This window comes from Coloeus monedula (assembly GCF_965178545.1).
Source record: "Coloeus monedula genome assembly, chromosome: 2".
NCBI classification, from domain to species: domain Eukaryota; kingdom Metazoa; phylum Chordata; class Aves; order Passeriformes; family Corvidae; genus Coloeus; species Coloeus monedula.
In genome coordinates, this window is record NC_138782.1 from 38,667,121 (window position 1) to 38,955,478 (window position 288,358).

The 288,358-nt window shown below is 39.3% G+C and overlaps 3 protein-coding genes across 8 annotated transcripts; all 3 read left to right on the forward strand.

The window, feature by feature from the left end:
- The first annotated feature begins 3,010 nt into the window (after positions 1-3,010).
- CRIM1 (cysteine rich transmembrane BMP regulator 1) lies at positions 3,011-178,669 on the forward strand. Of its 4 annotated transcripts, XM_082302963.1 has the most exons (19): positions 33,539-33,593; positions 36,537-36,658; positions 42,354-42,431; positions 59,007-59,107; positions 88,186-88,428; positions 93,562-93,682; positions 109,927-110,048; positions 122,590-122,772; positions 126,814-127,011; positions 143,062-143,190; positions 155,674-155,830; positions 158,451-158,572; positions 162,161-162,370; positions 165,845-166,060; positions 167,766-167,987; positions 172,430-172,624; positions 173,616-173,738; positions 175,121-175,308; positions 175,726-178,669. In XM_082302963.1, exons 4-19 carry the CDS (start codon positions 59,059-59,061, stop codon positions 175,900-175,902), a joined length of 2,655 nt encoding a protein of 884 aa, XP_082159089.1. In that variant the 5' UTR covers positions 33,539-33,593; positions 36,537-36,658; positions 42,354-42,431; positions 59,007-59,058; the 3' UTR covers positions 175,903-178,669. The 4 variants fall into 4 exon arrangements, with proteins under 4 accessions (XP_082159088.1, XP_082159091.1, XP_082159089.1 ...); XM_082302964.1 differs by lacking the exon at positions 33,539-33,593 and having other exon boundaries at positions 36,465-36,658; XM_082302962.1 differs by lacking the exons at positions 33,539-33,593; positions 36,537-36,658; positions 42,354-42,431; positions 59,007-59,107 and adding exons at positions 3,011-3,696; positions 17,562-17,735.
- A 1,946-nt stretch (positions 178,670-180,615) lies between these two features.
- On the forward strand, positions 180,616-210,606 carry FEZ2 (fasciculation and elongation protein zeta 2; the record flags this gene model as incomplete). 3 transcript variants are annotated; one of them, XR_014227358.1, is made up of 10 exons in its annotated part: positions 180,619-180,854; positions 182,353-182,461; positions 185,514-185,630; positions 187,032-187,176; positions 189,832-190,100; positions 194,151-194,231; positions 200,066-200,141; positions 202,223-202,288; positions 208,474-208,637; positions 209,883-210,606. XR_014227358.1 is itself a non-coding variant. In XM_082303023.1 (9 exons), the coding sequence occupies 9 exons, from the start codon at positions 180,619-180,621 to the stop codon at positions 208,488-208,490; spliced, it is 1,116 nt and encodes a 371-aa protein (XP_082159149.1). In that variant the 3' UTR covers positions 208,491-210,606. The 3 variants fall into 3 exon arrangements, 2 of the variants coding, with proteins under 2 accessions (XP_082159149.1, XP_082159148.1); XM_082303023.1 differs by having other exon boundaries at positions 180,616-180,854; positions 208,474-210,606; XM_082303022.1 differs by lacking the exon at positions 194,151-194,231 and having other exon boundaries at positions 208,474-210,606.
- Positions 210,607-227,888: 17,282 nt separating this feature from the next.
- LOC309585880 (visual pigment-like receptor peropsin) lies at positions 227,889-257,346 on the forward strand (the record flags this gene model as incomplete). Its single annotated transcript, XM_082302330.1, has 6 exons — positions 227,889-228,026; positions 237,180-237,385; positions 250,774-250,873; positions 252,968-253,072; positions 256,022-256,245; positions 256,906-257,346. Exons 1-6 carry the CDS (start codon positions 227,906-227,908, stop codon positions 257,344-257,346), a joined length of 1,197 nt encoding a protein of 398 aa, XP_082158456.1. The 5' UTR covers positions 227,889-227,905.
- Between the last annotated feature and the right edge of the window lie 31,012 nt (positions 257,347-288,358).

A 288,358-nucleotide genomic window follows, 5' to 3' on the forward strand; every position in this document is an offset into this window, starting at 1 on the left:
AGTAGGTCCAGTGAATTCTTTGTGTGTTGAATATACTGTACATCAGTACAGTACATGATGGGTAGGTCTGGCATGTCTGGGAAATATTGAACTGCCTGAGCATGCAATCCAACATGTCTGGGATTTCCATGCTGGCTATGTACATAAGTCCTGGAAAAATACGTACGTATTTTTCATAGACCAGTTCATTTTTTCACATGAGGGGATTAATACATTGTAATCAGTTCACTTTTCATCTTTTGATAAACTAAGCCTATTAAATTCAAGCCTCTGACCACGTATTGTATGGTGCAGCATCTTCCCTAGCACTAAAATCACTGTTGTGATTCCTTTCTGCACAATCTCAGGTTTGTGAACAGTGTTTTAAAAATACAGTCGCAGGAACTGTATGGCTCATTCAAAAAGCAATCTCAGCGATGCTATACATGGAAGGCAAAACCCCTTCATGCGCCTTGTCAGTAAAATACCTGACCAAAAGGCAGTGTTTCCACGTTATAGGAAACAGTATGTTTTTACAAACAACTCTCATCCAAATCACAGCGGGGTTTTTGGTGGAAATTTCTGGTGAATCACAAGTACTCTGACCCCTGCAGGTGCTTCGGCAAACTGACATGAGAGGACTGCGGATGAGGGGAGGAAGAATTTGCATTTTTGAGGAAACAGCACAAAACTTCTTGGTGTGTCGCTTCACCCGGGAGTATTGTCTATTTGCCGTAACATTCAGAGTTTGAGGCCTTGTCTAACATGACCTTCAGGGTGCTTTCCTGCCCTACTGCTTTCCAGAATTCAGGAACACACAATGTTTTTGGTTGTTGTCAAATGTATGTATTAGGTTTGTTCACACCAAAACACAGTGCACTTAGCAAGACCAGCTTGTCATTTACTTTCCAAATCTGCTAAAAAATATACCACAGTATTACTTCAGATAATATTGCCCAGTAAATCACTGTTTGTCCATTTGTTGTTGAGAAATGTCAGCTGAATGGCCCTAATTCTATGTAATGTCTGCTATATCAAGTGTTTTATTGCAGTAATGGGGCTTCACTGAAAAACAGATCAACAGTCTTGCAAACTATTGAGACTAATGAAAACATTGTAGCTCTTGAAAAATATCTCCTACAATTTAGTTTAAGTACTGAATGGATCACAATATAACCTGCTCTCTGCTACAATAAAGCCATTATTATTTCTAAAATTAGACAAATAAGGGAAATGCTTTCTTTTAGACAAATATGGAAATGCTTTATTTTTCAACATCATGTTACATGGCTGCACCGTTTCCATTACCAATAGTCCTGTTCTAGCAATAAGGAATCTCTGCTACCAGTAGGTATTTAGGCTGGAGTCAAAACCGGTGAATTACAGTGCTTTTAAAACTCACCTAAAAGGTACGCTAGTGCTGACAAAGCTTTACACTATAGTTTCGTCTCTTCCTGGTGGCAACTTTGCATTGCCAGTTCGGAGCTTTGCTCTTCCATAGCAACTCCTCGATTGACACAAGAACTGGTTGTGCCAAAGTGGACAAGTGTGTGGAATTAGAGAAACTGTAGAAAGCATACCTTGGCCTCTCTGTAATAATCTCCATTAAGGTTTCAGACCCGCCTTCCCAAATTTCTGGCACCAGTACACGCAACCCAAGCCTTCCCAGGCTCAGCATCCTGAAGCTGACAAAACCCACTTGCGGAGCCAGTGGCTCCATACTCTGAATGGCATTCCTGACCACGGGGGTGCATCGTTCCCAAAGCTACCATCACACCTTCGGCTGGACAGGACACGGCAGAGACAGGTCCCTCCCCGAGATTATACCGAGGGGCTCCCCTGTGCAGCCAACTACCTCCCGTCTCCTCCACCCGGTCGCTGCCGCCCGCGGTTGGCAAGCTCAGACAAGGCAGCATTTTGACCTTCGGCGACATCGTTCCTTTCGGTTTCCCTCCCGCCGCCCCCTCGCCTCGGCTCGGGGCAGGCAACTCCGGCCAGCCGCACTCCGTCGGAGCGAGCGCCGCGCCGAGCGCTGCCGCCTGCCGGCCTCGCAGGGCCAGCGCCACAGCGCCGCCGCACCTCCGGGCCGTCCTTGGCCCGCGCAACCCCAGCGCACCGGGCGGCGGCAGGGCCGCGGCTGCCCGGCCGGCTCTGGGCAGTGACGGCAGCAGCTCGGTAGGGAAGACCGGCCGGCAGCCGCGGGCGCCTCTTGCCCTCGTGCCGGCGAAGAGCACCAGGCGGCCCGGGGCCGGCTTTTGGTGCCGAGGTCGGCGGGCGAGAGGCGGCACCGCCGCTTGTTTACGAGCGGGCGGAGGGGCGGCCCGGGATAGCGCTGCGCCACCGCTAGAGCGGGACAGCCCGTCCCGCCCCCGCGGAGCGGGTCCGCCACGGCTCCCCTGCACCCGCGGGGCACCTGGGCGCGCCCGGGAGCCCGGCTGCGGGAACGGAACGGGGCGGGGCGGGGCGGGGAGCGACCGGCTCTCCTCTCCCGTGGCGCCGGGGCTGAGAGGACGCGGAGCCGCTCCCCGTCCCGGATCCCAGCGCCCCTCGAGGGAGCAGGCAGAGAAAGATGAGGAGGCTTTCGCTGCCGCGGCCGGGGACGGCGAGGCCCCATTCACGACTCCCCGCAGCATCGCCCTGCAGGGGCTGCGCCCTTCGTGGGGCCCTCTCCCTCCCCGCCCCCGGTATCCCCCGGGCCGCCGCCAGCCCGTCCCCGCGGTCTGGCGCCGCCGCCCCGCTCCGCTCCGCGCCCGGAGCCCCGGGAGGGGGAGGGGAAGTGCAGGGGGAGGCGGAGGCGGCGGCCGCTGTGGGGCCCAGGCTGCTCGTCGCCTCCGCTGCGCCTCTTCCAGCCCCAGGATCTGGGGCTGGGGGGGGGCGGGAGGAGAGGAGGCGGGCCCGCCTCAGCAGTGCCCAATGAGAGAGGCGCGGACGGGCACTTGGGGCGGTGCGGAGGAGATCATCGCCCAATGGGGGGCAGGGCAGAGGGCGCACTTGGAGCGGGGCGAGAGTGAGGCAGGAGGCGAGTCGGGACTCGGGACGCGCGGGGGGCAGAGCCAGCAGCCGCCGCAGCCGCGCTCGCAGCCGCGCTCGCAGCCGCTCGCACGGACGGCGCCGCGGGACCGGGAGCCGGCGGGCGAGGGACGAACGGACTGAGGGACGCCGCTTCCCGGAGGGGGCAGCGGGCGGAGCCGCAGCCCGCAGGAGAAGTTTGGCTGAAGCGGCCGCCGCCGCCGAGAGAGGAAACTTTCCTCGGGGGGCCGGAGGCGGGGGCGGCGGGAAGGAGCCGCAGCACGCTCGGGTCCGCCGCCCGGCGAGGGGGCTTCCGAGAGGCTCCCCCCGGCCCAGGCCGGGCTGCGGCGGCTGGGATGTACCTGGCAGCGGTCTCGGCGGGGAGGAGACGCCCGGGCGGAGACGGCAGCTGGCACCTGGCGGCTGCGGGGTGGCTGTTCCTGCTGGCCCTGCTGCTGGGCGAGTCGGGGACGCGTGCTCTCGTCTGCTTACCCTGCGACGAATCCAAATGCGAAGAACCGAAGAGCTGCCCCGGTAGCATCGTGCTGGGGATCTGCGGTTGCTGTTTCATGTGCGCTCGGCAGCGGAACGAGAGCTGCGGGGGAGTCTATGGGCTTCACGGAGCTTGCGACCGGGGCTTGCGCTGTGTCATACGACCGCCGCTAAACGGAGACTCCATCACCGAGTACGAAGTGGGCGTCTGCGAAGGTGAGAGGCGGTGGGACACCATCTATCTCTCCATGCATCCCCTGGGGTGGGGGTGCCCGATGGGCGGCGGGAAAGGAAGGAGGGCGCACCTAAGATGTCTTAGGCGCTGGTGCGCCCTCCTTCCCTTCCAGCCCGCCCGCCTGTCCCATCTGCGAGCGTGTCTTGTAACCTTCCCTGCTTAAAAAACCCCACAAACTCCTACTTAGAAGTTTGGCCCTTAATTTTCTTACCCTGAACTTTAAGGTTCTACCAATCCTCCCTTCTCCGTAGCGTGTCACTGGTTTGCTAATAGCTTATATCAGCTACTGATGCCCAGCTAAAATTCCTTGATAAAGGACTCGGTAAGGGTTTGGCAGATGGAGATCGGCGGAGGTCAGTCGTGCACACATGATGCCTGTTCCGGATTCCCTCCTGTGTAAGGAAACAACAAACACTGATCGTCTGTTATAAAGTTTTCTTTCCTGTTCCTGTCACTTAATATCTCTCTGCCTGTCCTGCTCGGCATATAATGATAAGGGGTGTCTTTTTCCCTGCTGGAGCATCAAGCGGGTGGGGGAAATAACCACGGCAGAACTCCTCTCAAAGTCACTTCAGCTTCCTGCCGTGTGCTTGTGAGAGGATGAATAGGTATCAAATGCAAAAGGAGTTCACCCCCCTTCAGCTTTTATCTAATAGAGTTACTAAGATTTTATATATATATATATATATATATGTTACAAATCAATGAAAGGCCAGGGGTAAATTTTTAGTCTCTCTTTCTCTTGTACCTCCAGTTGCCTTTTCCCCCAAGCTGAGGGAAAACATGGCGCTCTAAAGAGATTAAAAATAAGCAGTAGTTTGGGATATGTATAAATGTATATGTGACTCGGAGCGGGAGCTTCGACAGTTCTGGAAGAGGAGACGGTGGCGGTCTCCTCTCGGCGGGTAGAGGGCAGTAGAAAGTCCAGAGAGCTGGTGAGGCTGCATCTGTCCAAAAAACTTGCATTTAAAATGATGCACTATTTTAAGAAAGCTAAAGCCGGTCATTTTTAGTGGGCAGCTGACCTTTGTCCTGGCGCTCATTATTAGTTTAAAACTCCATTTGCCTCCGTAACAAATAAATTGCAAACCACAGCAGAGCCGGGCAGTGTGTCCCCCCTGTGCTAGAACCAATACCATCAGCCTCGGGAGCTGATGCTTGGGGAGGACGAGCTCCAGGTTAAAAGATGGATTGTTAAACATTTTAAAATGACCCTAAACTGTTTCTAAGACCTTGGTTGAGACTGTGTTGCTGAATATATACATTACTGTTGTCTCTTATTTTTAATATGTATTGGAAAAGTTTTTGTAAATAGAAAAGTACAAGCAAAGGTACTTTGAAAACTTACCTGGTTTTGCAGGAGTTTCTCCTATCGTGTGTTTTCAAGTAAAAGCTGAGCTAAAATAGCTTCCCCCCTTCTCGATGGTTAAAGGAACTAAAAGCCTACAGTCATTAAAGGCCTTAATGTTCCAGTTCCCGTACTGTATCACAATATGGACATCTCTGGCAGTTTAGGAGTATTTCATTCCTTTGAAGTGATGCAATCTGTACGTTGCTGTAGTTCAACTCATAACACGTCCCATCTACTGTTGAAAATAGTATGAAGCATTTGTTGGCAAGATTGTGTTTCAATTAGTGTTGTGGTTAGAAACTAGTTCCAGCTGTCCCTATAGGAATAGTCCTAGGGGAGGGAGGTAAAGAGGAGGGAGATAACAATCTATTAACTATAACTAAGGGAGATAAGTTAAAATAAGAAAATTAAATAGGTAAGTTATCTATTTAATTTTCATTCTCATAAGTGAAAAGCAACCAAGCTGAACTGTCAGCCTAATAAATAGTCCTGGAATACCTATTAGTCAGGAAACTGTCTCATTCTAAGAAACAGAAGTAATATGTTGTTCTTCATGGTGCATGTTTTGCACATGAGGTGGCAGCAAGGATAAAAGGGTACTGATTGTACTGCCTCTGATCACTAATATGCGGTTGAATAGCTCTGGTTTTTTCATTGTGATGACCTAAACAGTTGTGCAGTTTACAGGCACACATGCAACAGGCTAGGCTGGTGATGCCTGATGTGAGTGGTATTAAGCCATGCCTTTATCCCTTAACAGAATAAAGGCTGCACTTTTTTTTGTTGTCTTGCACACTGGGAGTGCAAACCCTTTCCTTCCCCAGCCCAGGGAGGAGGAAATAGAAGTGTCTTGCAGAACTGTGTGAGTAGAAATTCATGTTTTTACTCTCCTTCCTGTCTCTAGCCTTTTATTTCATTGCAATTTTTTACACTGAAATGACCCCTACTGGCTACAGTTATAAGCATGGCTTTTTGTATCATTTTTGAAGCTTTATCCCTGTCTTATTTCAGACTATCAGCATGTGCTGATAGAAGACTTTGAGAGCTGGAATAGCAGCAGGTAGAAATACTTGTCTGCTAACTTGGTTTTAGCATTTAAACGCACTCGACATAAATGAATTCTGTAACACCTGACAGATAAATCTCCCTGGCATCTGTTATTGGTAGCTTCTCTTTCTGAAATTACAAATAGAGTATTCTTTGTTAAAGCACTGTTTATTAATGAAATCTGTTGCTGATCCTGAGGGGTTTTTTCCTTTATCATTCTAAAACCTGAAGGAAGTTCTCATTCATCTTACCACCTTAACTATACACGTTTCTAAGCAGTTCTGAGGCTCCATTTGTGTCGTTATCCTGAAGTGGGTAAATGCCTTTCCTGAATGCAGTTCTCTTCTTAGTAAATAATAATTCTGAGGTTCTGGTGCTGATGGCTACACCTCCTGAAGGGCATTCTTGAGAAACTTTGCACACCTCCAGCCCCTGTTGACTTTACAACATCCTTTACTGGATTGGTTCAATGAGGTGTTGGGACCCTACAGCCCCTTCCAAAGGCTCTTAGGATTGAGAAATTTTTAATGCAAAGCAGGAATTGCCTTGCTCTCTGCCTTTGAAGGTGGTCCTAGAGCCACCACTGAATTAGACTGAATTCTCCAGAACCATCTTAGCCTTGGCTACTGCAGCAGTGCAGCTGGGCAGGGCTCTGGCTTTCCAGGGGATCAGAGAGCCTTGAAAAAACTCTGCCAAAGAAGTTAGGTTATTCTGTGAAAGCATTTCTTGAGATGACTCTCTTGTCTGTTTCTATGCTTCCCTGGTTTCTGGTGCTATTAGATGAAGAGGCCTAGATTGCTTTGCTAAACTCTCTGAAGTCATGACAATAGCAAATAATCTAAAGCTGAAAATGACCTGAAATTATTTTTAACTGTGTAACAGAAACATAAGCTTTTGTGATATATGTGAAATGCTTAGTTAACACAACTGCTAGTCTTATGGTGGTTTTAGTTTCTCTTTAGAATATACTTCCATATGAATTAGCTTCTAGGTAGATATTGAAAGAAGATATTACTGTGCCACTAGCTTACCAATAATATCTATTGCTTTGTTTGGTCTTGGTTTGTTGCTTTGGTTTTAATGGGGTTTGGGTGTGTTTTTTGCTTTAGTTGTTGGTTGGGTTTTTTTTTGGTGGGGGGGTACAGTTATTGCTGTATTCTTTTTGCTTACTGTAGGTAATTTAAGGCTTGCCTTGAATACTTGGGGCTTGTCAGCCTAGTGCATAACTTCTGAACTGGAGTTCTCTTGGGACCAGGAGAAAGTTGCTGTAGCAGATTTTAGGCAAGTATTGGGAAGTATGTGTGTTAATCTCCTAGGATGATGGCAGAAGCTTTCCTTACTGTGGCTAGTCCTAGTCTCATTTACTGAACTGCATCTTTTTGGGAGTTTGGAGCATTACAGTCTGTCTGACTCCTTGTTGGAGCAAGCTGGGAGAGCTTGGATGTGTCCATTGTCCCTGTCCCCACCTTTAAGTCTGCCAGGTTTTCCTCCCTGAGAAATATGTAAGGGCACAGTGTATGGTATGTAACCGAAGCTTGGTGAAACTGGAGTTGATGGGAAGAATTTAAACCTTGAAAGGCTAGCGCTTTTTTTTTTTTTTTTTTTTTTCCAAAATTTGGAAGAGGAAAGCTAAGCTTGTTTTTTGTTTTGTTCAGGCATTGGTTTACATGTGTGCTAATGGAGTTTGTCTGTGCTTTACTGAAGTAAGAACAACTTGCTTATAGACTTGATAGTATTTTTATCATAAGTAGTGCTGATGCTTGTAACTTCTGTTGCAGAACCGTGTTTTCGGTTGTTTTCAGTCCTGTGCTTTCTAATGGGTCAATGGACACAAAGCCCTCAACTTGATGCTCTGTCTGCAGACAGACTGCTGTACAACATGCTTGGCTTCTTGCCTGTGATGTAGTCCAGACCCCTAAAGATCAGGCAGTATTTTGCTTTTAGTACAAGTTACTGAAGTTCAAGTAATTTGGAAGTTGTATGTGGGTAACCCAGTTGTTTACATCTGTTTGGACTGGAACAGTCCAAAAACCTTTTGTTTGGTTGGGTTTTTTTCTTTAAGTAGTGAATGGCTGGGAAAATGTCCAAATGGTTCTCATGTCCATGTATGTGCAGAGAACTTCCTTCAGAAACATCAAGTGTTAAAACTGATGGTCTGGTTGGGGACTTCATCAATATTAAGTGGTGTACCAATGGTTGTTGGTGTGAAGACAGTCAAAGTACTTCGTTCAGAGGCTGTCAGCAATCCAGACAATCAGGGAGACAAATGGAAAAATTATTCATGTTGTCAAAAAAGAAAATTGTCAGAAAAATTACTGAAGTTGTGAAACTGGAATGAGAAGTAGTTCTTTGGTGAATGTTCAGCTTCTGATATGCTAGTCTTGATCAGATTTAACAGTCCCCTTCCCCTACTCCTCCTCCCTGCCCCCCCAAAAAACACTTACTAGGAGAATGCTGACTTCTTACACATAGACTGGATAATTTCTAAGCTATTTCTACTCTGTATTCCATCAATGCTGAGATCTCAACATCAGTAAGAACATGTAACTCTGAGTGTGGCATGGAATTTGAATTGGATCAGGTGCTTATTTGACTTGGAAATGGTTTCCTCTCTGTTTCTGGGCATCGTGTTTCAATTTTAGAAAAGACTTGCTTCCAGTATTTCAGCAAAAATTAAATGGAAAAGTCTAACAGATGTGATGCAGGAATTGGTATGGTTTTGCTGTTGTGGATCAGCACAGTTAGTTTAAAACTAGAAATCTCACTGTAGATAGGCTGGTTTACTAAATTTTTTAACTTCTCTTAAGAGGAACGTTCTCTTTTTATTTATTTTTAGTTTTTAAAACTTTGTATAAGCATCCTCTGCTTATGTTAATTTTTCTACACAGTGATTTTTTTCCCCAGGTTCCCCAAAATCATGGTGCTTATACAGATTTTTTCCTTTTTATTTTTTTATACTACCTTCGAACTTGCCCCTTGGCATCTTTGCTGGTTTAAGCACCCTCTAGCTAATTCAAGGATTCTTGCATAATTTAACTTCTTGCCTGGTACTTATTCAACCAAAATGTCATTTCACTGACAGGTGTATTATGCAATAATTAGCCCATTAATATGGTTCAAAAATGCTTTCCTCTCCCCCTCCTTACTTTGTGCCCCGTTAAGGATTTTTCATCTCGATAAGTAAAGTTTATAGGATCTTGCAGACAGAACCAAACGTTTCTCTGTTTTAATGGATTAAATACTTTGTAGAGGTGACCTATTAAGTATCTCTTGTGACTTATAAACTGCTTTCATTTGAGAATGCATTTAATCCACAGGGAATGTAAACTTGGAAATCATGAACTCAGGGTTTTGCCTGACACTTTGAGTGACACCGGTTGTGTCTGACTATACTGGAATTTGGAAAATGACTGATACTGACACAGAAAGCTTATGTAGATGGAGAAACTTACCAACATAAAACAAGATGGGTAGACAACTTTGCATAGAGGCTATCTAGATTAAATTCCACGTAAGCGTAAGGATTAAAAATAGTCCCTGAGTGTGCTCTTGTCTAAACAGACTAGTTTGGCCTTGTTTTGGGGAAGTAATGTTTTGAGAAGAATGGAAGCAGTTCACACCTTTACCAGAGGCAATACTTAGTCCCCAGCAGCTTTCACTGGGTATACTGGGTACTTAACTGGAGAATCTGCAAATCATGTTACCACCACCTTGTGGGTCATGAGTGTGCACGTCTTTATTAAGACTGAATAAGAAAACGAACTGGGGAGCACAGGGTTGTGGGCAGGAGGAAAAGCACTGACTGGCTCATAGGCATGCACCAATTCCCATGTTCTTACTTATTTCCTAGACTTTAAGTCTTATATGGACAGCTACCATTAGGCTTCAGTTGTTGGTTGGGGTTTTTTTGTTTGTTTGGATGAGTTTGTTGTTTTTTGGGTTTTTTCCCACTGGTGAAAAGTCTAGCAAGAGTAATGTTTCTGAATCTAAGACAGCCGTTTCTGTTGGGTCATTTGTCCTTGAAATGAATTAAATTTCAGTGTTTTGCTACAGGCTGTGTTGTACTCTCCTCAAGATTTTTTCAGAAAGGCTGGATGTGTGTGTGTGGAGGCATTTTTTCCCCTCACTGATGGGTTGTTGATAAAAAGCTGGGGTCATACTGATAATGGTGTTATACTCACTGATGTAGTATGTGCTGCTTTCACAGTAGAAATGCCAAACTTGATGTCTATCCCTAAGTGAGGTTTTAGAAAAAGAAAAGAAGCCTTGAGGGTAATTCTAAATCCAGCCTAAAGTTTTTCCTGTAGTCTTCTATGACTAAGAAATGGGGTGTAATTCCTCTGAAACACGTTGTAATTGTGTTCAGTGGTGCTGCATTAATGTCTGGGGGGGAAAGTGGCAAAATATTTAGGTTATCAGATTTCTTTCAATAGTGTGGACTGTTCTTGGTATAGGTTGCTTTACTTATGGCCTTGTTCCAGAATTTGTCTTTGACAAAACTTTTCCTACTCCTGTCAGCTTTGCCTCTGCCTAGCAGCTTCAGCAAGCTGCCAGCCAACTACTTGTTTGCAGTGAAGCTGATGCGTGCTGCTGTACATGCAGGCTTCTGAAGTGTGTGGGTGCAGAGTGTGGCTTGAAAAAAAAAAAAAAAAAAAGAAAGAAAATTGGAATTTTAGACTGCTTTGGAAAATGGTTATGAAGCTTTGGCCCTTTTCTGAGGCTTTAGCAATTATTTTTGTAAAGAGTTTTCTAGAGCTAGAGGAAAAATCTGCTATGACAGCTAAAACACCGCTGTCTGTGCTCGTTCTAATCACAAGAGTACTGGCAGATGCTTTTTCTGACCAATTAAATCCTGGGACACAGTGTAGTATTTTCAGTCAGCTATTTACGAACAAGACATGGTTCTGGTCATTGGATTAAAATAATTTGCCTGTAAGACTTTTTTCAGGTGTGTAGATGTATAGGCGTCAGACTTCAAAACTCATGATTTAATATTTCAAACCATCTTTGGGGAAGAAGGCTTTTTGGAAGCACCGTTTACTTTTGCTGTGAGGAGCCCTAAGAGTGAAAGTCATAAAAAAACAAGACAAAACACACTCCTTCCCACTCCCTCTGTCCCTTGATTCCCCCTGCCCAAAAAAAAGGCAGGGAGAGGGGAGTACCTGGAGAGGTAAAATATTCCAGACACTGGAACTTACAGTAATTGTGCACATCACATGCTTCACTTAACATTTCCATTTATCTCCTTGCCTTCCTCAAGACTTCTGTGGAGTTTCTGATAATTCACTGGAAAGCTGATCTGTTTAAATACATTCTTCATTCCTTAGTATGAAAGAACTGTCTTCAGACGTGTGAAGAGCTGCTGCAGTGAAAATCTTTCTCACTCTGTTGGGGATTTGATCACCTGAGATACATGCTAAGATAAAGCAGGCAGTCAGGTTGGAGACAAGCATTACATGTATGTGTTTCTGAGGTATCTAAATGTTATGGTACAGTTCTGCTTTCTAGCTTTGACTAGAAATTTTCTCAGGAAGCTGCAAAACCCTTTTATACTGCTGTACATTCCACATGAAGATTTGGTCTTGGAAAATGAACCATTCCAAAATGTGGAAAAAAAAATGCTTTCTCACAAAACTCTCAGCTGTGTGTCTTACCATAAAAGTTTCTGCCGGCTCTAGTCCTTGATTCATGACTTCAGTGAAGGAATAAGTTGCAAGAAGGAAAAGGATTGAAGCCAGTGTATGAGCTCAAACTCACTTCAAGGCTAGTCTTCCCTTCTGCTGCTTTTCAAGGTCTGGGGCTGGGTTTCAAGCATTCTTTAGTGGTGATTAGTCATTTCTATTGTTCAGCTGCTCCAAAACATGAATTTCCTTTCCATCATTCTTTTTTCCTGTTCAAAGAGTGTACTGGCAAGAAGCATTTCCTTTTTTTATTTTAGCAAGTTAGAATCCTTTCAGAGTCTCATACCATCTTAATGAATACCACTGATTTGAAAATGCTGTTGTGTATGCCAGTGTTCTGGAGTGGTGGGGCTCAGACCTGGAGTCTAGTGTCATGGAGGAGTTTCTGAAAAGTTCCCCCCCCCCCACTTCCCAGTTCCCAGAGGGCAGTCAGTACCAGTCTCAGTAAGGATTACTTCTCTCTTTGTCTTCAAATGCGGATTTAAAAGGATGCAGAAGTCTGTGAGATGTGACTTGGACAGTTTCAGGTCATCAATGCATTTTGCGGTGTCTTTGCTCTTTTCAGCATCCTAAGAGCTACCTGTGATGCTGAAAAAAGGGGCGGAAGTAGCTGAGTAACATGCTTTAGTTAAATGTAAATTATGGGAGTTGACTCAATCCACTCCAGTTAAATTACAGTTCAAAGGGTAGGGTGGTAAACATAAGATTATTGTGGGCGAAATGCTCGTGAATTGGTTTTCATCAGTGATACTTTAGTGACCATTTCAGTGTTTCTTGCTGTTTTGAGGTGATGCATTATCTTTGTAAACTGTGAAGGAGAGCAGTATAGTGTTTTCCAAACAGTAGCTGATATTCATTAAGTGTCCAGAAAGAAAGAGAAGGGTTGGGGCACAAAAGAGAAGTTTCTGTAGCAGGCAGAAGGAATTGAGAACTTGAAGGGAAAGCAAAAATTTAAGCAGTGGAGAAGAAGTCTCTGAAAAGGTCTTTCCTTGTACTTTTAGCTTGCACCTGTTTTGAGATGATCCTTTGCCAATGGGGACAATAAATGTAACTATAGTGAGGTACTGTGTGCCTTGAAAGTAAGGCTCAAAGTTAGTTTCTAAATATGATGTTTTTCTAAAAATGCAGGCAGCTCTTTGGGCAAAGAAGATGAATGCTTCAGTTGTGAGCATCATGCCTTGCATGGTGCTGTGTTGTGAGTGCTGGTATGCAGGATTTAGTATGGAAGAAGTGATGGAATGCTGCTTACCAGAGACATGATTCTCAGACTATTTCCAGACTAGACCTGTTTAAGGACCTCTTGTTCAACTTGTTAATGCCTTAATCCTCTTCCCTACTTTAGATGCATGCTATGACAGGACTTGGGAGTTCAGCAACCCAGAGCAGTATGTGAATTTTTAGCAAGCTGAAACATTTGCTTTGCAGAAAGCAAGTGATTATATGAATGATAGAAAAGGAAAATGTTTGGAATTAATGTGAAGTCTCCCTTCCTGTGGCTTCCATTTGGTATGAAAGCACAGTTAGAAGAATTGAAAAGGTATTATGTCCTAGACTTAACTTTGATCTGAGTAAATGCAGAACTACTTTATTATCTGGAACTTGCCTGAATGAGTCAGAGTGGGGAACTGCATGTAGACAGAAATTATTTGAAAGAGAAATGACTTTGAAGCTGTAGTTATGAGCCTGCTGGGAGCATTTGAACTGCTTCGAGGCTTGTGTGCAAAAGGTACTTGAGTGACTGTATAATAAGAGTCCAGTGACAACTCAGGACAGCTAAGAAGTGTGGCCCTTTGATTTCTTGCCCTTACCTGATCATGCCAGCATAATGAGGTGGTGAAAATCACAGCTAAACAAAGATCAGTTTGAATGAAAACTAATAGTTGGGCGGCTTTTCAGCTGGATTGCTTCTAAAAACCCCAGAATGTTAAATACATACTTGATTTTTATGTTTTTAGGTGTCCTAGAAGTCAGCTAGGGGATAGGATATGCATACCAAGGTTTGAGGCTTAGATTCTTATATTTGGGATTTGTTGGCCCTGCTTGCAGAGAAAGCTTTCGCAAACTACTACATCAGTTTCTCTCTTCACATCATCTAGATTTGAGAGGTAGGCATGAAAGAACAGCCTTCTGAAAAGGAAGCCATAGAGGTCAAGTAGAGCATGCAGGAAAATGTATACAGCCTGGAATAGTTAATGAACTGTCCCAGGTCCCAAATCACTGGTGAGTAAAAGTTTGGTTTTGGAGTAGTCCCCAGGACATAATGATCTTTGTGAGTAATAGAGGCTAGGTTATATGCTTCATACAAGATAGCGTTCCATTGTCAGTTGACATACTGCTGACCTCTAAAGGAGCAAGCAGGTTGTACTGGACCACCATTTATCTGCATCAATGAGAGCACTAGAGGCCTTTGCATCAAGTATCCAAAGCTTTGATTTGAAGTGAGGTGGATTCATCCCTTTAGCTCTTGTGAGTACTTTCATGTGGTTGTACCTTTCATTCCAAAGAATTTTGTTCTGCTTATATTGATGTGACTTCTGAGAGTTTATTTTAAGTGGTAAACAATTACTCATTTAACAGGACCTTGAAATTCTGTTCATAAAAGGACTAAATCAACCAGGAAAAGGAGTCAGTCTTTAGTCTGCATGAAAAATCATGGTAGACTTGGCACTGATTTACTGAACTAAAATAAGCTCTTGCTACATGTTTACTCCTTCATTGATGGAAATCATGTTTCTAAATAAACTTCTGTGAAAAGTAAGCTGCTAGAAGATGTGCAGGCTAAAACTGGGTTTGCATTCTTCCTGCCTGAATGTAACTTTTTTGTATTCACACCAAGTAATGAAAAATACCTTGTTTGAAGATTCAACATGTTAGAAGTATAGTCTGCACAAGTATTACTGAGGGATTTCTCTTCTCGTTAAGACTTTAATGGCTACTGAGCTAATTTTTGAGGTGTGGGGCAGTGAAGACTTTAGGTGCACTTACTGTTGGGCCAAGTGCTTCCTGTGTACCTCCTTTTCTGGAAACTTATGAGAGGTGGCAGGTGTGGTACCAACCACTAACCTGTCCTGGGAGTCAGGGTGCCACAGCGTGCAGTGCATCTGCATTGAGGTGTTCTACCACAGGTAAGGGATGACTTTGCTTTCTGTGCCAGCTGGGTCCCACCTTACGTGGGATGGGCAGCTCTCATGTGACAAGATCCTGCTGATCTGTCTGCCTTGAGAAGATCTAGTGCTGAAATGCCACAAGGCAAAGCAGCACAAATGCTCTAAACTGGTTTGCTAGAAAAGCAGCAGAGCATTGCCATCTGTGTGTCCTTCCAGTCTGCACTGCACAGGCCTGGGAGGTGCAGGGCTGAGAGTGCATGCACTGCCTCTGGGCTCCTGTCCTGCACCCAGGAGTACAGGAGGAGTGCTCATGTCAGAAACAGGGAGCAACACAAGCACTTCTTTAAGGCTGTTAGACTGATCTGGGTGAAGCTGTGGTCCCTGCTGTTGCAGTGTTTGAAACAGCCAGTCTTGAACCATAGGTGTAGCTTTTGTTCTTGTTATGTGGATTACTGCTGTGCCTTCTAAAATACAAATTGTCCAGGCTGTATTCCGGCTTCTCAAAAACAGGATGTATTCTTGTTCTCCGAATTCTCAGGGCTTTTTTTTTTTTTTTTTCCCTGTGTGTGTATGGCCTCATGACGAGAGTGTCCCAAGCATTACTGGAGAGGCATCTTCTTTTGAAAGAATTTTAATAGTTTCTCTTCAGGAACTTCTGCACTTCCTCTGACTTTCATTGGTACAGTTGCTGTATTGGATGATAGAAAAAGATTACTTCCTGGGGTTAGTGACTACTCTGCTTTGCTATTTTTATGGAGAAGGGCCATGAGGTTCCCATGGAGGTTCCCATCTTCACGTCTAAAATGGTCTTTGCTATTTATCAGTGCTTTTTGTCAGCAGGGTACTTTGCTGACTCATTAGTTCTATTAGGCAAGTGGTTGTGCATGGAGAAATATACCTGTGAGAATCTGCTCTGACACTTCCTATAGATCATGTACAGTACCAAATTGGTAAATGGCTCTTTCTAGATGTTCTTTTATTTTCCCCAAAACAGGAAAAACTTGAGGTTAGAAGATACTCTGCATGTTTCTATTAGTGGAAAGAATTTACTTGTCAACTTCAGCATATGTGTGTATATACTGTTATTTGCTGTTAGTTTTTAGGCTTCTATTGAGCATCAGTCTACTGAATGACAGTTTTGTATTTGGCTGTGGGCTGTCATACTGGAGGACAGCTTCTGATAACCCCAACAACAACAAGAAACCTATCCTTCATAACTGGAAGATATTTTAACTTTTTTGGAGTGTTTCTTGGTAGGATCTATATTGGAAACTTGCTTGTTGATAGTAAATAAAATAGAAGTGAACTACTTAGAATGCCCAACGTGACTGCTGCTGTTGAGTGTAAGGGTATAAAGATTAAAAATATCTATTTTTTCCTATGTTCATTATTAGAAGTCAGTGGACTCTGTGCAACTATTTTGCAGCACTTAATTTTCCAAGCTTGTCTGTCTGTAAAACATCTGGCATTCTCTAGTGAAGAATACCTAATGTTTAATTTAGTTTCTTCAATCTTGCTTAAAAAGTGTCTGATAGGACATTCCTTTCAAAATGAATGGCTTAAAACTGAAAGAGAATAGGCTTAGACTTGATGTTAGGAAGAAATTCTTTACTGTGAGGGTGGTGAGGCACTGTAACAGGTTGCCCAGAGAAGTTGTGGATGCAATGTTCTAGGCTGGGCCGGATGGGGCTTTGAGCAACCTGGTCTAGCAGAAGGTGTCCCTGCCCATGTCAGGGGGGTTGGAACTGGATGGTCTTGAAGGTCCCTTCAAATCCAGGCCATTCTATGACTCTATCTTGGTTAAACTTGTGAATTGGTGGGATGTTGCTGTACGTGCACTTGACCTAAGGAAACTTAGGTATTGTAAGACTTGTTTTGGAATTTTGGATTGACTGGATTTGTATCTCTTTATGGAGAAAAAAAATACATCTTGTTGCAAGTAGCCTCCTAAAAGGGAGGCAGGCAGTTGTGCAGTGGGAACACCAGTTATGCGCAATTGTCAGGGTTGATTCATCAGGAACAGTTATTTAGGCAGAGAGACTCATCCTGGCCCCACTATCCCTAGACCCTTGACAGCAAGGAGTGCTGTGTGCTTGATCAATTCTCCAAGAATATGTATGATAATTCAGGACTGCTGGAAAACTCATTTTTGGTCATATAACGGAATTGGAGGCCTGGCATCTTGCAGCTTTTCTGTAATAAAAAGTTATCTCTGTGGAGTAAATTCTATGTGGTGTGTTTTTTAATCATCTTTTAAAATGCTCTCTTTCTGACTCAATTTTGACTTCTGTAACAGCTGCAGATTCGGTACAATGTTCTCACTTCCATTATAAATAGAACTTCTACTATCTGCAAAAGTTATTTCTGTTAGACTAGCACTCATTTGTACTGCAGCTATGCCTTTTCCTGAGATGACTTTGTTTTTCATACAGATGGAAGTAAACAATGCCAGTTGCTTTAGCAAAATGGGCAGTAGAAGAGCTGTGAGACATGGTATTTAACAAATCCCACTGTTTAGATTAATCCATCCTTTTTTTCATGTTATCTTCTGTTTAGCACTGCGTTGAACTTGAAGTGAATCGCACCCAACTTCAAAGCAGCTGAAATTTATGTACTGCAGCTGAAATCCAATAGTGAGCGAGTTTGTTTGTTTATTTTAGATGAAAACTGGGATGATGATCAGCTTCTTGGATTTGAACCGTGCAATGAAAACCTTATAACAGGTTGTAACATAATCAACGGGAAATGTGAATGTGACACCATTCGGACCTGTAATAACCCGTTTGAGTTTCCAAGCCGGGATACTTGTCTGTTGGCCTTGAAAAGGATTGAAGGTAAGCACTTCAGTAATTCAGAGTTAGTAATTTTTTCTGTGCAGTTGATGAAAAACTAGAGTTTAGTTTATGTGTTTTAGGATGACTTGTGTAGTTTCAGATACCTCTGGTCTTCTACATGTCAGAAAACAGGTGTATGTTTTAGAGGAAGATACTACCTCATAAGCTTGGAATTCCAAATGCTTAATTTTAAGAAGGAAAAAACCCTATGCTTTGTGTGCTATGATGTTTGCAGATTTTAAGACTAAATGGTTCTGTTTGCAGTGTGTGGTAGCTATCTTTGCTTATCTTTAGCTGCAAAGTAGTGTGGAATACTCTTTAGATGTGTTGATGTGACTGAATCATGAATTAACACAGTGGATTTCAATAGTAAAGGCATAGAAAAAGGAATAGTTACCAATTATACTTGTATCTTTTATTATATGAATGCATGTATTGCTATTTTTTTTAAGTTTACATAATGTTACATTACCTTAATGTTCATATTTTACACTACTTATGTCCTTTGATTAGATTTGTATTAGGTCCCATATGTTTATGCTTATTCATACATCCATATTTGTTTTGCTTTTTTTTTTCTTTTTGTTGCTTATGGCTGAACTGCAAATGAGTTGGCTCAAATGTATCCAGCTGGAATTAAATTTACATGGTGTATTTCTGGATTGTTCTGAACAGCAGTCAAAGGAGTGATCTTGGACCCTTTCTATGATGCTGTAATTACTGTTTATTCTCCAAAGTGTTCAGGAACATGCAGAAGTTGATTAGTGGTGTGAACCTGCTTAATTAGACTACTTTAAAACAATGTTGAAAGTCATATTGCAAAAGTGAATGTATTTACAAGGCTACTGTCCATATTTTAGGTTAAGGAAATCTTTGACTTGAGAAAGTGTGATGTGATGTCATCTGTTATACGCCTTTTGTGTTAAGAAAATTGGTTTTGTGCTACAGACTTTATCTAAGGAGATGTTGTGAGAAACTGCAGAAACATACTCATGATTGTCGGTCATGATGTTGTTCACTAAAGGCGTCCAAGTGCTTGCTCTGGGATTTTTGTGGGATTCTTTTCTTTTGTAACTCTAGGAAGAGCAGAGGCAGAGCCTTTGGTCTGTTGTTGGTGTAGTAATAGGCAATAGCATATATGGGTTCTTCAGTCTTACCACTTCTTTTTTGACTTGTGAATGTGTAACTAAGTCCTGTAATATTTCAGCAGGATGCCATTGGCATGGCAGTTCATCAGATGTTTAACTTGCTGTGAAAATCTGCTGTGGGTTGTCTTTTTGTACTTTGGAGGAAATGGACTTAGCTTGTGGAATGGCATAGCTGAAGCAGGTTGATTCTGAGTCGCTTTCAGAGATCCCTTTTTTCAGCTAAACTTTCATTTTAAAAAGAACAGCATTTTATAATTAGCCATGAGGTAACAATATTCTACATGTGAACTGTCTGGTATAAGAGCTGTGGTGCACTTATTTTTTTCAGAGATGTAATTTTCTTTTTTTTTAAACTCAGTTTTATTTTTTTGTGGAGTGGGGAGGGTGTTCTTCCAAAGCCTCAGACTATGGGGCACCAGTAGAAGTGTTTAGGGCCTGTTGACTTTTTAATTTTTCACAGTTGGGAAGGATGGCTGATGCAAGTGTTGAAGCAACAACAGTACCTTTAAATAACAGAAGTCTGGCAGTCACAACTTGAGTGTTAAAACAGTCCAGCTTTTACTCATAAGAATGTGAATTTGCATTTGCATCCTCAGACTATCAAACTGTGCCGCTGAGGGATGTTGGAAGGTAATCCCTTTGTATTTACTAATAGACAGCAGAAGCCATAATGTAATTTTGATTTCTGCATTTTACAGATACAGTCTGTTAAATTTGCCTACTGGATTTTGCATTGTAAATGCTTATTCTGTCTTTCTCCAACTAGCATTGGTAATTGAATGCTAACTGCTAATGGAGGTTGTTTCTTTAAATGCATTAGTTCTTGTTTTGGTAATTAAAACCAAAGTAATGCTTCATCCTGTACCTAAGCTAACGGAAAAGAAGAATAACTTTTTTCCACTAGTGCTTGCCACGTCCCTGTTTGCTAAGCAAGCCAAGTCTCTTAGGTAAAATGGAATAGACACTTTGGTGTGTCTGAGCCAGTACTTGCTGCTTGAATATTTCAGGTTTTCAAATTTTAATAGTCTGAAAATGGAATTCAACCACTTGGAAAGTCCACCTGAAACATGGCTTAGGTAGCACACAAACCACAGGGCTCTGTGATTATGTTAAAATAGAGAAGTCTTTCAGTTTATTTAAGGCAAGCTAAATCTTAAAGTGTAGTGTCATGTAAAAAGGAATGATTCATAAGATCTGTTAAATATGTCAAATTAAGATTTTCCTAAAATCCAAATTACTGATGTATACTTCACTCTTTTGGCTTGTCTGTTAAAGATAATAGCAGGAAGATTTGAAACTAGTAATTTAAACCTTTAAATACTCTAATAGACTCTGTTGCCATGGAAAGTGGGACCAAGGGAGGGTAGTCTAACTTCTCTCTCCTCACCACACTTTACATGGATAATTAAATATATAGTATGATTAAAAAGATGTAAGTTGAATACCTGAATGATGGATACATGGTAAGAGTTTCTGAGGAAAACTGCTCAGCTTGCTGAAAGCCTGCAGATAAGGAATCTGTTGCATAGATACAACCTGACAAGTAACAAACAGTGGGCTGAAATCTGGAATGCCATTTCCATAAGGGAATGAGCTGAGGGATTGAGGCTTTTGCATGTACTTCATTTTCTTGTGTGTTTTTCTGCTAGCACCTTCCCTTTCAAGAGTCTTTCCAGTCATCTTCCTTCTTTATCTAGTTTGCCTTGTACTTAAGCTTTTTAGCCTGTGTGTGGTCTTCCCTTCTGGGCTTGATGTCAATTCTAGCTTGCTTACTCTACTAACCCAAAGTTTTCTCTCGTTAGCTTCATGTAGGATCTTTCTTTTCCTATTGGCTTGGGTTCTGCCTGCCTTCCTGGGCTCCTCATATTTCATTCTAACTTTACCTCTCTCTGTATCTTTCTTTGCCTACCTATTTAATTCTGTTTGTATCCCAGTTCACTTAAAACAACTTCTATCCTTCCTTCCCAAAATCAGGTCGCCTGGGCTCTAATGTCATGTTGTTTTGATGTCACTGACAGGACCATGTTCTTTATTTTGTCTGCCTGAGTCTTGGTCTACCTTGTACTGGGAAAGCCTGTGATGAGATTAATCTCTACTCAATTGTGTGTAACCTGTGTAGGGGTGCTGATGTCTATTGGCAAGAAAATATGGCAAGGCTAAAGTGCAGTCTCAGTGATACAGGTACTCAAGGCAGTTGTCATATCCACCCCTTGTACTTGTTTTCCTGGAAAACAGTAGGATTATATACATTTGAAAGAATTGGTTTTGTCATAAAACTTGGTAGCCGCCTTTTATCTAATTTTCATGTAGACATGCTGGAAACGTTTAAAGAGTTGTTACTTCAATCGAGTATTTATGAGCACTTATGCTTAGAGGTCTCCCAGCTCTATCACCAGGCTTGAAGTGCCTGTTTCTCTACATGGACCATCAATGACTTTTCATAGAGAAGGTTTGTATAGAGGTCATGAACCATCCTACTATGAGGAAATGCACACATTTGGGGCTAGAAAGAAGCTGTCTGGAAAAGTTATTGCATACCTAGTGTATGCAAGACCACCCCACCGAACCTGGTGGGGGAGGGGTGGTTGTGCCTTCTCTGAGGATATATTTCTAAATTTGGCCAAACCAGAACACCTAGTAATAATAATAACAACAATAATAGATTCCTATGTTGGGGTGTTTGGGTTTGGTTTCTTTTTCGTTATTGTTGTTTAAAGTGCTTTCGGTTATTGTCTTGATGAGTGCCTGTTCTGATATGATTCAGGAAATCCTGTGTTCTTGAGCTTGGAAAGTTTGTTTCTATTCAGGAGCCTGCTAGTGATGACAGCTTGGTTGAACTTGGACTGCTGGAGTGGACTGTGAAAAATATGGCCGGGGGTGACCAGAAGATGCCTTCTGTCTGCTGAGCCACACTTAGCAGGTCAGGAGTCTTAATAAGCTGCATCTATGCATTCTTGCAGTCATGATTTGAAAAGAATTAGCTGCAGCCAGGACAAAAGAGTCAGTTCTTCAGATTTGGGGTGAGATGCTGAGGATTGGGGATGAAGGAATTAAGAGGAAGTAACTTTTTTTCATCAGGATACATTTGTAGGGTATTGATAGGAGGTAGCATGGAAAACTTGTAATGTAGTGCCTGTTCAGTTAGCTGAAAATCTAGTTTCAATGTCTGTATTCCAGTTCTGGGGTCTTCTGCTTTCTCTCCCTCTATGCCTGACTGGCAGCAGCTCAGATAGCCCCAGAGAGCTTTAAAGAACAGGAACCTAAGGGTGTCCTTGAGCCTGCTCCTCCTCCTCTACTAGAGCAGGCCTGGATCTGTGCTCTTATGAGCTGCCTCTTCAGAGGCATCATCAGGTCTTCAAAGTGATAGCTCACTTCTTAATAAAAATTCCCTGCTAGAATAGCTGTGTCCTCTTCCCTCTGGGAAGTGAGGGGAAAGTTGGGGGTCTGAGGCATGCAGTCTTTCACTAGGTGGGCTGTACATCAGGTTGGGTTCTCTTCAACTGATTTACTGAAAACTTCAGTCTGCAGAGACTTCTAAAGAGTTTGCTTTAATAATACCAGGTTCTGATGTGACACAGACAAACATGTTTTCCAGAGAGAGCATGTAAGTTCCAGTCATAGCAAGGATGGTGGTTTTGTCTCATAGGTTCAGTGTACACTTGAGCTCTAAGAGGAGAAACCAGTCAACTTCATCAGTTCTACTCTATTTAAACCATAAGCATTTTCCATATCAAAGTTAAACTCAGTCTTTATTCAGAACAAATGTGAAGGATAAAATTTGTACCTTTTTTGATGAAAGATATGATTAATGCTTTAGGTAAACAAACTCCTTTCACTTGCATCTCTGTCCACATGTAAAACATGCTGCTGATACTAAATATTGAAACTGTTGTTTTAAGAGTTTCTTCTTGGTTACCTGGCTTGCACCTTTCCAGGATGTTCACTGCTGTCCTTCATAGGTGAAAGGAAAAGGCCTTTTAAGTTGCTGGTATCTATTAAGCTGGCTTATTGCAATGCTCTCCTTGCATTCCATTATTTTTTACATGTAACTGAGTAACTTTATGCTGACAAATGTTGCAATACCTGTTAGGCCAGTCCTGGAATAACAAATATGAGAAGGTAATTTTATTCTGAATGCTTGTTTGGTTGTTGTTAAGTTTGATTTTGTGTAAAACTTCACTTGTGTGGTCTTAATGGCTGTATTGAAAAACTAGAACAGAACAGATCCAGCTTTATGCTGACTTATCAAGCAAGGAGTGGAGTGAAATACTTTCAGATGTGCTTAATCTGATATACTTTCCACTCCCTCTGCACAACAATTAATGTATGTTTTTGCTCAAATAACTGAACTTTGAAGGTTGGCATGTATTTGCGATAAGGAATGCAGTTGTGGCAAACTTCCAGATTTTACCCTTGAACATGCTTGTGAGAGCCAAGTAAGTGCATTTGAAGGCAAAATTTTACATGAGTATAGGGAAAACCAGCAGTATAGCTTTTGGGCTTTTTTTCTGAGTACATAAAGACAGAAGGGAAAAACCCATTTGATATGGAAATAATACAGATTAGGAATAGTAATACAAACTTCAATATACAAAACAAATTTCCAAAACAAAAAGGAAAGAGAACTCCATCATTAATTGCTGAGAGGATTCTGTGACAGTGGCACATCTGGCAGTGCAGTTCCTTTCACAGCATGACAGTGCAGTGTTACATTTGCAGAACTTGCTGCTTTTTCCTGACTCTAGTTCCTCAGAGAACTGTTCCCTGATCAAGGAAGTATCATCTTTTTCTACTATATTGGCTATCTTAGCATGTCCTATTTCTGAGGCAAGTTATCACACAGACAAAATTTATGCCATGAGATTTCAAGCTAACCAGAAGAAAACCTTGTGGAAGTTTCAGAAAGATACCAAAAGGGAAAACTGATTTTCATATTTCTGTATTGATGTGGCTGGATACCTAATTTTAGGCTTAATTAGATTATGAACAATGAATTTTGTATTAATAGGGAAAAAGCTGCATTGCAGGAACTGTTAGGAGGGAAGATTGAATATAGAACACAAAACTGAGCAGCTGGCTAAAAAACCCTAAAGTGCTTGCATCACAAAAATAGTTTACAATCGGAAGTATTGTTGTATCTTTCTATTTTTCCTTGCCATTTTATGTAAACGTGTGGTGCTTTTGCAGTGTAGTAACTGAGCTTATTGCCTTGCTATGCTGCACTCACTCCTGTGAGCTGCTGTACAAATGCCATGCCTGCCTTTCTACATCCAAATTCTTGGGCATGTAATGCTTATGGAGAGTGTACTGGATCTTCAATTTGTGACACTTCAGTTTCCTTCAAACCTGGCAGTTTTCAAGATTGCTGTGGACAGAAGTGTAACCTTAACTGTAGGCCCTGGGAGTGGACTGTGTGACAAATGCCTCCTACAAAGCCAGCAGTCAGATGTGATGGTCAAAGCAGGGTTGTTCTTAGAAACAAAGGAGCATTCTTCTTGCCTTTTTCTGTTTCAGATGCTTACCTGCATTCACCTGAAACTGAATACAGGATAACTGATTGTACCTGGAGCTTCTATGAGACCAGGCAAAAACAGGGCAGGTATCTTACAGCTGAGCAGATCTTGCTCTTGATAAAATCTGTGCCTCCCAAAAGCTCTTTTCCATGTTGGCAAGTAAGCTGTGCTTGAAATATGTCCACTTTAACTGTAGTGGCAAGTTACAGGTTTAAATGAATGCTTGACCTTACTTCTCTTCAAGTTGAGGAAGAGAGTGAAAATAGAGCAGATGACTTTCAGCAGAATGCTTCCAGATGCAGTGTTGATTTTAAGGATCAGAAGTTAGTTACATGTGACAGAAGAGACCTGAGCAAAGATCTCAATTTGAATGGTGTGTAAACATTAGGTTAATGTTGTATAGTAGCAGGAAGCTATATTCCTGTGGCTGGGTCACAGGTCTTGTTTTGACAGGGCAAGTCTTGTTTGGATATACACGGCATTGATGCTGACAGAGATAACGGAGTGTTGAGTGAATGTATCCAGTGATAGTGGTATCAAGGACATACTGGTCAATATGACAATTTTAGTACTGTGGCTATGTCTCTATAAATAATAAGAAACAGTTTATAAAATTATAAAATCAACTTTTTTTTCTTTTGTTTGATCACCTCCAGTAACTTCACAGCTGTCTCTTTAAAAGAATGATATACCAATATTTTGTGATTCTGAACAGTTGTATAACATGGGACAAACTATTTTAGCACTTTGTCTCCAAATTTAGGCCTCGAAGTCGTCGTGGTGTTGTTTTCTAAATAAAATAAACATTATGCCACTTCCACATCACCAGACTAATTTTCCTTTGTAATAGAATGAGGCATTACCAGCAAAGTGTTTGTGTTCAAGATGTATGTTTGTATGGAGACTAGAATCGAAGCAAGATCCTTTGAACCAGTTAGGTTTTAGAGAAACTTTGGTTTTAAATGTGAAGCCTGACCTTGAGATTGGTTGGATTTTCTTTTGAGAAAGCCATTCAAAGACTTTCTCAGCCTTAATGATGATAAAAAAGAGCTCTACCCATTCCTGAATTCCTGCAAATGTTCTCTTCTCTGTTGTTCTAGATTCCCTCAAGTGTTCTGTGTTCAAAGTATTTTTTAAATTATTGCTGCTCAAGTCCATGAAAACTTCCTTCTTCATTCAACAAGTAACTTATACAGCTCGTCTAGAATCAGATGTTATGTAAGTTCTGCCTTTCTGTCCAGAAGAGGTAAAGCTTTCAATAACTCCTGGCTGCAGTAAGGAACAGAAAAAATGGTACTTTTGTATGTTTTAGAGACATGTAAAAATTGTTGTCATAGTGACAAACCAATCTACATAATTTAAGGTGCTAGAATTTAAATGACTTGTCAGATATATATGCCAAAATTGCAGCTTCTATAAATGACTGCACTAATAATGTTAAATGTTGAACATTTTTGGCACTAGCATATAACTTTAGAAGGACAAAGAAAACACTCTTTTGATTTAAAACAAGTATAAAAATCCCCCAGACTGGAAACTCACATCTGCTTTTGACCCCTGGTTAGGAGATGCAGTCATACAGCAGCAGAGGAAATGCTTGACATTCTCATCATGTGGGCTGGGGCTTCCAGCCCTTTTGGCACACGTACATGGGCAGGTCACAGATCTTTTCTTTGCAGTTGTTGTGTCAGGCTTCTTGTAAATGGGGAACAGAGTAATGCCAAAAGCAATGTGTTTCATCTTTCTGCTTTGGGTCTTTCTGTAATTTGTATTAATTGCTTTATGGGAGTTTTAAACACAAGTTCCTAAACTCTTGTTCATTTTTAGAAGTCAGCATAGAATACTAGTATCAAGGTTTTACAACTTGAGTAAAAATAATATATTTTTTAAAAACTAATCTGGATGCTTCTGAAGAAAACCAATTATCCAAAGTGGTTTAATAAACTTGTGACTGATGTACCATAGTACAATGATGGATAGAAAACAAGACGTAAAATAAGTCTGTTAAACAAAATTTTCTAATTACTGTGCTGTTATAGTTTGTGGGCAGTGTGGGTGTTCTTTACCTGCAAAGATCACATGTGACAGAAAGCTAAAATACCAGTCCTGATGCTGTTGCTTTTCAGAAGTCTTGCACTTCATACTGCCATATCAGTTGAAGAGTTAAAGCGTATACTTCAGTCTGTGACATCATTCGGAGCGTCTAGTCCTTACCATGGTGCAAGCCACTGTTCTTAGCTTCCAGCTTGCAATAACTGGATACCTTCTGCTGGGGCTTTGAATGTCCTGCAACATAGGCATAACTGGGTAGAAGGACAAACACCTTGAGCCTGGAACTCACCTGCTAGAGCCGGAGAGCTACCGGAAGTTAAATGCTGTCAATCTCCTTGAACTGGATCTGTCCCTGAACAAGATGCTGGTAGCTGCCAAGTCATGGGTAAGAAGAGCAGAGTAAGGCAGGACTCCTCATCCCACCTTTACCAGAAACTGGAAACTCCAAGTGAGCCAAGCAAGATCAAAGTGCAGTGTGTGTGTGTGGAAGAGAGGGAAATGAAAAGAGAAAGAAAAACCCGTCTTTTTTTCCCTGACATCTCCTCCTAGTTGGAGAGTTAAAACACTTAATGGATAAGCATGCTAATACTGTTTGTTGTGTGATCTTATGTGTGTTAGGCAAGAAACTGATTATTTCAGGATGATGGGTATTTGGGAGAACATACAGGTATCTGAGGTGGATGGGACTCAGATCCTGGCTCGAGGGTTGTACCTGGGTAGCAGGGCCCTTATAAAGAAACATGTGATCTGTCTGGTTCACTGATAGGTTTGAATCTCTTACAAAACATGGTACACATAACACTCATGAATTAATTTGAGGCATGGTAGAAAATGAGAAGAGGAAAATGTTGCCATTTTCAACATGTAAAGTATGCTATTTTAGAGCTTTTCATTACTGCATGAAGTTATTCCAACTTTAACAAGATTCTGGTTTTCTAAGCATGTGTTTGCTTAGACTTTTTTCAAAACTCTGTAGGGTGTCACTGAGATTCTCAAACCAGGTCTGTAAGAGCTAGCATCATATAAAGGCATTGGTATAAAAACAGTTTACTCTCTCCTTTGCCATTGTCTGAGAAAGCTGTTTACTGAAATGAGGACTGTTTACTTAAATAAGGACTCTGTCTGGCCTCTAATTAACAATCCCTTGTGTGGATTGTCCTGTATAAGGGACTGTGCTTTACTGCTATATTCTGCAGGTTCCTTACACTGCAGAAGAGTTTCAACAGATCTGTTCAGTACTAATGTGAAGTGAGATTAAGAGAAACTTGAAAACTGAGATAAAGGTGTAACTTCACAATAACACATCTGACTTACTTTGAATGAGACTATAACATTCCAGTAATGTGAGTAGCTCTCTTACATGTAGACCAGAGCATGAGTACTCATTGTAAGAAAGTCCTGCACTTTCTGTAAGCCATCATTGATTTGGTTCAGGAGGGTGCAGACAGAAATGTCTGTCTGACATTGAGTTTACTCACAGTCCAGCTTTTGTGAAGCATTGATTTGCCAATGCACTTATTCCAATAATCTCTGGTTTTCTTCTCAGTCCTAGGGATTATTGCTGTGAAAGCTTCTAGCTCATTGACAAGGGAAAGAGCACTTTGCTTTCTAGCAGAAATCTAGTCTGTCTTTATAGCTGCAGTCCACAAAACCCATCACTGTGTGAGCAAACATAGTTTCACATCAAGTCACATATGCACTTCTTTCCATCGCTATGGTAGTTCTTACTTGCTTGGTATTTTACATAACTGAAATTCAAATCTGTGGAATATGGAGCAAGAAATAAAACTTACTGAAATCTTATTTCCTCATGAAAGCCCAGCGGTAATCTGTCAATGATTGCTAGGTCTGTAGGATTGGCTCACCTGTGAATCCTTTGTGGCAGATCTTCCCTTTTTTTTGTTATTTTTCTCCTCCCTCTTCTTCTTCCCCACCTCTTAAGGGCAAAATTGTCATAGGCTACATACAGTTAAGGAACTTTCTGGGGAGTGCAAGGATTGCTATGGAGTTGGAGGAAAAACTTGAGAAGGCAAAGGAGATTTGTCAAAAGGATAAGACAACTGTATCATGCTTGTGATTTTGCTTATGTTTTGGGGTTTGGTTTTTTTGTCCTTTTTGTTTTGTAGCTTGGTGGCTTTTTTTCTTTTGCTTAGTGAGGGTTTTTGTTGTTCTTTGGGGATGTTTGGGGTTTTTTTGTTTGTTTTTTCTGGACTGAAACTAAAGTATCTCAACCTATCTGCTATTTAGTAATGTATGTGTAGTAGATACAGACTGGAAGTCCTCATGGTGTTCCGGCGTTACAAAAGTTGGCAAATGGGAGCTGAAACCTGAAGTATCTGTGAGGTATAGCCTAGAAAGAATATGACATCACTTCAAATTTCTTTGTCAATTTTCCCACAGAAGAAGCATATCTGTTGTAAATTAAAAAAACTTGTTTGTTACCTGGCTACATCTGTGTGAGGTGTGTTCTCTGAATGTGCCTTTGAAAAGGTTTATTCTCTTAAAAATAAATTAAAAAACCAGCAAGCTGCTCTGTGCTTTGTAGTCTGGTGGTTTTGACCCATCCTGGCTAAGTTGAATGAATTGATACTTCCTTTCTCATCTGTGTTTTGTGTAAACAAAGACTGACCTAGTTTAGGCATTAAAATGCTTCTGGCTTTGAATCCCAAGTGGAAAAGGGGGCTTTTGAGTTTATGGCCTGGTGAAAAGGGGGGTTTCTGCTGGCTCTTGCCTTAAGGAGTTCATGGCTCTATGCTCCTCTGTGTCTCTTCTCTCTCTTGCCTTGACATGACATGCTGTGGGTCCATGCTGGGAACTGGGGAGGGGGAATCCCTTAAGCTATTGGGGCCAACAAAGATTCTTTATTGACAAATTGTGATTCAGATGGTGTTGTAAAGAAAATGAGGCTTTTGTCATTCTTCTGCTTGTCTCCCAGTCTCTGCTTTTCCCTATTTCCTGCTCACGATTACTTTTGAGATTTATTAGATTTGAGGAATTTCAAGGAATGGATAAGGACTTCAAAGATATTATCATTCTGCAGGTACTGAATATGGGCAGGTGACTGAGACTATACAGCAGGAAATCAACTTTGGTGTTAGGCAGCAGAGAATCTGTGGGAGCTGGAGGACTGATGAAGGGAAATATACTACTACTATTTGAACAACTAGGAAAGCTTCAGTTGGAACTCTCATCCATCTTGAGTGCTACAGAATGCAATTCTGAAACAAAGCCGCAGGCAACCAGGCTGAGTAATTTCAGTGCTAGTGAAACTATGTGTTCTCTATTCTGTTCTCTGCTGTCAAATGCTTCCAGTAAAAAAAAAAGGTAATAATAATATGGTAGATACAGTAATTTGAGGCTCTAGATGCCACTAGGTGGCAGAACCCCTGCATCTATTTTGTGGATTTCTTTGTGTGCCTTGATTCTTCATCTGAGTATATTGAAAATACATTTCAGCTATCGTGTAATGACAATAGACATCAGTAGGGACGCTTACATGCTGTCCTAATTGGGCTCCTATTGGCTGCTGTTGTGGGAAACATGGAGGGCTTGCAACACACTCTTGTCCTTACTTGTTCAGACTGCTTTTTCCTTCTGAAAAGCCTGCTACTCAAAGCAGTTGCTCGCATTTAGTTGCGCTTGGATGTCAGCACAACTCTTTCCCTTTTTCTTGGTTCTGTTGTTAATAGATGGGAAATGAGGAGATGACAAAGTGGCATATAAGAGGAATGCTTTGTAAAGGATACAGTGGCAGGAAAATGGTGATGGTGAATGGTTACACCTGTGGTAGAGGGTGTGATTTTTGAGTGTTGGAAGCTCAGTGTTTTGGAGTAACTCATTTCTCTTGGTGAGACCCTTGTACCTGAGTAGTTATCAGTTGGGAAACAAATCTGTCTTGAGGAATACCTGTTAATGATTCTTTTTAATAAGTTTCCTCTTCTGTTAGTGTTAGTCTTTGATTGCAATGTGTTTGTCATCCATTCATTGTGGAAGATCGTTTTAGCTTTGTTTTTATTACCATTTTGACTGATAAAGCAGCTGGGATGGTGACTTGAAAGCAGTCCAAAAATAGGGTCATTGCCTGCCTCTATTTACTAGTAGAGAGCTATGTAGTTCTGGTTGTTGGGGACAATATAAATCCTGCAATTATTGTGTATGTTTACACATTGTATTAACTGGGATACAGCCCTCATCTTGCATTAGGGGATACAGTGCTACTAAGGCAGGAGACATCCATGTCCTCCTGATTTACTCTTAATGCCATCTCTTTCAATGAATACATCTGTGAGTGCATGCTTAGTAATGAATCTGATAAGTACTGATTGATGAATCTAAAAGCAGCATGGATCTGTTTCTTTTGGTGCTGGATTTTAGGAACATCACCTAGATATTTCAGTTTGGAGTATTAAAACTGAAGTGTCAGATTTCAAAGCCATTTGATTAGGGTTTTCAAAAGGTATTAGAATCACTTAACAGAATGTGGTACCTACTCTGCATTTTGTATACAATTGATGCTGTGCTGCATGAGGGCAGTTTAATTCAGATGTTTCTGACCACCTGTAAAGAAATGTGAAGGCATAACAGCTTACTCCAGTTGTTGGATAAATATTGGTTAGTTTATAACTTTATTTTGCTCTTCTGGAGTAAACACATGAATGAGAATCACCTTTTGAATGTAGTGTCTTAGAGGAATTGTACAAGTCTCCTTTTTCTCAGTAAGTTCAAATAAAAGTTTGCATGCAAATGGCTTTTTCCCACCTCAGTTTTCTTTCAGTGCTCCAGTCAGCTGTGCACAGCCTTCTTTACCTTTTTAGTACATCTACCGTGCCTGCTTCTACCTATCTCTTCTCCAGCTACCCTGCATCAAATCCGTCGTTGCTTCTGATGATCTTCCTGGGCATGCCCACACCTCATGAATACCTCATTCCTTCCCTCATCCTCTGTGGATCTGCTCTGGACAGTTTAATAAGAAATGCAAGTGCTGTTGCAGTGACTGTCCAGCTCTGCAGTACCACTTTGGGGATGTGATAGGGATGTTAGTGAACTTGTGCTCTTGGTGGTGCTAGATGTAACCCTCTAGTCTGGACAAGGTGGGTTTGGGTGGGGGTTTTTTTGAATTTTTTTTGGTTTTTTTGAAGAAGGAGATTTTAGGCTGTCAAATGCAGGCAGCATGACCTTTTTTTGACAAGCTCTTTACTGGCAAGCATGTCTGAAGCTAGTTTGTCTTTACTGTTCCTTTTAAAACTACTGGTGTTTCCTTGAAGTGTCTTTGTGGAATGTGTATGGAAACATTGAAGGAAGTACTGTGAAGGAAAGAAATTCACCCAAAAAATAGAGAAGTTTTCAGGGGGGTGCTACTTTGGCTCTCAGTCTCTTTATCATAGAAAGGTAAATTGAAATAACAACCCCAAATACCAAAAAGTCATCTATTTTTAATTGAAATATATTTTTAAAAATACACTATGCTGACAGAAATGCCTGAAGCATCTTGGTGTTCAGAATTGTGTGTAGTTTCTCTTTTGTATCTTGTTCATATCATTAGCTCTATATAATTTCTACCTACAAACCAATACCACAGAGATCATTCAACAGGCTTTATTTGTGGTGTAACATCTATGGGTATTTATGCATAATATGCCTGCAGTTCCAAGTTATGCTCAAGTTATTGTTTTCCTCCATTATGCAGTAGGAAAGATGGTATTTCTTGAAAGTTTGAGGTTTGTTGTTATAAATTAGATTTTTTATGTTTAGTTTTTTCTAATTTTAAGTAGAACTTTAAAAATCATGCATAGAAAGCAATCTTCCTTTCAGACAGGAAATTTTGTTGACTGTGTGTTTTCCTGTGACATGTTGAAAATAGCTGATGGTTGGATCATTGCAACTTGAGAGCTCCAGCACAAGATCTGTATAATGCTTGGAGACTCTTGCTACTGTCATTTGGGACAGTATAAACCTAGCCTACTAAACTGGTCATAAAAGCAAGTTTGTACTAAGCGGGTGAGCAGTGATGTCTGGATGTAACATCCCAATTTTGTTGACTATTTGGAAGTGATGGCGATTCCTGATGAAGCTATTGCAGTGGAGAGAAACTTCTCAAGCAAGCTTTGGCAGACCTCAGATGCTGAAGAGTTCAGTGTTGGTGAAGGGGGTTACTGAAAGGAAATGTAGTGGACATATGGAGACACTGAAAATACTACAATTCCAAAGATAGCTGTGGACTATGCATTAAGAACAGCAATATTAGAGATAATGGTGTATTTCTGTCCTGTTGATGAGACAATGACTAATACTGAAGTGATGTCCCCCTTGTGATAGAGGTGTTGCATGGCGTCTTGATGGGTTTTTGTTTAGAGAGCACAAACTGGAAATCCACTGTGAGGGCAAATACCTTGTGTAACGCATCTGCCTCGGGTTATATTAGACCTTGTTTTGGAGTATGTGGAACACTGTGTGATATCTGCCCATGAGATTGGGTGATGCTCTCAAAAAGAGGCTTGGCTTTAAAACAAGTTGTTGTTTTGTCCTGATGTACAGGGTTGTACTGAGGCTGTATGAGTGCAGTGAGCTTTATTTAGAAATTCCTGAAATTATAATGATTATCCTTTTAGTCTTCCTGAAATAATGATTGTTTTAGTCTTCTTGAAACAAAATGCAGAGAAGACTGACAATGCTGGTTTGAATGTCCAGATTGTGCCTATGGTTTCAAATGAATTTTCTGCTGACTTCTGTGTGAAGAAATTTAATTTCGTCCTTGCAGTTCTTCTTTCGTTTCACAGTAGATGTAATTGCTAACTGGGATGCAAATGTTTAAATTCTCCAGTGGGATATTCTTTTTCTGCTTATTTATGAGAGTGTGTTTGGGGAGTGATGCATTGGTCTGGTGTGTCTTGTGCCCCTTAGGGACCTCAGTGACCCTGGGCTGTTGATTTCAGAGGGCTTCTGTGACTCTGCCTAGCCAAGAAGCTAGGCAGTAAGGTTCTCTAGAGATGTCACACTGTGTTAAGTGAATTAGGTTTGGACTGTGCAGCCAGTGGTTCTTACCAGCTCCAGCATGATCCTTTTTAGCAGGTGGATTAAGTCTATCAGCTCTGCAGTCCCTGGCTTCCATCAGTCTTGAGCCTGTGGATTCGTTGGCACTGGAAAAGGTAAGTCCCTTAAAAGGGAATTTTCTTTGGAATAAAACCACCCCATCAAACCCAGCATCATTTTCAGTTAGTTTTTGAAGAGGCAATTGTAAGAGTTAGTGCTGTGTATTTAGCCCTTTATCACTAATGCTGCACATGCCAAATTACTGTAACTTGGAGCATAGCTCTCGTGTTTCTCAGTGTGACTTTTTGGGTCTCAAAAAGTTCTGCTGGAACCAAGGGGATCACAGAGTGCTCAAGAGCAGTTCTGTGCTCTTCCTCATGTGGTCCTGTTTGGACAGTGTGGGAGACAAATTACAGACTGCAGTTGCTGGCACCAAGTATCTGCAGAGGCCACTGACGGATGCTCTCGCTCATCTCTCCCTACAGTAGTGGGGCTGCAGCTGATCCGAAGAACTGTGCAAGAACAAATGAGCTGAGCAAGAGTCATGCCTTCTAAATGTTTTGAGACACTCTTCTTGTGTGTGTGAAGGTGCTTACCTCCTTTCCAGAAGATATTGGTAGAATTACTTTCTTTCAAGTGCAATAAATGGTTATTGCCTTCACTGCCCCATTAAGACTTAGCAAAAGGAATGTTAAGTGTACAGATGTTTTATCTGTGGAAAGCATGAAGTGTCTCTCAGTTATGGTCAGGTCATACAGCTTTCTCTCTCTTGTTTAGAAGTTCATCAATGGATTGTGGTTCTTAATGTCCAAAAATAATTACATGATTGAGACTTCCACTGTCTGTGGTCTGAGAGGATATCTCGATATTTACCATTCTTCCTGCTCCACAGTGAACATTGTGCAGCAGTGGAAGGAAAGATGACTGTTGTCTGAGTCAACTCACTCACCTGCCCCCACTGCAGGTCTTGACCACGTAGGAATTCAAATGCATTTCAGTTTTTGATTCTTAATCTATAGGACTTGAAACAGTAGTTAAAGGGAGGGAAGAGCATTAAGAAAATAGTAATGGAACAAGAATTTAAAAATTGGGGAAAAGGGATAAATGTTGAAAACTGTTCCTGACTCGCTTTCTAGACATTAATAATGAGGGATTTTTGGTTTCTGATCCATTTGAAGCATCTCTGCAGAGGATACTGAATTTGTCTTGCCATATTTCCATCTTTTTTGCTTGGAGAACTGGTGCTGAATCATGAGTGAACGTTCACTGGAAATTATAGTATTGGTGCACTGTAGTTTTCACTACTGAAACTTCTGATGTAGCAAATACGAGTTGTTATAATCCATGTTACATTGTAGATAGCTTGACTTGGAAACTTCTTGTTTAGTCAACGAACATGATGGTAACTGACTCTTTCCTACTTTTCTCGTTCATTTTGCTCTTACAGTTTTCTAACTGTAGTTACTTTCCTTTTTACATGCTAACATTTGTGTTGACTTTCTCAGCTAGTTGAAGGAGCTTTATATTCTTACATTTCACTTAATTTACCTCTAGGATTAACATTTTAGGGAGTTCACTGTTCCTGATAATAAAATCCTTTCTCTTCTAGTCAAGACATCTGCTTTGTTCTGTTATGTATTCCCCAGAAAGAAACTATGAAACGTTCCCACTTCAATATTATGCTAAAATTGCTCCTTGCTAATTACATGTGGAAGTACAGGATAAGTTTTTATCATCATTTATAATACTTTCATTTCTATACTTTCATGGTCAAGGGAAAAAGAACAAAACATAAGTGGGTTTTAGATGTTAGTAATGAAAATTTTAAAAATTCTATTTAACTAAAAAAACCCCAAAACAATTTTAAAAATCCTGAAACATCCCAAAATGAAAAAAAACCCCAATAGTTGGACAAGGTAGGAGAAGCAACAACCACTATCTTTTACTTTCAGTCTCTTCCCTGTAGAGAAGAGATGGAATCTAAACTGCATTAATTTTCAGTATTTTGCTCTTGCATAGTCATGTTTAGATTCTCTAGTATTATGCAGCCTGCCTGCGTGCCAGTTAGATTTAATAAAAAAAAGTCAGCTTCTTTATTTTCTTAAAGTTCCAGGTTATATAAGAAGCAGGTTAGTGTTCCTAGGTCAGCAGACATATAACAAATACCATGAAAGCCAGGTGCTTGGAGAGCTTCCTGACATTTAAGCATGGTGGAAATTTCCTTAGTTGTAGTCTTCAGCTCAGACACAATCTCCTTCTCATGCTTTCACAGCATGCTTGTCCTTTTAACATGAAGATGAGTAACATAAACAGAAGTACTCAATATTGATTCCTTGCTAGTTCTTTATAATTCTTGTTTGAAGTATTTCTTCCTTAAGATTTATTTTTGGATTTTGGAAATAACTGTGACAGACTGCAGAGTCCTTTAGCTTTTTTAGTCACTTTTGGAATATAAAATATTTTATGCAAATATTAAATAAATCTCAGTTTTTCTCTCTTTGGTAGTTCCCCTCTTCCTCTTCTTCCCCACTTTGTGGACAAACCTTTACCAGTTGTAGCCTTCACCTGTAGTATTTCCATCACTGTTGGAATTCCTTTTACTGTGACACGTTTGTACAGATGTAATTATTTTTTGTAATTCCACCTTCATAACATTCCTATTACAATGTGCTCCCATTAGTTCTTAGTACCCACTATTGATGCTGTTTTATTTAATATTGGGAGTTTTCTCATCTTTTTCTGTTATAACACACCAATGATTTTATTCACTGACAAGAATCCTGTTTGGTTTATGTATTTGTGTGTATAATGTATATGATTTTAGATTATCTGCTCTTATATTCTCATCACCTGATATATTTCTGACTGAATTCTAAAATGTTGATTTTTAAAAAGTATCTTTTAAATAGTATCTAAAGTCTCAGTTAAAAAATTAAAACGATTGTCTGTCCCTGTAAGATTTTAAAAGCAACACTAAAATATTTTTGGAGTAATATACTATTGTACTCAGCCTCATTCCTGTCTCTGCATTGCCTGCCTGTTGCCTTTTACTTTCAAAGCTCGTGGTACAGGTAAACACTTCAAAGATTGAGGAAGAGGATGCACTTGAGCTCCCCTCAAAGCACTTTAGAGAGGAAGTACAACTGACTCATCAATGAAATTGTCTATACAGCAAATGCTGGTAAGTGTACTAAATGAACTGGAAAAACATTGTCTATGGTCTTTTAATTTTAGTAGTCCTGTAATAGGACTACTGTTTAGGTAAAAATATATGTTTGCTTTTCAAGTTGAATGATGCTAAGTTAATCATTCTGTGTTTAGTACATCGCTTGTCTTGCATCTAGGGTTGTCCATTTCTTTCAGCCAATACAAGAAGTTACTTTTCCTAGCCTGCTACCTTTCTTGACTGGCTTTCTTCCTTACAGTATATTCTCCTCTTCCTTTCACAGGAAGAATATTTCTCAGCAGCAGCTCTACTTATCCAAAGCACTACCTTTTTTTGTGGAGGGGGGAATTGTTTCCTGAGGTATCCACGGAAGCATGTATGAAAGTGTCTTAGATCTGCACTTAGGTCTTGCTGCTTATTTGCTAGCAGTGTTGAGTGTTTGTTACACTCAAACAATTTTGAATCCTTCTGTAATCCGATTACTTTGTCTCTCCAAGATGTGGGGGATACGTGATCTAATAATAGCTAGGTGAGTGTTAGCTGATGCATTTGTAACTGCTCTTGTCCACATGCTTAGCTCTACTGCAAACGCAAATGCAAATTTCTAAGTTTAGTTGGAATTTGCAGTTAGGACAGAGTGAGCACCCTGTCATTTCTTGTCACAGATAAGCTGATAAGCGCTATCGTTTTAAGACAAGGTAATATTAACATGGTTTATATAGCATGTTGTGTTCTTGATATCACTGGAAGTGGAAATTTAAAATTTGACCATTATTATCCATCCTTAATTTCTATTCTGTTTGCTTTATATACTACTGCTGCTCTATATTAAACTTTTGGATTTTTTATTTTGTAAGCCCAAGAGAACCCTTCAGTAATAAAATAAATTTTTGTAACTTCTTTTAGAGAAACTTTCATTGTGGTAATTTCCTGGAAAATTTTACACAGGCATTTTCAGATGCTTTGGGTTTTGTTTGCTCTGAATTGATCCTCCCCACTGTCCTTACCCTTACCCCCCACAAAGTTCCAAATACACTTTTTTCATTAGTAAATTCTATCAACTCCAGACACCTTCAGATGCATACTTCTGAGTAGCTTCAAACTTTTGTGCACTTTAATTTGGGGGGGGGGGGTGGGGAGGGAGCTGCATGTCGCAGGCTTTCCATCAGTATAGGCTGGAATCCTTATTTCCCTTCAGTGTTTTCAAACATGGTTCTTAATGGCTTGAGAGACTATTTTAAGCAAATCTCTGCTTGCTTATCTTATAAACTTTGCTTGCATTAACAAAAGCAAAAATACTTTCTGAGATGCTAGTTGTCCCCTTTGCTGCACAGCTATTGAAAACTCTCAATAGCATTTTGCTTTTCTGGTGCTGTCATTCCTGATAAAGCTTTTCCATGTTGTAATTACTGATGTAGTTAATAGTGAACCTTGAGAAGCAAACAGGCTTTCTGTGACAATTTTTTTATTAAACATTCATTGAAACATCTGTTAACTCCACTAAGGACTGAAGAAAATACCATGCTGTCTCAAGGTAGTGTTTTGGAGCTTAAGGCTCTAAGGGGCTTCCATCACTCCAAGTTAATTTTAGCTATGAGAGAGAAAAATTCAAGGGAGAGAAAACTTAAGGCCGTCTATTTGAATATTGAGAGACAGATGCTGCTTCATAAAAATTCTCTTATGAACTGCTTTTGCCCTGAAATGCCCATCTTCCAGATATGAAGTGATACCATACAAGCGTCAGTGTGTGTACATTGGTTTTGTTAACGTGCAAAGGGACTGAAAACTGAAATGGGATAGAGCAAGAAATGCAGTGATGTCTGTTGATGGCAACTTTGATTAAAGAAAAGCGGGCCAAGAATTGGTTGATTTAGATATAATAAGCAGAGTAGAGAAACTAAATAGATGATAAAGGTGACAGCTTAAGGTCTGTGTGAGTATCAAAGAAGAAGGCTGAGGTGTGATGGTAACTGGTGTGGTGCACAGGAAGGTCTAGGAATGGAAGTAACAAAAGAGGTGTTAAAAACTTACACTCAGTTATCTCCTTCAGTTATGTTATGTGCAGTTTTGAGAAGAGGAAAAGGGAGAAGGTGAAGAAAGCAGTAACTAAATAAAAGCCTAGCTCTGTAACTAGATGAGGATAAGACAGTCTTGAGAAGGCTGCAAGATTCTTGAGCCGCTTGAGAGCGGTTGAGAACGCCTGTCACTGTGAGTGGAAGAGTGTCACTCTTAAGGAAAATTGTCTTACTGGATGATGAATCACTGACAGGGAAAAGTACAGAAGATACAACTGAGCAAAGTGAAGAGTATTAATTCTCTGGGGCAGAAAGGTCAACTGTGGATTTGGAATTTAAGGGCTCTCTTTGCTTTTGATTTTGACAGAAACATGACATCTAACAGAAGTGATACTGCCATCCTGGAAAGTCATTGTAGTGTTAAATACCTGTTGAAGGGCTTTCGGCAGCCCGATAGTTTACAAATGTGTTCAGAGAACATTTGATAAGATAGATACTGAGTAGTGGCAAGGTGCAGTCTGTCAGGATGAAGAACTGCAGTATTGTTCACTTACAAGCTTGTTTTTCTAGGTCAATGCATCTATGTGAAGAAGTGTTCCTTCTGTTATTGTAATTAATTTTATATTGATGGGCAGTGAGTGAGTGGGGAATGGAGTAGCACTTAAAGTAATGTTAAAAGCATTGGTTAGGTGTTTGAAGGTGTTTTGAGCACTTCTTTGTAGAGTACCTACTGGGTCAAGATTTTTGATCACATAGTGTGGGTTAAATCTTCAGTGCCCTGGGGTATGGGGTTTTTTTTAAACCTGCTGGTCTTCGTGCTTAATGAGACATGTTTTATTAAGCTTTAAAGCTTTGGAGGTATTCAGCTTCTGACTTCAAACTGGGAATCTTTAGCTCCTCTTCAGTTATCCTGGCTAATTCCATATAGAAGTGTTCTTCATTTTCATAGGGGTGGTGCATGTGTTTGAATGGCAGGAAGATTGGGTACATGTCTACGTTCATTCTGTTCTTACACAAGCTTAATGCTTGTTTCATTCCTTATTTAATATAATTCCTAACTTTCCTTTGCCGTGTTTTTTTTGCTTTTATTTTGCTGGTAAAGGTGTTAGCATAATTTTGATTGAGTGATTTTTTATCACTGTCTGAAAAGTAGAGAGGCCCAAATGTAAATATCTGTCTCTATTTTTGTGGAGACATGAAACTATAACCTTTTCATAGAATCAGAGATTCACCAAATGGTTTGGATTGGAAAGGACCTTAAAGAACATCCAGTTCCAACCCCCCTGCTCTGAGCTGCAACACCTTCTACCATCCAACCTGGCACTGAACACTTCCAGGGATGGTACATCCACAATTTCCCTGGGCAAGCTGTTCAAATGCCTCACTGCTCTCACTGTAAAGACTTTCTTTCTAATATTTAATCTAAACCTACTCTCAGTTTAAAGCCATTCCCCTTTGTTCTGTCACTCCATTCCCTTCTGATTTGTCCCTCTCCATGTTTCTTGTAGACACCATTCAGGTAGGCTGCAGTTAGGTCACCTCAAAGCCTTTTCTTTTCCAGACTGAACAAACCAAATTCTCACAGCCTTTCCTTATAGGAGAGGTGTTCCATCCCTCTAATCATCTTTGCGGCCCTCATCTGGACTCACTCCAACAGGTCCAAGTCCTTCCTGTGCTGGGGACCTCAGAGCTGGATGCATCACTCCAGGTGGGGTCTCACCAGAGCAGAGCAGCAGAATCCCCTCCCTCACCCTGCTGGCCACTCTCTGTTTGTTGCAGCTCAGGATACAATTGGGTTTCTGGGCTGTGAGTGCACACTGCTGGCTCATGTCCAGCCTCTCATCCTCCAGCACCCCCAAGTCCTTCTCCCCAGGGCTGCTCTCCATCTGCTCATTCCCAGCCTGTGTTGATACCAGGGACTGCCCCAGCTCAGGTGCAGCACCTTGCACTTGCTCTTGTTGAACCACATGAGATTCCCATGGGCCTGCTTCTCAAGCTAATATTTTGAGCTATCCCTGTGAGTATCCCTCCAGAAATACTCCTTGGCAGTATGTAAAGAAGAGACTCCATTCCTTCCACTTTTTCACCTTAGTGCTGGGGTGTTGTCTGAGCCATGCTTACCTTAAGTGTAGTGAGTTCGCCAGGTATGTTAAGTCAGTAATTCAAACAGATACAACTTCATTGATGTGTTGTCTTTATTTGACACACAGGAGGTTTTGTGGTTTAATTTATCAGATAATGAGAGTTTTTCTCATTTACTATTGTTTCTCATTTCACCCCTCTTTCCTAGGTAGCTGTAGTTCCTGGATGCTTACAACTACATGTAGTGTGATGGACAGAGCTTAGACAAAAAAAGCTGTTTTTTGAGCCTTTTGAGTTATATTTTTTGTAACTGATAATAAAATGTGACTGTCCTTGAAAACTTTATATAATTTGTGGAAGCAGTGGGTTATTTTTGATTCTCAGCTCCTAAAAGATGGAATTTCAAAAACTTCGAGAAACTTTCTTGTAAAGAAAGTTAACATCAGGGAAATGTGAACTTCAAATAGGAAGATGTTCTCATTCTTGTTTTCTCACATCAACTTATGTATCATCACATCAACCTCTTGTCTGTAGCTAAGCTTTTTATACCTCTAAGTTCCACAAAGATTGAGTTTCAAATGTGATAATGCCAATAATTTTGGCAGCTGAGATGCCTGTCACTTTTACTTTAAAATAAAAGCCACATTTTTTGGATAAAACACTTGTAATACTTGTAAAAAGCATGTTAGAAGCATGAAATCTTATGACAACTTTGTCACGTGTCCTCATTTTAGACAGGTAAATTGTCTTAAATTAGCTCACACAGTTCCTAAAAACAGTGTTTTGCACTAGTCAATACATTTTATATTCCTCCTCTTCAAAGACTTCTGAGAATTGATAATTTTTTCCCCCTCTGTACAAAGATTAGATGAATTTTGCACATACTTTCCTAAATTCCAACAAAAGGAATAGGTAAGTGTAACAGGCTTGTCCAGGCCCTTTTTAAAAAGCTGTGTGTAAACAGTGCAATCAAAGAATTTACTGATACACATGTACAGACAGAATAGTTTAAGATAGAAGTGATGCATATACGCTGTGTGATCATTCTCTGGAGGTTGCATTAATAGAGAAGCACAAGACCTTTCATAGTCTTTGTCTTCAAAGGACAGTAGCCAATACAACTAAGTACTGCAGACAGTTGAGGTTTTGTTGCCTAGTAGCACATGGTCTTGCCATAGCAAAATCAGTAAGTGTCCATAATAGCAATAAGTTCTATTCCTGTGTAGCTTGCTACACCCCATTAAGCTTCATCAGTTCCCCTAGTGTTTAGGTAGCACAGGTTTGGATGCATGCCTCATGTGTGCATTTGGCTTCTGATAACTGTTTATAGCCATCCTTCTTCTCTCTCTGATTTTTTCAGCAGAGATTCCTATTTAAGAAATGTGTGGCAGGGGAGAAAGAGAGATATCAACAAGCCAATGCTTCTCTCTAGCCTCCTAATGCCTCAAGCAATTACTTTCCTTTTTTCTTCTTCATTATGGGTTAGTGATGAGGTTTTTTTGGACTTTCACATACAGTTTAGGTATCCATGGTATGGAAATGTGACTGAGATAGAAGTACAGGCTGATACTTCCTTGATGACCTTGACTGACAATTCTTTTGCTTCCTGGTAGGTGGGAGCCGTAACACTTAGTATAAGGACTCTGTTGTAGGCTGGAGGAAGAGGAAGACTGCAATAAACAGGATAACTGGTAAGTAACACTTATCCCCCTCCCATAAAAGTCCTCCCAGTTTATGGCAATTGTTTTGGAAAAAACTATTGATTCTGGATGAAAAACCCCCATTCCTGAGGCTTCCCAGAAAATGTTCTATATTACCTAGTGACATGTATTAAACTCTCAGAGCATCAGAGTAGCTAAGAATAGTTGTTTCAAGTTTTGAGGGTGCAAAGGGTGGTCTCAATATGAGAGGCTTCAGAGTAGCAGGTATTTCCAGTGTATTTCTGGATTGAAAGTGCTCAAATACAACGTTAGGAAGCATATTAAGTTTTGCTGCGGGTGAACTTTCTCTTCTTATCTGTTAAATAGAAGAGCATGGTTTCCCTGCAAAAGGAATAAAGGCATTTCAAAGCTATGTCTGCTGTTTATCTGTACAGCGTTTTGATGTTGTAGGCAAATATATGTTCATTAATCTAATTGCCTCTGATATATGTTTGGAATGATGTGTTTCGTTCCAGTACTCTTAAAATCTTTAAGATTTCTGGGTGATGGCATAATAGGCTTCAGGATGGACTACTTGGTGTTTGCATATTGGTATCAGTAAATCCCAGTAAAATAGCACATGTATTTTGTAACCAGAGGAAGAGAATGATGAAAAAATGCCAGCTACCTGTCTTGTCCATCTGTACTTGAGCAAAATGAGTGGTGCCACTTAAAATTGGTACGTGTTGCCATTAGTGTAGCCTTGAAAAGCGGGTGACTTCTCAATGCTTTGTGATGAAAATGATTCTCAACTTCTTGATGATGTGTGATGAAAATTGCTAATTGCATGTACAGCATCAATATTGCAGCTCTTTTTTGGTGTTGCTTTTCAATGTGAAGTGCATGAGTGTGATTACTGTGCCAGAGCCGGCGCTAAAAATTACTAAAACTAAAAATTATTGGAGAGGTTTCAGGAATTGTCCTGATTGCCCTTGTCCACCTGATAAGTTTCATAAGGTATTAGAAGGCAGTGATAGCACATGGTAAAAAATCTGGTCACAGTAAACTGGGAAAGTTACTGTGCTTTACAGGTAAATATTGCAATAATTTTGCAGGTATAATCACAAAAAAGGGTTGTGGAATTCTCATTCATTGAACAGTGGTTGCCATCCTTCTGAGTGGGCAATGAGTTGGGGTAAATTTGTGTTTTCAGAACGGAAGCCTCTAAAAGGCCTTGAGAAGAGTTGGTAAGGTAGTTATGCTGACAAAGAAATCTGCTTAGGCAAGTAATTTTTTTATGTTATTTGCTGAAATTTGCATGGTGATAAAAAACAAGCTCTTGGCAAAGCAGGAGGACAGATGGATTACAAATGCAGTATCACATGAGTTTGCCTTAGGATCTTGAGAATGCAAGGATAAATGATTCCTTTCTATGGGATAGAATAAAGCATTGTTACGAATTAAAATTGTGGTCCCTTGCATCTTTCAACAGTACTTTAACAAGAATGGGAAACATTGGAGGATGAGACACCCTTGGTTTGTTGCTGGACTCTTTGTTAAATATATAAATATTTATTGGCAAGCTATTGCCAAACTTTTACTTGACCTCCAATTACATGGAAGCATTGCCTTCAAAGAGTTTCACTTAAAAAAAATCAGTTGATGATTCATAATTTAATACTTCCCTTGGTTTTATTGTCATCAACTTTGCAAGCTATTTTTGGCAATATTACCATGTTGTGATAGATTTCCACCCTTCATGTCTTGAAAGCATATTAGTGTCTTAAAACCATATTAATGCTTCATGAGACTTTCTTAACTTCAGCTCTATATATATATATATAGTCTGGTAGCTCAGCAAGTATAGAAAGAATATATTAAGTTTTCTGTAAGTGTGGCAGGGTTCCTCCTAAGCCCTTTGAAATAGAGATATTCTTTCTGCTTCAGTTTCTTAACCTGAGAAACTACTATGTGTCTCTGTAGAGCTTAATAAAAATTGGAGGGTGTTCATGTATTTTAGTATCTCTAACAACCAAGGCAGTTGAGGCTAAAGAGCCAGGCTTGCTGGGCTCTGAAGATAAATGGAGTTATCCTACAGTTGATTTTAGTGGACAGTTAAATTTTAGTGAGGTTATTTGAGCTGAAAAGAAAATAGTGAATTAGTACTGAGAACTTACTGGCATCTTCTTGGAGCTATTAAAAGTCATAAGTATTTAACTTTTATCTGCTTCCAGATGTCTTGAAGGAGAAAGAAACACTTTGGCTACACGTGTCAAATAAAAGGTGTGCTAAAATCTGGCACATCTGTCTTTAGCCCTTAGTTTGCTGTAAGTTACACAGTGACCCTTTCACAAACAGTTTGTCTCTTGCACTAATGCTACTGGGAGAATGTCCAGTAGCAGTTCTGGCTAGAAACAGCATTGATTTCTGCTTTGATATATCTAGTTAGCACCCATGCCATTTTACCACTTCTGACTGGGAGCAGAGGGCTTGATAGTCAGCCTCAAGAAGAAGCAAACAGATTCAATGCAAAACAGATCCTCTTTTTTTTTTTTCCTCACTTTTCTTAGAAAACGTGAGAAGTCTGCTTAATTGCTTTGTTCCCTCTTCCTACTCCTCTGAGTTGTTCAGAAAATTGTAGTGGTAATATTCTTGCAGGTTTCTGTGCAGCTTTTACTTCCCATTCCACTTGTTCCCATACAATTTGGAAAAGTGGCATTTCCCCACTCTGGCAACAGCTGATTTCCCTCCTCAAAGGAACTATATGGATGTAATGAATAACTTCTACTTCTGTGTGAGATTTCCCATATGGAGATGATAAGACATTAACTACAAAATAGTGCATGATGTGATGTGGAAGTGCCATAGTTACTGGTACTCCATTGCACCATTAGCCATCTGACTAATAATTGATAGCTTATAGGTGATTATAGCTAATGGTGGTTGTTATAAATTATGAATGGACGTTAAAGAGAAAATACTCCAAAACCAGAAATTGTTTCAGATGTGTATCCTACTTAGAGTGAGGGAGAAAAAACAACTGGTTAGTTAGGTAAAACTTGTAGAATCAAGGGTAAACAGTTTTGCAGAAAGCAGTAGAAAACAGTTGGTGAGTGGTATGGAATGAGAAGTACTGCAATGTGAGTTAAAAAAAGCCCAAAACAACCTCACAACAAAAAACCAGCCCTGAAGTCTTAAGTGATGAAGCATGCAGCCAGCTTCCTAAGAGACCAGAAATGCCCACTGTAACCTAGTACATTGGGCTGAAATGATGTTTGTTCAAGAAAAATTACACATAACCCAGAAGATTGTTTAGAGCTAAGACATAAAAGTAAGTGAACTAACATATTTTGAAAGTGTGATGTTTGCAGGCTGCTTTCCAGGCAGACAGATCTGGTGTTTGACCACCCTGCTGTGAAGTACGTTTTCCTTGTGTTGAACTGGAGTGGCACTTGCTGCAGTTTGTGACTGTTGTGCCCACTCTCCCGCTGGGCATCTCTGTGGAGAGTTGGGTGCTGCTTTCTTTGTAGCTCCAGTCAGGCACTTGGAGCCAGCAAGTAGAGGAGCACTGCAGGAAGGGGTCACCTACTGTTCAGGGCTGTAGCCACCGTGCTTTAAGGCTGGTAGTCTGCCATGTTATTCACTCACCTTGCAGTGCACCTGTCCAGTCCATTTCTCCCTTTGGTTGCAGAGGTGTTATGGGGGATCCATGTTCAAAGCTTCGTTAAAGTCAAGGTAAATGACTTTAATGAAGAACATGGGTCCCCCGTAAATGAACATTTAAATGATCCACTGCTCTCCCCTCAACCACCAAACCAGCGTTTTTGTTGTAGGCAGTGATGGGGCATAATTCCAGCAATGGTGGCCGTTCTGAGTCACTTACTTCATGTAGCTAGAAGTAGCTTCCACGGTGAGTAGGTCTATATTCTTCTTCTGTACTCAGGAATTCTGTAAGTCCAGTTGCTCTTAGAGGTCTCCAACTTTACCTTTCTCAGTCTTGATACAGTCTTTCATCCTTATGAATGTGCAGTGCAGAGAGCCAGGAGGGCTGATAATAGACCTTATCAGGAAAGACGGAGGCAAAGGAGACATAGATTAAATCAGCCTTCCCCATATATTTTTACTGTTAGGTCCTCCTTCCATTGGGTAGCTGCTCTGCTTTCCTTAATCTTCTTTTTCCTGTCATTGTAACCTGTAGAAATCCCTGTGGTTTTTACCCCCACTACCAGTTTCAAATACAGCCCAACATTGGCTTTCTTGATGTCATCCTGGTGTGTCTGAGCAATTGTCTCTGAGTAGCCCAACTCTGCCTACACTTTATTTTGAGTTTGCATAAATTACTCAGGCAGTGCCTGGGAAAGGTTGGGTTTACTTTATTGGTTCACAGACTTTGGTTATTGTATATATGAACTGGTCTACACTGCAGACTGAGAAAAACTTGACCATTTTTTAAAAGGACAGCAAAATTTGATAAATATTTGCAGCAGTGGGGTTAGCTATCTTTCAGGTACACAAGAAGGAAAGAGACTTTTCCAAAACTCAGCATTAAAATTTCAATGAAAAGCATTATTGTAGTCTCTTTGCTCCCAAGATTTTGTGATACTTTGTCTTCCTGCATGACATTGTATGGAGAAAAATATTCATGGTTGAAGTACACTTAAGAGCTTTAGAAAAGCAGCATGTGATAAATTTTATCTGTAAAACAAACAAAAGGCCAGATGATGAGCCTTTGGGAGTTACTTGCTTAGTACCAGTCCTAATTACATTTGTTTTGGCACTGACAAGAAATTGGTCTTATTCCAGTATATGTGGAAATCTATGAAAGAAAATGGCAATAGTTGTCTGTAAGTTTAAGTATCTTTTCATGCTTTCCTAGTAAATTCAAGCATTCAGAAAGTTTTAGTAACTGTTTTGAACAGAAAATGTGCTATACATGATGAAGACAAGCAAGAGAGATGTTGTGCCTGGGTGTGTGGCTAATAAACTGCAGGGCAGAACAGCACTTCCCACAGTCAGTTGCTAAGCAAAAGGTTCAGACTAAAGCGTTTTTGTGAGTCTTCCCCTGTGGAGATTTACCACCTTGTGTGTACACTTGAGGGAAGAATTCTGTGCTTTGTAGCTCTTCTTCCCTTTGATTTTTTGCATTGACTTGGTGATCTATATAGTGTCCTCATTGTTTTAATTGGCCATAATTTACTGCAAAAATTTTTCATACTTGCTTTATTAAGTAGGTGATGGGAACTGTATAGGTGGTTCATGAGTCATAGAATATTAAGCAAGATAGGAAGGAAGGGTGGCAATAACAGTGAGTTTGTTTTTAAAATGTTGACAATTATTCACTTTGCTTTTGAGGAATATTGAGTAATTAACACTTGCTTAACACAGACTTTTTAATATAAAAAAGCAGGACTTCAGTTGCACCAGAAGCTGAAGAGAGCAGCATAAGTATAATGGAGGGCAATGCTAAATGCTAGAATGTTGAATACTGGAGTACCTGTATATTGGGGTACTGTGTCATGTTAAAAGAGTAGATTTTTGTATTGCAGTCAGTTCTGGAAGTGGTAGTGTATGTATTAATACTTCCACATGATTACGAGTTGTGCAAGAAGTAAAGTATATTATGTATGTCCAGAGAGTTTCTGTCCATGCTGCTTATATTTTAGAGGGAGGCAAAAGAGAAAGAAATTTGAAATAATTGTGTAGGGGGAGGGGAGACTGAAAACTGATCATTTAATGAACAGTGTAATGACTGAAAGTCTGTTGGGATACAGCTGAAAGGGCATACTGTAATTAGGTCATTTGATGACCTGTTTAAGTAGCCATTGCATATTGGAATAAAAGATCTTCCCTGAAGCTCTGCTGAGAGTCAAGGTTTTCATCTTCCTTCCTTCCCTAGCTTTTCCTCTTTCCAAATATATATGCATGGCATCAATTCATATTGAGATTTCACAAATAGGTATTTTAGGTCTGATAAATCATAATTTTTACTTCATGTATCTCCTACTTTTTATAAAATCAGTCTCTTGTAGCAATCTCTGCACAGAGGTGTAAATGCATGTTTTTGCAATTTCAGAGCTCCCTGTTTTAAAACAAGCATGTTTCAATGTAGGAATCAGTCATATTTTTAGGATGTGAAAGAGCAATTTATGCCATTTAAAACTTTCTGACTTGGACTGTAACATAGTGAGATCTAGCAGTGGCTTACAGGAAAGTAACGTTCTGGAAACTGCATCATTCAAGGAAATTTGGCACTTTGTTTTTACAATGGCCTTAACAGTTAGTTTTTCATGCAATCGCATTGCTCCTTAATTATAAATTCCTACTTCTGTGGTTTCTTAAGAGGAGCTCTTGAGATTTTAATTGGTAGTACATCATAAAATCATACTCCAGTTCTCAGTTTCTAAATTTTTGGAAGAATATTTATGAATGGAAGGAGAAATATTTTCAGCACCAAGTGGAACATTTTTGAGAAGACAAGCCAAGACACAATGGAGAAAATGCTTAGTACTAATTTTAAGGATTAAGTTGCTAATCATGTCAGGCTTCACCTTGTGCTGCAGTACAAATATGGAGAGTATAGTGCTGCCTGTAACAGGTTGAACTCTGAAATAGTAGAAATTAATGAAACCCAGGCACCTGTTTCTTGGATATTACTCTAAAAGAAGGGGAGCTCTTATATTTGGAGTAGCAGGTCCAGTAGGGTTACTAATTATGCCTCATCTCCTACATAATTTTAGTTGATAGAGTTCAGCATACTTTCAGGTTACAGCATTTTCCAACACCAGATTCTTGTATCTTAAGCTGGAAGATACCATCTAATCTGACCTCCAGTTTAAAATGACAACTGTAATTTTAGCCAGTGAAACTTAATAGAAGAGATTAATAGCAAGATTATTCATATGCAGTAACCAGTGGAAATACTCAAATGCAGTACACACCATAAACCATAGAACTCTTTCTTATTCTTTCCCAAAAAACCTTTAAATTGAAATTCAGGCCTTCCTTACTTTAAGATGAAAATGAGCATTCAGACTAGTTGTTTTCAGATTTTATAATAAAAGCAAGGATGCTGGATAAAAAATTACGTGTATGCAAGGTCAAAACTTAACCTCTGAATAATTTTAACATTTTGGAAGGAAAAGCAAAGATCCTTTTTCTGCTTGCTGTAATGGATTTTCTGATTTGGATGCTTTGAGGTGGAACTGTCCTGTACCATGCTTACAGTAAGTCTTCCAAAATGCTAAGTTTTCACTTTAAAAATAGATTATGTAAGAGTACAAAATATTGAGTCAAACTGCATACCACAAGAACTCATGTCTGCTTAGCAAAATGCTAACATTAATGGTTTAGAATCAGAACTATCTATTCTGTCTTGCAGAGTTTTGCTTTCCAGCCAGGCAGTTTTCACAGGCTTCCTGCTTCATGGTAAGCCCTTCCAAATCCCCACCTAGACCTTGAGAAGATCCTGCTGTCTTTTTCACGTCTGTGGCTGGTTTGTTCACCTGTTGTGTGCCTTCTCAGGGATCTCCTGTGCCCTGGGATCCTGGGCTTGCTGTATCTCTTCCTGTCTGCTGTCTTATCCTGAGAGTGTGGCAGCTTCCCCTGGCTGGGTATGGTTAGCTGCCTCCAGGGGAAGGGTCACTTTCTGTCTTTCATAAGATCTCACCTGAAAGAGTTCAACACACTGGACAAAGCAAACATGCAATCTTCCTCATGGCTCTTCACCAAATGCTGAGTGCTTGTCTAATTGAAGAATAACACACTCAGCACTGATTACTACAAGTGTGCCCCTGAGTGAGCAGAGTACTGCCCTGGGGATACCCCTGCACATTCTGAGATACCTGACTTCAATAGAGGAAGAGCATAGCTGTCTTAATGAGCATTTGACAGGTTAATCTGTGGTCTGTTGTCTCTGCTTTCTGGTGTGTCTGTGTAGGAACCTGGCAGAGTTCCCCAGCGACTGCAGGCTGCCTTGTGTTGCTTCAGTGGCCCCACAGCACTGCAGCTTATGGTTCACCACAGGGTAGTTGCTTTGTGGTGAACCTTAGCAAGCCTGGCTTGAGACCATTGCCAGCTGCTGTTCCCGATGCTGGTACAGCTCCAGAGGCAGGAGAAAGGCAGTGCTAATGCAGGGTTCTACAAGTAGTAAGGCCAAGGACATGACATAAATCTAACAATCAGTTATCTGAAATAAACCACATCTTTTGTGATTTTTCACTAAGGCTTTGTAATAATAACCCATTCCCAAATGATGTATTTCTGAAGGACATTTTACTTCCACAAGGAATTAACATCTTTGGCCAAAGCTTGAACTTTCCCTGTGATTATTAAATATGAGATGAACTCCCTAGCAGTCTCTCCTATACCAAGGACTTCAGTTCTTTTTTTGAGGCATAGTCAACCATTCTGATCTCCTGCCCTGTCATCACCAGCTGGTCTGGGTTGAAAGCTTAATTTTACTGAAATTTAGCCAATGTATCTAGACAGGAATCTTGAATTACAGAAGATAACAATTCTAATATTACATCATCAGCATAGTCTTGTGCTGTAGTCATATGCTCATGAATGCTTCTTTCACTTTGTTTTACCTACAGTATGTATTAAAACCTGATATTTATTTGTTGTTTTGAGTTGTTGTAATCAAGTATAGCAGTTAAATAGCTTGATCAATGTGACTAGTGATATAGACGGGCTGCATATGATCATGTGTTTTGAGGTGGTGTTGCTTTTTTAATTTTTTAAAGGACATTGCCATAATGTAAGCCTGGATGACCATCTCAAATTACATTAAGGGTTATACAGATTAAAAATAAAAATCTTTTTCTGTTCAACTTACACATAAAGTAAGTGAAGGATACCAACAAATGTTTAACTGCAAAGAGTCAGAAAATCTGGTTAGCACGGAGGCTAGCATTGGAAATGTAGCAGTGTCAAGATTTGTATTTGGTATCTTATCAAGAGCTTAATAAGGATCTAGGGATAATGATATTGTGGGACAGTCTAGTAATCTGAGGGTGGCAGCTGCACTTTTTGTGAGAGTGACCATTTGTCCTTCAGCCTCGCTATTTAACTGTCATCTTTCCTTTTTCTGTTTTTTCTTAGGTTATGGTTACAGTGAGGCAGGAGTAATATATCTGAATAATTACACTACTTGAATATTCATTACTTGGTTATTAAGCAGTGAACAAATACAGATAATTTTAAAATATATGCTTTTGCATGGCAGTGAGACAAACCTTGCCTTAGGTATTGGTGTTAGATGTGCATTCTGCTTGTTTTCCCTTTGACTTGCTCTTACAGCTCTTTTTTTTAATCAGTTCAAGAACCTTACTAATGATAACTAGCTTGTGCTCTTAGGAAAAGGTACCTAGATGTGTTTGTAACTTTTTTAGAATTGGAAAAGTTCATTCTACCTTGTAAAACAACTTCAGTGTGTTTAATGTATAAAGAGAAGTGTTATGGTTATTTTTATTACAATTCTGTAACAGCAGAAAAGATCCCATTGAATGGGCTGGGTACATAGATTTTAAAGATGAAGGTGTAAAAGATCTAGAACCAGCAAGCTAAAACTTAGAAAAAAAAATCTCATTATTGTTAAGGCTGGTTAAGCTTTAAATTATTATTTTTCCTATCACTTGCAGTTTTAAAGCCAAGCTCTGGGTATCTTACTAAAAAGAGTCATGAGCTTAATTGGACACAACAGCTGCTTTTTTGTTTGTTTGTTTTGGTGGGGTGCTATGTGAGTGTTAGAGAAGTCAATGTATATAATACTGATTCTTCCAATTGATATTAAAATAGTTTGGGGATGCATATGTATGAATGATTACAAAATTTATTTGAATGGAGTGTAAAGCAAGGGAGTAATGTATATGGTCTACACTGGTAAAGACAAAGTCATCTGTACTAGTCAACATGGATTCACCATGGTGAAGTCATTCTTGACCAACTCAATAACCTTCCATAATGATATGACTGGCTTGGTAGATGAGGGGAGAACAGTGGACAGTTGCCTACCTTGGCTTCAGTAGGGCTTTTGGCACTGCCTCCAATAAGATCCTCATAGAGAAGCTGATGAGGTATGGGTTGGGTGAACAGACAATGCGGTAAAAACTGGCTGAATGGACAGGTCCACAGTGTGGTGGTCAGTAGTTCAAAGCCTAGTTAGAGTCTGGCAGCTAGTGGTGTACCCATGAGCGAGTACTGGAACCAGTCCTGTTGAACATCTTCATTAATGATTTGAATGATGGGGCAAATTCGTTGATGATGTAGAACTGGATGAATTGCCTGGTACGCCAGAGGATCATGCTGCCATCCATAAGGAACCCAACAGCCTGGAGAAATGGGCTGGAGCAGCCTCATGAAGATCAACAAGAAGGAGTATCAAGTCCTGCATCTGGAGAGGAAAAACCCCAGACACCACCAGTATATGCTGGGGGCTGCCCAGCTGGAAAGCAGTTTGGCAGAGGGGGCTCTGGCTGTCCTGGTGAGCATGGACCAGCTCTGTGCCCTTGCAGCAAAGAAGGCTGATGGGGCTGCATCAAAGTGTTGCCATCAGGTGCAGGGAGGTGATCCTTTCCCATTACTCAAGCCTGATGAGGCCATACCTGGAGTACTGTGTCCAGGTCTGGGCTTTCCAAGAGAGATGTGGCCATAGCAGAGAGTGTCCATCAAAGAGGACAAAGATGATTAGTGACTGGAGCATGTCTCCCATGATGAAAGGCTTGAGAGAGCTGGTGGGAGTGTTCTGCTTGTCAAAGAGGAGGCTTGGAGGTGGTCTCTACAATGTATATAATTACCTGAAGGGGTGGTGTACAGTAGACAGAGACAGGCTCTTTCCAGTGGTGCCCAGTGACAGGACCAGAGGCAATGGCCGCACACTGAAACACAGGAGGTTCCCCTCTGAACATCACGAAACGCTTTTTCACTGTGAGGGTGACCAAGTGCTGGCACAGGTTTAACCAGAGTCTTTATCTTTAGAGACACTCAGAAGCCATCTGGATGTGATCCTGGGCAGATCACTCAGTATGGCCCTGCTTGAGTAGGGAGGTTGAACCAGGTGACCTCTGGAGGTCCTGTCCTGCTTGAGCTATTCTGTGATATGTGAACTAGGATGCTGCAATTACATAAAAACTTTTTTATTTAAATAAAAATGGACTGTTTAGAATAGTATTTAACTGCCACAATTTGTAATGTGATTTTTATTTGAAGTTTTTCACCAAATTGAAGAGCTTTTTATTATATGTATGGAATAATTAAGCAAGACTCTGGGACTTGAATTTCAGGTTTGAAATTTGGACCTTTTGTATTTTGTCTTCCTGATTTAAATAAAACAATTGACTTTGTTCTATGGAGGAAAAAAAAAAAGAATTTTCCTTGTTAAAAAGGCTACTTGAAAGGGCTTTTATGCTCTCTTCCACACAACTGTGAACTTCAGTAGGTGTTCAAGGAAGAGGATGAGTAATATATCTATTGTTTGGCTGAAAAAGATGCAGTGTTTACTGCAGGTGAAAATTTTCCAGGATAGGCATGTAAGACAGGAAAGCACTGGCTGGATCACGCTGTTCTTTCCTTTGAACATAAAGACTAATCATTGTTGTCAGTGCAACTTTTAAAATACAGCCTTAAGGGTTTTGCTGCTTTGAAACAGTTGTAGAGCAGTAGAAATAACATCCAATTCAGAAATTGTGATAATTGTGACTTAAATATTTGAATTTATTCTTCTGTATTCTTAGTATGCTTCCATCTTAGTATCTTCAAACTGCAAGCCTTGTATTATGTAAAAATATTAAAGCTGCATTCTGCAATAAATGATTGCTTTAACAGATGTGTTACAATGCCAAAGTATTGCAAGAAAGTTACCATTTTCAAAAATAACTTTCATATATTTTTTGAAAGGTCATTTCAATCCCTTGCCCTAAAAGCTTGGATGAAGAACATGTAATTATTTAGAGTGTGACTTGATTTTCATACTATTACCATTCACATTTGGAAGAAAATTGACTCTTGGTAGTGTGTCTCACCTCATACACAACATCCAAATTTTAATTTCATAGTTAAATTGAGATATTCTTGTCTTGTTTCAGAACCGTAGAAGAAGTAACTATGAAGTCATGAGAAATCCAATCTTTAAAACAAAATATTTGAAAATACAGATGAACATTTTCTCTGCATGTATCTTTTGGGGGAGGAAAAAGTCCAACAAATGTTGACATCCGAAATTAATTTTTCCAAGAAAGTTTGTTGCAAGTAAATATGGACTAATGGCAAGAGCTTTTTTTGTTGTTCTGCCTCTGGGGTTTTGCACCTCTCTCCCTGCTGCTTTTCATGAGTGTCCTACTTTGCCTCAGCAATCTTTTGGTGTTTTTCTGGTTCACCAAAAGTACTACAGAGTTTAGCATTTTAACAAGGTCAAAATCCTGTCTTGCACAGTAGACAGAACCCTAATTTTATGTTATTACAATGATAGCAACTTTAAATTCAAAAATATGAAAGATACTGTAGTTTTTTAGACTGCTCTATACGTCCTCATTGAGTGCTTAATTTATGGAGCTAATTTAAAGCTAAGAAAATATTGTAAAACTACTGTATTTCTATTTTTCAAAATGCTTTTCATGTCATGCTGACTTGTTCCAACAAGAGAACTTCAGCAGGAAGAAAATAATGTTTTATCGTGTGAGAAGTGCCCTAGACATCTTGTTTCTGAACTTTCATCTCTAAAGCCTCATTGAGGAAGGTGTGAAAATCAAGTTGTACTTGCTCACTTTTATCATGTGCTGCTTGCAGTATACCCTTAAAGGATGTCCTGAAGTGATAGTCTGCCACTAGTCTGTATTACAATATTTGGAGGTTGACAAAACTTCTTCACTTCATGAGGGCACTTGAACTTACTTCTGTGCCTGAAGTAAAAGGCCTTCAAAAAGCAGCCCTGTAGAAGAGCCATAAAGAGTTTAAAGTTGTCCCTTCAACTAGCAGTTGCAGCAGTTTAAACTACCTGATGATTAATGGTGGGTGCTTCCAGTATGGAGAGTTTCTATCCTCTGCTGGCTGAACAGCTCCTCTCAGCCCTCTTCCAGTTGTCTGCCCAGATCAGCCTCTTCTGACTCCTCCTCCAAGGTCTCTTCTGCAGTGCATCTCTTACCTTCTCCCACATGCTTCTGTATGTGGCACAAACAAAGTTCATAAATAAAAAACATAATTATATCTTTTCTCTCTACTTCTAGCTTACTTCAAACAGTCTCTTTCACAGCAGAGTATGGTGTCTAGCAGCACTGCAGCATCTCTTTTAGCCTTGGTATGGTTATTAGCATACAAACATAAGTTTAGTATAAAAACTACTCACGATACTAAAAACATGAAAAACCAATTAAACTGTTCCTTTCTAGAGTGTTTTGTTCTTGCATCATAATCTATTTTACTATGTCTCTATTCACAGAAAAGCCCAGAAAGCCTATACATTGTAAAATATAGTGGCACATACGTTCTTTGAAAGAGTTGAAGATTTTACTGGGCTGTTTGGATTAGGGTAGTTTCTGATAGGTGTAATTGTGATACATTCTGCACTTTTTTTAGTGTGTCAAAAGTATGGATTTGTTGCCCTGTGATTAACAGGGAAACTGGGGCAGATGATCCCGGTCACCAAAGGTCTGAAATGCCTTTGCAGGCATCCAGACTTGTCCATAGTGTTATGTCAGGATGGGGAGGTTGGCTTCATAGTTCAGACACTTCAGCTGCATGCCTCAAGCTGAGCATGCCTAGGTGATACAAAGCTCCTCATCATCGTTCGAAAAGCTTATGCTGTGTTTTATGTTTTTCTGCCTCTTTTCGCATCTTTCATGGCACCTGCACTAGGCAAAGAAAGACATGCATGCATGGTATGCAATTAACAGCTAAACATGGTGATTGCCAACTATTCTAGAAGGCAAAAGAGTATTGAATTAAAAAAAAAAAATGAGACCAACAAGAAACAAACAAAAAATCCCCCCAAACTCCCTGCCTACCCCATCCCTCAAAAAAACCAACCCAAACCCAACGACAAAGAAACCACCTTTTCCCTTTTTCTGTGGATGAGATTTTTTCTCAGGTTGCTAGATAGTGGCAGTAATCAGATACTGGCTTTATTCCTCCTTATCCTTACCTTTTAAGAGTTTATTTTCCTGTATTTCAAACTCTGTCCTTATTTGACTGGATTTAGCAACCAGTTTAAAACCTCTCAGGTAGAGGTGCTAGCAGATTGCGTAAGCTTGAGAAACTCAAATTAAAAAGGATTAACTTGCTTTTAGCACTGGCAAGAAATGCCAGCATTGCTTCTCTTCTCTCATTTTCTTGAAGAAATCCAAGCTGGCATTGCTGAAATGTGATGTTTTTTCTCCTTAATAGAAAATACTGGTGCTGAAATACAAGGAGTTCTGGGTTAAAGGGCTAAGTTTGCCAGTTAGAAGCAACCAAAATATGATAAATACAATTTCAATGGCAAATGATAAAACGTGTTAGTTACAATTTCTAATGATTAAGTGTAATCTAAACCAGAGACTTTTAATGCGACCTTATTTTGTTGTTTTGCAGAGTTTTTTTTTCCTCTCTATAGTTTTTCAACATAATGTGCTTTTTATTTTAAAACTTTGAGCAATATCTATGGCACTTGTGGTTTGGTTTCAAAGAAAACCAGACGTGCATCTGAAATGTGTTAGAAATCAGGAGTTGAAGGGCAGTGTGTTGAATGGGCAAAAAGAAATATTAAAAATCTTTTATCTTGACATTTCCAAAAAGTGATCAGTTTCCATTTGCAAAAGAAAGTAACTGCTGTGGACTATCCAGACCTGAAGAAAAGGTCGGGAGTCTGTAATAGGCAAGTGTGTAAAGTATTGCATTGGTTTCTTGAGAACATCAGGCACATATTTACCACTGTTCCCAGTGTTATATACGGGGCAGACCTCTGCAGATGAAAGTGCAGGATTAATGCAGCAAGTAGACAAAATAAAAGGAAATTAGCAAAAATCAAGTAAATTGGAGAAAAAATATTTCTTAACAGGGGTCAGTGCTAAATCAAACCTGATAAATTGCAGTGAAGAAAAGCTAACTTTTGCTCAGAAGTAATATATATTTATATATATAAAGTAAAATTACTCAGGCTATTACTCAGGGTAGGAGAGGCAGATGAACCTTCTGCTCCAGAAAGGCTGAAATGAGCTTTTCGAAATGAGAGCTGAATCCCAGGTGCTTGTTGCTCTTGACAATCTGTTTCACGTTCACCTTTTCTGATGACAGTATGTGCAGATCTCAAGTGGAGTATACCAAGACACTTGAGAAACACTCCAGACAGAGTGCTGCAAGTCCAGCTGCTTGCAGATGTACCAGGGATCCTGCCTTGCAGAGGAAATTGCCGCTTCCAAAGGGTAGTTGTTCTTCTGCAATAGGTTAGACATTGCACAGTTACAAATGCCTTCATTCTACCTCCTGTTTCTCTTGTATTTTACAATTGCCTGTTTGTTGGATCTGAGAGATAATTAAGTAACTTAAAAGATTAATTGGTTTCATAACTGAATTTGCATTCCAGGGATTCTGGAATTGCAGGAAGCTATTCATGCAAAAAATGCCTTTGTGTTAGTTCTAAATAGCTCTATAAATGTGAGACCAATAGGTTTTATGACTGTGGCCTTTAAAGAAATAACTCATCTGTCTTCAACATGATTAATTATTTTAAACATTTAGGGTGAGATTGATTGTCAAAGGTGATTAAGATGTTTTTATCTAATATTTTTTCAGTACAGGATTTAGAATTTAATTAATAAGATGTTGCTAGCCAGCTGTCTTTTACATGGAAGAAAATATTCTCTTTGTATACTTGTTTAATTAACAGTTGTTATAGGTAATAGATCCATCGAAGGCTTACATTATAGCACAGACAGAAAAGATTAGCAGTTGAGTTTGTAATTTTTTTGTGTTTAAACCAAATGGTATGAACAAACTCATAAGTTCCTTGTCATAGAGCTTAGATGGGCAATTTCATCTGGGTTTTTTATTAATATTGATAGATCTCAAGGCCCAGACTGGGATACTGTGCTGTAAGGGATGTCACTTTGTGGTGCAGTGTAATCATCTATAATTTTCTTCTGATGTAATAAGGATTTGGAAATTGAGGAGGAGAAATATTTATATAAACAAATACCACTTGCCTTTCCCCTAAGTCCCAGTTTTTTCCAGATACAGCATGTGTGCTTTTATTTTGGCTTTGTCCTAGATAACAATAAGTAGTTACAAAGACATCGTTGCTTTGCTGTAGATTGACATGGGTCTGGAAATGTTAGTACATGGAATACTGATTTAATTTATTGGATGCAGGTTTCTCATAGTTTCTTCTACGTAGCTTGTATCTTTTGTTCATGAAGTTAGTTTCTATGTAAACTGAATTTCTCATATAGCTGTTTATAATGAGAATGTTTACAGGAATTTCTTTGGGATAAAATCTTCCATTTTATTAAAAACACTCTAGACAACTGTTGCTAAGCTGGGATCTGTGATTTGATTTCAAGTTTCAAATATATTTCCTTAGAATTTTGAATCCAGTGAGCTTCACCTATCTTATCTTCCTTAAATTCAGTTTTACATTTTGTTCCATTTTGTTTGTAGGTGCTCTCCCCACTTTCCTGGTTGCACAGTGGGACTTTTCTCACTGCTGCTGATGCCCAGATGGTCTCCTTGCGGGAGGAGCAGCCTCAGCCGTTCTGTGGGTGAGTAGAGGCCATTGGGATGGAGGCCTGGACAGTAGCGCCTCTCCTCCTACTTGCTCCTCTTCTTCCCAGGCAGCCTGTAAATTCCACTCAAACTCTACCTATTTGACATGCAGCATTTGCATTTCCCTCCAGTTTACAGGCATGGTGGAGGTCTTTTGACAGAAGTTTTTATCTAGAGACAAACTCTTAATAGCCTCCCAGTTATGTGGCAGCTCCTCGTTAGTCTGTTCACTGCAGTGAGAAAGAAGCATCCATTCCCATGGGCCTCTCAGTGTCTGTCATTCCTTCCATCAGAAATCTTGGTCTTTTAGAAAGCTGAAATACCACCAAGTGTTACAGGTCATGGCTTGAATGTGTTCTGGTGCTTCCTCTGTTTCTTCTTTACCGATCTGTCACTGATGAAATCCGGAGTCCTGTTTTGTTGTAGGAGTTGGTAGAGAGGTGCAGGACTGCTAGTTACCAATGGGTGTGGAAAGAACTAACAAAACCTCATAGGTTTTTTTTTGGTTTGGTTTGGTTTTTTTTTACAGTAGGGCTCCTGGAACGTGTATGTTTTTGAAGGTGCCTAGCTAAAAGAAGATCATAGGTTGAAAATTATATACTCAGTTCTGTTTCTTTTTAAAGATCAATTTCTTATCTTTTGTCTGAAGTAGTTCAACAGGATACTTAATCACTGATCATGGAGCTTTTCATGTCAGTTGGAAGTGGTGCTTTGAAATGGTGCTTGATTCAACAAGTTAGACAAGCTTTTTCAAACTATCAAGTTTTTGCTTTCCTTAAGTGGTGGGATTAAGTCACCTTCATGCTGAGCATTACTTTGTTAGCTAGTAGCTCCATTTAGGATTTGCATAATGTTGTCTTTAAAATAAACCAATGTAGTTCAAAAGCTATATAATAGCTGTTACTGCTAAATGAGCATCTGAGAGGTTCATATACTCAAGATTTAGTGATGATAATCTGTTAAACCGTTTAGTAAGTGGGTGCTTCAGTTTGTGGACCAGCACTAGATAATAACATGTGGCAACTGCAAAGCTGCCTAAATTAGAGTCTAAAGAAGATGGTAAAAGGACCATTGCCATTCCTTAGCATCTTCCATTACTTGAAATAAACACCTCACATCTACAAAAAAAATGTGTGAGCAAGCAAAGTAGAATAAGAGGAGACTTCTGAAGTAAATGTACTTTGAGATGGAGATGGCTTTCATGGTACCTCATAAGTATTTTGTTTTACCTTCTACAAAGATTATTTCATCTTGTTAAGACTAGATCATTTATTAGAATCATTTGCCTAATTAAATAGTACTCAAATTTAAGCATTCAACATTTGTGTCGAGTAGTATTTTATAGAATTCCGTACAAGGCTGTGGTCAATTAAAGTAGACTTAGTGAATCCTTATTCAGGGCAATGTAAGAAAAGTTAAATTTAGATTAAAAACTAATGTATTGTTTACAAAATGAGATTAACTTTACTCAAGTTAATTTGGAGCTTTCATCATTTCAAGTCGTAGTGGATATGAAAACTTTGAAGAAATGTTGTCCTCAGTTTCTTGAAACTTTTTATGGCCAATGTTTCTGTACTGCTGGCTGGTTCTTGACTGCACATTACTTCTTGTTATCCTTTACTTTTTCTCTGTACTTTATTTTGATAGGAAAAATCCTTGCCGAGAAATATTATCATTTAACATGTACTGTTTGAACTGTTGTCCAGTCCAGTGTTAAGTAATGAATTGCTGCTGTTGTATTAATATGTTAGAAAATACAGAAGGTTAAAAAACCCCCAGCTACTAGTATCGTCTAGGGTGGTAAATCCTAACAGCTACTATTTGGAGATGCTTGTGTCTTGCTCTTTTAATGAGTTCTGCAGACAGCTGTAGCACTGTTGTATGAGTTAAATGATGAGCGCTGGTGGTGGTATAATTGTAGTGTGAGTGGCTAAGTGGTAACTTGCATTGTTACATTTTTATGCTTGTTTTTATATGTCTTGATCAAAAAAGTCACTTAATACAAGTTAGAGACTAAGCATTATCTGTACTCAAATTACTATTATATCATAGTTTTTGTCTTTTTTGGTTGATATTACTACTGATTCTGGCTAATTGAATTATATTTTACATAGATGTAAGATTTGGGGAGGGGTGGGGTACTCTTATTTATTAAAACTGACATGGCCAATGCACAAATACCACATCCACATAGTGAATGTAGCTATTTGGTGTCTGTGAAAGGAATCGTCTCTGTGTTAAGTGTCTGATGCAAAGATTTTTAGAATTCCATTGCACAATCATGTTCCTTTACTCTGTGTGGAAAGATCTTTGCAGTATGAAGCTACATACTACACATTTGTTACAAATGTATCTTGAAAACGTTTTTCATTTTTAGAACGAAGACTGAAGGTGGTATGAAAATTGCCTTTGATATATTTTTATTCGTGCCATAAAAAACGGATCAGACAGGGAAATGGTAGGTGTGTGCTTCTGTTTATCTGCAGTGTTTGACTTCTCAGTGAGCAACAGGAGTGATTTCTGTTGCAGGGAAGCTGATAGTGGGCGGGTGGCCAAAGCTGCTTTGGCTTACTGAGACACAACTGAGGAGCAGAATGCTGACCAAGTCCAGCTCAGGATTGTTTTGGGATGTAAGTGAGCAAGCAGCCCTGCCAGGTTTCCCTCTGTTCCGAGTGAAGCCACGGTGCCAGCTGCCTGCAGCAGCAGTGTGGGCAGTCAGACGCCTTCCCTGGCACTGCCTTCAGGTAGAGATCTGAACTGTGGTGTTAATCCTCTTCTGTTTACTCTGCCTCGCACTAAGGGAGAATTTTCGTGTTTACTGTGTCACTGAATAAAAGCCATTTACACAGTATGATATTCCTTCTCAACTTTATCACTTCTTCCACTCCTTTAAACTTCTCCTAAACTAGGTTTTTGTACATTTGATGGTAAATTTTCTTGGTAGCACGAGACCTTTTTTTGAGATTGATTCAACCTTCAGGCAGAATTGTGTCAGTCTCTTCAGCTGCCCAGCTGTCTGATACTCTAGTCATCTCTGTGTATTTCATATTACTATCGTCATTAAAAATTTGCAGTAGAAGTTAATTTGAATTTTTTTTCTCCTACATATGCTTTTATGGACAAAGTGGATGAGTTCATTGCTTGTTTGGTTCTGGCAGTAACATTTAATGGAGAAAGCATATTCTTGGAGCAGGCATGCAAAATGCATCTGAGGGTTGCTTGGGGGGCGAAGGAGGCTTTGACCTGCTTGCAGGTTTGTTTTAATGTGTTCTCAATTCATGGCTTCCAGCGTGTTTCTGAGCACCACACTCTGTGGCAGGCTGATCAAAACATCAACTTTTTCTCCATTAGTTGCATCTTTTATTTCTTAGCTTCATGCGGCTTCTGTGGTGCTGACAGTCCCGTCAGGAGGCCAAGCCAGGGAGGTTTGCACAAGGAATGCCTGCGGTCAATGCCAATGATTCTTGCTATGCAGCTTTGCCTGTTTGAAGATCAGGATTATTCTCAGTCTGTGCTGTGTTCTGTGGTTGTGTCGTTCCTCATGATCTATTGAACCTAATTAACTCTTCCCAAATTTGTTGTAGCCCTGAGTAACTCTTCTGTCTCCAGACAAAACAAGTGTTTCTTGTTTGTTTACTTTTAGCCATTTCAGTGGTGCTGCCTGAGGGAGGAGTTCTTGGCTACCTCTGTAGGCCCAGTGCAATACAGTATTTTTGAATACAGTAGAGCTTTTTTGATTGATCTTGATACATATTTCTTTTTCATCCACATTTGTGGTGATGCAGAGAAATTAGAATATGACTGAAGAGATTTGAATACTCTAGAAATACCTTTTTCAAAGAGACAGTAGCATGGTTTTTCTGGAGATACATGTCTTCTAGCTATTTTTTTCCCCAGTGATCTTTATGCTTCTGATTTACAGTTAACACTAATAGGACAAAAGTCCACTAATACATTTTGTAACTGTTCTCAGTAGTAGAAGATATATGAATAATATTGTAGCAAATTCAATGATGATTTTAATGAGTGGGCATTCCATAATGACATAATGTTCTGGTTTTTTTTATACGAGTGTGTGTGTATACATATATAAAAAAACATAAACTAAACCTATAGACCCATCTGAATTTCATGATGTGATGCAGCACTGTTTCATAACCTATCTAAAGTACTCCATTGCTTCTGTATGATTTCAAAGAACAACTGCATGTATCTCCAGTGTCATGCGTAGTTCAGCATGGTCAGAAATACCTGGGGCAAACCAGTATGCTGGTGAGAAAAATACGCTGGTAATGATAATGGTACAGAGATGGTGTCTGCTTTGTTTTCCCCAAAGTTTATCTAGTGGTCTTAAACTAGTAATACAGGAATTGCTTTTTTGTTGTTGTTATTGTAGTCAAAGATGTTTAGCTTCCTTTATTGTAGAGTAATATTAAGGCAGACTTCTTTATATGTAATGAAGCTGCTATATGGTGAAGGAACTAGATAGCCAGGATATATATGTTATAAGCCATGGGCAGTTCCAGTTGTCTGAACCTCTGTTTTTATAAACAGATTGACAATTTTATCCATTACCTTTTGTCTCACAACAAGATTTAATAATTTTTTTGCTTTCTTTCCACCTTGTAATATAGAGTAGAATATTAAGCATTGTCTGTATGTAATACTTGTTTATAGTTTGAAGTAGCAAAATTTTTTTCCAGATGGCTGTTTGTATATTGCATGTACATTTGTACATATGATTTCTTTTGCTGTTTAATTGTGAAGAGGTGTTGCTGGCTATGCATATGAATATTAAATAGATTTTTATCATTACTCAGAAAATTATTGGCAAAAATGTTTAAAGAGTAAACTAACTTCACAACACAGGAAAAATAATTCTAGGAAAAAATGAAAATCTGAAGTGAAATTAAAAAAAATATTTAATCTGAATAAGCTTTAGAAGTAGCATTTTTTTTCTCTTGTACTGTTTTGATTTGCTATTCCTAAAGAAAAAATAAAGACTTGCTTGAAATTCTTGTTATGAAAATTTCAGTTGTACTTGATACTAAGATGGTGACTTCTGGTATGAGCTTGGAAGCTTAATTCAAGTTGGCTGATTTGGTTGTTCCCATATACATAGAAACTAGCCCTGTGTCCATGGGAAGTTTATAGCCTCTCTTACTGGACACAACAAAGAAATAGCATACATGTGGTGTAACATCCAGCCAATGATTTGAGGTCTGTATAGTCATTCTGTTGTTTGCTTGTTTAGTATTACAGAAGGTATTTCAATACCTTTTTCTTCTCTAATAAAAAACTTCTTTTTTACCGTCTGATATTAGGGAAAAGCCCTTCTTAGTTATCATTCTTGTCTCTGGTATTTTTCCTTTTTCAAAGAAACTGCTGTGCTTTAAACTTCATTGGATTATGCATTTTGCTTCTGTGTTCATACATGTGTGTAGTTGCTTCCATTATATCATGCCTGGTGCAGTAACTAAACCCATAATGTAATGGGGAGGATGCATTTGGTCTTAAAGTAGTCTCTTTCTTTTTCAGTGCTACAAATTAGTTTTCTTGAGATCTGATGCAATTATTTTGAAAGCTTCCTTTTTAATTTATGCTTCTAAGGATCTCATGAGCACTGCTTCTCTATGTGTTTTCTTCTTACTATGCTTATTCTTGAGTCAGCAGTAATGAGTCTTTAACTCTGGCAGGTTTGGGCTGGAACCAACAAGAAACTACTTTAAAAAATTGAAAGGTAAAAAGGAATCCCAGCAGACAGCAAATGACACAATTCTTAGGGTTCGGTGCCAACTAGGAGTGTAAACTTACAATGTTTTACTTGTTAGGGTGTGACTGTATGTGTTTAATCCTCTGTCATACGATCTCTGAGGGCTAGTTTGTGATGTAAATTCCTTACAATTAACTTACTTTTACTATTTAAGAGCAGTGTTTATTCCACCACTGATGGAATACTCTCAGGTGCAGTACGTAATCTTAACAACCTCGTTTTGTTTGTAATTGTTAAGGCTTTTTTTCCTGTCAATAAAAAGTTTGTCAGGGTTTAATTCCACGTCATTCTGTGCTGTTCTGCGAAAATGTCTTTGTATGAAAACTGAGTTGACTTTCACTGTTACTTTGCTGATGTTCTGCTGACATTTTGAGGAGAGTAAATGTACAGTTGCAGGCTTGACTGGTTTCTCTTGAAGTTTGTTGCTGAACCACGTGGCAATGATAAAGTGCTTATTAAAGAGTGTAACATTTTAACACGCTTGTATCAGAAAGCATGGTCCATATGTGTAAGCACAATGGATAGCTTTGCTAGTATGATACCAATGGAGTCAACACAACCAGCAGCAACTGACCTTGCCTAAATTTTGGTGGGTTAGGCCATTAGGGCACTGCTGTGGTTGTTTTTTGGTACAGCCATGCTGTGTGTAACAAACACACACTACAAGTACACTGAGTGTTCAGTTCTCTGTATGTTAGTGAGTACATAAGGACCCTGTTTTATATTGTGTTTCAGGTTCAAATTTAGTATTACTAGCTTCTCAGTTATATTGTCTCTAAAAGGTATTTAGACAATTATTGGGTTCTGTCTGTCTGTTCTTTGTCACATCTGCTTTCAAGCTAAGGATGAGTTCTAGTTTTCGTGCTTCAGCATGTATACCTTTAAACATAGGTTAAATGTACCACTTAAAAATTTTAAGTGGGTGGATGAAGTGTGTTTCTACTGTTTGGTTTTTTGTGTGCATTGTATGGTACGGGACGAAAAGGCTATCAAACCTGCGCTGATCCTTGCTGTGCTCTTCTCTTGCATTATTGGTGGCATTTCCTATGTGAGAGAGGTAGGAAGGGGGAAAGTTACAACTAGTGTTGAGATAATTTAGCAATTAAAATATTTTTGTTGCTGAACTTTAAACATGTAAATTTAAGTGCTTTTTGCTACATCTGCTTCTGGATGATTTAAAACCAAAGTAAGGACAACAAAGTGCAATCCCAGAGCAAATAACCAGTTTAGGTTTTGTTTTCTTTGAGGGTTTTGTATTAAGCACATTTTAATGTTTATAATTTAAAAAAAAAAACAAAAAACAAACCAAACAAAAAAAAAATACAAAACCAACCAAACTCAGAAGAACTTGTACCCGAGATCTAACTTTGACATTGATGATTTTTGTACTTGGAGATAACCAGTAGGGAATGTATTCATTATATTCTTTCTTTTACCAGCTGTCTCTTTAGTTTTTGATATGACATTATCTGTCAAAATAGACACTGCTTATAGTTGGCCAGGATATAAACCATTCAAAAGATGTTTGCAAAAGTTCAGTAGAGATTTAAGAAAAAATTGCCCGTCTTTGTTTTCAGAGGATTCAGCAGGCTTTTGGACATGAGAAGGCAAAGGAGGACGTCATGCAGTCTTGTAACTCTGTGTTGTCAGGTGTGAGGATTGAAAGCAAGGACAGACATTTGGGCTCCTTCTTCTCCACTCACACTTGGACAGCACATTGGAAGGAGGATGTTTGAACTAAAAGAAATAGGGATGGGATCTGAAGGAGAGGAAAGAGTATGAAAGAAGGAGAGGGCTAGGCAATTAAACATGAGGTGAATGGAGATGAGGGAAATGGAGGAATTCAGAAAGGAAGAACTACAACAGCTAGGGGAGTGATAAGGGCTGATGTTTGAAGAGGAGATGGGGAAGGAAGATATGCAAAAGTTTACATCTTTGTACTTTCACTCTCTGCAGTTCAAGCTTGGAATAATTGACAGATTTCGTGTATTTACCATTTGCTTACCAAATTAGTTAGGTCTTGAGTCAATGTTGGTCCAGACAGAAATTCATTACTTCCTCTGCCTTACAAGGCATTATCATTAGAAAATATTTGCAAGCATTGTAAATCTGTGGTGAATCTAATAAATATCCTTCCTATTCATGAATTAATACAACTCCAAATGATGCAAATTCATATTCTATCCTAAAAATAAATGCAACTTTCTAAAAGGAATATTGTCTCAAAAATCCTTGAATTCATGGGGTACATGTAGAGTTACATTCAAGAGGATCTGTAAATGCAGCTTGTATTTTATATGTTTTTAATAGTCTTCCTGTTGCTGTCATGGAGTAAAATGTTTCTGCATTTAATTATTTACTAGGCAACAGTAGTAAGGCTTGGAAATGCATAAACTAATGTGGACAGAGTTGGTCTGGAAACTAACTGAGTTGTTAGGGTAAACATTCTGCTGAAAGAAAATATGGTATTTAGCTAAATTCTGATTCTCTTTGAATATCTCAGAATAATCAGAAAGGGTTAATCTCTCAAAGAGCTGTACTTAAGGGTGGGTAAAGCTGTGTGCATTCACTAGAATACTATTTTGCAAGTTGACTTCTGTTGTTACCTTGTGCTAGTTTAGAATGGTAAAGAGTTAATTTTCTCCATAGGAGTTTGTGTGGGGCTGGGTTTTGGATTTGTGATGAAATAGTTTTGATAACATACTGATGTTTTAGGAATTGTTAAACAGTGTTAACATGGAGTTGGGGCCTTTTCTGCTTCTCATGCTGCTCTGCCAGGGAGTTGTCTGGAGGTGCACAAGGAGCTGGGAGGGGACGCAGCTGGGATGACTGACCCCAACTGCCCAAAGAGATTTTCCACACCTTGCCACGTCAAGCGCAGCAACAAAACATGGGGAGAAGGGGAGAGGTTTGCCAGCACTGACTGGAGTTCAGTAGGTTGGCTGTTGATGAGCAATTGTGGGATTTTTGCATTATTTGTGGTGGTTTTGTTTTGTTTTTCTTTGAGGAGTTCTGTTTTTCTTTTTATACTACTCCTTTTTCCTTATTAAGCTGTGTTTATCTCAATCCATGAGTTTTTGCACTTTTGCCCTTCCAATTCTCTCCCCATCCCAGTGGTGGGTGGGCGGTGAGCCAGCAGCTGTGTGGTATTTGAACTGCCTACTGGGATTAAACCATGACATAACTTCAGTTCATTTATGAAGGTTTATCAAAATGAAGTCTTGAATAGTTTGGCTAATTGCCTGCTGAATGTTGCAAGTTAATATGAAGTAGTATTCTAGACTCACATGCTTTCAAGGTCTGCCAGTGGCATGTTGTATAGATTCCTCTATATGTGCTTTAAGAGTTTGCTTGCTTATTTGGAGACTTCACCATATTTGTGTTAGGTTTGACATTTTGCTTCTCTATATCACTACTTCTGGAATCTAAAGTATTACAGAAATCTATTTGTTGGATACTACTCCTCATGAAGTTGAATCACTCTAGTGAAGTTGCGACTGCAATGAGCCTTCTACAGTTGAAATCTTTCTACTCCATACAGATATATATTGTAAGATGATCTTTAGGTGATATTTAATATGCATATTGTTTATTTTTAATATACAAGATTCTAGTGTCCTGTCAATATGTCCTCGGTACATTTTCTTTCAAAGTCCAAGCAGTATTTATTTTCTGTTTGAAAGAAAAATTAAAAAAAAGATTGCAAGTAGTACTAACTTTAAAAGGAGATACAAAAGGTTCCAGTATCCTTGTTTTTCAGTGGTGCATTTGTCATTTAGTCTTGCTCAGTATACAGATCTGAACTTAATCTATGTATAAAAATACAAGTATTTTCATATACTAGTTATGTTGTATTAAATATTCTAATAATGTTTAAATATATTATATATAATGAAAAATTAAATATCTGAAAGATACAGAGGAATGAAAAATTTACCAAAATAATTCGCATTTCGCACCATTGTAAAATAGATCATTATTTTTACCTAACTGTAACATGATAGTGTTATTGAAGCACAGAAGTTATGTAGCTATAGCATCTGAGCCTTGTTAGCATAACAAATGTCACCCACTTACTGTTGGCCTCTGTACAACTTTATTTTCAGATGATTACTACATTGCTATGTTTTGTAATAATAACTGCATCCACAATTGAAGCATTCGTGTGACTGGTATTACAGGGCAAACACAGAGCTGTGGCTATGGGCACGAATGCAAGTGTATTTGTTTTATTCCAGCGCTTGTCACAACCAAGTCTTTTTTTGAAGGCAAAGGCTTTGTAGTGGAAATGAAAATTACTTCTTATTGAAAATCTTGCACTCTTAAAGTTGAGTTCTTAGAAGAAAAGAAAATGTTACTGCAGGCTAGTCATTAATGTAGTTAGACACAGTGCAGGTATAAATAATACGTATCTGTCTAGTTATTCTGTGTGGTCATCTTGATTTACCACAGCATGTATGGTAAACCTCAATGTAATCAAAAGTTTGTGATAGCTGAACTGTGGTTGCTAATGAAGGTGGGTGTGTTTAGATGGAGGAATGTAGCCTGTTGGATGAAAGTTTGGTATGTTGGGACTGGCCTCTTACTTGACCTGTATAAAGGTGGCTGTGGTCTTTTCATACTTGTCTGGACAAGAGTGGCCATCTGAGGAGGGGCTGCACTGGCTGAGTGAAGATGCAGGACATGGTAGCTCCTAGACTGTGCCACCCTCTTGGGTGTTGGGCTTTTTGCTTGGAAGCAAATGAGCTTCTAGGATAACTTAAGTTTATATTAAATATTTAGGGACGAATTTGTCTTGGAGCTGAGGGGAAGAGTGCTATTGTTTCTACCCAGTTGTTATTCAGTACAGCACACACCCTGCACGCCATCCTCAAGTACTAGAAATAGCAATGCTGAGATGAGAGGGAAGGTTGTCATATCTCACCCTAATGCTTCTGGCACTATCCCCTTATATCAAATCAAGTCAGTAAATTATTGAAGAACATATGTTAGCTCTAGGAGGAAGCTTATTGGTACTTTAGTCTCTATATGGCTCTCTCTTAACTAATGAATTAAGCTAAGTTCAGAGTTAATATTTAGATCAAGGGCAGAAAAGGGCATCTGATCTGACTGGAGATTATATGACATACCAAAATGTGAGGTACTCTGAAAATTTCCTCTTGTTTATTCAGATTTGTCTGTTACACGTAAAGTTGAATTCAGGTCACAGTTTAAGAGATGAGGAGTGCATAAACTCCCCACTGCATTAGCAATTTGTAGATTAAATTAATTTCTATTTTTTGCAGTGCATAAGCCTGTGCTACTCCTGAACGTTTGAACAGCTTCAGGAGGCATAACTGAGATAGATGGAGGATAAAAACTCAATCCAAGGTTAAAAATACATGTCTTTGAACTTTCTTTATCACATTTATTGGTCATAAGCATCTAGCTCCAAAGTAAAACAAGAAAGCTTTTGAAGTTTCTGTTTGGCTGGTGCCAATGATGGGATGGAAAACCCACCCTAAAATGCTCTACTGTGCTAAATAGTATACTATTTTACTATACGAAAATGCCCCACTGGGCCAATATGTTACTAGTTGTGAAGATTGTTTTGTTTTGCCCTCGTGAGAAGCCGATCGGGGCAGAAGCGTGCCCGTCGCGGGCAGGAGCAGCGGTGTGTCGCGCCAGGGGCTGGCGGTGCAGCGCGGATGGCGAGCCGGCAGCGCGGATGGCGAGCCGGCAGTGTGCCCTGGCGGCGGCGGCGGCCAACTGCAGCCCGGGGTGCGGAGCAGCGCTGCCAGCCGCGCACCTTCCCTGCCGCGCTGGGCACAGCCTCGGCATCCCTCCTGCCACAGCCCTGCTTCAGCAGGAGCTGGACAGCACTGTCTACAGTCAGGAGACGTTTTGTTCTGTCTAAGGAAAAAGAAGCAGCAGAAGGGACTTTGACGCTGTCTTCAGCGGCCTCGTATTTGGTCGCAGAGAACATGTAGGTAGGCGCTGCACCAAGGTGCACAGGGGAAGGATGAGAAGCATCAGACACAAGCTGCGACAAAAACATGCCAATTACATGGTGGGATGTGGGAGGGATAAACTTCCCTAAGAGGAAGTGGAATTGCCATCCTCAGCGTTGTCTGAACTCACCTGGACCTCAGCAGCTGACTAGCATCAGCTTTTCTCAGAGTAGGGGATGGGACCAGATGATCTTAGGATGTCCCGTTAGACCGGAATTGCTCTGCAGTTGACAGACTTAGAAAGGATAGATCCTCACCAAAAGTGATAGAGGGTCTCAGACTTGCCTTGAAAGTTCTGAAAGTACTTGCCTTGAGAAAAATGCTCAGAAATTTGACTTAGTGACACCATTCTTAGAAGCAGTTCTGGACTGCTTATTACCTGCAAGCATTTGTTTTTCTCCATATGATGTCAGTTGGAACAGGTAGTTTCTATGAGTCATTAATACATTACAAGGTGATACCTATGAGACACTAATAGATTACATAACCTAGTTGGTTTAGTTGCTGTCTATATTTCCTCTCTCTCTACCTTCCTTCCTAGGATGCATTTGAGACAGCTTTCAAATTTACGCCATAGAGCTCACCCTGCTGGGACAGTGGTTGGCTTTTCTACCTTTTCTTAGAAGCAGCTCCCTTCTGAAAAAATTGTTTGGGAGCGATTAACCAAAATACGTTTTCTTCCATTCTTGTTTTGTTCTGATCAGAATAGGACGTTTTTAGCAAACTCTCTAACTGCATATGGGTCTATAGCTTAGGGTGTGAGGGTTAATTTAAAGAAGAAAGATGGATACATTATGCTTTGGTTTAGACTGAGTTTTGCCTACCAAAAACTGAGTGAACTGAAGTTTCTTTGTAAAACACCCAATTCACAACTACTTGCCAGTGACTGACTTGTGAATATGTATTTTTATTACCTTCTTTTCAACTGATCTAGTCAAGGATGACTACTTGGATGCCATTTTTCTATTGAAGAAAAACTTGTCCATTTATTCCTGAATACTAGGAATTTTTAGCAGCTGTAAAGCATTTTCAGATACATACTGAAAAGTTGGGATTTTGTTTGGTTGGAGTGGTTGTTTTGTAGCACCTAGGACTCTTAACTGAAAAAAGGATCATGTGTTGCACAAAGCATGAGATCACATGCAGAACAAGTTCCCTTGCACTTGTGGAGAAATCGTGTTGCTGAAAAGAATGGTAGATTGGGGAGTGAAACAATCAAAATAGCTTGTCTGAATAGAAACTCAATCCATTTAAATGTGGTCCTGAAATTTGGTCCTAAGTCTTCTGAATTTTCCTTGCATTGGAGCATCATTTCTATATATGTTAGGTGTCTCTTGGTTTGGATACTTCATTGTTATATAAGCATTTCTATGCCTTTGGTCATGTTTTTGTTCATTTTCATCTCTTTTTGTGATGCATTTTTTAAAATTTGGGTTTGGGGGATTTTTTTTTTGTTTGTTTGCTGTGTTTTTGGGGTGTAGGGAATGGTTTTGTGGGGTTTCGTTGTTTGGGGTTTTTTTCAGTCTGTGCTCTTAGTTACCACACTGTAATGCACAGGACAAGAGACAATATGAATCCACACAAGTACTTACAAGTCCTTTCTTTAAGTCCTGTCAAGCATCTAAGGCAATTTATGCTAACTGAATATTTGTCCTTAAATCTTGCTATATAGATAATTAATTTAGTAAGGCAGTCTTTCCACATTTCTTAAACAATGCATTTACAGGTTACTTAAGCTTGTACTGTCCACTTTTGTGTGATCTAAGTGTTGCTTCTTTTTGTAGCATAACAAAAATTGTAGCTGAACGTGACATTTACTCGGCTTAATTTTTATTTATTTAATGTTTTTTTCCCGAAATAAGTTGGTGCTTAAATATATTTTAAAGTGTCTTAAAATCAACTGCATAATTCAAGAAAATTATGTGAAGTGGAAGAAGGCCAGTTTATTAAAGTGATAATTAAAATCCTGCTTTATAGGATATCAGGTAAGTTAAGTGTGAGGTTAAGGGTTAAGTGCAAGAGATTTGTTAAACTTACTAGCTTTGTTTCCTTTTAAGCATTAATGAGTCGTAGTGCCTGGGGAGGGTATGCATGTGGTAAGAAATTTGGAGTGAAATTTTCAACTTTTCTTCCTTTGTATTTCAATTATTCTTTCTTTTTATGCTGGTGGGATTCTTAAGGCATGTTTCACAAGGCATGCAGGTGACAGAATTGACATATTTGCATCCTATTTTGCCATTATTGATATGTCAGTATTGTTTAATCTTGTCTTTCCTGCTTGGTTTTATCACAGAGACTTTGGATAAATGTTAGTAAGTCTTGATCCAGTTTTCCATGAAAGCAAGTACTTATTCTGTGTTGAAAAAGTGCATTCATTGCATAGATTGGAAGAAAGATTAGAGCAGAATTGTTAGATTGTTGGCAGTAGTACTCAGAGGCATGTTTTACACGTTATTCTTTTTGTTGAAAAAAAAGTGAATTTTGAGTCGTGCTAATGAAAAGTCTCCTTTAAAACTCACCTCATTAATATTGCCTTTGTTAGAAATTAGTACCTACAACTGCTTTAACTAAAGACCTGTTTTTTTCATTTTTTCTCGTTCACTTCTGTTGCTGCTGCTTTACTGTGAGGACTGCTGTTCACGGAGATGTACTGTGGAGGAGATATCTTAAGTGACATGTGAGATACCTCATCGTGTAACACTAGATTTTATTCTCTCTGCTGTCTTTTTCCAGCCAAATAGGGGAAAACAATGAAATCTCTGCTTTGAGATGTGTAAGCACCAGTGTCTGTGGTATTTGATAAGGCTGTTTGGTGGCTTTTGCTTTCTGCTGTTACCTTGTTGAATGTCAACAGGCTTTCCTGGTTAGCACTGCTCAGGCTTTGCTCACTTCTGCAATGCTTGGCCTATATGAAAGAATAACTTCTCAGCCTTGGGATCTCTTGAATGTATTGTGTGAGTTTGTAGGATCAGTGCAGCATCATGGTTGTAAGGATCATTGCATCTTTTGAGAAAAAAATTTCCTAGTGTTTGCTAGTAACCTCAACTCCTTTCTTCTATTTTCCTTAGTCTGTTTCAAGCATTAGAACCATTTTGTTCACAAAAGCTCTCTATTAAAATTCTGGTCTTGCTGCTCATGTTGCCTCCCAGGGTGTGTTTGTGAGGTAGGATCCACTGTCATTGTAACATGAGAGTACAGAGCCAGTCCCTTCCTCGGGGCACTCAGTAGATACTGTTCAAAACCGCATTTGCTGTCTTCCCACTTCTAGAGCTTTTCCAGGTTTGACACGGAGTCTGTCCTCACCAAATACAACAGTGTCCTCACCAAATACAACACAACAGTGTTTCTCTACTGTTTTAAAGATGATAATAACTTCTGTGGATAGTGTGCCATCTTCATACTTGACCAATTTATTAATAAGCCCGTATGCCTTGTCTCTGGTCACGGAACCACATGCTCTGTAACATGTGTGCTGCAAACTTTTATACATAGGATTAATGTACATTGATTGTGTCCAGTTCCTGAGTTTGATCTAAAAAATGGAATGGCTTTGGAGGTGACTGAATCCCAAACTTGTGCAAGGGGTGCCATCATGGGAATCTTGCTGGCAATAATACTAGTTTGCTTCACGTAGGAAGTGCATCTGTAGCTGCAGTTTCCTGGCAGTAGCTTCTGCCACAATGCCTAATGTTCCACAGTGGTATGTAACCTGCATTTTAGTGCTTGTAAATTTAATCTGCGTTCAAGACTTAGCCAAACTGCCGTAAGAGATTATGCTAATCTAAAGCTTCTGCATCTGAACTTCCTAGTTTGTTCTATTTTTCAGTTGTGTCGTGGAAGCTGCTGTGCAAGATGCCACAAAATATGCTCTTGCTTAGGGTTTAAGAGAAACTAATATTTTGTTTTAAGGTAGATTTTTACACAAAACAAGTACTTTGCTGTGTATTGTACTGATGGAGATGTATAATAAAAAAGACAGATTAGAAAAGATGTGAAATAAATAGTAATTGAGGTTTGCTTTAAAGAGGACATAAGCAATAAGTGGATAACTTAAGAGGAACGGTCAATGAAGAATAAAGATTAAGAAAAGCAGAGGGTGAAGAATCAGAAAAAAATGTCTGAGCCAGGATAATTTGTGATGCTTTTTGATAGTATGATTTAAAAAAAAAATCCAAACAATACACTTGGGGATAAACAGATTACTGTGCTTGCAATCCTCTAGATCATTCCCCTTTAATCTGCTCTTGGAAACAAACTTTCCAGGTATTTAATACGCAACTGTATGCTTCAAATGAGATCAGAAACTGAATCTAATTAAAGAACATTGCAGCCAACAACATTCTGAAATTGAGAGATTATTTTTATATATTTGGCATAGGATCATTGGTCTTTTTCCAGACTCTCTGTCTTTTTTTTGTAATACAAGGTGTTGGCTTCCATCCAGCTTGAAACAGAGGGGTCCAAGTTTAATGACTACTGAAGTCAGCAAAATACTTGTACTAGTGTTAACAGAAGCTCGGTGCTGTGTAAACTCTGACTTTCTGCTTTTTTGTAGTTCTGACATTTAATTCCCTCTGTGGGTTGTTGCTGCTTTAAGGTAGAATAAGGGATGCTGCAAAAGGGTGGTGATACCTCGTAGTGTTTAATGTATGGTGGACTCGAAGCTGTGTTTAATGGATATCATCAATTTTTTTTTTTTATGTACCTGCATAGTCCTATGCAGGCACCTGTTTAGTGACTGACTGAGGAATAAAGACTGTGGATATTGCATGATTCTTAGTTTGTCTTAAATGTAATCTGGTTTCTTATGTCTTGTGCAGCAGTACCGCAGAGCAGAACAAACTTCTCATAGTGTGATTCCTTGTGGTCTTACTGTGTTTGAGGGCTGGTTATGAATCCGTGTGTGCATGTATTGCACACGTGCCACCACCCACCATCCCTGAAATGTGTAGGTTTTTCTGGTTAGGATACTGCTGTAGTGTGAAAGCAGGACTAGTAAGATGATTCTCAAATTTCCAGGGGTCTATTTTTCTAATCAGTTCTCAAAAACCTTCAGTCAAGCAGTAGGGCACCTGTCTTCTCAAGCTTAAGCTGTCTAGATCTTGGAATAAAATTAAAATTTCTCATGCTTCTTTTGTCTTCTTGCTTTTTTTCCCAGTATATATTTTGTTTTTCCTTTTTTATTTGTGTGAATGACAGTTGTAAAAATGCAGAAACACCTTCAAACTAGCAGTGAAAGCAGGTATTGCAAGCAGGAGCTTGGAATTTAACAGAATTCCTTGCATGATTTTTAGATGCTTTATTTAATTTTATTTTGCCTAGTGCAAATATTCTTTGGAGTCACGAAAGCACAGTTTCTATTATATTTATTTATTCCATATTTTAACATGGAATATGAGAAATTGCCTTCAGTATAAGAACCAAAGAACAGAGTGCTTTGGCTTCTTTTACAGTGGAGTCTTCTGATAAGCTGCTTATTTCTGCATTTTGCATTTTAAGTGTCAAATGTGGCAGTTTATTAGAAGGCTTTGCCTTTGGAGAAAAGATAATGTTTTGTGTGGAATATCCACCATTTCTGTATTCAGTGAAATGCTCCTAACTAGAGTTTTGTAAAGTGTCATTTCTCAGCAAAAATAGATCTAGTAAGAACCAATATCTACTTTTTCTGGAGAACTGAGCTGTTTAATTCCTTCACGTTGACAATTTCTCTTCGAATTGGAAATGTTGTAAAAAGTTTGTAGAATCTCTTCACTGCAAGACACAAAGAATTTCTACATCAGAATTCTCTGATAGTCAGTATAGTGTCAGTATAGATTTCCTCTAAAATTATAATGGCTCCTTTTTGCTTTGCTGTCATATTTCTTATTATAGGTAGAGTTGTTTTCTGTTGTCCTAAGTAATGCATGGAAATTTTGTTCAATAATGATGCAGATTTGGTAACTGATGAGTAGCAAAGGAACAGTTAGAGTAGATGGCATTAAAACTCATTCTGGGGAGACAACAGAAATGTTAATGTTAAAAAAGACATAAAGGAAAAAAACAAGAATTTGGGAAGATCTCTGGTTGTATGGAAAATCTTGTATAATAAAAATGTGTTTAAATTCTAAAGTAGAGAGGTTATTTTGAAGAGTTTAGGAAGAAGCTAAGCCAGAGAAGTCAAGAGAGATTAACCATGGCAGTTGGGAGTGTGAAAATGTCTTGAAACACTGAGGCATTGGCCTTCACCATTGGAAGCAGTCACTTTCTGTTTACCTAAAAGAAGGAAACTATGCTTCTCTTTGTAGTTTCTGACTACTGTGATGTCTTAGGTTAATAAAAAGAAGATCAAAATGTTGAACAGGGTTGATTTTCTTGATAATTATGCATCTTGAGTATTTTTGTGAAAGAATTTTAGAAACACATGGTTAAGCCTCTAATAAAAATACAGAGGTTAAGCTGGTAAGAGACAGAGGTTCTTTGAACATAATAACTGGGAAAACTAGTTTGCATACTGGAGTTTACTTGCCAGAAGTGTCTTAAGGCATTTAGGTCCTTCTTATACTGTGTGTGGGCTGGGTGTTGTGGGTTTTGGTGGGGTTTTTTAACATTTATCAGTTAATTATCAGAGAGAACTGAAAGAAAACACATACCTTAAATTTATTTGTATTAGCCAAGCAAAACACTGAAGGGCAGACAGGAGTTGATTCAATTTTGCTAACAACAAAAACTACATTTCTTTGACTATCAACCCCCTCATTTCTAAGTTAATGTTTACAACTCTGGTGCTTTTTTTAATCAGCTCCAGAAAACTGATTGCCCTTTCTGCTGTTCAGTCTCAGTTGCTAGCTTCATACACATGTGAATTCTTATTCCTTGTAAACTCCTGTATGTATTTTCATTATAATTTGCATTTATTGCAAACACTAAAGTCCTTGTTCTGCTTATGCTTTTAGACTTGAAGTAAGAAGCTAAGAGTAATTTGAGACACTACTTTGGGTGTGATTATGTGGTAGAGTAAGTTGTTGGGTGCTCCTTTCATCCTGAGCTGTCTTCAGAGGTTTGTCGTTTGTGAGGTATACGGTGTGTCCTCGAATTCAAATCCCTTTCTCCTCTCCACATCAAGGTGTGCATTGCAGTGCTTCTCCTTCAGTGAGTATTTGTGATTATTTCTCCAGATATCAGCTAGGCTCGTATCACGGGGGGGGTCCGATGCTGGTCAGCACCAGTGTGCCACGACCTTCCTAGAAAGCGTGTCCTGCAAGGAACAACTCTTCCAGGGGCGGTGGGCAGGCCGCCCTGGGCAGCAGGTGACTTCAGCAAGTGTAGCAAGTTCTCCACTACAAGTGATTCCAGTTCTTGTGATATCAGCTCTTTGTGAAATCACCCAAGGTGAACTCGGGGACAGGGAGACAGGAGCCTCATTTGGCAATTCCACAGAGGCAGCTTTTATTGTCCAGCAGCCCCTGTGAAGGGAAGGCCAGGGACAAAGGCTCCCTCCTGAGGGGCAGAAACAGGGGCTTTTATGGGAAAGGCAGGGGGTGGGGTAGAAACCAACTAGCCAACTGGGTACAGGCTATCACCATATAGAAACAAAGCATGCTGGGGGTGGTTCACTTTGTCACCATGACCCTGAGGAAGGTTGCTTCTCTGGGAGAGTCTTTTTGGCCTCAGGCCTCTCTCCTCCAAGGGAGTGCAGAGGGCTCTTGTGCCAAGGGCTCCCAGCTCTCCAAAGGCTCATATTGTTTTCTTAAGCTGTGCGAATCGAAATTGTTCCAAATAGTTGTGCTTTGTCATCATTTTGGAACTTACTCAGCAATACTTTTGGTTTTGCAGCTGAATATACTGTTGCAATAAATAGTACTTTCTGCTTTAAGTAAATTTACTGCTTGTGTACATTTTTGTAAGTCATTGAAGTACGTGCAGTTTATATTGATTATAAATCTAGTGTTTCCATTTTTGGTTTATTCACAGAATGATTTGGCATTCTTTAAAGTCCTGAGTCTATAGGTGAGACCATCTCATTTCTGTTTGCATACTCTTTCTTTGGAAATTTCAGTTGATTTGCCAATGTATAAAGATTGAACAGCAGTAGGAGTAGTACCATTCATCCAGCACAACATATATAAGTCTCTCTTATATAAAGAAATCACAGTATACAATGTTATTCCAGCCGTGACAGTACTGAAAACATTTTCTTAATTTTATTTTGCAATAGAGGCAACACAGCTGTAAATCTGACTACAGCTGTCGGCTCATTTCTCCAACTAACTTCTGAAGGATTTTTACTACTGAAGTTTAAAGGTGCTTTATTTCTGTTGAATGCAGTGCAGTTAGCAGTAGAAATGGGTCCTGTCCCAGGGATGGCACAGCTTCCCCTGTGTTCTGTGCAGTGGGCTGGGCTCATGTCCTTCATGTACAGTTCTGTCAGCTAATGTTATCTATTATTGATTTGGATTAACTTGTTGGCATCAAGCTAATACTTATCCGTTGAAAGCAGGTTTTGAATAAAATGAAGGAAAAGTAAAATTACCTTTGGGATTTCAAGACCTGAGTGCTTCTAAGCATAACAGAAGAATGCTGTGAGCTGGGAGGTCTGAAACCAAATGCAGCTACTGCCACAAACATTATTGGTTTTATAGAACTTGCATTTGCATTTAGATGAAGGTGTTTGACAGATCCTCATTGAGTTTCTTAATTCCTTCTTTGGAAGACATCAATTTTGGGTCAGGATTGTTTGCAATTCTGGTGTGGTGTTTTTTTGGGGTTTGTTTGTTTGTTTTGAATTACCACTTTTCTTTTTAATATTTTAAGTATAGGAAAAGAAACTAGTTCAGGAAATGGAATTATAACATTGGAATAGCTTTGCTATTTACCCAGAGGGGATTACTGTCTTCCTTGACTGTAGCCGTCTCGAGTGATATAACCCTTTTTCTGGTTATTTGGTCCACGAAATGGAAAATCTTTGGGAAATCTGTAGTGAATACTGTGTTGCAAAAATGTGTATCAATGAATGCATGTTTTTTAAAACTGGTATCTGTGACTGTCTTTTTGTGTGTCCCTTTTTTTAGCTCAGGTTAGTTCCATGCTGTTGTTATAATATGAGAAGATTAGGCTATAATGTGGGTGAGACAAGTTGCCCCACTGTGTGCCCATAAAATGCAGAGCACCAGAATGCTGGGAAGTGTAGCAAGACTCATTAAGAAAATAGAATGGATTTTAGATAAAGTCCAGTTTTAGGTAAAAGGTCAGGCTCTAGTTCCTTTTTTTATTTGTAGCAGTTCACCCGTATACAGTACTGTGCATATTACACGTGTAAATTAATCTCATTTTTTAATCTACTATAACTGCCCTTTTGATTCTTGAAAATCCTTTCGGGTGTTTTGCATTCCGATATCGATCCCTGTCTGTCTGACTGCTTCAGCTGGGTAATCATTTTTCTTGTTTATCTCTAATCCTTTAAATATTTCCTTCCTGCCACTGTATAACAGTACAGTATGCCTGTTGTTTGGAATGTATCTCAATGATGACTGTAAGATTGTACAATAAAAGTGACTGTGTTTGAGCCTAGATTTCACAGAAATGGTTTACAGTGAAACAAAAATAAAAAGCTGAACATGTGCCTTCAAAGCATGTATGCCAACTGTAGTGCATTGCTTTGCTTAGTCATGTAAAATGTTCATCTTTATAAACCGTAACCTATTCTGAACTACTCAGAAAAATGAAATATGAAGCTTGCTATTTCAAAGTGCTTCTTATTCTGTATTCTTTGTATGGACCTAACAGAAAAAGAGAATGTATTCTCTCCATCTCTGTGTGTGTATATCTGTGTATATCCATATGCATATGTATTAAAAACTTGATTTTAAAGGATCAACTGTAGAACAGTTTAAATATCTTGATAGAAACATTTGGACCCGTCTCTGATACTTCTCTTCAGCCATCTCCTCCAATAAAACATTCTGTCCTCGTTTCTATGGTGACTGAGTAACAGCATCACATGAAGCTCTGACAAAATGATAAAAATTCCTCCCTGAAATGGTTTCCTGAGAAGCATGGATGTGTTCCACTTCACCTGAAGAATGAGAAGACCCTCCCATCCCCATCAGGGCTTTTCTATTTCTCCCACACTAGATTATACCTAGGATCCTTTCACTGTACTAACCAATGCTTTAACAGTTCTGCTTTTCTCATTAAATAAAATTGGCATGTACTTTCTCTGCATGTCAAAGCAGAGCATGCAAACATAATGAAGGAAAAGAATTTGATACAGAGGTGAAAACAAAGTGTTTAATATTTCTTGAGGAGCCATTTTTATTTACATAGTGCTTTGGTATTAACAAAGATGGGGGGGGGGGGAAGTTTGAGGGGTGGTTTGGCTTGGTTTTTGTTACAACTGCTCTACTTAAACAAAAGAAATGAAGAACGCCTGAGATCTAGACTTCCTATATTCAGTGACTGTCTTAATAAAAACATATCAAACTAGTACCCAGTATTGCATAAACCTTTCAGGAAGGTAAAGAAGCTGCCTTCTCTCAAAGAAAGCATTGGTTGCAACATAAGTGCTTCAGTAACTTGCCATTATACCTCCACTTCCCCATTAGAACTTTGTACGGTCATGGGAAGTATAATTTTAAAAACACATTGTAGCTTTTGATATGGAGAAACTTTGTGACAAAGTTCTGGGTTTATGGCTGTTGCTTTATAACAGACCTTTTCTGAAGTTAATGGAAAGAAAAAAATTCAAATCCATATCTTTATTTCTTATTATTATTCTATCCTTTGAAGATTGTTCTCTTCCCCCTCATACACCTTATAACAAGTATGCTGTGGTTGCAGTGAAAGGTCAGTTTGAATGTTGTTGTGCCTCAACTTCTGAGATGCTCAGCTTTCCTGTACACTTCTGAGGTGAAAGTGAGAAGTTTTTTTGGGACATCCTGACTTTTTAAGTGAATGATCCCTGTTTTAATAATAAAGCACACAGTGCATTGTATCTTATTCAGCTATTAGTTTTCAATTATACATTGTAACTTAGGTTATTCTTAATAACTGTAGGGGGTACTCTCTCATGCACTCAATAACAGCAAGGTCTTTTCGCAGTCTCTTAGCAAAGTACAAGCAAGTAAGCCTGAACCTTCAGACCTACAGAAGTAAAGTTTGTCCTGAAATGCAAAACTTCTACCAGTAGTAATTTATATCTAAAAATAACACTGTCACTGGTAAACTGGAGAACTGTATATTAAATTATCTCTAGAGCTGCCTTTTAGAGCAGGGATTAAGTTTGTTTCCAAGGAGAGGATTCTTGTTTGGAATTCATCAAAATGTTAGTTTTCCTGTCTGGATTGTGTTCAGTTTACTAAGAATGTTTTATTTCCAGCTACGTTTCTGAATTTCTTAAGAAAATTGTCTGTCTCAGAATAGTTTGTTCACAAAAGCTTGATTGATCCAGACTCTTCCTTTATCTATGTAGAGATTCTTTGTTGGCTCAGGCTGCTGAGATGTCAGGGATACTAGAGTGCTACCAGCTTCGGTGGTGTTTGATGAAAGGCTATAAAGAGAATGTGTCCCACAGAGAAACCTCGTCAGAAAACCAACCGATATTTTCTTTTCTTTGTGTAGTTATTTGAAATGCTGCTTTTTTTGAACATAAAAGCAGCATTTGCAGCCAGTAATGTTTTCCTTAGTGAGTTTTAGGTCATCAGTTCAGACTTTTAGGGGAAGCTTGGTGGATGCATCCCTGAAAAGTGATTGTTCTCCTTATTAATGGTTGGGATATTTTTTAAAGGATATATTGAAATGTGATTGAGTTTCATATGTTTTTTTTCTATTTCCTCAACTTCAGCAAGGCTTTTGACACTGTCTGTCACAACATCCTCATAGGGCAGACTCAGGGAGTATGGACTGGATGAGTGGACAGTGAGGTGGACTGAGACCTGGTGTCTTGGTTTGAGACAAGTTTAGGGGGAAATGCTCTGGAAGGAACCACTCCTCCACAGAAGGCAAGTTTTGGCACTCCCTCCCCCCACTGATGGAAAGGAATTTCTTGGAGGAAAGTGAAAAAACTATTTATTTAACAAAGTGCTGGCAGGGTACAGGAAAAAATTAATAGCTATTCAATATTAAACCTCCTCACTGTGGAGAAAGCTGGTGGATTCAGAGTTCTTTTCTGTAGCTGGCTCAGCCCTTCCTGAGGTCCAAGGCCAGGATGCGGTGTCCTCTCAGCCTCCGTGCCAGTCCACGGGGTCCGGTGATCTGGTTCTCGGATCACAGCTAGGCCAGACAGTTCCAGAAGAGGTAGTTACGGGAGGATTTCAGTATTCAGTCCTGGGAAAAACTTCTTGTCTCAGCTGACAGGTTAGCTAAAAGCAGCAGTCAACTCTCTCAGCTCTGCAGCAGCAAGAGAACATGGGGGAGTGTGTATGAGTCCTTGAACATAAACCATGCTGGAGAATTTGCCCAGCTCCCCCCACCCCCTTTCCTCGGACCCGTTAAAGCTGCAGGACCCATTTCTGGACATAAAGCAGACCATAAGGGAATACATTGTCATAAAATCACCCCAAGACACCTGGCTGAACGGCAGATCCCAGAGGGTTGTAATCAGTGGCACAGGGTCTAGTGGAGGCCTGTCAGCAGTGGTGTCTTCCAAGCTTCAATACTGGGTTCAGTATTGCTTAACTTGTTCATCAATGACCTGGATGAAGGAGCAGATGCCTCCTCAGCAAGTTCACTGATGACACAAAGCTGGGAGGAGTGGCCAATGCCCCAGAGGCTGTGCAGCCCTTCAGAAGGACCTCGACAGGCTGGAGAGAGGGACAGGGAGGAACCTTCTGAAATTCCACAAAAGGAAATGCAGGGTTCTGCACAGGGAGAGGAATAACCCCAGGCACCAGCACAGGCTGGAGCCTGACCAGCAGGAAAGCAGCTCTGCTGAGAGGGACCTGGGGGTTCTGGTGGACAACAAGCTGTCCATGAGCCAGCAGTGAGCCCTTGTGGCCAAGAAGGCCAATGGAATCCTGGGGTGCAGCAGGAAGAGCATTGGCAGCAGCTCAAGGGAGGTGATCCTGCCCCTCTGCTCAGCCCCGGTGAGGCACATCTGGAGTGCTGTGTCCAGCTCTGGGCTCCTCAGGACAAGAGAGACCTGGAGCTCCTGGAGCAGCTCCAGTGGAGGGTAACAAAGATGGTTAAGGGACTGGAGCATCTCTCTTATGAGGAAAGGCTGAGGGAGCTGGGCCTGTTCAGCCTCAGGAAGAGACACTGAGAGTGGACCTCATCAATGTCTGTGAGTATCTGAAGGGAGGTGCCAAGAGGATGGAGCCAGGCTCTGCTCAGTGGTGCCCAGCAATGGGACAGGAGGCAATGGGCAGAAACTGATGCACAGGAAGCTCCACCTGAACATGAGGAAGAACTTCTTTACTGTGTGGGTGACTGAGCACTGGAACAGATTGCTTAGAGAGGTATTGCACAATCCTGTGCCATGTTCTCTGGGGGGAAGCTGCTTGAGCAGTGAGTTTGGACCAGATGACCCACAGTGGTCCCTTCCAACCTTATCTATACTGGGATTTTGTGATTAACTGTCTGATTCTGATAATCAAACAGCATAAGTGTATAGAAGTCCTCACTTCAGTAAATTAATTGGTGAGTTGTATAAGCAATTTCTTTCCTTTCTGAAATAGTAAATTTATTAAATGAGGTGTATCAGTTGTTCCAAATGTAGACGTAGAACAATGTTTTATAAAAATATAAATTTAATTAGTGCAATAATTGTCCTGAGTACAGCCTCTTGGTTAAAAAACCATGTATCTGCTTTAGCAATTTTACTGTCTCTACATGCAGTTAGGGTTGTATGAAGTTCTTCTTGTGAAGGCGTCTGCTCTATGGGTGAGGACAATGCGACACATGTATCTTGCTGTGTAATCTGTGTGTTAAGATGCCTTATTATTAAGGAATATGTATATATTTGCTTTACTAATTTATTTCTTAGTAAATCACATATATAGTCCTATAGATAGGTCTCCCTTTCCGCAAAAGCCTAATTTTTTACATTCACCACAGTGCTTTGAAAAATGATGTTCTCCTGTTTCTGGACATACATAGTATTTGTTTATATTCTATTTATTATCAAAATAAAGATAAGAAAATGGAGTTTAAGTCCTGATGCATTGTTTGACTTTGAAGACATGGGTCAGGAAGAACCTGATTTGTGTAACAGACGGTAACTTAAAACATCTAGGGGACAGGTCAGTGCTTTGCAGTGTATGTGTCTATTTGACGGAGAAGCAGCAGGCTCTGCTTCTTTTGGTCTGTTGAGAAGTTACTTTGAAACAGTCTGTCTGGTGTGTAAAAGGGGCAAAGTAGCAGAAATAGCACTGGTGAGTGATTTTTTTGTGGAATACATCTTGGCATTACCCTGCTTTCTGTATTTTGAGGCTGTTGGCGTATTTTTAATTATTTTGTTCTTACGTGGGGTTTTTTTAATGTTCCTTTTGTAAGGGCTAGAAGTGTTTGTTAATAAAGAAAAAAAGAGCTATTAAACAATTCTTGTTTGATGAAATCTTAAATAGCTGTATGTACTGGAATTAAATCAGGAATTCTGCTAAAACACTGACATTTATTGCTGTATTAATGTTTGTCATTTATTTTGAGAACAGATTAAATTTTGACACCTTCTTCGATGAAATAATGAAAAGATAGAACTAGTTTAGTGTAATGAATCCCTGTGGATAAAGAAGATCTTGTCATTTGCTGAGATAACAAGAAGAAAAACCGTGAAACTTTTCTGAATTGGTTGCTTAGAAGTAGTGGTTTTTATCCAAAATTGGTATCAAAGTGAGGAGCCCGCATCAGCTTTTACTGAGATGCAGTAAAGCTGAGCCCCCACCTTCTTACATTGCAGTGAGTTCTGGACCTGGAATGCACTTACACTAGGGCGGTGCCAGCTGATGAAAGTTTTAACCAACATAGTAATGCTACACCTGGAGCTGCTGGATTTTCATGTTTTAGATAAAGATTATGCTTAAGGAAACACTTCATAGACTGCTGACCACATACCATTTTAGTCAGTAGCTGCTTTCCGTAAAGGAAAATGACATCTAAATCAAGAAAAAAAGTGTGACATAGTCTACAAAAAGTTTCTTAACCTGCCTTTGACTCTGCTGTGGGCTGGAGTTTGGGAAGCTGAAATATAATTGTCTGTTGGTTGATTCAGCGTGGGTGAATATATTTGACTTTCCTGTTGCTCAGTTGTGTTTGTATATTGGGAAGGGAATATTTCAACATGTACATAGTTTGAGATGTAATTTGGAAGTACAATATTTACATGAGTATTAGCAGGGAGTTATTAGTAGAGCTTTGTTTGTTTATTTTTTGGGATTATGAAGTACAAAACTAATAGTGATGTGGATTAAGAAGAAAAAGGTTTATAAATACCTACTGGTGTTATGCTACCTGGTATTGAAACATAAACATGTATTTTGCAAGATAGTGGTTAGGTTTAAACCATTTCCTCTGAAAACAGTGCTGGCTTTAGGTAAGACTCCTGTTGCAGTCTATTAACTTTAACTACATCGAGCAGAATAACGTGGAAAAGACTATTGAAGATAATAACTGCAAAACACTGAGTGAATATTTCATACACAAATATTTTACATGGTTCTATATTTTAAATTTCTCTCTTCTATTGTTTGTGATGCTTCTTACATGTAGGTAGTGACATATCCTTGTTTTCCTGTCTTTGCTAGGTGGTCTTACCAACTCCAGCAGTAGACTTTGCATTGGTCTTCAAAAAAGACCTATGTAGAATCCTTAATAATCTGAATTTGAACAGTTTGACATGCATTTCTGACAAACCTTGCCTTTTGGAAAGTTAGCCAAATTGGTCAAAAATAGTTTTTATTGTATTTGACCTATTGCATTGGTCAAATTTTAGTTGTATTGAATTATCTAAGCAGTCCTTAAGGAAATGCTTATTGTCATATAGATACATGTATGTATGTAAATGCAGTCAAGTGAAAAATAGCAGGTCAACTTTTTAAAATACTTATAATACAAAATATTTGCATGAGAGATTGCGTGGGGATGGGATTATCTATTAGTCATGGAAATCAGAAGATCACTGGATGCATAACGCTAGGATAAATACAGTAATGAACAGTGGGAATTTAAGGGTCATCATGAGTACAAGTGCTCTATCAAGAGTCTGTCATGAGTATTTTAAAGGCTTTATTATTATTTTTAAGGGCTGCTACTGCAGCAGTTCTGTCACTGTGCATGTTGAGCAAACATGCAGTGGAAATGAAAATAATTTTAAAAGCTAGAATGTCAAGCCTTTTATTATATCCATAAACTAAAGGCTATCAATAAAATACTGAAACTAGTATGTTATCTATTATTTATACAACTCTGCAGTGAACCGCTGTAACCAGTAATGTTCAGTCTGAACAATGTGTTTAATAAAGCAGATAAGAACCTAAACATAAGAATAGGTTTAAAAAAAAAATTGGTCTTAAAAATGTTATTTAAAGTTCTAGGCAAAATATGTATCTAGTCAAGTCTGTTTTAAATATAGATGGAAATAGTAGGATTTTTAACTGTAAGAAAAGAGCTATAATGCCATCTAGTACCTCATTTAGGTTAGTAATCTTTGATGGTTTTAAGAAAAAATATAAAAGTACTTGTACATAAAGGAATCATAGAATATCCTGAGTTGGAAGGGACCCATAAGGATCATCAACAAACCTCACCATCATCATAGTCAAACCTCTTACCTTTTAGTATTAAAGCTGCTGAAGTACACAGGAACAACGCTTCTAATGTGAACATTGGGACTGTCTACAGAAAAAATCCTCTTCTGCTAATGTATGAGCTGTTCAAATATGTTAGCTGTTGAGCTTTTAACTTGCTTTTTGAATATGTGAGAGCTCAGTTCAGGTTAATAAATCAATCCATTTAAATCAGTCCATAATGGAAAGTCTTGGGAAACCAAAGGTATAGGTGTGAAAATCAGGGCTGACATGATATGACAAGTTGTTTCTTAACATCTTGGCCAAATGTGTGACTTCACAGCTCTACCTGAGGCTGTGTGGGTTCAACCCTCACACACATCACACGGATTGGAAACTTGTAGAAATATTTTATAAGGCAGCTGCCGTCTTGCAAATACCTATACTTTTTAAAGGATATTTGGTAATTTCACTAATCAGTTCAGAAGCTGCTGTTTCCTTTTCTTTTTTACTATTTTGGGAGGAGGCAGAAGAGAGGGAGCTTTATCTGAGTTTATCTTTACAGGTTCAGTGTTTTACTGACACATATGGCATGATGATTTTTCTCTCCTTTTCAGAAGAGAAACCTGATTGCTCCAAGGCCCGCTGTGAGGTCCAGTTTTCTCCTCGATGTCCAGAAGATTCCATCTTGATTGAAGGCTATGCTCCTCCTGGTGAATGCTGTCCACTCCCAAGCCGTTGTGTGTGTAATCCTGCAGGCTGCTTGAGGAAGGTTTGCCAACCTGGCTATTTGAATATATTGGTTTCTAAGGCATCGGGAAAGCCAGGGGAATGCTGTGATCTCTATGAATGCAAGCCAGGTAAAAGTAGACACAATTTCTTTTCCCATTTTTCAATTTTTTCTGTCTGAAAAGCAAAATAATCTATATAAATGCATCCAATAAAGCCTATATTGTTTTCTGAAGGGGTTTGTATTTTTTGCTGTAGAGAGTTTTAAGAGGTGAAGGTACATGGGACTGTAAAAATGAAGGTGTGTGTTAGGAGGGTAGAAGAACAGTGACTTTGAAGTGATTGGGGAAGGAAAGAAACTAATGGATTTAAGGGAAGTGTAGAGCTTTGCATATGGGGATTAGAAATTAAGAGACCTGGTAATAAACCTTGTGTCTTCAGAGTCTAACTTGGTATCCTGAAGAATTGTAGGAAAGAAGAGTTAGAGAGGAACTGAACTACATGAATTATAGCTGAAATGCCATGTTGCTAGAAAAATACGGGATAAAGGACAGAGTAAGGCCTGGGAGGTAGGTGTTCATGCAGATACTCTTGTGGGGGTGATGTCACCCGTTTTACTGAGTATGTCACCAAGTCTATGGAGTTAACATGCTGAACAGAGAAAATTGCGTTTCCATTTTTTGCCACAGACCTAAAAACTTAAGCTCTGTGAGAAATGCTTCCAGAACACTCTTCCTGGACCTCCGTGTCTGCTTAACCAGCCTCATAGGGGTTTTGCACCAGCAAGGGCTTTCTGGTGGAAACAAAACTGGGAGGACTACTTCCTGTGACAGCAGTGCTGCTTTATGCCAAGATAAAGTGCTTGCGCAATTAAAGCATAAATTGTGTTTATTTCTGCTCCTTAAAAAAGATATCACTGCTCTCTAGTTTACTCTGGCATTTCAGTTGGGCGCCTTCTGCTGAGAACTGCGTATGTTCAAGTGCTGTGATTGACAACAGAGTTAGTGAAAGGAAAATAGAAAGCGTTTCCTCAACACTAAATGCTAGAATAAAAATAAAATATTTCATTTTGAGAGTCCCTTCCTCTTCTGTCCCTTTTACTTTAGGAATACAACTAAAGGCATTGGTATGTAGTTAAAATGCAGAGTGAAGAAACTTAGTATTTAGTCACACATGTCTATTAACCTCCAGGTTAATTAGCTTTAAACATTCTTACCTGTTGCTCCACCAAGCATCTCATCACAGTTGTACCTACTGAGAACAAGTATGTCATGCTCCTTGTTTTACTGTGATTGTAAAGCTCAGAGATGAGGTAACCCTAGTCTGGTTCCATAAGCAACCTCTTTTATTCCTACAAGATGTATGTAACTGTCCATTCATGAGTAGTGAATTTAGTCAATATGTGTTGAATTTAATTTTAAGCTGGAGATTGCATTTCTCAAAATACATTTTCAAAACATTTTTCTTCTTTAAGATAGTTTAAATGAGCAATCTCAAATGGAACTGCATAATGTGTTAACAGCAAAAATAAAAATAACCCAAAAAAACATTTGTGGGAGTATATGTGCTAAACCACTATGAACAAGGACATTTTAAAAATCATGTTTGTTTAGTTAAAGATTGAGTTAAAACCTAATTTAAAATGCATTTTGCTGCAGTGTTGATAGGAACTCTGGCTGTCGCTTCTGAATAAAACAAGCTAAATAGTTTACTTTGGCAGTTGTCTAACAGATGTTTGTTGTACCTTTTGTGATAACTTTGGTGTTGTATGTGGTGCAATGGGGAGTGTCGTCTTTTAGTTTCTGACATCCTTGGGAAAGCATTGGGAAATGTCTGTCATGATAGACATAACCTGTGTTGAAAAGACCACTCATCTGTCATTCTTTTAGAAGTCTTTTTGGTAGAGCTTTCATTCACTCATCTCCAGAATGGCCTGAAAATTCTTCTTTTTTTTCTGGTACCAAATAATGGTTTAAACACAATTGTAAAGAAAATGTTATTATTTGGCTTACTTCTTTGGGGAATTCTGTGCAGTCAGGGCTTGATGGAAAGTCCGAGATCAGCAGCAAAATTTAGTAGGTAGTGTGTAATGACGCACAGGGAAGTAGTTTGTGCTCCACCCTGATACAGCTTCAGCATAGAAAATCAGGTCTGGATCTTTTACAGTCTTGCACTAAGGACAAGGGTCAGCAAAATCAAGCTTTTATACACAGCTCAGAGAAATAGAATTCTATAATGTTTTCCTTTTACCCTCTGTTACTTACAGAAATAGTACTTACATTGTTTTATTGGATGATTTGTCAGAAGCTTATGTTGACAGAACTTGAGATAAGAGTGGAAAAGGACTGGAGAAAAAGAGTGAGCAAGAATTACAGATACATTTCTAATGGAGCTGGAGAAATGGCTTTTAAGTTGACAATGAAGGTGAGGGAGGGGAAAAAATCAGCAAATGTGGAGATCCATGTTGGGAAATACCTGGGATAGAGCAGTTAAGGGGTAGGGCAGCTAGGAAAGTGATTCAGGCAGTGATACAGCTGCATTGAAGGTCCAGGAATGATATGGTTATATGTAATACATTCTGAAGTGTCATGGAATGTAAAAAGGATACTCCCTTTCCACTTCTCCCATGGCAGCCAATGTGACTACCATTATCATGTGTAGTTGTGTTGCGTTGCATTATTCATGAGGAACCAGTTGACATGCATCTGAAGTGAAAGGAAAGGATGTCATGTCATGCTTCTATGCTGTAAAAGCAGACTGTGCATCCTTGTACTGAACCCTCAGAAATCTGTGACTTCTGAAGCCTTACCCTGTGCTGAGCCGCTGTGTTTCATGAGAAATGCAAACACTGACTTGCTCCTGCATCATTAGATGCATAAGTATTTATTCAGATCTTGCCCTCAACTGTACATTGTATTAGTTGAAAAGCCAGCCATTTTATTAGCTGAAATATGTCAGGGTGAAACTTAACACACTTAATATACTTTGTTAACTTACTCTACTAGAAAGTTTTATTCACCTAGTTTCATTACAATTTCAAAACCTTTGGTTTTGTAGTCTACAAAGGCAGTAGTACGCTATTACAGATATGTCAGGGTCTGCAACCATGGCAGGGTTTCTGCTACATTCTTGTAGAAAAGTGGTACCTCTCAGATGCTTCTATATACAAATTCAGTGCATGAGAAAATTCTTTGAAGACTTGTAAGCAAAGGTTGATTGGGTGAAATTTTGCTGATAAGAACTTGGAACATCTTTATGAGTTCTTGAAGGCACTGATTTTTCAAACTATTTAAAGCTTAAAGCTTCTATGATAGACAAAAAAAAGAGTTTAGAATAAAAGCTGATAATAAACTGTTCATGAAATATACATGTTAATTATTGGAATCACAGTAGGATGTGAAAAAAACCCTAGAAGTTCAGTGGCAAATGTTTGCAGTCTTATTCTTTAGGACAGTAGTGCAGCTAATCTGGGAGTTATCTTTTAAAGAAATGAAGAATCCAGTTACAGGTTGTTCTGTAACCTCAGAATATTTCCAGTTTGTTCCAGTCTGTAAGTTTGTCTCAATACTTTTTCCAGTTTGAGAAACCTGTTTAAATCTGAAAGAAAGTAGGAACTTTTTTTCCTTTTTCAAATGTTTTTCATTTCTTATTTGTCTTCATCTCTCTCCTGTGAGGAAACTGGGGGAGAGATGTGACTGTTCCACCTGCAGAAGAGGAGACTCAGGGAAGATCTCATCAGTTCATATGAGTACCTGAAGGGAGTGTAAAAGCAGAGCCAGGTTCTTTTCAGTGGTGCCCAGTGACAGGACCATAGCAGCAAGAGGCACAAATAGAAACACAAGAGGTTCCCTCTGAGCATCAGGCACTTTTTCACAATGGGGGTAACTGAGCACTGACACAGTTTTCCCAGAGAGGTAGTGGAGATATTGAAAAACTACCTGGGCATAGTCCTGGGCTGCCAGATCTACATGGCCTGGCTTGTGAACCTCCTGTAGGTAGGTCCTGTCCTACCTCTGTAGCTGTTTTGTGATTTATCTAATAATGTAATAATGAAGAGAAAAAAAATCCATTTGAGTAGTCTTAACTTGAGGTTTGTTGTTAAAAAAGACAGAGTGCTGCTTTTCAATATTAGTGAGCCATGTACTATCACACTGTAACCACTGCAATGGAGATATGCAGAGCAGATGTAATTCTGAGACTGATGTCTCATGGTGACTGAGTCAGTTATTGCTATGTACCACTGAGGATCAAGCTTGGAAAATGTAGGACCAGAAGAGAAAAAATGGGCCTTTGAAGGTTATGAGCTCTTGTAAGAGCTGTGGGTAGCATTGCCAAGCTGCTTTAGCAGTTCAGTAAGTAGCTGTGATAGTGTCGATATTGCAGTGAAGTTTAATCAGTAATCAGGGATATCATACTGCATAATTTGCAGCCTGATAACATTCTGTTCATCCTGCTTGCTCAGTCGGAAAGTAGCTCATTTCTTAAAGAGGGAACCATGTTTTATTCTGCACTTTTTTAGTACAATTATGAAAAAGCATAGCAGATACATAATACCTGAGCTGGTACTGTTTGTTACATGGAAGATTTAGTACCAAATAAGAGATAGATGTGTTTCAGCTTTCCTGAGTATGACTTATAAAATTAAATACAGATATTTGTTGCTTTCTAAAAACTGTTGGTCAGTCTTTCTTGTTAAGTAGAATTCTTCATCTCGCTAATGCAGAAAGATTTGTTAATTTGCATTTCATTTTTGCCATATACAAATATACAAACAAGACAACCTAATAGAATAGTCTTTAAAAATGTGCTTTACACATGCACACATAAATCTATAGTGTATTTTTTTTTAAATATCCTATAAACCAAGTATTTTGCTGTTTAAACAGACTTTAATTAGTTAAAAATTAAACAATGAATTTTTTACTATTTTAAAAGCTGTGGGAAATATATATTCTTCATAACTAGGATATTTCTATTAACTGATATTCACAGTTGTAATGATTGTTTAAAGTTGTCTGTCTAACTTCCATAAATTTTTTTGTTAACTAATATCAGTTCAGTTGGTTCCTGAGTCAATAATTCTAAAAAGTGAATCTTAAAGAGAAAGGCAGGCTTTTTGTAATGTTACCTAGCAAGCGTGCATTCTTTGGATAATTTTTGTGACTTATAAGGCTGATGCATAAGTGGTTGCTTATGAGGAAGTAATTTGCAAACAGCTTCTAAAACACGACTAAAATAAATTTTCTTCTTCCCTTCCTCTGTAGTGTTCAGTGTGGATTGCAGCACAGTCGAATGTCCCCCTGTTCAGCAAGTTGTTTGTCCCCTGGATAGCTATGAAACCCAAGTCAGGCTGACGGCTGATGGCTGCTGCACCCTGCCCACAAGGTTGGTGTCTCGATGGCTCAGTGTCTTTAACTTGTTCTTGACAATTTGAGTATTGTAAATGCAGGATAAGAATGCGAACTTCTGTGACAATAAATGCTGATTCAGAATAAAAGCTACATGAAGTAGGTTGTATCAGTCTGATGGAAATACAGAATCTTTTATTTTTAAGGTAGAAAAAAAATCTTCACAGTGCAAATGCATGAAGTTGGTTTTTTGCTACAATTATTTGAGGAGTTCATGTCTCTAGATTGACTTTCAGTTAATTCAAATGATTTTGCAAAAGTTAATTTTTGAAGGTGTTGGATGGGAAGGAGTTAAGTGATGGGGATTACAGAAGACATGCTAGAGAAAATCTCATCTAGTTAAAGGAGAAAAAAGTCTAATTTTTTGTTATGTGGAAGACCACTATAAAAAGTTTAAAGGTGAAACTCTCTGGAACTGTAGGGGTACAGAAGTTTCAAGTACTTGCTTCCATTTTACTTCTGTTGTTGTTCAACTAGGTATAACTTACTGTGATTTTAAAAAATAAGACAGTTTCAGAGTTGGTTTTGTTCCACAATTATGCACTATTTTAGTTTGTGTTTTTACAACAAATTTCCCAAAACCTGGTTCATGAATATGCCAAATAAATACATAATCAAGCAAAAATTAACATAAATGAAAACATTTTACACCAAAAAGAACATTTTTCTTGTAACTAGTTGGCTTACTTAGTGGAAGGTCTTTGCACCCATAGAATATTGTCGTATTCTCAGCCCCTTGTGTAAAGTAGTAAAAAACTTGCAAAGAGTTCAGAAAGTAGAAGATGGCAAAGGTTGTATAATCAGGGTTGTTCTCTTTTGGGTACCCTTTGGGTGTGCATTTTCTGTGGCATCTTCTTTAAAACCGTTGTTTCCATGATGTATGAAGGTCTCTTATTGTGTGGAGAGTCAAAAATGTATTTATTTAATAAAACTAAGGCAGAAAAAGAAATATGGCAAATATCATTTAATGCACTAATCCTGACTCTTAAAATTTGAAAGTGTATTTCTAAACTTGACAAGTTTTATTTGTAATTGTAGAATTACAGACTACTGAGAGTAGTCTGATTCTTATTATCCTTTCTCAGTGAACGCTACAAATGTTACTTAGTTCAGAGTTGGTTTTTTTTATTTTCCTGTTTTCTGAATTTTGTATACCAGAACATGGTATGGTTCTCAGACATATTTTCTGTAAAATCCCTAGGAATTGCAATGAGAGCTGACCTGGCTGGCTGGGACTGTGCAGGGGTTTGTAGATTTTATACAGTCATCATGCTGCCCTTGGTGCGAATACAGCTCCGCATGTTCGAGACAACTAGAATAAAATGCTGCTAAGGACTGTATTCAGAAAGATAGATGATAAAGTCAAAGAAGCAGTCTCAGATTCATATTTCACAAATTTAGAGTTCAGATTAACACTTAGTAATCTTGAAACGATAGAAAGATTAATGGTACATTTTTACTCTCAAATTTGTTTCAGCTTGTTGGATGAAGAAGTGATACATAAGCCAAATTATTTTTGTATCACAAAAGTAAAATTATGTTCTATTTTTATGCAGTCTAATATGTGGTTTGATTTTTCTAGTGCTTGGGTGAAGGGAATGAAAAATATCCATTTTATTCTTTGTCAGTGATAACTTCAGTGTTCCTTCTATCAGGAAATACAGAGTACCAAGAAAATAAATCTTCATTTACTTCAGAAAAATTACCAGTTCAAAATATCTTCTATTTCTAGTACACATGTGGGAACTGACCTTAAATAAAACACCTAGAGCAGCAAACATGTTTTTGAAAGAATCTTTTTATTTTGTTGAGAATGTTTAAAAATAAAGTCAGTTGGTTTGCTGTGTGTTAACTGATGCCTGAAGCATCCTTGTCCATGCGTGTGGGAAGTCAGTGATGAAACCAGTATTCTCCTGTGCACAAAGATCCCAATTGTACAAGCAGGCTTACAGCATGTGAATTACTAGATAATTGTGAATTCCTGAAACCTCTTTGAAATCAGTTGTTCTGCATTCCTGGGATCAGAGTTTAACAAGAGATCAGAGCTGGGAGAGATGAGTACTTAGCCCCTGGAGTCTTAGGATCTGATCTTATGATTGGAGGGGGTGTTGTGTTAATAGCTCTGCCCTCCTTGATGTACAAAACTGCAAAATACCTCCACAATTAGCAGAACCTAATATGTCTTCAGGCAGGTAGAAACAATTGTAGGTGTCTTGTACTCCTCCATTATTTTTTAATTTCGTGGCTCAGTCTATGTTGCTGTATGTAGTTATTATGTGGGTTGCTATTTGGATTGCCTCAAATCAGCCAAAACAATAATACACTTTTTAATGGAGTAGGTGAAAAGGAAAGAAGAAAAACTGAATCTGGCAGCAATATGTTCATATAGATGCTTTACATGTTGTGTGCTTGCTAGAAATATATTTAGTTATTTTGATTTTAATATACTACTGTGCTTCTTAAGGAAGACAGCTCCATAGTCATCATTCATGTGCTGTAAGTAAAGATTTTACTTGAAGGGGGGAATAAAGGAATATAGACATGGGGATAATAGAAAAGAAAGCTTTAAAAAAGGTTAGAGGGAAGAGAAGTACATGTATGAAAAGAGAGCAGAAAGGGAAACAAAGTGCAGTTACTTGGAACATGAAAATCGAGCCATTTGGATTCAGGTTCAGTGTTTCATCAGATTTGAGGAGAAGTTGGAGCATTATATTTGAAGGGTGTCTGTGAGACTTGCATGTCAAAATTATAGGAAAAAAGTGCATATTTATGGATAAATGGGTCTACACTAGGAAAATGGGATGGTTTTTCTTAATCTCAAAATTTCTTAATAAAATATTAAGAATGATGAAATATAAACATTGCCTTGTCTGAGGTTCAGTTTAGGATCACCTAATTGCATATCATATCTCTTTTTAATTGTTAGAATTAATTCAAAAGAAGTGGCACTGTATTGTTTTAGTGTACATTTGAGAATAATTTATTAAAAGCAGAGACATTGTTCCATAAGGTCATGGACTTTAGACCGTCATTTCGACTTTATGAAATTATGTTTTTAAGACTATGAACTCTTTGAAGAAATTATGATCATCTGTTTCATTTATTGCCACTAAAATAAAAGCCTAATACCAGCAGAATCAGAAAGCAATTAAAGGAGAGTACCATGGTTAAGGACAGATGATGTGTCACTGAGCTGGTTAACAAGTAGTTGATAATTTTACATACAGTACGAGCAGATTGACTTCTGTCTCACATCTTGTTCTTGGCCTGTTTTTTGTATGTAATATACTAGGAAAATGAAAATACTTAAATCTGATGTTAAATTGGCATTTGTTTGTGAGCTTACTCTTGAATGTGTATTCGTAACAATGAAAACTCCTCCAGCAATGCCAGGGGAAAAGTGGGAATAGTAAACATCTGATACCATAAATTCTTGTTCTTGCACTCAGAGATTACATTTAGTGTCACACTGATTTCTAATGCAGTGGTTCAAACAAAACAGAACATACTGATTTGGCATCGACATCAAAATACCAGTTGCTTTAGCTTTCATCAGACTGTTATGAGATGATTACCTTAAATTTCCAGCTATTATGTTAGGAAAGCTAAATGTTTGGAAAACAGGAAAACAGCTATTATGTTAGCAAAGATTTAGAACAGTCTGTCTCTGGTCTTGGTAGAGATGCTTGCTTCTCCAAGGAGGTTGTTGAACAAAAAATGTATTAGAGCTCTTACAGAAAACTTAACCACAGGGGTTTTTTAATGTAAATTTGTTGTCTTCTATTACAAAGTTGAATGAAGAGATTATCAATATCAACGTTACAGAATCTGGTATCTTCATATGTTTCCAGTTTTTCTGTTGTGAATGAAGTTCCTTCAAATTTTCAGATTCCTTTGGGAATTTATTTTTAAGTGTAAAAATCTTTATCAAAATCTGTTTAATTTTTTTATCTGTAAAAAATGGAACAGGACAGGGATTATCAATGGCTTGTATTTCTATTGCTCACATAGTTTTGTACATGTTTCATAAGATTTTTCCAGCAAAGTAAATGACCCATTTGGATAGCTTCGCACCATATATTTTTTGGATTATCTTTTCCTCTTTGTGACTGTTGTCACAATAATTTGGAAGTTTAGTCTTTAATAGGTCTGTAGTTTTATACCCCTGCTTCTGTGCTGTTATCTGTTACAGATTAAGTAATTTCAAGATTCATTCAGTGCTCTGTTCTCAGGGATATTTCACACACACACTCTTCCCCCCACCCCAGCTATTCTTGGTCAGTCTTCCAATAAAATCAGATAACCAAGAAAATTCCATAGAGAACAACAAGATGTTAGTACCATGCCAATATTAAAAAGAACAAAAACTAAGTAATTAAATCTAGTTGTCTTGTTATCAGTTCTGAGAAAAATAGTAGGAAAACTGATAGAGGTTTGAATTAAGGATTAAAGGATGTAACTATAGCTAGAAGCAACCAGTGTTGCTGAAATCTGATTTTGTCTTCTGAATATACTAAGCTTGCCTTAAAAACTGGGCCATTAGAGTGTTTTCCTTTTCAATTTCTGTCTTCCATTGTCACTAGTGCTTTTTTTGTGTTGGATTCTAGCTTAAAACAAATTAAAAATAACTAGGACTTTTTAATTAATATTGTCTCACAGAGTTTGCTTTATAAAACTGAAAGGTATCCTCTTCCCCAAACTACTTAACATTGAAGGACATTCCCCACACCTCCCTCAGATTTTGGGAGTGACAGTCTGAATGAGTCAGTATCATTGTCCTTTAGCTCCTGAGAGGAACTCCAGCAGCATATGCATGCTGGCTTGACTATCTTGCTGATAATATAGGATATAGTAGTATTCTTCTGGGAGGAGAGAAGCATCCAGGAGTATGTTCACTAAATCCCTGTAATAAGTTTGCTTGGCATACTTTTTTGAAAAGCTCACACCATAATCCTGATTATATTCTAGATTTGAAAAAATTCAGAAATAATTGATATGTTTGTGTATCAAAATTTCCAGTACTTTATTTTCTACCTGAGTCCTAGCTTTAAAAAAAGCTGTTTCAAGAATGATGTGGTGTGATGAGGAGAAGAAAAAGCAATTGTAAATTAAGTATAACAGGAGCAGATAAATTTCATATGCCAAAAAAGGGATTAAAAGCTTTTTACAGATGCAGTCTTGCAGGATTGGAGCCCAAAAGGGCTTGATGTTTGAGTGAATGAAAACGCTTTGAATTGGACTATTTCACTATCACTTAGTTACAGATAGCTGAATGGCATTACAAATTCAAACCTCTCAGTTGGTTCAAGTAGCATGAAGGAGTAGGATTATGGTTGTATTGTTTAGAAGAAAACTCCTGAAAAAATTTCGCAAAGGAATTAGTCATAGAATTCCTTTTTCCTTGTTTAATGGTCTTTTCCCTGTCATTTTTCTCTTGTGTGTGACTGAAATGTCTCAATCTGGGGCTGCTGTGATTGGCAGTGCCACCATTTGGTCTGCAGTATGGTAAAGAAGTGAAATGTGCTTGGTCAGCAAATCCAAGTGTTAAGTCTCTGGATGATAAAATATTGTTTTGCCTTTTAATCACCTACTCAGCCCCATTGGAGGGTCAGAGGGGCAGTTAATATCTGCATTAAAGCTTTACTTAGAAAACAGCCCAGTTCTTTCCCTCCACCCCAAATTGTTAAATACTTTCACTTTTATACAGCTCATGAAAATGAAAAATACCTTGATGTAGTAGGAAATAGTTTTTTAGATAAGGCTTAATTTAAGCTATATCTGGATAGAAATTGAATATAACTTAGACAGAACTAGGCTAGATTTTTCTATCATATTTAGTTACCTTTCAATGTGCGAAATAGTCAGAAGAAGAGTAAATCTACAAAAATGTACTTCACTTTAAGAATCTTCTTAAGAGAATGCTCTTTTTTATTCGTCCTGTATGTCCATATTTTTAACATGAGTGTGCTTTATTTAGCAGTTCTAAAGGCATTTAGGCTAAGTAGTGATCTAGATTAGTGATCTATATCTAAAATTTGTATATACCATTGGTGGATTGGTTTTGATTCCAAAGGAAGACATTACCTATTTTGTTACTTTTAATCTTTTATTTCTAATAAAAACTTGTGTTGTCTTAGGCACAATATAGATGCCACTTGAGAAATTCACCCTTAGCTGTTCATTTGTATTTTTCAGAAAACCTGTAAATGTGTTATGTAGAATGTCAACCATGCTGTCTTTTCACGTAAATGAATTGAAACAGAGGTCCTGTGGCAGACGATTATGCAAAAATCGCACCTCTTTAGAGGTCATTTAAATTGTTGTAGGATTAGTGTAGTGATAGGGCAAGGGATTTTAAATGGAAAGAGGGTAGATTTAGATCAGATATTAGGAAGACCTTTTTCACTATCAGAGTGGTGAAATACTGGAACAAGTTTCCCAGAGAACAAGTAGATGCCCCATCCCTGGAAGTGTTCAAGGCCAGTTTGGATGTGGCTTTGATCAGCCTGGTCTAGTGGAACATGCCCGTACACATGGCACCTGTTCTATAATTCCATTATTTTTTATCCCCCTAGATGACTTTGTCCAGTAAGCAATTGCTTTTAATGTACTTTATCTGCTTTTATGGCACTGGGACATGTTGTTATTGTATCATGTATTGCGTCCACAACCTGTCACAGCATTAGACCTACCAGCCAGTATTGTGTACTTCATCTTAACACCAGTGTCTAGCCAATCCAGTGCCAGCAACACGAAAATCAGCACAGTTCTTTTCCTCTCATTCTATGGCAGCCACCAGGATCATATCTGGGAAGTCTATTGTTGTAAGTTCCCTTTTAAGCTATTATCAAATATATTTGCATTGTATTTGAGAGCGCCCTTACACAACTAGCTGGATGTTTTTATTCTGACAGCACCTGTAGAGGTGGCCTCTGAGTCCCTGATTAACTTTGCACCTATCCCATTTAATAGGAAGGGTATTGTGCACCTGCTCTGTTCATTCTTCTTTGCTTTTTGGCTGTTTCAGATCTTCTCTATGTCATTCCTTGTGTTTCTCACATTTGTCTAGATTTTCTTAGGTCTTCCTGTCTGTGAAAGACCTTAATTTTATGATAAATTGTTTCGGTGTTCCATACAGCATTCACCACTTTGATTTCTTCAACCTTCTTTAGAGCACAGTCGTGATTTTCCAGCAAGAGTAGCTTTTTCATTTTCCCCTGTACCAGTCACCTGTCTTAAGCAACTTTTGCTGATACAGAGGTCTCCCTTGTATTTGTTCTAGAATTTTAGATCCTTCTCCTCCACCCATCTCATCCTCAAGAATTGGTATCCAGGACAAAGTGGTTGTGAATCCCAATTTTTGTTAATGGAAGGTTCAGCTGGAACTGGTAAGACCAATCATGGATCCTAGATCTGTATCTTCCTGAGACTGCTGTTGAGGGATTGACTCCTGAGTAACCTGGGTAGCTGGATCAAAGGTCCAACAAAAGCATGTTAAGAACTCTGCAGAAGCTTTGTTATGCCTTCAGTTCTGTCATCAGCTTCTTAGAAACTCTGGTTTCTAACCATCCTGGCCAACTTGCTCAGGTTATTCTCGTGCACTTCAACTCTAGCAGACCACTTTGCTGTCTCAAGTGCATCAGTACCATGGTGGTGTAACACTTGTTGAATTGGAGACTCTGTTCCTGATCAAAGAGGCAGGTTTATATTGAAGGAAAGCACTACATTAATGACAGCTGAACCCATCCCATGTCCAGGTTTGTAGCAGGCTTTTGTTTAATGGTTGATGAATAGAACACTGCAATTTTTTGAAGTTTCATAGTATCTGGAAGTAGGTGTTTAGACATTTGCATTTTGGTCTTTAAAATTAAATCCTCGGAAGTTAGGAATTGGTGAATATTTTTCCCAGGAAAACTATTTTGCTTCATTCAGGTCTGCTGAGATATTCAATCCTTCTTACAGACTGCACCGTACTTAATATCCACAAAAAGTGAGGATAACAGGGCATGTGTGTAACCTTTATAAGGTGACCCATGTTTCATGTCTATCTTCTCCTGGTGTCTTCCAGGAAAGGTAGTGAATTGCTGAGCTCAGAGTTCAAGCATTCTCCTTCTTCCCTACTACTGCTGCCTCAGGAATCCCTGTGTGTTCTCAACGTGATGGTAGTTATTGCTGCCTTGGCGTTCAGCCTCACCATGTGGGTTGTTTTGGCAAGCAACCATATTTTCCTGAAGTACACAAATGAGGAGAAGATGATATGTTGGTTGGTTGCTTGTTTCTTTAAAGCCGTCTCAATAAAACTTGAACAGAAGCTCTTGAAACATGAAACATTTCTGGAGCCTGATGGCTGACTTCTGAGTGTCAGAGACCTCAGAAAAGGAGAGGAAACATGAGAACGTTTGCAGAAGAAATAGCACGTATATCTTTTGCAGAAGAAGTTGTAAGACAATACAGAGGTCCCTGCTTGCATCTTTTATAAGATCAGCTTTTTGTGTCTGTATGATGGGTTAAAAACACATCTGTGGTCTTCCACCAACTTCTAGGAAATACTGAATTGGAAAACCTGAAAACAATGCCACCTTAAAGGAAGAAGCACATTTCCCAAGAGCAAAACAAAAAAAGCCATTTGCACTGGTGGTGGATGTATTGATGATAGCTATGCAAGCAGTTTCCTTTTTATGGAAAAGTATTTGTAGTACTTTAATCTGACCATGTGCTGAGTTAATGGTATATTTACTCCTCCACTGTGAAACTTTTAAAGAAACTTAAAGCCAGATAAATTGAAGTGACTCCTAATTGTATCTACTTCTAGGTGGTGTTTTTTACTTGAAATTAGAATGAGGTTGTCGTGTCTACAGAATTTGGGTTTGTTTCCATTCTTTATAAGCAAGCTGGTGTTTGAACTCTTCCAGCTTATAATAAGCTGGTAGATATGTCTTTCTGTTTCAGTTTTTGTTTTCACATGTTGGTCTAACAATTAGCGTGTACCTTGATCACACTGAGTATTGCTTTTCCTCTTTCTCCTGAGACTTTCCTACTGTGTTTTGTTTCATTTATTCTACTTAATCAGCTATTACCTTGTTTGGAAATTGAATAAGTGATTTAGTTGAGAATAATGTCTGACTGTTGTCTTGAGGCTTGCAACTGCACAGATGTCTAGTGAGACCCATATACATAATAAAGCAATAGAATTATAGTTTGGATGCTTGCATTTTAAGAGGGAAGTAGATACGAGAACTTCCCAGCAGCTTCCAATGGTACTTGGAGCAGATGATAATATCAACATTACTGAAGTCCTATGAAGAGTGTGAAGTTATGTTTCCTCTAGAAAATAGCAGGAAACATCATGTCAGAATTCAGCAGCCACAAATTCTGCTTCTTTCTTCCTTCTCAAAATATTGAATAATTAAAAAGTGGAACCGAAGGTTGTGGACCATTTTAATATAAAACGTAATTTCTCATTCCTGTTCTTTGAAATGTCATTGGTGAATTTCAGTCTGGTTTCTGCAAAAGCATTACAGTTCTTGCATGCATGGTTTCTACCACATGGAAAGGGTCTTATTAATTGAGTTAAGTTGTTTGGTCTCAAAAACACTTAGATTTTGCAGCAAACTTCGAGCCTCATTTTTATTCAAGGTCGGATTGAATGGGACTCTGAGCAACCTGATCTTATTGAAAATGTCCCTGATCATTGCCAGGGTGGGAGTGGACTAGACGACATTTAAGGGTTCCTTTCCAACCCAAACCATTCTATAAATATCTTTCCTAAACTTGTACAGAATTGCCTTCAGGGATTTGAGAACGGTGTTTAATAGCATGAATGGCATGGAAAAACTAAACATGAAATAATTATTAGGGTGTTTTTTTTTTCTTCTTGCAAAGAGGAGAAAGTGGACATGAAATTAAACAGTCAACTAAATTAAGCAATAAGGAATTTGTGGGGGGTTGTGAGGGTTTTCGCTTTTTCTTTGTTATTTAGGGGTTCTTTCCTTATGGCAAAGCCATCTCTGATGGCTTAGTTGTAGGGAGATGTCATTCAGGAGTAAGAAAGTTTGGAATTACAGGAATATGGAAGTTAATGAATTACTTATAAAGCTATTATCTCTGAGTGGTTTTTGACCTGAAGTCCTTAGGAATAGTGTTTTATTTGTAAGAGGATCAGATATTTATAATTCCTCATTAAACAGTGGTGGAATAAGAAAATAAGTAGCTTTTCGGAATATCAGAAAACTGACATTTGTGTAACATCTTAACTAGTACCTTATTTTTGGTTTTGAAATGTTTGTTTTATTATGAAGGGTGAAGCAGATAAACCTAAAAAAAGAGTAACTGAGGTACACAGTGGTAAAAACCACAGAGACCTTCAACAGAAAAAAAGCACTAGCTGGTATGGCAAAATATGAGAAAAATACAGGGTTGAACTAGTTTACACTGTATTTTGTTTCCTATGCTGATGAATTCAAAAGGGTCTATACATGCATCTGTGTACTTGAAAAAAGCCAGTGCACTTGAAAAGTCAGTGCACTTGGCCACTGGTTGTATGCCTACTGCATCTAAGGCATCACTCTTTTGTGACTATCCTCTTCTTCTGTCTTGGCCCTCAGGCAAACAGACAAATTAATTTAATATTAGTCAAAGGATGAAATGAAGTTTTTTAGTCAGATGAATTCTTTAGATCCTAATCAGCCTTGGAAACCTAGTAATCTACTTGGTGTGAATGCTGATTTTTATGACATCTTCCCTTGCTTAGCATCTGTTTGCTATTTCCTAATGCTAATAATATGCAAAAGATGCACAAAAAAAAGTTCCCTTTCACAGTATCTTTAATTAAAAGCTTGATAGTTGCCTTTTGTAGTATTTAAAAGTCCCACGTGTATGAAGAATAATGGAAAAGTTCCCTATTATGTTGTGTGTCTCTAACAATATCCAGATTTTAAAAAGGAATTCTTACTTGGGAGCACACTAGCTTTGATTTCTTGAGAAGTAAACCCCCCGGAAAATTAAAATAGAAAGAACTTCCATGTGAGTCAGTTTACATAGCAGTGATGTAAAACTTCTGAGCATTTGCAAACAGTCTCATAACAAGTGTTATATGCAGCTTCCACAATCTTTCTGTCATCTCTCTCTAGAGGTTTATTATTGATCTTTGAAATAAAATACTGAAAGATTTCCATGAAAAAAATAGTATTTTCATTGCTGACTTTCTGAATAATATCTTAAAAACCAAAAATGCATGAAATAGTGATACTGAATTTCTGAACAAAAGCTCTCCAGTCTGTGTGGTTGAAGATTTAGGGAAATTCTGGTTGAAATTCCTGTATGGTGGTGTCCCAATGGCTTTGGCTTTGCCTGCAGTGTCACTTTCTGTGTAGGACTGGAGTTTGTTTTCCAAGACTAGCATTTGTTTGATTCCTTATGCTATAGCTTGACCAGTTAAAGCTCATCATCCTGTCTGCTTAACTCACATTGTGGATTCAGATGTGAATAACATGGAAATAATTCTTCAATAATTTCATGAGATTGCTATGTCAATATTTAATTTTGCTGTATGATCATCACTTATACCATGTGCTTTACGGTAGCTGGGGTCTTGCTGTTAAACTCTTTGCTACTGTCAAACTTTGATAATGCTGGACGTTCTGTTCTGGAAATTCATTATTTCACAGTATCCTTAAGTGCTTATATTATTAACACATCTGTGGAAGTTTTGTCTGCTACATTTGAATAGTATAAGTGTTAATAATGTTAAAGCAAATTGTACTAGATTGCTGCAAGGGAAAAAAAAAAAAAAAGGACTGTGATAAAATCTCCACAGGAATGCAATGTATGTTTCAGGAATGCTTTTCTCTAGTCTCAGTGCTTTAGACTTTAATTTTGTTTTGATCCTCAAAATAAATATCCTTCTCATCAATACACCCCTGCCTCAACCCTCCCATTCACTAGTACTAAATCTTTTTTTCCAAGGTGCCTGTTCTTATTTTCATTGCCATTATGCCTTGTGCCTGGAGAACTCTTTTGATCCTACCATCAAAACAGCTTTTCAGAGGCTAAGCAAGCCCTTCTCTCTTTAAATCTGTTTAATAACAGAAGTAAATGAACCAAGATAATTGGATTTGAAGTAAAAGTTGTCATTTACAAGTATTCCATTTGATTTTTTTTATCTTTTTCCTTTTTGCACTTTTGGAGACATAAAGGCGAAAGCGAAGTGATTATATTAAAAAAAACCCCAAACAACAAAAACCAGAACAAAACAACCCTACCAACAACACCCATCAAACATAAACTAAACTGATAGTGAACTTACTTATCTTCTGAAGACCTTAAAAACTGAATTTAAAAATCAGGCCATTTATATTACTGAAGGAGTTGCCTTCCTCAATCTATAAAGCATTGGTTAATGTACATCATCTCATTTCTGGTTCTTTGTATACTGACCTTTGCCTTGCTCAGTTGTTGAAATTTCTAGGATTACTGTTGTTGGGTGGGTTTTTCTTGGGGGTTGGTAGTGGTTGGGTTGGGGTTTTTTGTTTGTTTCATTTGGTTTTTTAGCCTGAAGAACTGGAAGTAATTCCTTCTGTTAGTCGGGTTGATTCTGTATTTGCAAAATTTTAGTGCAGAGAACCTCTTCCCTGGGATTCCTGGTTCCTTCTAGGCCGTGCCACCACCTTTCAGGTGCCATAATGTCTCTTGCATAGCTGAGTCTTCTTTTTTTTCTTTCTGGCCCCTCTTGTAAGGTAACATTGTACTCTCCTACAGGACTGTTCTTCCTTGTTAAAAGGACATGTTCTTGGCTTGACTTGAGTGCTGTTATGGTAATAACATGCCAAGAGGCTTGTTTCCTTACAGCCTTTGCTAATAAGGTGTGTCAGGGGCAGATACTGAGTGCCAGCTTCCCGGTACTTCAAGTACTGCCCTCCCTTTAATGCTAGAACTGGTGGATGCCACAGTGCTATTTGGTGTTGCAGTGGTGCCACTGCAGGTTGTGTGAAGGGAGAAGGTCCCCTATGGTGCAGTCTTCTCTCCGGGAAGGTTTCCTTGTAGCAACTTCTGCTGTGACTGTTTTCCTTAGGCAAGCTACAGTTACAGGGGGAGCAGCTCAGAACCAGCGTGGGGCCTTAGTGAACAGCAGTCTGAGCAGCTGAATTTTATAGAAATTAGTCTGAGAGGGACTGTGGCCACTGTCAGCAGGCTTAACTCAAACTGTCCTGCTAAACTTCTTCAAACCTAATGTTCCATTAGCAAGGGTAAGATATACACAGGTGGATAGATGCCTGTGGCAGAGCACAGACCTGGGCTGCAACTTCACTTCTGTCTGTCCCTCTGCTCCAAGAAGCACTTCAGAAAAATCTAGTTCTATAAGGCTCATCTTGCTCTCTTGCTGAGAATGGGTTCACTTATTCCAAATTTCCAGATGTTGTTTTGGCAGCGTGACAGCCGTGCTCAGCTACCAGAATTCCTCGGGTTTCTTTCTGACAGACTTCTGTCTCCAAAACAATGTTTTCCATGCTAATAACCTGGACAATGGTCAAAGGTTTTCCTAGCAGAACTGGCTGAAAAGAATGCAGACTATTTAAAAGTCCATCTGAGATCATTTGCTACTTTGACATTCTCCTATGCATGGATTATTTTTTAACCAAATGGGAAGTCAATTTATAAAATTTTGGAGTGTTGAGGTTTTGTTTGCTTACTCTGTGATTATGCGAAACTTTCGTTACTCTGAATAGGAGGGAGTCTTTTCTGCAGAAAAGAACGTTGGCTCCCACCAATCTTTTAAATATCTCTTTCATCCCTATTTATGGGAGATTGTCCTATCTTAAGCTATTTGAAGTGGTGGTTCATAGTTTCTTGTTGTTCAGTCTTGTGTTTTGGGTTTGTTGTTGTTTTTTTTAAGCTGTTGACTGGGAAAAAAATGTAGAGGAAAAGTACAAGTTATTAATCTAACCATTTAATACTGCAATTCTTATCAGTTACAAGGAATGTGAGACAGAAAGAAGATACTTCTGAGAAAGCTTGTTGTGAAGGCAGTAGAACTAAGAGTGGTAATTTCAGCTCATGAGACTTGGAAAATCAAGGTCCACAACTATTTTCATATTGTGTGGCATTTTCTCTGAATTTTTAGGAAGTTTGATCCACCTATTTTCTCAGAGGTCATCTGGATGTTGAATGTAGGCTTATTGAAGTGAAACTTCAACTTTTATTTAGGCTTTTAATACCACTTTGAGATTGTGTCTGTACTTTTGTTATAAATGTTTTAAAAGATTTTTTTTCCTTTTTCATTAGTAATATGTAGGTACTTATTTCTGGGTTTCATTCTTTTCAGAAAGGAAAAGCATCTTTCAAAGCAGTCTGCTACATGGGTTAAGGTACAAATTCCATGAACCTGACAGTGCTAATTTTTCATTGATTGCTAGAGGTCACCTTTTTTCTTCCCTCCCACCATCTTCCTGCACTATTGGGTCAGCAAAAGTGAGAGATATTAGTAATTCTATAAAATTATTTACAGAGTCATCTTAAAGGGAAACAGCTGTCAAAAATCCTTTAGATTTTTTGATCACATGTAGTAGAAGCCAGGATGCCTTTTCTTCCTTCTACATCTCTGAAGGCAAGCAGCATACAGTAAAGAAAATAATTGGATTCCCTCTTTGTATTTACAAATAAGTTGAGAAGAAAATGTCACAAGCAAATGTATGATAATTAAAACTTTGCTTTCTATACTCTTACTTTTGTGTTTAGTCCATTATCCTTTACTGTTATGGGAAGCATAGTATTATTAAAAAACAAACAAACAAAAAAACCCAAACCTTGAAATGCCTGCTTTAAAGCTGTTACTGTAGCATACATCTGCACATGAAGTTAAATTGCTTCGCTTTATCTTAATGTATTTAACATTGTTCATGAAATGGACTTCTTTATCTCTTTACAGTAACATGCTTCTGTAATGCAGTATTTTAAAAATCCTTTTCAAGTAGTTTAATAGAGGTTCTTTGAGATTCCTTGACTTGTATTTCTTGCAAACTTCCTTTTGAGTGATACCTTACACTGGAGAATACAACAATTTTATCTAAAACTGATGAGGTTAAAGGGAGGGATATTAAAAACCTGTCTGTTGAGAGGTGGTTCTTCCTCATTCATTGGATGCTGATCTGAGATGAAATGGCTGTTGGGCAATTAAGGAGACATGCATGGTAGAGGAGAACCAAACTTCCTGGGTTTTGAGCATAAAGAATAAACAAATGCATTAAGGGCTGATGCTGCTTCTTACTAACGGGTGGTTTGATGTGGGGGTTTTCTTGGGATACTTAAAATATTTGAAATAGTTATTAACAAGTAGAGTTCTTATTTCTTTAACTCATAATTACAGGAACTTCTATTATAGAATCATTGCTGCTTATCCCTATGATGTGCCCATTGTTCAGGGCTAGAACTCTGTTAAATGGAAACTTATCAAAAGTAGTAAGTGTTTTGACTTCTAATCTGTTAGTTAATCATGAAGCAAAGAATCTGGAAGCAAACATGACTATTGTTTATCCACATTTTATATCTCCCAGTTTGTTAGGCTGTTTTCTCAAATAAGCAAATAAAAACTACTTACATGGAGAAAGTAGTCCTTTTAGAATGATCCTAAGCTAACCACAGTACATACTATACCTAGCCTCCCATATTATTTGGCGTCACATGTAATTGGTTTCTCCTTCTGCAAACTGCAGCACCATCAACACCAGAAGAGAACTTGGAATTATTTTCGTTTGCCTTAGATTTAATGAATCTGGTCTTCCTTTCTCTTTAATTTTTCCCAACATTACACTGGATATAATGTGGTTGCCTAATGAGAGAACACCCTTCTGATGAATGGATGCAATTTCTGCTATTAGCATTTCACCAATTTTCATTATTCAAGACAAAATTGGAGGAGAAGCCTTACTTTGCAAGTCTGGAGAACACAGTTATTACAGTTTTCAAATTTTTATGCAGAGCAGAATAGCACCATTGGTGTTGCACACTAACACCTTTTTGTTTCCTTGACAGCCAGCAGAGTTTGGATGGTTAAAAAGAACCCTTCAGGTTGATAAACCATCTTGGTTATTAGTAAAAGATGATTCTAAGACATGAATACGCCAAAGCTGTAACTTGTGCTCTTTCTGTTTTTCTTTTGCTTATTCTTTCACCTTGTATGTAGCTTCATTTATTTATGGGGTTTTCCTTGCTCTTCTTTGGTTTCAGATGCGAGTGTCTCACTGGTTTATGTGGTTTCCCCATGTGCGAGGCAGGCTCCGTTCCCCAGATAGTCTCACGTGGAGATGGAACACCTGGCAAGTGCTGTGATGTCTTTGAATGTGTCAATGGTATGTGAAACTTTCTCTTGCACCTGAAGAAGAGGGTTTTATGTGTCTCTGGGAGATGCTGGGCATTTGGTTATTTTTATTATGTTGTCAAGATCTAAGAGAATTCATTTTCTTGAAGTTCACTCAGTAAGAAGGAACTGGAAGTTTAGGTGAAGATACTGACATGGTAAACTGTCAGTTTGAAGTTGTCAGCTGCTTTAGTTTCTGAAGCACTTTTCTCTGTGACAGGCAATCACAGGTTTAGCAAGACTCCCTCACTGTATGTTTTTCAGGTAGTCTTTTGCCATTAGCAAACACTAGAGACCTTCTAGAAGTGAAATTTTGTTAATCATCACAACTGCTTGTGGCAGCACTAAGTGCGTTTAGAAGATGGGGTTTGCTGTAAGAATCAATTGCGGAGTAATTTTTAACGTGAGTGTACAACCTTTAGAAATTAGAAGACAGTGTAGGAATGTATTTATTCTCATTCTTTGCTTCCCAGTCTAAAAATTCAGAAAATACTTTAAAACCTTGAATTTGTCATGCAAGTGACTCTGTCTCAGGACTGTTCTATGTATAGAACTGTTTATAGGTGCTGTATGTGGTGAGTTGTGAAGAAACGATATTTGATTGTTGGTAAGGAGAAAAATGCTCTTGAAGCATTGCGTAATAATTTCTGAGCATAAAAAATTACAAACTCTTGCAGTATTTATTAATTATTCAGCAATATTTGATCTTGTTTAGTGTTACAACTGTCATTGCAGATGGAGAGAGGGAGAGATTTCCCCAGGAAAAGGTTTGTGTTATTTACACATAGCAATATTTTAAAAACACAAATGCTGATTGAAAAATAATAGCATGTATAATGGGATATTATATATAAAAATTAAGTTTTCCTGTGCAAATAAAGGAATTTATATCAGGAAGAGTCACAGATTCTTTACTCTCAGAGTAATTCTTTCACTATCTGGGTAAGATTGTATAAATGCAACTTATCTACTTTTTGTTTATGTACACTAAAGTAATGCTCTTCTTTGTTTCATATTTGTTTCATTCTGTTAAAGTATCATTTCTGAATCTGATTTAACTGTGTGAGACACCTCAATGCAATATTTAATTCAGGATTTACTTTAGTAGTTTGAGCAAGAAATGCAAAGCCAATTTCCAACATGATGTCTCAAAGGTACAATGCACTGTGCTAATTGCTTCTCTTCAGTCTGCATGTTATTTGTGGATACTGCTGACAAACTGTTGCAGTATATATATTGCAGCAGGTGTGAGATGGAGCTGCTTTCAATGGCCCACTTTTTTTTGTGGTTTCTTCATGTCCTGTTTCCAAGTAGAAGTTAGATTCATTTTTCATTGGCAACTGAATTTAGACTGTCTTTAGCACTGTTGCCCTGGGCATCACTGCCTTATTGTGCACTGTAGCTCACTCCAAAGATCCAAGCTGCTTTTGGATCAAGATTCCTTTTTGCCTCTCAGGCTTTCCATACTTTAGTAGCCTAGACTACAGAGTAAATTGGAAGAAAAAATAGGAGTCTTTGAAGGGAAGATGATGCCACAGAGGGAAGCAGAAAGGCCAGATTGGAGAAAAATGAAGGGTTTTAGGTCTGTCTTGTATATGTCCTTAAAAATCAGTTTTAATATATTCCAGGGCAGTGTCAAAATTATCTTTAATAAGCTCCTCTTTAAAAAAAAGAAAATAATTCTGACAAAACTGGTCAGAAAAGTTAAATACTTCTTTTAGAAAAACACATTTGTCATTATGTTTCTTAATGCTACAATCAAATTGTAAAAAATAATGCTGTATGACATGACTTTAAAGTGCTTCAAGCAAACTTCCAGGTGCAGTTGTTAATGATGCTTCATTTGGGAAATAGGAAATAGTTATAAACCTGAAGATGATAAATACTTCTAATAACAATCTGTGAGCAATTGTGAAACTACTCATGAGTGTGTGACATCTGGATTGCGTGGCATATCATTGGTATAGAAGACAGAATTGTCATAGAACATGATCTGCATTGCTTTATAATTTGGGTTTTTTCAAATGCATTTTAGCATGTTTAGGTGGTTTTTATTTCAGGGACAACTACTACAAACAAAAACTCTAAAACCTCTAAATTTATTCTGACAAGAACTTCTAGATAAATGTTTAATGCAATGACAAACTGGCGTGTGTGTGTGTGTAGTAAATCCCTACCATTACTTCTGTCAGTTTAAAAGGAAGAGGAGGGGGGAATGTTCTTAGTGAGACTGATAATTGAATTTAATATCCAGTTCTGTTTTTCTAATGTATTTTGAAATACTAACAAGTGCAGAGGAGATACAATTGATATCAGTAACAGATGGAGAAAATATCATACAGTGATAGGCTTAGATCAATTTCTTTGCTTCATTAAAAAAATTGCCTTCAAAGTAAGAAGAGTCAAATCTGTAAGATCTAGGACAAGCTGTTCTCAGCAGTGAGGGTGGCTAGCTGTTGGCACAAACTGCAGGGAGGATGCTGAATTCCTTATCTTCATCCTTTCCAATTAGGATTAGATGCCTTTTTAAAGCATGTGTTTTTATCAAATGTAATTTAATGAGTTTATAGATGGTAAGTGGGGAAGTTGTATAATCAGCATTACCAACAAGTTTCATTAGTTATTTTTGTGTTTGAAAACCTCTGAAAACAAGCAAGAGGATGGAATAAAAAAGAAATGTGCATACTCACATTAGTATAATTTTCCTGCTATTATAACAACTATTGAATGAAATAATTAAAGAAATAATTCCTTTGACAGTGGGGGGAGCAGTCAGGAAGAATACTGATCATCATTACCTTAAAAGAAGGGTATCATTACAAATTAGCATATGTAGACTGCAAAAAATCTAATTTGTATATTTAGGTAACCCTAATTATGGTCAGAGTGTTAAAGCAGGCCAGACTTCTGCAATACTTATTGCAATTTTGTGCTAATGTCATAGATACAGAATTATATGTTCAGAGTATGGGTGGGTTGGCTTTACTGTGTAGGAAAGAGCTCTGCTGTAGTTGTAGAATAACAGTGGCCAATATTGTGGGGATAGTAATAATGGCAGCAAAATGATGTCATGGAGAGACTCTGCAGTATTTTCTCTTTGTTGTTTCTCAACAGTTTTGGGACAGATCAGGTATCCTTTTGCACATGTTTTTCCTGGATTTAATATAAAATTGATTTAGAAGCTCTGCAATATATATGTATATTTTGTGTGGTTATCTTTGTTACTGATACACACTGTCTCAGACTAGCTTTTGGTTAGTCTGTCTAAGAAAAGCATATTAATCTGTGGCAAAAGAAACTTCTGCAGTAGTTACTTCTTTTGCAGACTGTGATGTTTGATGTTGTTGCTGTTTGATTATAAATACAGCATTAAGTCAATACACTCATCTTTATTTTCCTGCTTCATATTTATATTAGGTGTGTCCTTATGCTTCACATCGTGTGCAATCTGCTGTTTCTCATGGTTTATTCTGTACTTATATAGACATCATAAATCACCAAAATAACACTTATTCCTGCTTGGAAAATGGTCCTGATATTTTCATTTAATTGGAGCTTGTTGTTAAGTACCTAGTGTCTGTAACTGTCCAATCTTTCCATATGTCAAACTTCTTTTTGGATTTTTTTTTATACAAAAATAATTTAGAAAGTACTGAGAACAATTTTCTTATTGGTGAGAAGAAAAAAAACTACATTGCAGATAGATTAAAATAGTTCTGTGTGATATTTTAAACATCATGAATGTATGCAGATATCAGAGTATTTTACCTAAAACTGTTACACTAAATAGAGATATAAAGTTGTGCTTTTTAAAGCACTACTGTATTTAAAACAGTTCACTATTACAATTAATGTTTACTGTCATTAGAATGTGATTCTTGTTCCAAAAGTGAGTCAATTAGAAAGGTCATTTTTACAGCATGAATTGATTTCTTCATTTTGAAAGGAAGCGTCTTTGTAAGTAAAATCATTCTATGTTTTTTAATGGTGGTAGGAATCAGTCCAAAGTTCCCTTTTGACATGATCAAGTTCCTTGTCGTGATTTATCTAGGGTGAGTATTTGAGCCATCCCTGAGCATACCCTGCCTGGTCTTTGGATGTCACAATGAGAGCTCAGGCAACAATGATGGCTACAACAATGTTACTTACTTTTGCTCCTTTTTCTTTGTCAGGAGAAAGGTCTTTACTGTTTAATTTGTAACCTAGACCTTGCAACTCTATGGAGCTGTTTGCAAACAGTGATTTAAAATGCAGTAGTGGTATGATTTTGTCAGTCATCTCTGCTTAGATGGCTGGCTGGCTGTTTCTTCTCATCTTACATTCTTGATGACCATCAGAGCAAGCCCTAGTTCGTGCATGTAACACAATTTTAGCCTGAAGGAGACAGAAGTGTGAATTGCTAAATTGAAATCTCTGGCTGACATAAAATAGTATCACTAGAGGTATAACTGATGCAACTAAATACATCACTGCTTTTTGCATGTGGGAATCAGAGATTTGCACAGTGATGTTCAGTAGTGAAGTTTTCGGGGAAGAGCTGCATCCATAGTCAAATGTACTCATTTCTGAGAAGTGTGAAGTTCATATAATGGAAATAGGGCAACATGGGAAATCTGTAGCAAATAATTTCATCTTACTGTGTGAAACTGAACAAAGATTTTTGTCTGTTGCGTAGTTCCGCTGCCCTGTTTCAGGGAAAGTGAGAGGCAGTATTGCTTTGTTTAAAGGGAAGTTATGCCAACTGGCGTGAAGATTCCCCACTTCACTTACCTGAGAACTGCTTTTCGTCTAGAGACTACTAGATACTATGTGATACATACTAGAGGAAAATTGAGTGAGAGATTCCCAAGATAGGCACTCTTCCACAAAGTCCTGCATTTTACAGAAGCTAGTTTCTTCTGATCCGTACAAAATATATTACTCGCCAGGACTTTTGTCTGCTAATCCTGGTGTGCTGCTTTTACTCATGGGGGAGCTTGTTAGGAAAGAAAATTGATTCGACATTAACTTACAAGCATCAACAAGTGAATCTAAAGAGATTAAAAGCTGCATGTGCAGCAAGAGTGCCAGTGCTTGGAAACAAGAGAGAGTCTCCAAACTTGCGTGTTCTCTAATTAGGTATTGATGCATGGATCTCTTGAATGTAAGTTGCACTTAAAGCACGTACTGACTGTGAGCTGTGCCATAGAAATTTGAGAGAGCAATTACCAAGAATCCTGCAGCTGCTGCCTTCTGTCAGTCAGGGCTTTCACTTCTCAGTAGGTTTCCTTGAAAACAACTCCTACTTCAAAAATGTTCTTGATTGGTTTATGAAATATGATACATTACATGTGTGAGTGGTCCTGATCGATGTGTCAGCATGATTCAAGGTCAAGGGGACCAGGCTGCTTTCTGCCATGGCCATGTGTGAGCTGTGATTTTAGAGTCCAGATCTGCCAAGGGTGGCTGTGGAGTCCCAATCCATTTTCCCCAGGGATTGAGGTATGGACTTTCCTTGTCCTATCCACTGAAAAAGGGACTACCTGATGGATGCATGAAAATAACTGGCATTGATCCTGGGAAGATCGAATCCCACCTTCCCCAGGACCTAAGACTTTGATCCTTTCTGTACTGCTGGTTTAGGCTATACTGATAATTGCGTGGTAGTACAGAAGTGATCTCCTGCATCTGTAGGACCACTTGATGTGACTCACAATCTGCATTTTATAGCTGCTTCTGTGAATTTTTTTTTCCTCATTTGAGAAGATAAAGGAGGCATTTCCTGACATAAAGGAATTCCTCCTGACATAAAAGAGGCATTTCTTTTTTCTCTGTGCCTTCTGGCTATTTTCACACTTTCATCTCTATACAGTGGTACTGCATTGGAAGAGAAATTAAAAACCCTCTTTAATCACACTTCTTGTCACTTGTTGGTGCACTTGCTCCTCACAGCAATTGCAGATCCATTATTAATCTCATGGTGCAGAAGAGGATAAAGGTCATTCCACTGTTCCTAAAAGGAAATAAGAATGGCCTATTTCTAAAGGGAGCATCAATGAGTATGGAAGGGATTTGATGAGGAATAGACGGTCAGCAAGGAAAATATTCACCTTAGAAGGAGGAAATGAAGTCCAAGTGAAGCATCTCACAGACACCATCTACCATGGAGTTCTCATTATTTATTGCATTAATCTTGGCTGTCCTTATTGTACTTTCATTAAACTTACTTTATGTGAGTTCTAAAGAAATAAGGATTTGATCAAGGTAACAGTCTGTATCAGAGCAGAGAACCAAATAATCCTAATACTGATTAAACAGTACTGCATATTCTCTTTGGCCATCCAAAACCCAGATTTTTGTGGTGGACTTCAAATAGGCAGCTGCTTAAAAAAATAAGATGTAAAAGGCAGGTTGTGAGATGCAAAAGATAACAGATTGTTTGGTACATAATAAGATTAACATTAAAGGGAGATAATCTGATACCAAAAAGGTAGAGGGATTTAGTTGTTGTGGGTTGAGGTTTGGTTTTGGGGTTTATTGTTTTTAATTCAGTCAGAACATCTAAAAGGTATTTGAAAATCATGGCTAAATCATCACCAGTCACAACTGTATGAGAATTTGGTCTAGTATAGTGAAAAAGCTGGTCAGACTGCCAAACCAAGTAAAATGTTTTAGATCCTCCGAACCTGTATTATACTTGCCCTATAGTCAAACTGGAGAAAGTGTGTGAAACAGTGCAAGTAATTAGGAGTTACATTTAAAACAGGAGGGAAAAGGAAAACACAGAAAACTGAAGGCCAGTCAACCCAAAATTCCTGGTAAAAAATATTCAGTCTGTAGCTAAATAGATAAAAAAGATGGGGTAGGTGTTGTCAGGACCACAGTGAGAAGTGAAACCAGACTCAAAACTCTACAGTGGTTCACTAGGAGTAGGAGGGTTGTTCAATGGGAAGTAGAGATTGAGTTTTAAATAAAAAAGTTAATTTTTAAATAAAAAAGGACAAAATCTAATTCACTTATTTCATGTTGGTTAATGAAAAACAAGATGCTAGATAGATTCCGTGAAATGATACGTCATATACAAAGAATATTAGATGTCAAATGGTGCAGTTCTGCCCAGGTTTAAAAGTTAAAAAAAAAGAGTAAATACTTTTAGTATTTACTTTGGTGAAATAGTAATGATTTTTGCCAAAGTGAATTGTCTTGGTAAACTAATATCTCCAGTAATGTTCTGACTCAGATATTGCTAGATTTTTAAACTTGGACAAAGTTAGGAGGACAAGGTTAGAATTCAGTTTTTCTTCTCAAAGCGTGGAGGAAATGGTTAGACCTGTTATAATGCCAAACCACAGCCTTGTGTTGCAGGTTTGGAGATTTTTTTTTTTCCCTGCAATTTTTAACTTCTCTCATGCGCTAGAGGCTTCTCACAGATGTACTGGTAATGCATGGTGGACTATGCTAGTATCTATTAGTGGTACTGTTTCAGATGTCTGTGCCCTGTTAACATGCCTATGGTTAAACTGATCACAACATGTGTTTTCTCCTGTGATGGACTGACAAAGACCACTGGGATTTAAACACATTCTTCTGTTATGAAGAACATGTCTTGCTTCCAAGAATTGTTTGGCAATTTCATCAAGAAAATCTGTCACTGTTTGGGGGTTTTAGAGCATAGCCACCACCCTCTGTGACCCCAGCTCCTCCTTTGTTGTCCTGGTATTTTCCTGTAGTAGGCCTTCAGGATGTTAAAAAGTAGCATTGCTTAATTTCTAGAAGAACTTAGGAGACAGAAGGGAGGTAGCCTTGTGGAAAGCCACAGAAACAATTAAACGCTAAAAAAACATGACCTGGTGGAGAAAAACAAATTGAAAGAAAGGTGTAAATTTTATTTGTAAGAGGATGTAGGCAGGGACACCCTGAGGTGTCCTGAGGATGAGTCCTCTTGGCAAGAAATTCACACACTGGAGGATAGAAAAAGCAGTAGAACATGAGACTTCGAAGATGGGAAATGTAATGAAGCTTAGGGGAAGCTTCCTTTCTATTTGTTTGCTGTTTCTGTCTAACCTTAATTGCCCCTTTCATGATTTTTGCTCAGTTACAGTAAATAAAACTGTGGGATTGCTTAATAGGTAGGTTGCGTTTTCTCCGTTACTGGTGGCTTTAAAAAAAAGATTAAGACAGGAGTGTATCAGATAGAGCCGAATTTGGGTTTTCTCAGCATCCCAAGTATCTTTTAATATCTTTTACAGAATGCAGTTGCCACAAAATAGTATTTCATTCCTTTAAGCTGTGAAAGTATTTTAAATAATTGTATAAATAAATGCATTGATTTACAAATAATAATTACAGTTTTGCTTTAATTCTGATTTCTCTGTTTCTGGATGACCGTTTTAGAATATGCAGGACCAAAGGACTTTCAGAACCATCCTGTAATGGTGTTAATAGGGAATATGCTGCAATATAATATGGTGCAATAATAGGGAATATGCTGCTTAGGGAAACTAAGCAGTGCAGCCTGAAGAGTAAGAATCCAAATAGTTTTTTCTATCTAGCTGTTTTTTATATGCTTGCAAGGAAGCAAGACCATACAGTTGTCCTATAACATTGTTATGGGCCAATTCCAATGACACATAACCTTCTCTTTTTTAAACTCTACCAGCTCAGCTTTTGAAAAACAGAAAGCTGTTCTGTATTTTGTTTATAGGCACACAGGATTCAAATTTATTGGTTTCCTTCCTTTTCATTTAATCGAAAGTTCACAGCACTTACCCTAGTTCTTTCCAAGGCTCTGGTACAAGTACTTCTTTATGCTGAAGGAACATGTGAAGTGCTGGAATCATGAACCTTTTAATCATTTCAACAACAGAAAATTGTTTTGAGTCTTTCTTCCACTTTGGGAGAGCTGCAACTTCTGATACTACGAAGGAAGATGCCCAAACTTGCCTACAGACAGCTGATGCCAGAAGCGTCTCTTGTGCTTGGGGTAACTGTGTGCAGACTGGCTGCCTTGCAAGGGATGGCTTGCCAAACTTGCATGTGTTTCTGAGCTGTTCCATGACTCTAATCAAAGAAAACCATACCTATTAGGAAATTAGAGAAATCTCAATAACAGAAGTTTTACTTTGGGCTAGTTCAGCCCGTGGAACTAATATGCATTTCATTAGATGTACATGTAGAAGGTAAAATTCCTTTGAAAACTAATTTGGTAAAACAGATTGTGTCCTTTTGCAGTTCAGATTGGTGATAAAGGTTTTGAGAAATGATCATTGTTTGTGTAGTGTGAGGCTGTGGGGTTTAGTGCAACCCTTACTTTTTGGGCTCTCACCCCCTGAACTAAAAAGTTGTGTCTGTGGCATCTGTAGAGCTAAATTTGCGTCAGAACTATTTTTTTCAACTCTGTGGCAGGAACTTTAATGCCAAATCAAGTCAATCTTAATCATGCTTGACTTTATATAGGAGCAGGGATGTCATTTGTTCTTCCACTGCCAGAAAAAAACCTTATATCTTTCTGGGGACTGTACCCTCTGTCCTGGCTTCTTTCACAGATGGGTAGTTGTGTGTGTCAGTGCTTGGGCTGGATTGATCTTGTATTACTGGGTTATCTGAGAGCCAGCAGACACTGAATTTATGTGCACAAAGCCATGGCCTGTGTCTCATGCCCATTGCTTTGTTGTGGTAGTTGGCATCACAAAAGGGATTTGGAGTCTCAGATATGTTTAACTGCTTTGTGCTCTAAAGTTTTGGCAATTTGAATTACTTTGTGACACAGTGAACTTGAAGAATCCTACCTGTAGTTTTCTCCTTATTGGAAGAATTCATGAATTTAGGAAAAGATGTGTTTATTTAATGTTAGCTTTATGGTCTTCCATTCCTTTGTGACTGTCATACTTAGATCAATAAGGCAATAAAATGGCACTTCAAAAAAAAAAAAAAAAAAAAAAACCAACCCAAAGCAGGGAACTGAAAGATCTTTCAGCATATTGTGGTGGAAGAAATGCATCATTATAATTTCACTGTGCGTTGCTCACTCTTTCATCAGGCTTCCTTCCACCTGGAGTATCTAAAGCTAGAGTTCTTTGTTTCGTGCTTGTTTTGGCTTGACTCAGTCTCAAGACTGGAGTCTTACATATGGTTCTAACAGAAGTAATCCTTGTCTTGTAGCTGGATGTAGAGGATTAGGTCTATAGTTTAGTCTGAATGTATACGCTTACCATAAGCCTGGGTGGTAAAAATACACATGTAGTGAAATTCTACAGTGGTTTTCATTGTACATGCTGTTTCCTTACAGCATTTGCAGTTACTTGCATAGTCTTGTTCGGACATTTAAAAATAACAATAATTAATGGGAGATGATGTTTCTACTTCTAATCAGTCAGGAATTCATATCTGCTGTTATGGGATGGGGGAATCAGTAAAAATCTGGAAAGCTGCAATCAAAACAGTGAAGCCAGAAGCAAATGGATTAAAGGCCTTTTGAGTTGTGTTGGCACTTTTCCTTTTTGAGAAGGTTTTTAAACTAACAGCTTGAGCTGCATAAACTTGAAATATTTCTCAAGTGTTTGTTTATGTGAATTGCTTTCTAATGAGGTCATAGCTGTTTTCCCGGACACAGTGGTATTTCCTCCTCTTGCTCTTATTTTTTATGCTGCTTTCTACATTATGCCTTGAAGACAGAACAGGCATATAAAAATCAAACATTGCTCAGGACACTTCCAAGTTTCAACTCTAATGCTTTACAATCATTTCAAATGACTCAAGGCTGGAGATCAATATAAGCCTATGTGGAAATAAGCACTTGAAATGCTTTAGAGTTTTAAAGAAAACCTGTATCATTGTCAAGAGTAACTCAGATGTAAAGTTTTTAGCTCCCCAAAAGTTAAGAGAATTGGGGTGGGTTGAAAAGAATCTGCAAATGTTGATTCTTCATTTAAATATATTTCATCTCCCACGTGAGATTGAACTCTAACCAAAAGAAAAATCACCTGAAAATGGGCAGTTTTAGCTCTATGTGGCTAGGCATTACATATGTAAGTTAATAGTCTTCCTTCTGTTCTACAGAAATCAGAAACATGAAAAATTGCACTTTCTTTGCTTTGCTCTTTGCTTGAAATGCAATTAATTGTGTTGGGTTTATCGACAGTATTTGATACTGTTGTTGCTGAAGTAAAGAGCATCCTGTTTGCAGAACCTTTGTTTTTTCAGACTGCTAGATTTACAGCTTCTGAAAAAAAACAGACTGGTGAACTAGATACTGCTGTACTTCAGCTGGCTGCTTTCACATATTTTGGGCTAGTGTCATAGGAGGCCAAAATTTTATTCTGAAGTGGGGAAGAGGGTGGGGGCTTATGTCATTGGGTAATATAATGATGATGCTGTGAAGTCATGATTTCCTAGTGACTAATGTGGAGTAGTATAGTTGAATATAAATTCAGAGTGTTTTTTCTGCAGTGTCTTGAGTCACAGTGATTCAGCCCTGAGCCATGAAGCTGCACAGTGTCATGGAGGAAGGGGGATCAGTTGGGCTGGCTGAACAGAGTGGGCTTTGCTGGCAATAGGTGGTGGAGGTGGGTTCATGTATGTGGGGGAACTGCAAGGTCAAATCCTCTTTGAAGACCTTACAATATATATATATATATGATGTATAGATCTTCTTCATAATCTGGAACCAAATCTCTTTGGTATAAAATAATAATAATTAATAATAATAATAATAATGAGGGAAATCTGATTAAATCTGTAAATGGTTTCATTGGTTTAATTAGCATCTTTTTTTCCTTTTCTTTTTTTGAATGTTAACAAAGTAAATGGGCAATGTTCTTCCCAAAATACTTCAAAATTTTGAAAGGCTCTTACTTTCCCACAAAGTTTTAATTAAAAGTCAAGGCTCTGCTGTAGATGGAGGCATACAAGAATGATCCGTCTTATGTTTTTGAAACACTAAAGTAATCATGTAACTATTATTACAATTGAGTTTTATTTTTCTGTGGGAAGTACAGTTGTGAGCTGACTATTACAGCTCCAGGTTGCTTGAAAAAAGAAGTGTTCAGTTCTGCAAAACAGATCATGCAGTCGCAAAATGTTTTTCGATTGGACAGCTTTAGTGCAATTTATCCACCTGAGTACCAAGTCCTACAGAGAGGAAGATTACACTTCAGAGACATCAGAAACTGTCTTCTTAAAACAGAAAAACATACTGTTTCATGTGCTGAAATTCAAAGTAGCTTCAGGCTTATCGAGAATGAGAAATATTTGACTTGTACAAAGAAATACCAGTGCTGTAGACTTGGTCCAGGATTTTAATTATTTTTAGTTGGGACTTTTAAGTGTAGTCAATTGCTCTGAAGATAGTTTTGAAAGCAGCATTTTATTTTCTTCCGTTGTTGAAACAGACAATAAAATACACCATGTTCTTAAAATGAAATTGTATTTGAGTTTAAAAAATGAAAGAAAAATCAACTGTTTCTTTTATATGTTTTTGTCAGTAGCAGCATAAGCTTAACTATTTCCTGTTCAGCAATATCTGTGAAATGCTGCTTTTCTCTTTCTTCTTTCAGAAGTGAAGCCAACTTGCATATTTAACAGCATGGAATATTATGACGGAGACATGTTTCGGATGGATGCTTGTCGATTTTGTCGGTGCCAAGGGGGAGTCTCTGTTTGTTTCTCTGCCCAGTGTGGTGAGCTACACTGCGACAGGTACTATGTGCCGGAAGGAGAGTGCTGCCCAGTGTGTGAAGGTACGGTCTCTTTGTAATCCTGTCTGCTTTTAATTCTGCTGCTTCTTTTTTTTTTTTTTTTTTTTTTTTTTTTGCCTGTTCAATGGAAATGAGCAAATGAGGGCTTTTGTTCTTCTGAAGTTTGCAGATTCCTCCATAATTCAGTTCATTTCTACATTTTTGCTGTGCCTGAGTGTGCTGTTATGTTCTTTGCAGTGCTTGTCTGACCTTGACACTACTTCTTAGACATGGTCAAGCGTGCAGTGCGTTTTGGGGGGGCCTTCTTGACAAAGGACATAAGAAACTGTTTCTAATTTCTGCTCAGACATTTAGACAGGCATCTCCAGAGCTGCAGTTGTGGCCCTGAGACAAATTTCAATTGCTTTGCAACCTGCTTCTTATTCTGTTCAGCTAGAGTAAGGCACAAAACTTCTTTCCTCTACAATTATAGCAAAGCCATGGGGCAGCAATCCAATGTCAATGTTTTTCTCTTCCTCCTCTGCCCTGCTGACAGCCTTGCTAGGCCTGCAGTCCTCCTAAAAAGGGCTCTGTGAGAAATTTCACATTGACCTTCTTGCTTATATTAGAAAGTATTGGAGGCATCTTCTGCTAGAATGCAACCAGAATTCCCAGCAGAGGAAGATAGGGGTGGTGCTGTGCACTTGGATCTTGCCTCAGTGGGGGTCAGGTTATGGCCATCAGGTAGTCAAAAGGCCTGTGAGGCACATTTAGTCCCTTTGTTTAAATGTGAACATAGGAATATCTTGTCAGTAAGTGAAATCACCTGGAAATTTGAAATCTCCTCAGAGGAGGAGAGGAATCTAATAATTAATGTGAATTTCAAACACTTTGCAGTCTCCTTAATATCAGTATTCCTGTAGCTCCTTGCAGGAGCAAATAAGCCAGAAGATCCATTATAGTAATGTTTTATTCCACACAGAGAATTAGAAAGTAAGGTACCTCAAAAATACGTCTGAAAGAGGCAGCTGTAAGAGCTGGACCTTCTCACTCAGCACAGGATCTGGTGAAAAATGGCTTGTTTTGTTCCAAGCTACTGAGAGCTTCAGAGATTTAAACCCAAAATCTGGATAATGAAATATCAAGTGGGCAAGTTAGGAAGTCATTTTTTAAAGAGTATTTGTAATTTTTTTTATATTTTGGTGTATATTTTACATATTTTAGTGTAGGTTCGTATCAGGTTGATACATGGTGTTCACATGTAGAGAAATTGAAGTGCAAATGCTGTAGGCTTAGGTATTCTAGAGATACCAATCCGCGTTTGCCCTGTGTTTAAGACCTGGCCTAGATATTTGTTGTTGACTATAGTTGAAGGCAGGATCCTAGATTTTTGGTCTTTCCTGATACAGTTGCACCTAAACTTACAAGAGCCTTCATGCTGTAAGAAAAAAAAAAAAAATCTGTGCTATGCTGTCATTAAATGCCAAATTGAAAAAGTCTAGAGAAAGTATGTCTGATGTGGTGAAACCCCCCCCAAGTAAGTGCAGATGCACTCCTGAAGAAATTGCTGTGTGAGCTGCTGACTTTATAGAATATATGAACTCTCTTGAGTTCTTTTCCTATAATTACTATTTTTTTCACATATGTGAATATTCCAAGATTTGGCATTATGAAATCATGATGACCAGATATATAGATATATAAATAAGGTATCTATATATCTGCTTTATCTGTCCTGTCATATTCAGATATGGGTGCTGACTTTCCACATTGGACTTGCAGTTCTAGATACATCCTTTATCCTCTTTGATACAGCTACCTTATTATTTATCAATAAATTGTTCTGTCATATCATACCACATTAAAATTTGATTTCTCCCATTTTTGCAACGGTTGAGTCAGACTAGCAAGAAAACCTGGTGACATTCCATTTCAGGTTTGATGAGTTGGTGTGTGTTAGTCTGCAGTGGAAATGTCTTCTTTAAGACAAGTCCTTAGTAAGACAGAATAAAATGGATAATGATTTATAATTATTGAGTCCAGTTGTTGTTTTCTAGTAATGCCTGTGGCTTAATGCCAAGTTACAGGGTCCTTTGTCAAATCACCTAGTGCTATTTGGCTTGCTTGTTTCTACTGTGTGTTCTTTTGATAGGGGTTATGGCACTAAATGAAGGAAGTTTGACTTCTCAATGATTGGATACTAAGATATATGGTGGTTTTTACTAGAAATCCCTCTTGATTTGTTGGCATTCTTTGAAGTGAGCCTAGACAGCTGGCTCTATTAACATAATATAATTGTCCTGGTTCCTTTAAACACTTAAAAAAAAAAAAAAAAAAAGGTGGCTCTGATCCCTTTTTTAATAACTTGAGTAAAGCTGACACCTAAATTGACAAGGTAAGTATTTTAAATGGGCAGAACATATCAGCCCACCCATTCATGCTTTTCTGGTTGTTGGCGTTTTTTCTACCTGCTCTTCTTCTGTTGAGTGACTGGTTTTCAAGGTGCTTAGTTGCTTCCTGCTAATATTTACTTGGTTATAGAAATATCAAGAAATATAAAACTTTTTTTTCCTCCAACAATTCTAAAATAGCATGTAGTAAATTTGGTGTGAGTTGTATAGTACAGGCACAAGCCCTTCTTGACTTAACTCCAGGAAGAGTTCTTTCTCAAAGTTCTGTAGACTATATCAGCATTAGGAGATGTAATTTGCTGGACTCAGTGTATAGCTTTAAACACTGCTGACCTTTTATGGGTACAAGGATCTTTGTGCTTTGAGTTGCATAGAAGGCTGTTGCAAATAGCACAAGTCTTGTATGCCTTTTCTGTGCTTTTTCTGTATTCCTGTCAATCAGAATCCTGTACGTAAGTTGAATGATAAAATTCACTTCGCTTGTTTGTGTATGATTTGATTTTTGGCTAGGTCGAAATGGTTATTTACAGATGTGAGGTCATCCTAAAACATGAAAGGTGCAAAGTTAAGAATCGAGGAAGCATTTTAATTTTTAAATGCCTTATTTTCACAAACATCTGGTTTAGGCCTTAATCAGAATTTTACCAAAATTCTGAATATCAGTACAGCTCAGGATGGGGATGGCATTGTGTGCAGTTTCACTCCAAATGTTTGGAGTGTCATAAAGTGGCTTAGAATAAGACAACAGCTACTGGCACTGCTACAGGTTTTATCTACACTCAAAATGCATTGCCTTCCTTCCAAAGTGAAGTGGTGAAACTTCAAAGAAATAATCCAAGTTTCATTTCATCCTTTTTTCCCTTCAGATAGGATATCTTACTTCTCCCAAGTCCTTCCACCTGGAAAATTAACTTATAATAAATCACTTGTGCTTGTTTGATGTCTGCTATAAAGAGATGTTTTCGGTTGTATTTATTGCTTTTAATATGTTAAATCTGCTTTAATATGTAATTTGTAGTATTGCCTGCTTTGCAAATGTGACCTACTTACTGTACATTCTCAGATACTTTGTTTTTTGAGCCTGACCTTTTATTAGCCACCATGATAAATTGTATGCATTCACATTATATATATATCTTTTTAACTATTAATATCAGTGCAAATTACCACGTCTCTGGAGTACTATTATTTCTGAAGAGTAAAAGCTGCTTTTATTTCAGGTAATGGGTTAGCATATACAGACTTGCATGGAACTTGAGGAGAAAGCCTGTATAAAATATGCTCCCTAAAATTCTGTTAGTTAAATACCCAGATCTTAATTTGATTGCTAGCAGGTAAGTGGTACTTGTGGCTTTCAAGGGGAAAAAACTTCAACTGAAATGAAATTGAAAACTGACCTTGTTCAAAAAACTAGTATATCTCCAAAACTGTGATGAGGTGTAGTTAAGACACACTTCCTGTTCCTGCAGCAAATGTGCCTGAGGCCTCATCTTTGCTCGTAGTGTAAAATAGTGATATGGTGCTGACACAAGTCATTCCAATGGGTCATTCAGAAAATTTAAATTTCCTTCAGAAAGCTAGTGCAAAAAAGAAGAATCAATAGGTCCAAGAACGATTTTTTTCTGAAGAACAAAATCAAAAAATTAAAACGTTCATTCAAACACACATTCTCTTGCAATTGCTGTCATTTCAGACCCACTTTATCCAGTCAATAACCCTGCTGGCTGCTATGCCAATGGTCAGATCCAAGCTCACGGAGACCGCTGGCGAGAGGACGACTGCACGTTCTGCCAGTGCATCAATGGGGACCCGCACTGCGTGGCAACGGCCTGCGGACAGAGCTGCCTGAACCCTGTCAAGGTCCCCGGGGAGTGCTGCCCCGTGTGTGAAGGTAAGAGTGGCATTTCCCCTCATTTGGCTTTGGTCTGTCACGGCTCCTGCTTTCCTGGCAATTCTCGGTTTACTTTAAAATTTTGGAGGATTGAAGAAGCTGGTACAGTGTTGGCTGATGACGGAATAAATTGGTGAGGGCAGGAAACATCAGCGTGGTTTAATTACACCTCTATGTTGGCAATCTTTGGTACTCTTTTGGCACAAAGAGTATAGTAAGAGATAGTTAAGATCAGCATTATTTACTAATTTTTCTCTTATTTTTGCTTAAACCTTATTAATAAATACAGAAGTTAGAAGATCAAAATGTTTATCTCTTGATATTACTGTTAATTGAATTACTCCTGTTTTCTTCTTCATCACTGTCATTTAGGTGCAACAAAAAATCTCTTTGTACAACATAGTTTGATATTGGACATAATTATTTCAGTGAAACTTGTAAAAAGGGATATTACCTGGGAGACAGATTCATTTGTCAAGTTTACGATTATTTTTCATTTGTTTTTGGAAATACACGTATATGGTGTAACTGATTGAGATTTAACTTAACTATGAGGTAAAATGCTTTCCCAGCCTGACCATGGAAATATGAAGACTTGCAAACTGTGACATTAAATAAAATATTTTGAATTGTATATGTAAATGTACATTTAGAGCTGCATTTTCTGGAGTAGCTGTTCATCTCGAAAAACACCGGATAAATTTAGAAATGGTTCATCTAGACCTAAGGCCATCTTCACAATGCACAAACACTTGTTGGTGCTCAGTGAGTTGCCACTTAAGTTTTTCTCATTCCATCTCTGATTAAAAAAAATAATATTTTGGTATATCTACAAGTGTCTCAGGGCCCTTCTTGGTTTGCAGTATCCATCCAAATAAGCTCACTGGGATACTTACTTTTTAGGATAAATCTGAGAAGCATAAGGATTTCTTACAGGTGCTCTTTAATTCCAGAATTCACATCACTAGGTATGAAGAAGGTGTTTGATGCAATGTGTTAAAGGTGCCGGTGAATTGTACAGAATTGCACTACTTGCACTGAATGAATTTCACTGTGAGGAAGCAGGTTAACTGCTGTTAATCCCCAGTGATCACCTCACAATGGATATTGCAGAGCCTGTGCTGTCACCCCTCATTATTTAGGTGTCTGTGAGCCAGCTTGGGAAGGCAGTACAGAGAGAGAGAGAGAAGCTGATGGAAGAATTTTCAACATGTTAGTACACTAAGAGGATTCTTTTCCTCTAATAAGGGAAGGATAGGCAAATGTCTCTATTTTCCTCTTCCAGACCAGAGGAAATTAATGAGAGATAATTGAATTAAGTGCAAATACATATATAAATATATATATATATATATAAATATATATATATATATATATATATGGGACTGAGCTAATTCTGAAGAACGTGGGAAGCAAACACAGGGTCAAGCATAGGCTTCCATCTGTCATTGCACAAGGCTGCAACATAAGCAAGCTGGTGCTTCATTAACACAGCACACAGATGCCTCTGCAGTGCTCTCAGGACACAAATTAAGTCCTTTGGACTAGGTTAGGTAGTTCTATGCACTAATGTGTTTTTACTTTTAGAAGAAGATGTAGCTAGCAAGTGTTTAAGTCCACAGAAGTTGTTTTGTAGTTGCTGGGTGAGTGGTGTATGGAGTGCAGTCATACTTATCATAAAAATGGATGTAAACTGACACAATAGAACTGTGGCATCAATATTTAAATGAGGTCTTTGTGTCATCTAAATTATGTTTTATTAAAAAATAGTCTGACTTCTTATTTGTTTCTTGTGTTAGCTGTTGTAGGGTGTATGTTTAATTGTAGTCATCTAGTTTTGAGTGTGTCATCTGGAAGACAGTGATACTGAATGGTATTTTGAGGAACTTCCTAAATTTTAAGCTTAAAAGCATCGCCTTGGCCTTGGTGGTGTTTTTCTTTTTCAACAGGTGATGAAATTATGTGAGTGGTGGAACCAACAATTAGGGGAAGTGCTTCTTGTTCATGCTAGGAGGAGGCTTCAGCATACTTGGGTACCAGTGGTCAGAGAACATCTGAAAACACTTGAATCTCTCCTTTTTTATCCCCTCCCTCTCCCACAGCAAAAAAAAAAAAACAAAACAAAACAAAACAAAAAACCACCAAAAAAACAGATTATTATGATCCATTATTGCAAATTATTTAATTCCAGGAATCCAAATATGGGATTATTTCAAGGATCAAAAACCTGGACTGTTAAAACACAGCAGTGAGTTCAGATGCTAGCACCCAAGATTTAAAAAATTGAGTTTGCAAGAAGCAGCTTTGGATAATTTGATGAGAAATTCTTCAGCATCTGAGACTTAACAACTTATTTTGCAATAATAACAAATGAAAGAATCCCTGAGAAATGAAACATAAAGGGTACCAGCAAATCTCTTGAAGTTGTGTTTTGGGGCATCGAACAAGTTCAAGGCTGTTAGGCCTTGTGATTAGCAGCCTGAATAAAAATATTTAGATACAAGAGAGCAAGGTGCTACCTGATTGGAAGTTTAAGACCTGTGTGTCTTTCTGAATCTGTGAACATTTTTCTTTGAAAGCACACATTAAGAAAATCCCAGAACGTTAGGAAAAAATAACAATGTTAGATGTTGGCTGTCTGCATTTAACATTAAGAACGTGTATTTTAAAATTATTTTTTTTAAAAGGTGATGTTTGAGATGATGGCAGCAAGGACTTGTGTGTTAGCCATAGACTTCTGGCCCACTTCCAAGGTCAGATAGCTTCATGTGTCTTAAACCCTAAATCTGAGATTAGTAGTGTTTCTACTTGGAGTTTAATGCGTGGGGTGGGAAGCAAGTACTGTCTGCTTTCATTACAATACAGCTGTTGCTTGCTAACCCAGTAGGCAAGGGGCTTCTTTAGATTTCTGGTCTCTGGTTTTCTCCTTATTGTAAGGCTGAACTGGAGAAGTAAGTATGCCATGGGAAGACAGTTATAAACTTCTACTTTTTTCACACAACTGATTTTTCCTGAATTTTAGTTATATCATTTTAATGACAACCTAGTCCCATCTAAAATGCTATTTTGTTTCTGCCATCATCCAGCCACCTGACATCTCTATTCTGTTAACCAGGTAAGCTGCATGGATCAGTGCTCCTTCCCATTTTAAATCAGCTTCTCACTCTTTCTCCTGAGCATTGTTTCTGTTGATGAAGTTCTGCTGCTGATGCTCACTGTGTCATTCATGACCTGCAGGGGTGGTGGGAACAGGGGAGAATAAGGTCCTGGCTGGGAAGCTGGCTGACAAATCAACCCCTTGATTTTAATGATTCTAATGAAAAAGATGTGCAGTACATTTAATGGAGCTAAAAGCAATGAAGTATATTCCAGGCCCATTTTTTCCTGAAGAGGAATTAAAATGCGTCCTTGTCAGGCATTTGATGCTTTTCTGCTTACCACCTCATTGCACTTGCATATCCACAGCTTAACCTGAATTTTGCAGTGCACTGTATGAGCAGAAGTGTTGACTGTCATGTGTTCTCCAGTTTGGTTTCTCCACCCTTCTGCTTCTCTTATTTCCTACTGTTCAGGAAAGAGAAGCACAATTCTGAAGTGTGGGCAAAGGTCTGGTGTCTGTGACGTTATATAGTGTCATATTTTCAACTATGCAGGTTATTAAAGGAGAAAAAGCAGTGGACTTCAGTGATAGGTTCAATAAATGGGCAAAAGTAATGTAAACTTTGCAGCTGATTTTGGAGTAGTAGTTTATTAGTGATTGTAAGGATAATCATACCTTGTTTTGCACTTCTCTTTTGAATGACTTCCAGTTCTCACTCACATCTCAACATAGAGTATATACCATAGAGAAATAACATACTTTTTGCAGTTTAATTTAAAATTACTTTTTTTCAAAAGTTATTTAATTGCACCATGAATTTACTTTGCTTTTTTGCTCTTACTTGTATACTACATTTCTTAATTCAGCTGTAGGTCTTTTTGCATTAACTTTTTCACTTTTTTTGTGGAGATAATGCAGAATGTAGGAAATAAGTATTTGTATTCTAGAATCTTAACTATGCATCACATCTAAAGCAGGAAGAAGAATACCTGCTGAAAACCCCCTACTATCTTAGTTTAGTTGATGGACCAATTCGCACCCATATCTCTATTTAGAAATAAGTATTAGATAAAGAATAATAAGGAAGACACGTTATATACTTATCACTGTTTTTAAGCATGCATTTATTTCTCACTGGACTTCTATTTACATTTGAAAGAGAACCCACTTGCCAGCAGCCAGCTTCAGTTGTGTGACCTTACTTTATGCATGTCAGATATAGGCTCTTTAATATGCAAACCAAAACATTTAGTCAAAGATATTTCTATAGTATATTTTGGGCTGAGTGCTGAGGGATTTGTGGGACATGAAACTGATGAGAAAATTCTAGTCAAAGCTGCTTGTAGATCTGGCCTGGCTGTGGCTCATTCAGAATAAAAGGTTATTAGTATCAGTCACTTCTGACTCTTACCCTCTGTCTTGGATCTAAACACTGCTGTACCTGCAGTTCTGCAAATTCAGTTGTTTGTTGGCTGGCTTATAATCAGTTGCAATAAAGGACGTTATTTGTTCCCCTAGGTAAGTTTACATTCCAGCGCCTTCATGAGGATAAATTTTTTCTTGGATTGCACTTGCAAAAAAATTTTGCTGCCAGAGATCACATACAACATGCTAGAAATTCTGTGTACAGAGGTTCTCAAAATATGAGCGCTGTATGTCAGCACACAAATATATTCAGTCTTTGAATATGTTAAATTTAGAGCAAACTAGAACATTCCCATTCCCTCATGAAGAAAATCCTGATGTTCTTACTACCGCAGTGAGGAAAGCAGGGTGTAAGGATTGTAGATACTGAAGTTACATAACAGTAGCTGTCCGCACATTTCTAAATTAGAGACCAAGAAGTAGCAATTGTGGTATTTCTGTTACCATACAGAGTTGATTTGTATCTGTTCTCTGCAGTAAACCCTTTTTAATTCCTCCTAACTTGCTGCTGTATGTGTGTCCATGGTGTATATCCTGTATGCATGCTATGCAATACATGTTCCCATGTTGACTGGATGCCCAGATTGGTTTGATTTTTGTCTCAACATGGTTTGACCAGAGGTATGTGGGGGAGGGGCTGCACATGTGCCACTTGCAGGAGGCAGCTAGGAGAAGATGGAGGAAAGCCCTGTCTCTAGAGAGGTTTTGACAGCCATTTCCATCTCTCATGGAATAACCCATCAGTAGGAGACCACTGAGGATGCTGTGTCCTCCAGAGAGGTTCTCCAATTGGGTGGCAAAAGGTCTCCACCAGTGGAATGTTCAACTGGGCCAGTGGTTTCCTGCGAGTGACCAGACCTTGGGAGGAGCTGAGGGGTATAAAAGTAACTGCATCACGAGCTTCAGGGCTCTTTTTTCCCTCGCTTTTTGCCCTTGCCCTTTTTGCTTGTTCTCACTCGCTCTCCCTCTTGCTGGCTGGACACCTGTTGACCACCTCTTGTGTCCTGTCCTACCACTTCCATCTTCCTCAACCCGCTCCAGCCATTTCCTGTCCTGCCTCCCTGCATTCCTGCCTGGGTTCCTGCCTGAGCCACCTGCTTCCAACCCTGTCACTGATCCAGCCCATTGCCGTGATCTGCGCCATGACCCTGTCCAGGGTTCTGGACCTCCTGCCCAATCCCCACTCCCCTTGTGTCCGGCTGCCCGTCGCTGTGGGAGCTGTGCCTGTGTAGCTGCCTGTCTCCTAGAGCTGTGCAGCGTGCACACACCCCCTGCCTCTTGGATGTCAATGGCACACTCCAAAGTTCTGGTGGTAATGCCTGCTTTTCCACTCTGTCTCCCCTCTCTCTCTGCTGCCCCCCCCCCCCCCCCCCCATTCTTTTTTCTTCTTCTTCTTCCTTTTCTGTCTTTCCTGTTCTTCTTTAGTAGGGCAATGGCCTTTTCGTTACCATTAAATGGTTTTCAGATACACTATTTGCCTTGTTTGGCTTAATTCTCTCCTAGATCTTCTGTTTGAAAAGAACCCCCACAGTTCCCCCTTAGTGGAACACAACATGTGCTTGGAGGCCATCCTTCATGAGTCCTGAACCAGAGTGATTGTTAAATAGCAGCTTTCCAGGAGCAGTTTGGTGATTAAGGGGAAAGAACATGTTGAACATGGATTTACAGGGCCTTGAGAAGGCAAACACCATACTGAAATTAAGATCAAGAGGAGAATTCACAAGACCAGAAGTAATCCTTTTTGCTCTCTTTCCTATGGGTGGGTATGTCCCTGGATGACACAGTAGGTACTTGGTTCTTTTTTGTACATTGCTCCTCTGATAAAGATGGAAGCTGGAAAGTGTTGGAGAGCTGTAAGTCCAAAGTTTGCAAAACACATCCTCGGAGGACAGGCTGTATATATTGGATTGGTTCAGCTTAAAATAAAATTATGAAGTCAGAATGTGAACATAGCAGTCCTCAATTGCCTAAAAGGTTGTTGCAAAGAAAAAGATAAGACAAAAAAAATGAAATTGGATTACAAAAGAGAAAGATGGGACTTAGAGGAAGGCAGAAAGTTGTTGAGGAAAACGAAATTCCTTCTGTGGCATGTTGTGACTAAGATTGTCTTTTTGATGTGTTCAGGGCACAGCAGTTGTATTTTCAGCCTCAGTGCAAAGAGACTTGCTCAGGAAATTGCTTACATAACTGAAAGCAGTAATGGTAATTCACATGTAGCTTTCAGTGTTTATGCAAGTGATGGCTGTAGCTTACCAATATAGAGCCCAATATATAGCTGGGGGCTTGTGGAGGAGGATGTTTGGGGTTTTTTTAACTAAACATTAAGGTGATCAGAACCCTTTTGGCAGGACATCTTGATACAATATGTCCATCTTGAGTCACTTCTTGCCAGTTACCTGACACACAAAAGCCCGTGGGCTGTGCATGAGGCCTATCAATAAAAACTCAATTTGTGAAGCAGGCGACTGGCTGTTCTGAGGTGGCTGTTTCCACAGGGAGAAAGGCAGAAAGCCTTTCCACAGAAAAGGCATGGAGACAGAGGTGTATTGAGACAGAACAGTGTGGAGGGGAAGACCTTCCTTCATCCTTGGCCTGTCCCCAAACTCAAGCTCTTCAGCTGACACAGCTTTTCAAGTCATGCGCCTCCTTTCTCTGGTGAGAGCTGGGAAAAGCAGGCCCATTCCCTTCTGTGGATCCAGCACAAAGAATTAGTTTTAAGCTTCTGATGGATGCTTCTATATAGCTTCTATATCTCCTGTAATGATATTGGCCCTCTGGGATTTGATTTTATTTAATCTATTATCTATTTAGTTTGTTTTTTAGACTTTTCTTCATTAAGAGCCAAGGCTTAGGTAATCATACTTGTGCTTTCCCCATGGTTTTTGAGCCAACAGCTTATTTTTGCAGCACAAGGAAGTCTCAAACGAATCACATTTCTTCAGATTAAAACAGACAGCTAGGTAGAGGGGAGAAAGTGGTTTTCCAAGTGCCATAAGGGACTGCAAAATTTTGATATGTGCATACACTTCTTTTGGCTCAGACCAGCACTTCATGGGGGCTGGTCTGTGTTCTTGTTCCATTGGAGCCAATCAGATCCATTGGCAATCAGCTGCAGTTAGTACTGCTGCTTACAGAGCTGCCTGCTTCTTGCTGGCTGGCAAATTTGCTTTCCAAGTAACATTACTGTGGTTTAAATAGCAATTCCATTTTTAATGAATTTTACCAAAAAAGAGGGAATATAGCATATGAATATATAATAGCATGTGAATAATACTAAAAGAGCTACAGTGATAGAAATAACTGTTTCCCTCAGGCCATCTGCATCTGTGGACAGCCATCTGCAAATTAGAGTAATAGCTGTGTTCACAGGAAGTAAATATTGGTTAAGGTAGTAAGAAAATACCTTTTTTTTTTTTAATAAGGTAATAAATGCAAGTGTTCAGCACTGGCATTGATGCTAAAAATGTCCCTTAGGAAAGTCTGTGGTTGCTTCTATTCCCTTGCATCTCTCAGAAGCTCAGACTATTCATAGGGAAAGCTGATACACAGTAATTGGTTAACTCACAGCACGTCCTTCTGCAGGAGAGCCCTCAGGTACAGATGGCAGGGTGCCAGCATAAGCTGTGAATGAGAAATTAAGTGTTAAACAAAATCCCCTCAGAGGATTTTCATGAATAAGACCCACAGTACTTCGCTGTCATTATGGCTGACACTTTATCTTCACAAAAAGAAATTAACATTTTCATCAATAAAGGAGTCTAAACTCTAGCTGAGATGTAATTCAGTTCAGTTCCTTTAGCGTGTCTAGCACTTCATTAAGTAAAAACAGGCAGCAGAGTCCAGTGAAAAGAAATTTGATTCATTCAGGATGAAGTCAGTGGTAGCAAGCAGTGTTCACTGACACGGGGTGTGGGCCCAGAGTCCTCCTTAGAGCATGAAGTGTAAGTTATTGTTCGGCAGCAGCCCTGGAGCTCCCAACCAGCCCTTTCATCAAAGTCAATTAAGGGATGCAAACACCATGCTGCAGAGAATTGGGCTTATGTTTGCCAGATCATGATTTAGAATACTGGTTCTAGAGAAGGCGGATGAGCCTGTTGATGTGTGATGAAACCTGCTGCCCGTGCAAGCCAGTGAAATTCAGGAGGAGTACACGAGTATGAAATGACGTTTTCATGGTTTTCCATGATGCATCGTTGAGTTCAGTGGAAGACTGCTGAAAGGATAAATAACCAAAGAATCCTAATGAATACATGTCAGAGGATGTCTCACTTATAAAGAACCTCATGGATCCTCCTAATTTTTTTCAGCACTTCTGGCTTTCATAGATTTACCCCAGATGTACACTAATTTAGTGTTTATCTTCACCTAGTGAATGGCCTTCTTAATGTATTTGGACATTTCTTGATTGACTTAATTGATTCTGCTTTAACAAGGTGGTCGTTTCTTAGTGTCATTCCACCTAAAATTGTCAAAAAAAGTTCTTACCAGAATTGAAATTCATTTGAAGAGTATACATGCCTGTTAAACCAAAAACTGTTGGAATTGATTATGACAGACAAAAGGTTTTAACTTTACATTTTGGGAATAGAAAGTATGTATTTTGATTGCATCTCACTGCAAAAATGACATACATATACCCCCACACATGCACCTTTGGTACATAGAAGGTTTCTTTACTCTGCAGCAATAAATAGTCTTTGATTATAATAGTTACTTTCAAAGAAAAAATACATATTTTAGTAGTTTCAGGTTGGCAGCATGAATAAAATTTGAGACAAAAGGCTGCCAAACTGAACTATGTGTTTGGAGGTATTAATGAACATATTTTCAGAGTTACTTGAGACATTAGAAAGTTATATCATCTAAGTCCTTGCGTACATTTTATAAATTGTTATGTGATGCTGAATTGTTGAACCCTGATAGCTGACACAGATAGCTAAATTCTGGGAAAAAATTTCCTGCAAGGCATTAAGTATTTCAAACCCAGGAAGGAAATTCTTTAGCTCAGGACTCAGGACTGATATTTTTCATGTAATGAATTGGAGGGGCGGGGAAGGCTGGAATGCGAACTATGAGGATGGAAAACATTTAGTCACTCTTGGAATGATATGAATGTTTTTACAGGAAGCTTAAGTAAACACACATGCTGCTGCTTAGTAGGCTGCAGTTAACTTTTTTGGACAGTAGACAAAATTTAAACAAGTATGCAGACTCGAATGAAAGGCTATTGAGCAGCACACCCTTCAGGCCCAGTTTTGAGCCAGTTATCACTTAAACCATTAGGTAAAAACTTAGAGTACTATTTGGTTACGGGGATCTTTTTCTGTGTATTTTTTAATGGTAAATGCTTGAATGCTCTGATTTTGAATTTCTTTTAAGTTGATTGATGCTGGTTTCATAGGATCAAAACATGGAACTTCTTCTAAAGGTGTAGTTTGTGTTATGAAATACTACAGAAGAGGGAGCTATTTCACTTTCCCCAAACACGGGCATGTTCTTTATTATTCACGTTGGAGATCTTTCTCCTTGTTTATAATATGATTTTTATTATTTTTTTTTCCCCCAAAAAGAGGATTTAATTTTATGAAAACAAATGAGATCTTGGACATCTTAGAATTCTATTCTGTTGAGCTTATTCAGAAGAAATACACGCAGAGGAAAAAGCTTAGAATACAATAGTTACTTCCCTATTTACAACAAATTTTGTAAAACCATGAAGTAGGTATTTCCCTCACATGGTATTACCAAAAGTATGAAACAAAATCTTTTACGAGTTAAAATATTGCATTCCAGATGAAACAAAGCAAAGAGATTGTTTTTCATGTAATAATAATAATAATAATAATAATAAAAATACCTTCAAGAGGTGAAGCATGTGAAATGTTTAATTTAAAGGAGAACAAGAAAATGAGACTGATTAAAGCTGGCTGTGGCTGTTGCTAAATAACTCTTAACAGAGAATTTCTCTTACAAACACCTGGAAGAAATTTTGCTTCCTGAATAAAAAAAGCTTGTTTTTAAGTCATGAAGTAGATTCAGAGAGATAGTGTTAGACAAACATGTACTTATTTTGCAAAACGAAGGTAATCAGTACTTGGCAAAAGCATACAGAAATCATCAGAAATTGAAATGTTTGTCTTTTGATTTCAGTTCCTTGATTAGGATTCATCAAGGATATTGCTGCTTCCCCTGGAAATGTCCTGAGTTAACATGAAAGTGAAATTCATGGAGTCATGCAACTTAGAAAGGACAACCAGAGATTTTTCAAGTCCTTTGTCCTGCTCAAAGCAGGTCCAGTGGCAGAGGGATGTCCGGGCCTTGTCCCAGTTGAACTTTGAGTATTTTGAAGGATAGGGATTGCACAAGTCTCTGTGACCACGTTGTAGTTTGATGACCCATGTGGTTTAAAAGAAAGATCAAAACAGCTTTTATTAAGTTGTACTTTCCCATTTCATGCTTGTTTGTTGTCTCTCATCCTAGCCTGGAGCTATCTCCAAGGTTAGCCAGGCCTTCTCATCTCCAGTTAAGGAGCGGTAGACAGCAGTAGGATGCCCCCTGACCCTCCTTCCCCAGGCTGAGCAAGCCCTGCTTTGTCTCTCAGCCTGCCTTGTATGCCACCTCTCCAGCCCCTGGCCAGCTCAGTGGCCAGCCTTGTGACGTGCTTGCTCAGGTGCGTCCGTGTTTCTCTTCTGCTGAGGAGCCCAAAGCTGGACACTACTCCAGCTGTAGGCTTCCAAGTGCTAAATGGAGGGCAACCATTGCTTCCTTGTACCTGCAGGCTCTGCTTTTGGCTGGTGCACGTCCCTCTGGTCCTTCACACAAACCAAAACTGAATGCTTGGTTCTCTCATAATATATTTGGCTTTGCAGTAGAGTAGTTAAGTGTAATCCCACTTTGCTTTCTGATACAAACTCTATGGCCAGAGTTCAGATTTTGAACAATGAAGAATATGATTATGAAGGTGGGTATAATTTTTCATTCTGGTTCCACACTCAAGAAGGATTCTATTTAGTTAGTTGTCTTTGATATAATTTATATAATTATGATGACATCTTCAGTGAATGGTTTGTTTTTAATATGCAGGTAAACAGTAGAAGTCAACAAGATTGCAGTAAATTGTCCCTGATTTTTTTCTTTGGTTTTGTTGGTTTTCCAAGGCTTCAGCAGTCAGTGGTATATTTCAGTTTCTTTTCTCTTGTTTTGTTGTTTTTTTTTTTTTTAAATAATTGATCAAATTGTGTATATAATAAAATTCTAATCCTGAGAAACAAATTTTCCCTGATCTCACTGAAACACGGTTGCATCAATTTCTCTCCATGTCTGAATACTTGAGCAGTATCTTAGGACCTCAATACTCATCAAAGTATAGCAAATATAAGGCACAGTACTAGACCAGATTGACCATCCTGTGTTCTTGTGTGTGTATTTATAGTAGTTCACATTGTTAACAGAAGAAAATATCTGCTCTTTGTACTACAAACTGTGTCACATCACTCAGGAGAAGTGAGAGGTCTCAGAAATCAAAAAAGAGGGGTGTAGAGTTTGGTTTTGCTCATATTACAGAAGTATTCTAGATTGGAAAAAAATCGATGAAAGTACTATTCCACTTGGATAACTTATTTTCCTTTTTTTTTTTTTGACAACCAGTTTTTGTGTTGGTATTGTTAATGTTGGTTAAGGACAAAGCCAACTCCAGGCATTATTTGAATGTCACCGTCTTCCCCTCTTTCACCTTAAATGCAGTTTGATTTCAAGCTGGAATGAATGAGATTCAGGGTTTGATCTCATATTGTAGTATTTTTCAGTGAACTAGTCAGACTAGAGGTCCACCAGTAGATGAAATAGCTGATGTGGATTTTAAAATCATTGAAGTTGTTTTGAAGTAAATGGCATTGTAAAAAATTAATTCAGACATTTTTATCAACCTCACAGCAGGCAAATTAATAACCTGCACTAAAATTCAGCAGAGAAAGTATCAGGATCAGAGAGAATATATCAAAACATGGTGTTCTAGTAGGAATCTGCATTTAACTTTATATATAAGCAGTTGACATCAGCAAAATCTGTGCTCCGTTAAATAATCCATTGTTTTCATCCAGACTCTTTTCAATCCCCTCCTCTTTATTTTCTTCTCTCTTTCTTTCTACGGTACGGTTGTATTGTTGGTAAAGCACACAGGCAGAAACAGCACCCATTTTTCCCACCCATTGTCTGTGCATTTGTGCACTGGATCTTTCTTCAGCCATTTCTACCAAGAGCAGCAGTGAAAGCCCAGTTCAGATTGTGTGGTGGTACATGCTTTTTCAAGCTTAGCTACCGCTTGCCTATTCAAATAGCCAGAAGTCTGGCAGAGCAGATCTGGCTTTATTTGTTGAGTCTTGTCTAGTGAAGTGAAAAGGCCTGAATTTATTTTTTTTTCCTGGCTGCATTTTTGCACATGTGGGGGTAGGGAATGAAATTATTTCTTTTGTCCTCTGCTTGCAGCTCATTGAGAAGCAGGCATGCATATAAAATTACTGTATCTCGGGGCTTACCTTTAGGGAAAGGAGGGAGAAAGAAACAGATTTGTAAGCTTGACTAGAAACACTGAAGATGCTGAAAGCAGGCCCAAGAGTGGAAGGTAACAGGATAATAAAACACAATGAATTGAGGATGAACAAAAACTTTTCGAAGTAATATAACAACAGTTTTATTTCATCCCTTGTAAGAAAAACTATATTACTGCATGTATTAAAGGCACAAAAAATGTGTCAATGTGCCCAAGAAAAGAGAGCATCAAAACACAGAGGTTTAGTTTTGGAAAGTCACAAATATATATATATATATATATATATATATATATAATTATGAATATTTATGCTGGTTTTCCTAGCTGTTAAGTTATACCTTTGATTAAAAGGAAGTTATCTTGAGGGGTGGACTTTAGTGATGGGGAGTAAAACACAATCCTCTTTCTCTCTAGGTTTAGTTTACACCCAAGTGGATCAATGGATACTATCTAGCCTGCATCTCAACTTTCAATAAGGTCTTGTAGGCTTTTTGTATCAAGATGTTTTACCTCACGTACTGCAGTCAGATGGCAAAACTGCAGTTTCTTTCAGTTCTCTGCCTTGTCTTACTGTCTGTGAACTTTTCTCTGGGTAGCAGTAATGATTCATATGATTAGTAGTGGTTTTAACTACCTGTGAGTACAAGCATTGCTGTGGCTTTTTTGTCATTTGAAGTGTAGGGTTTGTGGTGGCTGACCAGTAACCTGAATGTAGCTTCAGGGTAGCTCTTGCATTCTGGTCTTTTGCGTGTTTAGGATATTTTGGTTAGACAATGGAATGATGCTAAAAGTCAGTTTGGTTGCAAAACTAGTTTATGTACTCAGAGGCCTAAACAGCCAGGATTAATTAATGGAATGTATCATGTTATGGGCATATATTGGTATATAGCAGTATCTTCATGATTCCTAAACTAATGGTTTGGTGAAGTTGCAAATGTTAAGTATTAGACATTAATGTCATTTACTCAGATACTTTACTGAATTAATTTGAAAACAACTACAAAGATTTCATTTAGACTAAAAGAAGTCTAGTTTGGAAATCCACAGGTTTTAAATATTTTGCTCATTATGTCTATTCTTCTGCACTACACATCCAAAATCAGAGCTGTGAGATGAAGAATTGACAGAAACCCATCCTTTGACCTCCAACCTAGTAATTTATATTAAATCTCTACCAAAGGAAAAATTTTAATTTAAATAAGAAGATATTTGAGGGATCTAGAGAAACATGATGCCATTATACAGATTTCCAGTTTGTATATGAAAAAAGGTGTTAGTGCTTTTCTATATGTTTTTAAAATGTATTGCTACTTTCCAACTAGAAATTATACAAGCAACAGAATTTGAATGTTACTCGGCAAGCGCATAATCTGAAAAATGACCTCTGAGATAAGTTTGAAGTTATCTAGCTTAATTGTGGTGTCTTTAATGCAGTTTTTTCATTCCAAACTAGTTAGCTGACCTAATTTTAAAAGTATTAAAAATGTTCATCAGCTGTATAAACTGTTGTGCTGGGAAGAGCAGGGCTGGAGAGAAGCTATAAAAGCTGAAAATTGTGAAAGACAATGAAAGCAGAAAAGTTCATTCTTGTAATAGGATAATTTTCAGTTGACTGGAAGGCATGGGTGCAAGAGCTGCCTGCTGGAGTGGAGCCAATAGGCACAGGAATTTTGTTTAACAGTGTATACTTCTAACAACTTAATCTACATTGAGTAATATTTTACCCTTACTTGAAAGACTAGCTGCCTATAGGTAATAACGGCAAAATCTGTGGTCTGAGGATGAAAGATGACAAGATGTGGCCACCTCCAGTCCATATAATTTCTCCAGATTTTCACAATTTATCAATTTAAGTATGGAAGGCTTTTTAAATATAATTTCCTATAAATTTTCATTTCTTGAGATGGAGAAACAGAGTACATGTAAACAGTTGAAGCACTGAAATGAAAGCTCACAGTTCTTTAAGTCATGCAAATTTTGTGTCCTGAATATTTTGTATAATGTTAATAATGCTCATAACTATGAATTCATTGGTTCTTCAGTGCCTGCATTCTATGAAGGGCACAAGATAGACAAAATTAGTCTCAGAGAGCAAAAAGTTATTCAAGAAAATATAGGTATTGCTTTCCTTCTGTATCCTGTTTTATGATGGTCATTTTGAGGTTTCTTGTTATTTCTGTAAGTTTCTGGTTTTTGTTTTATTTTAACAACTTTCTATACTAGAGCACATTAATGTTTCTGTGTACCCCATGTATCAAAACAATTTTCATATTCCAGCATATTTAAATGGTGTCCAAAAGTAAGTATTATACTGTTGATAGATATCTTATAATTGGCAATAATCTCCTCAACTTCAGAAAGCATAATCTGGGACTGCACAGTATACTGTAAGATGTGATATTTTCAATGAAGAGACATGTTAAATGCTTTCCAGAGATCTTTCACATGCAGTGCATCCTACGTTCCCATCTGGTATTCAGAGTCTCTCCTGCTATAAATTTCAGTAGAGGTGATGTTATTCACACAGAGCAAGATTTGACTACTGCATTACGTGTTTGATGTGCAGCTTGGTAGTATCAATCAATTCAGCTTTAGAGAAACTGTTCAGTTTCTAAAGCAAAAATCCCGTCATGAAGTTTTGATGAAATACTTTTGGAGAAAAGTGGACAAAATAAATATTTTGCACTCAGTTTCAAACTGCATGTTCAGGAAAGCTGATTTCATAGTGAACAAGAAAAAAAGTGGTATCTTTTTCTGTTTCAATACTTGAAAAATTTTCTGCAACTTCATACTGTTTTTGTTGAGTGTACATCATTTTGAAACAAAGTCTGTTTCTCGAATTGTTTCTAAAGTACCAAGAATATTCATCAGAAACAAAAGTAATTAAAATTACTCTCTAAACTATTACATTGCATGTGGATTTTTGTGAACTTACTTCAAATATTCAAGAACCTCTTATTCTTTTTTCTACCCCCAGAACCAACGTATATCACAATAGGTCCGCCCACCTGTGAGGTTTTGGTGAACTGCACTTTGACCGAAAAAGACTGTATCTATAGCTTCAAACTGGACCAAAATGGTTGTCGCATTTGTCAGTGCAAAACTAGTGAGTATGCAAAAATACAGTGGCTTCTACCTTTTATATCAAGCTGTATGTGAAAATGGTAGTATGCTGGTTTTTCCCACTCATAGTGTTGATTATATGTTGTGTTAGTATGTGTGTGCTTTGTAGTTGTTTATCTTTAAAGAATTGGTTCCTGATTTCTGACACTGCTTGCTTGCTTAAAATGTGTTTGGAGGAAAACGTACAGTGTTTGACTTGAGGTAAAAATTTAACAGCTGACTAGAAAAGGTAATAATTTGGGATCTAATATTCATGTAGACTTTGAGAAGTGTTATCAGAATTCCACATTTCATTTTCCTCTGTCTAAAGAATTTTAAGAGCATCTAGGTTTCTGCACTTCAAAAACTCCTGTTCTAAACAGCCTATTTTCAACTTAGCTTTTTTCATCAAAATTTAGATTTTGAGGATAAATGTTTGAAAATTATATGCTTGGGAGTGGGTGTCTGTATATATATGAGTATATCCATATTTGTATTTCTTTCTAGAATATATTCTTATATTTATTTTATATACATATATAATATTTTAGTTAGCATTTATGCAAGCTTTAACATCTCTTTCTTCCCAAAGGAAAAACAATGTGCCTTGTGAGAACTTTGTGTGTATCGAGAAAAATGTATTTTCTATATGTGTTTTCTTAAGACTTCACTGTTTACAGATGAAATATAAAGGAATATCAGGTTGGTTTTTGGAATTGGCCAACAAAGGACACCTGCGGAGTGCTAGTCTCAGCTGCAGGATGCATCTCTGTGGCTGCCAACCCAACCTAGGAATGGGTTTAAACTCTCTTTGTAATGTTATTGTAGTTTTTCAGTTTTCTTGAAGCCTCTAAGGCTTTCACAACTAAAGTATTCCTCCATTCCTCCCCTTTTGGTTTCAGTCCGCTCATTCTCAGCCACTTTCTAAACCAATATGACTATTGTAGGGGTCCCAAATAGAAATGGTTAAAATAAAATTCTTAATTAGTACAAACTAAAGAGTTTTAGGAATGGATTGGTGTTGGAGAAGACATCTTAACAAAAGTAAATATGTGGCAAGCCGTAACATTATCATGGCAATACAGAAATAATAGCTTTGATTCCAAGTTGTATTTGTGGAAGGATTAGGTTGGGTTTTCCTTAGGTTACATCCAAGCTGTTGCATATTTGCCTTACTTTGTTGTTCCTAAGGAAAATGTTAGAAATGTTAAGGTCTGCTTTTAGCATTGTATTTTGATTTTCCTTCTCCTTCTGTTATTATTAAATTGACTGGGGAGTTTGACACAAACAAGAAGATGGACATACTTGGCAAATTTCATCATCTATGCCTGTGCATGCAAGTCCTTCCCTCCGGTCTGGTGCACTGGAGACACACCATTCCAAAGGATGATTTCTTCTGTTCTAGGTTACTAGATTGCATATGGACACAAACCACGTCTCAGGATGTTATTGCTTAGAGTATTTCTGATTAAATAGTACATAAGAACCTATTCAGGGGAATTTTTGTCTTGCCAGATTTGCTTGAAATTATCTTCATTTTACAGTAGCAAACTGTCTGGAGCAAACTTAATAGTATCATTTGTCATCTTTTGTTTTTTCCATTAAATAATGTGACTAGTAGATTGCTTAAAAATCTCAGTCATTTAGATAGAGGAGACCTTTATTTTCTAAGGAAGTGAAGAAAAATATAACAGCTTGGAAATCATCGTTTCGTGGTTATCAATCAAAATGACAGAAGTTGAATTTTTCTGTAAAGTAATGTCTCTCACTTGCAAGGCTCTGCTCTGGACAAATGAGTGTGTGAGAAATAAGAGAGGAGTCTTAGGTCAAATATGCTGAAAATGTACTGTGCTAGCTCACTGTGTTTTGCGATCCTGTGTACTTTAAAGTCCAAACCAGTTCAGTTGCATCTTGGTTCTCTTAGGGACGTCAGAACATGTATTATCTTTAGCTCATATAGACTCATGTGGACTTTTGGGAACATCACTATCTTTATACTGCATCTACTTGTTTTTTTCTGGTCTAAGCTGCTTGACAGAGTCAAATTTAAGTGCCTCAGTAAGAAAGCCCCCATGCCCACACTACCATTTGAAGTCATCTTATCCTAATTCTACTAACCTATTTCCAATAAAGTTTCCTTTTTTTGTTAATTTGTTTTTAGATATCTCTGCTGAAGGTTTGTTATACTTCAGTTATTTCAGCCAAAATGAAAGCAAAATGACAAAGTAGAAGAACATAGAGTGAGGGTGTAATTTGTTCTTCATTGTTATCTTCATTTACATTCATGTAGCCAGAAATAAGTACAACAGGTTTATTTGGAATGATTATGTAAGTACAGTATAATGAAACTTGTTTGGTGCTTTATTGTAATTAGTTTCAAGTCTATCCAGCCTGGTTCAAGCCAACTACAGAATGAGAAGGAAGAAAGAAGCAAATCAAAACATTTCTAGAATATGATTTTAATAGAAGTAGTTTACTTTGTCTTTTATCCTTCTTTTTGTTTCTGCAGTGAACACAAAAACATGCTGTAGCAACATGCAGTGAAAAAATGCATGCTGTAAAATAAAATAAAATAGCTTTTTAAAGTAACAGAGCCAGACCATAGTTGTAAAAGAAGGGAGAAAATAAACCACACTGAGCAAAGAATGAGCATAGTCAGATATGGGAAGAAAATTCAGTAAGTACACATGGAACCACAAATGATGAGGGAGAAAGAATGATCATACTGACCAGAAGCATCTAGAAGCCAAAGCAGCACTACATGACAACGAAAGGTAAAAATTATAATCCAGAACCTAGTGTGCTGGTTTGGCCAAATTTAGGAATACATCCTCTGAGAGAAGGCAGGTTACAAACCACACCTCCCGCACCAGGTTCGGGAAAAAAAACTTTTTCCTCGAAGGAAAGTGAAAGAGATAACAACTATTTATTTAACAAATACACAGGAAAAAAGATACTAATGCTAAATAATGAAACCTCTTGCTGTAGAGAGAGAACCTGGGAAAATTTCAGAGTCCTTCAGTAGCCTCTCTCTCTCCCTCCTTGGAGCTGGGATGGGGTGGTGGGCCCACCTCCAGGGTCAAGGCCTCGGTGGAAATTCTTCCCGATGTATTCTGATGTTGAAACAGTCCAGCAGAGAAAAAAGGGAAAAAAAACAAGTCCCAGGAAAACAAAAGTTCAATTCTCCGTCTCTCTCTGGAGAAAGAGGAAGGTGAAAAACTGGCTGGAAAGCAGCAAGCCAGGTGCTTCCCTCCACTCTCGCTCTCCTGCTGCAGCTGAACGCAAACCGGTTTTATCTCCATGTCCTCGAAAACATGAAAACAAACTGAAAAACTGCTTTGAAAGTTTTGGTCGGGTTTTTCTCTTCTCAGGCTCAGTTTAAAGGCATAGAAAGGCACAAAATTAATTTCTGGGCATAGGGCAGCAACATGGGATACACATCATAAAGTCACCCCAAGTCACCTAGGAAGAACCACTGCAGAATACCAAGAATAAAACAAGTAGGAAAAACATGAAAGGCATTACCCAAAAAAACCCAAACCAACCCCAACAAAAAACACAAGGATGGTATAAGATGATACAAGAGCAAAACACAAACAGAAAAAAGTAAATAAGAAAAAAATTGTAGTGTGCAATGATTGCTCTTGTGTTTGGAGTTTCTAGGCCTTTACTTTCATAGGGAGAACTGGAGTGGAATGAAGTCTTTAGGAAGACAAATACGTTCAGAGGAGTCCTTGTGGAAGACCAGTGATCCACTGTTTGTGAGGCAGGACTCCTGTTGCCCTAAGGAAGACTAATGGGTATATTAAATAATGCCTGCTTATTGCAGTAAAATAGGATTTAAAATCTGATTGGTAGCTGCTGCTGCACATGAAGTCATTCTTCAGCAAGCGTCTGCAGTGCAGGCCTTGTCTGTTCCCTGGATTAGTTTTCACAGAAAAGAAAAACCCTTTAAAATCTCTCCTGTGACTGAGACTAGTGTTTTACACCAAATGAATTGAACATATAGTACTCTTCAGGATATAAATGTGAGCACACGTGACTTTAATATTTTTTTAACCTTTCAAATCTTACTAAAATGGAATTAAATTAGAGTGTTGCTGTCAATTTTAAAAATTGTTTGTGTCATTTAGAAAGCTTACCTTTGCAGTTCCAAAATGCAGCTGTCATCCAGCTTCATTGATTTCAGACTCCTTATGGTGGCATGCCATTGTAGAAGACTGAGATGAGTCGTTTCCCCTGCACATTATAATTCATCACCTTCCACTTCATGCCGTGGTCTCTTTTGTCTGTCAAAGCAAGTCATGCAATCACTGTTGAAAAATAAGAAATCTTGGTATGTTATGTGTTTGCACAGTTCTCTCAACATGAAACCACCTTCTCCTCAATGCACATTCTATGGATCCACACAGAAATTATTTTGGAAGTGTTGATACCTTTTCCTTTAAAGAGAAGAACACGTTTTCTGCCATGGAGTTAAAAGGAGGCACTGTCATTCAGTCTATACTAGCACGCACCAGAAGCATGGTCCTCAATATTCTGGCAAAGTCACACCATCTCCCTTTATAGCTGATGAAGCAGAGTGAAATTCCGGCATGGACTTTGACTATGTGGGTCTTCATTTAGTTGCATAGGCATTCAAAGGCAGGATTGGTAGGTTTGAGGAAAGGTAGGTAGGTTCATCTACAGGCTGTCTATAAATAGCAACAGTTAAGTCTCTGAAAAAGTGTAGGGACTGATGATAGAAAAAAGCCTAAGAAAACTTTGTGGGGACTGCAGCAAGAGAACACATTTCAACTCCTCGTTTTTGTGTGTTAGTTCTACAATAGTTAGAGTCCTAACCTTTCAGTCTTATAGCCAAAATTTGAATATTTCATTCCTGTATTTCTGTAAGTAGTCCATACTCAGGGATGTGTGTTCTCAACATGTAAACTCCCTCAGTGTTAATTTTTCCCATTTAAATAAACTAATTTTGTGTTTATTTCTATGTCAAACTGAGGTTAGACAGTAATTGGACACTAATTACACAAAATATTCTTCAGGCAATGCATAATTCCTGGAAGTAGTAAAGTAAAATATAAATTAGGTAACACTCTTCTGTTTCAGTAGCAATTATCTTCCACTGTTACTTTGATTTCCCAACAAATTCCATGGAAAATAAAAGTTATAAAATAAAAGTCCAGGTAATCTTTCTTAGTGCAAAGGAGAGCACATATTAGATTTTTGAGTAATTCTGTAAGACAGAAAAAGGATGTCTTATCCTTCTGCAGTGATGTAAAAAGGAATAGCTATTACATATAAGACCTGAGTTAATGAAATACAACCATGGAAAATTTAGGATGAAGCACGTTTCCTAAAAATTTAAGGCTCAGATCAGAAAAAAAGTACATATTCTAAGTAGAACAAAAATACTAACTCTAAGCACACGTGCAAGATAGTGGAAGTTCTCCCTGAAGAGGATGGAATTATGATGAACAACTCATGCCAAATAAATATTATCTGTTTTCTCACGAGAGTGAAAGTCTTCAGCAGGATCTCTGAAGATTACAATATCTTGGAGTTAGTGCTTACAGTATACCTAGTGCAGTAGAAGCAGGTTAGGACTTCACTTGGCTTGACTTATGAAAAAAAAAAACAAACCAAAACCAATGTGCTTGAAGCTTGATCATTCTACAGTAATTCCACCTTTGAGATGTCACCGCTACAATTTCATTTTAATGACTTCATGTGTTGTATGTGAATCCTAGATTTGTTTAGAGCAAGTATCCAAGTGGTTGATTTGCCTCAATGGACTCACAAGACTATTTTTTTAAACAGGGTTTTTTTCACAGTGCCCAGTCCCTTCATTTTTATCCAGCTTTTGTGAATCATGATTTAAGTCTAACAAAAGGAGGGAGGGTTAGTGTGGATCTGTGGAGGCAATATATTCAGAGAATTCCAGTTACTGTTAAGTAACCTAGTTTTCTCCTTCATAAATTTGCCTCCCCAGATCCCCACCCCCGAAGAATAACCAGCAGTAGCAATCCACACCGAGAGGACGGCTGAGGAGTGCTTAATTGTAAAGGTACTGTGAAACAGTTCTCCTGATATGATCTGTCCTCAGCATCAAGAAAATAATGCTGGTAAAGGTATGTAGCTAGCTTTGTGTAGCCATGCTACAAATTTTCAAGAATGGACACCAGCCTAAGCCAAGCTGAAATACTGACATAGTCCTTGTCATGTATTTATTAATATTCTCTGGCAGTTATTTTTTTCATCTGTGAATTAGAGGACTGAAAACTAAAAGTATTTCAACGCCGAATGCATTTTCAAAACTTCTTAGAGTAAGAAGATTTTCAGTCCTTACAGTGCATATATCAGTGTGTCCATATGTAAAATAATTTATTGGAAAAACATAAATATCCCAGTTTAAGAGCCTGGAGTTTTTTAAATACCATATATATGATAGAAAAAAGAAAGTCTTCTTTAAAAAAAAAGATCTGGAATTACAGTCAAGCTATTAGAAATTCAAGCAGAAGACCCTTTCTAGAGCTAACATGCAATTCAAGGAATTGAATTTTGTTTACTTTTCGGGGGTTTTTTTGGCAATATTTTATAACTCCAAATATTTGTAGGTTCATGTGAGGATGTGAGGTAGGGATGTGAGCACTCTGAAATCACAAATAAATCATGCATACAATGGTTTCAATTTAGGACAAAGACCTGTGATTCCTATTGAGATGCGTTGCCCCTGAGATGCTATACCTGGGAAGGAGAGGTTGTATTGTATCTGAAATATTCCACAAAGTTACTTTTGCCAAATGCAGACATTGCTAACATATGGGACAGAATGTTGTTGTCTTGTTTGCGAGGTGGGACCTCAACTGTGGTAGATCACATCAGTATGTCAGCTGCTGTTACATGCTGATTTTTGAACATGTTTTATTCCTTCAGCAGCCAGTGACTCAGTTTTACAGGTATCAGACAACCTTTTAAAAATAGAGTTGATGTTAGTGTTGAGAGTAAGATATTTAGTGGAAAAGAGTTTTAAAACACCACATAGTTTGTATGTAACATGCTGTGTAGAGCCTCACCATATCTTGGTAATCATCAATTCTCAAGACTTTCTTCTACAGTGTTGTCCCATCCTCCGTATCCTAAAGAGATTCCTCTTTAATGCTGTCATGCTCTTCTGAAATGATCAATATTTGTTTTATTATAGTCTGTATGTATGAAAGGGTTTGTAAGTGTGTGGAGAAAGGGGGGGAAAGAAATCGTTATATTTAAAAGGAGTTTATGGGCGATGGTGATCAGGCTTAAAAACCTCACCAATATCTATTTGTTTGTTAATAATTCACAAATGGGTTTTTTGGAAGACCAACTAATCTTCAGCTGTTCTTTCTGCTTGTATTTTTTCCAACAGCATCATTTTAAATTGATCCAAATGAATCAAATAATTTGAAATTCCCATATTTATGTCAGCATATAATGTGTTAAATTGTAGCAAACTACAGAACAAAGTATTGTCTAGTACTGCAGTCTTTAGAGGACTCAAAATCTGTAAGCAATAGCTTTTGCCATTATGATGAGGACTAGTGAAGACTGTGACTGACTGTGAACTACCAACTGGACCTGTTGGTAACTGACTTTGCTGCTGCTTTTGCAGTCGTGGGTGCACATGGCAAAGAAAACTGCATGATCTTGTTGTGTGGGCGGGATTCACTGCTATAAGTACTCGATGCATTTTAGTCCTCAAGTGAGTATTAGTTCTAAGCAGGAGACTATTTAATAACATTGTTGGTTCAGGACAAACAACCTTTCCATGTTTAGTGTCCTAGCCTTCTACTGTACTTAATCTTTCAGCATTTTATGTAGTATTTCAGCTAATGTCGTCACATGAAAAAGATAAATATTTGTAGTAAAAATACACTTCAATGAGCCTGAGACATTCAGGAAAACATTCAACTTTTCCTAAAGTCATATCTCGTCAGTATCATTCTGGGATCAACCAATATCCTGCATCGAAACTCTGAGCTTGTCGTGCAAATTGTTTTCTGTATTGGCACGACCTTACTGACATTTCATGTTTTATAAGAAAAATTAATGAACATGTTTCTACTAACCATGAGTTAGAGTAGAACTAGAGTAGTAGAGTAGAACTCTACTCTCCACCCAGATATTTCCCTTAGCAGCACAATGAGAGATGTCTTCCCTTTAATTGATTTCCTGTTCATCATTCTGTTTCTGTTTTATTCTTCTACCTCCTATCTACCCATCAGTTTAGTTCCCTATATGTGATGTCACTATAACTAATCACGAAAACAAAAGACTAGCTTATACTATGTGATCAGAAGCTTGATCTCATTCTGTTAGAGTTGCAGTGACATGCAAGTGCATAATGCAGTTCAGTCAAACTCTGAATGGTAGTTTTCTTCTCCATTAGCTTTTAAAATGTTTACTATACCCTCATTTCAGCCTGTCTGGTTGCCTTGATACACTTTTGAAGCCGTTATTAGACCAGTTAAGGCCGTATCTCTTCTCTGTAAATGCATTCCATGATTTTGGATTAATTTTCCTCATGACATTTATCTAAGCAGAGATGGAAAACACCCTCAAATGAATACCTTCCAACATTTTGTCATAATAAATTTCCTCAGTTCATTGCAGTTGACTGTCATGAACTAGTTCTCCTTGTTCCTCAGTATGTGTCACTTGAAATGCAAAACCTTAGGAAAAAATCCGGTTTTACTATCTTTTCTTAATGGAATAGTGATTATTTTAGCAATGTTTAATTTAAACCAATAGCTAAGGCTATAGAAAAATTGTCAGTATGACAGTTATATACACTGAATTGGATCCATATTTGAATTTTTAGATTCGCAATCTTTTCAATCTTTTTCTCTTTCTCTTCTTTCTCCGATAGCTACGCTTTGCTTTGTGACATTGGTGATTCACTTAATTTTCTGAAAAAAATACCTGGCTTAAAATGCTGGACTGTCCTTTTCAACAGGCCTGTGCAGCAGACATAAACTCTGTGTACCAGATGGTACTTCATTTAGAGTCTGCCTGCAGTTGTCATGTTTTTAATAATGTTTTAATAGGATAAATTTAGATGATTAGATGTAAAATCAGAAAGCAGACCAGAATTCACATTCTTAGTTTCATGACACTACATTTCTTCGTAGAGAATTTTTTTCGAAAACTGTTTAAAATCTACTTCCACAGTTTGTACTGTCATAGTATCAGAAATTTAAGTGCAATAACATGTTAATTTCAGTAAAAAGCATCTTATCAGAAATGTAATTTTCAGCATTTTATTAGAAAGACAGTGAGCAGAGGTCTGTGGAGATAATTCTGATCACCTCATACATAACATTGACATAACACTAGAAAGTCCATACATTAACAGTTGTCTGCACTGACTTCAACAAACTTTCCCTTTATGTTTGACATAGCCAGAATTTTGATGATTTTTCATACGCTCTTCACTGTCTGTTCCTGAGAGGCAATGGTGATTATTAGTCATCCACCTCAAGGCTCTGAAGAACTTTTCTTTCTTGGCCACTTACAAAGTGAAAATTCTTTTGCGGATAACTCACTATGTAAAGGATTAAGCAAGGAGGATATTGCTTCGAGACTGGATCTCCTGGTCAGTATGTCAGCTGTCTATTTGAGTTTTAAGTATACTTAACGTCATGAGCTACTTAGGATGAGACACTTGGGATGTCTTCGTTCTTGTGTAGCACTGCCCTAGACACCCTGGGCCTTTTAATAAAGCATATTAACTTTAAATGCAACAAACTTGTTTTGCATTTCTGAAAAGCAGTTTCACTAACCAAATCAGAGCAGAATAGAAGACTGAAAACAAAGTATTTGGCTGTGGGATTCTGAGGCATACCTATTTTGCCATCTTCTATAACTTCTTAGTCAAACCTGGATTTTGCACTTTGATAGCCCTCCTTAGCAGATAATCTGGAGACAAATAAGATGAAGAAATATGCTGACTAAAAAAGAAGTTGTTATTTTTTCTGTTTTTTTAGATATTTTTTTTAATTGTTATTTCCAGCTCTTCCTTTTACTTTTTTAAGATGCCTGTTTATTTCTCCCATGCTTTTGCATATGTACCTTCCTTTTTCTTCACCTGTGTTCATGATCCTCCTGTTTATAGGCAGCCACATAAACATTTCATCTCCCTGACAAAGTATGCTTCTGAAAATGAGTGGCTCTGCTCAGTTCAACCTGTGCAATTCCAGGTTTATTCACTGATCAGTTCTGAGCATCTGCAGGAGATATCATAACTTAGTATCAAAGATCATAACTGGACATAATTTTTTTGGAGATAACCTAGTGTACTTCTCCGTACATTCTTTATAAAATTCAAGCCTGGCTTTAAAAATTACGACTACCTTATAAAGTTTTGTGTAATGAAAAGTTCAGTTAAATTTAATTATCACTGTGTGTTGCTAGGGAATAATTCTGTACAAACATCCTAGTATAAAGGCTCATAAGTGAAAGAAAAATTCTCATTATTTTAACTTGCTTCAAGAAAAGTATTTGTGTTAAGCATAAGTCACTCTTTACCAGAGAAAAATATCGAAGTTTCCTCTGCATTGTAATGTTTTAAAATCAGCATTAGTGGCTACATATTAAAAAGATTAGTATTCTTGGTAGATCGGCCTGACTTAATCCTCCAAAAATGTGTAAACCCTCATGAAGATCTTTGTATGTGTGTTTCTCTCTAAAGCAAGAACCTGAGATAAGGGTTACTGTTGCTGTGCAAAGGTTAGATCTGACTGAGAATAAATGCTTAAATCTTGTGGTATTGATACTCTGCTTCCAGACACAATCTCTGGAGGTTATGAAAGGATCGGGCATTTCTTTTTCTGTATTCTGAATGGCAAAAAAAACCCCACCAAACTTGCACCCTTTTTTCTTCAGACACCAAATTTGCATAAAAGTGAAGAGGTGAGACCCACGACCCTGATTATATTCATCCTATTTAAACTGAGCACTGTTGGTTGGGATAATGAAACTCTTATGTTGTATTGCACTTGCATGCCCAAATTCCACTGCAGAAGTAGGCAGTGAATTTGCCAGTTTTTTCTGAGGTTTTGGTCTCATTCTGAGACAGTAAGAAACATGCTTTCTTTACCAGATGAGCATTAACTTGGTAGAATAGATGAGGAAACACTTAGCTTTGCCACATCTGGTTAAGTCTATATTTTGCAGTCTTAAATGCAACATTACAAAAACAGACGAGGAAGCATTTAAGTAAAGCAAAGATTCCTTCTGTAATTTTCCTTCAGTAAATTACCATGTTAGAGAATAAGCCAGTGTTAATAACTGATCTTTGCTTTGGAAAAACTGTGTCCCTAAATGTTCATCCCCCTAAAGGAAAGTGGTCTTCAGGGCTCAAACGAGGAGCACATCTGGAAGAATACTCTTCAGCTGACCTCTGTACTACCAATACTTTATAGTGGTGTGGATGTTTCAGCTAGAGATCAGCCATCCTTTAAATATCACTCTTAAAGTCAGGCCTTTGGATATCACCCATCATATTCTAATATCGAATGATCTTAATTATATTTCCCCCTTTTCCTATTTTGATTTTGATTTCACTTTGGCTATTGTAATAATGGGTATTTCTTTCGCTTGTGTTTTGCATCACTAGTGTAAAAAACCCCATAATTTTCTGTTTCTTCTCACCTCTGCAGCCAATAAAAGAACATTGTATCCCACAATACGTTAAGAGTAGTCTTTTTGGCATTTCTTTGGCATTTCTTCTTTGAAGAAAAGTGAGAAGAAACTGATTAATCTCAAAATAGTAAATTGCAATGAGAGTGAATATAATGACCATTATTTATCTCTGTACCAGAAAAATTGAGATGCCAACAGTTCTACATCTTCCTTATACCATAAAAGGCAGATGAAACTTGGTACTGGACTTAAAGAGACAGATCTTTTAGTCTAGCATCTCTAAGCTTAGATCACATCTTAGGGTATCACAGTTATATTTTTTAAAAGCAGGTCTAAATCAAGTTGAAAGCAAACAGCATAAAGAATAAAAGATTTTAATATATCCCACCCTTTCAGTTCTATTTAAAATAAGCAGAGGAGAAATAAAGATGATCTATATTGAACAAAAGCCTATTAAACCCATATAATGTGTGGCAAGTATGTGTTATTTTAGATATATTATTAAAAGCCAATGGAGTCATGGATGTTGGACTTGGCTGTGCATCTGTTCACAAAATCATGTTAGTTTGTGGTACCAGGTGGTACTCCCCAAGTTGCTCACAGGAACTGAAGAATCCTGTAGTGTCTACTCATACAGTTTGGGTCATTACTGAAGAATTCTGTCAAATATTTTAAAAATAGGACAGTCTGAAGGTAAGGCCTAGCAGTATTAAGAAAGTTACAAAGTAAAAGGGAGCAGGTTTGGTCTGCTGAGGATGTGTTTGATATAAACAGTTTTCATATTGTGATAAACTGCGTGTGTCCTTTGCAGGAGAGGAGCTGTGCACCGGCCTCATTTCAGGCTGTTCCTTGGACTGTTCCTTCGGCTTCCAGACTGACGCCCACAACTGTGAGATCTGTCAGTGCCGGCCGCGGCCCAAGAAGTGCAAACCCATTGTATGTGACAAGTACTGTCCCTTTGGATACTTGTACGTATTCTCATCCTGAAAGCACACTTAAAGCAATCCCTGTGTGTACTGAAAATATGCAGAAATCCAGGAATATGTTCTTGTGTTTCCTTTGTGGCAAAGCGGGGGGAAGGGTGGGAAAATACAATGGTGTTATGGATGTGAGAGTGCAGTATTCTTCAAAATGGATTTTGATCAACAGATTTGGAAGCAGCAGCTCAAAAACCAGCAGATTATGAAGGCAAAGCAGTGCTTAAATTTTTTTGAAGAATTTGTCAAACAAGATGGGAAAGCTACTTACAAGTAATATCTCTTGCACGTAGCTTTTTGAAATTCTGTTGGCATGCTTTGATAACCTTTCATTTTATAGCCCATTTATTTTCTTCAAGTTATTATCTAGTATTTCAAGTTTCTTTTAATGTTGATATGACAGCAGACTAGTTTTAGTGAGACATTTCTGGTAATTACAGGATTTGTGAAGAACAGTACTATGTCTTATCTACGTTTTTGTAAATGCGTTCAAAATCTGTATTTGTGGTGGACTTCTTTCTCCATATTTGTGGTATTTATTCAATTGTGGAACAGGTGATGAAAACTGAGCAGGTCTTTTGTTACAGAAATTTCTTAATAATTGGTTCTGGTGGCATCTATATATATATATTTTACCATATGTTTTATTTTTTATGGGTTCATTCCATGTTACTGCCTGCTTTTCATAATAGTTTAATTTCTACCTCATGACAGCAGATCTTCAGATAACATTCATACATAATTTTTTTTAAATTATTTTTAATGAAATTTTCTATACTTGCAATTCCTAGTGTTTGATAATAATACTCCTTAAATTTCTGGTTCATTCTAGGGTTCTCTTTGACCCTTGTTCATAAATGTTGCAGGTTTTTTAATAGCCGTCTTCACTGTGGTGTGTCCTCTTAGTATACTGAGTAGTAAATGAGACAGGAAAACAAAGAATTTTAAATTAAGGAGATAATAAAATTATCTTCAGGCATGTTGACTTCAGGGGTGGCTGAGAGTTATTTTCAGTTTTGCAAGTGGGAGAAAGTAGAACCAGAGGGAAGTCACAGAAAAGAAAGAGCAGTAAGTTTTAGTCTGTATATACCACATAGTTAATATATTGACCTACAAAGGAAAATTGGAATTTACGTATGTGGGTTTTGTACTTAGATAAGCTAAAACACACTCTCCTTCCTTTATTTTTTTTTTTATTAAAGTGTGTGCAAAACAGTTTTATTAGAAAATCTATGTGAACTAAGTAGCAAAAGCATTTTACAAATAACAGCACATTTTAATGGGCATAGTATGGTAGTTGTAGGATTACGATGATTTAAGAACAAGTTGATTTCAAGCTGATGCCGGTGTTTTCAAGAACCCTGTCTTTGGAATGATCTTTCCCATACATTTTTGTGCACCTGAAAAACAGATGAACTTTAAACCTTTTTAAGCTATTTGGAAAATAGCTCTCAATTTAAATTCTGGGTTTACATGTAGAATGTAATTTTATTATGCACAATGCTTGGCTGGTATTTTTAAGTGATGAATGTTTAATAAAGCTTTCAGATAATTCAATTTTTTAGAAATTGGAAATGAGCACTCTAATCCTGTCATTCTCTGCAAAATACGTGAATAATTACACTGAATGAAATTAGCAACATTTAAAGATAACTAAGTATGGAATTGTTTGTAGTATAAAGGGCTAAAGTTGTGGCAAGAACTACTTTAGGATCATTTCACTTCGAGTTTTACCTTGGTGTGAAAATTATTTAGAGTTGTGGTTGTATAGTGTATTTGTTCAGTTTACTGCTACTGTGCCAAATTCTTTTTTAAAATACCATGTATTTGACTTCCATGCATGTTATGATCATTAAAAACATGGGATGTGATGGAGGACAAATCTCTATTTTAATGTAACTACTTAGTCACAAATAGGACAAGAAGAAGGAAATATTACAAGAAAAGTATATTAGAGAGTGAACCGTTAAGGAGTAATCATCATATTTGTGATTTCTTTTTTTAAGACTGTTAAAAGTTAGTAATTGGAAATACTGAGTTTTGCATCTTTAAAGAAACCAGAACCTTTTCATAACTGTCTGAAAAAATCTGCTAAATAAAGCTCACTGCTTGAAAGCGCTACACATTAATGGAAAGAAGCATTCCTTTTGATGGGGTAGGCATACAGAAAGTCTTTCATTCTCCACTCTACTGTAAGACAATTTTTTATTCTCAGCCTTTTAACTAAAAATTAGATAAAGTTTTCTGAAACTTGAAGCTGGGCTTTCTAGAGATTTACATAATTTATTTCTCCTCTGTCCTCCTAGGTCGTGTTCTATAACTTCCCATGTCTTTTCTTTGTTTAGCATGTGTGTGCCTAAAGTTTGAATAGTATTATCTGCCTTTCTGAAAAAAGACAAGGAAACATTCAGCATAGAATTCACAGAATGGAGGGAGCACATGCCAGGGATGGAGACTTGTACAGCCCATAAAACCACTGAATCGAAGGGTGACACTTAACAATAATTTTCTTTGCTCATCAGTCACTTCCTTAGGGGGGATGCTCTTATTTTAAAGATGTAGATATTTTAAGTGACTTGCTTACCTTTTACAAATTATTTTGGTCATCTAGGAAGAACAAGCATGGCTGTGAAATCTGTCGGTGTAAGAAGTGCCCCAACCTGCCTTGTGGTAAAATCTGTCCATTGGGCTTCCAGCAGAACAGTCATGGCTGTGTTATCTGCAAGTGCAGAGGTATGTGCCACTGCATTACCACCTCTAACTACAACTTGTTTTCAAAGCAGGGGGAAACCAGAGTAAAAGAAAAGCAATACTGCACAGAATACCTACAAATTAAAAATATGGTAACTGGGGAGGAGTTGGTTCAACATTGCTCAGAGGAATGTATTGTTTTGGTGGTGTTTGTTATCTGTTCATCTTTGCTTCAACAGAAAGTTTCAGCTCTGCTTTCATCTCCCACTACAAAGGCACAAAAAGTTTGTTATCATTAATAAAAATTGTATCAGGCTCTTAATAAGCAACTACTAATAATAAGCTAGTTGAGGGTATTTTTTTCAGTAGTAATGTTCACCTTGGCTTCTTCACCATTGTCTTTTCTTTACAAACGAGTGTTGGATTTGTTAGATGTCCAGTATATCGCCTAAAATTGGAGTGCTGTTTCTTGGATGCTTTTCAGGCAATCTTAATGAGCAATGAGTAGAGAGAACAGTTAACCCAGGAGAAAGGTCTTGGTATTCTTAAGCTAAAAAATTCACACATGCCACATGCCAAACCTGTAACCACCACGTTCAAGGTGGATATTGAGATCAGATGTTCACTTGTTGTCTGCCTTATACTTGTGCTGCTTTTAGCATGTCTCGTTTTTATGATATTTTCAGATTGTGTTTTATATTACTCTGGGTATCAGACTTCCTTCATTGCTCATCTCCATGTGTTTCATTGACATAAGCTGCAATATATGACTTTTACTAGAAATTAAAATTCTAAAAATTAAATAAGAAAGGGTAGATGTTGAATGGTGTCCCATCGAGTTAATTCTTATCACTCAGCTTGTCATTTGTCTCCATGTTCACAATCAGAACACTTTTCCTGATTGTCATAATGCTGTGACTAAATATATGCCAAGTGTTCCCTTAGATGTACCATAATTGCCTCCCAGACTATAAACTTTGGTCACTAATTACGTGTATGCACACTTTTAAGTGTTCACCCTAACAAGTATGGATTTTAAAACATGCACAATTATTTAGTGAAATTAACTTGATCCCTCTCTGAGTAGTCTTTATTGTTGTCATGATCACAAAGATACCAAGCCATGAGCATATCACTTCAACATCACTTCATTAGCAGTTTGTCAAAGAATGATTAGAGCAATCACCAGTATGTTATGGGGAAAATGTGAGTCCTTGTTAAAATTTTGACCCAGAATCCCTAAGTAAGAGGAAGGGATGGGTAAATCCCCTGCCTGTGAATTAGCTCCACTTTCTAAATTGCTTCTGCCAGAAATAGCTTATGCTAGGATTAATAGATGTAGGACCATAGAAGTACAGGCTGGAGTAGTACTCTGAAAAACTGAGTCAACTTCTTTGCCCTTGCATAGAATAGAGTGTATCTGGATAATCCTTGACAGATGTTTGTCTAAGATTTAATTTATTAAGAATCTCCACTTTCAAAAGACATAAAAAACCAGAACAAAACAGAAAGAGAAAAAACCAAACCTTTCTAAAATAGTGTTTACCTGTGGTTAGAAACATATGACATTTAAAAATGAATTTTCTAAAATTTCTGTCTCCCTTTATACACATTGAACTGGTTACTTCTTGTCCTAAGCTTAGCAGATGTATGGAGCAGCTGAGCCCCATTCCCTTTAGAATTCTTGCAATATTCGAGGGGTTGCAACTGGAGACTTAAAAACATTTTTTTGGGCGGGAAATGGGTTTCTAAGTCAAACAAACCCAGTTACTGTGATTTCTCATCACTGTTCAAAAATTTGATATTGTACTTTAGCCATAGTAAAATCTTCAGACTAGCAGAGGTAGTAGTGCTGTATTTAAAAATTTACAGTGCTCCTGTACTTGTATCTTATATTGAACTTGCCTTTTCTGCAGTGGTATCACATTATAGACTTCTTTTCCTTGTGAACTACTGCATCTCAGATCATTTCAACCATACCTCTAGTTAGCCAGTTACTCCCATTTTGTATTTACACATCAGATTTTTTCAAGTATTAGCTTTGTACTTACTGTTTTCACTTTTCAATTTTTAATTACAATCTCAGTTTGTGAACTTAATTTTGAATAGCTGCCTATGTATGTTTCTCCAAATTTTGGAGTGTACTTCAGAATATTTCAGGAAAAAAAGTCTGGTTGCTTCAGATACCCTTTTCCCTTCCTAAATAAATGGAGTCTTACTACGTAGGATTTCTGAGTGTCAATAATCATTTTAATATAGAGCAGTATTTCAGTGACATTAATTCACATCATAATTTAAATATTCTGATACTAAAGTATGAAAGTGTAGTAACTGAAGTTTTTTTCTTAGTATTTCTGTTCATACAATAGGATGAAGTCTGTTCTAAGAAGTATTTTATCCTTAAGCAGCATTTCTGTTTAGTTCACAGAATGGTATACTAATGTAACTTCTGTGTATTGACTTTCTATTCTGATAATGTGCCTCAAACTAGCTTGTACCATCTGCTTGTGAGATCATCTTTGATAGATCTGCCACAGCTGAAGAAGTGCTGACCTACATGCTAGTGTGCAAAAAAAACCCAAAAAACCACACCTCAACCAACCAAAAAACCAACAAGCAAAAAAAACCTGAACACTTACTAAAATTACATGTAAACATTACTACTTCTCTTACATGATCCTTTTCCAAAAGTAAATGAAATTAAGATCTTAGTACAAATAACCTTATATATGTGTGTGTGTGTGTCAGCAGAATATGGTTGACATACCACTGAAAAGGAGTCACTTCACTGACAAACTGATCCTACATCCTTCATCATAATAGTGATGTGGATGAGGGAGTGTTTGGCTCTAAATTCACTCTGCTGATTAACAAAGAATATATTGAGGCTGAATCCTGCAGCACTTAAATACCCCTCAAGATACAAATGAAACTTTATCCTCTCTAGACCAACTGTTTGTGGTGACAGAGTGCAAGTAATGCCACAGTCTAAGCTACTGTATTCTCCTCTCAGTAAAAGCTAAAAGAAATGAGGGATGAAATTCCTGTAATTCTCTTCCAAATGTCTCATTTTTCATAGTAATGTAAACAAATAATTTCTCACAGGAAGTACTTTATGTAATATTTCCGGTATCTACCATTACCCTGTTAGCACCTGATTGCAATTTTTTATCATTCGTAAGACCATCCATAGCTTATTTAAATGTTTTTATATTCTACTTGCTATCAGATACATTATAGATAATCTAATGTGCTATGGTATTTAAGTATTTCATTTTAAATATGCTTCAAGCTTTCTGCTATTTCCCTCCATTGCATTTCTCCTTTTTTCTTACATTATTTAGACACTACTGCATTTCTGGTTGATTTAAAAAAGTATAGGTTCAACAGAAGGAAGTGATTCTATTTTCCAAGGAAATACGTTCTACTACATCCTATTGTGCCTTCAGTATACCTTCTAGTTGTTTCCTGTGTGTTGTTACTTTATTTCTAAGTGTAAATGAAAGAACTGTTTTTCACTTGGCTTTATATGTGCTTTAAAAATAAATGCAATCCAGACATGAAGTTGGTATTTCTTCCTCAGCAACAGATGCTTATCAGGACACCTCATTTTTCTGTGATTTTTTGCAGAGGCAACGGCTTCTCTTATGCCTCCCGTTAAAACAGGCTCTTGCCTGTCCATGGATGGGCGCCGGCATGAGAATGAGGAGAGCTGGCACGATGGCTGCAGGGAATGTTACTGTCATAATGGACGGGAAATGTGTGCCTTGATCACCTGCCCTGTTCCCAATTGTGGTAACCCCACCATACATCCAGGGCAGTGTTGTCCATCGTGTCCAGGTAACACGTGATTTCTTCTACATGCTCTGTAATTGAGTTTCATTTTTCTCGTGTTCTGTTTCTTAATACATGAAAATAATCTCATGCATACTTCAGTAGCAGGCATAGATGAAGGTTTCTGTGCCCAAATGTAACGTGGTGAGTTGCTGTCATTAAGTTCTCAGCTGTGGAAAATGGGAACTTAAATATTTAAGACATATGCATGTTGTGGGTCCTAACATGTTAATCTTTGACACATTGGAATCTTTAAAGTAGTAAAAGTTTCTAGTCTGTTACCTATAATAACAAGTATTGTAATAAGCCATTATATTTTCATTTTCTGATTTTAAAGTGGAGTTTTATTAAAATGTATCTCCTGATGTATGTTTTACAACCCCTCAAAGATGTACACAAACAGATGTCTTAAGTAATCAAACATTATGATTCTGTGTTCTGAGGGAAAGCTCCTATGCCACCAGCAGTAGATTACTTTAATACTTTCAGTGGGAATGCCAAGTACAGTTCATGTTGCATTCCAATATAATTTTAACAAGTGTTAATATGAAAAACATCTACGAAAAAGTATGGGTGGAGTGTAAGATTAATGCCCTCTGTTTTCAGAATTATTCCTACAGTATTTCATGTGCTAAGTAGATTAAGTTGTAATACAGTTATATTGTCTATGACTTTATTGGAGCTCATGTTAGGAGTAAGAACAATGAGGCTCATGAAACGTCTATAAATAGCAGAACAGTAAGACAGTACTAGCAGGATATAAGCAATTATGAACTGTTTCAAATTCTTTCTAAAGAACAGGAAATCCCAGGGGCAAAATAAGCAGCCAGATCCTCTTTCTGAAAGTGACAGAGAAGAGTGCTACATCCTCCCTGTGACCTAAGATAACCGATCTCTTTAGATTGCTTAGACACAGAGTGATCTCCAATCCGGTCACACCTTGTAGTAACTGGAAAAACATAAGTCCCCAAAAAGATGCAGTATTCCAAAGGGTCTATCTCTCTTTCGGCCTTTCCACAATGATTTGTGTAGTATTGTAGGGGATGGAATATGTCATGTGGATGGGGGCAGGATAACATGTCAGTCTTGCCTTAGATAAACAAACAAGATTCAACATCTACAATGTATGGTGGTTGTTCCAATTCCAGCAATTCTGTTGTTAGGTCCCCAAGAGTCATCCCGGACTTCATTCTACTGTCAGCATACTCATGAATTTTTGAATGCTAAAATGTTCCTTATAACCCTATTTCTATATATTAAAAGGTTTATATGGATCATCACAATGCTTGTGGAAATCTCCAGGTTTCCTTTCAGATTTAGAAAGCACGAATTGTTAGTGTTCTGCAGAACCATGCTATTCAGAAAGTGTGTATTTGTTTGACCAGTTGCTTGTTCAGGTATAGAGTCGTTGCACATTTGTAGCACTTCAGTTGCAGAGATACATCATTGTCAATGATGCAGTAGGCAATATATACAGCAGTACTATCTGGTTATGCTTTTTTGATCAGGAATAGTAACGAGCTGTAGCAAAACAGGCCTGTGACTTTGCAGAGACCTAAATGCAAAGGAGACGGCTCAGAAAATTTCCAGAAAAAAATCAGTATTGCCTTTTCCATGGTGAGTTAGGATGCCATTGCATAACGCGATAGATACATTGTTCCAGCTGAAATAAAAATCTAACAGTGACAAGGCAGCAGACTTGCAATCTCATTTCAGGTAAATGCTGAATCACGTATGTGCTTCATAAATGTAAGCAACTGGAAAAGCATAGCATAAGCAAATCAGTGAAAGAGAAAATAATTCCCTGAAAGAAAAGCACAGATACTTTGTGAATAGAGTAAGATCAGCCAGAGTAAGCCTCCTTGAGTTCTACTGATCATTGTCCAGAAATGAAAACAAATGAGTGGTGGTTCTTCTATGTGGCAGTGTCCTTGAGCAAAGGGCACAAACGTCGTTCTCCAGACAGGAACACCAGTGCTAGGAACACGAAGAGAAGCCATAAGCACTTTGAGAGCCTTGCCCTGCCTAAATGACTAGAGGAGCTGCTGTACACTTAATTTTCCTCCCCTTAACCGAGATATTTGGGTTAGGATGATGTTCATATTAGGCATCATTATAATGAAGTAGGAGAGAGGCACCTTCTGAAAGTGGTTTAGACATGTAGCATAGTTAGCAGGCAGTCTGGTTCTCCTCCATTCATAGCATAGGAAAAACTGAGGCGGTTTGGTTCTTAACAGAGGCACCTAACTTAGCTGTCTAATGTTAAATGGGTTGAATTCAGGCCAAAGGACATCACTTATAAGCCTGAAGCTTCACTTTATAGCTCATAGCTTTCAAACTCATGGCTTCTGCAGCTGAATAAAACATGCTGTGTGAGACATCTTGGTATCTTTGCATAGTGCATGGAGAAAGCTGGTGGACTCTCTCTAGGTAGAAAACAACCAGCATGGTAAGCAGGCAACTATTATTGCCAACATTGCCCCTAGTGTGGGACAGGCTTCAAAGGATTTTAAGCAGGCTGAGGAGGGTGGCATAACCTTTTCTTGATGGTAAGTGCTTAAACACTCAAGGTACCCAACACCAAGAGGTGAAGAGTTTCCCCATTTTTTTTAATACCCCAGAGGCTGGAGGACACTCATGCTGAACAAGGGAAACAGGTTCAGTTCCTTCCTTAATATGAAAGAGGTCAAACTTGTTTTCTAAACCGCTGGGGTGAATCTTTTAGCCAGGGCTGCAGAGGTGATGTAATTAATTGTTTGAAAAGAAAGTATGGTTCATTTGGTGAGATGCAATTACTGGAAGAATGAGCCTACACACTGTGGCATTTCTTTGGATGCAGTTTTTTTTCAAAGATGGCAGATTTTTTTTTTTTAATGGAACAGTGATGAAGTACTTCCACTGATGTTAAATGTTTATATGTTTTTAGGGGGCTGGAGGAGGGATTCTGTGTTTTGCTTTTTCTTTTCTGGTGGGTTGGGATTTGTTTCTTTAGGGTTTTGAGGGGGCTTGTTTGTTGGTTTTTTAATGTAACATCAAACAACACAGATGATACAGACACATACCTGTTGAGAAACTTAACTTGTACCTGGACTTCCTAAATCCCAGAGGAGAAGCTTACTTATCCATCCTTTCAGGAACTGTAGCCGCAGTTTATATTTAGCAGTTAAGAAACTGTCTGATCATTAGAATTTTTCAGAAAATCACAGGTTAGTTTGATTTTTTTCTGAAATGCCAAGAATACTTGAAGTTATCTCTGATTTATATTAATTAGTCTTTATTCAGACTGATTCTCAAATTGTTTCTTGTTTATATATTTTCCATTTTTCATGAGATGCAGGTGCCATAAAGTCAAAAGAGCTTCATTAAGAATAATATATATATGTATTTTCAATAATAACAGAAATCCTTCATCTTGTGTACAGTTGTTAGTTATAAGTTTCACAGTTTATTTTGCCTGTCTTCCAATTCTGTTTTTCCCAGATGAAATAATCGTGCAAAAGCCAGAGCTCACCAGTCCATCAATCTGTCATGCTCCTGGTGGGGAATACTTCGTAGAAGGAGAGACGTGGAACATTGATTCTTGCACACAATGTACATGCCACAGTGGACGTGTCCTGTGTGAGACTGAAGTCTGTCCACCTCTTCTTTGTCAAAACCCCACCCGCACACAGGACTCCTGCTGTCCACAGTGCCCAGGTATGTGCTGACATCCAGCTTTCATCAGAACCCTTCCTTGATCTGAGGATGTCGGAGCTTTCAGTATGAGAATGCTTCAGTGGGTGCTCCAGTGGTTGTTGTGGTGCCTTTGTTCTTCAGCAGTTGGGAATGACAGCCTGCAGTCCTCTAATTCAAATGCAGAGCTTGACTTGTGTGCAAGAGAGATCTTACGTGCAAAGACGAGTTGTGGCCCTGAACTTTGAAAATCTTTGAAGGCAATCTAATAATGTAGGGGTTGTGTGAGAACCAGAATCCTTGGAAGGTTTATGAAATATGTACTTGTTTATGGAGACATGCAGGATTAGAGAAATGTTGAAAGCAGTCAAAGTTTTAGGTACATACAGGCTTGTTTCTTTTCTTTCTACATGCTTTGGTTTCTATGAACCTTTTTATTACTATCTTGTCTGTTTGGGATTTGGTCTCAAAAATACTTCTGTTTGCTTTTACCTTCACATGGTATCATTCTGAGAGTGATTTGAAAGTAGCTGAGTGATATCAAAGCAGTGTCAAGAAGATAACAGGATTTGCTTTCCCCCAAGGAAAGATACTCAATTATAAATGAATATAAATTCCTATTTTACTTAGTAAAGGGGGGAGTTTATTGCAGTGAAAATTTAGTACAAACCTGTGAATTGCATGTAAAGTCAATAAGAAAATAAGTCTTTATTAAAACCAAAATTAAAAGTTTTACTTAAGGAAAAAACAGAAGTTAGGTTTTGCCATTAGGTTTTGCGACAGGGTATTTGTTTGGGTGTGGGGCTTTTTTTCTGACAATATTTTCAGTAAACAAGGTAGCCAGTTCTCCTGACTACATATTTTTCAGTATTAATAATGAACATTTGCTTACTTCAAAATACGGTTTTGGAAGAGCTGATCTTTCCTCACTGGCTGTATAATAAACTTAGTCTCATAGCTTAATGCAGTTAGATTGAGAACCCGATCTCAGTTTTCTTACGAATCCTTTCTTTTCTTCTCCTTTGTGTATTATTTTCTCTGCACATACAGTCCTTTCATTGACCCATAGTGTCTGTTAAGGTACAGCTTCATTGCAGGAATATGTCTCCCCCATGGACAGGCATGAAAATTAAAGCAAACCATTGGCATCAGGCTGAAGCACGATCAAGTTCCTTTAGTTTCTCAACAGCTTATAATTAGCTCATCTAAGTCCACCAGTGAAGGCGACAGCAGCATAATAGCTTTTCACTTTGCATCATTCAAGACTTGGGCTGACAGAGGAGAAGCTGGGATTCAGGTTTTAGATTTAAAATTTAATCTCTCCTGTTTGAGATGAATTCCTATATACCATGCAATTCAGAGCATTCAGAGTCACTTTTGGAGGGGCTGCTTCTAATGGTGATTGTTTTTCACTTTGCTGTCTTTTTTCCAAGTTGCTTTATTTCTTTTTTTTTCACTTATTTTTTCTTGCTTTCTTTTTCTTTTTTTTCCTTTTTTTTTAGTAAACTCAATAAAGGTCTAAATAAGCATTATGCTAGAGCCTGTCATGAGATCTTCATCCCATGTAAGGACTGAAGAGGCATGAGGCTCTGTCCTTCTAGTTCTTCTGAAATAATGAGCCATTGTGTAACAATACCAGTGTGTTCTTCAAGAGTGAACCCTCTGTTAAGGAGCTGTGAGAGAAGTTACCCACTGTCAGTTAAATAACCTAATCTGTTTATATTTACAGATGGATCTCTTCAGCCCTCCCCATCAAGCAATGACAGCATGCCCAGTTATTGCAAAAACGATGAAGGAGATATTTTTCTGACAGCTGAGTCCTGGAAGCCCAATGTCTGCACTAGCTGCATTTGCATGGATGGTGTGATTAGATGCTACTCTGAGTCTTGCCCACCGGTATCCTGTGAGAGACCTGTTTTGAGAAAGGGACAGTGTTGTCCTTACTGTATTGGTGAGAAAATAGTTGTTAACTTGCTGTTCCCTTCTTGGGAATAAGACAGAAGTTTTGTTTCCAAACTGAAATGCTTTCCCTGTTTAGTGAGATGCAGTCTATGCCACCAGTGGAATTGGAGAGTGAAATCTGCAATAGGGGGCTTTGAGGATCATGATTTGTGGTTTTTTAGGTAGAAACACATAGAGATATACATGTAATTTGCCTACAAACTCCAGAGGCCATCCTCCTGGAATCTTGGTAAGATACCTTATTAGATGAAGACATTACAAAAATTACTGTATTTAAAGGAAGATCTGCCAGGTAACACATATCTTATGTCAAGATTTATGTGATAATGTGAGGAAGACATTAATTATGACTGCAGAAGATGAGCTGAAACATTCTGAAATTGCACAGAATGGAGAACTGTTAATAAGGCATCTAAATTAAAATACAGGAAAAATGGAATTTCATTAATAATAATATCTTTAAGATATAAATAGGGAAAATATATATATTTTTTTAAGTACTGAAAATGCATAAAGAATTAGGGCCATGCACAGGTGTTGAATTTGGAGCTGAAGTAAATGGTGGATGCTGTAGGCAGTGAAAATTGCCAGGCATGTTTAAGTAGCAAAATTTGAGATTACCGATCACTTTTCCATTCTGTGTTGGAGTATTTATGTACAGATGACTTTTTTGTGAGTTCACAGTAAGTACAAAGGCTGTAGAATGGAAGCTGCTGATAGACAAAAATCGTATAATGTATTACTGAATTTAAGTCTTTGTAGCATTGTTGGAAAGCACTCAAAGCTTACTTACCTTCATTTGCAAAAGCAGTAGAAAAGAGATACAGTAGAAAAAAACAGTAAAAAAGAGTATAATAAAATTGATGGGCTTTAAATATTTAATTGAACATGTGAGTCAACTTGCCAATCTATAAACAAAACAGGTCTTCATCAGAAAGATTGTGAAGTGTGTTCAGACATTGATACAACTCTTGAAATCTTTAAACCATTACAGATAGAATAGCGTTAATAACAGGTGATCCAGTTTTATATGATGTACAAGGAGTTCTATGAAAGAGTGCCTGGAAAAGTTACAAACTATTCAAGCTTCAGCTGCCTTTGGAACCCTACCTAGATTCCTGATGAGGACATTTTGAGGGGAAAGTACAATGTTATCCTATGACTATTTCTTCTCATGGGTTGTGTACAAAATGGGGAGAATTTAAAATTTCTTTGACAGCAGTCTTTCTGCAGGCTTTTCCTCCAGTGACTTTGAACTGTACAGTAATTTTAATCCAGAAAACATTTTAATGTTAAAAAAAATATAGTGTGTGTGAAAAGTTGGGCAATCAAACCAGCAGAGTCAGAACATGAGCTTTAATACTGTACTGGAGAATTCTGTGGATGAGGAGGGGATGCACCACAGGGACTTGTGCAATGAGCTACAAAAATGAAACCTTTAAAACCTTGTTGCCTACATCTTGCATGTCAGGTTTGCAAATATACAAACACAGCATGTAGGCATGGCTTTAATTAATTTACTTTGAATCCTATATAATTGTATAATATTGCAAATACTTAAATGTATGAGATATGAAAGCTTAATGATTTTTTTTTGGTAGCAGCTGCTCAGCAATACAAAATACAGAAGCCAGATTTTAATTAACACTCAGATATAAAGATTTTCAGTGAGGCTACATTTTACTAATCCATGTTGTCCTATGTAGTCAGAAAGTTTTGTGGTTTAAATAACTGAAATTCATGGAAACTTAACTTCTTTTATGGTTTCTATGAACTGTGTATACGCTTGCATGTAAGAGGAATAATGTCATGCACTTAATTTTCATCTTTCTGGTTTTTACTGGTTTAGTCTTCATTTTTGAGGACTGTGAAGCGCATCCTTGCACAGATTCTTTCTTACTATTTTCATGTAATACTTGATAAAATGTTTAGAATCATAGAATCATTTAGGTTGGAGAAGACCTCTAAGATCAACAAGTCCAACTGTTAACCCTGCACTGCCAAATCCACCACTAGATCATGTCCCCAAATGCTGTGTCTACACATCTTTTAAATACCTCTAGGGGTGGTGATTCCGTCACTTCCTTGGGCATAGGCAAACTCTGTGGAAACAGGCCTTCTTCATTTATTGGAATTTCAAAAATTATGCAGGAATTTAGCACTACATTATTTTGTTCTGCTTCTTTCTGGATCCAGTTTGTATAGATTCAAATTCAAAATTTTACAGTCTTGGGTGCTTTGTTGTTTGAATCTTCAAATTCATCCTGTGTGTTCAACATTCATCTTTCTCATGAAAATAAAGATTAATTTGGAAAGATAACCTTCTAGTTTAGAGAGCATAAAGGGATATCGATTTGATTAGAGGCAAGATTACTCTTCTGAAGAAAACAGAGCAATGACTGTTTGTTTACCAGTCATTTACCAGATGAGACTGATTTTCTGGTGCAGCTAGGAGAAATTCAAGAGAAGCAGATAGAGCTAGATGCTGAACTGTGGTTTTGTACATGGATTTCTTACTGCAAGTCTGTCTTTTCTCCACTGTCCTTAAGCACCTTTGGTATTGTGGCCTTCATCTTCATCCTTGTTTATACTTGCATAGAGATGAACACCAGAAGAGGAGACACTCACAGGATAGTACTTCATTAGGACTTAAAAATTTCCTTTTGAGGTTCAAAGGTACAATGCTGTAATTGTGATTTTACCTTTGTTCATTCTTCTAAAAAATATTTACTGTATTAAATCGTGATGTGTTCTTCACGAATTTGGAAAAGCCTGAGCAATTAAAGGACTTTTCCAGACAAACCAGTTGCTGAATTGAAGAAGGTGTCCTAAGTGAAGCAAGATAGCATTTTGGGAGCAAATCTGAATGGGCCAAGAGTGCTCAGCTTTAGGTCTGCATAGGTAACGAGCAGCAGAGGAGTGCTCAGGCTGGGTGCCTCGTCCTGTCCCCAGTCACACCTCCTTCCTGACTGACACAGGGTTCTGCTGGCTCTATATGCCAGCATGCACATCATCTAGCAAAGAACCTAATGTCCTTTCTGCAGCTTGCAGCCATCTTTTCCTCCCGCTCTTCCTTCCCCATGCCCACACCACATGTACTTAAAAATCTGCTTTGAGAGGCTGGGACCTATGAAAGCCATGAGATATTCCAAGGACCTCTGGAACCATTTGCGCTTTTCAGATAATTCCATTAATGTTTTCACAATAGTACGTCTTGCTGGTCTTCTTTTGTATTTGAATTTACTCTCTCCAGATCTGTTGGACTGGTCTGCTGACTTCAAGCCTTGCTATTCCAAATTATATCACTCTATTATGTTGTCACTAATTAAAACCTTTACTGATGGCCAAAGTATATAATAAGGGTGACAAAGGGTAAATATGTCTAACTGGCATACTTAAAGATGTAATCTGTGTGAATGTTAAACCAGCATTTATCTGAAAATTTAAGAAATTTGTGATTTCATTCTCTTATCTCATTCATATGTTTAATGTGCAGGCTCATGTCATCAGCAGGTTTCATAACAATAATTTTTACCTCTAAGAAACAAAGGTAGCAGGAAACTAAGATAAAAATGAGATGCTGCTTGGCTTTTGGAGTTTCTGCTGTGTGGTTTTATTTTGGTTATCCTTAAAGTGCTCCAGCAGCAAAAATCATCCTAGGCTAAGCTATTCATTACTGCCTTCTCAGTGAAATAGGTTTACTGCAGACCACCTAAAAGGCTTGCATGGGATGCAACATTAAAAAGTGGTGTATTGAATGCCTAGGCAGAAAGATCACACTGATTTCCAATTTATATAATATTAACCATGAAAAAATGTACTGAGTTTAGTTATTGCTCTTTTCCTGGGGTTTCCCATTGATGCAGTTGCAGGGAATTATCAATCTCCTTCAAATCTGTTTTATTGTTGCAGTCTAAGCACTTCTAGTTATTTCACCTGAGAGTTGCTTCATCCTTTTTGGCATACTGCCTAATCTGCTTTTTTAAGTGTTCTAGACAGAAGTCATCATTCTTGAGCTTTGCTAGTTAGAAATTTAACAGTTAGGAGTTTGGGCTTTTTTAGCTTAATAGGATTTACTAGGAAACAAGGAGGAGGATGAATAGTTGGCAGTCTCAAACAGTCAAAGAGAATTAATTTTTCTTAATTTTCACAGCACTTTTAATATCATCTTTTCATGTCCCAATCATCCATCCTCTAGCCTCTTGCATTAAGAAAATGAGGACAAGCAGCCCAGGCTAATTATGTACTTGATAAAGAAGCAGAAACTACTTTTTTTTCCACAAAGATTTTCTGGAAGATGAAGAGAGGATCTTCTAATCACAGCTGGGATTTCTTTGTGGCAATTGTTTCACTTTTGTGTTTAGGAAAGAAATCAGATTTGTGTGTCATTGGCTGTTCCTGCATGATCACAGCACTGTTTTCCTTCCATAGAAGATACAGTTCCAAAGAAAGTGGTCTGCCACTTCAGTGGAGAAACGTACGCAGATGAGGAACGCTGGGACATTGACAGCTGCACACACTGCTACTGCCTGCAGGGTCAGACTCTCTGCTCCACTGTCAGCTGCCCACCTCTGCCTTGTGCTGAACCCATCAATGTGGAGGGAAGCTGCTGTCCCATGTGTCCAGGTAATGTGATGTGACAACCCAGTTCATTGTGATACTGGTTTCTTTGGGCCGATAAAAAGTTTTTTTAATTGGGTTTTGAATGTCAGTCCACGTTTGAATAGTATCACAAAGGCAACAGACTTTTAGACTAGAGGAAAATTAATATTCTTAATGGATAGGCACATTGTGCAAAAACATAGTTTGAATTTCACTTATTCTGAGAACTGTGAACTGAAAAACTACTTGCTTGCCCCTATTTTGTCCTTTCACAAGGCTATGGAAATATGTTAATGAAGTGGGAAAATTAATATCCTTACATCTCGCAGATTATGTCACAGTGATTAACATTTCTGTCTTTTCTGAGTCTCTTGGTTACTTTTCAAATATCACATTGCTTTATTTATCACTTTAATTTGGCTAAAAAGCAATGTGACATTTTCTTAGCTATGGGCAAAGGGGCATAAGAATTGCAACTGGTTTTTAATGTGAGTCCTGATACACTTCTGCAGAAGTTTGCTCACCTTATTCAGTCAGCTGATAACTACTTCTGACAGGACAACTGGGGAGATTCAGCAGTACCCACTCTTGCGATTCTCCTGCTTTGAGGATTACAAAAAAAAAGCAAAGCAAAGAAACCAGTAGGGACTGTCAGCTGGGAAGACGTAGCCTTCCCTTCATTTTTTGGGGGGGTTTTTTTGTTAAGTTTCACAGAGGAGGAAGCCTGTAGTAAAGTATGTATTCTGAGATGGTATTTTCAAAACAAGTTTATCCACACCAGTCCTTCATCCCATTCACATTATGATTGTGGTAATGGCAACAGACATGTATCCCGTATACAATATGGAATAAGTTTCCAAACAAAATCCCAGGCTAATGGTGAAAATTCTGAAACTTATAAAAGAATTTAAAGGACAAAGCACTGCAGATGGACAAGTGTATTTCCTGAACTCAGAGCAGCACTGAGAAGTTAAGCAGCCTGTAACTTGTGAAACACATTTATCTCATTTCACAGAGATGTATGTACCTGAACCCACTAACATCCCCATTGAGAAGACAAATCATCGAGGAGATGTTGAACTAGAAGTACCAAACTGGCCAACACCGAGTGAAAATGATATAATCCACATTCACAGAGGTCAGATCTGACATAAACTGGGATAATTTAGGACTGTGTTTATTCCCCATGTTATAATGCATCTACTTTTCCTATTCAGGTAGCATCTGTATAATGCTTCGAAAAGGTGGTTATCTGAGAATATTCTTCAGTGCATAATTCTTACATGCATTTTGCTTTGAGTAAAGATGAGTCAGTTGACTAAATTATATTTATACATTTTGATCTCATTATCACTCCATGTTCTGCATAGAAGAAACATCTGTGTTGGTATGATGCAGTTCTATAAAATTAAGAATACGACAAAATGATGAATCCAAAGTGATTCAGCAGTGTCTTTTCTGATTCAAAAACTAGAAAGCAGGCCATTGGAGTTGATAGATCTTCATTTGATCCATTTGACAGTCTCATGAATAGATAAAAAAGAAAAAGCTTGTACCACCGCTCAACATATCATAGCCAAATGTCAGACCTTAGACAAAATGCCACCTCAGGTATAGTGACACACAGCTAATAAAGTTATCTAAGCAGCTTTTATTTAAAACTGCACTGTAATATTATTCCAGCATAGAGGAAACACTCTGTGCCACAGTCTTTGTTAACCTTTTCTAATTGAAGAACAACCTCAATTATGTATTTTTTTAAATCTGAGGATGTTTTTTTTAATCTGAGAATGATCTCATAGCACACTATTCTTGGTAGAAAGGATGCATGAAATGTAACTGCTTTACAAAGTTCTAAGCTTACGCTTTTATAATTACAGCATTTTCATTTCTCAGGCATTAGTAGCTGGCTTGCAACTATCCTGCCTGGGGATTATAAACACATACTACAAACTGTGTGGGAATTTTGTATGTGTCATTTAAAGTTACCATTCTTTGCAATTACACATAAAACTTGCTACAGTCTCGTAGACTGCTAGCAGTCTGCTTTCACAGGCTGAGTGCTGTGAGAGTGAACAGTGCTGAGAGAGTGAACACATCGTACTTGTCCTACCAGTTTTTAAAAGTAAAAAAAGAAATCATTACTTTCATCCTAAGATTTCCAAGTTCTCCTCAGCCTGGAAGCACAGTCTGTTTTTTTTTACAAGTGGGAATTTGGTTGTGACAGGATAAGATCATGCAAACGCAACTGAGTTAAGAGGTCAGACTTGGTCATTACTGTGCTTCAGATTTCCTTCTATCTCCTCTCTTTTTGATGGCCTTTTCCTGGCTAATACAGTCCCTCTACAAGATCCTAGCTTTCGGTTGTTCTAATTTATGTAAATAAGGTGACATTGCAAGAGAGAAAGTCCAAATTCATATGAGTGACAAGATGTACGACTGAGACTTTTATAATTACATTCTTCCCTACAGCCAAGGCCCCTTTATAATTACTAACAAATGCTCCCATTTGCCCTGCAGACATGAACCATCTCCAGGGAGAATACCGGAGTGGCAGTGGGCCACACCCCAGTGAAGATGCATCCGTCAGCTCCGTTGCCTTGGTGACAATCCCAATCACGATAGTGCTGTTACTGATCATCGTCCTCCTGTTCATCAACCAGAAAAAGCAGTGGATTCCAGTGTCCTGCTACAAAGCTCCAACAAAGGTGCCATGTCTATTTCCACGCTTTCCTGTTTTCAGGAAACCGGGAACAAAACATTGTGGAAAATGTTAAGCAATAAAGAGGCTGTTAAAAGAGGCTGGGGAAAAAGCTGCTGCACATCTGGGGCAACCAGGTTAAGCCTTTGTGTGGTGCTAAATTACCAGAAAACAGTTAAACCAGCCCAGCTGGGATATGAGAATACCAGAGCTCCTTTCAGAAGATGAAAAATGGTGACTCTGAAGAGACTGTTGGTCTGTTACTATGTCTGGCATATGCCAACTTTAGCAAAAGTCCAAACTCTTTCATTGCCAGTTTGATTTTGTTTTGTGCTTATGGACTTGAACCAAAAGGACTTTTTGAATTATGTGTGGAATACAAAAATTGTATGATTTACTTAATATTTCCTTTCTGTTTTAACAGCCTTCTTGCCTAAACAATCAACTGGTATATGTGGACTGCAAGAAAGGTACCATGGTCCAGGTGGACAGTTCTCAGAGGATGCTAAGAATTGCAGACCCAGATTCAAGATACAGTGGATTTTACAGCATGCAGAAACAGAACAACCTACAGGCAGATAATTTCTATCAAACAGTTTGAAGAATTGCACCCTTACCAAGGATTTGAGAGAGAGAGAGAGAGATAGAGAAAGAGAGACAGTCTGCTATTAAAATAAAACTAGAATTGTGCACTTGCTTAGTGGATTGTATTGGATTTGTGACTACATGTACAGCTCTAAGACCTTTCTGGGATGAGCTCTGACTCCTGCAATGTGCCAGAAAAAGCATTCCCACTTTTCCTTGAGATAACTGACCAAGTGTTTTCTTAGAACCAAAGTTTTAAAACTTGTTAAGATGTATTTGCTTGTAACATAGCTATAGAGGTTTTTTGGGAGGGGGAATCAGGGCCTAGGGGTAGGCAATGAGGTAAAAGGAAGCTTCAGAGAAGAAAAGCTGGTCATGCTTGGCTGGAGAAGAAAATATCCTGCCGAGCAGCAGGATAGTGGTTTTCCTTGTTGCTCTGAAATTACATCTGTTGCAGCAAAAGCCTAACCCCAGGTGAAAAAAAATATGAAAAGGTCTGATTATTTTTTTCCAGCTGTTGCTACAGTAATATACTCCTAGAACAGAATTTGTCACATCACAGGTGTGGTGTAGCTGCAAATATTTTTCTATATGATGAGAAGCTGCAGTAGTTAATGAAATAGCAAGGAAAAGATTATAGCAGAAAATAAAGGGTGGGTTTATTAAGGATGTATAAAATTATACCTTGTGCTGCTTTTTGTTTTTATTTTTGTTTTCTTCAAAGCTGATTGGCTAGATTAGCCAGACTTCAGCAGAGTTAGCAAATGACTGAGGCCTAAGTAATTCCTGATATGAGCACTGGATCTTTTGACAGCAGTATTGAAGGGAAGGAGGAAGGAAGGAAGGAAAGAAGGAAGGAAGGAAAAGTCAAGAACACCATGCAGTTCCAGGGGCTTTTGTTTGTTTGTTTTGTCTGTTGTGGTTTTGTTTTGTTATTTTATATCAATCTCTGGTTGTTCATACAGGAGAAGGAAAAATATTTTTGTTGGACAAAGCTCTTGCATACAAGAGAGTAAAAAAGAGACTGTTTTAAGGTTGTTGTTTTTTTCCTGTTGATGTTCTTATTTACTGGTATGCAGATTTAGAAACTACTTCCATGCTAGGAAGCTGCTTAATTTTAATTGTATATTACTCAAGCACCTTTTTTGAAGCTCAGAAAAAAAAGGAGATCATGCTTCTTTAAACTTTAGCATTATAGGAATATTTATGTAAATATAATTATGCTAAAAACAACAAAAAGTATTTGTATGTTTGTGTATATATAGTATATACAAATGCATGTAGATATACATATGTATATATGCGTGCATGTGTATATACACTATACATATATATACTGTATATATAATATACTATGTATACAGTATATATTTTTTCTATTTTTTTTCTTGTTGAATGTATTTTTATCTGAGAGATTTTACCCAGAGCAGAAACAGATAACAGGCATTCCATATCAATGCTTAATTGCTTGTGAGTTTAGGAAAGACAAGAAAAGAGCATCTCATTCTACCTACAGTTTGATTTGATTTGATTTGGATTTGATTTGATTTGATTTGATTTGAAAGTGTTCGTGTGTGTGTGTGTGTGTGCACTCTTGTGTTGGCGTGTGTTCCGTTCGTGCACAATTATAGCAGTAAGCGTTGCTCTTGCTACTTGCTACATTTCAGGGTGTTTCTTATTTTTCTTTTCCTGCTTAGCCTTAAAAAGGCTTTTTAATGAATGCATTGGCTAGAGACACTGATGACAATATACATGCAGCACTAATCAACTCCATAAAATAACACAATCAGCTCCTGGATTTTGGTTGGGTTTTTCTTTCTTTCTTTTTTTTTTTTTTTCAAACAATTGTTTGAAACAACTACTGGAATATTGTCTGCATTAAGCTGGAAGTTTGTTGTAGCTTGCCTCATTTATAACTCTGACTGTATAATACAATGTTAACTTTCCAAACAGGTCTTGGCACTTTTATACTAATTACCCATTTGTGCATTGCCTTTTTTCTTTTACAAATGCTTGTCATAAGAGACACAGATACCCAGTATGCTTAATGTGAAAAGAAAATGTATTTTTTGTAAAGGAACTCTCAAGTATTGTTGTAAATACTTGGTCAGAGATTGCTGAACTTTAAAACTGAAAAAAAAACCTAATTTATTATTATAATGACCTAATTTATTAATCTGAAGATTAACAATTTTTTTGTTTTAGAATATCAAAAAGGTGTTCTAGCTGTTTGCATCAAAGAAAAAATAGGTGTATCATTAAGGGTCAACATTTTTTCTGCTTATGTAACTTCAGTTTCCAACCACCAATAAGAAAAAATGTAGTCTCCCCAGTGTTTTGTACTCAATCTGATAATGAAACAGAGATGTTTCTGTCCAGTAACTACAGAGATTTTGTCAAGACAAAACATCCATTCCTTGCATAAGAGTAAGCAGTCTTTATCCAGAAATTGTAAATGCTTGCTTTTGTTTTACAATCAAGGCCATATTCTGAAAATATTAGCAGGATATAGGACATGGTGTAAAATGTTTTTATTATTATTATTTTATTATTATTATTTTAAAGATATGATTTATCCTATGTGCTGTATCCATTACACTCTTTTACTTTGGTTCCTGTTGTGCTCTTGTAAGAGAAATGCAGATATAATTTTCTGAAAAATAGATGCATATGTGGCACTTGGAGTGCACTGCGGTTCAGCAGATTGCTTGTTTACTTTTTTAACTGTAAGGCGGTTTCTTGTAATTTGGCTCTTGGCAGCACAATAAAAAATTTTAAACCTATTGATGCATCCTTTCTTATTGTTCATATTTAAAATGTTCATATTTATTACTTCGGTACACTGCTCCTGGAGACATTAGTTTATAGTTTGATATTATGGTGAGTTATTATTATGAGGATATTATTGTCACGCTGACCTGAGATCAGAACAGTTCAGAATGCACTGTGGGTAAAGAAGAGTTTGCTGGTACAGAAGATTCTGTGTATTACACTAAAGAATTTTCACATTAGAGAGCTATGTGGAATTCCAAATAGTTCCAGCATTCAGTAAAGATGAATCAAAAGCAAAGTTAGGCCTTTGCCCTGCCATGGAGTTTATGTGGTCTAGTCTTACCTGTCAGAAAGCCATGATTAACCATATAAGATTCTAATGCAAGGTCCTACAAAAAGTGTATGGAATCAGAATTTGGACTTCCTGAGCTGCAGGTCATCTATTTCTCTATTAGCCTATAATGGTCTTTTTCTTCTAGTAATTTGTAAGTTAATGAACTTGATGCCCAAGTTCTGGTATGTAAGATCCTGAGGCAAGGTGGTTTTCAGCTTAACTACTTGCTCTGTGAAAAACTGCCTTCTTTCTTTGAAGCTACCCTCCTAATGGTTTCATTTAATAATATCCCTGATACCACATTCAAAGCAGCAGTAAATCAGTATTTATAAGTCACCCATTAATTTAGAGACCTGTATCTTGCTTTCATTTTTCCTTAAAAAGCCCAAGATATGATTCTTTGGCAGCAGTTCCATACCTTATGGCCAACCTTGCCATTCCTTGTACTTCCATGTATGTCCTTTAAAGATGAAGGGGACTGAAAATGTCCACACTGTTCACATGTGATACTCCCTGGATCTAGCATGGTGTTTATTGTTTGGATTGCTGCTGACCACTGAGTCTGTGTTCTTGCAGAGCTAGCTGCAATAATACGAAATGCCCAGTAGTTACTGCAAAGCCCATAACTGACCTTAATTAGGATAGATCAGTATTTATGTGCATCCCTTTACATTTTCATATGCTGAATTTTCCCTCCCTTTGCTAGTTACCTGTTCCAGCATTATTGCTCCTTCCCAAGACTAAGGCTGTGGAAGACTTACATCTTCAAGAAGAGCATCTTCAAACTCTGCAAGCATTTAGGATTTTCATCAGAATGAAACAGAAAATATCATTGCACCAATGTATAAAACAACGGTGCATCCACCTTTGAAGACTCAAAAGTAGTCCTGGTCTTCTCTGCCTTACAGCATCTGATAGAATCGTATTTGGAATGCCTATTTACACTAGGATTTGTCAGCTTGTCGTAATCCTGAGTAGGATAGGATGCAAATCCTTCAAATGACCTCAGTGGCACTCAGATGCTTATCGAGGAATGCATTTTTCACTTGCAGTGTTGCCAAACATCAAGTAGAAAGTACAAAAAGAAACTTAAAGGAAGCTCAAACCGAATGAGGAAGTTAAGCTGAGAAAATTCCTGGTACGTACTTTAGGGTATCAAAAGTTTATGGTGGGTAAAAAAAAAAAAATACAAGATAAAAAAAAGCCCATCCTAAGCTATTGCGCGTAAGGGCACAACACAATGCTAGCAAAGGAGGGGCACGGGAGTGACAGTGCTGGTAAGAACAAAGTATCTCCAAAGCTTAGATTCTTGCGTACTAGGTGACTGAGTGGAGATAGATGATAGTGAAAAAACCAGGTTACAACGAAGCTACTGCAAATATTCCTACCACGGCAGAGGCGCTGGAACTGGGTGAGTTTTAAGGGTCTCTTCCAACCCAAACCATTCTACACCTCCCCCTCCTGCCCGATGAGCCGGCCCTACTCGGCGCGGGGCTGAGTCAGTACGGACACCGCTGTCACGGCCCGGGCCCCGCGTGGGGCCGGGCGGCCCCGCCCGCCGCGCGCCGCCGGGAGCGCGCACAGCCGGGAGCGCGCAGCGCCGCGTCCCCAGCTGCGGCGGCGGCTATGGCGGCGGCGGCGGCCTCGCAGCGAGACCCGGGCGATTGGCAGGACTTCTCGGGATTCCAGCCCTCCGCGGGGAGCGGCCCCGAGGCCGCCCGCGACAAGAGCGGCTGGGGCGGCGGGGATTTAGGGGCGAAGCTGTCCCTCTGCTTCGAGCCCCCGCAGGCCCGGGCTGGCGGCGGCGAGAGCCGCGTTCCGCTGCGGCCGCTGACGGAGCAGAGCGCGCTGCAGGACGACGAGTGAGTGCGGGCTGGGGGGCGCGGAGAGGGAGCGAACGGGGGGTCCAGCCCGGCCTGAGGGGACAGCGCGGCGCAGCCCTGCGGGAGCGCTGCCCCTGGGCCTTGCCGAGTCCAGCAGGCTGCGGGAGCGGAGCCTTTCCCCGCCCCCGGGGCTGCAGCTGGCGACTGCCGGGCCTCGGCAGAGAGGGCACGTTCGGCCTCCGCGGCGCGGGTTTGGCATGGAGCTCTCCGGCTTTATCCCCCTGACTGCCAGGGGAGCGTGAGCATCCCAGAGCTTCTTACCCCGCCGAGGTAGCGAGAAGTACTTGTTCTGAAGTGCAGTGACCGGGGTTAGTATTTGTTTAGCTTCTTACAAAGTGCCCACTGTCTCAGTGCTTGAAATTAAATGTGGAAAGTGCAGAAAGCGGGTGAAGAACAAAATCGCAACTGCGATAGTTGTTTGGGTTTTTTTCCCCCTGAGCAATAGAGCCTTTCTGATCCGTGCTGCTGTACAGTTTTTAACATTATTTTACTAGCATTTCTATTTCTTACTTTGTAGTAAATTTAGCCAGCTTATCTTCATTAAAAATACTGCAGTCTTTCTTTAAGGTAACTAAATTTTATGCCGGTAACTAAATTTTATGCCGTGTTCTAAGAGAAGAATGAAAAAAAGCCTGTTAGCTAAACACTGTGGTGTAAACAGTGAGGTAAGTTCAGAGTACCATGAATCACGTTGAGCAGTGATGAGGCTCTGTCTGCCTCGGCCTTTCCTCTGACCTCCTCTGAGCCTTAGCTAGGCGACCATTCCAAGCATCCACCCACAGCATAGCGCCTGGAGGCAGGGCTTGGCTAGGGACTTGAGGAAGCAGCCTGCTTACAGGGCTGCCGTGGTAAAAGTCTGAGCTGCCAGCATAGGTCTGCATGTTCAAGCCTCAGCTCTGCATAGGCAAGCCTCCAGGACAGCCAGAGAGGATGTACACTCTAGAAACAGTAAAGACTGACTGAGCACAAGAGTGGTGGGCTGAGCTCTGCAAGAATACTTCTGGGAAAAAAAAAATTCTTTCAAAATTTTAGTCTGATCTGTGTATTTTCATTATTCTGTGATAAATGGAAAGGAAGAAAAAGATTTGGCTCAGAATTTGCTACTCAGCCTCTGCTAAACAACGTTAGGAATGGAATTTATAGCTCAGCTCAAATTTCATTGAAGGAAAGGCTCATCCACCCCCAGAAAATATTTTGAGTATAGTTATATAATTAGTATGGAAGCTGTGTCTTCATTTATTGTTTTGTTTCACTGCTGTGTATACATTGTTGTTTAAAAAGGGAAGTAAATTATGATTGTAAAAAAAACATTTTCTTTTAGCTTTAAAACGCTAAAAATATTGTCAGTAACTTGCAGATGAATATACAGGGGGGAAAATGTAGTTACTGATGAGATATCATTAGGAATATATTTGTTACTGATCAGTTGCTGCTTGTTTTGAGGTCTGCGTTTTTGTTCCTTTATTCCTCTCTCCAGGATTTGGAATGCTTTGACTGATAATTATGGTAATGTGATGGCAGTTGACTGGAAATCTTCCCACACCAGAGCTTTGCACTTGCCAACACTGAATCTTTCAGAAAAAGGGGTAAGTTCTGATCAGCAGAAGTACCCTCTTTGGATCTTTGGTACTCAACAGGGAAATCAAACTGCTTGCATTTGTATAAAAGAATGTTGTTATTAAGTGGCTGAAAATATTTTTAGTACTTGCCATTATACATGAGAGCTTTTTAAAAATCAAAGAACCATTGATGTATGTTTGCATCTCTTTGGGTTGGAGTAAGTCTGGGTTAGCTTTAGATGACTGTTCATTAGAGTCAGAGCATGATAGAAAAAAATGTGAAATGAGAAAGTGTTTCACATAAAATCTTTCTGCTGTATGATTCATTATTGAACACTGGTCTGGGTAAGGGAGGAAAAGAGGCAGGAGTACTCTGATTTAGTAAATCCAGTGAGGACTTTTCTAAACTTCATCTCATTCCACAGTCAGATGGCTTCTTTAACAGGAAAGGTGGCCCAGGAGACAGTGAAGTGCAAGAGTTTGTTTTGTTTTCCTTATTTAAGAGTTAGAATGGTTCTTTGGGGAGGGAGCAGGGAATTAACCTTCTGAGAGGTTTATAGGAAGGGTTGTCCTCTGATGATCTTAAAAATGGATTAAAACGCATCAGGAAGAAAAGCTAGGAGGAATTCCCATCTCACAGGTTTTCTGAGGAAATGAGTGGCTTATCTTTTAAACATAGTGAAGTTCAGTTATGTTGTAAAAATATCTGAGTGTGTAACCTGAGAATCAGGTAGTGCTTTGACTTCTGCCATCCATTAGATAATCAACAGATGCTTTTTAATGTGACAGGAGCAAAGATTGTTCTGCTGAAGAGGATACTTTGGGGTTCAGCAGAGGCAGGTGCAAATTTGGAACTCTTCTTGATTTGAGTCTCATGGTTATCCCTTCAATTTGACTTCTGTTTCTTCTAATTTTTATTGAGTGCTTTTTCAGATTTTATAAATGGTTTTAGAGTAATTAATTCCTTAATTTCAAGTAAAAATACAATCCCCTCATGCTGTGAACTTGTGTCACGGAAAAATGGACGGGAAAACTAATGGATTTCCTGATAAGGAACTAAGTATAATATATTAAAAAAAATGTTTCATATAGTTTTTGTAAGTTATTTGCAGGAAGTTATGAAGAAAGTACATAAAAAAAGTTTAAAGTGGTGTTGCTGGATTAGAAAGAATCTTAGGTATGGTGCCAATCTTAGGTATGGTGCCAGAGAGAAAATGAGTTTATGGATTAAATGTATCTCAAGTTTTTTCAGCTTTCACTCCACATGGCATGCCTTCTGATGTGTAAAGAATGTGGGGAGTGTTTGACATACTTTTCTTCTGCTTCTTTGTGTTCAGCAGTACTGCTGGATATGTGACAGCACATATGGACGAGTTAGTATCTTGTTTTAACTTCCTTACAATGAAAACAGCTAAGCAACACTTCCCTGATGCGTTTGAAACTAATAATATGCTACCAAAATTGTGCTGAAAGCATTTCTCCTCCTGTTTTAGTAGGGAAAAATGTAAGGTCAATAAGGCTGATTTGCCTGGTCTCAGTTGCTTCACGTGACAGGTCTGTGCACACTTTTATACGTCTGTGACAGTGAAAGAAGTAGCTGGGTGGAAGTGGTGTGCACAGTGGTATGAGGAGTGGGATTGTGCAATTCCTTGTTTGTTTTTTTTTCATTAGATTACTTTTAAATATGTCATTCCCTGGTAGCAGGAGAACAGAAGGAGGCATGGAGTGTGGCTGGGTGGAAAGCCAGGTGTTCCTTTTAGTCCAGATTACAGCTGATGCCATTTTTGGTGGTTTATTAGTCTGTATTATCAAAACATATTCTGAAAGTCTCTCAAAATGTTTCTGGAGATGTCAGGAGGGAAAGCAGATCTTCTAGATAAATTGTTATCCTTGCTTATTATCCCATCATTGTTGTCATAATCCTATATTAAAAAATATTTGAGGACTGCAGACATTTAAAAAATGTCAAATGGGGGTATATCTGTGTAGTTTGTGAAGAGAGAATCATAGTGGAGCATTGTCACTGCACAGTTATTGGAATTCAGGTTCTGGAAAAAAGTGGACGTTTGACTTCATTCTGAGGGCTGAAGAATTGTATGTTTTCCCCTACAGATGAGCTATTTGGGGATGTTGGTTGCAGGTTCAAAATGAATCTGAAAACTCTTAAGGTTTCTGAAGAAACAAAATAGGAGGAATTACAAGAAAAGCAGAACTGATACCGTGAAACCAAGGACTTTGTCCAGCCAGTCATGATGCTTGTAAATTAGCCCAAAGATCGGTTAAAGCAGTTGAGGTTGTCAGAGGTTAGGGGTTGCAGCTTTGGGGGGCTTTTCTAGGTTGCAGTCTAGTAATAGAGAAAGGACAGAAACAATTTTTTAAATAAACCCGGATATATCACTGTGTGAGAGTAAAATATGCCTGACTTATTAAGGAAGGGACTTAAGTCTTTTACTGTACGTATATCTTCGGTTTGAAAGGATGAGTATCATTTGGTGGTATATATGTGGCAACAGTGTTACTTCTCTTTCTTTTTGACATGATCCTGAGGTATTTAACAATACATTTTTTATAATAATCTGGGGTGATACCATTATTTTGATACTACCATTCAATATCAACTCTTTTCAACTTTTTTCCATGTCTTTTTTTATGTGACAAATTAGAACTATAAAAGCACTTAAAGTAAGAGGTTCGTGTAACATTTGATGTTACAGGCAAGTTTTTCACCCCTCACAGACGTTTGTCAATCTTCAGTTAAGATTTAAGTATTTATATTGAAATGACAGCCTCCCATGTAGATATCTGCATATCAGTGTGTATATGGTCTTTATATACTGACATTATTTAAAGACATTAAAGACAGCTATTTTAACTTTGTCCAGTTGCAATTTTGATTTCGTTTTCCAGGCTATTTGACAGAAAGAATTATTGATTCTATTATTATGGGCCAAGATTCAGTTTCATTCTTAAAATTCAATATTAGTTCCCCTTTTGTTTTTTGTACATGTACATGCATTTTATACACCTATATTAGGGTTGTATATATATTTATATAAATATACCTTTTCATGCTTTTTAGGTAAATGACAACTTGAACCTCGACCTGTCAGATGATGAAGAGCTGAGAGAACAGTTGGATATGCATTCTATCATTGTTTCCTGCATCAATGAAGAACCACTCTTCACAGCAGAGCAGGTAAAGTGTTCAGCAAAGGCAATGTTGTCAGTGTAGAATGTTCTTTTAGTTTGTTGCTGTTTTTTGTTGTTGTTCTTGCTCTTCACTGTAGCTAAGCTTCCTGGTTGTTCTTTGTTTAGGGTTTTAAGAATGTGTGAGATGTCGTTATGGCATTCAGATTTGAAAAGTGTTTCAATACCTCAGGTGAGGTTGGTAGTTCAGGGTCTTTGAATTCTTTCTGTATTTCTTACCATGAATTAGTCAGGAATGCTACTAAATTAAATATTTGTGTTAAAAAGCAAAAATATTTTCAGAATCTCAGTGGTATGATAGTTTGTGGTTTTCCAGCAGGACTGTATGGCAGTTCATAACTCCACGGGGCATTGTTAGCAAGAATTCTTCGAAGTTTTTGCCCAACATTAAAGCAGATCAGTGTTTCTGCTACTAAGCTTTCAAATTCCTTGGTATCCAAAGGCATCAAATCCATGGGTTTACTTCAGTTATCTGGAAAATTGCTCTTCTGGGTAAGGTTTATGAGAGTCAGGTCTGTTAAGATCCTGCTTTAGTAAGCAAACGCAATAATCTATTTTGTTGTTGCATAAATGGTTACCTGTGAACTCTGACGAACATGGTTATTAATAGTATGGGAGACAGCATTGCTTGAACTGCCTCGGCTCTTTTTTACTGTGAGTTGGATCTCAGCCTTTAAACTTCTAAAAGTTGATGTGTTATTTATTCAGATGTCTAGGTAATAATTTAGCCTGTAGAAATGTGTTCATTTATGAGATGTAAAGTAAGCTATCTGTGCACAAAATTTCTGCTATCATACTTTATGTCTGGCTCAGGTCTTGCCCAGGGATGCAAGTCAGCTTCAGATTATGGTGGATCAGTTCATAAAACTTCTCATGAGCACAATAGATTTTCAGGCTGTTTGGAGGGGCTTTTTGGGTTTATAGAGGTTTTTTTGAGAGGTTTTCTTTGGGTTTTTTGTTTGTTTGTTTTCATTTTGTTGGTTTTTTTTTTTGTTGGAGGAGGGAGGGTTGTTTGTTTTACATAGAGAAGTGTGGTGAAATAGGGGATGGGGGAGGTAATTGATTTTTGTTGTTGTGTCTTCCTTCAACTGAATACTCAGGAAAGATACTCCAGCTCACTCTTTAATTCAGTTCTCTTAAGCAGTATCATGGGTACCTTCATATAGAAATAACCCTATCATTTCAACACACTGCTTGTTACGCCATCACCAATTTACTGTTACAAGGTGTGGTTATTCTCAGAGAGCAAGGATGGGGAGGAAATGTCAGTATGATTTTATTGAGCCTCTTCCATCCAATCTTGGTGCTAATTTCATCCAGCCTTGCTTCAAACTGCAGGCTGTTACTCTTCATGCAGGAGGGTTTTCATAAGGGTTTTCATTTCTCAAAGGTGATTGAAGAAATAGAGGAAATGATGCAGGAATCGCCTGATCCAGAAGATGATGAAACTCCCACCCAGTCAGATCGGCTCTCTATGCTTTCCCAGGAAATTCAGACTCTCAAGAGATCCAGTACAAACAACAGCTATGAAGAGAGTAAGTGATATTTATTTAGTATTTTTGCTCTTATGTTTACTGAAAACAGTTTAAAGGGTAAGTTTGCCATGTGTTTGATTCATACCAAGTCCTTCTTACAAAATATCTGCATTCGAAAATATTTTCAAAATGTCCTGACAGAATAGCCTAGATTTAGAACGTAAATAGAGGACTTACCTTTGTCAGCTTTCATACGACTAAGAATGAAAATAAAACTTTATAGAATTTCAATTTAAAGCAAATACTCTGCAGTTGATACAGTGGAATGAGATTCCTTCATGGGTAAAATGATAAGTTGGTCATTTTTTATTAAACTTTGTTATTTTCTGTAAAGTGTGGCGTTTTCTTGATGCCAGTACACTATGTAGGATCAGCTAAAGCTCTTGAAAGCTATGCAGTAAATAAAGCTTTACCATACCTTTGGTACAGTTTCAGTCATTGCAACATATCTCGATAGAGAGTAACACAAAAATAAGGCTACCATTTCTTTTTTCTGCTACAAGGGCCATGCATATTTTTCAGTCCTCCCCTTCCATTCCTCTTCAGAAAGCTTAAAAATATCCCTTGTATCTTCTACTCAAATGAAATCATCTGTGCTTCCCTATACAAAAGCACAGGAGAAAATACATTAATAATTTAATTGTAGTAGGTTGAATTGTATGAAAAAAACCAATGAGTAATCAGTTTCATGATGGAAAATTTTGTTTAATCTGTGCATTTGTCAGCACAAATTCTAGAAGGTAGTAGGGTCACTAAGAATGTTTGACAGATGATCTTTCTACTGTGGTTCCTCTTAAAAAGTTTGGTGCTTTCTTTCCTGTAGTCTGGGTCAACAATACAAACTCTGTAGAAGATTCAGAAAACTGGCCGACCTCTTGTGGCATGACTTAGAGTTTCTGCAACATTTCAGATTTATGGAAGAGATTCCAACCATGAAAATGGTCTCTTAACTGTCTCAACACATAAATTTCAGGAATGTGAAAGCAAAATGTATTGTGTTCAGCAGGGCTTCCTGCTTTTCTGACAGTTCCATATGTCTTTAGGTTTGGAGCTAATCAAGCTTGCTTGGTATTTCATATCATATTTATTTTGCTTTGCCTCAGGAGTCCATCTGTTGCATCTTTATGGTTTAAAGGTCAGTCCCAACCAAATAATGCCTTGAGTTACTTTGGCAGATAATTTAACTTCGCTTCACCAGTTTCTCAGAATCTGCTTTCATGTCTTTCAGGTCACTATTTTATTAAGAGCTCTTGCTACCTATTTTTAGTGTGTGAAGGTGCTTCAGAATTTGTCTGCATCTCTGAAATTTTTACACATTTTTCCTAGAAACTGTCTGGCTTTTATAGGATAGATCAGAGATGCTCATTCATTTAGAATTCAGAGCAGGAAATCACTTGTATTTACTTTTTTCTTGGGTAGGAAAAGACACATATTAAGGCAGTCCAAAAATAAAGCTCTGGTTACACAAGTGAGTTCTTCAGCCTACTGTCTTAAGTTTCAGTGCATGTAGTCTTCTGTATTTGAATTCCTCTGTCTTCACTCAGCTGTATTAGCTGAGTATTTCCTATGTAGCCCTTGGAAGACTTCGATAATGACAACTGGTCTGTCATCAGTCAGGACTGCAGTTGGGTAACCTGCACCCATGTTTTTGGAGCAATTGTTTCTTAAGCTGTGAAGCTGGTTCTTAAGTGTTGGGAGTCACAGGTGCTCTCTCTCAGTACTGTTACAGTGTTTGAGCAGAGTTTAAGACCTAAGCTACCTTGAAAACTGTGGCTTCTTGATGGAGAATTGTCTTAACAGGTTTCATTGCCTTCTCTTTAGTTAAGTAAGTGACAAGGAGCTTTCTCCAATCAATTTTCCCTGCTGTAATTTAAGAGAAAAAATTCCCATTTCACTTGCTGCTTTTGATGCTTCTAAGAGCTACACTTTTTTCTAGTTTGTGGCCTTATTTGTAGTTCTTAACAGTTGTCTGTAGGTGCTTTGCCTTACAAGAATTCTTGTAGACACGGTATTTACTAGACTGATTCAATGAAACTAAATAATTGCAAGCATCTATGCAGTGTCCTTAAACAGATTGTACCCGTCAGTGTAATTAGGACTAGCTGTTTCTCAGGTGCCAAATAAGATTATGTTCTTTGACACAGCAACTGCTGGGACTTAACAGCTTCCTAGGTGTGTCAGACTTAAACTGGAACAGAAAGCAGTCCTCAAAGATATGCGCACTTTTAACCCAAGCAAGCCTCAGAACATTTTATTGGTTGTGATTGCACTCTCTGTAACACATCACCCAATAGTTCAGAAAATATGAAAGCCTTTTACTTTAAACAGTGTGTGCAGAGGAAAGTAACAGTTAATAATTGTGTTAGAAGTTTAGCGCTTACTTCAGTTTCCAGTATAAATTACCAGCACACTCTTCATATTTGCAGGTTATCTCAGATTTCTCAGAAGTAAGAAGAAAGTTTAACCATCTTTTTGTTGCTAATCTTGTCATCTCTGGGATGTGTTTATTCCTTTCAGAATATTGTTTTGTTCTGTGTGGTTTTAGAACTGAATTTTTTGTTTTGAAAAATTTCAGAGTACTTTTTTCTGTAATTCCCACAAATTTTCTCATGCTTAAAATCTTGACATACTACTTTTTATATTAACTATTTGTAGGAGTAAAAAGATTGTCTGTTGCTGAATTAAATGAACTGCTAGAAGAAATTGAGACTGCTATTAAGGATTATTCTGAAGAACTGGTACAGCAGTTGGCTCTACGAGATGAGTTGGAGTTTGAGAAGGAAGTGAAAAACAGCTTCATTTCTGTCCTCATCGAAGTACAAAACAAACAGCGAGAACACAAAGAAACAGCGAAGAAGAAAAAGAAGCTGAAAAATGGTAGTCCTCAGAATGGCAAACAAGAAAGAGGTCATATGCCTGGAACAGTAAGAAAATTTTTATAAGTCTTTATACATTTAAATTTTTGGGGGTTTTTTTTCCCCTATGGGAAGAAGTAGTCCTGGATTTTATTAAGATACCTGGTACTCCTGCTTTGATGCCTTCATTCACAAACAAGGCTTAAGCTTTTCCTATTGAAAATTTTTTTTCAAAGGGTTATATATTTTACTCTTCTCATGCTCAGAAAAGACTTTTTAACTGTTTGCAAATCAGCCTGGAACTAGCATACCTTTCTTGCAAAAGATACTGTCTTTGGTTGTACTGCTCTCTCTTCTATTATCAGTAGGCAAATTCATTTATCTGTTTGGTTTCAGTGTGTGAATTTTAGAATGTGTTAGTCTTGCAGGAAATTCAGTATTATTGTTGCTGTCGTTGCACAGATATTTATTGATCATGCTCATTCTCAGGTAGGAAAAAAGTGAGTATCTTACCCTGGAAAAAAAGTGAGTGTCTGACCCTGGATCTCCTAACCTGTGGCAGAGTTACTACATTCAACAAGAGACGGGGAGGAGGTCAAAGTGTAGTGCATGTGTTCAGGGAGGAGATAATTTGTTTTATTCTTTACAGAACATAGCAACAAAAGGAAAAATGTCTTTCAAGTAGAGTTGAATAAGAGGAGTCTGAGCACAAAATAAATTAGGTTATTAGCTTGTCAAAGCAATTTTTTCTTTGTTATCTGTCTAGTATAATTTAAAATTACTTAAGTGAGATATTAATGTTTAAATTTCTTTGTGCCTCTTATGGGATGCAGAAAATGTGGTTTTGTAGGTCTTGGCTAAGTCCCAGAAAGAATGCTTCAGTTGGACATCAGAAGGTGTAGCGGGTTCGGTTTGCAACCGGGCGGAAACACCAATTTAGTGTAGTGGTTTGGTCCAAAATACTCATTACTGTTTATCTGCTGTGAGATAAGAATTAGGAGAAATGCAAAGCAGGCACCAAACTTGAAAGAATATAAAGAAGTTTATTAACAACTCTAAAAGAGGGAAGAAAAAAATTATACCACCTTCAGAACTCTCCTCCTCCCCCCACCTTCCTCCCTTCTCCCACTGACAATGTGAAAAAACAACCCTTAAGATGTTCAGTCTGTTTACCACTTCCATAATAACCTTGTTCAGTCCATTTAGAAAGAGAAGTCTCTTCTTGCTCATGCTATGAAAACATTATCACAACGAGACAGCCGCCCACTTCCAAATATTGTTCAGTCCATTTAGGAAGAGGAGTCTCTCTGCCTGCGTGTGAGTCCTTTCCCCCCCCTTGCAGCTTTTCCCGCAACTGCTTTCGAGGGTCCACTCTTGAAGTTTCTTGGGGTACAATTTTAAGGTTGAGCTGTTCAGAAACAAAAACAGAGGCCCTTCTCCTTCCCTGGGAGCAAAGGGTCTTCATCATCTTCATCATTAAGACTATCTCTGGAAGCATCTCTAGGTACTGAGGTTTTCTCCTTTCCCGTTTGGAGCAAAAGTCCTCATCTGGTTCATCTCTCCTTGTTCAAACTTCTCATGAAATTACAGCTGCGTCAGCATCTGCCTATCTCAGCGCAGGTGCTTTTGCTTACGAGTTGAACACTCCACCCCCCATATCTTCATGAAATTACAACAGGATACTCTGATATATCATAGCTTCACAACAGAATTTCAGCTTTAAGCATCTCCTCTCTCTCTTCCCTCAGGTTTCAGCTCTTCACAGCAGTAAAAGGGTTAATCTCACCTCGGCCTTGCAGCTTTGCAGCTGGAATGTTGAATTTTTCTTATCGCAGTGGAGAGGGGGGAGAGCCGAGCCACTCCAGCTGCCCACGGCAAGGCAGTGGGGGGGGTTCCATGGCTGGAACAGGTCCATGGCTCCAGGATGGCCGTGGCCCGGCCCAGCCTGGCCCAAGCAGGGCCTGGCCGGGCCCGCTGGCCCCCACACGGGGCCTGCAGCCACCTGTGCCAGCGCCGGAAACGAGAGAGAGCTTGGAGGGGGAGTTTGCCTATTCTTAAATGTGGATCACAGAGGTGGTCACAACTTTAAGTGGCTTAGAGAATTGTCCATATTCAAACTGGCCAGCTGATAGGTTCTATCAGTTCCCAGAGGAAACTGTAAGCACCCCTTAGCAAGGACGTCCCTTCCGGGACTATGCTTGCTAACCTATGACAGAAGGTTTTGGGGTTTGCTTTTCAAATGTAAGGAATAAACATTTATAATTAAATATTAATACTTCAGGATTTATTTCTAAACTTACAAGCATAAGATACCTGTGATATAACCCAAATAGGGCTCTGATTTCATCTGTCAAATGAGAGATGTTCGTGTGTGTAGCTAAGTTTTAGTGGAACTTTAAGAAATTACATATCTGGAAAACCATACAAAATTGTTGTCCCTTTACAAGAGCACAGTCAGTAGTTTCTTTTTGCTTCTCAGTCATAGGAAACTAAAAAGGATGTTTACCTAGAAAGAAAAATAACTACTTTGTTTTGAAACTTGAGTCTAGTGATTCATAAGCTGTTCTGGTTAGGTTAAAGTTTAGAAACTTGAATGATGCTTTCAGGTATAACTTACATGTTCCCAGTATAAGACATTTGGTCGCTTCAAGATACAGGTGTGTCACGTTGCTTTCTGAGAGGGATTGAACAGATTAGCTCACAAGTGAGACTGTAGCTGCATGTGTGTGATTTCTTTGAAAACAGATTTCACTGTCACCAAGGACAGATTTGAGAGCCCTCTCACACAAAGAGGTGCAAGGTTCCTTTCTTCAGCACCCTTTTTTTCTTAAGTGCTGAGAATGTGAACATGCAGATAGTATGTTCTAGTAGCTTTGTGAAGTCGGAGTTTCTGTTCATAAATAATGTATTAGTTGGTCATTTTGTTAACTAAAATGACGTCTCATTTAAATACAAAGATTGGAAGTAGAGTTTTCATACTCTTAAGAAAATGAATTCTCCTGTAGATACTATAACTGAATATTAAAAAAAAAAAAAAAGGTATTGTAATTTTTTTGTCCTTGATACAGTCTTTGGGTAAATCAGTTTCTTAGACTTCTAAACTTTTACCTCTCTCACAAGGGGAAACTGGGGAGCAGTTAAAAATAGTCAGGGCTTGAAGATACCAGTTCCTTTAAATAGGATATCTTAAAAGAGTTAAGATGGCTTTGGCAAAATTTATGTCTTTACTGACCTTGCGTGCTTTAGAAAGCAAATGAATACTGTATTCCAGCACATTTTATTCCCCTCACATAAATAAATACATTTAGATAAACATGCTGAGGTGTGGTCACCATACTGCCCTGTGTCAGCAGCTTGGCTGTTTCATTTTATGTTCTTGTCACTTGCTCATTTTATATTGCATGCTAAACATCAAAACTGTTTTGATTTTGATTTTTTTCTTACTTCTCCAGCAAGCACAAAGGATTACAAAGTTCAAGGAAAAAATGTGTAGTTGGATTATATGCTGCTTTTTCTTGACTTGGATTCCATGTAATGGAGCTTGAAATCAATATGGGTGTGTTATTAACTGATTGTGTATATTTTATCATAATACAGAAAATGGGGAATACTAATTGTTCCTTCAATTGTGGAAAAGGAAGCATGAAAGCATAAAAAGATTTTAAGAGGCGGAGCTGAAAATGACTACCTCTGAACAGTGTTTCTAGTATGTGCTTAAAATCTGAAAAATTCTTGTCAGTAGTGTCTCTAAACATACATTGTTCAAACACAAATGTTAGAGGGGATTTTACTGGGAGCTGAACTTCGAAAAATGCGATTTTTTTACATTTCTAAATGACACAGCTGTAAAAGGCAAGTCTTGATTATCAGGTCTGCAGTGTGAAGGTTTTGTTTAAATAAATTTTGGTGTAGAAGTACTGCTTAACTGCCATTATAAGGTTTGCTTTTTAATTAAAAAAATTAAGTAGATGAGTGAAGAAATAGAAATGTGCTGAAATACATCTTGGAGCTTGTCTTTGCCATTTGTCTTTCATAGTCTTGATAAATGCTGATTAATAGTCTTCTGAACTTTTCTCTGTCCCTTTTTTTTTCTTTCTGCTATGTTTTCACTACTTTTAGCGCTTCAGCATGGAAGGGATCTCAAATGTCATACAGAATGGCTTCCGCCACACGTTTGGAAACTCGAGTGGAGAGAAACAGGTGCTGGGCTATCTTCTCCCTTTTTTTCTCATTCTTTGTCTGCACTTTTGGTAGGAGCTGAGATCTTGAAAACTGACAGTAGTTGAAGATAAATGCTGAGACAGGAAAAACCAGGACAAAATGCTGGAATCTGTGCTCCTTCCCTACCTTGGAATTGTGATCAGCTTACAGTCTCTTTCTCTCCTCAACAGCTCAAGAGAGTCAAGACTTGATACCCTGATGCACTGAGCTAATAACCCATGTTTGTTACACCAAACTAAAAGTCTGTTTTAGCATAATGCATGCTTTAGATACATTGCATGTCGATAAAAATCTAATAACTAGTCAAAGAATGTGTATCAGGTTAGATGCAGTGTTTCCCCCTTCAACATTAGAAACTTGCATAATGAAAAAAGGTTTTGTTTTCTTTTTTCTTCGAATGTTCAGAGCCGATACATCTAAAAACAGAGTAGCACCTGGAAAATGTGTAGACCGTATTGTCTTTTGCCTTTGTAAAACTGCATGATTTTAAAAGCAGCCGAATGTGTGCAATGCAGATTACCAATATAAAATACACGAGCTATAGGCAAGTCTGTGTCTTTTCATTGGCTGTTTAAATATTGAAATGTAAAGCAGAGAGCCAGCTTCAGTGGGCATCATGTAGATGTTGTATGTACCTTGGAAGCAAGATTCTTATGCCTTATTTCAAAGTAATAACTTGCCTGCTGTTTCAGATCTGTATGTATGTATTTTATTAACTGCATTTTGAATTTTAGTGAACTCCTAATGCTTACACTGTTGTTTAGTCTTCTGCCACACTTTACAAAATACTGGTATTTCACATTATTTAATGTGTACCCACTATTTAGTTTATGCACTTTTGTCAGAGGAGTCCATTAGAGTTATTTTTTTTCTCGGGTGAGAAGTCCATTGAGGCAATAAATTGGCTGGCAGTTTAGAAGTCAAGGCTGATTAGGCTTTTGTCTGGAAGATGAATGTTGTATCCTGCAGAGAAGTTTGGGAGGTGAAACAACTTCTCTCAAGTCATTCTGCAATCATGAGGCTGGAAATCAAAGACTTGCCCACTTTCTCAGGCAAGGTATATGTATGAGATTTTATTAATACATTATCCAGCTATTTGTTTTTCCTCAACGTTGGGGATCTTGAACACATGCACAGAACTTACCTAACAAGAGTTTTTATCACTCTGCATTATCACAGTACTAGTAAAGCTGTACCTGTGTGCTGGTTTTTTTTTTCTTTGCTATCTTACCACAAATTACAGCTTTTTATACCTGTATCTTTAGCTATTTTAAATATCATATATTTTCATAAAGTGAGCTTATTTAACTATGCCACTCCATCATTTTTTTGGTTAAAAGACTTTCACTGTCTCCTATGTAGACATAAGTAGCATAATCATATGTTAAAAATAACACTGATTGAATCACTTTTGCAGTCATTTTTTGAGTTAATTTACTAATGTTATTCTTCATGTCGATCATACTTTTCTCCTGATTTATCTTTTTCCGTATCCTTATGGTTATGGGGATTCCTTTCCCTTTCTTTATCTTAAAGCAAATCATGGAATTAACATGAACTTAAAATTAAATATGGGGTAGAAAGGTAGAAAAGATACCAGCTCTGTTCTGATTTATTTCTGGAAATCCATTTTTCTATGGCATTTGTTTTCTGTTTGGGAGTTTTTTGTTTGATTAGGGGTTTTTGTCACGTTACCAAACCCTGGCCCTGCTTTTGAAATACTGGTGTAATCTTCTTATTGCAACAAGTTGCAAAATTAAACAAGTATCAGATATTCAGTTCCTTAATGCTGCTCTCACAATATTAGTTTGAGTGATTTTTTTCAGGGTGTCATTATAAACTCAGGTGTTTGTCATTATAAATTCAGGTGTTTTCTGCTATCAGGGAAGAGTTAGAAGTCTGGAATTGTGGTAAAAAACAATGCAAGGACAGACAATTTTTTGTGCACCTTGAAAACCAGAAGTTCCAACACATAAGGTTGCAACGTAAAAAAGCTTATGACAAGTTTGTACAGTTATTTCAGAACTCTTTTCTATTTATTTATTATATTTACCACCTTCTACTACCATCTTATAGTAGGTACTTTCCTTTTTAAAATCTTAGTCCTTTTTTCTGTGCATGTGTTTGAGGTATAAGTGAAAATTACTTAAGGGATTTTCAACACTTAAAGAGAAACTGCCAGTGGGAACTCCCTGTTCCTATCTGATAATACAGTCAAAAAAAAAAAAAAAAAAAGAAAAAAGACATTGAAATGTTCGTAGCTCTTCCTGTGATCATATTTCTGGAATAATCTTCAAGACAGTCATCTTCATTTTGGTTTTCAGGCATAGCAAACACTCTTCATAGGTGATGAGAAATTGCAGTGGGAATTGCTGCTTTATCATATCACAAATCTGCTTCAAAAATTTAGAGGTCACAGCAGATGTAACACTTGGTCATGTCAGTAAGCTGCACTTCAGTCACTCCTTCTTTCTTTTCATAATATGTTATCCTTCACACAGCGGTTCAGGAAATGAATTTCTATAGTGCTGTTACAGAGACTGATTGTTACAACTGCAAAGGATGAGAAGAAGGAAAGTATTTCTGGAAACTAATAAATTCCTTTTTTTGTTTTTAATTGCTATTAGAGAGGAAAAATGGAAAGTGAAGTTTACAGAAGAAGGGAAATAGGCTTAGTTGATATTTGGTGCAGTGAAATATCCTGGTATTTTATTGTCCAGGTAAAGGGTAGAATGCCACTTAGTTCTGAAGGCTGGAAAAGACAGCCAGAAATCTGATTTCTGTGTTAGTAGATCCAATTTCATCTCTGCCATTGGCAGATTCAGCAGTCTTATATCTAGCTATTGATTGTGATAATTTTATTAAGAGCACAGTTCTCTGGTGACACTTGTTGGTTACATATCCTGGAAAAGAAATTGAAAATTGATTGTTTCCTAGGAAGTATTGTATGCTTTCCTCTGCTGTGCTGAGTGGACATGAGAAAATGCCAGAAGAAAAGGGAGGGAGAAAAGCACCCCGTGTTTGCAGAAAGTCTTGGGGAGGTGTCAGGACCACCTGTACAAGTGGTTAAGTGCCACTGAACTGGGTCTGTTTGGCTTTTAGGCAGATTGTGTGGTTGGGTGTGAGGTGCGTGATCGTGCTGCAAACACGGCAGTTGGTTACACGGCGGTGGTTACACGGCGGTGGTTACACGGCAGTTGGTTACACGGCGGTGGTTACACGGCGGTGGTTACACGGCGGTGGTTACACGGCGGTGGTTGCACGGCGGTGGTTACACGGCGGTGGTTGCACGGCGGTGGTTACACGGCGGTGGTTGCACGGCGGTGGTTGCACGGCGGTGGTTGCACGGCGGTGGTTACACGGCGGTGGTTGCACGGCGGTGGTTACACGGCGGTGGTTACACGGCGGTGGTTACACGGCAGTTGGTTACACGGCGGTGGTTACACGGCGGTGGTTGCACGGCGGTGGTTGCACGGCGGTGGTTGCACGGCGGTGGTTACACGGCGGTGGTTACACGGCGGTGGTTACACGGCGGTGGTTACACGGCAGTTGGTTACACGGCGGTGGTTGCACGGCGGTGGTTGCACGGCAGTTGGTTACACGGCGGTGGTTACACGGCGGTGGTTACACGGCGGTGGTTACACGGCGGTGGTTGCACGGCGGTGGTTGCACGGCGGTGGTTGCACGGCGGTGGTTACACGGCGGTGGTTACACGGCAGTTGGTTACACGGCGGTGGTTACACGGCGGTGGTTGCACGGCGGTGGTTGCACGGCGGTGGTTACACGGCAGTTGGTTACACGGCGGTGGTTACACGGCGGTGGTTACACGGCGGTGGTTACACGGCAGTTGGTTACACGGCGGTGGTTGCACGGCGGTGGTTACACGGCGGTGGTTGCACGGCAGTTGGTTACACGGCGGTGGTTACACGGCGGTGGTTACACGGCAGTTGGTTGCACGGCAGTTGGTTGCACGGCGGTGGTTGCACGGCGGTGGTTGCACGGCGGTGGTTGCACGGCAGTTGGTTACACGGCGGTGGTTACACGGCGGTGGTTGCACGGCAGTTGGTTACACGGCGGTGGTTGCACGGCAGTTGGTTACACGGCGGTGGTTACACGGCGGTGGTTACACGGCGGTGGTTACACGGCAGTTGGTTGCACGGCGGTGGTTACACGGCGGTGGTTACACGGCGGTGGTTACACGGCAGTTGGTTACACGGCGGTGGTTACACGGCGGTGGTTACACGGCGGTGGTTGCACGGCGGTGGTTACACGGCGGTGGTTGCACGGCGGTGGTTACACGGCGGTGGTTGCACGGCAGTTGGTTACACGGCGGTGGTTACACGGCGGTGGTTACACGGCGGTGGTTACACGGCGTTGGTTGCACGGCGGTGGTTACACGGCGGTGGTTACACGGCAGTTGGTTGCACGGCGGTTGTTACACGGCGGTGGTTGCACGGCGGTGGTTGCACGGCAGTTGGTTACACGGCGGTGGTTACACGGCGGTGGTTGCACGGCAGTTGGTTACACGGCGGTGGTTACACGGCGGTGGTTACACGGCGGTGGTTACACGGCAGTTGGTTGCACGGCGGTTGTTACACGGCGGTGGTTACACGGCGGTGGTTACACGGCGGTGGTTGCACGGCGGTGGTTACACGGCAGTTGGTTACACGGCGGTGGTTACACGGCGGTGGTTGCACGGCGGTGGTTACACGGCGGTGGTTACACGGCGGTGGTTCCACGGCAGTGGTTCCACGGCGGTGGTTCCACGGCGGTGGTTCCACGGCGGTGGTTGCACGGCGGTGGTTGCACGGCAGTGGTTGCACGGCGGTGGTTACACGGCAGTGGCTATAGCTGCGTGTGGCAGCCCTCGGTCTCCTTGTGCGAAGTGCAGCTCTCCACCAGAGGCTGAGTTACACATGACTCTCACTGAAGGGCTGTTACCAGGAGAGGAGGAGACCTTGTACCTTGTTTGTAATGTGTTTGCTGCTTGATGCTTGGCGAACTACGGACATGTTGAGCCGAATGAGACATTGAGGGTTACTTTGCCTACTGCCTTGTAGCTGTTAACCCAGAATAAAGTTCCTGTTTAATTCTTAAAAATTGACTTGAGGGAAATTCTGGGAAGCTTTTCCATTGTGAAAAATCCCAGCTATTTTAGTACTTTTGAAATTCTGGCCTCTTTAAGGAGAATACGCATTCATATAGGCTACAAAGTAAGATGTTGCCTAAAATGCGTGTAATGAAAGACAACAGGGTTACATCAAGAATTTGAAAATTAATCTTAGTTGCACTGCAGGTATGAAAATCTTGAAAGATTTAAGAAATTTTTTGTGGGTTTTTTTTTAAAGCAGACAAGAATTAAAGATTTCAGTAAATAGAATTAAAAAGGAGTTGGTTTGAAACAATCTGTTAGAACACGTAACTGTTAAAACTGATAATTTAGATCAAATTCCAAATTCTGGGGTATTAAGTTTCATTAGGCTTGCCTTGTTCTTTTTGGTTGGAAGTGTATAGCAGCAGAAGGTGAAAGCCATCTGTTTTCATTTTCACCTAACTGTGGGGCAGCATAATTTTCTCCGCAGAGAGGACAGTTAGCTGCATGACTTCTGGCGGCCACATAATTTGGAAAAAAACATGGTTTTTTTGGTTTCTGTGATAAAAGCTCTGAGATAGGAGAGGTAAAATCTTAATCTATTCTGAAAGATGATTATTTATGGCTAGCAATTTCAATTGATACAATTTTTACAAAACAAAATGCAAGCAACAATGTTGCATGAAAGAACTGCCAAGTAACTCTGTTTTTCATTTGACAGTACTTAACAACCGTCATTCCTTATGAGAAGAAAAATGGACCCCCATCTGTTGAAGATCTTCAAACGTTAACCAAAAGTGAGCATATGAAATTCCACTGATCCTTTCCTCCTTTTTGTATTTTTCCTCAGTTTTGTATTTCCAGTTGCTCAAAGCCAATGAATCCATCCAGTTCTCTCTTCCCCCTTATCCCATGGCATGTATGTAAAAATGCATGATTTTAACCATACATTTTGGCCAGCTTGTGTTCTGAGCCTTCATGGTAGGTTTCCTAGCTGTTCTCTGAGACCCTGAAGGCCAGAAACTGGCATGTATCAGGAAGTAAATGTTCTCACATTTTGATGTTGGCTGTCAAGATACTTAGGACTAGTTCCATAATGATTGCACTTGACTGCCTTTAAAATAGCCTGTTTCTCTCTGTGGTTTTTGTGGAGGGGTTTTGTTCTTCATAAATTTTGATAAGTAGGAATTCCAAACCAAACAGAGTTTTGTCAATGCTTTGACTTCCCCATTCTTCACACATTTTTTAGCCCAGATCCTCAAAATTATTTGAAGTTATAAGTCCTCTAGTTGTTTGATTTCATTGGGATTTTTTAATTCTAATTTGCAAGAAATCAAAGTTGTATTTTTAAAAAAATTACTTAAGGTGATTTAATGTAACAGAGCATCTCTAGGAGTCAATAGCATCTCCTTCATTGGATGTTTATAGGAACAGTTTGAAAATAGATGGTAGAATGTGTTTGATCAGGTCTCAGTGGAGAATCTCACTATGTCTTAAGGTGATTTTCAGCAACAGTTCTGTGGTTCCACAGGTGTCTGAGGGGTGGTAAATTGGTTGGCTCATTGGTTGTTTCCTGGAAAGAGAAAATAAATATTATATAAATTCAAGAGTAAATTAAATGTTTAAGTAGGAATTAAAGTTCCCTTTATTTTTCTACAGCCTTAGGTGTTAATTCATATTTACTTTATGACAAAGAATTTCTCATTTTATGTTTATTCTTGCAAAGAAATTTTTTCCTCTTGCCATATTTAAATTTCACTTGACACTTTTAAGCATGGGTAAAAGCCTCTTAAAAACATTTTGTGTTGTTTGATGGTTTATTAACAAAATGTCTGACACAAATGCATTGTAAAGAGTATTAACAGTATTGATTTCTGTGGGCTGGTTGGAACTTGACCCTCTGACTCAGTTGCAGACTTGTGACGCCCTGTCTCTGCTGTTGATAAGGCAGACAGTGAAGCAGGTGTTTAGGGTTGCCCAGTTGGTTTCTCTTTCAAAGCTGTGATTTACTCCATAGTTATGAACACTAATGTCTTCAACATGAAACTAGAAATAAAACACTTGTTACAATTTGAGTTTAGAGTCTCATATGAGGAATTTGGAGTTTATTAAATATTGCTTTTCAGTATAATTTTGTATTTTTGATTCTGTCCATCATGTCCTGAGTGCTTTATAAAGAACAGTCATCATTTTTCTTCATGTAGTGATAGACAGGCTTATATGTGTCCAGTCAAGCTTGTCCATGTGTTTTCCTTCTTCAGAAATCGGAAAGATGGACAAGATCTATCCATATATGTCACAAAAATGGCATTTTTGCGTTATTCTAAGTTAATGCCAAATTCAGTCATGTATTCAAGATTTTTCTAAGCTACAGCAGATAACATTCACCATTTCAGGGAGGAAAATAAGCACCACTAATATTTCCATAGATTCATTCACAGCATTGTCCCATTATTTGAGGTAATGATCAAAGATAGTTAAGAAATGCAGCATACTTTTCTGGCCTGAGATTTCCAGCCCATCAATATTTGCTAGCATACTTTAGTTTTGGATGTTGTGACTTTCTTTAGGTGAGAATTTTTATAGGGAAGAGGAGCTTCTTCTTGTTGTTGCTGTTGTTATGACTGATGGCATTTTACTGTAATAATTAACCACATGAAATGGGACTCTTGCATCCACGAACTGTGGAGCTGGGTGAGAATTACGCAACTGAAAGGTGGAGGGGATGTGATGTGTCTCGTATCTTCCCATATTTCAGTTAAGAGATTTCTTTCATCTGGTAGTAATATCTCTATGAGTTCTTGGAAATGCTCCATGCTATTTAAGTATTGTGTTTAATTTATGACTAAATATCTGATTTATTTTTTTCATACTTTAGTTCTTCATGCCATGAAAGAGGATAGTGAGAAAGTGCCAAGCTTGTTAACAGACTATATTTTAAAGGGTGAGTATGCTTCTTAGCAGGGATTTTATTTGATGCTAAATTAATACATATAAGGTATTAGTACCTAAAAGGTGTTTTTGAAAATAGTGATCCTACAGCATTCATGAGCTATGTTACCTTTCAATCAAACACAGCTCTCATTTATGTTCTATTTTGTCCAAGCTTTCTGAGCGTACAGTTCATAAATAAAACATGTTTGTTTGTGGTAGTAGAATATAACAAACTGCTTAATGGCATCAGCAGGAGCAAAGAAGTCTGGCTTATGAAGTGAAATGGGTATAGTTAAAATCTTCCATTGTACAGTTTTTTAAGTATTGGAACTCAGACTGCCCATGGTAATAATGTTTTTGCTATGGAGAGTGCTTACAGCTTCATTTCAAGTGTTACCTTCTGATCAGTAGTAAAAAGTATTTATTTTACTTATTATACCTTCTTAGGATTTTATTTCAAAAGTTTTTGTGTGAATAATTTATTCTCCAGTCTTACGCCTTGATTATGTTAATAGAATGTCAGACATTGAAAAACACTGCTTGCTTTAGCTTTAAGGAGTTGTTCCAGGTAGTTTCCATGTTGTTAGATTATTTTTAAATGTTTTTCGTCTGACTTCATTTTTGCCTAGATCTTGCTAATGCTTATGTTCTTACTTAGTTCTTGGTATATGATACAATTTTCTTAAGTGTTTAAAGTTTAGCAAATGCATCAAACTCCCAAGATCTGAACAAATAGCTGTACAGAAGGATGATGGATGCCTTTTTGTTTGCTGCCAAAATGTTCATGATATTCTGCTTTTCAGATGCTGCATAAGTTTTTCTCTTCTTTTGGTATCATGCATTACAAGTCTCATCTTTTTTTCAAATACACTATCATTTGACTTAACTCACTCCATATGCTTTTTAAAGGGTTTTGTATTTCTTACACAAACTTACAGTCACTCTCGTAATCTCATCTCACAGATATTTGAAAGTACTTCCAGGTTTAAATGATGGGTGACATATAGTGTTCTGTCACTTCAGAAAAGCTGAAAAAAGCCATTTAGTATTCTGGAAGCTCCAACAGACCTCATGTTGAAAGAGACCCGTTTCTAAGTTTTGTGCAGGGTTGAAGAAATGTCACATACAATAAGAATGCAGAGGTCCTTTCAGTTGATTCCTTTGATTTTTCCATTGTTACTCTTTCTAAAAATTCTTCCTAAATTAGACAGATTTGTTTGCTTGTGAGCCATGTAGGAACATGGTCAAGGTTTTATCAGTGGTGATGGTACTAAACTGTAGTTTTGTGAAGCAGAATCTTTGACCCAAGAAGATGAACTGTTGTCAGTAATTAAAACTATTTGCTCTTCTTAATACATCTGGTAGTAAGTGACTGGATTTAACAGTGCTCCTCACAGTGTCTGCTCTTATTTTTAGATGTAGCTATCCAGAAGAACTTGCAGATTACTGGGATATTGAGAAGAAACTGGCATCTTAGGGAAATGGAGAAATTTTCTTTATAAGCAAAGAAAGTTTATAAAAGCAGATTACCTGAATATATGAGAGGATGACCTAGTAAGCTTCAATTGAAGTGCCTTCCTGCCTCTTGCATGCTTGTTACTTAAAAGTCACGAGGGATGTTCTACTAGTTAGATGCAACAATTACAAAAACATCATCCATCGAGTGTCTTGGGTCAAACAGGTCATTATATGCAAACACTGCTGTCTTTAAATTGTGAAACACAAATTGTGGGAACATGAAGAGTAATCACCCACATCACTCATAGTGAAAGGAAAAGGCAATTTCCCCTCAGCTACCACTTCCTTAGTGAACAGAATCAAGCCTTTCTTCATCCTCTGTGGGTTTGTGTGCCCAGTGGCAAGGAGTTGTGAGCACAGAATTCTACTTTTCCTTTCAGTGTAGCCTTAACTAAACTTTATATGCTATGCTGACATGTTAAATATTTATAACTCAGCTAACAGTGTTACCTTGTAACGTGGATTTATTCTATGGCACAGGCAAAGTCTTCCAATTGTTTCTGAAGTTGTAACCTATTGCTCTTTTTCTGCTGCTAAAACTTCTGGCCTTAAATTCCAGCAAGGCTTTCATGGCACAAAATACTCCCCGCCATCTGTCTATTGTCTAGACATTCTTTTTAAAGTTAGTTAAAAGGAGATTGGTTGAATTCTTTACAACCACTTAGATCAATGTTCAGGTGAGCTTTCATACCTGAAATTCTAACCCAATTCTTAAATTCCAAAATAAAAGGAGTGACCTACTTTTTGAGGATTCTGCTCTCTTCACTGTAAAGATTAAAAATGTCTTGGCAAGGTAAAAATCTTTAAGATTTAGGGTTTGAATTTTTTTTCTGAAAGAAGTTCTGGGCCCAGTGATAATAATCCATATGGTGTAGTGGTAATTGTATTCATTTTACACTGAATGGATTTTATTGCTTTTTCTTAAGCTTTAATCAGACATGAAATTTTGAAATGTGTGAATTATATCACCAAAGGTACTTGGTTCTGTTAAAATCTGTTAAGTACATGTTCCTTTGAGGATCATTTTTTTCCAATCTTACAACAAAAAAAAGCAGACAGCAAATGACATGTGACATTAGGATATGTGTAGCTTTATGGGAAATCCAGTTTGGGATCTGACTGCACTGGTTAAACCTTTTTTCAAACTTTATATTCTGTTTTACAGAGCAGAAAAAGAAACTTACAAACAAGCTCTTAATTATTTTTTAAAGCAGCACTGTCTTGCTATTCTGTGGTATGTAAAAAATTAGAATATGCAGTCTTATGTGGGTGTTATGACTGTCCACAGAATGATTAATAGACTTGCCCAGATATGGGTGGGCACTGTTGTAAAGTTGCTTTAATTGTTCAGAAGCAAGAACTGAAGAAAAAATGTCAGGAAAAAGATTATTCCCAAAGTATTGTTGGTACAATGTAAAGGAACAAATAAAAGAAGAATGCTGTGAACATGGAAAGGTAAATGGAACCATAAGATTGAGCATAAGTGTTGATGTAACAAGAAATCTTACCACATTACTGGTGTTCTGAAGATAGTGAAATAAGTTTATATTTTCTCTGAATTCCAACATGTTTTGTAGAATTCACTATCTTGAATAACTTGAGCTAAATGCCAAAATAATTCTGAAATTTGGATCATGTGGGAAGACACACACAGACCCCTCTGTGTTGTCTAATACTCACTATCTTCATTTCATAATGATTGAGTAAAGTTGTTTGGACAAGAGCAGGAACTTGAAGGACAGTTCTGCAGCCAGATCTGCTATTGACCTTCTGTGTTACTATGGATCGTTCTTGCACTTTATTTTTCATAACCAGCTAATCTTTCTGAAATGCTGGAAGTAGAAATCCTCAAAACCTGGTGTGGGCAAATCCAGTGTAATAAAGATATTAAAAAGAACAACTCAGTGCATTTCATGTTAGGAGAAAAAAACGCTCTATATGCATTTCTCAATAGGATTATGAGTTTTTAAAATATTTCTGGTGCTTGCTTTCTTTAAAGCATCTTCTTTCCCCAATTTCTACTGCCCCTTGTGTCCCCCCAGATGTTAAAAATACCATCATTTTCCTTGTCATGCTTAAGTCCCTCTTCCCAGGGGTGTTTAGCTTTCCCCTGGATCTTTTCTGTAAGAAGTATCTCCTCAAAGGTAAGTATCCCAAAGCCAGACTAAGTACAAACCCTATGAGGAGTCTGGTACAGTGTAGCAGCTTACCTTCTCTTGTTCATGTTGCTCTTACTGCAGCCTAATTATTTTCAAGGGGATATTTTTCCTTTTGTGAGGTTCTGTTTGTTTTTACTTTTCAGTGAACATTTCTATCCTGAACTTAACAATAATGAAAGGGAATTAGTGATTTGCTTTGCAAGTGAACTGTAGTTCTTCTCCCACTAGCATATAATTTACATTATATTTTATAGATTTAGACCTTAAAATGGATGGTAACATGAAATTGATCAGCATTTGCAATTGTGCTTAGTTTTTTCTGGATGTATTTTAATATATCAATATTGTTATTATATTTTATCACTAGGAGTCATGAAGGAGAAACTGGGATTTGAAAAAGGGTAGGGGAATGAATTACTGACAGGGAAAGAAATACCAAACCAAGACTGAAATTCTTTACCTTAGCAAGCGCGCTTCTGGACTGAAGCTGCAGCTTTGTAAGATCACAGTATTTAAATGCTGTTTGTGCTCATCTTTCTATTGACCTTTTTTGATGGTTGAACAAATACAATGTGCTTTGAAAACACTGTGCTTATGTCCATTGAAAGACCTAAATAAACTAAGTTTCTTGTGCACAAGTTAGGCTGTAAAGCAGATGGAGATACTTGTGTCATACCTTGTAGCTGCATTGGTTTTAGGTGTTGCAACAGTAATAGGTACCATATCCTTTAATGAAAGTGTGTTTGTATGGACTGCACATTGAATTTTTGCTTTCTTTTTAAAGAAGCTTTCAGTCTTTCTTGTTGCATGTATAATGTAATGACTTTCTTCATTATGATTAATTTGCCGAGTACAATAATGCAAGTAGTATATTTTACAAATTATAAAAATTAGTATTTATATTGATAGTATTATATATATTATATATAGTGTAGTTGCACCTGTAATCTTTGCAGTATGGCAAGTTTAGGTTGCGTTCTGAAGAAAATCCCTCTGTGCAATTGTTTTTGTCTTCAGTCTCACAAATAATAATTGCCAATTTCAACCCCACAAGACAGAAACAAGTATTGTGGGAGTAACAGAAATTCTGTAGGGAGCAGCATCTAGGTAGGAGGACTGAAACTGCTGTTTGTATTGAGCTGACGGCTGTTGCGTTGAAAAGCCAACATCTGCTTGGGTCTGATGTATTCACCTACTTGAATGCACATGCAGGGGCTCCAGTCTGGAGCCATGAGAACATGGGAGTGCCTGCTGGGATGGAGTTCACAGCAGGTTTAAAGTAGAAGCTGAGGACAGCATTGTGGGAAGGGGAATCACCTTGTTTTATTGCTGTATGGGTAGTGAAGAATATCTGACAAAATCTGCTGGAAGCAAGAGTTCCTTAATTTAGCTACTTCCAGAACAAATCAATGATATATATGAAATGTTAACCGGTGTATACACAGAATTAAGGTGTTAGGGTAGGTTGTCTGGTATCACGTCTAGACATGTTATTTCAAGATTAGTACTTTTGCACTTCCAGTTTTTACAAAATGTGAAGATTTAGCTTCATGTACAAGGACAATTTTTACCTAACTGTTGTATAAAATATATAAGTATGTACTTACAGCTGAAGTGATTGCCTTTGAAATCAGATGTGTTATTACTGTAAACTGTTACAAGATGTATTTACTGCTAAGCTGTATTGTTTTCCAGTTGTCCTCAAACAGTAATTGTGACAGAGTGCTAAAAATAATATGCTGTACATTACTAGTTAGTAAAATGCATGAAATGTCTAGTATTGTTTTCTTCTTTTTTTCTGAATGTAGATGTCGTGGAAGCAGAATAATTGTCCATCTTTCACCTTGCTATTTCATAACTGATCTTTCAAATAAAAACTTAAAATATTTTTTTTTGTTTTAACAAAGCAAGAATTTGCACCTTGTTCTATTTTTAAATTATGCAAATATTTCAGATAATGAGAACATTTTATTTTCTTGCCTTTGAAGTTTTTGTTTAATTGTTACACCTGACTTCTTTATTTGCTTTTGTGTTGTGCTAGCATTGGTTTGAAAGCTGGATTGCTCTGAGGTTTGTGTCTTACACTGAAACAGGAATGAGAAACACATGAAGGACATGTCTTATCTTCCCACTGTGTGATTCTAGTACACGCACCAGAATTAGAAAGTAGAGTTAGAATCTCAAATTGTCAGTGCATATTTTTAAAATATAACTGCATGCGTCACCTGTTATTTAATGTTTTGTTTTCAGATATAACACTTTAAAAAGCGCTATTTAAGACATGACCTTTAGTTAACTCATTTCTGGATAATATTAGTTAAAGATAGTGGGTTGTGTCACTTCCTTAACTTTTGAGAGAGGCTGAAAACTTAGTTGCCAGTTTCAGTTGATTACTAGATTTTACTGTGTTACTAATAGGGTAGAATCCAATATTTAAGTATTTTAGTATATATATTACATTTTTATGCAGACCAGCTTCACTGATACTTATCTATGTGTATTTGTGGTTTTTTTGCAGTTCTGTGTCCTACATGAAGAGGGCTGCCTTTCAGAATTAGCCATGCTCCTTTCTATGATGAGAAGCTTTCCTTGGATATAACTCATATTATTTTTTCATTTGGCACTATACCTAAAGCAGTATTCATTTACCTCCTCTGTGTGTGTGGATTTTCTGATTATACAGTAAGTCAACTGGGCATGACAACTCATCCAGTTTAACTTAATAGTGCAATGAACTGGAGCAGGGAACAAACATTGTACAGTTTTACTTGCATTGTTCTGACTTTTTAAAGTCTATTTTTACATTGTATAGCATGTAGTAAATCCTCCTGCACATTTTGTTGTTGGAAGGAAAAGTAAACTTTGAATAGTGTAAATAAAATAAGCCTCATTTTAAGGAATCAGTATTTAAAAGCATCCTTAATTCCTAAACAAAGTTAAAAAAACAATCTTAGTCAGACTTGGAATTTAAGATTCAAGTGAGTTCTCCAGGACACTCCAGGAAGGTGATTCTGAAAGTCAGAAATCAACACTGCTTTGTAAATGGTAGCCTTGAACTATACAAGATTTGTTCATAGATGAACAAATCCAGATTTCCTGGTTTGACATAAGTAATTGCGTGTTACTTGTTCTTGGTATTAACACAAACATCTGACTTATGTAGTATTTCATGTTTGGTTTTATTTTAGTTATTAATGTTCATGTGGCTTAGATATTCTCCTGTATTGCTGCTATAATTTTACTGGGTTTAAAAAGTGTTTGATCTTAATGAAAATGCTTCAATATATAAACATTTTAAAAGGCAGTATCTTTTTAAAAATACATGTACAGTTTGAAAAACTTGCACCTGACTTCCAAGCTAGTATTATATTGAGATGTTTGGTTTTGCGTATCTCTGGATTTTACTACAAATCTCTCTTGTAAATTGTATGCACTGTCTCCTCTGTGATGATGGACCTGCATTGAAACAGATGAGAATGTATTTTACAAATCCTGTAAAAGAAACGTACCCCATAATCTCAACTTTAAATACTTGTCACAAGTAATTTTGCCAGTCTAAAAGATGAGATTGAAATGTAAGGAGTAATAATTTAAAAAAACAAACAAACAAAAAAAAAACCAACCACTTTCTTCTAGTTTGAGTTCCTATTGTTTCTTCATCCAGATACATATACTGAATATCTGAAGGCATTGGAATATAAGGTTCTAAAGAGACAAACGTGTTTTCTTCAGTTTTTTCCATCTAAAGTCTTCAGGGGTTCTGTTAAAGAATACCTGAATACCTTGCGTCATCCTTCATGTTCAGCTTTATCGTCATCACCAAATACCATTTTGATCAGTAAAACAACATGGTTTGAAAATAGTTCTGATAGTGCATTTTTTTTGTTCTAAAGGCCTCAATATTTTTGTCTTTTGTGCCTTTTTCAGCTTAAAATTCTTTTTCTCCTCCCTCTCCCCCACTTGACCACCAATGGATACTTGCCAGCCTGCTCAGGAATAAATAGATCCTCTCCCTAAGTGTGTCATATATGAAGAAGTTTTTTTGTTGCTTTATTTTAATTCATTTGTGGTTTCTCTAAAAAGAAGGCTGCCATTTATTTCTTTAGCTGGTGTGTTATACATTCATTATGGCATGCTTTTTGTATAGAAATCCTTGATGTTGACTGTTGATACCTGGAAATAGGCAAAGGGGATGACCCTGCTTTATTTTAAAAAAGATGCATATGTGAAACCCACCATGTCTCTGTGTGAGATTATTCAGAGGTGCTTCAATCTCCTGATGAGGCTTGAAGTGACAAGATGGAACAAAATAAACAACAATTAAGAGAAGAAAAAAAAAGGACAACAGAAAAACTTCTGTCAAAGTTTGTGTTACTTGTAACAAATCTTGTATGACATAAAGTCACAAACTACTAAAAGTAATGAAACTGGAAATAACGACCAGAAACAGCTTTAGTGAGCTAAGCATCTGCTTGGGAATTTCATGCCTCTCATCAGACTAAACAAGATTTCAGTATGAAATGTACCTGTTCACCTTGTATGCATAAACAACAGCTGCCAAATGTGGCAAGTATTATATGTATACCTATATATGTACATTTAAAAAAACAGATCCCAAAACATTTGAATAAAAAGAACCATGCAAATCTGCTTTTCTGCTGAGTTCTATGTGCTTTGTAGTCTCTACTATGCATCCTTTTCTTCCTGATCCATTATTGAATCTTGCATTCTTTCAGGGAGATGGATTTCATTCTTCTTTTTAGTTTTAGCATGTGACAGTTGTAAATGGCCACCCAAAAACAGCTGACAGATACCTGAGCAGAGATTTTGTGAAAATCAGTTCTAATTTTGATATGAAGAGCGCTGGAAGCGAAGTTGCCCTAAAGTCATTGAGTTTTAAGGTACTTAATTTATTTGTACCACTTGCTTTACTTCTTTGTCTGCTTTTATCTAACCCTTTTTCTGCATTTCAGCTCTTTGGTTTGAAGTTTATTTGCTTCATGGATAGGGTAGAATTTTGAGTCAGGGACTATCTGGCCAGGATGTCAGAGGTAGTCAAGAGTCCTAAAATTGTGTGGTTTTGGTTAAGGGAAAAAACTTGAAAACAACATCGGTTCCCTTCTGGTGATAGATGTAGCTGGACTCTCAGCTGGTGTAAGAAATTGATGATGAAGAACATCTGCTGTTGACTGTGCCAGGTAATCGTAGCCTTTAACTTGGATTAGTACCATAGCTGTTCACATTGTTGCTTCCAGAGTGGGTTACCTTGGCATTCTTTGTGCATGCTTTTCACCTGGAAGCTGTAGCTAGGCCAGAAATGGCACCCTTCATGCTTGGCAACAGTGTTGATAATCAAGTGTATATCTGCACAGCACCTTTCACAGCAGCCTCCTTCTCATTTCCAAAGGGACAATTTGTGGTCTGGGTTTCAACTTGTGAAGCTGTAGATGGTGCAGAGCCTGTGCAGCAGGAGGCCTGCTTCTCTGGCTCTGGCAGCCACAGGCAGTGGACAGCAGCAGCCTCACTGGCAAAGCTTTCTAGCAGAGTGCTCCTGGCTCTGATGGATCCAAACTGGAACATACTGACTCCTTGTGTCATTCTGCAGTGTATCTTTGTTTCAGGCAATGGTGGAACTATTATTTGATTCAGATATTAATCCTGATTTTTAAAACTTATGAACCTCCCAAGTTAAAAAAACTCAAAAAAACTATCATCCAGTAAAATACAAAATCTCAAAACAAAATGGATCTTAAGTCACATTTTGTGAATTTAGTGTTCTGCTTTTCTTGTGGGCACAGAGGTGTTTATTCTAACCCTGAACAGAAACACTCTCATTGTAATACAGGCAATCTACCTGTTGTAATGCAAAGACAATACAATTTATTTTCAAGGTGTCTGCAATTTTGCAGGTAGCAGTGTGCTTGGAGCATTTAATAGGGCCCATCTAATGATGGAGATGTGCTAGTTACCTTCCTTGCAAAGTTTCTGACACCTGAGGAACCAGAAGGAACATGTTTAAGCAGTTTGTCCTGACTGGTGAAATTAGATGTCTTGTTCCCTTGCCCACATTCTTTTGACCAGGACCTACCTCAGGAATTCTGGCTGTTTTGTTTGAATGTCTTGATCAGCAATGGCTGTCTGGATTAGCTGATCACTGTTCTGTCCTAACAATAATGAAACTGTATGAACTGAGAGATCTAGTTACTGAACTTTGTGCTGCAATTTTTTTCCTTTTTTTTCTTCATCATGTAGAAAAGTTGGATACCAGGGTCACCATCCTAGAGCACATTACAGAGGATTGTGTCCAGACAGTTCTGGAGTATCTCCAGTCAGGGAGACTCCACAACCTCTCTGGTCAATCTATTCCAGTGTGTGGTCACCTGCCCAGTAAAGAAGTTCTTCCTCATGTTCACGTGGAACTTCCTGTGCATCAGTTTCTGCCCATTGCCTCCTGTCCCATTGCTGGGCACCACTGAGCAGAGCCTGGCTCCATCCTCTTGGCACCTCCCTTCAGATACTCACAGACATTAATGAGGTCCCCTCTCAGTGTCTCTTCCCGAGGCTGAACAGGCCCAGCTCCCTCAGCCTTTCCTCATAAGAGAGATGCTCCAGTCCCTTAACCATCTTTGTTACCCTCCACTGGAGCTGCTCCAGGAGCTCCAGGTCTCTCTTGTCCTGAGGAGCCCAGAACTGGACACAGCACTCCAGATGTGCCTCACTGGGGCTGAGCAGAGGGGCAGGATCACCTCCCTTGAGCTGCTGCCAATGCTCTTCCTGCTGCACCCCAGGATTCCATTGGCCTTCCTGGCCACAAGGGCTCACTGCTGGCTCATGGACAGCTTGTTGTCCACCAGAACCCCCAGGTCCCTCTCAGCAGAGCTGCTTTCCTGCTGGTCAGGCTCCAGCCTGTGCTGGTGCCTGGGGTTATTCCTCTCCCTGTGCAGAGCCCTGCACTTCCCTTGGTTGGATTTCAGACAGTTCCTCCCTGTCCCTCTCTCCAGCCTGTCGAGGTCCTTCTGAAGGGCTGCACAGCCTTTGGGGCATTGGCCACTCCTCCCAGCTTTGTGTCATCAGTGAACTTGCTGAGGAGGCATCTGCTCCTTCATCCAGGTCATTGATGAACAAGTTAAACAATACTGGACCCACTACTGTCAACCTGCAAGTTCTCACGTGTGTTCCCAGATGCCTCGGTCTCACAGCCACCTTACAGAAAACTTTCTCCCGCCAAAGACTAGAACTGGGGATAAGATGTGAGAGACAGAATCTCAGAAAGTAGCAATCCACTGGTCATTCATAGTTCATTTGTGTCACACACCTCCCCAAACACACACGCTTAGACTCAGTGTTAGGAACAGTGCTATTATATTGAGTTTGGATACAATCTTAGCAGAGGGTTCACCTTATTCGAGGCACGTGGTAGCTTTTCCAAATGAGTACACCAGCGCAATTGGCATCTGAAACAGGGATAGCCTTTTACTTATGTCCGTTCTGGAACTGGCACTCTGAAATGGTGAGGGTTAGAACTGGGCTAGGGTTAGCATCCTTTCTGGAGTTAGACCACAGAATGCTGCAATACCTCTCTAAGTAAAAAGGTGGCATGAGCCCGTTGTCACCCGGTCCTCATTTTCTGCTTTGGAGAGTAATTTGTAATGGAATCGCTGTAGTGGCTCATGGCTTTCTAAGATCTGAATATTGCAGGTTACAGATGACTGGCTTTCTTTCTGTGGCATTTAAGAGTAATGCAGGTTAATAGGAGTTATTTCTAAAACGACACTTTCTAAAGCGACTTTTCTCTCAGGCAAGTGTAAGTCTGAAAAGCATGTGCCTGCCACAGGATGGCAGCAATCCGTCACCACTGAAGCATCTCTCAGTTCGAGTGTTGCATCGCAAGATGAAGCCCAAAGATAAGCTATTCACACACGATCACTTTGTGAAGATGATATGACAAGCACAGGAAAGCCTTTGTGTATACGTACTCGTTATTAATTAAAGCCATGGTTTACAACGTTTGTTACAATGTGATAATTTGCTTAGCTACAAAAGCTGGCCATGGGGATGAGCTCTGAATATTTTCTCGTATAGCAGTTGGTATGGGAGTTCATTCTGTGGAGGGTTAAATACTGAGGGTAAGGTAAGTAATCTCTTTTTAATGCTCCCCAGTGAGCACATATTTCCTACCAAAATCTATGGGGTTTTCACCTTTAGGCCTGTGTTTCCACTTCCTAAGGCCATCTAAACAATACATCGCTACAGTGTGATGCCCATCTGCAATACACCTTCTGTTTCCCTGGAAGTCAGGGCCTGTTTGAAGACATTCAGTGCCTGGAGCCAGTCATTACTATTTTCATGTGTATGTACAACTACTTGCAGCAAGTTTGCTGTCATCTCTTCTGAAACTATAAATTAATTTTAACATCCAGGCCTCCGTAAGTCATTTGTAGTGGTCCCTGATTGGTTCTGTGGTCAGTGACCTGCCCCAGTACTGACTGGTAAAAGCAAGGCTTTGTGAAAGCTTAGGGGGGTTTATAACCATTACTGTGTAAAGGGTCTTGTGAAATTAAATTATTCTTTGAAGGACGTACTTCGTGAAAGCTGAGCCTTTCTATTAGAGAATATGGTTTTAAACATCAAAAAGTGCAGGGGCAAAGCAGGATTTGTAGCCAGCAAGCTCTCTGCCCTGGCAGACAGTAAGTCATGATGCCTCCAGCCAGGGATCTGCATGTCCCTGTCCAGCACCACAGGAAGTGCAAGGCCTGTCTCTCTCACCCCCAAGCCCAAACATGCTAATCCTAATGGTGCTCCTGCAGAGATGTATCAGCTGCTCACAGAACCAGAGCTACCCACTGCCTAGAGAGTACTGAGGACTAGAAACTCCTCCAGCAGGGCGTAAAGACAGGGATGAGCCAGTCAGCATGGTGGCTGATGTGAAAGAGGGGGTGAGGAAGGCAAGTGACAGAGAGAAAGCCCTGGAATTCAGGGGAGCAGACTCGGGCCCTTTCAGGCAGCTTGAGGTAGGGTGCTCAGCTTCGCCATGACAGAGGTAGCAAAGTAAAAGTGTAAAATGAATGCAAATCTTAGCTTCACAGTGAGCAACAAGAGAGTGCTATAAATGTTGACTGTCTTGCTAAAGTAATAATTTCATATGACTCAGTACAGAGAGCCTGCTACCAGAGAAGGCATGCGACTTTCTCAAAGCTGTTAATAGCACTGACAGGTAGACTTTCCTGGCTGCTTCTGCTAGTCCACATAGCAATGCATCAATTGCTGTTCCAGAGCAATCCAACAAAAACATGCTTGGTTTTGTCCATTCTTTTCCCTGCACAGATGATGGGAAGTGCCACGAGTGTCTTTGCCCAGCTGTTTGATGTCATGTCCCTTTGGAGACAGAGAAGTCATTTTCAGGGATTTGAAGGAAAGTATCCTGAGACAGTATAATACTGGGATGACACATTTTTATATCACCGGAGTCAATAATCTGAGGCTGTGCCAGGAATAGTACTGAGAGAGGGAAGACTTGTGCTCCCCTTTACCGCAGAACCCTTTTTCCCATGGTGTGGGAGACATACTCCTTCCAGTGTTGGCTGCATGTAATGGGGGTAGATTGGGGCACGCCTGCATCTACAGTGAGAGAAATCATACTCTTCAGTGATGGGTGTGAGGGTGCTTAGAGTCAGAAAGCAAAAGAACATGTGAAAAGCCCTGAGGGAGGTAGAAAAGGCACAACTGAGATTTGCCATCACTGAAGGCATCAGACCATAGGTGGGATCAAGGATCTATTTAACAAAGCATACCTCCTTATCCCTGAGATTCTAGCAGGTATGCATAAGGAGAGGGAACAATTGAGCTTTTGGCAAGATCTGTATGATCTCACATGGCACACTGATTTAGGTTCTAGATTTAAAGATTTAGAAGGATAATTCTGAATTACATGTGTTTATTCAGAGCTCTCCACTTATTTTTCTTGCAGGGCCAATGCAGGCTCCTGACCTGTGTACCTCATCATGAGGATGGCATCAAGAAGCATCTGAAAGGTGATTTCCTTCTGCTGTTCACACAGGTCAGAAGGTTTTTGTTCTTGACTAACAGCTGATTGCAGTCTTTGTATTCATCTATTCTCAGTCTCCTGCTGCCATCAGTTTTCATTCCCAGAAATCCCAAGCAGGATGGAAAATCTTGGATTTCTGCAGAGAACCATCTTGGCTGCCATGCTGTCAATTACTTCCCTGGGTGTTTTGCTGTGGGGAAAGAAGGAACCTCATGGAGAATGGAGACACAACCTTGCATCTATGACCAGTTGCTATTGTTTTTTGGGGTTGCCTCTGTAAATTGAAATTACACAGATGTCTTTCAGTCTGACTTCATCTTGCTCCAAGTGGAAGTGAACATTCAGTAATAGTACTGCCACAGTATGGATAGCTCTACCAACTCGTCTTTCCAGTCAGGATGCTAGAGAATCAGTTTTTGTAGCCTTGTAAAGAAAACCCTCAATAGCCTAGAGCTTTACAATTCTACTCCTTGAGAGACACATGTAGTTGAAAGCATTATGAGAAAGCAAATATCTCTGACCTAGTATCAGAAAAGAACCTTAGAACTCACCACAGGTGCAAGCAAGGCTCAGATCACTCGCCTGATGTGTGGCCAAGCTCTGAGACTGACAGGGACTTTCAGGTTTGCCTGGGCAAATAAAATGTCCTTTGTGAAAAGCCTTGGCACCCTAATGGTACAAAATGCCATTCGAATTTTGTTCTTTATTTTTCCAGTTTGCATTGGTGAAGTGACCTGAGAACTGAGAGTGTTGTGAAAGTTCACTTCTTGTGTGTCTGTGCACAATGATGGTCTCTGTTTTCCCTCAGCAGATACAGCCGTGGCTAACCTGCTCGAAGGATTATGAGCAAAAGTGGGCAATGTGATGAAGTGCCCAACTCCTTGGCCGTGTCAAGCTGTGGTTTGGATGTAACTCTTCACCTCTTCCAACCTTGCTTGGTAGCATGTGCTCTTGCCCAAGTAAGCAGCCCATTTATTTATACACAAGGCAAACAGCCCTGTAAAGCTGATATTGCTTCTTTTGAAGTGCTGAAGGACTTTGCCATTCATTTACAAGATCAGAGAGACTGTAATTTTCAGACAAGCCAATCTGAAATCCCTACTGGAGTTGTTTGTTCCTGTTTCTTCTCTAAGAAGTCATCTGCTTCCATCCTTTCCCTAAATTCATCTCAGAGCAGTCCCTGCAAAGAGCACTGTTTTAAAACTTTCCGGGGAAAGAAGAGACAGTGTTTTCTCTTCCGTGGGTCTTATGTCATGCTGAGTCTATTCCTCTTGTAGAAATGCTTCATTCATTCACATGGAAAAGCTGTTTGTAGCACCATATGGTTCTTCAGTGTAAGTTACTGGTATCTATTACCCTTTTTGTCAACCTTTTGATTTTAAGTTGCAGTGTCAATACCATTTTGTTAAGGAGATCAACTTAGAAATGTGAAATGCTTAGAAGTTTACCAAAAACCAAAACTTTTTGTCTTTACATATGTCTTGCATCAATGTTTCCCACGAAGAAGGCTAACATCTACAGCCTTTCTGTGTACCACCTTGGCCTCTTGAGGACTGCTGAGGTGATGGTATCTCTGTCTTCTGTAAGACTGTTGAACCCAACCTTGTGGTGAAGACACAGATAACCACTATTGCCCTCCTTTAATGTCCTTTTAAGGAAGAGGCTAGGAAACTTTATTAGTAATTCTCACTTGGCATTATCATCGGCTGAGAAAGCTTTACCTGAAACCTCTTGTAATCCTTACATCTGAAACTACTTCTCTGTTGCAGGTGGTTGGGACTGGCACATTGCTTCAAATTTGCAGGGAGGAGCAGGCTGATAGAGTGATGGCACACCTGCTTTTTCTTTAGGAAATGCTGCTGGAAAGCAGTCAGCTTCAAATAAACCCAGTGAATTGAGAGAATCTACATTCTGATTTTGTACGGGTCCTGTGTTTTGGATGAGAAAGAAAATAAATGAGCACTTGAGCTCCATTAAATCCTTGTAGAAGGAACTGTAAAGGGAATCAGCCTTTCTCTACACAAAAGCTCAGGAAGAGAGAGTGGGGTGGGCAGTGGTGATAAGAGGAGAGATGGCTGAAGTGCTGCAACAGAAACAGGCATCTGCCTGTGCCCTTGTCATCCCAGCACCACCATTCTTTGGCAAATATGTGTGACTGCTTGCAGGCTTTATCCATCTTCAAGGTGGAACGTGGGGCTCTTGCACTGGGAGTTCTGGAGGCACGAGCTGTTCCTCACAGGTGCTGGGGCTGAAGCATGGCTGGTGCTGGTGATGGGGCTCAGGTGTTAGAAAGTCAGTGGAGCAGCAGTGCTGCCTCTCCTGCTTTGCCCCGAGGTGCCCTGTTTTGGAATCATCAGCTGATTGTGTTTCACCTGTAGGGTAACCTATAATGTATCTGTCATTTTTCTAAAATATTCTTAGTGAAGCCAAAGCCCTGAAGACAGAGATCTTTGGCATTACAAAATATACAGTGTTTCTGACATTTTTCACTTTCTTTCACCTGTGTTGTTGCAAATGAGCAAGAGTCTTGTCTTTAGTAAATAAAAGCTTAAAGGAGTCAGAATTTCTTCTGTAAAATCCCACTGCTTCTATGGATGTGCAGCTCCTTCCTCTCTAATACAGTGAGTATGTACAATGTGGTTATAAAATATTGTCTATACACAGTTTATTGGCAGAAGGCTGTCTGCTGTAAAATGCCAAATTAAATTCTGAGCCAGAATGGAGTCCATTCACACAGCACTTGTATTCTGTGGCACAATGATGCTTCTGTTAAAACTGTTCATGTGAGGAAATAATGTCTGTGATAAAACTCACGGGTTTTACCATATGCCCCAGATACCTGGGATTTATACAGAATTCCTTTGGCAGTCACACAAAAGAGCCACTAGGCACATAGTGGCAATCCAAACCTCAGTTTGCTTTTCTAGAAATTGTACTCCTGACTTCTTCCCCAAGTTTGGAAGAAAAACTGAAGTAGTTTGTCCAAAAAATAATGGTCCCACTAACTTTCCAGAGTGTAGATGCTAGTCTTAGAATCATATGTCCTGTTCAACAAGGGAGCAAAGGACCTTTACCACTGTGTAAGTATAAATACATTGTTTGGGTATTTTTCATATATTTTTGATGTATGGAGAAGTACCAACCTGAAGTAAACTAAATCATATAAGGGGAAGGAAATTTCTGGTTTCCTCTTTCTTGGGAGCTCAGACATAAAGACTCATGGGTACTGATATTTTAATGCATGGATCCATACAGCCCAGTACATGAGAAGATATAAAAGCAACAGTACATAGGAAGTAAGGAAAAGTGTCTTGTTGTCCATAAAACTTTATAGTCTTGGGTTGATTGTGTATTGTGATATAGATTGCAAGTGATTCTCTAAATGCTTGTACTGTTTTCAAGTAACCTCCTAGTAGGTTAGATGCTTTCCAAGCTCTAATCTTGTTTGTGTGAATGATATTCTCTGTATTCTGGAAATGTCCATTATACCTGTGAGTCCATGAGATGCTCAGAAGCATGAGCTAGGTATCAGAAGAAAAACATTTTTCCTTTTCAGCATCCTGGGAGGAGGCATTCTTTCTGATTTTCAACAGAAACTTACAAGAAGTCCATAAAGGGTAAGAGCAGAAGAAACCAGCATGTTTAGGACTCCTCTGATGCAGCAGTTTCCTAGACTGGTCATTGTTAGGAGCCACTCCTATTTTCCGCTCCCACACTTGCTGGAATGCAAATATTAAACATTTCATACGAGTCTGTGTGATATAGTTTATAATAGCAGCTGGCACCTGGAAACATTTAATTGGATTCAACTGACAGAAGAATAACAGCAGGTTAAGATTATTTATATTTTCAGTGATTTCTTCCTCCTGTGGTGTATTCTCTTAATCCAGGATTAAATTCTAATTGTGGTTAAGCCCTTGGAAAGCTCATCACTTTGAATGGAAGCTTTAGGAAGACAACATACCTGAGGTTTGGGTGGGAAGTTTCAGGGTGTGAACCTTATTACCCTGTAAATTCTGGATGTTTTATGCAAGGCAAACACAAGTAAGAGTAATGGAGAGATACCTCACAGGCTCTGTCCTGAGACGTGGTGGGAAAGGCAAGGCAATGAAAGCACAGTGCCCTAGGTTTTGCTCTATTTGATGCTGCCTGCACACAATCTCATATGAACACATTAAGATAAAGGTCTGTGTTGTTTTGCCAGTTTGGATGTTGCTGCTGAGCATGCTCAGGGTCATCAAAAGTGATCAAAAAGCATCATCCAAAAGGAAACCCACACTTTTTAAAAAGTGTTCAGAATCAATGTGAGCATAATTTGACACAGGGCAAGAACAGATGGAGTTAAGCAGGAAGCTTGCTTAGTTCTGTAATTTTATATGATGAACAAAACTTTGCTGAAGCCAATGCAGCTCTGTCCAGCCACTGCCTGATCTGTGTAACCTGTAGGCCCACAGATACAGTTTTGCTATTGCAATAGCTATTGCACATATGTGTATATATGTACACACACAGGCTATGTGCTGACATTGCGGTACTGAGGTATGTCAGGCTTGCTTTGCCTCAGATTGCCTTAGCCTGCCTGGAACTTTTTAGCTGGCTTAGCTGTAGCAGCAGTTAATTATCAGGTGACTATTTCCTTATTTGGCCATGGGATATAAACACAATTTTTGTACAGACAAGAATAGTGAGTAGTTATTTTGTGTATAGTGAAATATGTATTCCATCATCTTTATATTGCAATGTAAAAGAAAAAAGGCCTGGCCTGGCAATTGAGGGCTGCCTGTGGCAACACAGGGTGCAGAGGAGAGGAGTGCAGACATGAAGAGGATGAGAGAAGAGGGCATGGAAATGTCAGCTGAGAGCTATGGACAGCTCAGCAGTAAACCTTGGAAACAGGCAAAACTGGCTTATAGGTGGCCGAGGAAACAGATAAGAAGCATACAACATGTGTAAGATATTTTTTAGACAGGTCGTTCAGACATAATGTGGTGTACCATACCAAATAAAAATAACAATGTGTAAAGTAATAAGGAAAATGTATCAAAAGAAGCCCGGAGTGGACATTAGAAAGAGAGGGAAGAAATCAGCAGTTTCAACATCATGCTTGGGTACTGCCATTGTGTTCCTTCCAGAAAAAAAATAGGAATATGATGCTCCCTGTAACCATTTCCTCCCCTGGCTGAAGCCAACTGCATGAAGACTCAAGAGAAAGTGTGGAAGGGTGAGTATAGCACCAGGGAGAATTGTAGGTGGTAGGAAGTATGTGTTGGATAGCTATTGAGACTTTTTCCCATGTTAGTGTTCTTTCTTTATTTTCTTTTCTCATAAATGAAATACACTTTGAAATGCTTTTTCTTCCCTTTTTTCTTTCCCTAATTCCCTAATTTGCTGAATTTGCAGTAGCTTGCTTAGTGTCTAGAATGCAACTTTTAAGTTTCTCCTGACATTAAAGTCCTGCTGATACATGAAATTCTGGGGGTTTTGTTCTGCCTTTTCTGCAGGGAGTGATTTCTTCACTTGAGTCAAAGTGACAGGTCATTCAGTGCACCTGCCTCTTTCAGTGTATTTACAGTTTGGTAAGCAGAAGAATTCCAATACATTCTGCCTTTTTGAACAAACACCTAAGAATTAAGGATCAGTTTTCATGTTTCAAAACGTACCATTTTGAGATTGAAGGCATATGATATGATGCAAGCCCATATTTGGGGAAACTTTATGTTCTAGCTGGGCTCCCTTCCGAACTGAAGCAGTGAAGCACTGCTGCAACACAGAGAGTAAAAGCACCCCAGTGACAGAACACCAGCCAGCCACTCTTTTGAAGTAGGTTTGTTTAAACCTGCTACTCTAATGAGCTCACCAAGGATGACTGGAAGGCTTTTAAAGCCCAAAAGCCAAGTTTTACTGTAGCAGTCATATTCTTTCAATTAATAAAAAGTCAGTGCAACTCTTAAAGACAGGTTAGAAATAAAAGAGCTCAAATCTTGTATCCCTTTGTGCCACAGAGAGGCTCCTGCCTTTCAGCCACTCTACCAGTGGCTGCCAAGAGTGCCCCCCCTCTTCTTAGGAAACTCCCTATCATCTCAGGAGCTAGACTTCCCACTCTTCACTGAGATCTCTCACAAACTGATTCAGCTGCCCAAAAGGTTTTAATTTCCTTTATCGTCACCTAACCAACTCAGTGTGAGTTCAGCTCAGAGCAGGGAGGTCAAATAATACAAAGCCTCAGCCACCTAGTCTGCACAAAGTAGTTTCCATTCTCCTCAATCGTCTTTCAGCATAAAAGTAGCAGATGTCTGAAGTGGCAAGATAGCCTGTCTTCATATTAGCATCAATCTAAACAGTGTTCCTCGAGAAACAGTTAATTTCAAACTGTATATTGCAGTGATAAGCACTGACCAAGCAGTATTTTCTGTCGGGTGGTTTTCTAGATCTGTCACAAGCTACAGAACACAACTCCTCAGAGAAACATTAGCATTCAGGATTGATGAGAAAAAGAATAATGTATGAAGCTGAATAGGCTAAAGGCCATTGAAATCATGGCAGAAGTATGGCTTTTACAATATATTCATTATATAATGTAGCCATTTTCTTAACTGAGTTTGGCAAATAACCCAACACAGGCAAAGAAATGTGGTTTAGACATTTAACTAGAGAATGCATAGAGTGCAATTGTTTTCATGCTAAAATGTCACAGCAAGGGAACTCTCCAGGGTTAAACAGGCATGTTTTGAAATATAAATGGTCAAGCATATTTCACATTATGATCACTCTTCAGTTTAAGTATTTCAGATGTGGTATGGTGCTACAAAATTGAACTTTGGCAACAAAAGAGCAGATTCAGATCTGGTTCTTACAGGTAGGCTATTCCAAATGGCTTGCAGCAGGCACAGACATTCCCATTTGTCCATCAACACATTTTAAGCATTACTGATCTAATCTCAGGATTTTTTTCCTTTTCATTCAATGTGTGTTAGAAAAGAATATGTGCAAATACTTTCAACAAGTGTATTTTATTGGAGCCAGGGAAAAAAAAAAGATGATCTGAATTTGGAAAAATCTTCTGTCACTGATACAAAATGCATTTTCTGGCTACCTCAGTGAAATCCATAGGCATAACTCATCATTGTGTGATTGTTTATTGCAAGACTAAGTGATGTCTTGTTGGATATCAACAGTTTTTTCATTTTGTAGTGAATATTCTAATTAAAAAATGCGAAGCAAAAATGAAAATAATTTATCAGAAAGAACCTGTGTAGAGATGTTCCTGCTAATACACCATTGGATTTGCCTTGAAATCCCTCAATTATATTTCTGTAAAATCTCAGAAGATTTTATGCCTTACAGAGACAAAACTGTATTTTTATTCCACACAACCAATTTTCTGTCTGCTTATGGATTATTTTACACCATCCCTTCTGAATAGTTTTCCTTTTGCCTTCTCCTCCAGTGGTCCTTTCCTTTAACCCATATATGACAGGTATCGTGCAAAAATAGTGCTGGGAGAACATACAACAGCTTTCTGACAAAATCATTCCTTTGGCAACTGCCCAAATCTCTGTGCTCCTCAGGGAAAACAGGTGCTTGTTGGAAACGTTCATCATGTTTTCTGTCACACACAAATTTTAATTTTTAGGATTTTTCTGGTTTTCTGTATTGGAAACAGTACACTGGATTCTAATGTACCTAGACTGAGCATCTCAGGCTGGTTAGTGCTGCTGTGATACTTGCCTTCTTGTACTGGTATATATGTCACTTTGAAAACATTTAGAGAGGCAAATAGGGAGGATTAAAAGGCTGTTGCACATTTTAGCAGCCCAAATAGGAGGTACTGCTGGCTGGTATCTGCTCTAAATTGGCTTTGCCTGCTACCTCAGAGACCCCTGGTTGGTTTGGTATGTTCGTAAAATGGGTTTTATTGCCCTGTTGTGTCCTAATCTGGTCGTTTCCTCACTTGCTTTAGTCAGGTGCCCTGAGGTATCAGTGATTTCAGGGGGTTTCCTCACTCATTATCCTTCCGGGCGCAGCTGCCCAAGCCCTCAGGTGCAGCCCCGAGCGGTGATCCCAGGGCGGCCATGGGATGCAGCTGGCAGGGGCTGTGCAGGGCTCGCTCCGGCCCGATGGGGTCGGCAGGGTGGCCCCCCCGAAGGTCTGTGGGGCGCAGCTCGCAGCAGGACTGAAGCGTCCGTGTGGCTGCTCCCAGCAGGGCTCGCTGCGCTGCCCCCAGGTGTGCCCGGAGCTGGTCGCCCTTTTCCCGGCTTGGCCAGAGCTCCGGAGCCGCCCCAGCGCTGCCCCTGCCCAGGGGGTGCCGTGGCCCTGCTGCAGCTGGGGCGGGTCGCCGCGGGGAAGGCACGGCTGGGCTTGGGGCGAGCAGAGGGAGCAGAGGAGGAGCCGCCGCGTCCAAGGCGCGTTTGCTTTTTTGTGTCCCTTCCGCGGACGCAGCCTGCAGTTCCTATGGATTTACGAAAAGGCTGGTTTAGGTCCTTTCATATCCAAGTCCATTTTTTTCCCATGCCTTCCCACAGTCACAGCTATGTCAAACAGAGTAATTTCTCTGTACCATCACAGCGTTTTAGTTTTTTTGCCCTTTTATAGAACGGCCCATAGCAGATGCTGCTTTAATCCTTTCAAAGCACTTTGTGAAGATAGTGAAGGCACTCGGGGATAATCTCTGTGAAGCCGCTAAATTGGTCACCACCGAAGCACTGAGAGACGTGAAACTAGGCTCCAGTAATCTGCAGAGGGAGCTTTTCTCTCGTTTGGAAGCACGGTGACATGCAGACCCACCGAATAAACCACAGCAGTTTGCAAAGCCTCTGTTCTTCCCTGGAGGATGCCACCAGAGGGAGGAAGGAGAAAACTGCAAGCAGGTTAAGGTATTAATCACTCAGTGTAATGTGTGAAGACCGGGGTGGGGGGAAAACAATCATCAAAAAGGATGCTTAACCATGGAGAGGAGTTTACTCAGATTTATTTTTTCCTTAAATACTAAAAAAGTGGGGTTTTTTTCCCCTCTTTCTTCCTTCTCACTATTATTACAAGGGATAAGGCTTGGCAGAAGACTTTGCCATTGAAATTTAAAGTTGATATATCCACAGACCTGTGGTATTTCTATGAAGCCAGAAGAAACTCACAGCTGGGAAAAATCAAAATTCAGGTTCAGGATATCAAGGCAAGTAATATAATTTGCCTTTTATTGTGGCAAAAAGGAAATAATTATCATGGTTACTTATTACCATTTAAAGTGCTTGTGCCAAAAGAGGTCACATTTATGTAAATCATACTATTTCCTTGCATAAAAAACCCTCTCTGCTGGTTGTCCCTCTCCCTATTTAATCAAAGTAGAGAGCACTAGCGTTAGTGTGACAAGAGATGCCATACTCAGACTTAGAAGTCCGGGCCTGTGTCAAATGGCATGGAAAAACTGCTTGTGCGCAAAGGGAAGCGCTCAGCAAGCGTGCTGTGCCACCTCAGCACTGCCTGTGGTGTAGCAGATCAATGCACCCTATGCTTGCCATGAGGGTGGATTCCTGCAAGGTGGGAAACAACACCCTGTTCCAGGACACCGGGTCCTGGCTGCGCAGCAGAAGAGACCTGCGGAGTGTGAGATGTGCCTCACTGCTGGGGGAAACTCTTGGGGAGCTCTTCTCTTTCCTCTCACTAAGCTGAGGAATCTTGCCCAGAGGCCTTGGATTTGTCCCACAAATGGGCTGTTGGGTGGCTGTTTCATTTCCAGCGAGAGTAGAGGGAGCATGGACTAAGTTTCTGCCCAATGTAAAATGTTATCCTTTTGTGCATCTTTCTCTTGGTAGTTGATAAAATACCCTCCAATGAAGACATGAGCATTCATGGACAGAGATTTTGTGATGGATTCTCCTCTGAGGACCTCTTCTCTGACCCAAGCTCCTTGTCCTGAAAGTAGGTGACATTGCTGTGCTTTGTTGTGGGCCTTCTTGAGCATTGTGAATGTCCCAGGGCACTGCCTTCAGCAAGAACTCTCTCCCTGCTGTCCATCTGAACAGCCATCTGACCACTCACAGGTGGATAACTAGCCAGAAGTGGCTGCTGCAGCTCATTGCTGAAAATGTATGATTGTGCACGTTCCCCATGAAAGCTGATGCACATTCACAGCTTTGCTGGGGGCCCAGGGTACTTAAATGGCTGCAGTGAGCAGCACCACAGCAGAGAAAAGGTCACCTGTGCCGGGCACGCCAGACAGCCTTGTGAGGGATGTGTGCATGGTCAAGAGATGCCTGAAGCTAGGTGGGATGGGAACATTGGAGCCAACCTGGAACTGTTGCAGAAGCACAGCAGTGAAGGCCTTTGGCCTCAAGAGCAGTGCTAGGGCCATTTTTAATCACTGAGCTGGTAAGTCCCTGGTCACTCTGTCACAGTCTGCTGAGCAGTGAGCTTTAGGAGGCTTGTCAGGGTTCAACTCCAGCTGTCTATTGATAGGTCTCTCAAAGAGTCAGAAGGTGAGCTGTGGCAAGTGGCTGGGAAAATTAGACCACTTAGCTGCAGAAATGTGATCTATAGGAACTGCCAGACCCATCCTACAGACTTTAGGTTGGAGAAAGAACAGCAGTTCAGTGCCTGGTACAAGAGCAAGATGGCTAGGGACAAGTCAAACCTGCAACCCTTGCAAGGCATTTCGCTGAACCAAGTGTTTGGGTCATTGTCCTCAGCTTTAGCAGGAAGGTGAGAGGCTCCTCTCTTTCATCACAGCATGTCTGTGTCTCCCTCCTCATGGTAATGGATTGCTCTGCCCTTTAATTCTTGTCACATTGCCATTATTCCCCTCTTGTGTGGTGACACTTCCGTAACAAACACAGGGAAAGCTTGATGGGAGCAGTCAGTCTGCCACAGGAAGGACAAAAGACAGCCTGTGGACAGGGGAGATCCATAGTGAGGTGCTCTATTGCCTTCAGCTGGATGCCACCACTGGGCCCAGTTTGCTGCCCAGGGTGAAAAGGGACAAGCCAGTGCAAGACGGGCATGGTGGTTTTTTCAGTGCAATGAGAATGTGTTGCTCACCAGGAAGATTTTGCTGCTCCAGATGAATTAATTCAGACTCACATATTTTAGTTATGACTACAATCACTGATACCTCAGAAAAATTAAAAATACTCCTGACTGACTCAAGTCCGTGCACTTCAACAAGACAAAGTCTCATTTTTCAACAGTACAGGAAAAATCCCACATCATACTTCCAGCTTACTCCAAGATTGGAGGGTGCTTAGCAGTCTAAAAATATGATCCAGAGTACTTACATTTTTTTTCAACCTGTATTGGAAATTACCTTCCCTTCTTCTTAAATTAACAGCTAACTTGCTGGCAAAGTGACTTCATAGATGATTTTTTCTGCTATGTTGAAGTCATGTTCTCAGCTAGTGACACCTCCCTGTTTTTTTTTTTCACTGTGCCTTTTTTTTTTTTTAATTTGTGTGAGATTTTTCCTGAATTTCATTTGAACTAAAATGCAAGTCATCTTCAGTGAAGAAAAAAGATGAAAGTACAGCTATTTAAGCAGCATATCAGTATGGTGTGGGTGTGCCTATGAGCCTGTAGGTTATGTGGTATTACCTTATTTTAAAGGAAGTTGTCTTTTGTCATATCCACACTCTTCATTAAAGATTTTTGCACACAGCAGTAATGAGGATACAAAGAAATCTGCTGTCTTTTGCTGACCACAGGTTCACAGGCTGCATTAATAGATAGGATTAGTGAAGAAGAATAGGTCAGAAGGCTGCAAAGCTCCTGTCCCTTGAGATTTCCTTCTTTAGATCATTAGTCTTATTGAGAGCTCCCCTGAATACAGTGAGCAGAAACTGAGGAAAAGGCTGGAACCATTTCGTTCACCAGGACGTGCTGGGGAAGGGCGATTTCTGGGTCATAAGCTCCACTGAAAATGTCTGTCCAGTTTTCTGCACAGGCACCCTGGAGGAACAACAACATCAGTTTTCTGACCAGAGAGGCAGCTGTAACAGAGCAAGGAGAGACTATCATAGGTTTCTACCTGTTGGCTTTAGGTAGGTATTTGGCTTGGATGTGAAAGGGAGCTCTTAAATAGACATTATCAAGTTTAAAGTGATTCATTTGGATTTCATCCCTAATGGAACAGGATGGTAGAAAATGTAATTTTTTTTCAACAATTGCAAGATCAGAGAGGTACAGCTTGTTTTTTATAAAAAGAGATTTATATTTAATGCAGAAATCTGGAGGAAAAATAAATAGTCAAGCCTGTAAACTTTCAACTAACGTTAATTAAGCTTAATATGTAGGAAGATTTTAAAAGTACCTTATCAGAAGTATGTGATAATTCTGTGTCTGCTTGTGTTTTAGTACCACTGAATAAATGTTCTCTGATTTTCAGAGTTGTGGCTGTTGACTGTCAGTTGGCATCCTACAATTATCTTCTGCAGAGAAACAAAATATGGTTTTGTGGTTCTTAACTTTAATTGTTTGTATTGTTCTTGCTTTAAATGTTGGATGCACATAGAAATTGACTTCTTCAAACAGGATCTATGAAAGATCTAGGTACTGGAACATTATCCTGTGTTAGCAGTCACAATACCAAATGTTTCTTTTAGTTCTGCTGGAAGACAGCTATTGTAAGTGTATTACGGGGATTTGAAAATGGCACTCTGTATGAATGCACTCTGATACCACTGTAATTTTGTTTTCTTTGTTTAAATATTATCTATTTTGGGCAGGCTTATTTTGGGCACACAATACAAGGGAAAATTTATGAAATTTCAAAGAGTGCAAGCATGTAAGTGCAAGTAATAAAAAATTTCAACCATAGAACCTTACAGGAAAATAGAAGAAAATTTAAGTTTTATTGAATCAGTTCTTCTAAACAGCATGTACAAAAAGGTTTCTGTTTATAAATGATTGGTCTAACAGATTTTTTTCTTATTCTAAGCTTATTACATATTTCAATTAACTTATTAGCCTTCAGCTTACACTTGACAAAGGTCTGTGTAAGTTAAAATGTAAACTGCTAAGTATACTAATATGTTTACCTGAGACTTTCTTATTTTTATCTATAGGAAATAGGGAAAGTTGTGCTTAGAACAAAACCAGAGATTCTAGTAGAAATACATATGGCTTCTATCTTAGGAGAGTTGATTAGGAGAGTGGTTGTAAGCTAAATCAGAGGTATTCCAATTTATCCCCAATCTGTTCACATCTGCGTATCCCCTCATGAATGGCTGGGAAATGTCTGCACCATCAGCTAAAGAATTAATCAGTTGCACTTAAGACTAGAAGGAAGATCTCAGGTCAGCAAGGCCAGTCCCCTGCTGAGACAGAGTATAATCTCATTTACACAGCTATCATGCTCTCTCATATAACTGGCTAGGGGTTTTTTGGTGTTATCACTCCTCCAATTGAAAGCATGTTCCTGATTTTGTTTCTCTGTTGGATAGGAGCCTTCACCTAAGTTTTTAGCTAAAGTGCTCACAACAACTTTACACACTTTTTGGTGACCCCTGTTAATTGAAATAATTTTTTTGCCAGCAAATGACATTCTATGGCCAATCTATGTTCCTGAAGGAACAATCATACCTTGAGGTCAACCTCTGTATTCCTATATGAAGCAATTGAGGGAATTCTATTTTGTTGGTTGGTTGACTGGGGGGCAGGGGGTAATTATAATTTATTTATCTCCTGTCATAATACCTTCCCCCTGTCATTCCAGCAGCCTTATAGCCAGGACTGAATACAGCATCCAAGCAAGGTCTTGCCATCACTATTCACATTCATATTTACACTCTACTGACTCTACTGATCCCTCTCAGTGTTGCCTCTGCATCACACTGGTAGTTCAAACTTCTTCCATCGTCAGCCAACAGAGATGTTCTCCTCTGCTGCTTCCTTATACTGACCTCACATCTTCTAACAAATATTTAGGTGCCTGAGTCTTTAGGCTATTCGGGTTTGATTTCTCCAGGTCCTTCAGCCAAGCTTACAGGTGCTTTGCATGTCATAAATGCTGTTCTTGAAACTTACCTCCAGATTCAAAACCCAAGTTGCATTTTTTGCAAAGTATGTACAACCAGCAGTAACACTATTCCAAGTGCAGTGTAGATCTGGTTAAAATTGATGGATGTAGTATACCTTTTGGAAATGAAACTTTTGAAAAAATCTGTTAGTCATACAGAAACCAGAAAAGTCCTAATTTCTTTTCTCCTCAAAGGTCTACTGTTGCACTTCTGCAAGCACCAGCCATAGCAATTTATAGTTATTAGTTTTATGTACACCAATAACTTGTTCTATCCAGGGAGCTGTGATGTGGCAGAACAAGGACTCTGTCATACAGATACCCTCTTGCCCCTCTGGCAGAGAAAAAAGGCCAGTCCATGCAGTAGCTTCCTGTATCTCTGTTGCTTTTGGGCGTCTGACAAGACAATCTACATTTGTAGGAGTCTATTGATACTTCCTTACACAAAGCACCAAAGATGTTCATATTTGATACTCTTGGGGTTTTGATGCCTTGAAAAATGTCTTCAGTGATTACACTTCTGTAGTTACTGATTTCTTCTCTTTTGAATATGCATATGTCAGTGCAGCTTCTTGCAAATTCTGACGTACTTTTCCAAAACCAAAGAGATGTATGTGATTGGTGTTAGCATTTATCCAGAAAACAGGGTTCCTCTGAATATCCTCACCTTCACGAGATAAAGTCTTAAAAACCTACCTATCTTTGGCCAAGTCTTCCCAGAATCACACATCTTGACAGAGGACATGTGTATCCAAGAACCATGGTCTAACGCCCTTTGCTGAGATAAGGCATCTGTGTGTCCCCTTCTGGAAATTCTCATAGGTCACAGGCAGCACAGCTGTCATTTGTGACAGACAGGACACTGATGTATGTGTTGCATGTGGTACAGCAGCCAGGCAGTTTTGGATCCAGCTGAGGGGTCCTCAGCACCCTGCATGGCAGCCTGAGCACAGTGGTGTCGCACACTGACATCATGAGAAAACCAACATGAAGTGCGCGGTGCGTTTTGCAAATGCTGACGGGTGTTGAGATCACTGAAGCGCTTCTTGATACCCAAGTCACTGTTCCATTGTTCTCCTTGCTAATGTTTTGGTCAGGGGACCAGCAAAGTGGGGAGAAAGTGCAATGCCCATCCAACAGCAGTGATCCTGTCTTAGAGGGAATCTCTGCAAGTGATAGCAACCACTGTGTTTCCATGCACTAGGCCAGCTGTGTCAGCATCCTCTTTCTGAAGGCAGCACTCTGCTCCCATCCTTCCCTTCAATGACCTCAAAACTGTCTCTAACAGACAAGGGAAAGCTTGTCCTGCTGCTAGGATTACATCTGACCCCTTTTTGCCTATGCCCTGAGTGGTGTGGTACAATGGAAAATCTTTGTACAGTTTAAATTATGAGGTGCAATTTAAAAGCACTGCCCACTGGTGCTGGCTGCTAGACATCGGGGAAAAAATATAAAGCATTTTTTTCTTCATAGTTATTAACTGGAATTCTTAAGCTGCTTTTTTTCCTGCATTTATACACAATTTGTTCTCTGTTCGTTTCCCTTAGTTTCACATTTAACTGGGGCTGTTAGAGTAAATATGAAGCATAAAAGGAAATTTTAATTCAGTAGGAGAGAGTACTTGTTGGAGAACAAATTCTGACTTTTTGTGAGTGCTTCTATCTGAAAGGCATGCTGAGAGCATTACCAATCCCATCAGAAAACTGGAACAGACCACAAGATCCAAACGTGCCTTTAAAAGACACGTTTCTGAATGGTAATAGTAAACTGTTACTTGACAAGTGACAAAATGAGTGTTATTTTGGGATTTTGTTTGACAGATAAATCTGAGAAAGTGGGAAGGGAAACAAGCTATTCACAGAGCATTCATCCACAAAATTGCATTTATTGAACAAATAATCTCTCCATGCTTTGTCAAGACTAAAACAAGATGACTCTTCTCCTTCCTGTCAGAACTGGCAATACACCCTGGACAGGATATTGTGTGTGTATAATTGGCAGCAAAGACTGAAAACAGAGCAGGGTCACTTCACAGTTGCAATAGTTAATGACAGCTTCGCAAATTCTCTGGATTTTATCAGTGTTTTAATTAAAGTTCTCTAGGTGGAAAATGTTTTGCAGCAAACCTCTTCTGATAGGCATTTATGCTCGTGTATATGTAGTTGCATAAGTTACTGATTTCATTCATGCCTGCTCTGTATTAAGATGCTCAATCCAATTTCTCTCCTAGAGAAAGGCTATTTGCTGAGGGAAGAGCCTAGTTTGTCTTGTAACACTGAGCCTCACTTTTTGCTCTCATTTCTTGAATTCTTCCACTTAAGGCTTCATATGTATTTTAAACTGCATATGGCTGAGTTGTAACACCCATTTTTCTATTTCAGTGCTGCCAGCTTTTACAAGACTGTGCAACTATGTCTAATAAGAGCAAGTCTAAGTAGAAAGCATAATAACCTATTTTGGCTGGGCACAGGTTAAGTCATTGTCCTGGTTTGAGACCCGTTGGGAGGAACATCCAAAATGAACGTCCTCTGATAGAAGGCAGGTTACAGTCATCCCTCCCCCACCAGGTTTGGAAAGAATTTTCCTTGGGGGAAAGTGAAAAAACCCCTATTTATTTAACAAGTAAAGTGCACACAGGCACAGGAAAAAAAAAAAAAAAGAATAATGCTAAATAATAAAACCTCTCACTGTGGAGAGAACCTGAATAAAATTCGAAGTCCTTGTGGATGTGGCTCTCTCCTCTCCTCAGCTGGGGTTCGGCGTGGGCCCCTCCAGGCCACAGTGTAAGGTGTCCCCATGATGCTCTGGTGTTGCTGAACAGTCCAGATGAGAAGAAGAAGAAGCCAAAGTCCCAGGGCTCCATATTTTAGCTAGCAAACAAGAAACTAGATAAAAAGCAAAAGGAATGTAACTTCCCTGCTGCAGAAGCAGAGCAGCCGGGCAGGAGAAGCCAGCGAACTTATCTCTGTTTTGAACACTGGGCCAAAAGAATTCCACTGGCTGTCTCCTCTCTCCCTTAGCTAGCCTTAAAGGCACAGAACTCATGTCTGGCATAGGGCAGATGACAGGCAATACAGTATCATACAGTCACCCCAGGACAGTGATCAGCTGGAAATGTGGATTACCAGCTCAGAGCTATCAATTCACTTGTGCTTAATTTAGTACTCCAGAAATGATGTTAACAATGAAACTGCATGCAGCCTCAGGTGCATATTGCTTGTTCAAAGACCATCTCAGGTACATGAGAGAAAAATAGGGCATGTCTGAATGCACAGGCTTGAGTGATTTGACAGAAATCTTTGTAAAATTATAATGTACCTTTTTGATATTCTTAAACTATCTCAGTGTTCTCATTTGCTTTCAGAAGAGAGATTTCAGCCTCCTTACTCACTCCTTCTGGCTACCTTTCTGGTGTTTTCTTTGCATGGGCTGGTGGGCATCACACTGACACAGGAGCTTGTGAATAGGGTTTCAGTTCTTGACTTTCACCAGCTTGCTTGCCAGCCCTTCTGTACTTCCCAAGAAATCACAGATAACAGCACCAGCCTCTCTTGTGGAGTGCTTTTGACATCTGTGGATTAAAATGCTCTCTTAGGGAGTGTTATTCCAGGAGAAGGATTACTACTGAATTATATAGAGGCAATACAATATTTTTAATATTGCTGTCTGTCCTATTCCTCCCACCTCACAATGTTTGCAAAACTACTTCAGCATTGGCATATTATCTGTATATTTTGCCACTTCAGAAGATCCAGCATCTCTGATCAAGAATTCCCATCAGACTGTGCTTATGGGAAAAATGTGGTGATCCCTCTCTGAACTTTATGCTGGGAGGGAGTGCTCAGTTTCTACCTAGCTGCTATTTTTTCCTCTCTCACCACATTTTGACCTCAGCTGAAATCTGTCTTTTTCATCAGAATTACCTTAGTATGCTGGGTTTGGATTTTGGGGTTGGTTTGGGTTTTTTTCCACTTACTCTTATGAATGAATATTGGTGGCAGCTGGCAAAAGATGGAACAAGTTCACCCTGCTGTTTGTTTTATATCTTCTGTCTTATTGAGATGACACCTGGCAACATGGAGGCACTTCAAAGTTCAGAGGTTTTTTTCTGGACTCCTGATCTACCTCTGATGTCCCCTGAGGCACACACCACCTGCAATGCAGCTGGGGAGATCTCTGTGCTCACTGGGAGTGTCAGAGCTATTGCTGTGCTTGCGTTGCATTTTCAACCTTCCTCCCTGTTATGCTGTCAGAGCTGGAGGGAGGAAGGGAGAGAGTTTGTTTGGTTTGAGGTGTTCTTTCAGTTGGGGTGATTTTCTGTTTTGGGGTGATTTGTTTGGGGTTTTTTAAGTCAGTCAGTCAGTCAGTACAGGCAGCAACCCAGACTAGCACATGTATCTGATGGCACAGAGATCCAGTGTCCCATAGTCACTACTCTAGTTGACAGCACTTTTATGTGACCACTGGTTTTGTTACTGAGTGGTTTACTAAGATCTGATTTTCTTCAGTTTCTTCTTTTCCTAAAATCAGAATTAATATGGTCTACTACCAAGACAGACCATTTTAGGAACTGGATATGCCAGTGCAGGTTCTCCACTGCTTTGCTTAAAAGGACTGTGCCTAATGGCAGAAATCATACTCGCTCTGTAACCTTATCCTCATGCTTTCCTCATCTCCAACCTCAATTTGTCAATGTACTTCCAAAAAATTATCACAAGTTCTGTGTCTCTCTCACCTACATCTAAAATGGGCAATGTTGTTTAAAGTGACGTTTTGCTCAGTTTCTTCCCGAATACACTTTAACTGAAAACTCCCTTACCCTCCAGGCTAGGGGAAATCTGCTCTGTATACTCCTAGGAAGGGCAGGTGTCTGACACTGTGAGGGTAGCCCTCCTATCCATTACATTCCATTGGCAAAATTTTGATATTTACAAAGGAGGTGCCATTTTAGCTGGTCTGCCATTTTAGCTTGTCTGCCATTTTAGCACTATGTCTTCATAGGGACAGGGAAAAATACTTCATACCTACTGCCTTGATAACTATTTTACCTTACAGAGGGTAGAACCAACATGCACAAACAACACAACTCCCATGTTTGCATTGCAGGCTATCCAAAAGCCTTCCTCCCCCAGTGCCCTGCTCTGCCTATTTATAATACCCAGATTCAAAAGTCCGAAAATCCCTGACTTAAAGTGAATGCAGTTGTTCAAAACAAGACTTGATTAAGAAACATTGTCACCTAGTGGCCAGAACAAGACATATTTATTATTGCTGATCTTACAACAAGGTATATATAGAAGGCATGCGTGTATCTCAGTGTATCATTGCACCAGTGGCTATTTCTGGTCAATACCATATGCTGACATTTCAGCTCTCCCCAGCTCAAATGCTCTTCAGTAAACCATGTGCATTTACTAAACAAGCCAGAGCAGCAGCAGCTTGGCAATGCTGCAAAGAGAAACTATTAAAAGGAAATTGCTCCACAGAAGAAGCAGTTCATAGTGCCATACAGAGGACCATCCCATCAACCACCTCCCTCCCACTCCAAAGTACTCAGAGCTACTCACCGTGAGGTACCTGCCCAATCTTTTTCTTTACAGAACAAGTGCCTTGCTCTTTGGCATTTCAGCTCCTGATACTCCCACATGGCCTGGAGATTGAGAGGCAATTTCCTCCCTTCCCTTCCTAGCCACAGCAGCCTGGCAGTGAAGCACCAGGTTCTTGATATATGAAGTGGTGCTTCCTGAAGGAAGGCAGCTGCCCCCCCTTGCTAGAACATTAAACCTATCAGCCATCTTTCATCTCACAGACTCCTTTGAATACCCAGAGACACTGTGCAGTGCCATCATGTCACATCCCTCTTTATTGTCTGTGTTCATCTATTGCTAGGTCAATATACACCAGCCTTACTCTGGGCTATCTACAGCTTGTGCCTGGGTAGTGGGGTCAGCCCTTTTCTCCCTTACCTGGTAATGTTGTACCCTGGCATAAGCCACCAGGTGTTACATTCCTGTTGTAGGCAGCAGACACTCAAAAGAGGTCATGTCTTGCTCTACCTTGCCAAGGTGAAGTGAGGCCACCAAAGTCAAAAGTGGCAGAGCTGGTTTGTGGGATAGAAGCTGGAGCCAGCAGGGAGCCAGGTGCTGCCTGACCTGCTGCTCAGCCCTCCACCCCCTTAACTGGCTAAGCCACATTTTCAACACTGAACCTGATACTTATTAATAAACTTTCTGTTAAAAGTCATTCATCTCTGCACATCTACATAATTTCAAAAAGTGGGATGCAAGCTACCAGGGTCTTGCACTGATGGGCAGAGCAATAGCTCTGGAAACTCTAGGTCTATCCAACAGTGTCTGACTTTCACCATCTTTACAGTAATTTCCCTTGTGTTTTCCTCACATACTTAGACACATACGAGTCAGGCATCTCTATTCCTGGAGAGTAAGAGAGAATGCAACTTTCTGTAAAAATAAATAAAAAGAGACTTTGAAGTTCTATTCCAAACATTCTTTTCATATGGATTACCATGTGCGCTACTGAAAAATATTCCCATCTAGGACAGACTTTGCTGCAGGGTGATCCTACACTGTTCTAAGAGAAGAAACCTAGCTGTATTATGTGCACTTCTCTAGAGAGGACTGATAAAACAGCTCCCTGGCTAAGTGCATGAACTTTCTGTGTCCATTATTGTATATGAGATACCTAAACAGCTGCAGGTTTTGACAGATTGTCCGTAGTCTCTGCTCCACTCTGCCAGTCTTTCTTCCTTCCTGTTTTTCCCAGGTGTAGCACTTCATGAGTTTCATCTATCCACTTAAGGAAAAAAACTTTAGGGAAAAAGTCCACTTTAGGCCCTTAAATGGTGCATCTGCAGTAGATGTAGCAGCAGCTCTTTGTGTTTGCTCTGTTTTATTGCTGCATTCAATTGCTCACTTGCTCCTACTTCTGAAATGTACCCAGCTGCTCAAAAAGGTTTCATGCATAGTTTTCTAGTGGATGATCTGGTTTAATATGCTTCTAATGGAATAAAAAGGTATTTTAGAAGAGATGTCATAAATTTACACACTCAACAGCTTCTTTATTCATTTGCTTTTTGATTTCATAGAATCATAGAATGGACTGAGTTGGAAGAGACCTTAAAGATCATCTAGTTCTACAGATTTAACTTTTTTTCCAGGTTGGTTGTCTTGGTTTGGAAACAGCATTGTGATTTTTGTCCTGTATAAACAAAGACATCTTCTGCAGCCTACCGACTACCTCACATTTAACTTGGCAGTGTCAGATGCCAGTATCTCCGTGTTTGGTTATTCGCGGGGCATCATTGAAATCTTCAATGTCTTCAGAGATGATGGCTTCGTCATCACGTCAATATGGACTTGCCAGGTAAGACTGGATTATACTTAATTAGACAGAAGAGATGCAGCTATTTCTGTGGGTGTGCTGTATATAAATAACCAGACAGGGCCCAAAGAATGAAAGGAGGTAGTCACTAACCTTTCAAAAGGACAGTGCTCTCTTTTGTTACACCCATAAATCTGTGCATTTGATCAGTGCTTCACCAATTTTCAGTGGCGTTTTTTCCTGTGTATTCACAATAGTTCTTACTAGTTTGGGGTTTTTTACTTCATGTCAGAGCTCACACTCATGTTGGAAAGTCAAGGCATAAGCTGTGCTTGTCTTCAGCTCACCTGAAGCCAACCTGGTTGTTGCTTTAAGCCGAATATTAAAGTGCCAATGTCAACTCCTGCTTGACAAGGCGTGTAGAGCAAAGCCTCCACACAGCACTTGGGCATACCCATACGTTTTAGCATGCAGCTTTTTGCACTAACTCAGTTGTAACTCTTCAGTCACATTCCTAAACGCTTGGTTCATTCATTGACTGTGGTAGAATGAGTGATTTAACTTTATGGCACAGTCATCCCTTATCTTGGAGTCAGCTTTTTGTTGAAGTGCTCGGAAAAAGTTATTATTGTTAATTCTGAAACATATCTATGTGGACAGAATATAAATGCACCCCATGGACAGCTAGGCACAAAGCTGGTTCCCTGGTGCTTTCAGCAACATCTGTGAGAAAGATTATACTCTGTTTCATCAGGGAATCAAAAATCTGAAAATGACAGGATATGCTACAGCAAGGTGTAAGAAAGATCATGATGAAGGAAAAGGGAGAGAGAAATAATCCTCTTATCTTGGAGGTTTGTTTTTTTGGGGTTTTTTTAAGAGGAAGTTGAGCTATTGTGTAACATAGATGAAAGAACATTTACAGGCCATGCTCCCCTCCCTTTCAATAAAAAGGTTTGGTTTATAGAGAGGAAAACTTCCTGTAGGAGACTCTGATTAACCTAGGAGCTGTAGCTTGATCTAAAAAATTATTATTTTATTGTTTAAAATGTATCTCTATAGTCATTTGGCAGAAAAGGACTTACCAAATTGAAGCTAATTATTTCCTCAGCAAACTCGCACTCTTTCTCTAACAATATCACGTATAGTTGCACTCTAAGGTCTGCTGAGAAGAAACTTTGAATTTTTTTATTAATGGAAAACTTTGAAGTCATCATATAAATAAACACATACCTGAAAACTGTAAAATTTACACCCATACTCGGAATTAAACAGATGCATATTTTCCCCCTCTTTCAAGGAAGGTTGGAGCAATGAATGAGAAAGGAAAGTTAAAATCTGCATCTCCAGGTTCAGTTCTACTTTTGTTGCAGATTTCCTGTGTAAAACAGGGTAAGCCATTCAGTGTGAAATCCTGACCCAAGGTCAGTGGCTTATCTTAATTCTTACAACTCACAAGGTTGAAAGAGGTAACATTAAATGACCTTTCTGCATCCTTACTCCAGCTCTTTCAGATTCCTGTCCGTACTGTGGCTCCTTTTTTTTTGGGCTGTAAAAAACAGCACACAGAGGAATGTGCAAGACATGGCACACTGTGTTTCTGCATCTTGGTTTGCATGGGAACTTCTGTCAGCAGCCTTACAGATTTCTTTCATGATGCTTCTGTCTGTCCCTCTTTGGCTGACTTGGAGCTATTAAGTCTTGTTAATGATGATCTGACTTCTTTTTTAAGATTTAAAAATACCAGGATAGAGGTGTGCTTGAGCTTTGTGAGATGAAGGTGTGCTTAAGCTGGCTGTGCTTGAACTGCCTTTTCAAGGGGAGAAGTGGTCCATAACATTTTTAGGGTACCCAGATAGTTTGTTGGTCAGGGTGTGTTAAGTAATTTGGCTTGGATCTTCTTGTTTTAAATAGTATTAATTTGTAAAGTTTGGATATCAAGCAAAGTTTTAAGGTATAGGGATCCAAATATTTTGTGCAAGACACTAATAATGCGTTGGCTTTTCTTAACACTCTGATTTGCAAAACATTAAAGTTTCTGCTTTGATTATTCTCTGTAGGCTCTAGAAGGTAACATTTACCACTCCAAATAAGAATTTATACTGTTATTAATACTAATTAAAAATTAATGGTAATCTGGAAAAGTCAATTTGTACTTTGAATTAAGTTTGGATTTGTTGTGGCTAGTTGAGTGGTCGAGATGGTTACGGCATGTTGAGAGAATACCATGTAGGATTCCTATTTCCATCAAGATTTTGTTCTGTCTTGGAGAACCTCAAAAACAAGTTTAAAACCTGACATCCATCTTCTTGATTAATAAGCTTGACAAAACAGAAGCCAGTGATGAAAAAGTAGGTTATGGCAATAGAATGGATGGATTTTAGCAACAATATTGTGCAGAAATAGAAGGCATCTTCTGTGCATAAAAAAAGAGATGTGAACATTTCCACGTGTGTGTGGAAGCCAGCACAAAAATTGTTCTAAAAATGGTTAATGTTGAACAGTAGTGTTTTGATTGCTGTAGTCTGAATTTGTAGTCTTGCTAGAAGGGGTCTCACATGAAGAACATGAGGAGTGAGGACCTGTGTGCCACGAAGGTAAAACCCATGCTCTCTGTGAGGACCTGCCGAAGTCGGTGTCTTTTGTTCCCCTCATGCACGCGGGCTCCTCTGCAAGTAGCTGGGGTGGCACTTTGCATACATGAGCATGGCTCTCTCCTTAGCATGGCCTGTGTGTTTTCCCTCACTTGGTTTGTTTTGCTGAGTGCAGAGGACGGCCTTACTTGGCTTTCTGTCATTGTCCGGTTCACTACACATTTGCTCCTATTGATCAGTCAGCTTCTGCTGTCAGGTATGCTTAGGGAAATTTTATTTTCCCAAGGTAGCCTGTCATTTCTGTTTATGAAGAAACTATCACCTCACTTAATCCACCTAACTATTTTGTTTTCCCCTGACTCAGGTCTCCTTCTGTGCCCTCAGGTAACATTTTTGAACATTAAGGTTCACCATCCTTGGCTGCCCCGGTAGAAGGGAGTGGGGGACAGACAGACAAATAGTACTTCTCTCAGCCTAGTCTTTGAAAGCTCTCTGTAACAAAAGATGTATCTCCAGGTACAAGGACCATCTCACTGCATACCTGCTGAAAGGGACAGAGAGGAGTTCTCCTGTTCTCCTCCTCTTTATGGAAGAAACAACACTTTTCTTTCCCATGCCAAACTTTACTTTTTGAGTCTGACAGGGCTATTCTCTTGGGAATGAGGTTACATGGTACGTCTGTATTCAAGTGCTGCCTCTGCCGAATGTTCTGTAGAAATACAGTTTTCCAATGGTGGGTTTTGGAATCTGCTTTCACTTCTCTTTAATACCTCTGCTCTATGACTGTCTCTTGTTCCTGATCTGGATAGAGGAAGGACAGTCAGGCTCTGACACATTCATTTTTTAGCGTCTCCCAATATGATCAGTAAGTAAACTGGTTCATATGGTAAATTTCAGGTCAGGAAATGTAACCCAGTGACCAAGAGCCATCTGTTGCCCATTGACCATATTCCGAGTGAAAAGCTACTTCAGAATATATTTTTGTCCTTCCTGTATTTTTTTATTTGTATGTTCTGCTGAACCAGAAGTTACACTGAAACCTGTAAATAAAACTGTGTGCAAATGTTCTTACATGGAGGAAGTAGAGAAATATTACTTCTCTGCAGGTAAATATGGTTTCTTCTAAGCCTTATTTATCAAATGACAGAAAGTTTTTCTTGTATTTGTTAATCACGTGGCAAATACAACAAAAGTTGCAGGCTTCAGAAGGCCTCTAAATACAGGGAAAGGATTACAACCTATCTGAACTCCATAGGTACATTGCAGTCATGTCTGAAAACAAGAATGGGCTATGGAGCTCCTTAGAATTTGAAATCCTTCATAATCCTGGTACTTCAGTTTAAACTTGTTTCCAGTTGTTCACTTTTCTAATTTTTTTAAATTATTTTTCATTATGCACTTTGGTTACTTAAATATTAATTTTATAAACACAGGTTTTACTATGAGGATCAAGAAAACTGACTCTTTTTACCGTGTGCTCACTCTGTTGGTATAGGCTTCTTTTAAAAAAAATTCCTTTTTTCTGCCTGTTTCTTACATGTGAGATGTGTGTGGGCTGTGCAGCCCAGAGCACAGAGTGGTTATCTCCAGGTCACGGTACCCTCACAGCCATACCCCCTGTTCCCGACGTGCTGACTGACGCTGTTACCACAGATGCACTCACCTCACTCTCACTAGCCCAGGTATTCCCAGCCCATCTGGCCAGCCAGATGGTGCCAGAGCATCCCCAGCAGACCTGTCTCTGCACAGAAACAGCCTCAGGAGCAGCCATTAAAAAAAGTTCCACTTTGAGGTATCAGTGAGCACCACAGTAGCTTGTCTGACAGGATCCAACTCCCACTGACTCTGTCCCTGCAGCCCACCCTCACCGTCCCAAGCACCAGCCTTCAAGGTCCTGCCTTCAACCTCACAAAGCTGCTTTGTGTTGTGCAGCATAATAAAGACATGGAGGGGAGCAGAAGAGAGAGAAAAATTACTGTCTCATCCTGTGGCTGGTTTTGCTACAAAGCAGGGAGGAAACCTGGGTTTGAGTTCTGCAGTGCTTCCGTGCTTCGCGCAGCGCTTCTTTATTCCTGCCTGGCATACCCTGGGCAGAAGCACACGGCAATGTGGTGATCAGCAGTAAGCCCCACAATGTACACAGGTATTGTTCTACTCTGTTAGCCCTAATGCACTGAAACTAATACTCAGTTTGCCTGACAGCACCAGATCTGTGGTGTATGTGCACCCTGAAAGGCCATGGTGTGGCCAGTAAGTCAAAAATTTTCTGGAAGCACCAGACTTCGTGTGTACTTACGGAGGAGTAAGTGACCCACAGGTATCTGGGATTTCTTGCACTTTAGCAGATTTCCTAGATTGTGGTGGTGCAGCTGATCAAGATTTTCTGAAATCACAGATAAATAGGGATGTCTAAGAAAAGCTAAATTAGATGTGTGATATCCCTGCTTTACCAATGCTGCTGTTGGACAAGGAGGGCTCCCCTGCCTCTGATGGATGCCTGACAGTAATGTAGGGAGCCTCTTTTAGTCTCTGGCCCCAGTATTTGTTTGCTTTAGGAACATCTGGGCATCCCCTTATGATGAATAGTCTTGGGTCTCTGCTCCTAGGCAGGGAATGTGGGTCTGAGCACCTTCAAATGGAGAAAAGTAAATTCAGCTCTCCCACACACTCCATGGAGGTAAAGGGAGAATGGGTCAGCAATCCCTCTGCTTTTTACAGAGACACTGCTTAATTTTTGAAAGGTCTTGCACAGTTAAGGGAAGGATATGGCTGTGAATAACAAGGAATCACAATCCTTTGTGTTGAGAAGACATGAAAAATCAGAGGGTGAGATATGTGCATCACCTTGTTCTGTTGGCTTCTTTAAGAGCCTCATTTGCTCACCAGCTTAGCCACCTCCAATCTAGGAGTAGAGCTCAGAGCCACAACCCTCCTTTCACCAGGCAAGTGAGCAAAGCCTGCAAAACTGAGCATATTGGCTCTTATCCCCTTTTGGAGATTCAACTTCCAGTCACTAACTCTTGCTATCACCTAAAAAACTCCAGTATTTTGGGTGTTATTAAATATCTAGGGCTCTATCATGACATTTCTAGAAGAAATAATGTCCCCCTTTTGTAAAAAATAGAACTGAATATCTGAAACACCAAAAGGAAGATTGCAGCAGTAGAAAATGCTGAGAACAGTATGATGAAAACACATGGGCTGTTTTCAGAAGTTTTGAGGGCAGGGCTTTTAACCTAGAATAAATTCTTTTTTATTTTATTAATGGCATTTGCTTTCTCAGAACATGCATTTATCTCTTTTTCTATACACAGATTGTAAAATATTGCTAAATCTTGTCTGAGCACAAAATAAAGGATTAATACTTTCTTCTTTTAACAAAATCTTCTGTAAATTGTCTGATAAATCAAAAGCCCTAAAGGCATTTATGTTCTTAGATTAAATTTGGAGCCCATTAATTTCTGTCCATTTAATACGGACATAAACATAAAACCAACCAATTCTTTATTTAGCTAGACTGTTGACTCTCTTGACTCAGTTAGTGATTTTATGTATTTTATAAATACCAAGAAAGTGTTTACACATTACTATATGTGGAATGGTACCAGTCCATGTGACTGGTAATAAAAGCAATGTCAGATGGGAAGGACCAAAATTAAACCTTACAAGTTTTCATTTTACTGCCTTCCCTGTACTGCTGCTGGGGAGATTACTGAGGAAAATGCCAGCCACTACTGCCAAATGTCTATGCATTGTTTCTCATACTTGTTCCACCTTAATCACCCATTCACCTTGCTCCATCATCCATTCACTTTTTTCCTTTACCTTTTCTGAAACAAATTTATATCTCAATTATGAACACTAGAATGTATCCTCCTTCTTGTTTCCTTGCCTACATGAGATTTGGATACTGAAATATAAAGTTGCAGAGGTACTAGTCTTCCCTATTTCTTTATTTCTGGTCTGCCTTCATATAATCTAAAGAGTGTACACATTGCAGTCAAAGAGGTAAAGGCAACTCATGTAGACATCTGTGAGCTGAATTTTAATGAGAAAAATACTTCATCTCCAGGGAAGGGGGGAAAGACTGCACAAACAGAATAATTAGCAACATAGAAGATCATTTCAGTGTAACTAATGTGACTTCAGGGAAGTTCCGCCAGTTTTCATTAGTCATGAATTCTCCTTCATTTTCCTCTAAATTATTATTTCTGCAGTCAATTGTGACTAATTAGGTAAGTTATATATTTGGTAGTGAAAAATCATGCCCAAACTATCTGTTTCCTTGTTTAACAAGTTTGACATAGCCTCTGCTGTGACACCCAAGTTCTGTGTCAAACCACACACTGCTGCCTGGAATGGGCATTCATTGCCTGAGAGTGCTCCTACAGAGCCAGGAATTTACAAAGCCTAAGCTTTGATTCCTGCACTTGCTTTTCCTCCCAGAAGGCTTTTTATTTTTCTATGTGGAAAACAGTTGCCTTCCACATCCTTCTGTGCTGATGTCTAAGATATTAAATGTCTTCTTTCAAAAAATGCTGTCTATCACTCCCTCATCATTCAAGATCTTCTCACCATGGGGCTGAACAATTCATATTCTTCTGACTCCTCTCTGCATGCCACACCCTCTCACTGGCTTTTAGGCAAAATTTCATCTGAAATTAAAATACCACTCTGATAAAATTTGTAAATATCCTATATAGTTCTACCTCACATTTACTCATCTTCTCTATCACAAAAATATATTCCATTATGTGAGTACACTGATAGTACGTAGGAAGCAAATCAGGTCCTGACCTTGGTCCTGTGCTAAGTGAATCAATGACAAGATGACTGCTGCTTGCAGTGGGCTGTATATGACATGACATACAGAATTTCCACACCACTGTCCTTGCAGGAAGGGATGATATTGCATCTGGTGGGTTTCCAGATCGCCCTTTAAGGCCAAGAATAAACTGTATCTTTTATACTGCCTTCCATGCTCTCCCTGGTCTACTAGGACTCCTTGGAAATGCTTGTGACTCCTGTTATTTTGGTACAGGAGCCATAGGGGGCAAGCATATTAACTAAGAGGTCTGCTAGTAGCCATGCAGCTTTTTCAGGTTTTCAGGAAAGTAGTATGTTCCTGTCTTGGCCACTTAAGGCCAAGCTGGTACCGTCATTAACCTGTCCTGCCTTTTGCCTAGGAGCTTCATGAGCAGAAGAACAAGCTCAACTGTAGGCATTAAGCCAGCAGTGATGATGGCCTTGTATTAACCTGAGGGTGGCTACGTAAACAAATTCCTTCTTGCTGGGAAGCAGCACAGATGACTGTACTTTGGACAATGTGAAGGGTCACTTGTAGTCTCTGGGCTGTCCTGGCAAAGTCCATGAACAGTGGGACTTCTGATTCCCTTGAGGTGCGTAAGACTAGAGAAACATTTAGCATGATATTCTGAAATGTCAAAGAAAATACATTAAAAACAAAAGTGTGATTTTAATCTGATGTTCATGGATCTCAGTTTTCCACAGGCCACAGAGCCAAGCCTTGCCTTCTATGGTAATGTAAAGACGAGACAGGTGACTCTTCTTTTATCTGTGTATTTGTTTGTTGGTATTAATGGTGATGCTAACACTAAACAGGCAGAATTATCTGAATTATCATCACTAAAGTGGAGAGGAGTTTTGGCTCAGGCCCACTGAAAAGAATTTCACATAGTGTAGCACGGGTGTTCCCAAAGGGCAATGCTAGATTTTCCTATCTGGTGCTTCTTAATTTCCCTCTACACTAATTCACAAAAAGACAATGGCAATTCAGCATTTAACCTGAAGACGGGAATCTTTCCATTGTATCTGGATCATCTGGTAGTATGAGCTACATGCTCCCCGTTTATTCTTTGTGGGGGGACATGAGAGGCATAAAACCTGCCATGATTCCATGGCATCTATCCAGAGCTAGAAAGCAGGTGTTTCCAAGCATTTGGAGATGGGGTATTTGAAGTAAGATTATAATCTGATGAGGCTGTGTAAGGAAATTCTGCAAGCAGTTTCTACCTGTTTGTTAAATGCCATGCCCTCGGTGGGGTTGTTGATTTCAAAGCTGTGCTCACTGATAGGGGCATGTACGACTAGGAGCAGAAATTGTGGCCTCAGAGGCTGCAAGTAAAGTAGCTAAAGGTCAGCCCAAAGTAAGTATGCCTTGAACCTCACTTGATTAACCTGGTATATAAAACTGGGTTCCGCAGTATTACTAAAGGCAAAACTTGACCTGCATATATTAATAGTGGCACTGAACATACATTGACTATATAGTATAATTAGTATAATTTCATATCTGGATACATAATAGTGTAGTCTAAATACTGCATTCATATTTTTCTATCTTTAGAATATATGCCATCCACAGAAAGATTGAATCACTTTGTGAGTGCAAAATACTGAGTATCTGATGGTCTCACTTAATGGTTTAAACTCCTTAATGGTTTAATCCTGTAGTTTATCAATTCTCATTGTTTACTGATACATGGAGTGGCATTTGTGTCAGAGGCCTCTAATGGTTTGGGTTAATGCCATCACCTCTAAGAGCAGCTACCCTTGAAGCCTACTAAGGCATTTTAAAAGGCAGAATGCAGCCATAGCAGAACAATGTCTCATGAGCAAAAGATGTTGTGGGAACCGTAGCAAATGATAAGTCTCTTTTACCTCCTATATTGTAGGAAATCTTAAAGAAACCACCTGAGTGTTTTAGGAACACTATGCATTGTGAGTTTTAATTAGTCTTCTGTGAAGACAAGTTTTGATTATGAACCCTGGTAGCTCTTCTAGAAACTCTATGATTAAAGATTTACTGTAGTCCAGTTGACGCATCATAGTATATTTGAGGGATGGGAGAATTGTGATGTCATCAGACTCAAGTGGAATATTTTTGCATTTACTTCAAACTTTAAGAAATTGTTACATTTAAAATGAAGTTTTTAAATTTTAAAATATCTATTCAAAGGTATCTGCAATTGCTTTTACGAATGTGTTTCTTGAAGATTGATTAAAATGTTTTTTCATTTCTTGATGTTGAAGGAGGTTTATTGCCATTATCTATTTACACTATGATCTCAGAAGAATCCGATCTGTATTAAAAAAATATAGTAATTCTGAGAGAGCTTATTGTGGTGACTTTAAGTCTATGCTGTGGGCAAATAACCCCTGTTTGAAGTTTATCCTTTTCTTTACATATTCATTATCTCATTTTCAATAGAAGAAAAATACAGGATGCTGTGGTTCTGAAAGGAAACAAATGGACTTTGGGAAATTGCAGCAGATTTACCAGTAGGCCAGAGGAGGGAGTGAGGCATCCTTTGTGGCTGGTGAGACCAATACTTTGGCCTAAAGTGAAAAGTAATAGCTATTTTGCCAATCTGCTTTTGTGCAATTAAGCCTTGATTAATCCAATAATAAGAACAATGGGTTATATTTTACTCTGCTTTAAATGAAGACAACCCTTATGAATCAGTAGGGATTCATAAGTATTAAAGGTAGTAAAAGTGGGGCACACCCAAGCTCACAGCTAAAAATTTCATAGTGCTCTGGGGATTCCAAACTCTCCCTGTGTCAAAGCAAATGAATTTGCATGCTCTATGTATTGTGGGTTGTAAGTAGTGCACCGAGAGCATTAGTGAGATTTAAAGTCAGGCACAAGTACAAAGCAGAAAAAACCCACAATTTTTTCTTCAGTTGTCTCTTACCTTCCAGGCAGCATAAAGATAATGAGCACCTTCCATGAGCATCTATATAGCCAAGGGAGTAATGCTGGTAGAGCACTGGGAGAAAAGCTTTTAAAATTGCTAATCCATTCCTGCTTCTTAATGGGTAAAAGGGAAAGCTGGTGTATTCAAATTACCATGCAATCAACTTTGTGTTTATATCAGAATTCGTTTTTGCCTGTTAACACTGCTGCTATTTGATCATAATTAATAATAGGAAGGACAAAATTGCATTACACAAAAACGGAGGAAATATTATGACTGTGGAAGGAAGGAGTTAGCTGGGGGGTAGAATAAAAGGAAAACCAGAATTGTGGAAGGGGAAGAGCATCAATCTTCCAAAGTAATTAAATGTTATTTACTATTCTACTATTTCCTTCCTCATTCCATACATCTTTAAAAATGCAGAAAACTGAAATTATCACATATTTTTGTAACCTGCAGATATTAATCTCTGTCTATAGAAATTGGGACTATGTTAAAGCAGTTTTCCTGTTGTTACCTACTTTGGGTGCCAAGCAGTTGCCTTGTTACCTACAGTCAGGGCTGTCTGTTCAAGAGCAGAAAAAGTAGCACAGATCTTTCTTCTAAATCCAGTAGGTGTAAACTTGAAGTAATTTGGCTACATCGAGAGGAAGATCCCTTGTTTTCTTCTGAAGACATATGGCTAAATGACACCCGTATAAAAGTGTTACAGCATTGACAAAGTTGCTGGGAAATGGTTTATGCATAGCAGGCCTCAAAAGCCACTTGTTGCCAATAAACATTTGGGTCAAGAGTGATCTGAGCATCATGCTCCCAAAGCAGCCTGTTGGATGGTCTCTCATGGTTTAATGTTCCAGGTGCTGTGGCTCCTGTAAGGGCTGTTCTGCCTGAGAGCCACCATTTACCTCCTTTATTCACTTCATCCGAGTTCTTGTCATCCCCAGGGCTCCCTCTGCTTCATGACATTTCCCGCTGTCGCCCGTTCCCAAACCACCAAGCCTGTGGCCAGCATGGGGGCAAAGACAGCTGCCCTGGGAGGCTGCTGCCACTTAGCCACTCACAAACCATTTGGCCCTGGTAACATCTCTGGTGGTAGCTCCCACACCTGCAGAAGATCTGATGAAATGATGTTATGAAGTAGTATGAAAACAAGATGCGGTGCTGGCAATGGCTCAATCCTATGAACTATGTTGATTTAGATAAATCTGCATTTTATTAGCAAGGCCCCACTCCAAAGAAAACATTTAGGCTTTTCTTTCTTATGGTGACAGCTTCATCTTAAATGATAAAGGACAAGAGTGTATTTTTAGACCCACCTTTGTCCCTCGTAGGTGTGCTCAGAGGCTGTTTGGACCAATCACTTGATATAATTGTCTCTCTTTAGTCTGACATCAGGGAAGGAGGGTGGGAGAAAAGTGACAGTCACATCTGCCAGTGATAAAACAAACACAGATCTATTTCAGAAAAACTCCCCTGCTTTCAACACAGGCCTGTAATACACAGTGAGAAGCCTGTTCTGCTCTTTTAGCATTCAATCTCATGGCTCTTTAGACTTAATTTCAAAGTGTTTATTTGCATTCTTGTTGAAGTACTGCTTCCTTTCTAATCTAATAACTAATGCAATTCCTTAAGATTATGGCCATTATACTTTCCGCATCTACGAAGCATTGGCAGAGCAAATGGAGAAGCGGCAGCTGTTTGCACCAGTAAGACTAATGAGACACAGAGCACATTTACATATCCAGGTATTTCACCAGCCTCCACAGCACACAGCAGGCCAAATTCAGCTGAGTGCAGCTTCTACCAAGTAGCTGAGACATCCAAGAAAGTCTGCTCTAAACATGGTTGCATTTATACACCAAGCATGAGCTGATTGTAATCGGAGCACAGGTGGGTGTAGATTGTTGTAGTAGCAAGCCTTGTATGCATTTAAAATGTGGTGGGTCTGTAAAAGTTGGCCATAAAGAGTCTTTAGAATCAATACGAGGGCACTGGTAGTAAGAAAAAACACCAGTGAAAGAAGTGATGAAGCAGTCCTTTTTCTAACCCTTTACCCGATTTAATTTATACAATCTGCCAGGGTCTTAGCTTTAAGCCTGGATTAAAGCCCCAGATTCAGTGCTGGGATAAATTGAATTCCACAGGAGTTGTCCCTGTTCATACAAAGACAGAGTTTGTTACTGTAGAATAATTGTGTGCCTTTCCGCCGATAATGTCACTATTTTAATGCCAAGTTACAGTCCAGAGACACTTGCTTAATATTCTTGCTTCTCTAGATGTAAAACTGGGACCTCCAAGAGCTCCTCTGCTCTGGACAGTTTAATATATCAGTGCAAGATTCCAAACATAAAGACTGCCATCAGTGTGTTGCCCTGGATCATTTCCCAGCCATACAGTGCTCCCTAGAAGATGGCTGCATCCATGTCCACTACAGTCAGCAGAACTTCCTGGTTACACTCGGACGTGGAGCTCACAGAGCTGTGGCCATCCTGGGATGTGGCTGAGGCACTGATGTCAGCGGGAGCCACAGAGCTGCACAGCTCTGCCTGTGTCACAGCAAGGGGATGAGGATCAGGGCTTCAGAAATAGCAGGCAACCAGTACCACCAGACATTGAGACTCAATCTACTGGATCTATTTAGGTTTGGGGGTGTTTTTTGAAAAAAACCCAAATTTTCTCACTCAGCCAAGCCCATCACCTCCTACATTCTTCCCTCTTTGGCCTAAATTTCTTAGGATCAGTTTACATGTTTGTTCTGTATAAGCAGGGCAGCTGCATCCAGGGCATTTTTGCCTGGTCAGGGCTTTTCTTCTTTCCAGTTCAAAGTTTTTCTCCTTCATTTAGCAAGACATTTAAGGGAAGCACAGATGTAAGGGTGTGCTTGCTTGCTTATTGTATGTACATGACGGAGCACTTACATAATTTTTGAACATTTACTTGCTCACTGATCCTATAGAAGATAACTGCACCTGACATTTTGTATTTCCCTGCTAGTTGGGTTTCTGGAAAAACTTTTGAGTTCATTAACATGAAAATGACAGGAGAAATTCCTGTGGTTCTTTTCCCCCTCAATTCTCTACAGTAAAAGAACATTCTGTACTGCTTTGTTTTTCAGGTTGATGGCTTCCTGACACTTCTCTTTGGCCTGGCTAGCATTAATACCCTTACAGTGATCAGTGTGACACGCTATATCAAGGGCTGCCATCCTGAGAGAGGTAAGGAATAAAGGCATGTCCAGTTCTGCCTTCACTGAACCTGATGCCAATCTGTATTTCTCTCAGAGTTACTACTGTCAGTCACAATATACTGTCAGTATATTAAATATAAATTAAATGCATTGGAAACCAGGACATAATATTGTCATTTACATTACAAACATGTTTTCATAGAATCCTTCAGGGTAATCTCCAGCAAGAGCCAAATTATTACAAGTACACTTGGGCCACCATGAGTAAATTCATCCTTGTGCCAAAGATACCACAGGTCCTCCTGACCCTCTGTATTCCTCAAAGTGTGACTTAAATTGCTCCTAAGTGATACATCATTGTCTGTATCTCACAGAAATAGATTTTATCTTCTATGAGATGATGTTTGGGAAGTTTCCGGTCAGGGATCAGATCCTTCATTCAGAAAGCTGCCATACATACAAACATTTTCATTCTTCAGGGTGTTTTGCCAGGGTTTATGCACAGCAGGCATCATGATGCCTTTAGATGGCACTGGGAACGTTCAGTCTGCAGGTCTTTCCTCCAGCTTTTGCAGCACTGCCATCCCCACTTGCCTCTCCAGACTCCCCTTGGACATTTTCACGCCATGTCCGATGAAAATTACTCCTACCATCCCCAGAACTATGACCCAACTCTGCCTGCACAGTCCCTGTCTCCTACCTGTCTCCCAGATCTGCAAAGCATCATTGCCACAGCTTCATACCCACACTTCTTCCTTCTCTAGTGCCCTGTTGATCTGTAGCGTTAATATCTCAAACAACCGCAGTTCATTACTCTCTCGGGTGCTACAAACATTTTATTCACCACTCTGTATTTTTGAACTTTGTTTTTTGTTAGCCTTTGGTTATGCCTCTGTGAAGACATATGATTGTCCCACTGTCCCACAAACCTGATCTGAAATCCTTTAAACATTTCCTGCCCTGTGAAGCCCTCACCAGTCCATATATATTACCACGCTCATCCCAGGCACTCTCTTTCACTGGATCAGTAGAAACTTCCTCACCATTTATCCTGAGCCTCCTGCCTGCTCAAAATTTTGACTTCCACTGAGAGTCTTATGTAATCTCTCTTCTTTATACCTACACCTACCATAAGTTATCCCCAGGCTTCTTTTCACCAATCTTTGGACAATGTATGATCGATTTTCATGCCTTTATTACAAGTGGCTTGCACTGTCTTTCAGGCAGGAACCTCTCAATGTCTGCAGGGAAAGTATGTGTAAGTATACAGGATGCATCAGATGAGTTTTTCTCTTTACTAGCACAAGGAGTAATTGCTGTGAAAAGAACTTCTGCACGGAGGTACTTTTTCCGCAGAAAGTTCTTCTGCAGTTTGTTGTAATGATAGACTTGTTGAAGTCAGCTTTCAGCACAAAATGCTGCTGGAGCTGATAGAATTTGGTTGTGATATAATCCTACATCTTCTATTCGTTGCATGTTAAGAAGTCATATTTAAAACCCACATTTCTCTTTTGTGAAGCTCTACCACATTTCCATCTGATCGTGTGCATAATTTATGTTTGTATCTCAAGTAAATCTGAGCAAGTACCCAGTATAACATTACAGAAATGTTGAGGAACAGAAATTGGTGACTGCATGAATATTTCCTACATAAATGAAGAAATAACCACAGTGAATGGCAACAGCAGGACAGATTGAATCTTTAGTATCGAATGGTTAATACAGTCTGGGCTAGTTTCTCCCTTTTAACAGGGAAAAACCTTGAAGCAAGTAAGAAAATCCCCTGAATTTAGATTTATCTTGTTTATTTCTATGTAAAATATAACTGTTTCCTGCATTTTACAAAATTGTAAAGTGTAAGTCTAGAATTTGCTAATTCCACAGTGCTCAACAAACTCATTGTCTCCTGCTTAAAAAACATTCATTTCCACTCTTCAGTGATAACATAAGCCTGACAGATGCTTTCAAAATCAAACTTTTCTTATGAATATGCATTTTTCTATGTTAATATTTTTTAATAGCTGTGTTTTGCTTATTAGCTGGTAGTATAGGAGTCCATTTAGGTTTCAGAGATATGTTTGCCTTTCCAATACTATTTTCTGACACAAGCATGCCATTGCAGGTCACTGCATCAGCAACAGCAGCATGTCGGTCGCTCTGGTTCTCATTTGGGTAGCGGCTTTCTTCTGGTCCGCAGCTCCATTACTTGGCTGGGGCAGTTATACAGGTAACAGGTATCTTTCAGTTGTACTTACCTGGCACCTCTCCCCTTGACAAAGATACTTACCTTTCTTTCTTGCTGTTTGTGATAAATCAGACCGTGGAGCTGAGAAAATAATTCATCGTGCGTGACGTAGGCGCAGAGTTTTGCCTGCTTTGGTGTCAGCTATAAAGAGATTTTTTTGAAGATTTCACAGGAAAGGCTTGGACCAAGTGCATATTGCCTATGAAAAAAGAGAGGCCAAAAATACTTGGCATGGTTAAGCAGTGAGATAAAGAAAACTATCAAAAGACATCTTTCAAAAACTGTCAAGTTTAGGAAACTAGAAAAGAACACAAGTTCCAGCAAGTTAAACTTGAAACTATAATAAGATGAGCCAGAAAGATTTGACAAAACAATTTGTTGGAAATACGAAAACTTACATAGCAAAGGAACTAAAAGATGTTGGAAAGTTTGTCAGTCCAAGAAAGAATCAGGGCGCAAGATAAAGCCATATCAAAAAAGGGGGGGGATTTAAAATAGGAAAAAATTAATATAGTGAACACTGAAGGAATTCAAGGGCTAAGGGATATTTCCAGACCAGAAAATTTCTTCATGGGGGAAAGATGGAGAAATTGCCTCAATTCAAGCCTTTAAGAATTCAACAAAACCAGTATCTAGGAACAAATGGTAATGATACAGAAGTCCCAGCAATTGAAATCATGTGACTGGCACTGTCCAGCAGTTACCTGTCTGGATCCCGTAGGCCTCTGCATTCTTTGACAAGCCATGAAATCTATGGAGGCTTACTGAAGCAGCTATGTGCATTTATTTTCTTATTTACTAAGTATGTAACTTTGAGGTATCTCTGGACCCTTGAAGTGTGGGTGTGAGAAAAGCAGCCATTCCTATGGTTGGTTAAGTGTTCTATCCTTCACAAACCAAAATACACCCAAGATATTAAGCTCAATGGACCTTTGGTTTGAGACAAATTCCAACTGTTTATTAGACTGTTTGAATTTTATGTCATATTTTTGCACTCTGGACCTGTCATAAACTTGGGTGGTTTTGACTGGTAATTTTCTGTGTATCTTCTGGTGATCTGTATTCTTTTTACACTAATCTACCAGCTCCTCATTTATAGAGGGACTTCTGATGTCTGCTTTTGGCCTTAAACTGGAGCCACGGACTTTTTGGGCAACACTGCTTTGTCAGGACATTCAAGTGCCCCTGTAGACCTTGTTTGTACTTCGAATTCAATTGCTTGACAGTGGTTTTCAAGACTACTTCTAGGAGTGCTTTCCCCTACTGAGACTCACAGCAGTTTCAGGTTCCTGGGCTATCTCTCTCTAAACACACCTCCAGTGAGGGCACCCATGGAGATGTGGGAGCCCAGCAGTGGCAAGTCCAGAAGCAGGCACCAGCAGACCACAGCACATTACAGCTGGCTGCCTTGGACCTTTCACTTCTACACAATATCTTCAGGGGACCCCAGGACCCCACTGATTTTTGGGAAAGCCACTTGTTTTTGTCCCTGCAGAGGGGGAAAACATAGCTCTGAATTCTGACTTGTGGAAAATCTGCAGGATTTTCTTTTCCTGTCATCTGGAGGCTGGTTTCATTTTTCAGGCAAAAGTTCCAAAAAGCAGAAATCCAGAATTAAGCCAGATTTTATGGTTATATTTTTGAATCTTGAGGTCTACTGATGAAAAAGGCAAAGGAGAGAAAAATCTATTTCTATTACAGAACAAATTCAGACAGGAAAACCTAGAGCTTTTGGTGATAAAATGCCAAGCTCTTTTTGATGAGAATCATAAAAGAGATTTTAAGGTTTTGCTCATTTAATTCCTCCTGTTTAAATCTCCTATCACCTGTGAGGAATTAAGGGAATTTTTTTTCTTCAAAACTACTCCTGGATGTTAGGGAGAGATCTGCTGCTAAATCATGTAGTCTTCACCTGTAATATATCTCCGGGACCTGTAAATACTTGACTTACATAATTTTGATTCATGCTTCATTTATTTGTAAGTCAATTTGTTGCCATAGCTGTTAGAAAAAAACCCCAGCTTTTTCCACTTAAAAAGGAAAATATACAATTCACGATCTACAGAAAACCCTCTAATGTTATAGAACACCCTCTAATGTTATAGAACTCAAGTTTTTCTATCAGGACATCTTTACAAACACATCAGGGGATCTAAAGAAGTCAACTGTTATATATAGAAGTGTTTGAGCCAGTTATTCCCACTACCTATTCCCACATGTTATTCCCACTGCCTTTTCCTTAACTACCTGATCAGCTGGTGTCTCACTTGTGGTAGACCCTGCAATCTGCCTGACTGCATCTCTGTGTTGCAGGACTGTGTGTTTCCCATTTATTGAAAGGTCTCATATCTTTCAAAGTATTTATATGTTTTATTGTCTTGTAATCTTTATCATTAGCTGTATCAATTTGGTCTCATGGCTCTCAGTAGTACTTCTCTGCAGTAGAAGTTCCATTGTCTCAAGGAGCCTCAATATTTTCATTTTCTACTTCGTTATGTAAGTAGTGACTTTTTTCATTTGGCATACGGTCTATGGAATTCCTTGTTACGCTGTTACAGTGCCCCTCTTACGAAGTTACTATGTAGAGGGCTATGACAAATAAGAGTACGTATCACTCAAGGATATAAAACCTTTTTTTTTTAAATAAAGTGTCACAATTTCCTATCCTGAAACAACAGTTTGTGCATTATGGGTTTACACTGGCAATAGAAACTCAACAGAATGATAATACACATTAAAATTTGTTACAGTCTAGCTGGTCTTGAAAAATTATTTATGTAGGAAGTAATGTCATGTCTCATTAAATCAGGAAGATAAATCCATTCTGTAGTGCTCAACAGAAGAAAAATACAGCATTTTAACTAATAAATTAATTGCTCAAAAGTAGATAAATATTATAAAAACGCTGACCAACATATCCTTGCTTTCCAGATCGCATGTATGGCACATGTGAGATAGACTGGGCAAAAGCCAACTTCTCTACAATCTACAAGTCCTACATCATCTCCATTTTTATCTGCTGTTTTTTCCTACCTGTCACAGTCATGGTCTTCTCATATGTGTCGATTATCAATACTGTCAAACTAAGCCATGCATTGACAGGACTGGGTGATCCCACAGACAGACAGAGGAGAATAGAGCGGGACGTCACCAGGGTGAGTCTGGGTTTCATATTGGGTAGGATTCATCTCAATGAAATCTGTCTTTCCAAAAATTGGTCTCAACTAGAACAGAAGAGAACAAAACCAATCAATTGCATTTAATTTCTTGATAACTGTAGTGAGAGAGTCTGAACTCAGTGAAGAATATAAGCTTTGTTTAAAATTTCTACTGCATCTATTGGTTAATATTGGTGCTACATCACATGTGAAAAATAATCTAAATATAATTGGAGTGGGTTATACAGCACAAACCCCAAAAATTTGGTTTGGCATATGCTTTTTTCTTTCAGAAGTTATATTACTTCTGAGCATACTCAGAAGTTAGAGTGGAGATTTTAATTTACTCACGGTTTAGTTAAGTCTACCTGAAACCTTCTGTATGCTTATAAACATATGGGAATGTAGCTATTTTCATTCTGTTAGATGAGGCATTTCTCAACCACACACCATGCCAAAATTCAATATATAGCCAGGTCTGCCTGGCTGTATCAAAGCAAACCATTTGCTTTCCCATATTCTCCTGTAAACCATACCCTCGGGGCAATCTGGACTTTTCCCTTCCAGCCAAGTGTTCAGGTTACTATTCCCAGTGTTTTCCTTTCTTGATGTAGTCTTCCAGAATAGATTTAAGACTATTCTTCTTCTGTGTTTTAGGTTTCTATTGTCATTTGCACAGCCTTCATTATTGCATGGTCACCATATGCTGTCATCTCTATATGGTCTGCCTACGGTCACCCTGTGCCCAACCTTACCAGCATCCTTGCCAGTTTGTTTGCTAAGTCTGCTAGCTTCTACAATCCTGTTATCTACTTTGGAATGAGCTCCAAATTTCGAAGGGACATTTTTATCTTGTTCCATTGTGCCAAGGAAGTCAAGGATCCTGTGAAGCTCAAACGTTTCAAAAACCTCAAACCAAAGCAGCCACAGCCTTCTCAGAAAGAAGAGAAGTGTGCTGCAGAAATGCACCCTGCACCAAGCCCTGATTCCGGGGTGGGAAGCCCAACCAACACCCCACCACCAGCAAACAGGGAAGTGTATTTTGGTATTCTTGATACACCATCCAAGAACCCTGATATTGAATGTGATAGGTTGTAAGTTTTGTGGCTGTTTAATACATGCACTCTGTGTTCAGGAAGATGCTCTACAGAGCAGCGCTTGAGTAATTTACTAATTCCCGTTCCATCTGTTTCTTGCTGTAGCACTGATGACTATACAACTCAAGCAAATCAGATGGTAAAGTGATATTTTCCTTCCATGTAGATACAAAATGCTACAAAGAACATTACAGTGTGGGCAGCACACCCAGTGCCAGAAACACTTCGTTTTCACAGTCATGTAGGAAAAGAAAGAACTGACTTCAGGAGACCAGGCATTAGCTAGCAAAAATAATTAATACGTTGCTATCCAAATTTTATTAGTTCTGGACTACATTTCCAAATATGTCTTTTGCTCTTTAACAGTCACAGCCACAGATGATTGTTTTAACTCAGTGGTGCTTCACAGCTGTAGGAGAAGATGGGCCCTGCTGAGATTGCTGTGGAGCTGCTACTGCTGCAAAGGCTGCAAGGTAGTGGGAAAAGCCATGTTCTCCCTTTAGAGCACCCAGGTGTGCCCACCATAGGGCTCTCAGGCCCCACAGGGACTTCATGGGAGTGTGTCTGATCACAGGATCAGAGAACAGTTTGTGTTGGAAGGAACCTTAGAGATCATCTAGTTTCAACCCCTCTGCCATGGACCAGGACACCTTCCACTACATCAGGTTGCTCAAAGCCCCACCCAACCTGCTCTTGAATGCTTCCATGGGTGGAGCACCCTCATCTTCCCTGGGCAACCTGTTGCAATGTCTCATTACCCTCACAGTAAAGAATTTCTTCCTAATATCTAATCTAAACCTACTGTCTTTCAGTTTAAAGTCTTTCCCCCTTGTCCTGTCACTTGTAAAATGTTCCTCTCCATCCCCTTTTGTACTGGAAGGCTGCTGTGAGGTCTCCCCAAAGCCTTCTCCAGACTAAACAGCCCCAGCTCTCAGCCTGTCTTCATAGATTACCTTCATAGGTCATCTTCTGATGGCCTGTGCCTGACTCTCTGTATGTCTATGCAAGGATTAGGAGTAGTAATATACTGAAAATGCTAGCCTGGTATTTTCTAGTCACTGTAGTCTGAGCAGCGGCTTCATACTTTTCCTCATTGGTTTGCAGAATTATTTACACCTCCCCTGACCTTCCTGGTGAGTAGGGCCTGGCTCTAGCACTCTGATTCAGGAAAGCTGGCCTTTGATTTTACTGATTGTCTCCAAAATGGTTATTTTTCTACCTTTCTATCAAGGCGGAGCAAGAGATGTACAGGCAATGAAAGCAAAACTGACACTTAGGTTTTAAGAGGACTGGTGAGGTGTGGCATCAGAGCTATTTACAAAGTATAATCCAACACTTCACTGCTGCTTCTAAAGAAAGCGTAGCTACCTGCCTATGGGTAAAAAGTGACTTTTAGGTAAACCCAACTAAGTAGCAACTAAGGATAGTGATTTAAATAGCTATGCTGTAGGCCTAAATCAGTTGCCAGACTATCAGATGTTAAAATTATGTCACCAAGTTTATTTTACAGAATCAAAATCAGGAGGTATGTCTTCATAATCTCCTGTCTTGAAAAGTAACTGCATACTCAAAGACTTCTTTTAAAATGTCTCTGTGTTAGTCATGGAAATTGTGGGTTCATTTAGTGCCATTTGCAAGTTAAACAGGGGAAAAAGAAGGGAAAAAAAAAAAGAAAAAAGCAGCAACACTCTCTGCTAACCTCTGCTACTTATGAATTTTTGAAATCTTGCTGTCTGGGTGTGCTAAAATGTAGCTGTTTTGCAAAAATATGCTCTTCCAGATTCGTTTCTTGGGAAAGTTACAAAGAGAGCCCACCTCCATTTCCCCCATTACTCTATTTGTTTTGAGAAAATCACCTGTGTTTTGAAGTTAAAAACAAATAAACATTACAAGCAACACTGAGGAACTGTGTTTTCTTTCATGGCCACAGGTCTGAAATACAAGAGCATTCATTTTTCTGGAAAATTTTGAGATATGGATGCTATTTCATTACCATAAATAATTAAAGGCAAACAAGTAAACATTTTGCTTCCAGATAAAAGTGCATGCTGCAGCTGCAGAAATAGATGAAATTGTTTAGTGCAAAATCCTGTAGCAGCTGGATGCAGCCAGGCTGGGCTAGCCAAAGTTAGCACACAGTTTTGAAAGCTTCTAAGTGTAACAAAAAAATCCACCTCAGTAACCATGATGGACTGAGAATTCTCACTGCTGAAAGTGCTTGGGTTTTGCTCCACAGAGAGACAGAGGAGCCGTGCAGCCCCACTGCATTCCCAGAGACACCCGCAGCCACGTGTGTGCCGGACATCTGCCCAGAGCCACTCTGTGGCTGTAGGTGCCAGCCTGGCTTGCAATCTGTATTTCTGCTAATTTACAGATACCTAGAGAAAATTCTTGCCCTGCTGCGTTACAAAAATGCTGCTGATCTGCAGGACTCAGACTCTGAAACAGATGTGATAAAGACAAGCAGGCAGGCAGAGCACAAGGCCATTTCCAAGAGTGTCCCAAACTCCAGCTGAAATCTCTAGTAGTTCATACACCCTTGAGCACATACAGTGAGGTTAGACTGGGGGAAGAGGAGGGTGTATGCATAAAGGAGCAAAATAGGAGCAAAATTAGAGGAAAAACATAAGAGGGGGGAAACCAGATCAGCAGGGGAGCAAGAGGCCAGGAAGTCAAAGGATGCATACCTGCTGAAAGACAACTAGAAGCAGACAACACAGAAAAAGCCTTTACTGGACCGCTCAAGACCTCTCTCCTGCAAGGCCAACAGCTCCAGTCCTTTGTGGATACATGGTAATACCACAGGACTGCACAGCTGTAGAGCAGAGCAGATGGTTTTACAGGTGCCACGAGATGTCTTTGCAGACCCCAACCTGTGTTCCAGGATCAGTAACAGCAGGAGCACTTTTGTCACTAAAGTTACTCAGGTAAAAAAGCTTCCAGCCCTAAAGCATCAGTGCCCTGTAGCTGCACCCACAACACCAGCAAGTGGCTAAAGGCATAAAAGAGGTCCAGAATCCATTATTGGAGTGCATGTAAGGGAATGCACATCAGCATTTTAAGTGTGGGAATCATCACAAATCCATTTGTAAAACACTTTTCCTGTACCTTGGATTTCCTCCCTTTGTTTGTGGTCCCTCATGTGCCCAGACAAGGCTGGCCCCTGCTGCTGCATCCACAGATGGGCTCCTCAGCCTGCTGAGCCAGCACTGCCAGTCAGAAAGGAGCAAAGATCTTGGTGGGTTGAGACAGGCAGGAAGGATGCTGAAGAGGGGTGTGGGGTTTCATGATTTTTACTTAGCAAGAATGAAGTACAAACAACATAGAGAATCCCAGAGTCGAATCACTTCTGCCCATAACCTTGCTGCTCCTCACAGCCTTGGATTTTCAGCTGGTGACTTTTAGCAGCAGAGATGTGAGAAGGCTGTTGTCCTGACTGATAATCTGGTGACAAGGAGGCTTCTCTGGAAAATTGCAGGTCTGAACGCTCTCCACCTAAGATGGCCTGACAAGGGAGGTCCTGCTCAGCGTGACGAAGCAAAGAACTACCTTCTCCCAGTGCTTTCTCTTTAGCAATACTATATTTTTGCTTTTTTCTAATGCCAAAAGCTGATGGGTGAACCAAAGGCAGGGCTAGATGTCATATCTCTATGACATAGGATATCCATCCTAGTGATGCCTCTTCCGATTTTGTGAAGGCACAGAGGAGACAACCCACATGGGCTGCATAACAGCACCTAGTTCTTCCACTGCCTCAGCCATGGGCCTATTTCATTGTGTTTTGTATTGAATGGCTTAGTGCCAGCCTGCACAAATGAGATCTCATGTCTATTGCTAGTATCCAAATGGTTTCTTGTCATGAGGTAGGAGAACAATATTTAGATCTCTCTCCCTTTGGCATAGAAATTCTGGCCTGTAGGCTCCTTCTGTCTCTCTTGATCAGCCCTGGATTCTACTGTGAGATTTTGTGATTGTTGGGGTTGTTTTCATGTATGGCACACCAAAATTATAGCACCATCTGGCAGAAGGTAGTAGGCCAACTAATTCTACCATTTTTGAAGGATGCTGTCAGCGTTTTCTGGCTTGTTCCAGCAGGATCTGAGACAGACATCTTACCCTAGATGCAAGGAACCCACCCAAAAACTCCTTGCTAGATGTTCATTATCCAATTCTGTAATCACAGAGTTTTTGACATTGCTAAAGCAACCTAGCAAAAACAATGTGCTTGAGCATAATGAAGTCACCTTGAAAAATGCTTGAAGCCCTTAAGGCACCCTTTAAATTATGCCTTTAGCTACTCTACATATTAATTTCCAACCATTTCCCAACTGTTTTGATTAGCTATTGATTAGTACACTCAGCAGGTGAGTTCTTAATAGCCACATAATTCACGTGTATCAAAATCTCATTGGATCTTACTTGATTACTTCTTATTATCAATATTATTCATTATTACCAACATATCAGTATTATACCAAAATCACTGCAGTTATTAATCATGAAGTGCAGTTATTAATACTCACATGTACAACCTGGCCTTACAAGTGGATTACCAACATCCCTGCCACTGACACAACCCTTTCTCTGGGACTACAGAGTTCAAACAATTAAGTTAATTCAGGATTAATTCTATTTAATTTCCACATTTAAAAATAGCCTCTTCTGGACTAGGGAGAGGGAAAAAGTTATCATAATCCTTTGTTTATTTATGCCAAGAAAACCATTTGGGCCCACCTTTCCCCTGCTAGCATTTTTGCCAAGCTGAAAACCCTTCAGGATGTTGGCACATTGAGATACACAACAGCATTTCTTAATAACTTTGACATTTCGAATGCAAACATGAATAACTTGAGTGTGTAGTTGGAGGGAGTGGGATAGCCTACTCCAGTCCAGTCCCTGTTCTCAGTGCTGTTATGCATTTTTATCTGATGACTCATGTAAAAGTATTTCTTGTAGCAGAGGCCAGAAAACAAGAAACCCTTCATCCCCTCTTAAGACAGTGATTTTATTACAGTGTGAACCACTCAGGCTTGCACCCCCTTGCAGGCTCTCTCTTCACCCCGTAAGTTCTTCATTCTTGGCTGCACAGACTAACACAATAAGAGAGATCTAGAGTGTGCCCACCCAAACATGGCCTATGGTTTAGTTCTTTCCTCAGGAGAGACAGATGGAGGCAAAACCCCTTCCTGACGACAGGGTTCAACAAGAACATTGTTCTGCTGCTACCCTGGTGAATAGTTTCACCTTGGGCAATAACGAAAAGGATTGGTAACACTACCTTGGCTCTGTTTTCAAACCAGCCTGGCAAACCAGGTTTTCTTGCAATGCTGTGTGTGCCTCTGCCTACCTCTCAAATTGCTGAAAGTGTGGAGTCTGAACCTTCTCAGTAAATCAACAAATGCAAAGGATTTTTGCAAGCACTTCAGGAACTCTGCAGACCAAAGTGAAGGCACCTGCAGGGTAAAATGGCTCTGTGTTTAGTTTTGGTCTGAAGTGCCTAATTCCCACCTGCAGCAAAAACTACCTAATCCCTTCCTGCACTGGTGATGAAGGAATATGAAAAGCTACAATCTTGTGCAATTGGGAAAAAATACCTCTAAGGTCCTCATGATCAGCATATATCCCTGCTTCTTGGGAGATGGCAATTAGGTGATTCCAGATGAAGCAAGCTAGAACTGAAAACATGGTCTTGTCCAGAAGAATGGAGTAAAGGTACTACTGGATATTCATATCCAGAGATTCTGCAAGAATCTTTGTGCCTAGCAGAGTCTTAAAGAGCTTCATATAACCACACTGAGATTAAAAGAGGTAAGTGAATTGCATTGACTGCAGGAGTGTCATCTGGACCTGTGCTTTCCTCTATAGCTTTGGGTACCCACATGTGTATTTAACACATACTTCTTAAAGTACTTTCTTTTCTGGATTGGATTATTTTTGTATTATCATAAAAGGGAAACAAGACTGAAAACATCTTGATGTGCAGGAGAAGCACAAGAATAAATATAAGATTTAAAGAATGTCAAAATGGTACTACGGTAGGAACACAGAACAGTAAGAAAATTACTAAATGAAATGTAATAAGCCCATTGCTGATAGAAAAAACAGGGCCACACTGAATAATAAAAATAAAAATAGAACTACGGGCTGTCTGTGCCAATAATCATCTTCTTTGATGCTCAGTGAATGAGAAAAGGCCTCTGGGATAACAAATATACAGCATTTAATTATGTAATAGGATGTAACCTAGTAAAAGGAGAGTGGAAGGACTTGCAAAAATCACTGCAATAAATGCCCTCCCTCACTGATATTTGACAGCCTTCAGCAGCCTTTCACACTGTACACCAGCCAGCCTGGCTGCTGGAAAGAACCACTGCTAGAGCAAAGCTGGGATGGTCCTGGAGGGTGCATGTGTGGCCAGAGGCAGATCTGCTGGGTCCAGCACAAGGTCCCTGCAAGCTGCCCAAGCACAACACACCTCTATATGTCACATCTGCCACAGTATTTGCAAAACAAAGTGTGAAGTCAAGAATAATATCTGGCAGTACAAATGAGAGCATGAACATCTCTTTGTGATGTGACCTGGCAAAGCCTTGTCATGTGCCAAAGAGAAATTTCTAACAGATTCATATCACATTAATGTTCCGACAGTGAATTGGGAGAACTTGGGGCATGCTTTGCACCACTGGTAAACTGCTGTGTGAAATGAACACCAACATCTCTGAGAATGAGCTACCAATCATGAGATAACATGTAGCCTATACAGGGATTTAAAGGGAATAGAAAAGGGGCTTTAGCTTATCCTTGACTGATACCATTTTACCTGACAATCCAGCCCTCAGCTTCCTTTGCTGAAAGGCAGTTGAATACATCAGCTGACACACATTGTTGTGTGTCCTATCAGAAAAAATCATCCCAGGCAAATGACCAGTTCAAAAATTTGAAAGTTTAACTTCTTAGCTCCAGAGATGAGACCCGTATCTCCCCACAGCTTGGAGGAGCTGTTACCAGACCATTCCACATCCTTGGAGTCATGGCAAGGGAAAAGATTCACTTTGGAAAACTGATACACCTTATTCTTTGAAAGATGCTATACATTCTTCACAAGAAGCTCTTTAGTAGTTTGACTTCTGAAGGAAATCAGAGCTTTTACAAGAGATGAAGAACGTGGACTTGGGAAGTGTGGGAAAATGTGACTCTTAGGGGGCTATGAGAAAAGACCTGGCTAGCACTAGGATAATTAGACAGGTATGTATGCTGATAAAGGAGCCAAAAAGCTTGACACCAGACATTAGAACAGATAAGAGGGAGGCTCTACCAACTCCTGGGCTGCAGCAGTGTTTAGCACACTTGAGTCTTTCTCAGGTTAATTTAGATGTCCTATTTGCTTATGCCCCACTCACTGTCTCTCTGTAATGGTTGGTGGTGCCCACCCATGTCTCTGTTGATTCACCATGACCTGAGGAGAAGCAGCGCTGCAGTTCCCTATTTCCAGTCTAACAGAAATCCCATGTTTCAAGCTTCATGTTTTCAGCTTGTTTTATTGGCACATCCTGTAATAACCCAATATGCATTTTCATGCTTTGGCAACAGACGAGGAAGAGCACAGCCAACAATCAGAAACTTAGCAGGGGTGAATACACCACCAAAACACTTTCCAATTAGAATTCTTACCATGAAGAGGGCAATTGTTGCCAAATGCTTTTTCTCACCCAACCTCCTATGAAAATGGAGCATCACCATGGAACAGCGAAACACGGGGAGTTCCCACAAGGTTAACTCTTACCTGGTTCTCGCACAAAGAGCCCTTTAAACATTTCTCATGCTAGCAGAAAAGAATAGCATATGCATCAAAAAACCACTACCAAGGGTAATCTCCCTGAACTTCTCTTGCAAAGACAACATGGATTTTGGGGCCTTCTCCCCTTCACAAGCATGGGCAATAGAAATGAAGCTAACAACATTAGTTATATTACCACAATCTATACCTGGAATGCTATTTCTGGCCTTATAAAATTATAGTTTCCAAATAAGACCCACTCAGTGATTCAGCTGAATAACCTAAAGACTTTTCCCTAATGCTTCCCTCTGCCAAATCTGGAATAGTACTTCACCCAGCAAGTTCAGTTGTAGTTCAGTGGGCACAGTCAGGTCTAAGGATGCTAAACATATGGCCTCTCAGCTGTAGATCCCAAAGGTTTTGACGAAGAGGACATGCCTCAGCTGCCTCTAATCCTGAAGAATTTGATTGCTTTCTGAGTAGCAGAATGTACCCAAAGAACTTCTGCCATTAAAAAAAAAATAGGCTTATCTTATTTTTTTAATATAGTAAGCAAAGTAAAAACTAGCTATTGTCTGGGCAGTTGCAGTCATTAAAGATGTTTAAATTATTTTCTCTGCTTAATCACAACAGTAGGTTTACCTCATGTATTGGTCTCGCAGACTTACAGTATCTCACTGAGCTACCTAAACTTCAAAGGGCAGAATGTCCCGCCACCCTTACCTACAGGTAACAGTAGGAAGCCCTCGTTTTGAACTGAACATTTTCATTTGTTAGGTTAAGGTCAACACAGAAAAGACAGCTTTTCCAGACACCCCACAAGAAAACCAGCTCATTCCTGCTATCTGTAAATCCCTATATTAGCCCAGGTTACAAACAGAGGATGAACAGCCAGACCAGGTAGCAAGCGGACATGCTTCCCGTCTCTGGCTGCCATCCAGGTGTCCTTCCATGACACCTGGATAAACCCAGCAAGGATTAAGTACTCTCAGCAGGGCCAGGAAACTGGCCTGGTCTGTGTGGCTGGCCTCCCCCTTTAGCACTGCTTTTACTTACAATTATTTCAGGCTTTGTTAACCAGGCGTGGTCAATTTGACTTCCTCAGCAACAAGCTTAAAAAACAAATAATCCAATTAATGGAAGAAGCAGGGTGTAAAAGTGTTTTGAAAGGGTTGGAAAAGCCAAGAGGAGCAGCTGGCATGTCCCTGGTGGGACATCTCCTTCCAAACAAGGGCACACAGAAACCCCTTGTTAGCACAGCGGGGACAGCAGTGTGGCTTGCTTTTTGAACCCCACAGTCCTCAGGACCATGACACATCACTGAGGCTCAAAATCAATACAACAAAGCCCTGTATGCCGAGCAGACATGCAGACTTACCGACCTGCAGTTAAATAAACTCCAGAGACAAATGCTAACAATTGTCAGTGCTGCCCACTTCCGATCCTACGACAACATCTCAACAAGGACTTATATAAAACTTCTCTCTAGCTCATCAACCCAGCCTTCATTAGGCAGCAACAAAGAAATGTCAGAAGTTTTTTAAGAGTATATATTTAGTCCTGAAATGAGTGTTTGTGCTTTAGCTGAGGTGGGAGAGGGGAGTGGGAAGAGGAAGATCGAGAAGTGTTCATAGTTACTCATATGGCAGCCATGGAGAATATGTGTAGGGCTATTCATTCGAAACGTTGTCTTTGATAATGGCATTCAGCTGCAGAAATCCCTAAATATCATTCATAGAGAGAGAGAACTCCTCTGCCTGCCTGGAATAATTAAAATTCAGGGCTGTGTTTCAAATTCCTTGTACCACTACTCCAATCCTCAGCCTCACTGTATAAAACCATGTGACAAAGAAGTTGTGTGACTACAAAAAACCCCACCATGGATACCCTTTTTCAGAAAGACTCACCACAAATATTAACCCTTTCAAATGCGGGATGAAATTCCTCCCAGCCCCAAGTAACAACTCAACATTGGTGTTTATGGCCACAGCAATATCAGCACATGACCAGGCCTGTAAGATTTATTGTTGATGGACTGAGGAAAAAGTGTTGGTCTTCCCTATTTGATCCTGCCCCACCCAAGCAGCCAGGATCATGCCTGCAGCCTCCTTACAGCTTCTCCCCACAGTACTGAAGGAAGGAGAAACAGAGGGCATCAGAGAGGAAACACCCCGTCTCCCTTCTCCATCATGCCCTTGCTTATGTGTTTATGTCTGTCCCTTGGAACAAGGAGAGGAAAGGTCCTCCCTTTATCCTAGAGATAAAATCCTATTCCCTTGCAAGCAACAGCAAAATGATTAATTGCAAATTGCAAAGACTTCATCTGCAGGGTCTTAAGATGAGGCCAAGTCACAGAACATGTGAAATGTTGAGAAAGGAAAACACCAAGACCGAGTGATGGGGTGCTGCAGGATAAGGTTAGTCTCTCTTTTTGAAATTCTTGTGCATAAAACTGTTCCAAAACTTTTTGAAGTTTTGTAGATTAGGAACAATAGCCACACTGACAGCAGTAAATTACACTCCATCAACTGTTTATGGCACAGAACATGCATACACCACTTGTACTCTCCCACTGATGAGTGCCTGAGACAGCTCTTAGTCCAATGAGTTGATTTCCACTCTAGAAAACAGTTGATGGCAGAAGTGAGGATGGTGCAAACATCTTCTGGAATACCAGTCCAAGCACTAAAATCTAGTTCCTAAGTTTGATCTTCACGCTAACTGACTCCATGGAGGTTCACTTGCACTGTCACGATTTCCTACAGAAGAAACACCAAAGACTTAACAGAATGTTTTCAAAAACTCTTCAAAAAATAGAAAAATAAAGAGAGAAATAAATGAAATCTAGCATTTGTACCAGTTTCCTACAGGTGCTGCTAACCTCTTGATCACTCACTTTCTGAGCACTTCTTGTTTGTATGTCTTAATTTGCATGAACCACTCTTGTAGAAGACCAGAGGTGATGATGGAAAAAATGGCTGTGCAGATGTCCTTTGAATTCAATTTATCTGTTGTTTTTCATTTCTTGGATCCTTAGCAGACACCAGCCTGATTTTGTGTCCCAACTCTGTGGCCTGCAGAAAGTCCAGGCTTGGAAACATGAAACAACAGGGAGTTTACTCAGAACTTCCCACAGCTAGCCAGAATTGTTTGGCAAAATACACCACTCACAGTAACACTAATTCCATTCTCCACACCTGCATTGAAAAGAAACAAATGAAGTGACAGACTAAAAAAAGAAAAACAATTACTTTCCACAAATTAACCCTATTTACTTATTACATAAAAATCAGGACTTGTTTCAATTTCCTTACTCATTCTTGTACATTGACTTTTTTTAGATGATGAAATATATTCACTCATTGGGGGAAAACAAATTTTAAAAAGAAAGCTGTAAAGCATTAATTCTCTAAAGACCAAAGAAATTCACTTTAAAGCAGCAGAATCATTAAAGTGTAATTTCAAAAAAAATTAGTGTCTTCTTTGCTGGACTAGAATAGTTGGATGGAAACAATTACAGTCAGCACTTGCAGGTTCTTTACAGCTTTCTCACGCACTGCCACAAAGGAGACAAAGTGAGCCTCTGATGGTCTCCTGTCAGATAACTCCTGTAAGCAGTGATTCAGAGTAAATATAGATAATCCTAATCCACAGAAGTGACGGCTGGATGGCAGAAAGCCCGTGAGAAGGACATGTGGAAGGGGAGCTCACCAAACACAGCAGCGGCTGTATGCAGAACCACTGCACCAGAGGCCTCAGCAGCTGCTATTTACAGCTCATCTGGGCTGGCAGCAGCAGCTCCCCTGCTCCAGCACACTGGAGCAAACAGCCAAGGCTGCCAGGGAGCTGTAACACAGGCTAGCATGTAATATTTCACCTTGCAGCTGGCACAGCTTGGTTTCCTACTTTATTAGCTCACTCAGGAGGGGAACACACCATTTTAGGTGTCTCTGCAGGTCTGACACCTCCTTCTCTTAATACTGGCGTGAATCAGGATTGATTCCTCTGTTCCCCCTGCAAGTGCGTTGCACAAGCACAACACGCCAGATGTTTCTCACTGACCATAAATGTCTTTCACTTTATGGTAAGGGACTCACAGAAACCATCACTAGCACTGAGCAGCCTAAGATAAACTCACCATGCAGAGTTCAAAGCAGTTTTGGGCTGCTCTGCCTTGGTGAGCTGTCAGTGGAGACACAAAAGAGCTGAACCGGAATCTGGACACACCAACGTATGGTTGCGGCTGTAACTCACCAAAGTTAACACAACAGAGGCCTCACTCAGTCTTCCTCTGACCTTATTTTTCCCTGGCCTTCTGCCTGGGGCTCGCATCCCCTACCAGGATGCAACAAAAACCATTTGGATTTTGCAAATGGAAGCCCAAGCACTGATCCCAGCACACGTCAGGGTGTTGCAGGGCTGTGAGTGAAGCAGCAGGAAACCTCTCCCTTTTGCCTGGTCCTGAGCCACTTGTCCCCCAGCACATGCATTTTCACAGCATGTGTCTTCAGAACCCTGAGTGATAAGGTGACCTTGTCATAGCCCTTCTAGTACAAGGTGACCTGCCTAGTGGATGAGGCAAGGACTACAGATATGGTCTCTCCAGACTTCAATAAAGTGTTTGACACCATCTCCCAGAGCATCCTCCTGGAAAAACTGGTTGCTCATGTCTTGGACAGGTGGACTCTAATGGGTAAAAACCTGGCTGGATGGCCAGGCCCAGAGATTTGTGGTTAATGGGGTCAAATCCACTTGGCAGCTAATCACTAGTGGTGCTCCCCTGGACCCTGTTTTTGGGTCCAGTCCCATTTAACATCTACACTGATGATCTGGACATGAGGATTGAGTGCACCTTGAGTAAATTTCCCGAGGACACTAAGCTGGGTGGGAATGTTGACCTGCCTGAAGGTAGGAAGGCTCTGCAGAGAAATGAACAGACTCAATGGGCTGAGCACAACTGCAGGAGGTTCAATAAGGTGAAGTGCCAGGTTCGCACTTTGGTCACAACAACCCCCTGCAGCACTACAGGCTGGGGGAAGAATGGCTTGAGGGCTGTTCTGCAGAAAGGGACTTGGGGGTGCTGGTTGACAGATGGCTGAATATGAGTCAGCATGTGCCCAGGTGGCAAGGAAGACCAGTGGCATCCTGGCATGATTCAAGGATAGTGAGGCCAGCAGGATAAGGAAAGTGGTCATTTCCCTGTACTCAGCATTGATGAGGCAGCACTGCATTCAGTTCTGGGCCCCTCACTTTACAAAGGACGTTGAGGTGCTGGAGCATGTCCAGCAAAGAGCAAGAAGGCTTGTGAAAGGACTAGAAAACATGTCTTATGAGGAACACCTGAGGGAGCTGGGTTTGCTTAGTCTGGAGAAGAGGAGGCTCAGGTGGGATCTCGTCACTCTCTACAACCACCTGGAAGGAGGCTGTACTGAGGTGGGGACTGATTTCTTCTACTGTGCCTGCAGTGAGAGGACCAGAGGAAATGGCCCTAACCTGATACAGTGGAGATTCAGGTTTGATATTAGAAAAAAATATTTTCACTTTTAAGGTGGTCAGGCATTGGAATAGGTTTCCCAGGGAGGTGGCAGAGTTACCATGCCTGGAAGTGTTTGGTGGCTCCGGGTGGCGGTTTAGTGGTTTAAGGATTACAGTGGTAGTGTCAGGTGGACAGTTGGGCTTGACGACCTTAAAGCTCTCTTTCAATATTGACTCTTCTTTGATTCTGTGATTCTATTAATGTCTATGGGATCATGGGCATCCCTCATAGGGCTGGCAAACCCAGAACCTATCTGCAAAATGCTTTTCATTTTTTGCTGGATTAAAAAAAGGTAATTAGCATAGAATCATAGAATAGTTTGGCTTAGAAGGCACGTTTAAGGGTCATTTACTCTAACACCTCTATAATGAGCAGGGAAATTTTCAGGACAATCAGGTTGCTTAGAGCCCCATCCAGCCTGACCTTGAATGTTTCCAGGGATGGAGCATCCAGACTGACCTTGATTGTTTCCAGGGTTGGGGCATCCACCACCCCTCTGGGCAACTTGTTCTGGTGTTTTATCACCCTCATTATAAAAAACTTCTTCCTTTTATTAAATTTAAATCAACCTTTCTTCAGTTTAAAACCACTAGCCCTTGACCTACTGCAACAAGCCCTGCTAAGAAGTCTGTCCCTGTCTTTCTTGTAGTACTGAAAGTACTGAAAATACCTTCTCAGACTTCTGTAAGCTCTGCATTTCTCAGCTTTCTTTTCTGTAAAAGCTGCTTGCTTTTCTTTTCCTCTGATACTTTTTAAGAGCATGCATGGGGTTTAATTTTCTCTCTCCCAAAACTATTTTTCACTTCCCTTCATTATTTGCCCTTCTTTGAAAAGAGCTTTGAAAACCTAAGGTGGAAAATGTCAATTATTGAAATAGTTGGAAAGCATTTACAGTATTTTCCACAGTATAAAACACTCAGAGGAGTTAACCAGAAGAAAATGTAGCGACTTTCCTGTTACAATTCTTTGGGAGATTTAATGCTGGCAATCATAAGAATGCAAATGGTATTTCCAGCTAAACTGTGCTTGTGACAAAGCAATTTATTAGTAGTAGTTTACTAAATTTGGGGATCAAAATACAGAGCTCACCTTACGGTTGTGTCACTGGAGGCAAGGAATGGAGAACAGAGCTTATTCAGACAGATTTATTTTTCTAATAAGATGTGAAGAGTTTTTTTCTTTCTTTTACAAGTAACAAAAGAGCACCATTTCTTCTCAAGGGTTGATTTCAGAGAAGGATTTAAAATTGCATTAGAAATTTGTGTGGCCCTCAAAGGTGTCATAGAAGAAAGATGACTCTATTTGCTACTCTATTTCTACATTACTGAGTTTATAGTTAATTGAATTGTTACTGCATTGAGTGATGTTTATGCAGACTGCCTGTTTTCTGCTTTTTGAGTGGAAATTGATAATGAAAAATAGCTGGCTTATAAAAAAGCATAGATACAGGCTACTGCACTTCAGAAACTTATGTCTACATCTTCTGTCCCTTAGGGTACACCTCACACCTCTGTATGACTGGAAATGTATTGCTCTGTAGGGCTGGAAAATTGATACCTGGGTAAAATGGTGGAAATGAGCAGCAAAAAGGGGTACAGCCTGCATTCCCAACCTTGACCACTTTGCACACATACAGCAATAAAACCTTGGTCACAAATATCCTGAGGGGGAGGAAGGGAGATGAGTTTCCTGCTTGCAGCCCTGCCTGCTCTGCTGCCCTGGGCAGACAAAAGCCTTTCCAATGTCAGGCTGGTTCACACACAGCAGGATAATTTTTTGAATTAGTGACTGACAGCAGTCTGGAGCTTCAATACCCTCACAGTATTGTTCATAGCAATTAACACTTTGGTGGTGACCAGTTAAACACCAGAAACACTCTCTCTCCCATCCTGCTGGAAGTGAAAGGAGCACAGGGACAGGACAGAGATGGCAAGAAGGAAAATTGCTGGTGTTTCAGCCAGTCAGCTGGGGTCTGCATGCCCATGGAGGCCCTTGCATCACTCTATATCCTCCTTGTACCTAGATCATAGGTCCTCAGGTGCACCCCCAGCATCTTCCTCTTGCCCCATCCCTCCACCAGGATCACAATTTTCCCCTCCTATATCCCCCACTCTGCCAGCCCCAAGCACCAGGACCCTATGGTCTCACTCCTTTTCTTCCCAATTCAATTCAACCTTGCTGAAATATGGGATGTTCTACCTCCACAATGTGCACCATCTTCCAGAGATGGTGTTGCTGGGACCTGGATCCACACAAAAGGAGATTTACATGGGTGCAACACCATCCAGGAGTTAAGGGAATCTGTGTATTCCCACCCCATAATGAGACCCTCATTACCACACTGGCACAAGGCCAAGCAATCCTGTTTCCTCTTTCACCAGCTGGATCACTCTTAGAAATTTTTTCTCCTTAGAGGCAAAGGTCTCTACAAGAACAGTGGGCAAGGAGACCCTAGAGGGGGGCCAAGCCACCACCACTCAACTGGGAGAGAAGAGTGTTAAGCTTTACATGGTGAGTCTGTTCACAGGGTCACATGCAGAAGGGCTTTTCAGGAACTCTGGAAAATGCCTGTAAAGAAAATACATTAATCCACACAGTAAACACACTGGCATTTCTGGCCCTGCTGCATGTTTGGACACTTCTGCTTGCCAGGGCAGCACTCTATTTTCTGCATGTTGCCTCCAGAAACAGCCTGCATTTTGAACAGTCTTCAGTGCCGAGAGCCAGAGCTGGAGGAGACAAGGATAAGGGGACCACAGAGGCGATGCATTCAGTTGCTGGGAAGCAGCCATAAGCTCTCTACTGTGAAGTGGCTTTTACTGGCATCACCTATTTGCTCTGACACCTGATGCCCAATAGAGCATAAACAGAAAACCCATCGGGAAAATAGTCAGGAAAACAGACAGTAACCCTGTTACTGGGTTTACATTTTCCAGGCCTGATTTGCCGTGAATAGTTGAGCTTTACTGCCAAGGTAAGGGGCACTAGGATCCAAAGCGAGACCTGGTATTCTTGGCGAACTGAATTAACAGCGGCAATGATGGCACGTAACTTACACTGGAAGTGGGTAGACAGGGAAAGCATGCTGAAAAAGCCATTTGTATTTTCTGAGGGCTCTGGTCCTCAGCTGCAAATTTCAACACCGAATCCACCACTGCTGAGACTTTTGATTAACAAAGAGCACTCTCCTGAATAGATGATTTTACTCCTCATAAAAGAAGTCTTATGGTGATGAATTAGGTTTTATATGAGGTAGTAGAGCAATGAAATATACCCCACTTACCTGGGAAGACTCAATCCCTACCTACACTGGATTCTAGATGAACAAAGTCCACATGCTGCACTTCTTACAGACCCAGTTCTGTTCAGTCACGATACATTACCGTCTGCAATAACTACAAGTTTTGCCCAAAAAATGGTACCTAAAATTGATTTCCATTGTGGCAGCATCTTGGTTTCTGATAGCAGACTAGAGAGATACAAACATCAGAGTCCACCTCCGTAATATCACAGCTTTTAAAGCTGGTTGCACATCTTCAGATTCAAAGATGTGGGGACACAATCAAGGCAAACTCCTCTTCAGTATCACCCTTGGTCTTTCCTGATCCTAAACATGATGGAGGCTTTTCCAGCCCCTGCATTTACTGATCACTTCATTTATGTTTCAACATAGCATTTGTGGCAGCCTCTGTTCTAAATCAGGCATTGGGAATACAGGGCGCAGGAGGTATGGGTAGATTCAGCTGCATGGCAAAAATAATGATTTCCTGATGCACATGATATCTCTGTGTTGTACTTCAAGTGCATCCTCCACCTCTTTTCTTTTTTCCTATAGAGATGTATCTTGAAATAATTAAAGGAAAGCAATATCTGGGCATTGCTTCTTTCTGCTACAGTCCAAATTTATAAGCAAATGCACCAGACTTGTTGGTCCTAATTAGTATTGTCTGCATGCCCACAGCTAATACAGTACATGTTAAAATGCTCTCAGAGTGGACAAACACTGAACAGAGAGTAGTAACTTCTGTGTTTGCTCAAATGCCTCATTAGATTCTTCTTCCAAGCCCAAGTTCACTTTTCCTTATGTCTTTTGACAATTATAGAGGCTAGCAAGGTCAAAAGTTTCCAAAAGTGACCACTCAGAGCTCTAAAGAAACTCCCAACAATTAAAATCCATGACAGTTAAAATGGTCACTGTTCAACTGGAAAGACTCAAGCTCTTCATGTATCAGTCGCAGCAAAAGGGTCCCTTTCCTGCTCCCCACTATGAACCTTCATCCTTGGAGCCTGTGAGCCTACCCAGTTGGGATAGGGATAGCAGGCTCCCAGGGACTCATTCCCCTGCTTTATGCTGCAGAAGATCCAGGGTAAGAGGTTTATCAGCTCTCTCTTAAACATAGCCCTGGCAAACCTAAAAAAGCTGATTTTGTCATCTTTTATCACTTTTTTTCCCCTCTGAGGCATAAAAATGAACAGGGGACTTGGGACTTACTGACAGAGACCAACTTCTCTACAGACTCAGGAAACATGGCCTTTGCCATCTTCTCTGAGAAACACACAGTGGTTCATATTTACACAGTGTAAGTTTGGTACACATCCATTTGACCAAGCATGCCAACATTTTGTATTCATTTGGCCCATGATGTCTCCTCATTCATAAAAAAGCAAAAACAGAGGCCTGGATACCCAGTTGCTCTAATTATTTAAAGGAGTTTCTGATGCTGGCAAGGTCTACAGCACACATAATTCGGCCTCCCTACCTTTCTCAAAAACTAGACAAACACGTCAGTGTATTTTATACAAGCCTTACAGGACATTGGTTATTTTATTTACCTGAGGCCAATTTCAATATAACTGCTTTAAGAAGCTAAAGCCAAATAATGTTAACCCCTAGTTGCCTTGCCATCCCAATTATACTTTTAAGTTCCCACTCTGTTCTCTCTATGACTTGTTTTTTTCAGGTATAAATGGTTTTCAAGAACAATTTGCCTTAAGCGTAATAATGCATTAGTTAAGATTTTACTTCACAGAGTTTGAGAAATGTGGAAAAACTGCAGAATTTGAACTCTACTGCCACTTGCTAGGAGTTAACTCTAACTTATGCAACCATGCTGGCTTTGAACAGAGCCAGCACCGCCAGGCTGTATGTGACATCTTGAGGTGTTTTAAGATTCTGGTCTCTGATTCCTGTGGTAGTATTTGGTTGAAAAGGCTTGAGAGTAATTGCTTGAGAGCAGAAAACTTGTTCCTTTTTGTTTAAGCACCTGGATGGGATTAGATGTGACACAGCTACATGTTGTCTTGCAGAAATAGTTTAATTTTTCTGTTTTCTGTCCTTGTATGAGGAGTCAGGACTGCCTTACTAAGCCCACAGTGATCAGCTGAGGAGATACATTCACCAGTTTCTGTGTAATGATCACAAGCCAGTTAGTTCAGTCTTGGGTCTTATATATTTCCTACTCATAATCTGGAGAGCAAATGATTTCATGGTTTTAGAAGAGTAGCCACAGCCTCGTGCCAGAAGAGCAGTGTGCACCTTGGGTCCCATAAGTGGGACAGAGATCTGGTATGTGAGATACTCTCTACTTTCAAGTGGGAAAAATTTCCCAGACAAAGTTTAGATTTCTCTAAAAATTGTGCAGGCATATCTTGTTTTATAACATACCTGAAGAGTATTTTCTTTGCCTATACCTACAGCAGTGGGGCCAGAAATTCCTCCTGAGTGTTGGGGAGATGAACAGAATGGCTTGGGCTGCAGTACACACCTGGTCCAAAGGATCTGTATGCCTGTCAACCCTTTGCACAGACCTCTTGGAAGCAATTTATGGCTTTGAAATCACCATCCTCTGCTCTCACTTAGATGTTGACCTACTCTGTGTACCTACTACACAGTAAAACTTTTCTCTCTTCCTGTTTCAAAAAAAGTTTGACCTGTTCATGTAACTCACTACAGAAAGGCCAGACATGATCAAAATATTATGGACCAAGTCAGTAATGAACTTGGATGGAATTTGGACATGTAAGTGCAAAAAGTGCAAAACTACAGGTTTCCCTGATGGTTCCCTCACAGTAGACTCTTCTCAGATCAGGGGCCATACCAGCTGGTGAGCATCAAACCCAGAACATGTGAATTTATTTGCATTTCAAAATCGGGGAGGTTTCCCCTGTATCATTTACCTGTGAATGACTGCATGAAGAGAGAGGGAAGCACAAGGGATCTTACATTTTTGTATTGGCTGAAATATATAAGTCCACTAATTATATTATTAAAAAATGCTTTGTTAAAAATTGTTGAAGTCAGATTTTAATGACAATTAAATTAAGTGCAATGATCTTCCCTTCAGTGAAGTCAGATTTTCAGCTGCTACCCACCATGACCTTTACCCAGCTGTTACCCAAAGCAATGTTTTTTAAACAAACACTGTGTGCCTTGAAAATACTGTATGACAGATGATCTCAAAATGAAGATTTATTTAAGGGTCTGTGACTAAGGTCCATCAGCAAGTGTCTAGTCTTCCAGGTTGCTGCTACCTCTCTTTGAAAACACCAAAGTGAGTGTTGGCCAGATTATCTCCTCTGTCCGTGCTAACACTGCTTACATACATCATATCTCTCTTTCTGCTGTTTTATCTTCCAGAGTGAAGGTAATATCTGAGTAGGTCATTAAATTTTATTCAGAATGTTAAGAACCTTCTCAACTCTCTTTGAGTCTCTGGTCCTATTCACTGCCTGCTTCAGGGGACAGATTAGAGGTCTGCATTATTTTGCTTTCAGGATTTGTCTCAATGGATCATGTTAAATCCTGCTTCAACTAACATGCCGATGAAAATACAGTATAGTAAAACTTAAAAAATACTACCACAAACACTACCAAGAGTTAGCAGAAAACTCAGGTGGAGGCCTTAGATAGAACAATGGTGGGAGACATGAACACATACAGATACAGAGCACTTGTCTTCCCCTAGACAATCGTGTTCAATACTTATTGTCTTCAAATTAGCAGCTTCCTGACTGCACAGCCATCTCCTTTGCAAACAAATCTTTCCCTGTGGCAAATTCCAGCACCAAAGCAGAGCCATTCAATGTGGTCTACCTCTTGTTCCTGCTCTTTGTGTTGCCAGCTCTTGGGTGGCTGGAAATTGCCTCTGTCAGGAAAGAGCACAGGGAACGGCACTCAGAAATGTTGTGATAAAAAGAGACAGTCAGTGCCCTTCTCAGTGTTTTGTTTTGATACTCTTCAGTTTTCCATTACAAACAATAATGAGAGGCTGAATACCCTGAATAATAACAAACCAGATAATTTTCTTTTTCTGCCCACTCAGTGTTTCTGCTACACAGTCCCCAGGATGCTCATTGCCAGGATGCCAGGTTAGCTCTCAGACAGCAATACAGAAATGTGCCACCCAAATGGCAGCATTCTTGACCCTGAGCCAGGAGTGGACCCAGCAAGGCTGGGAGAATAAGGTGGGTGCAGAGTGGACAGGGCTGCACCACTGCTGTGTTTCTGGAAGCAACAAAGCTCTGTTCTCACACCACTGCCTTTGAGCAAAGTCCTGCAAGGTCCACGCTGGCTCTTTGCCCGTGGTACAATTTACCCACAAATAAGATAATTCATCCATGGAAAATGAACAGTGGATCTATCAGCTGTTTCTTTTGTAAAACTGCCACCCTGCAGCAACACCAATGAAGCATGACCTTGGTGTAGGCACTGTTGCTCTTGCTTTGACACCTCGTCGACAACGTTCCACATGCCAACAGCTACAACCCTCAGTGAGCTGACGTGGGTACCAGAAGCTGAACCTCAGAAGGACTTTTTGCCTGTACCAGTTATCCCAGTCATCTGCTGTGTCTGGCTTCTCAGTTCCATCACTCAACACCATTCCAGCCAGTTTGATGCAGTGCTGCTGTGTGCTCTGCAGGTGCAGCCTGAGCCTTTGTCACCCAACCATGGTTTGGTTTGCCAGAAGCTCAGTCTTCAGTACTCTCACTTGCACTGGTTCGAGATCAAGACTCTTTGGTAATCCACTGACCTGAGACTTTAAAGCAATACAGGCAACTCAGCATCTACATAGATTCCCATGGATTTCTGCAAATAAGCTGCTTGAATGGAAAGGAAGTGGCTAAAGACCGGTGAAGGTTTGTGCCCAAAGATTTTTGAGTCTATCTATCAGCATCTGCAGGTAAGGAGTTGTCATGGGGACTTCAGCCTTTCATCAGCACTGGAAAATGACACATAGCCACTTAGCTACAAAACCCCAGTATTTAGATATTTGTCTCCTAGTACTTATATAATTCTAAACTTGTAGTCCTAAAGTCTTGGTCCTTTTGTCATCATTATTTAGATAATTAGAACTCACAAAGCCTTATGAAAAGGGTGATGATATTCTGAAATTGTTAACTTGAATTAATAAGACTTGAGGGGGGAGAGTGTTTCAGGGTTTTTTTGGTAGATCTTCTAGGTAGAACTACTAACAGACTTGCTGTCTGAAGAGGCTTTCTGCCAGTCCACTGCATCCTGCCTTGCATGGACTCACCACGGCAAGCCAGAGCTCCTCTACTAAGAGAATCAAATGAATTATGGATCATTATATCTTAGAAACACAGATGGAACTTTTTGATAAACTTCTGATATTGTACTGTTTATTAATATGTGGAGCTGTTACACAGTTTCTGCAGGTACTGGAGTAGATATTTACAAGTACCAGGTAACCACTTTCCCTTTAAACTAAACTCATTTAGGGGATTGCTGAATCAGGAACTGTATGTCTTTCTACTGTGTCTTTTGAAGTTAATCTCCTGTTTTATACTAGATTTTTTTTTCATCAATAATGATCTTAGATAAAACAGTGTATATTCACCCATGGATATTGTCTATGCTCTTCTGAATACCTTGATGGAATTGCAAATTATAATTTACATTCTAGTATACTGGAATATTATACCAGCACTTCCTGTGATAATCTCATAAATGCTATGATCTTTATTATCTCAGTAAATTTTTCTTCTTAAAGTTACCCAGGAATTTTAGGAGATCTTCATACAGATACTTAAAGAAATTAGTCATTTTATATATCTCATTTGGCTAGATCACACTTAATGAGTACCAGTTTAGTAGCCTTTGGGAGCATTTTATTAAATTCTCACATCCAACTTCATCAGAAAGAACCCTCATGCCATACTTCTACTTCTCTGTGCCCAGACTCACAGGCTTATTCTGTCACTAATCCTCTGACTTCAGGGAAACTACTGGGGGAATATGATGCTATTCACATAAGTAAAGGCATCACAGTCTGTCTCTTCAAAAGATATTTTTTCTCTTTAAACCCAACCTGCACCTAACTAACCTGGCAGCAATAATTTTTAGAGCTGTGTGGTTTACTCTCATCTACTTGTTCTAGTCGTTCCACTACACTGCTGATCTGCACAGGGAGACTGAAAAAAAATGAGCCAAAACATCAGTTGAGTAAACCTTCACTTCACAAAAGAGAAAAACTTGACAAATCTGACAGGCTAGTGCAAAAGGAGCATAGAAATCCCTACCAAAAATATGTGGGAGGGAACGTATATTTAAAATAGGACCGCCTAATTCAGCTGCTAAGTCAGTGTAAGGAGCTCTGTACGTCTGTGTGTGAGGGAGGGAGAGGGAAAGACAGAGAGGGAGAGAGGAGCAGAGGGAGGGAGGGGGGGGAGAAAGAGACCAATGTGCCTTTCACAGAGCTGGGAGCTTGATGGGAATGTTTGATTAGCTCCTCTCTGAAAGAAAAAAGGTGTCCAGGCCTCCCTCTGCTGCCTGCCTCTTTTTCTGTAAAATAATGTTGGCTGGAGTTCGGGGTACAGAAAAGCTTGGAAAAAAATCCACTCTCATACTGTGTGGAGAAAAGGAATAAAAAGTTGCGCACACCTCAAGCAAGGTAATTCTGATGTTGTTTCTCTGCTACATTTATTTAGGGGGGAGCGGGGGAAGTTGTGTTTTTTGCCTGTTGATAATAGTTAAATATTTTCACCGCTGAGAAACTGTAGGGACATGATGTTTTATTTAGCATTCCAGCTGTGTGCTTAGGATCAAAGACCTAAGAAGTTGAAGACATAAAAGTAGAATGAAATTGTACTTTACTCATATATACTTCATGAAGTATTTATGAAAGCATTAAGCCCCTGCTGTTAAAGTGGACACATATACTCATTCCCTGAACAGCGAGAGCTTAGCTATATGATAAAGAATGGTGTGTATAAGCCACACACCAATAGATGTTAATTCAAGCCTTCTGTTCAAATAGTGTGTGATAGACAGTGCAACTTGTTCCTAAGTTTAAAACTGTTTTGCTTTCAAGACTTTTTCACGAAGTCTTTTTGATCAATAAGAAGGTGTGTCCTGTATCATTAATTAACACTACCTGGCACTGGGGAACACTAATCTCCAAGGCACAGAATGGAAAAAGGTATTATTCCAGTGATGTGTGTTTCTGTGGCGTGAACTCCCTTGCTAATGGATAGAGATGTATGAACAGTACAGTAGCCTAGACTCTATACAACCTTTTGTGGTGAGTGCTTGTTTTGGTGGTGAGGCTCCAAAAATGAATAGCATTGTCAAGCCTGCCACAGCCGCTCAGCTCTCTGTGGAGAGATTAGAGTCTGGATAAGTCTCTTCAAAATGTGATTTCTCTCCGCTAGTACAAACATGAACCAAATGCCCCAAGCTAAATATCAACTCTAGTTAATATTTTGTTCCTAGAGTTTATGGCAACTACACCACATTCAGAGCAAAAAGCAAAATTACAGATTACAGAGGCAAGTCCTCCTTAGAGCACACTGCTTTTTCTCTAACCTCTCCAAAATGTAAACAAAACACCAAAACAAAAGAAAACATACACAGGGAAAAATATGTTTAGATGGCTGTTAAAATACATTTTACTGAGAAGAGCCATGGGGTTGTATGTGTTTATAGCTTTTGTTTTCCTATAAGCATCCTGAAATTAAAAACACTTTGCATTTGTCTACACTCAAAGAAAATCTATGTTTTTCTGTATCTGTATTATCATATTCAGACTTTACTCAGTTCATCACTTGAATGACAGTCATGGCTGTAAGACTGATCTTTTTCAGAGATGCACAGAGAACTCAAGCAAAAATAACTGCATGACAAACACATTAATTTTCAAGTATTAAGTTAGCATATTAAACAGACTTATTTTGCTTGCATTTTTTATCTAATCCTTTGAGTTGCTGGGGTTGTTCTCACCGGGATGACTTCCTGTCTTTTAGCTATTCAGGACATAAAAAGCATTTATTTAAGAAGAAACTTTGAATGTATTGCTAATACTGTGTTTCCACCTGTAGTAGTAATGTTATGTTCTTAACTTGCCTTTAACTTGCTCCTACCTTTACTTTATGTAAGTCACTTTTCCCCTAGTGGTATAATCACAGCACTTACCACTGACTGGCTGAACCAAGCAGTTTTACTAGCTACACGAGCTTTCCTCACATCTCTTTTGTCTAATAAGGATGAGATCCTACAAAAGCCTTTCCTTTAGAGGGGGCATTAAAAAGGTGTTCCCTTTTCACCCAGTTACTGACTTCCACAGAAGCAGCAGGAAATGAATTTTTACTCTCCTTTTTGTCAAAATTAATTGGAGTATTTCTAAAAGGGGACTGCCTGAGCCACATTGTGGACACAGAAGCTGGGAAAACAGACTAATTACTTCATGTTAAACATCAGAATTACTTAGTATTTCTAGCCATTGTTTCTTAGAAAACTTTGCTAAAAATAAACCTGAAGTTTATGTAACAATGGTATCAAAAACTTGACCATATCTGGTCTGTCTGGGGAATTTTGAACTTTTTCCTTTTCACCTCTGAACCACAAATAAAGCTCTAGTCAGAAAATACTGCAAACCTAAGGCTCAGATCATGCATGTACAAGTCCCCCACTTTACAAAAATCTCCTAAATCACAGAACCATAGATTGGTTTGGGTTGGAAGGAACCTTAAAGACCACCTAACCATTCCAACCCCGCTGCCATGAGCAGGGATAACTTTCACCGGACCAGGTTGCTCAGAGCCATATCGAGTCTGGCTTGAACACTTCATGTGACATCCCCATCTTCTCTGGGCAATCTGTGGCAGTGCCTCACCGCCCTCACAGTGAAGAATTTCTTCCTAGTATCTAATCTAAACCTACTCTCTTTCAGTTTAAGTGTTGATAGGTAAGTCATTTAAGGCACCTGGATGAAATGAGCAAGAAAAAGTGATAGCTCGGTTTAGTACCTGCAAGTATGCCTGTATTTGTGAGAAAAAGTTCTGTGGCACTTGTAGACATGAACAGCCTGTATAGTGGGACTGGCATGGGCAGGTGCCAGAGCAACAAAATCTGTGTTGGTCCATTGCAATTGGCTGGGATGGCAGTGTCTTTTCTGGATGGGTAATGAAAAACAAAAGTCTGGAATTTCCTGGAAGTCCTGGGGGGATGTTCTGGCCCCCTGAAGCTCTGGGTACACACCAGGACTCCTCCAGCCTGCTGCACCATCAGCTGAGGTTTAGATTTCTCATTCAGGGCTCAGGAAGTGGACACTGAACATACAATATGTCCTTCCTTCTAAAAACCCGTCCATCATACCGGTTGTGTTGAGAAACAGAAACAAAGTGCAAAACTGACAGTTTGATTTTTTAAAAATAAAAGAAAAATAATAATCATAATAATCATCAGCATGTACAGTACAAAAAGCCAGGGAGGCTGCAGCTACAGTAGTCACGGGTCTGCCCTCTGCACCTTCCTCCTGTGGAGTAGATTTTTAAGTTCAGAGTCGGAGGGAGAAATAGGTGCTTAACACCTACTTAGAGCACTTCAATTCCTCTTTTGAACTTGCCGGGGCACAAGGAGCCCCCTTGTCCCAGCGCCGCCTGGGGAGCCTGCGCTAGAGCTCAGCTGGGACCTGGGACAATGCAGCCCCTGTTCTGGGCCCTGCTGTCGCACAGAGACTATAATTATCTCTCTTCTAATGACCAGCCAGGCAAGATAACAGTTTTCATGCTATGTTTAGAAAACAATGTCTTACTACAAATTGACGGTTCATTCGTCTGCAAAAGAGTCTCTCTAACAGTCCTAAAGCAGCTGCCATTCTTTTGCATCCCAGTTCCTTTATTTGCTGCACATTTCCCTTTTGGAAAACCTGAGTAAATGCTGCGCAGGCAGCACAGCTTTCTGCTGCCAGGCAAGAAGCTCAGAAAGGCACAGAAATGCCCAGAAAATCTGTAGCTGTTCAGACTGTATCTCTGTTAGTAAATAAAACCCTGACGGTGTGTCTTGTCAGAGCCTGCATCGCCCTTGTGAGCTCTCTAAGCCCCCAGCCCAAAGGGGCTGCAGGCACCGCTGCAAGCACGATGCAGGGCAGCAGCAAAACTGCCTTGTACCGACGCCTGACGATGCCCAGAGGAAAGCAAGCTGATGCAAAAAAGAGGGATGTGAAGGGACTTGTAGATTAAATGGGAGCATGTATTACTGACAAACTTTTCTTCCAGCACTGCGGCCCATAGACAAGTCAGGGTCTACTGAAATTCTGTAGGCTCCAAAGGCATCTGTGGGGTAGCTGTACTGAGCAGCAGCGACTGCAGCTTGTGTGGGTATAGCTGCCCCTGGCAAAGACCGTGAGGTGCCAGGTTTGGGCAGTCCTGACAGCATGGCACTCATGGGCGAGCTGCCCAAGTATTTGCTCTGGGATCAGCAAACATTCTGCGCCTAACTCTGTGCTGGGGCAGCTCTACATTTAGTGGTGTCTGAGGGCTGCTACCACATCCTCTGCAGGTGCCCTGCCAGCAGAGAACAGAGCCCATTCCCTATTTCTGCAGCCAGCTCACCCTCATCTCGCTTGCCATCTTTTCTGTTCTCCTCTGCAGCAGGACGTGGCTGGGTTGCCTTGGGCTGTCTTTCCTCTTTGGGCTCATTTTTCAGTGACCGGGGCCTGGAAAAAAACCCAGAAAGTGTTGAACAGAAAGAAAATTTCCCAACGGCTTGGAAGCATCAATATTTCTCATGAAAATGCATTTTAATTTCAAAAAATAAATAACACCATCTGCAGCGTTGTCCTTCCCTTTTTAAGCAGAACGCCCAAATCTATAGCTCATATCCTGAACTGGAAACACGTTCACATTCAGAAGAGTACAAGCATCTCTGGTTCATTCAAATTATCTAGGTTTATGCAGTTCTTAACACCAGTCTTGCTGTAGTGGCTGAACTGACTTTCCAGCACTTCTAAAGTCCATCCCATCTTTGCTTTATCTCCAGAACTTCAGAGTGCATTAAGAGGTCAGTGGCACATTAAGAACACAGTCAGTTACCCTTAAGGTGACTCATTCTACAGAACATCCCATAGACACAGATATAAAAAATACATTCAACTTGCATTTGCAAACTGTTACTCAGCCTATCACCTTATAAAATATCTTTGTAAATGTAACACATGTAACACAGCAGCCAACAGTCCTTCAGCTGGCAGCTTGTTTCGTATGAAAGAAGTGCATAATTGCCAAGTGACAGTTACACATGCGCCAAAATTTCAGGGAAAATTCTGAATGCTCTCGTGTAGCTTCATGCAGTCCTTTAATGTCCCCACCAGGATGATCTGGGGATTTCCAACACCTTCAGTCTTGTACACAAAAATGTGGAAATTTTTACCTCTCAAAAATCACTCATTTACAAGGAAGTTTGGACACAGCCATGTCTGTGTCTCTCAATCTCCCTGCCAGGTTCCTTTAGGGACTCAGAAGGCTTCATTCTTTTTTGTTTCCCCCAAATACATCGTTCACCCTTCAGCCCATAGAACAGGGGTGAGACATAGAGGAAAGCTGGCAGCAGTGCTGTGTATTCTGGCTGTGGACAACTTCAGTGAGTCAGAGCTACAAAAGGGCAAGGGCTCCCGGACTACAGGGCTATTTTCACAGCTGCCAGCCAGCTGAGGATGATGGGAGTCCGTCCTGCTCGCCTTGGTGGGAGCCCATCCTTCTCACCTCTCTTGCACAGCATCTTCAACACTTCAGAATTTTGTTCTCCTGGGCTTGGCTGAAGAAGTTTTAGGACATGAAGCATAGGAAGAAAGAGGCTGTTTGGAAATAAGACTACATGGGTAGGGGAGTGTCCAGATGAGGGAAGTGAGAGGTTAGAGAAGTATAGAGTAGTTCCAACGGAACAATTTGGTACAAATATTACAAGGGCAATTACTGGCATCACATAAGTCAGAAAAACCTACTTTCACCCTGTTTTGGAGACAGATTTTCCACCAAACCGCATCTCAAAATATGTGGTCATTTGAGACATAAAGCCTCAGTCTTCCGTGGTCTACATCTTCTATTCTCATTGGTGAGATCTGTGTGTAGAAAGAAATACATAGATTAGGGAATAATTAGATTTGAAGTAGAAGCTCATATGGTAATCTCCTAAAGCCAAAGTTCAGAACAAAATTCCTGAGCATGGAAGTAGATTATGCAATACTGAGGCCTGCAGGCTTGGTTTGTTTTAAAAACAAAAGACCACAAATTAAGAGTTCGTGCTCCCAGTCCGTGTGGTTTCCTTTTTTGATCTTGGTCTCTCAGAAACAGAACCCTGTGATTCCTTTCTATGCAAAACCAGAAGGTTTTAAAATATTCTAATATACAAAATTAGCAAAAGAGTGTTTCTCAGCAATTTCTGGCTGCACCTACACTGTCACAGTATCCAGGACTGGGCTCTGGAGGCCACTTTCTCTGCCATCATGTTTTCTAGATCTTCATTTCCCCTCCAGGGCACTCAGATAACAAGGAATGTAGTTTTGGAAGCTTAGCTATTCCTCATGTTGTCTGCATGACCCATATGTTAGAGAGACCACTCCTGCCAATTGCCAAGGGCTGCCAACACACATGCCATAAGGCTGCACAGCTTGGCCCTCACCGTGTCATGTCTCTCACCAGCACCTTCACCAACAGCATGTCTTCAGAAAACCAGCACTACCCATAATAGCCTCACTTATAGTGCTGGCACTCATTCAAATCCATAGCTCACTTTCCTCCCAAAAGAAGCCTGGAGCCCCGAGATGTCTTCTTCAGTCATTAAAAAATGGAAACACTACTCACAGGTCCATGGTTTTCAAAGTGTTCCCCAGAAGAGCCCTCGTCAGGTGAGAGACCTCAGCCTGACTGTGCCTGCTGGGCTGCAGGTGGGCTGCAGACCAGCATCAGGTGGGAGGGATACAACTGGAACAGTCTGTAGCAAAGGCAAAGCAGCAATGACCACGGGCTGGGGAGGGTCATGGGCAGGGTATGGAGGAGGGTGGCCATGCAGAACGTCCTGGGGTGTGGGGTCAGACATCCTGACCCTCAGCAGCTGACCCTTCAAGGAGGCAAGTGATTTGGAGGTCCCAAAAAAGCAGCACTAGAAGATGACTGAGGGGCATAAGGTGGTTTGGGGTTGTTTTCTGATTTGGCTTTTGTAGTGACCTCCTTGTAGTACAGGTTAGTTTTTTCTAAACTAAAGGTATCCGAAAGATATTTATCTGAGAAGGCTTGAAGGAAACATTTCCAATTAGAAATAATGCAGTTAAGAAGAATTAACATTTTTTGAAAAGTACAAAATATATAAGGAAAAATGTTATGTAGTGCAAGGAGCATGAGACTATCATTTTTAAGAGATCTGTAATGCAAAATTGAAACTAATTTCTTAACTTCAATTTTCTGATTTCCACCACAGAAGCGGATTTCAGCTTAGGTTTTCAAAATGGTTTCTATAGCATTCCTGTGTTTCCTGATTTGCTGAAGACCTTTTGTGAAAGGTGATTCCTTGATCAAGTTGTCATTACTAGACATAAATTAATTTCACCACTTACTGCCTTACTTCAAACCAGTGCCACATGCCAGGGTAGTTCCAGTTTTGGTTTGTTTTTTTTTTTTAATAACAAATATTTTCTGACTCCTTATCCAACCAGTCCCTGGCTTTGGCATTGGACATCAGTAGTCATACAAACTGTAGGAGTTACTGAATTGATAAAAGTTTTCCGTGAGCTATTGTATAAATTTACTAGCATGCTTAACGATGAGTTTGGCTTTTGATCTAGACATATAATTCACTTTTGTAGTAAAGGGTTACGTGTAGCTTTAATAAGCAGAGAGTAAACATCCTAAGGTTTCTCTAAATTTCTGCTTCTAAGTTTCTACCTAAAAAAAAATGTTGTTTTGTTTGAACATGCTACAGAAATTCCAAAACCATCCCCAGGGTTATGTGCAGTTTTTTCAGTGCCTTTAACAGAAATTCTTTGCTTTCAGACTAAATATGTACCTTTAGGGCAATTCTGACACACGACACCAATTCTTAGTTTGCAGGCAGCACAACAGCATGGTTACTGCGCACTCTTTATTGTCCAATCTGAGAAACCATGTATTGCACTTTAAAAAGTCACTTTGACCTGTTTGAACTATTTGTTGGAAATAGAAAATGGCACATTTTCTAAAAAAAAAAAAAAAAGAAAGAAAGAAATGTGGCCACAAATCTCATGCTACAAAGCTAGCACAACCCTCCGCGGCACTGCTGAGTTGCAAGTACTTGCCTCTGCCCTCTATTTCTTGGGAAAATGGCAGTGCCAGAGATTGATGGCACCTGGCTAGGGTCTGAATGATGTTAAGCAGAAGTAGTCAAATTAGAAAAGGGGAAGAAGTTTGCCTGAGAGTGAGGGGGGCAGATAT

Coding starts and splice junctions, on each gene's coding strand:
- CRIM1 (XM_082302962.1), top strand. CDS start 3,345: ATGTACCTGGCAGCGGTCTCGGCGGGGAGGAGACGCCCGGGCGGAGAC. Junction 110,049..122,589: donor TGTCTTTGAATGTGTCAATG/GTATGTGAAACT, acceptor TTCTTCTTTCAG/AAGTGAAGCCAACTTGCATA. Junction 175,309..175,725: donor GCTACAAAGCTCCAACAAAG/GTGCCATGTCTA, acceptor CTGTTTTAACAG/CCTTCTTGCCTAAACAATCA.